This window comes from Oncorhynchus masou, chromosome 28, assembly GCF_036934945.1.
Source record: "Oncorhynchus masou masou isolate Uvic2021 chromosome 28, UVic_Omas_1.1, whole genome shotgun sequence".
In the NCBI taxonomy this organism is placed as follows: domain Eukaryota; kingdom Metazoa; phylum Chordata; class Actinopteri; order Salmoniformes; family Salmonidae; genus Oncorhynchus; species Oncorhynchus masou.
Window position 1 is genome coordinate 22,247,596 of NC_088239.1, and position 288,358 is coordinate 22,535,953.

General features: G+C 43.0%; 4 protein-coding genes and 1 pseudogene across 6 annotated transcripts in view; 2 read left to right on the forward strand and 3 right to left on the reverse strand.

The window, feature by feature from the left end:
- The first annotated feature begins 15,173 nt into the window (after positions 1-15,173).
- Positions 15,174-95,879, forward strand: lancl2 (LanC lantibiotic synthetase component C-like 2 (bacterial)). The gene is made up of 11 exons (XM_064941593.1): positions 15,174-15,405; positions 15,557-15,663; positions 16,339-16,547; positions 38,288-38,405; positions 40,887-41,094; positions 44,220-44,367; positions 61,077-61,223; positions 88,312-88,494; positions 89,894-90,070; positions 90,670-90,742; positions 95,088-95,879. The coding sequence occupies exons 3-11, from the start codon at positions 16,380-16,382 to the stop codon at positions 95,162-95,164; spliced, it is 1,299 nt and encodes a 432-aa protein (XP_064797665.1). The 5' UTR covers positions 15,174-15,405; positions 15,557-15,663; positions 16,339-16,379; the 3' UTR covers positions 95,165-95,879.
- On the reverse strand, positions 91,204-187,122 carry vopp1b (VOPP1 WW domain binding protein b). 3 transcript variants are annotated; one of them, XR_010452028.1, is made up of 6 exons: positions 186,836-187,122; positions 169,038-169,096; positions 118,199-118,276; positions 107,910-108,043; positions 96,667-98,998; positions 91,204-91,275 (listed from the first exon to the last, which is right to left on the reverse strand). XR_010452028.1 is itself a non-coding variant. In XM_064941595.1 (6 exons), the coding sequence occupies exons 2-6, from the start codon at positions 186,884-186,886 to the stop codon at positions 98,817-98,819; spliced, it is 504 nt and encodes a 167-aa protein (XP_064797667.1). In that variant the 5' UTR covers positions 186,887-186,912; positions 187,029-187,122; the 3' UTR covers positions 96,456-98,816. The 3 variants fall into 3 exon arrangements, 2 of the variants coding, with proteins under 2 accessions (XP_064797667.1, XP_064797666.1); XM_064941595.1 differs by lacking the exon at positions 91,204-91,275 and having other exon boundaries at positions 96,456-98,998; positions 186,836-186,912; positions 187,029-187,122; XM_064941594.1 differs by lacking the exon at positions 91,204-91,275 and having other exon boundaries at positions 96,456-98,998.
- Positions 114,902-116,862, forward strand: LOC135518462 (natterin-3-like; annotated as a pseudogene).
- A 14,116-nt stretch (positions 187,123-201,238) lies between the features above and the next one.
- Positions 201,239-243,192, reverse strand: LOC135518543 (serine/threonine-protein kinase 17A-like). The gene is made up of 7 exons (XM_064943713.1): positions 242,707-243,192; positions 220,187-220,399; positions 206,350-206,494; positions 205,877-206,003; positions 205,712-205,760; positions 205,298-205,477; positions 201,239-202,940 (listed from the first exon to the last, which is right to left on the reverse strand). The coding sequence occupies exons 1-7, from the start codon at positions 242,883-242,885 to the stop codon at positions 202,610-202,612; spliced, it is 1,224 nt and encodes a 407-aa protein (XP_064799785.1). The 5' UTR covers positions 242,886-243,192; the 3' UTR covers positions 201,239-202,609.
- Positions 243,193-254,287: 11,095 nt separating this feature from the next.
- Positions 254,288-288,358, reverse strand: part of LOC135518544 (E3 ubiquitin-protein ligase HECW1) — a 65,756-nt gene continuing 31,685 nt past the window's right edge. The window contains exons 7-28 of the mRNA XM_064943714.1: positions 287,392-287,492; positions 285,608-287,107; positions 280,766-280,768; positions 280,346-280,432; positions 277,128-277,281; positions 275,731-275,840; positions 275,368-275,489; positions 273,124-273,309; positions 272,647-272,781; positions 272,379-272,493; positions 270,855-270,951; positions 270,317-270,400; positions 269,623-269,729; positions 264,965-265,079; positions 264,395-264,508; positions 264,128-264,280; positions 262,902-263,000; positions 262,463-262,592; positions 261,940-262,086; positions 261,525-261,639; positions 258,219-258,417; positions 254,288-254,625 (exon numbers count right to left, since the gene is read on the reverse strand). Of these exons, the coding sequence (XP_064799786.1) occupies positions 254,514-254,625; positions 258,219-258,417; positions 261,525-261,639; positions 261,940-262,086; positions 262,463-262,592; positions 262,902-263,000; positions 264,128-264,280; positions 264,395-264,508; positions 264,965-265,079; positions 269,623-269,729; positions 270,317-270,400; positions 270,855-270,951; positions 272,379-272,493; positions 272,647-272,781; positions 273,124-273,309; positions 275,368-275,489; positions 275,731-275,840; positions 277,128-277,281; positions 280,346-280,432; positions 280,766-280,768; positions 285,608-287,107; positions 287,392-287,492 (3,985 nt within the window). The 3' untranslated portion in view covers positions 254,288-254,513. The remainder of the gene's footprint in view (positions 254,626-258,218; positions 258,418-261,524; positions 261,640-261,939; positions 262,087-262,462; positions 262,593-262,901; positions 263,001-264,127; positions 264,281-264,394; positions 264,509-264,964; positions 265,080-269,622; positions 269,730-270,316; positions 270,401-270,854; positions 270,952-272,378; positions 272,494-272,646; positions 272,782-273,123; positions 273,310-275,367; positions 275,490-275,730; positions 275,841-277,127; positions 277,282-280,345; positions 280,433-280,765; positions 280,769-285,607; positions 287,108-287,391; positions 287,493-288,358) is intronic.

Sequence of the window (288,358 nt, forward strand, 5' to 3'; positions counted from 1 at the left end):
ACCCACTGGCTCCAGGTCATCTACAAGTCCATGCTAGGTAAAGCTCCGCCTTATCTCAGTTCACTGGTCACGATGGCAACACCCACCCGTAGCACGTGCTCCAGCAGGTGTATCTCACTGATCATCCCTAAAGCCAACACCACATTTGGCCGCCTTTCCTTCCAGTTCTCTGCTGCCTGTGACTGGAACGAATTGCAAAAATCGTTGAAGTTGGAGACTTTTATCTCCCTCACCAGCTTTAAACATCTGCTATCTGAGCAGCTAACCGATTGCTGCAGCTGTACATAGTCTATCGGTAAATAGCCCACCCAATTTACCTACCTCATCCCCATACTGTTTTTATTTATTTACTTTTCTGCTCTTTTGCACACCAGTATCTCTACCTGCACATGACCATCTGATAATTTATCACTCTAGTGTTAATCTGCTAAATTGTAATTATTCGCCTACTTCCTCATGCCTTTCGCACACAATGTATATACTCTTTTTTTTTTTTTTTTTTTTACTGTGTTATTGACTTGTTTATTGTTTACTCCATGTGTAACTCTGTGTTGCTGTCTTTACAGTGCTATGCTTTATCTTGGCCAGATCGCAGTTGTAAATGAGAACTTGTTCTCAACTAGCCTACCTGGTTAAATAAAGGTGAGATAAAATAAACATACTGAGATATCTTTATTGTAATTAGATATAGATGTTTCAATAGTTTTAAGGTTTTTATTGGTCCACCATTAGAATTGAATCCTTTGGTATCGATCTCTCTACCATTGGCTCTCCTGGCCCCAATATCTAATTTGAGGCAACATTGATAGTGAAGTGTTTTAAGATGTCTAGGCAGGCAGTGCTCAGTTAGTGCATAAGCCTATCTATTTGCCCCTCATTGATTTTTGTGACACTGACAATTACGGGCACCTACTCTCGGCAAGCCCACTAGAAATCAAAGGGGCCAAACACAAACTGGCGATGGAAATGGGCTGCCCCCCCCCATGCTCAGTTGGCTGCCGCATCCTAGTTTAATGGGGTGGATAGTTCAGATCCTCTTATTTGTTCTTTCTATCTGCCCTCTCTCTCGACGCACATGAAGTAGTGTACAGATACATTTTTCTCAAGAGGAAAGATGCTGTTCATTTCAGAGCTAAGCATTCATGGGTAAAAGAATGTGAGCGTCGATCCCCTGCCATGCGAATCGAGGATTTACAAGTGTCTGAATGCTGTTGCAAATTCTAGCATAAATGACATTTATTTACCCCATGGGTTGAACATTATAGAATGTTACTATGATGCAGTATATTGACATACTGTATCTAAAACGTTTGACATGATGTGCTTTCGATGCATAATACCCATTGTACCAGTGTTAAATGAGGTGCAGTACAGTTCCGAGAAGCAGCCTTCGTGCAACTCCACTAGGGCCTCATTCTCATTGCAGGAGAGCTATGTAGTCTGAAGGTTTCCTCCACCATAATCCCTGGTGTTTTACAATAGCTAATGATGTGCACACCGCTCTATCCTCTTTGTTTTATGTGTGGAGACGCTGGGGAGCTCCCAAGGCCTCTCGGAGCAAAAGGGTCAATAGCAAAAATGAGGAAATCGATGGGCTGAATCGCAAACTATGCTGCCTACACCCCCGCACCACGGTCTCGCCGCTACGCAGACATTTCACTGTGGTGCTGGAGCTCAGGCCAAGCTGAAGACTTGTCCATACAGAATGGGTAAAGGCTTGAATAAAAGAACCGTAACAACAGCCACACGGTAAAGAAAGAAATTCCACAGACGTGGGCTGTGTCTCCATAGTGTAAATTACGTTTCCTCATTTACATGGATGTAGATTAACTGGATTGGTGATAGCAAATACTGTAGCATGTAGGCATTCTCCACCATATTGCTTTCACCTTGCAGTGTTTTACAGCTCAATGCAGGTTAAGGAGAGGAGACGAGGAGAAGAAGTAGCTTGAGACTGAGATGCACCCATTGAATGTTTAATAGACTTGGCTAGTAGATTCCAGTCAATACTGCCTGCCTCTATTGACACTCAAAAGCTTCCTGACGTGAACCAATCTCCTGATAGCTGCATGGTGGCAATGGAAAATAACTCCTACAAAATTACTCATTAGCAGCGCATGTCACACCACACATAATACATGCACTGAGTGCACAAAACATTAAGAAGACATGCTCTTTCCATAACATAGACTGACCAGGTGAAAGCTATTATCCCTTATTGATGTTACTTCAATCAGTGTAGATGAAAGAGAGGAGATGGGTTAAAGAAGGATTTTTAAGCCTTCAGACAATTTGAGACGTGGATTGTGTTTGTGTGCCGTTCAGAGGGTGAATGGTCAAGACAAAAATTGTGTTTCTTTATTTCACCTTTATTTAACCAGGTAGTCCAGTTGAGAACAAGTTCTCATTTGCAACTGCGACCTGGCCAAGATAAAGCAAATCAGTTCGACACATACAACAACACAGAGTTACACATGGAATAAAGTGCCTTTGAATGAGGTATGGTAGGAGATGCCAGGCTCACCGGTTTGTGTCAATAACTGCAACGCTGCTGTTTTTTTTAGCGCTCAACAGTTTCCCGTGTGTATCAAGACTGGTCCTCCACCCAAAGGACATCCAGCCATCTTGACACAACTGTGGGAAGCATTGGAGTCGACATGGGCCAGCATCCCTGTGGAACGCTTTCAACACCGTGTGGAGTCCATACCCTGACATTGAGGCTGTTCTGATGACAAAGGAAGAGTGGGGGGGTGCAACTCAATATTAGGATGGTGTTCCTAATGTTGGGCATAGTCAGTGTATGTACACGATACTTCATGTATAATGAAATTGCAGTGATTGGCTGATTCTCCGTACACAAAATCACATACTCACAGAGCCCATTCTAAATGTCTCAAAACAGTCACAGTTTTTGCTGCAGTATATATAAATTGTCAGTGATTTATTTTCTCTGTTCTCCCCTTTTTTAGCAGTATAAATGCAGGAGCTGGAGAAGGGAAGAGCATGTTGACAAGAAGTAGAACAGCAACTCAAGAGTCGGGCAGCATGTAGATGTGTCCTTGAGTGCAGGTAACAGAACAGATGCATCATTTAATAGTCAAGCGGAATGGAGCGGATCCAGAAATATTTTATACAGGTAACTAACTGGTTTTGCGAACCTTGTGTTTTTAAGCTTACTTTATCAGTATGTAAAATCCAAAGTTTGATTCACACTATTGATTTTTACAGATATGTAAATGTGCATTTCATCTACACATTAAATAAAAAGACCGATGCTGTGTTTTATGAAGATAAAGAAAATGCAAGCAAGTGTCACATCTCACCATTAATAAAACCACCAGAGGGGGGAGCTGTTGCCCACCAATTCAGCTTCTGAGCCACTGCTGTGTTCGACGGGGTCGACGAGTTTCTTTCTTTGTTCCCCATCCTCTGCATTCCGCTGTGATGTGTTCCTTTACACGTATCTTATCCAGCTGACAAAATGCTTTCAAACAGGATATGAAAATTGGCATTTTAACAGAAGAAGTTGCGTCTAGGGGACCTACAAACGAATCATGCATAACCCAGGGTACAAACATCTGGGGGGGGATTTTAATTACCTTCTACGTGTCATGGTGCAATTTAGTACATATTGGAATGTTTTGCTGCCTAATCAACCATACTTCTTACCAAATAGCATATTAATTGTACAAAGTATATCAGTGTCAAACGTATGCAGACTGAAGATGGAAAACAAATTAAAATGTTTAGATCAGAGGGGCACAAATGTCAAGCAGCAAGATACTGTCGTTCTTCCATCATAACTCGATATTAGATTGAGCATTGAGATGTTTTGAAAGTAAATTATTTTTGGCAGTTATATAGACTCATCTTGGGGCGGCAGATAGCGTTGGGCCAGTAACCAAAAGGTTGCTGGATCGAATCCCTGAGCTGACAAGGTACAAATCTGGACAAGGCAAGTTTAACCCACTGTTCCCCGTTAGACCATCATTGTAAATAAGAATTTGTTCTTAACTGACTTGCCTAGTAAAGGTTAAATTAATAAAATAACAAATATTGTCTGGCATCCAATCCACAAAATAAAGTACCATATATTACATCTGTACCATTTTGGTGATACAATTTTCATACAAACTCTATTGGACCTTTCAGCACGGTAACCAACAGTTTTCTCCAGTTGATGAATATTTAACATTAAGTCAACCATAGATGTGGCTCATTTCCCATTGAATAAATAATATGTGCACAAAAGACAGATCTCCATGAAAATAACCTGGCATTTACCACTCCCCCTAGTAATTCCTTCCATTCACGACTGACTTGATCACTGACAGTTGAGAAGTCACTAAAGAGGCCAGAGAAATAAAGACGATGTGAAGGTGGGAGAGGAGATTCATCCAAGTCTGCTTTCGTCCACACAGCCTATTCAGATCTGTAAGATCAGCACTGCTGAGCCTCAAGTAGACAGGGAGGTTGGCTAGGCATTGTAGGAGCATTAAGACAGAGCCTGTCAATTTGCTGTGGCCCAGAGAGAATGCCTGCCCCCCCTCCCTGTTGTTCCAATCATAGATTTACTCTCTAATCCACATCAAATGTTGTTAGGCATTTGAGGGTAATTAAGGATAATCAATTTAGCCTCCCGGAAACATGTGCCCATTTTAGCAAGCCGCCCTAGGAATTAACACCCATTTGCACACACTTGGGATGGGATGAGGAATTAAACGTGCTAAAGTCTGTTATGATAATAGCACAACTCCCTGTTGTTACTGTTCCTCCATTGCCAGGCTTTGATATTTCACTAATTAAAGTGAGATCCACAGAAGATAAATTCCTGGTTTTACCTCAGAGGAAACTTCATATTATTATTTTTCCACTGAAAATTAGATTAATTGAGATTACTTTTCAAGTGGTTTTAACAGAAATGATTTGTAAAAAGCTTAGTGCAGTGTTATTTTAATGGCTCCTCAGATCATCCTCAAAAAGGCATATGTACATGTAGGGGGACGTCTAACCAAAACAAGACGTGTGCGTGTGGTGTGTGCATGTGTGCGTGCTTGCTTGCAATTATGTAATACTAACCAATTAAATCCAAGCAGAACACACTGGTACCAACCAATCAGCTAAAGACATGCACATCCTCTGTAGTGGTCGAACAACCTCACTACTGAACCTCACAATGAGGGGTCAGACATTATGTTGAACCATGGCCATTACACTAATCACAGCTTGATGACCTAATATACTACATTAGTAAAAAACCACCAGGCATTTGCTTCAGCAAACATCATGAGGCTACAATATATGTAAAATTCATCTTTATACAACAGTGACCCTGGAGCAGATGCAGGCTTTTGTATTTGTGTGACCTATATTCCCTCCCCTCTGATTAATACCTGTGTGTGTGTGTGTGTGTGTGTGTGTGTGTGTGTGTGTGTGTGTGTGTGTGTGTGTGTGTGCGCACGTGTTTAGCTGTTCAATCTGTCCGTTTTCCCTTCCTGCTGGCTGCCCTAGTATATTTCCTACATTTCTTCACAGAGCGCTGCATCGCCATGTTAACACGGAGATAATCTCCCCCATCTCTCACCACCTAGGACGTGGTGGTGGTGCGGGTGTTGCCAGGCAGGAAATCTCCATATCGGAAGTAGTGTACTCTGCAAGCTCCCTCTGACGCTCTGGTGCCAGATGAGTGATGCATGGTGGTGCTCAGCATCACTGACTCCTCTACAAACGGACAGAGGACCCTGTGAGGCTCTTGACAGGGACAGGCGGTGGCAGAGTCATGCTGCAGCCGTACCATCCCAATGCTGCATAGCCTCTTAAACTATGTACAGTGCCTTCAGAAAGTATTCACACCCCTTGAATTTTTACACATTGTGTTGTGTTACAGCCTGAATTTAAAATGTATCAAAGTTTGATTTCTTTGTCACTGGCCTACACACAATACCCCATAATATCAAAGTGGAATTATATTTTAAGAAATGTTTACAAATGAATACAAAATGAAAAGCTGAAATGTCTTCACTCAATAAGTATTCAACCCCTTTTATAGCAAGCCTAAATAAGTTCAGGAGTAAAACATTGCTGAACAAGTCACAAGAGTTGCATGTGTGCAATAATGGCGTTTAACATGATTTTTGAATGACTACCTCATCTCTATGCACCACATATGCAGTTATCTGTAAGGTCCCTCAATCTCCCAGAGAATTTTAAACACAGATTCAACCACAAAGACCAAGGAGGTTTTCCAATTCCTCTCAAATAAGTGTACCTATTGATAGACACATTGAATATCCTGTTGAGCATGGGGAAGTTATTAATTACGCTTCCGATGGTGTATCAATACACCCAGTCACTACAAAGATACAGGTGTCCTTCCTAACTCAGTTGTCGGAGAAGATGGAAACTGTTCAGGGATTTCACCATGAGGCCAACTACAACATTGTAGTTACTCCCCAATACTAACCTAATTGACAGTGAAAAGGATGCCGGTACAGAATAAACATATTCTAAAACATGCATCCTATTTGCAACAAGGTACTAAAGTAAAACGCAACAAAAATGTGGCAAAGAAATTAACTTTATGTCCTGAATGCGAAGCATTATATTTGGGCCAAATCCAACACAACACATCACTGAGTACCACTCTTCATATTTTCAAGCAGGCTGGTGGCTGCATCATGTTATGGGTATGCTTATCATTGGCAAGGACTAGGGAGTTTCAGAGCAGAGCAGGTGGTCAATCCAGTTCAAGTGTTCGGCAGTCTGATGCCTTGTACTGTCGATAGAAACGGTCTCTGAGCCTGTTGGTATCAGATCTCATGCTCTGATATCATCTGCCCGACGGTAAGGGAGAGAATAGCTTGTGGCTGGGGCGTGTGGGGTCCTTGATGATGCTGCATGCCTTCCTCAGGCACCGGTTCAAGTAGATGTCCTGGATGGGTGGGAGCATGGTCGTAGTGATGTACTGAGCCGTTCTAACCATGACTCTCTCTACTGCAGTCTAGTCGATGTGGATTGGGACATGTTCCCTCTGCTTCCTAAACAATCAGCTCCTTTGATTTGCTGAGGTTGTTGTCATAACACCACAATGCCAGTTCACTTACCTCCCCCCTATAGGCTGACTCGTTGTTGTTGTTGGTTATCAGGCCTACAACCGTGGTGTCATCAGCAAACTTGATGATGGAGTTGGTGTCGTGCAAAGACACACAGTTTTGGGTAAACGGGGAGTACAGCAGAGGACTGAGGACACACCCCTGTTAATTCCTCAGTGTGAAGGAGGTGTTTTTCCCAATCCTCACCACCTGTGGTCTGCCTGTCAGGAAGTCCAGCATCCAGTTGCAGAGGGTGGTGTCCAGACCCAGGGCTCTGAGATTGGTGTTGACCTTGGAAGGAACAATAGTGTTGAATGCTGAACTGTAGTCAATGAACAGCATTCTCAGGTAGGTGTTCCTCTTGTCCAGGTGTGTTACGGCCGTGTGTTGAGCGATGGAAATGGCATCTTCCATGTGACTGTTGGAGCGCTAGGCAAATTATAGTGGGTCCAGTGTGTATGGCATGCTGGCTTTGATGTGGGCCACGACCAGCCTCTCGAAGCACTTCTTGATGGCCAGGGTGAGCGCGACGGGGCGGTAGTCATTTGCCACCTTGTTTTTCCTGGGCACTGGGACGATCGTGGTCTCCTTAAAGCAGGTGGGGACTACAGCCTGGGACAGAGACAGATTGAAGATGTCAGAGAAGACGCCCACCAGCTGATCAGCACACACTCTGAGAATGCGGCCAGGGATGCCATCTGGGCCAGCGGTTTTGAGTATTCGCTCAGAGTTTTCCTCACGTCAGCCTCGGAGAGGGAAAGCGCTTGGTCATCCGGAGCAGCGAGAGTCTTCCTGGATGCGTTGAAGCGAGCCAAGAATGTGTTAAGCTTGTCTGGGAGGGAGGCTTCGGTGGGTACCGCACAGCTGGATTTGCCTTTGTAGTCTGTTAGCTCTGTAGTCCTTGCCACGTGCGATGCTTGTCTGGGTTGTTGAATGTAAATTCAAGTTTGAATCTGTATTGTTTATTTGAGTCACTTATGTCTTGTGGTAGAATTGTTCAAGGCTAGCATGGGTGGGTGGTTGCGGTGGCAGTAGCTCACAATGTGTAAACCTGTCAGTGAGAGCCATGTTAATGTCTCCCATGAGACTGTGGCCCTAGCACCAGGCAGGATCCCTTTTCACTAACCAGATGTATTATGACTTATGGCCCTGGAGTAGAGCTGTAATAACACTTAATTCAATATTGTCTTTGGCAACATCAGGATGCTCCTGGTTGTTTATAGAAAACAATTAGATGCCATGTTGTATTTATACAACTGAAGTCACTTATGAAGACAGAAGCTTTAGCGTTACAAATCAGTTTGGTTTACCACAGCAACCCATCGGCCCTCGAGGTGATAAATTGTTTTAACAGGAGGGCTCCTTTGAGGTTTAAGGTTTGGAAGGAGGCAGGAGAGAGTTTACTGTTTTCTGGTTTTGCGCTCTATGTGGTGCTCAAGCTCTGTGTGGTGCTTCGTTGAAGGCCCTTCGGCCATGTTAAATCATCCAAATGACTTCAGAATGACACTGGCCCCCAGAGCGCGGCAGAATCTCATTAAGATGGGAATACAAAGACACAATTGCACTGTGTGTGTGTGTGTCTAAGTGTGAATCTCTGTGTGTGAGTTTGACTAAGAGCTCACACAAGGTTATGCTGTGCTTGCGTAATGAGGCTAAGAGAAATTAGTCTGAAATGAACCAGGGCAATGAGCAAATTTAAGAGCAGATATACTGTATTTGGCGGCGTGCTGCCATTCGCAAATTGCAGAGGGCATGATTGGTCGATCGAACTACCGATGTGTCACAGGCTCACGAAGTGGAATAATAACTCAAATAGCACTTTTCTATGTAATGCAATATCCTCACATCATTTTCACCTATGAAATATGAGAATATGGTTCATTTGAAAGTAGCGAGATAGGCCCTGTCCGGTTCAGACAGCTTGCGTTAATAGCATTCCCTGAGTAAATGTCTCTCCATTGTTATGTAAAATCGAAGGCAAATTCACTCAAAAAAAACAGTGATGGCCCAAAGCTCCAACTGAATTGCTAACTGTGACCTTTTGGGGTGTAGGAGAAGTGACAGTAATACTGATATCTTGCAGGAATCATGAAAAAAAAGACTGGGTTATAATCCGATGGATGGCGGGAAGAGTGGGTGGCGAGAGTCAACCCAGCGAGACAGAGACTGATGCCAGGAAAACGGCATGTACACAAATATAGAGCACACTGATAGGTTGATTCTGTTATCTTGCCAAGCAAATACCCTCACCAGATTGTGTGTGCCAAATCAAATAATTTTGCACGCCCAATTTTTCCGTTTTTTATTTGTTAAAAAAGTTTGAAATATCCAATAAATGTCGTTCCACTTCATGATTGTGTCCCACTTGTTGATTCTTCACAAAAAAATACAGTTTTATATCTTTATGTTTGAAGCCTGAAATGTGGCAAAAGGTCGCAAAGTTCAAGGGGGCCGAATACTTTCGCAAGGCACTGTATATGAAAATGTCATGCTAGGGGCAATAAACCGTATTAAAAACAGCACTAGATTGAAGGGTTCTCTAGGCACTACAAGACAAGTTGAAACAGAGAATGAAATGCCAAACAGTTCAACATGTTAGTATAGACAGCCATGCTGAAGAAAACAACAGGCCTGCTACTATACTTCTATTTTTTATTGATCATTGCCTTTAAGAGCACTAAGATGTTTTTTTCTGCTTTAATAACCTATACGATACAACAAAGATGACAATAACAGCGATTTAGCACCATTAAAGTGGACAACAACATAATTTTGAAGTTCCACTAATGGCCAGTGGCCGCTGTCCACTCACCACCGACGGAATCTCTGAGGATAAATGGTAGTAGGCTTATCCAGGAGTCAAGAAGTCTGGAAGGGGAAGGCTAAAATGCTCCCTTACTTACTGTTTGTTACATCAGGGACTCAAACAGTAGCTCCCATGGTGCAGAGGCAAGCACCCAATGTACTATAAAAGCCCAGGCCACTGAGTAGAACTAGTACACCACTCACATAGTGTGTAACAGTAGGCCTGGGCCTATTCTCCCTATCTCAAGAATCATAATTATGCATGAATCCCGGCATGCCAACAAGCACACTTCCCCAACACCAAGAGGAAACACAGGGATAATCCCACTGCTGCCACCAATGTATCAAGAAAGAGAGACAGGGAGCTGCAGTGGGGACTCGAACCGTAGCTCCTATGGCGCAGTCACAATACAAAAAAAAGTGCAATGCCTACGTAATGTACTGTGTTACAATAGAGCAGTGTCTCAGTCCTCTGTAGCATGGCCAGATAGTGACTAGTAGTACTGCTGATGTGTTGTGCCAGCATCTCCCATTTGTGTTCTTGGTCTGTCTCTGCTCTCAGGGGTGCTGTCCAACATTTAGCTTCCATTTACAGTCGCCTTATTCACCACACTGTGGGTTTAGGGGAGGATTGGTTATAGCGGCTTTAATGACCTTTGAGTGGTTTTTATTTCTGCTCAATTTCTCCTGCTTGTTTGACGCAATGGGACGTTGTTGAATTAATCATGATGGGCATCTCTAGCAAGAATCCCATCTCTCGACAGACCATTTGCTCACACGTGTAAGCATGATCACCATGACGATGATAATATTACATGTTTCAGCTGAAATGCCAACTTATGTCTAGGATCATGATTCATGTGTACTGTGTAATATGTCGAGCCCAGACATTAATGCCACAATGCAATTGCATTGCCTATTGCTGTTTGAGCAATTAATGTAGCTAGCCTTTTTAATAGGCCTCGTCTTGCAGTGGGACTATCACATCTTGAAACCTTGCAAATGTAATATCATCTAGGCCAACACAATTCCCTTCAAGACACAGTTCCAATGTCCTTGAAATGTACCATCCGCATAAATGACAGAGAGAAAATTCCACTTACCAGAACGGCATTTGCATAAATCCAAGCCTTTTTCTCATTCTTTCAGCAACTAAACTGACACATAAATACTGTGAGTTAAACTTATTTGATGTGACAAACACACAGAATGCTGATATCACACTGTGCCTGCTTCTTTACACTGTCCTGTTGGTTGAGTAAAGGTGTACACTACAGACCTAGCCTGGAACCCAAACGGAGCATATCCGTTTGGATTACAAGCCACAAACACCTAGCCTGGTCTCATATCTGGTTGTGCTTTTGCCTACTTCATTGTCAAGCCAAACATGTTTTGCATGCCAATTTCACAAGGAGTTGGCAAGAGAGCAGAAACAGACTGGCACCCAGGCTAGTCATGTGGTAGACTGGCACCCAGGCTAGTCATGTGGTAGACTGGTACCCAGGCTAATAACAACCCACAACAAATAAATTCCTTGGCTTTTGTGGGGCAGAGGTAATGCCAGCGCATCATGGTCATACCTTGTTTTGTTATGAGCATGGTCTCAAATCCCAGAGGTACATGAATCCCTAGCAGATTAGTAATCCTTAATAATCTATACATTGACACATTTAAGGGGAACTTACCCCAGCTGGCACCCCTAAAATGAGTTGGGATTTCTGGCAGTGTGGAGGAACAGATGAGAAGGGTAAAGCGAAGGTTGGCAGATGGTTGGATTTCAGGCAGGCAGTGCCCACTGGGCCCCTTGGCAGGAGGTGGGAGGTTGGTATGAATTCAGCTCACTGTAACCTTTCAAAGCTAATGAGGGTGGACACGCTGGCATGGGATTGTGTTGGCGTGCTGGCATGGGGTTGTGGGAAAAACATCCTCCCACCTATAGAGTGAAGGGGTAGACCATGATGTAGGTAGCCTCACATGCCAGGATTCTAGACTCTGATATAGACACACTGCTGTTGAAAGACACTAACATATACAGTGCATTTGGAAAGTATTCAGACCACTTGACTTTTTACACATTTTTAGCCTTATTCTAAAATGGATTTAAAAAAAATATCCCTCATCAATCTACACACAATACCCCATAATGACAAAGCAAAAACTGAAATATTACATTTACATAAGTATACAGACCCTTTACTCAGTACTTGGTTGAAGCACCTTTGGCAGCGATTACAGCCTTGAGTCTTCTTGGGTATGAAGCTACAAGCTTGGCACACCCGTATTTGGGGAGTTTCTCCCATTCTTCTCTGCAGATCCTCTGTCAGATTGGATGGGGAGCGTCGCTGCACTGCTATTTTCAGGTCTCTCCAGAGATGTTTGATCGGTTTCAAGTCCGGGCTCTGGCTGGGCCACTCAACGACATTCAGAGACTTGTCCCGAAGCCACTCCTGTGTTGTCTTGGCTGTGTGCTTAGGGTTGTTGTTCTATTGGAAGGTGAATTTTCGCCACAGTCTGAGGTCCTGAGCACTCTGGAGCAGGTTTTCATCAAGGATCTCTCTGTACTTTGATCTGTTCATCCGCCCCTCAATCCTAACTAGTCTCCCTGTCCCTGCCACTGAAAAATATCGCTACAGCATGATGCTGCCACAAATGCTTCGCCGTAGGGATGGTGCCAGGTATCCTCTAGATGTGACGCTTGGCATTCATGCCAAATAATTCATTCTTTGTTTCATCAGACCAGATAATCTTGTTTCTCATGATCTGAGAGTGCTTTAGGTGATGCTTAGCAAACTCCAAGCGGGCTGACATGTGCCTTTTACTGAGGAGTGGCTTCCGTCTGGCTACTCTACCACAAAGGCCTGATTGGTAGAATGTTGCAGAGATGGTGGTCCTTCAGGAAGGTCTAGGAAGAGTCTTGGTGGTTCCAAACTTCTTCCATTTAAGAACAATGGAGGCCACTGTGTTCTTGGGGACCTTCAATGCTGCAGAAATGTTTTTGTACCCTTCCCCAGATCTGAGCAGCGACGCAATCCTGTCTCGGAGCTCTACGGACAATTCCTTCAACCTCATGGCTTGGTTTTTTTCTCTGCACTGTCAACTGTGGGACCTTATATAGACAGGTGTATACCTTTCAAGATCATGTCAAATCAATTGAATTTACCACATGTAGACTCGAATCAAGTTGTAGAAACATCTCAAGGATGGTCAATGGAGTCAGGATGGACCTGAGCTCAATTTTGAGTCTCATAGTCAATGGTCTGAATACTTACGCAAATAAGGTATTTCGGATTTTTATTTTTAATACATTTGCAGAAAATTCTACAAACCTGTTTTCGCTTAGTCATTATGGGGTATTGTGTGTAGATTTTTTGTTTTTTAATAATCCATTTTAGAATAAGGCACTCGCGTAACAAAGTGGAAAAAGTCAAGGGGTCTGAATACATTCTGAATGCACTGTATTGGACACCCACGTACTGTATTGATTATTCTCACGTCTACATATGCCATACATTAAGCATACATTCACAAGCCCCCTGGCTGAATGTATTAACCTACATCCCTGTTCTCGCATGTAGTCTATGTATAGGCCTAATACATGACATTCCAGCCCCTCTTTGCTGGTTGACAGCTACAGTGGGGCAAAAAAGTATTTAGTCAGCCACCAATTGTGCAAGTTCTCCCACTTAAAAAGATGAGAGAGGCCTGTAATTTTCCTCATAGGTACACTTCAACTATGACAGACAAAATGAGAAAAAAAATCCAGAAAATCACATTGAGAGGTTTTTAATGAATGAATTTGCAAATTGAATGGGGCAGAAACAATAGCTGGTAGAACAAAGCAAAATATAATACCTTGTAACTAGGGACAAACTAACTGATTGCTTCTATAGAAGGTGTGAGTGGTCAAATTGCTAATATTGTATTTCACACTGTTATCAACATGCTCATTAAGCACTAGCGCAGAGATAAGGGCAAGTCGAGATGAAAAATGGCGGAATCAAATGCCTTTCGTGTGTTCAGACTTGTTTCATTTGTTTTATGTTAATCCTTTCTGCAATGGCTTTGGTGATGACATAGGCTACCTAACTAAGGAAGATGTGTATTACTCCCAGACAGTGGTGTAAATTACTTAAGTAAAAATACTTAAAGTACTACTTAAGTCATTTTTTGTGGTATCTGTACTTTACTATTCATATTTGAGAACTTTCATTTCACTATATTCCTAAAGAAAATAATGTACTTTCTACTCCATACATTTTCCCTGACACCCAAATGTACTTGTTACATTTTGAATGCTTAGAGGGACAGGAAAATTGTCAAATTCACGCTCTTAAAGATAAAATCTCTGGTCATCCCTACTGCATCTGATCTGGAGGACACACTAAACACAAATGCTTCATTTGTAAAATAATTCTGAGTGTTGGAGTGTGCCCTTTACTAACTGTAAATATATATATTTTTCAAAGAAAATCATGGTTTGCTTAATATAAGGGATTTGAAATGTTGTATTCTTTTACTTTTGATATTTAAGTATATTTTAGCAATTACATTTACTTTTGATACTTAAGTATATTTAAAACCAAAGACTTAAGACTTATATTCAAGTAGTATTTTACTGGGTGACTTTCACTTTTACTTGAGTCGTTTTCTATTACTGTATCTTTACTTTTACTCAAGTATGACAATTGGGTAATTTTTCCAACACTATTCCCAGATAATAGTCTGTCAAAGCACTCATCTGTGGAAATAACCTGACCCACAAGAAAGTTGAGCATGCTCCGTTTTGTCTAATACAAAAAACTAAACAAAGTAACTTATTTTGGCTGAGAAATGCACAGAGGATGCAGAAGAGAATAGGATTGCATTGTTCAGCAGAATCACGTGCCCATGTCAATGAAAACAACAGTAAACATGTTGTCCCACACGAATGATGCAGCGCCCCCTTTGTACCAATTGAGATATCGCTTGTGACTAACACACGCCAGTTAATTACTATAGCTCCCGCCCTGGGCAAATTAGTGTATATGCCGGATCTCTATGGTAAGACCCATTATTCAACCAAGTTTCGTCAAAATCGGCCCAGTGCTGTCAGAGATATCGCGTGTGACTAAGGTACAAACGGAGGAACAGAGACAAATCCACATTCCCCTCCCCGATTTCATCGTGGGGGACAACTAAAGCCATTAATTAATGGGAAGGGAGAGCGAGGGAAGGGATGGAGGCACACAGGGGTGTTTATAGATTTGTTTGTGGTAGTATAATCTGTGTGCGTGCGCCAAATCAGTACTCAGCAGAAACACCATCTGTTTCCTCAGAGGCTAGGACTCAAATTTGGTCCAGATCGGCACGAGACAGCTGCTTATTGCAGGACTGGTGGGCTGTCTCCCGTAGCCTCCCATAGCTCGTCAACCAGTAGGATTTCTGAATTTAAAAACCTCTCTCACCGACAACGAAAGTGGGATCCCGAACATGATGATGAGAGAAGATGCGAACTAATATCGTTGAGAGAGTAAAGTATTTTACATGCTTTTATCTGTATTCAATAACTGCTTTAATTTCCGAGAATTGATAACGTTTTACAGGACTGAAATGGATGAGGAGAGCCTATCACAAAACTGCATTCATGTGTTAATGCTGAAATCATTCTGGATGCTTTGAAGGCTGCTACGACTGTGGTCCATCTATCCTCCTGCATCGATGAAGCGCTTGCAACGGCTGAAGACAAACGAAATTAATTGCATGGTCATTATTTGATATAAAAAAATAGGTAAGGCTGCCGCGTTTTTATGTTCATTAATAGGCTATTTGTGTCGAATTGGGGGTTTGATTTTGTCCATTGAGAATGTACTTGCTGCAGTAACGGACAGTTATACAAAACCTTGTGACATTGTTATATTTAGGATAAAGTCATATGTAACCAAACGTGTGATCACGTTGCATTTGTTAAAGTAGGCATAGGCTATGTATTCAGGCTTTCATATCTTACGTTTTTGTTTGTCATTAGCCAATATACATACTTCTCCGCCAGTTTTATAAATGCATTATAGAAGTCTAGCAAATTATTTGATAGTAAATTAATATGTTTTATATAAAGTAAATTTATAAACTTGCGCTGATTCAGATTAACTTAACTTTTTATTCAGGAACGGCCTTTTATTGCTATTTGAGTTCTGAGAATAATTTCCTTATCATAAACTAGCTATCCAAGGTGAATGGATAAGGGATGGATAGCCACCATTAGTTTAGTAGCATCAATTTTCCACAGGTGTCTGGACTCCAAATGTAGCCTATTTCTTTTATATGAGAATACTTATCTCTTATATCACACTACAGAGGCCAATATTAAACTCGGCAGATCTATTCAGAGACACGGTCCACAAGCGAAATCTATTGGAAAATTAGATTTCCTCATTTTGAAACGCGCTTTACTGTCTACCAACAGGGAGTCCGTATACATTTTGGCCTTGACGAGTTGCCGTTAAAATGGGAGACAACATGTCCAAAAGATTGAAATTAGTGTCGGCTACGGAAGCGGAGATGGAGGAAAGATCTTTTATCAACCCGTACCCCGACTGGGACCAAGGAGTCTTCACATCTTCCAATTCAGGAATGGACAGTGACCGCAACGAGCCTTTCGGCGAAAATGGAAAGGTAAGAGCCCCTTTGTTAACATTTATTTGCCATAAGTAGCTGCTGTATCTGGCTAAATTGTAACGTAGCTGTTATGATTCACTTGCGCATGCCACAAGTGCATCTTTGACATTCTGAAGAGCTCTAACTAAAAGTGCAGTATTAGACAACTCTAGCCCCATTGTGACTGCTATTAGTCAGTAAACACCACATTACTCAGTAATAACAGTCACTCAGACCATTCCTGCACAGAGCCCACACTACTCTGACACATTATTAGCCTGAAGACCCAACGACGTTGAATTGCTTAGAATTCTATGTAGGGTAGAAATGAGCGTTTCGACAAGGAAAGTTTCCTCTCACGACCTCTACAAGCCAGAATGCTAAATAAAATATACTTTACAGGTTGTCTGTGTAGTTCGTCTTTTTGCAGGTATGAACGTGAGACAAAATATCCACAGAGTAGTGTTATCAACCAGAGCTTCAGTATGAAATTGGCGATTGGCTGTCGTTGTTTTGTCGTGCGCTAATGGTGTTTACTTGTGCGCTATGTTAATGGCACAACTTCCAGTTTCCACAGGCTCCTTTGGATGTCTTCATTTTACCTGTAGCCGTTCCCAATATGACAGATAGCCTCATGGTAGTGACATCCCACTTCTCACACCAATGCAGCAAATCCCTGGTCCCGTGGAGGAAAGAGTGGTCTGGAGGAAAGGGCTTTTAGAGATGATTTAGACGATTAGCAAGGCTGGTGTAGGAGGTATATGGCCCTTATACAGTGATGGATTGAATTGTGACATATTGAACTGCAGCTCCCCCTAAGAAAAGTAATATCATCTAACTGCTAATGAGGCCTTTCGTGTGGATCTGTTTTGGCAGTGGGGTACAATTATGACTCAAGAAACAGTTGTCATTGCCGGCTCCGGACAGTATTGTGGCTAATCATTTAATGCCCTCTCAGCCTTTATACTCATTAGTATCGTGGCAAGGAAACAAAGCACAAAGCTCATTTTACTTTTTTAGAAAACAGCCCTCATGTTGGTAACAAAGTTAATTATGTTTCATACAGAGTCACATTTATTTATTTTCCAAGCTATAGCACACAATATTTTACATACAGCAGGTTTTTAAAGGACAAAAGAGTTTGATCTGCATCGTGTCTTCACTTTTGCCATGGAAGAAATATTGCGATACTGGTATCGTCACAGCCTTGAAATCTATGACATAATGGTCATAACACATCATGTAGTCACGTGACCTAGCCTTGGAGACAAATCATTTTGTCATGCAAGACTACAACTCGGTGGCCTTGTGGTTATGTGTCCGCCCTGAGATTGAAAGGTTGGAAGTTCGTTCCCCGATGCGGCAATGCTTGGCACTCGGGGGTGTACTTGTACATCAAGTTCCCTCAAGCTACAGAAACAGGAGAGTGCCTGCTCCTATAAGTTTTGCCGGCTCGCTCAAGCCAAGGCTACTGACTTACAAGACAAAAATAGAGGAGACTGTAGGCCATTTGGTCTCCATCTTTTTATTTTCATTAATACCCAGTGGTTTCCCAAGCCATTTTGTGTTGTGAGTTGTGACCCTCCCCCTAAAGCCTTTTAGAATTTCCCTCTGGCCCTCTCTGTCCAGCACAATGCTTCTTGCCACGGTCACCTAGTCATAAGCCCCCACAGCCTCAAACCTGCCTGTCTAATGACTTGGCCTTTAGGCTGCTGCTAGCTAGTCTGGAGCCCTGGACTGAATTGAGATCATTCACAAGTGTGACAGGAGATACCAGGGATAATGTCATGCTCAGCAGCTCATGCATTAGATTCATAAAGTTTGAGTCCTTACCTCTCAACCTTGATGCTGTTATGGGGATTGACAAATAGGTTCTGCACTTTGAGTGGATAGCCTGCCCTAATACACTTAGACCCGGCCTGACATCATATCTCTTTTCCTGCTCCTGAGAGGCTTGGCTACTGTAGTCTGGTCCTCAGGCCAATATTTTGTTGGGTTACATCAATCAAACAGAGAAGGAAATATCAGGGGACACGGTAAAAGAGCCAGAGGGATCGTCAGTCACCTGTGCAGTTAAAATAAGTTATGTTCTTAACTTAATTCCTCGGTTGGTGTTGTGTGTTTACTCACTGTCAGCAACAGTACCTAGACCCCGGGGGAGAGAAAGGCAGAAGGCTCCATAAAATAACCCAATAAACCAGAATTACACTTCACCCCTCCTCTCTTTAGCTCTCTTAGGCGCTCTCTTTCTCTCACTCACTCACTCACTCACTCTCACTTGTCTGGCCCAGGGCTACCTGCAGAGTGGGTCGTGGTTTGGATGAGATTGAGGGGGCAACCAGGGAGCAATGAAAGTTCCCACACAGCCCTAGAGAAAGTCATTTTTATATTGTAATTGAGGTGTTCAGGTCAAGGAACATTTGGTGCCAACATGGCTTGTATGAAAAATGTATTTCTATACGGAACAAAACTATAAACGCAACATGTAAAGTGTTGGTCCCATGTTTTATGAGCTAAAATAAAAGATCCAAGAAATGTTCCATATGCACAAAATGTTTATTTCTCTCAATTGCACACATTTGTTTACATCCCTGTTAGTGAGAATTTCTCCCTTGCCAAGGTAATCCATCCACCTGACAGGTGTGGCACATCAAGAAGCTGATTAAACAGCATGATCATTACACATGTGCACATTGTGCTGGGGACAATAAAAGGCCACTCTAAAATGTGCAGTTTTGTCACACAACATAATGCCACAGATGTCTCAAGTTTTGACAGAGTGTGCACATGCCGACTGCAGGAATGTCCTCCAGAGCTGTTGCCAGAGACTTTAATGTTAATTGCGCTACCATAATCCGCCTCCAATGTCAATTTAAAGAATTTGGCAGTGCGTCCAACCGGCCTCACAACCCAGGACTTCCACATCCAGCTTCTTCAACTGTGTGATGGTCTGAGACCAGCCACCCGGACAACTGATGAAACTGTGGGTTTGCACAACTGAAGAATTTCTGCACAAACTGTCAGAAACCGTCTCAGGGAAGATTATCTGCGTGCTCGTCGTCTTCACCAGGGTCTTGACCTGACTGCAGTTTGGTGTTGTAACCGACTATAGTGGGCAAATGTTCACCTTTTGAGGGCCACTGGAACGCTGGCGAATTATCCTCCTTTACGGATGAATGCCAGTTTCAACTGTACCGGGCAGATGGCAGACCGTATGTATGGCGTTGTGTGGGCGAGCGGTTTGCTGATGTCAACGCTGTGAACAGAGTGACTCATGGTGGCGGATATGGTATGGGCAGGCATGAATCCATTTGAATGCACAGAGACAGCGTGACGAGATCAACAGCCTAATCAACTCTGTGCGATGAAGGTGTGTTGAGCTGCATGAGGCAAAAGGTGGTCACACCAGATACTGACTGGTTTTCTGATCCACACCTCTACTTTTTTTTAAGGTATCTGTGACAAACCGATGCATATCTGACAAACCGATGCATATCTGTATTCCCAGTCATGTGAAATCGATAGATTAGGGCCTAATGAATTTATGTACATGTCATTATATGAACTGTAACTCAGTAAAATATTTAATTGTTGCATGTTGAGTTTTTATATTTTAGTTCAGTATACATTATAAACTGAGTCTGAAATTTATAAAGAGTAGCTACTAGTTTTTAATGTTAGGCTTTGCATTGAGAAAAGCTGCAGCTAGGAAGCAGGTCTGAAAGGAGGAAAGCACAAAGCAAGAGTTTGTGTGCTATAAAGTGGACGATCATCCAGCGGCCAAACGCAAAGCTCTTTAGCCGTGATTTATGACCTAACAACCTCTTACAGTCAATCTTTGTTCTGGGCAACTTACCTGCCTCCTATAACTCTTTTGGAGAATTTGACAAAATAGGTTCTCCTCGGCTGTATTTTTCCCTTCCCTCCATAAAGTAAACCGATTGATCCTTCACCTCAAGTGTTTTGATCGTTTTGATTAAATTGTTTTCTTCTCCATCAAGATACCCCATAATGACAAAGCAAAAATGTTTTTTTGTTGTTTGTTTTTAAACAAATTTTAGTGTGGTATGTATGTGTGTGTGTGTGTGTGTGTGTATATATATATATATATTTTTTTTAGTGTGTGTATATATATATTCTGTACCCTTTATTCTGTACTTTGTTGAAGGACCTTTTGGCAGCGACTACAGCCTCGAGTCTTCTTGGGTATGACTCTACAAGCTTGGCACACCTGTATTTGGGGAGTTTCTCCCATTCTTCTCTGCAGATCCTCTCAAGCTTTGTCAGGTTGGATGGGGAGTGTTTGATTGGGTCCGGGCTCTGGCTGGGCCATTCAAGGAGATTCAGAGACTTGTCCCGAAGCCACTCCTGCATTGTCTTTGCTGTGTGTTTCGATTCATTGTCTTGTTGGAAGATGAACCTTCACCCCAGTCTGATGAGGTCCTGAGCGCTCTGGAGACGGTTTTCATCAAGGATTTCTCTGTACTTTACTTCGTTCACCTGTCCTCGTTCCTGATTAGTCTCCCAGTTCCTGCCGCTGAAAAACATCCCCACCTCATGACGCTGCCACCACCATGTTTCACTGTAGGGATGTTGCCAGGTTTCCTCCGGGTGTTTTTGCTTGGCATTCAGACCAAAGATTTCAATCTTGGTTTCAACATATCAGAGAATCTTGTTTAGGCAAACTCCAAGCGGGCTGTCATGTGCCTTTTACTGAGGTGTGGCTTCCGTCTGGCCACTCTACCATAAAGGCCTGATTGGTGGAGTGCTGCAGAGATGGTTGTCCTTCTGGAAGGTTCTCCCATCTCCACAGAGGAACTCTAGAGCACTGTCAGAGAGCCCATTGGGTTCTTGCTCACCTCCCTGACCAAGGCCCTACTCCCCTGATTGCTCCGTTTGGCCAGGCGGCCAGCTCTAGGAAGAGTATTGGTGGTTCCAAACTTCTTCCATTTAAGAATGATGGAGGCCATTGTGTTCTTGGGGACCTTCAATGCTGTAGACATTTTTTGGTACCCTTCCCCAGATCTGTGCCTCGACACAATTCTGTCTCGGAGCTCTGTGGACACTTCCTTTGACCTCATGGCTTGATTTTTGCTCTGACATGCACTGTCAACTGTGGGACCTTTTTATATAGACAGGTGTGTGCCTTTCAAGATCATGTCCAATCAATTGAATTTACCACAGGTGGACTCCAATGAAGTTGTAGAAACATCTCAAGGATGATCAATGGAAACAGGATGCACCTGAGCTCAATTTCGAGTCTCCTAGCAAAGGGTCTGAATACTTATGTAAATAAGGTACCGTTGTTTTTAATTTTGAATACATTTGCAAAAATGACTAAACCTGTTTTTGCTTTGTCATGGGGTATTGTGTGTACATTGATGAGAACCTTTTAATACATTTTAGAATCAGGCTGTAGCGTGAACTATCCATTTTAACAACACATCAGCTCTCCGGCAGAATATACTGCAGCATGCAATACAGTAGCACTTCTCACAGCCCACCCTCTCTCTCCCTCCTATTGTTGTGTTAAACAGTGAATGTTTGTTTCTCTGTTGAGCTCTCCATGCCTGGCTGCAGTGGGAATTGTGAACTCCAGCACAATGTTCCTAGTGGTTAGTAGTCAGGCCTGCTGTGCTCCATAAGCCTATGCTTTCAGTAATATGAGCTGGTCCTTTAAATTGATCTCAATTGTTTGTTTTGCATAACATAGGCCATGTACCCCCTTGTCCTACAGTGTTTATTGTAGATTGGAAATTGGTCCTAAGAGAATGGGCTGCATATCCATGATCAAACAAGGAGGTTGGCCTTACCCTTTTTTATGTGCAGAACAAATCATAAGGCCATGTTCAAGGCCTGCATTAGATCAGACAAATAGTACTCTTTGTGAATATGATTGGTTGTTGTCAAAATTAAATCCTCATAGATTAGATTTTGTTATCCCTGGATTAACCTTACATCAAGGTTGTGTGTCACTGTCCAAGATGCTTAAACACGGTAGCGCTGCCTTTAGCATTGCAGCACACACTTAACCTTAGCCTTCGTTCTGACTCTGTCCATGGTGCTAGCAGAATTAGGCTATATTATGTAGTCTTAGGCTACACATACAGGCACGTTACTATTGTCTTGGTTGTATGCGGTATTGACGCTGAATAGAAAGTTCTTGGCTGTGTCTGTGGTCTGGCTGTGCGTTAGGCGTGGCCGGTATACCGTGTGGGGTATTTGGAAAAAGCCACGGGATGGTTTTTCAATACCTTCAATATCATCAACTATTACTTTGACGTTTTTCTATAAATGTGAATATTTGTAGCTACTTTTAAGTTATTACCTGCAGTGAACTTAGGAGATAAAGCAGATTGCGTTCTTCATTTTACCTGTCACATTTATTTTAAATCATGCAGTTTCCATAGTTCCCCAGAATAGTTGAGCCAGTCACGTGTTTGTTTGTAAATAGCATAATGGGAGAAAGTGAGCTGGTGAGTCCATAGTGTTCTATATCTATCGGCGAGTCTGTTGTGCGGTGCACATGAGGGGATGATGTTACTACTAAATATTTGCCATCAGATCTCTTCTAATGGCTTTCCGACTGAAGTCAGGGCTCTGGATGAGTTGCCATCTTTTCCTTGTTCTTCCTACTAGCATTTTTTCCCCCTCCTCTATTCTTCTCTCCTCCTGTACACATGCTGCTCTTCCTTCAGAAAAGCATGCGTCAACTTAGTTGATTTTCCCAATTTCTCTCGTTCACTTTTGCTTGTAAATGTCCACACTCACCGAAAATGACGTTCGGTAGCTACTCGCTATGCTTGTTTAACTTTCTGAACTGGATTTGCCCGCCTTTGCAATTAGTTTTTCGTCAAGATAGAACTACCAAAGGAGTTGCAATCTACTGCAGAGAGAGCCTGCAGAGTTCTGTCATACTATCCAGGTCTGTGCCCAAACAGTTTGAGCTTCTACTTCTAAAAATCCACCTTTCCAGAAATAAGTCTCTCACTGTTGCCGCTTGTTATTGACCCCCCTCAGCCCCCAGCTGTGCCCTGGACACCATATGTGAATTGATTGCCCCCCATCTATCATCAGAGTTCATACTGTTAGGTGGCCTAAACTGTATATGCTTAACACCCCGGCCGTCCTACATTCTAAACTAGATGCCCTCAATCTCACACAAATGATCAAGGAATCTACCAGCTACAACCCTAAATCCGTAAACATGGGCACACTCATAGATATCATTCTGACCAATTTGTCCTCTAAATACACCTCTGCATCACTGATCTCAGCAATCACTGCCTCATTGCCTGCGTCCGTAATGGGTCCGCGGTCAAATGACCACCCCTCATCACTGTCATACGCTCCCTAAAACACTTCAGCAAGTAGGCCTTTCTAATCGACCTGGCCTGGGTATCCTGGAAGGACATTGACCTCATTCCGTCAGTAGAGGATGCCTAGTTGTTCTTTAAAAGTGCTTTTCTCACCATATTAAATAAGCATGCCCCATTTAAAAAAATGTAGAACTAAAACAGATGTAGCCCTTGGTTCACTCCAGACTTGACTGCCCTTGACCAGCATAAAAACATCCTGTGGCGTACTGAATTAGCATCGAATAGCCCCCACAAAACTTTTCAGGGAAGTCAAAAACCAATCTACGCAGTCAGTTAGGAAAACAAAAGGCTCGCTTTTTCAAACAAATTTGCATCCTGTACCACTAATTCCAAAAAGTTTTGGGACACTAAAGTTCATGGTGAATAAGAGCATGGCTACCCCTACCCCGGCCAACAGCTCTGCACCCCCGCAGCTACTTGCCCAAGCCACCCCCCGCTTCTCCTTCACCCATATCCAGATCTTCTGAAAGAGCTACAAAATCTGAACCCCTACAAATCAGGCAATCTGCACCCTCTCTTTCTAAAATGATCCGCCAAAATTGTTGCAACCCCTATTACTAAGCTGTTCAACCTCTCTTTGGCATCGTCTGAGATCCCTAAAGATTGGAAAGCTGCCGTGGTCATCCCCCTCTTCAAAGAGGGAGACACTCTAGACCCAAACTGTTACAGACCTACAGTGAGGGGGAAAAGTAGTTCATCCCCTGCTGATTTTGTACATTTGCCCACTGACAAAGAAATTATCAGTCTATAACTTTAATGGTAGGTTTATTTGATCAGTGAAAGACAGAATAACAACAACAAAATCCAGAAAACCCATGTCAAAATGTTATAAATTGATTTGCATTGATGGGCAAATGTACAAAATCAGCAGGGGATCAAATACTTTTTTCCCTCACTGTATATCCATCCTGCCCTGCCTTTCTAAAGTCTTCGAAACCAAGTTAACAAACAGATCACCGACCATTTACAATCCCACTGTACCTTCTCCACTATGCAATCTGGTTTTCGAGCTGGTCATGGGTGCACCTCAGCCACACTCAAGGTCCTAAACGATATCATAACCACCATTGACAAAAGACAGTACTGTGCAGCAGTCTTCATCAACCTGGCCATGGCTTTCGACGCTGTCAACCACCGTATTCTTATCGGGAGACTCAATAGCCTTGGTTTCTCAAATGACTGCCTCGCCTGGTTCACTAACTACTTCTCTGATAGAGTTCAGTGTGTCAAATCGGAGGGCCTGTTGTCCGGACCTCTGGCAGTCTCTATGGGGTTGCCACAGGGTTCAATTCTCCGGCAGACTCTTTTCTCTGTAAATATCAACGATTTCGCTCTTGCTGCTGGTGATTCTCTGATCCACCTCCACGCAGACGACACCATTCTGTATATATCTGGCCCTTCTTTAGACACTGTGTTAACTAACCTCCAAACTAGCTTCAATGCCATACAACACTCCTTCCGTGGCCTCCAACTGCTCTTAAATGCTAGTAAAACGAAATGCATGCTCTTCAACCCGATTGCTGCCCGCACCCGCTTGCCCGACTAGCATCACCACTCTGGACGGTTCTGACTACAAATACCTACAGTTGAAGTCGGAAGTTTACATACACCTTAGCCAAATACATTTAAACTCAGTTTTTCCCAATCCCTGATATTTAATCCAAGTAAAAATTCCCTGATTTAGATCAGTTAGGATAACCATTTTATTTGAAGAATGTGAAATGTCAGAATAATAGTTGAGTGATTTATTTCAGCTTGTATTTCTCTCATCCATCTCATCCATTCCTCCTGACAGAGCTGGTGTAAATGAGTCAGGTTTGTAGGCCTCCTTGCTCGTACACGCTTTTTCAGTTCTGCCCACATATTTTCTATAGGATTGAGGTCAGGGCTTTGTGACGGCCACTCCCAATACCTTGACTTTGTCCTTAAGCCATTTTGCCACAACTATGGAAGTATGTTTCCAAGCTTTAACTTCCTGACTGATGTTGCTTCAATATATCCACATAATTTCCCTTCCTCATGAAGCCATCTATTTTGTGAAATGCACCAGTCCCTTCTGCAGCAAAGCATGATGCTGCCACCCCCCATGCTTCACGGTTGGGATGGTGTTCTTCGGCTTGCAAGCCTCCCCATTTTTCCTCCAAACATAACGATGGTCATCAAGGCCAAACAGTTCTATTTTTGTTTCATCAGACCAGTTCCCTCCAGCATTTTCACAATGTCCTTTGCTGTTGTTCTGGGATTGGTTTGCACTTTTCGCACCAAATAATGTTCATCTATTGGAGACAGAAAGCGTCTCCTTCCTGAGTGGTATGACGGCTACGTGGTCCCATGGTGTTTATACTTGCGTACTATTGTTTTTACAGATGAACGTGGTACCTTCAGGCATTTGTAAATTGCTCCCACGGATGAGCCAGACTTGCAGAGGTCTACAAGGCTTTTTCCTGAGGTCTTGGCTGATCTTCTTTTGATTTTCCCATGATGTCAAGCAGAGGCACTGAGTTTGAAGGTAGGCCTTGAAATACATCCACAGGTACACCTCCAATTGACTCAAATGATGTCAGTTAGCCTATCAGAAGCTTCTAAAGACATTACATAATTTTCTGGAATTTTCCAAGCCGGTTAAATGTACAGTCAATAAAAGCCAGAGAAAATGTGTGAGTGCCAAATTCAAATAAATTACTATAAAATCATGCTTTCATGAAATCACACATGCAAGATAAAAAAATTAAGCTACACTTATTGCGAATCCAGCCAACATGTCAGATTTCAAAAAGGCTTTTCGGCGAAAGCAAACAATGCTATTATCTGAGGATAGCACCATAGTAAACAAAGAGAGAGAAACATATTTCAACCCTGCAGGCGCGACACAAAACGCAGGAATAAAAATATAATTCATGCCTTACCTTTGACAAGCGTCTTTTGTTGGCAGTCCAATATGTCCCATAAACATCACAAATGGTCTTTTTGTTCAATGAATTCCGTCAATATCTATCCAAAATGTCCATTTATTTGGCGCGTTTGATCCAGAAAAACACCGGTTCCAACTTGCGCAACGTGACTACAAAATATCTCAAAAGTTACCTGTAAACTTTGCCAAAACATTTCAAACTACTTTTGTAATACAACTTTAGGTATTTTTAACGTAAATAATCGATCAAATTGAAGACGGGATGATCTGTGTTCAATACAGGAGAAAAACAAATTGTAGCTAGCTTTCTGGTCACTAGCCTCTATCTAAAAGTACACTTCAAGTTACCCTCATTCAAGATGGCCGTACTTCTTCATTACACAAAGGAAAAACCTCAACCAATTTCTAATGACTGTTGACATCCAGTGGAAGCGATAGGAACTGCAAGAAGGTCCCTTAGAAATCTGGATTCCCATTGAAAAGAGAGTGACCTCAAAAAGAACATCTAAATGGTTTGTCCTCGTGGTTTCGCCTGCTAAATAAGTTCTGTTATACTCACAGACGTGATTCAAACAGTTTTAGAAACGCCAGTGTTTTCTATCCAAATCTACTAATAATATGCATATCTTATCTTCTGGGGATGAGTAGCAGGCAGTTGAAGTTGGGCATACATTTCATCCGGATGTGAAAATACTGCCCCGTCACCAAGAAGTTAATGACTCCAACCTAAGTGTTTGTAAACTTTTGACTTCAACTGTAGGTGTCTGTTTAGACTGTAAACTCTCCTTCCAGACTCACATTAAGCACCCCCAATCCAAAACTAAATCTAGAAACGGCTTCCTATTTCGCACCTACGCCTCCTTCACTCATGTTGCCAAACATACCCTCGTAAAACTGACTATCCTACCGATCCTTGACTTCAGCGCTGTCCTTTTCAAAATAGCCTCCAACACTCTACTCAGCAAACTGGATGTAGTCGATCGCAGTGCCATCTATTTTGTCACCCAAGCCCCATATACTACCCACCACTGTGACCTGTATGCTCTCGTTGGCTGGCCCTCGCTGCATATTCGTTGCCAAACCCGCTGGCTCCAGGTCATCTATAAGTCTTTGCTAGGTAAAGCCCCGCCTTATCTCCGCTCACTGGTCACCATAGCAACACCTACCCATAGCACACTCTCCAGCAATTATATTTCACTTGTCATCCCCCAAAGCCAACCCCTCCTTTGGCTGTCTTTCCTCCTAGTTTTCTGCTGCCAATGACTGGAACGAATTGCAAAAATCACTGAAGCTGGAGACTTCTATCTCCTTCACTAACTTTAAGCATCAGCTGTCAGAGCAGCTTACCGATTACTGCACCTGTACACATCCCATCTGTAAATAGCCCACCCAACTACCTCATCCCCATATTGATATATATCTTTTTTGTTGCTCTCTTGCACCCCAGTATCTCTACTTGCACATCTATCACTCCAGTGTTAATGCTAAATTGTATTTATTTCACCACTATGGCCTATTTATTGCTTTACCTCCCTCATCTTACTACATCTGCACACACTGTATATTGATTTTTCTATTGTGTTATTGACTGTACGTTTGTTTATCCCATGTGTAACTCTGTTTTTGTCGCACTGCTTTGCTTTATCTTGGCCAGGTCGCAGTTGTAAATGATAACTTGTTTTCAACTGGCCTACAAATTTAAATGTGTTATTATTTTTAAAATCTTTTTAGCATTTAGCTAAAAGCGTCTATGTGATATCACTTAGTTTGTGCTAATCTTGTTAGCATTCTGGTAATAGAGGCCCAATGAGCTTTTCTTGCGTTTATGGCGCCACCTTGTGTGCTCTGACTGTCATACCTTAAATCCTGATATGAGAGAAGGACGGTATGAAAATCTGGATAACTCCCAAGCCTACTGTATTTCTGTTTCTGTCCTCCTGGCTCCTGGGGCTTCTTCAAGGCCTCACCCTCATCCATCTGGCTCTCCACTATATCCTCTCAGAGATGGAACCGTCTTTCACACAGACATGTCTGCTTCTAGAACCAACCCTTTTCCTGCTTCCCCATCTTCTCAAGCTCTGTTGATATCACAGTTTGACCTAGTCGTTGGTGTTGTGGCAGCAGCGGCCTCCAGCCATTTTGATTGAGGTAGTATTGACACTTGCTTGATGTTTTGTCTTCTCTGCTTCAGTTCATACAGGATTCCCTTCATTCAGAAGTTTAGACCTGGATATCGCTCTTATATATATCTATTCATCAGTGTTGGGGTTTGGTGCCTCGGGCTCTAAGCTTCTCCCTTTCTTTCACCTCAATATTGACGCTTTAGGGTTATTTTTATACTGTAAATCCATTCAAATAAAGTTGTCAACTCATCATTTGACATCTAAAACAATGAACAGTAAAATAATAAGCTTGGTTAAGAGAAAAGCTATTTATTACAGTGTCTTGCACAAAGCCAAGCATGTCAAAGTGATGGCCTATTTGAGGCGTTCGTTAGCATAATACTGATGTTGTTCATGGCCTTGAGTCAAATCTAGCAGACACGCTCTAAATAAACACAAGATAAAGAGTAAAGCTTGACTGATCCTGATTCATCAGAATAAACAGATTTTATAGGGGCTTAGACTAGGCTATACGCTAAGCCCAAATTAAATCAATGAAGGCTGAATATGGAGGGAAAGGCAGGATGGCCTACATTGGGTGAAGACTCCTGTGAAATGTAAATGGTAGTTTATTTTGCAAGAGGTAGGCTATTTCACAACAGGATTTGTCCATAATGTTGCATGATTGGTGGTCAGCTGGCCAAAAGTAGGCTACATCAAAAGTGCAATACTGTTAATTACAGTCTCTAGTGTTAGGTGAACAATAGGTAATTTAAAGAAATAAAACAGGCTATATACAGTAGCGAGGCTACATACAGACACTGGTTAGTCAGGCTGATTGAGGTAGTATGTACATGAATGTATAGTTAGTGACTATGCATATATGATAAACAGAGTAGCAGCAGCGTAAAAGAGGGGTTGGGGTAGAGGTCGACCGATTATGATTTTTCAACACCAATATCGATTATTGGAGGACAAAAACCCCCACTTATTTTAACTTAATACAATGCATCAATAAAATCAATTGTCTCAAATAAATAATGAAATGCTCGATTTGGTTTAAATAATGCAAAAACAGAGTGTTGGAGAAGAAAGTGAAAGTGCAATATGTGCCATGTTAAAAAGCTAATGTTTAACTTCCTTGCTCAGAACATATGAAAGCTGGTGGTTCCTTTTAACGTGAGTCTTCAATATTCCCAGGTAAGAAGTTTTAGGTTGTAGTTATTATAGGACTATTTCTCTCTATAAAATGTGTATTTCATATACCTTTGACTATTGGATGTTCTAATGGGTATTTTAGTATTGTCAGCCTAATCTCGGGAGTTGATAGGCTTGAAGTCATAAATGCTTGAAGCACAGCAAAGAGCTGCTGGCAAATGCAGGAAAGTGCTGTTTGAATGAATGCTTACGAGCCTGTTGCTGCCTACCACCGCTCAGTCAGACTGCTCTATCAAATCATAGACTTAATTATAATAACATACAGAAATACGAGCCTTAGATCATTAATATGGTCAATTCCAGAAACTAATTTCGAAAACAAGTTTATTTTTCAGTGAAATACGGAACCGGTCTGTATTTTATCTAACGGGTGGCATCCCTAAGTCTAAATATTGCTGTTACATCGTACAACCTTCAATGTTATGTCATAATTATGTACAATTCTAGCAAATTAATTCCGGTCTTTGTTAGGAAGAAATGGTCTTCAAACAGTTCGCAACGAGCCAGGCAGCCCAAACTGCTGCATATACCTTGACTCTGCTTGCACTGAATGCAAGAGAAGTGACACAATTTCCCTAGTTAAAAGAAATTCATATTAGCATGAAATATTAACTAAATATGCAGGTTTAAAAATATATACTTGTGTATTGATTTTAAGAAAGGCATTGATGTTTATGGTTAGGTACATTGGTGCAACGACAGTGTTTTTTTCATGAATGCGCTTGTTAAATCACCCATTTGGCGAAGTAGGCTGTGATTCAATGATAAATTAACAGGCACTGCATTGATTATATGCAACGCAGGACAAGCTAGATAAACTAGTAATATCATCAACCATGTGTAGTTAACTAGTGATTATGTTAAGATTGATTGATTGTTTTTTATAAGATAAGTTTAATGCTAGCTAGCACCTTACCGTGGCTCTTTACCATTTGCCATTTGGCAATTTTATCATTGATGAGAATGTCTCAGATGACAACCGAACTGACATCATATTCATTAAGTACCACCGCATATGTTCAATTGGTCGGATTACCAGAATATAGTTCATTTCCCCCCCACCTTCTGATGTTCCCAAAGTCTCTATGTTAACCAAGGGGTTTTCAAATGTAACATCAGTAGGGTAGAGAGAGGAAAAGGGGGAAAGAGGTATTTATGACTGTCATAAACCTACCCCCAGGCCAACGTCATGACACCAATGACTGATGTGGTGTACTCCTCAATGCCATCGGAAGAATCCCGGAACATGTTCCAGTCTGTGATAGCAAAACACTCCTGTAGTTTAGCATCTGCTTCATCTGACCACTTTTTGTTATAGCCTGAGTCACGGGTGCTTCCTGCTTTCATTTTTGCTAGTAAGCAGGAATCAGGAGAATAGAGTTGTGGTCAGATTTACCAAATGGAGGGTGAGGGAGAGCTTTGTATGCGTCTCTGTGTGTGGAGTACAGGTGATCTAGAAATGTATTTCGCCTCTGGTTGCACATTTAACATGTTGATAGAAATTTGGTAGAACTGACTTAAGTTTCCCTGCATTAAAGTCTCCGGCCACTAGGAGCACCGCCTCTGGATGAGTGGTTTCCTGTTTTCTTATTTTCTTATACAGCTGACTGAGTGCGGTCTTAGTGCCAGCATCTGTCTGTGGTGGTAAATTAACAGCCACGAAAAGTATAGCTGAACTCTCTAGGCAAGTAGTGTGGCCTGCAATTTATCACAATATACTCTACTTCAGGCGAGCAAAATCTAGAGACTTCCTTAGATTTTGTGCACCAGCTGTTGTTTACAGCTTACCGGAGTGTGCTGTTCTATCTTGCCGGTGCAGCGTATATCCCGCTAGCTGAATATCCAAGTCGTCTTTCAGCCACGTTTTCCGTGAAACATAGGATATTACAGTTTGATGTCCCGTTGGTAGGATATTCCTGATCGTACCTCGTATAATTTATTGTCCAATAATTGCACGTTGGAGAGTAGTATTGACGGTAATGGCAGCTTTCCCAGTCACCTTCTCTGGGTCCTGACCAGGCATCTGACTCTTTGTCCTCTGTACCTGTGTCGCTTCCTCTTGCAAATAACGGGGATGACGGCCCTGTGGAGTGTTTGGAGAATGTCTTGTGCTTCGCCCTTGTTGTAGGAAAAATCTTTGTCTAATCCGAGGTGAGTGATCGCTGTCCTGAAATCCAGAAGCTCTTTGTCTAATCCGAGGTGAGTGATCGCTGTCCTGAAATCCAGAAGCTCTTTTTTGCCGTAAGATACGGTTGCAGAAACATTATGTACAAAATATGTTGCCAATAATGCGAAGAAAACCACATAATAGCACAATTGGTTGGGCGCCGTAAAACTGCTGCCATTTCTTACGGCGCCATTTTAGTCCCTTTAGTCCCTGTGTCCTGTGTAGAGTGCCGTATTTCCGATGGGACGTTAAACAAGTATCCTGACTCTCTGTGGTCACTAAAGATCCAATGGCACTTATTGTAAGAGTAGGGGTGTTAACCTTGGTGTCCTGGCTAAATTCCTAATCTGGCCCTCATACCATCATAGCCACCTAATCATGCCCAGCTTCCTACTGGCTCATTCATCCCCCCCCCCCCTCTCCTCTGTAACTATTCCCCAGGTCGTTGCTGTAAGTGAGAATGTGTTCTCAGTCACATTTTAACTGGTCATTTTTTTTATATAAAGATGTCTGTTTGGGCCAAATTTAAGGCCAGTCCAGATTGGACCAAATCTGAACCGGATGTGGATGGGATTCCCGAAAAACACACCACTTCAATGCAGCTATGACCTTTTCGTAGCGGGTTAGGAGATCTTACGCAGCATGTCAGAAGAATTTGGTTAAGTTTAGGAAAAGGGTTAGGATACGAATGGATACTCTCCTGACCTACTACAAGAAGTCACTTGCATAGAAGTAGTGTGTTTTATTTTAAGGGAGTCCCATCCGTGGACGTTGAAATCAAGGCCGGTCCGGTAGCCATCAACAAGTAAAAAAGGTGCGTCTGGGGGGATTTCTTTCTAAATGCTCACTGACAATTTATTCAGTACTTTGAGAGTCACAACTTCTATGTGCTTAATGTGAAGCAGCTGTTGACATTCACCCCCTCCACTCTTTAAAGGGAGAATCCATATGTTTTGCATAAATGCAAATAGCCATGTCTATGAATTAATAGCCAGGGCCCAGTTTCTCAATAGCGATGGAACTTATTACAAGTGTTTTAACAACGCATGCGCTTTACAAAACAACACGTAGGAGAACTTTCAATAAGTGAGTTGCTAGAGCACGTGTCGATACTGTTAGCCCCGAAAGGCAGCGCTGCTCTCGGATCAGCATTTTCCATTTAAAATCTTACCTTAATGTTAGAGCCTGATAACAGATCAGCTCCTAGAGGGAAATGATCACCTATGGTTGTAAATATTGAGGCAGCTTGTTCTAATGCTTAGGCTATGCACTATCAATTACTTGACACATCATTGCACACATCATTAGGCCTACACATCATGAAATTGAGACTAATTTCGGGTAGCAGCCTAGCTAAATGGAACTCAATTGAACATGAAATTGATTCCAATATGATTGAAATACAGTACCAGTCAAAAGTTCTGACACCTACTCATTCAAGGGATTCCTTTATTTTTACTATTTTCTACGTTGTAGAATATTAGTGAAGACATAAAAACTATGAAATAACACATATGGAATCATGTAGTAACTAAAAGTGTTAAATCAATTAAAATATATTTTTATATTTTAGATTCTTCAAAGTAGCCACCCTTTTCCTTGATGACAGCTTTGCACACGTTTGGCATTCTCTCAACCATCTTCATGAGGAATGCTTTCCAACAGTCTTGAAGGAGTTCCCACGTATGCTGAGCACTGCTGGCTGATTTTCCTTCACTCTGCGGTCCAACTCATGTGATCCAACTTATCCCAAACCATCTCAATTGGGTTGAGGTCGGGTGATTGTGGAGGCCATGTCATCTGATGCAGCACTTCATCACTTTCCTTCTTGGTCAAATAGCCTTTACACAGCCTGGAAATGAGTTTGGGGTTATTGTCCTGTTGAAAAATAAATTATATTCCTACAAACCATATGGGAAGGTGTATCGCTGCAGAATGCTGTGGTAGCCATGCTGGTTAAGTGTGCCTTGAATTCTAAATTAATCAGACAGTGTCACCAGCAAATCCCCCCCCCACACACACACCATCAAACCTCCTCCATGCTTCATGGTGGAAACCACACGTCAACGCGGTTGGAACCAAATATCTCAAATTTGGACTCATCAGACCAAAGGACAGTCTTTTCTTATTATTGGTGTCCTTTAGTAGTGCTTTCTTTGCTTCAATTTGACCACGAAGGCCTGATCCACACAGTCTCCTCTGAACAGTTGATGTTGAAATGTGTCTGTTACTTGAGCTCTGTGAAGAATTTATTTGGGCTGCAATTTCTGAGGATGGTAACTCTAATGAACTTAGCCAGTTTCATCATAGCGCTTGATGGCTTTTGTGACTGCACTTGAAGAAACTTTAAACGTTCTTAAAATGTTCCAGATTGACTGACCTTCATGTCTTAAAGTAATGATGGACTGTAATTTCTCTCTGCTTATTTGATCAGTTCTTGCCATAATATGGACTTAGCCCTATTTGGTAAAAGACCATCTTCTACCACCAAATAGGGCTATATTTTACCACCCCTACCTTATCACAACACAACTGATTGGCTCAAAAGCATTAAGAAGGAAAGAAATTCCACAAATGAACTTTTAACAAGGCACACATGTTAATTGACATGCATTCCAGGTGACTGGAAGCTGGTTGAGAGAATGCCAAAAGTGTGCAAAGCTGTCATCAAGGCAAAGGGTGTCTACTTTGAAGAATCTCACATTTTTAAATATTTTTGTTTAACACATTATTTTTTTGCTTACTACATGATTCCATGTGTTATTTCATAGTTTTGATGTCTTCACTATTATTCTACAATGTAGAAAATAGTAAAAATGTTTTAAAAAACTGAGTAGAGGTGTCCACACTTTTGACTGGTACTGTATATAGGCCTATGTAGACTACTCTATTTTTCTTTCAATCTCTGTTAAACCAGAACAAAAATCTTCCGTAATTTGGTCAGAAATTTGTGTACCACTTTGTCTCCGTAGTCTGTCCACGAGAGATTGCACTGTTGTAGCCTCTAATGGCATTTGCATTATGACAGTCCAAGAAAGTCTGTATTGACTTAGCTGTCGATGCTGAGCTGTTCTTTTACCGTCTCAAACCAGTGGAGCAGTGAAATTGAAAATGCATTCAGGATATACATCACAAGAGAATTGCTGAGGTGGCCTATTTAAAAAAAATATATATATGTATGACACAAGACGACCCACTAAGGCAGATTGTAGCTCTGGGGTGCTGGATGGAGGCCATCAGAGTTACCCAAGCTGTCACTGTCGTTTTGGCCTGGGAAAGGGAGCTGTCTTTTGGTTTTTGTGTGTTGTTTTGTGAATTGAAGGTGTGCCCCTTCGTTCCTTATTTCTAACCAATGGATTGTGTGACTGAGCATATACAGTTGAAGTCGGAAGATTACATACACCTTAGCCAACTACATTTAAACTCAGTTTTTCACAATTCCTGACATTTAATCTGAGTAAAAATTCCCTGTTTTAGGTCAGTTAGGATCACCACTTTGTTTTAAGAATGTGAAATGTCAGAATGATAGTAGAGATTTATTTCAGCTTTTATTTCTTTCATCACATGCCCAGTGGGTCAGAAGTTTACATACACTCAATTAGTATTTGATAGCATTGCCTTTAAATTGTTTAATTGGGTCAAACATTTCGGGTAGCCTTTCACAAGCTTCCCACAATAAATTGGGTGAATTTTGGCCCATTCGTCCTGACAGAGCTTGTGTAACTGAGTCAGGTTTCTAGGCCTCCTTGCTCACACACGCTTTTTCAGTTCTTGTCACAAATTTTCTATAGGATTGAGGTCAGGGCTTTGTGATGGCCACTCCAATACCTTGACTTTGTTGTCCTTAAGCCATTTTTCCACAACTTTGGAAGTGTGCTTGGGGTCATTGTCCATTTGGAAGACCCATTTGTGACCAAGCTTTAACTTCCTGACTGATGTCTTGAGATGCTGCTTCAATATATTCACATAATGTTCCTCCCTCATGATGCCATCTATTTTGTGACGTGCACCTGTCCCTCCTTCAGCAAAGTACCCCCACAACATGATGCTGCCGCCCCACGTGCTTCACGGTTGGGATGGTGTTCTTCGGCTTGCAAGCATTCTAATTTTTCCTCCAAACATAACTATTGTCTTTATGGCCAAACAGTTCTATTTTTGTTTTGTCAGACCAGAGGACATTTCTCCAAAATGTACACTCTTTGTCTCTATGTGCAGTGTCAAACTGTAGTCTGGCTCTTTAATGGCGGTTTTGGAGCAGTGGCTTCTTCCTTGCTGAGCAGCCTTTCAGGTTATGTCGATACAGGACTCGTTTTACTGTGGATATAGAAACTTTTGTACTCGTTTCTTCCAGGATCTTCACAAGATCCTTTGCTGCTGTTCTGGGATTGATTTGCACTTTTTCGCACCAAAGTATGTTCATTTCTTGGAGACAGAACGTGTCTCCTTCCTCAGCGGTATGACGGCTGCGTGGTCCCATGGTGTTTAAACTTGCGTACTGTTTGTACAGATGAACGTGGTACCTTCAGGCGTTTGTAAATTGCTCCCAAGGATGAACCAGACTAGTGGAGGTCTACATTTCTTTTCAGAGGTCTTGGCTGATTTTCTTTTGATTTTTTCCCCCATGATGTCAAGCAAAGAGGCACTGAGTTTGAGGGTAGGCCTTGAAATACATCCACAGGTACACTTCCAATTGACTCAAATGATGTCAATTAGCCTATCAGAAGCTTCTAAAGCCATGACATAATTTTCTGGAATGTTCCAAGCTGTTTAAAGGCACAGCCAACTTCGTGTGTCTAAACTTCTGACCCACTGGAATTGTGATACAGTGAAATAATCTGTCTGTAAACAATTGTTGGAAAAATGACTTGCGCCATGCACAAAGTAGATGTCCTAACCGACTTGCCAAAACTATAGTTTGTTAACAAGAAATGTGTGGAGTGGTTGAAACACTTAGGTTGGAGTCACTAAAACTAGTTTATGTGAACTTCCGACTTCAACTGTATGTGTGTAAGTGAGCAGCTGTCTGTGTGCCCAGTCTGCACCCTAAGCCCTTGTTCAGTAGAGCAGAACAGCGGTGCGGCGTAAAGCCTAGGTGTGTGTGCTTTGGTGCGCACACGTTCTGGCTCAGAGCAGAGGTGTGTGTCTCATCAGCATCCCCCCCCTCCACACACACACACTCCTGCCACAGAAGTTCATAATCACCATGGGATCTCACTGCTTTGGCTCTTTGGCTTTGACAAAGCGGCACTGTCTGATCCCAGTCTTCTCATAGGGCTTTATTGCCTATGCCCTTCAAACTCAACTCTGGACCTCAGTGTTTTTTTTCATTGTTCCCCTCCAATCAGGGAGCAGTTAGAACAGAAAAACAGCAGGCTCCAGACCTCGTAGGGTAAGAGTTGAATGCCTCTGTCTCTGCTTTTGCAGGTGTTACAGAATATCACTCAGGCCTACACCCTCCACTCTGTACTGGTACCACCTGTATATAGCCTCAGTATTGTTTTTATTGTGTTACTTTTTTTAAACTTTAGTTTATTTTGTGAATATTTTCTAAACTATTTATTGAACTGCATTGTTGGTTAAGGGCTTGTAAGTCAGCAACTTGCCCACCTGAGTGCTTTGTATTGGGGATCACAAGCTACAAATGCAAAGGTGCATGTCTCTTCACAATTCCATGGCTCTCGACTTCCTTTCAAGACTATAACACTGGCTCTGGCTCGCAAGCTCTTTTCAAAACTCCAGTTTGACTTTAAACCCCCTTCCCCCACCCTAATCTAACCCTAGCCCTTTATGAGATTTTAACATAGGCCTACCTGGATTTAATTGTCCTTTTAGGTCTGGCCTCCTCCGAGTGGTTTGTGTTTTACAAGGACTGTCCGTACCATTTTGTGTACCATTGTCTCCCCTGTACGCGGTTTCATGGACTGGGACTGGAAGACATGGTGTGGTCATGTGTTCTACCCTCCTCCTCTATCCCGCCACAGATCAGCGAGGTGTTCCAGAAGAAGGTGCAGAACAAGATCAAGGACCTGCTGCAGCAGATGGAGGAGGGCCTGAAGACAGCCGACCCCCACGACTTCTCCACCTATACGGGCTGGACAGGTCAGTGACCAGTGGCCAGACTGATCTTCAGTTATGATTTAGAGACCTCGATTGGATTGAAGGTGAGAGACGGTTAATCATGTCTCAAGGGTAGAAAAACTCACCTCTGACTCAGTCATCTCTGACTCCTTGTCAGACTCCAGTCACCCAAGGCATAGACAGTTCTCTCTGCTATCGCACGGCGAGCGGTACCGGAGCGCCAAGTCTAGATCCAAAAAGGCTCCTTAACAGCTTCTACCCTCAAGCCATAAGACTTCTGAACAACAATCAAATGGCCACCCGCACTATTTACATTGACCCCCACCCCCCTTTGATTTTACACTGCTGCTACTCGCTGTTTATTATCTGTGCATAGTTACTTTACCCCTACCTACATGTACAAATTACCTCGACTAACTGTACCCCACAAATTGACTCTGTACTGGTGCCCCCTGTATATAGCCTCTGTATTGTTATTTTGCGTTACTTTTTATTACATTATTTTTTTACTTTTTTAAATATTTAGTAAATATTTTCCTAACTATTTGTTGAAGTGCATTGTTGGTTAAGGGCTTGTATTCGGCTCATGTGACAAATACAATTTGAGTTAGGGTTATAACCCACTGTTTGATCTAAGGGTGAAGGATGTTGACATGGAGAGGCTTGAATGTCGAAATGTTCATAAACACAGTACCAACAACGACGAGACGGCCTACAGGGAGGAGGTGAGGGCCCTCGGAAAATAAGGTGAGGGCCCTGTCAGGAAAATAACCTCACATTCAACAAAGGAGATGATCGTGGACTTTAGGAAACAGCAGAGGGAGCACCCCCCTATCCACAGTTCCTCGGCCTACACATCACGGACAAACTGAATTTGTCCACCCACACAGACAGATTGGTGAAGGCGGCGCAGCAGAACCTCTTCAACCTCAGGAGGCTGAAGAAATTTGGCTTGTCACCAAAAGCACTCACAAACTTTTATAGATGTACAATCGAGAGCATCCTGTCGGGCTGTATCACCACCTGGTACGGCAACTGCTCCGCCCACAACCGTAAGGCTCTCCAGAGGGTAGTGAGGTCTGCGCAACGCATCACCAGGAGCAAACTACCTGCCGTCCAGGACACCTACACCACCCGATGTCACAGGAAGGCCATAAAGATCATCAAGGATAACAACCACCCGAGCCACTGCCTGTTCACCCTGCTATCATCCAGAAGGCGAGGTCAGTACAGGTGCATCAAAGCTGGGACCGAGAGACTGAAAAACAGCTTCTATCTCAAGGCCATCAGACTGTTAAACAGCCACCACTAACATTGAGTGGCTGCTGCCAACATACTGACTCAACTCCAGACATTTTAATAATGGAAAAATTGATGTAAAAAATGTATCACGAGCCACTTTAAACAATGCCACTTAATATAATGTTTACATACCCTTTACATACTCATCTCATATGTATATACCGTACTCTATATCATCTACTGCATCTTGCCATCTTTATGTAATACATGTATCACTAGCCACTTTAAACAATGCCACTTTTATATGTTTACATACCCTACATTACTCATCTCATATGGATATACTGTACTCGATACCATCTACTGCATCTTGCCTATGCCGTTCTGTACCATCACTCATTCATATATCTTTATGTACATATTCTTTATCCCTTTACACCTGTGTGTATAAGGGAGCAGTTGTGAAATTGTTAGGTTAGATTACTCGTTGGTTATTACTGCATTGTCGGAACTAGAAGCACAAGCATTTTGCTACACTCGCATTAACATCTGCTAACCAAGTGTATGTGACTTGATGTATTTGATTTGACTCCCAGTGCACTGCCTCTTATTCCTAAATATTGGAAGCAGGCATTTGTGGACCATAGCCTCTGGGTGCATGGCCTGGTTGACCATGGATGATGTCAGCCCTGGGCCGTTCCACTTAACATGAACAGCCCATCTTGAGGGTTACGGTATCGACATTGTTACATGTGGTAATGACATGGCAAAAGTAAGGTTACGGTAATGACACAAAACAGATGTGGCAGTGGTTTGTGACAGCTGGTGTGTAGGCGTTGTTTTACCTAAGCCTTGGGTCTAGGGGAAGTGATACTCGCTGGATACTCGTCCAAAGTGCTATCCCTGTGAATTTTTGTTTTGTATCTAGCCTAAGATGTATTTATTGCTCCAGTGAGTGAGATATTTTGATTAAGTGGACTGTCAGAATGCCTCTTTAGACCTACATATTTCATGGCTAACGGGACACTATTTGACCAGCCAAAGTGAACTGTAGTTGAAAGTTAAATTCTCAGCACAGAAATACCCCATGCCTTCCCTTACCCTGTTTAGCACTCCTGCTACTAAAACGTGTCCTATTATGATCGTGTTTGGAATTTGTCCACAACTGTGTTCAGATAGCTACTGCATCAACCTCTAAACTGATTTGAGAAATTATATCCTATGCCAGTTATGAACAAGATTTATTTTCCCCGTCTATAGGTATCGCCCTTCTCTACCTGCAGTTGCACCGGGTGACCTGCGAGGCCTCCCACCTCCAGAGGGCACTGGACTATGTGAAGAGGACCCTGAGGATCCTGAACGGTCGCAAGGTCACCTTCCTGTGTGGGGATGCAGGGCCACTGGCCGTGGCTGCTGTGGTGCACCACCGCCTCAAGAACCAGACAGAGAGTCAGGAGTGCCTCACCAAGTAGGGAGCTTTTAAAAACTCTCCGACTGCAGTAGAAATATTGTTATTCTTTTTGAAGCTCCTTTCTTTAATACTGGATTTGTTGTTGGCATGAACACCAGAACATCCTGGCCTTTCAGCCTATAAGTATCCGCTAGAGATCGTGGCTGGGTCCACCTTTAGCATATGCATCAGATGCATATCAACCCGCAAGGTGCGCAAACATAAGCACTACCACTTGATAAATAGTGCATAAACTATTATAAAGGATTAATTGCATGAATAAATATCAATTTCCTTGCATCTGTCACTTACAAGATGTGCCCATCTCTTCATGTACAATTTGACAACTGATACCCTAATATTGGCACTTGTCCGATTGTTGTCAATTTCGATTGGCCGGCTTTGCGGGCTGAGACGCATTAGCACCTGGTTGGGTACCAACATCCTAGAGCACATTGTCTTAGCGGGTTAGGTTGGGACTAGGTGTGAAAAAAATCAGGTTAAAATACTTTTCTGTTTGTGATTTCAAAATTCTGACAAACGAACAGTGTAAAATACAAACATTTAGGAAAAGTCAGGGAAGGAGCAGGACGTGACTTATTTTCTTTGACAATAGTCAAATGTCCGTGACAGTTGGCCTATGGCGGTACTAGTGTTAACTTGCTGATCTCTTTCTCCCTACCACCTCCTTAATTTTCTTCACGCTCTCCAACCTTCTCACACTGTCTTTCTCTCTCCAATACTCTTTTACTGTCTTTACCTTTTTTCACAATCTTTGTTTTCTCTCCTTTTACTCTCTCTACCAGTTTCTCACTTGGTCATTTTTACTATCCACTCTTTTTTCTCAGGTGCACTGTGTTCTTCATCAATAACCATTCAGTTAATCCCTACACTATCCAACATGTCAATTGTCTCAATTATTTTCATTTGCATATCTCTGCTTATCATGGACAAATGTCTCTCCCATGGTCTGGGGCTTGAGTGGTGTAATAGGTTGTAGCTAAATCTATTGGCCCCTGCCTGCCTCCAGTACTCTATCTAGTTTTGTTAGCATGCTGATGGAACTAACAGTGGAGCTCACAGCAAGGGGCTGATTAAATGTCTGAACCTTATTACACACACACACAGACACTCCCTACTACTCACAAAGGCCCCAACAAAGGCCCTCCTGCTGTCATCAAAGCAGTCTGAGCCCGGAGCCTACATGTTTTTACATAAAATGCATTCGGAAAGTATTCAGACCCCTTGACTTTTTCAACATTTTGTTAACAGCAAAACAGCTTTTAATCATTTTTAGCAACTGTTTTAAAAATAAAAAAACCTATTACATTTCCATATTCAGACCCTTTACTCAGTATTTTGTTGAACCACCTTTGGCAGCGATTACAGCCTCGAGTCATCTAGGGTATGCGTTTGGCAAACCTGTATTCATCTACACGTGCAATAACATCTGCTAAACATGTGACAAATAAAATTTGATTTATATTTGGGGAGTTTCTCCCAGATCCTCTAAAGCTCTGTCAGGTTGGATGGGGAGCATCACTGCACAGCTGTTTTCAGGTCTCTCCAGAGATGTTATATCGGGTTCTGGGCACTGGCTGGGCCATTCAAGGACATTGAGATACTTGCCCCGAAGCCACTCCTGCATTGTCTTGGCAGTGTGCTTAGGGTCGTTGTCCTGTTGGAAGGTGAACCTTCGCCCCCAGTCTCAGGTCCTAAGTGCTCTGGAGCAGGTTTTTATCAAGGAACTCTCTGTACTTTGCTTTGTTCACCTTTCCTCATTCCTGACTAATCTCCTAGACCCTGCCGCTGAAAAACATCCCCACAGCATGATGCTGCCACCACCATGCTTCACAGTAGGGGCGGTGCCAGGTTTCCTCCAGATGTCACGCTTGGCATTCCAGACAAAGAGTTCAATTTTGGTTTTGTCAGATCAGAGAATCTTATTCATGGTTTGAGAGTCTAGGGGTGCCTTTTGGCAAACACCAAGCGGGTTGTCATGTGCCTTTTTACCTAGGCGTGGCTTTCTGGAGCGGCAGGTAGCCTAGTGGTTAGATTGTTGGGCCAGTAACCGAAAGATTGCTGGATTGAATCCCTGAACTGACACGGTAAATGTCTGTCGTTCTGCCCCAGGGCAAGGCAGTTAACCCACTGTTCCCTGGGTGCTGAAGATGTGGATGTTGATTAAGGCAGCCCCCTGCACCTATATGATTTAGAGGGGTTGGGCTAAATGCGGAAGACACATTTCAGTTGAAGGCATTCAGTTGGCCACTCAATCATAAAGGCCTGATTGGTGGAGTGCTGCAGAGATGGTTGTCCTTCTGGAAGGTTCTCCCATCTCCACAGATTAACTCTGGAGCTCTGTCAGAGTGACCATCGGGTTCTTGGTCACTTTCCTGTCCAAGGCCCTTCCCTCCGATTGCTCAGTTTGGCTGGGCGGGAAGCTCTAGGAAGAGTCTTGGTGGTTCCAAACTTATTCCATTTAAGAATGATATAGGCCACTGTGTTCTTGGGGACCTTCAATGCTGCAGAAAATGTTTGGTGCCCTTCCCCCGATATGTGCCCCGACACAATCCTGTGCTGGAGCTCTACGGACAATTCTTTCGACCTCATGGCTTGGTTTTTGCTCTGACCTGCACTGTCAACTGTGGGACCTTTATATAGACAGGTGTGTGCCTTTCCAAATCATGTTCAATCAATTTAAATTGACCACATGTCGACTCCAAGTTGTAGAAACATCTCAAGGATGATCAATGGAAACAGGATGCATTTGAGCTCAATTTTGAGTCTCATAGCAAAGGGTCTGAAAACTTATGTGAATAAGGTATTTCTGTTTTTAATTTTTAAAACATTTGCAAAAATGTCTAAACTTGTTTTCGCTTTGTCATCATAGGGTACTGTGTGTAGATTGCATTCGGAATACTTTCCGAATTCACTGTACATAGGATCCAATTTAATATAATTAGGGACTGTAACTCAATCCACCTCTCTGTTTTGGCCGTCTTTCAAATGTGTTTGATTTTCTTTTGTGCATTTATTACGGAAATAGTTCTGTTTGTACATGTTTTTCCTGAGTATTTTGCGTGTGATTGCCTGTGTGTGCCTGTCTAACTCTGTGTTAACATGTGTCTACCCTCCCCCAGGTTGCTCCAGCTGCAGCGTGGAGTGGTGTCTGCGGACTCTGAGATGCCTGATGAGCTGCTGTACGGACGGGCCGGCTACCTGTACGCCCTGCTCTATGTCAACAAGGAGATAGGACCCGACACTGTGGATGAGACCACCATCGCCAGGGTTAGAGCAACAAGCACGCCCGCCTGCATGTACAGTACACACAGTGCACGGGACCACCATGTCAATTATAGCGCAACAATACACGTCATCTCTAACACGGCATAAACATTCTGGTTAGCAACCGGGGGAAAAAACGACCAAGTCAAATCATAATTTACTAATTTGCAAAGCACAGAGGGGACAGTATCTAATATACGCTCTGGCCGTTGTCCAGTACTCGTGTGGCGTATGTGTATATTCACGTGTGTGTGTGTGTGTGTGTGTGTGTGCGAGCACTGTGTAGCGTAGGAGTGGGTATTCTCCAACCCCATTCCGTTCCCCTGTCCTTCTGGTAGACAGATGGTTATTGGAGCAGCGATGGAACACCTTCCCTGTAGAGCTGTATTTCACAGGTGTAATGGAGAAAAATGTCCCCAGTCACAAAATATGCACAGTCAAAGCATAGTTTAACTATTCTCTTCCCCCTGGAGGAAAAGCTTACAGTGGATACAGCTGGGACTTTTCCACTACGCCTATACTACTGTACTCGGAAACATTGGCCCCATTTTAATCCCATTGGCCTAAATTTACCGTTTGCCTTTCAAGGATCAAATCTTTTATCTGAACCTTAATTGCTAATCCTTAGAAGTTCCGTTCCTCTAGGGCTCCAATGCCTCTGTCTTCCACTACATTAACAGCTCATTAGGAAAGATCTGTATGCTGCTCTCTCTCTCCCTCTACCACTACCGCCCTCTTTCTCTTTTTCCTTCTCTCTGTCTTCTCTCTCCCTCAGTCTTTTCCCTTTTTCATCTCTATTGATCTCTCTCTCTCTCGATCACTCTCTCTCTCGATCACTCTCACTGTGCAGGTTCAAGATGATGCTATTCTTAGCCCCGGTAGAGAGCCCCAGTGCAGGCCAGAGGGTAGGCATCCCTTCATGCTCCATCAGGATGGGCAGTGAAGGTTAATGCGAGGGCCAGGCCCGTAGGGTTTAGGGTAGGCCGGGATGCATGGATCACCTGAGCTTGTGCCCACTGCCCGCGTCACCCTCCCATCAATTCACCAGTTACTGTCTGACTGTGCCCCCGTCATTCCCCTATATCAATTCACTGGTTAGTGTGTGACCTCTAGGGATGACCCTATTTGGTCGATAGGCAGTTGGTCGATCAATATTTCTTTAGTCAAGCAGTGTACATATTGTACAAGACACCTGTCTGATTCGTGCCTGTCTGAGTGCACTAGTCATTGCGGAGGCTGTGGAGATGGCAGAGTCCGTCACTAAGACGTGTGCTACTGAAATTGTATATGGTTAAATTATGTAAGAGCTATGGTGCAAAAATGTGTTATATTATTTCATAACAAATGCACTTTCTCCCCCGTTGAATAGGGGTTAAAGTGCGCTGTTGAATTGGCGTCTTTTCCTAGACCATGTTGCGATGTGCATAATAGCAAAGTTAACCAGCATGTTGGTGTTGAGAACAATGCGGCGGAGGCCGCAGCGGCATTAGGGGACGAGAAAACAGCCCTTGCCTTATTGTCTAAGAAAAGTGAGGAGAGAGGAAATCTCAACTTAGATCTATAATCAATAGCCTAACTGTTAAATGTGCCAGGCTTTATAACTCATCGATATACAGAACCAGTCAAAAGTTTGGACACACCAACTCATTCAAGGGTTTTTCTCTATTTTTTACTATTCTGCATTGTAGAATAATAGTGAAGACATCAAAACTATGAAATAACACATTTTGAATCATGTAGTAACCAAAAAAGTGTTAAACAAATCAAAATATATTTTTTATTTGGAATTCTTCAAAGTTGTCACTCTTTGCCTTGATGACAGCTTTGCACACTCTTGGCATTCTCTCAACCACCTTCATGAGGTAGTCACCTGGAATGCATTTCAATTAACATGTGTGCCTTGTTAAAAGTTAATTTGTAGAATTTCTTTCCTTAATGCGTTTGAGCCAATCAGTTGTGTGGTGACAAGGTAGGGGTGGTATAGAGAAGATGGCCTTATTTGTTAAAAGATCAAGTCCATGATATGGCAAGAACAGCTCAAATAAGCAAAGAGAAACAACAGTGCATCATTAATTTAAGACATGAAGGTCAGTCAATCTGGAAAATTTCAAGAACTTTTAAAGTTTCTATAAGTGCAGTCGCAAAAACCATCAAGCGCTATGATGAAACTGGCTCTCATGAGGACCGCCACAGGAAAGGAAAACGTAGAGTTACTTCTGCTGCAGAGGATAATTTCAATAGTTACCAGCCCCAGAAATCGGCAAATAACTGCACCACAGGTTGCACCTCACAGAGTTCAAGTAACAGACACATCTCAACATCAAATGTTCAGAGGAGAATGCGTGAATCAGGCCTTCATGGTCGAAGTGTGCAAAGAACAACTACTAAAGGACACCAATAAGAAGAGACTTGATTGGAAACACGAGCAGTGAGCATTAGACCGATGGAAATCTGTCCTTTGGTCTGATGAGTCCAAATGTGAGATTTTTGGTTCCAACCGCTGTGTCTTTGTGAAACGCAGAGTAGGTGAACGGATGATCTTCGCACGTGTGGTTCACACCGTGAAACATGGAGGAGAAGATGTGGGGGTGCTTTGCTGTTGACACTGTCAGTGATTTTATTTAGAATTCAAGGAAAATTTAACCAGCATGTCTACCACAGCGTTCTGCAGCGACACGCCATCCCATCTGGTTTGCGCTTAGTGGGACTATCGGTTTTTGAACAGGACATGGACCCAAAACACACCTCCAGGCTGTGTAAGGGCTATTTGACCAAGAAGGAGAGTGATGGAGTAATGCATCAGATGACCTGGCCTCCACAATCACCCAACCTCAAACCAATTGAGATGGTTTGGGATGAGTTGGACCGCAGAGTGAAGGACAAACAGCCAAAAAGTGCTCAGCATATGTGGGAACTCCTTCAAAACTGTTGGAAAAGCATTCCAGGTGAGTACCTCATGATGCTGGTTGAGAGAATGAAAAGCTGTCATCAAGGCAAAGGGTGGCTACTTTTAAGACTTTAATTTTATTTTGATTTGTTTAACACTTTTTGGGGGGTTACTACATGATTCCATATGTGTTATTTCATAGTTTTCAACAACAAAAAAATAACTTCTACAATATATCAAATAGTAAAAATAAAGAAAAACCCTTGAATGAGTAGGCGTCCAAACTTTTGACTGAAACTTTATATCTACAGAAATAAGACATCCTGCTTCTGTTGCCTGTTGGAAGGTTTGTTTTAATAGCCTACTGTGTGCACCAAGCCTCACAACCAAAACATGATGAAGTGTTTACAAAATCAAAAAATTTTTCTCATTATTGTTATAATTATTATGATCCCTCCATCCGGAACAATTTCACATTTGTCTGTTTGCTATGCTGTAATAAAGGCTTTACACTTTTGTTGTTGTTAGAACAGCCTCAGGTATGTTTTTATTACTTATATAGTGTTTACACTTTCAAATTGTCCCAAAAAATTATATTTCTCATTATTGTTATAATTATTATGATCATCATTCTAATAATAAGTTATGTCATTATCATTAGTAGGCTCGACCGCATCCAGTTTAGTCTTAATATCATATCATACTTTGTCCTATATTTCAATACTTATATAGGCTACTGTATCAATCAGTCAATCATTTGTTAATGTCATCACACAGCATACAAGTCATTCATGATTGGAAATGCAATCAAGCATATTCGTTTTTAAAATAACTTAACAGCATTTGTTTTAACAGCACCTGTTTGGTACACATAATATGCATGCAGTGCTGGCTCCTTACCTTCTTTTTCTTGATCTCCAGTATTTTCCACAACTAGTCAAATTTATTCCACACATCTGACATTCCCTTTACCTCCTGTGCAAACGGTAAACATTCCCCCATTTCGAGTTTCTATGTCACTTCCTCTGCATCCATTTTTCTGTCTCGTGTTTGTAGTTTGTTATAACCAATTTATTGATGTGATTACTATGCTATAGGTCAGGCACTATTGGTTACATGCATGCAATGCATACATTTGTCACATAAAGAGAGCAAAGGTTGAGGGAATAAGGAATGTTTTCCCTAAACAAATGAGGGATTTTGGTAACATAACTTTTCAGTCAGAAATGCGGGTAATTCTGTTACAGCTTCAGCAACACGGACAGCGCAATAAACACTGTTGATGTTCTGTGGTTGTAACTGCAGCAGGAGACAGCCCCAGTGTCCACGTACTGTATATCAATTCACCACTTAGTATACTGTAAACCACAGAGAGATTTCAGAACCTCCACCCTTGTGCATGAGCTGAAGCAGGTATCTATATGTTTTTTTGTTCTACCATTACTTATCGCACAGTTTTGCACGTTTTATGTGGATTTCTTGCACTTGCATGCACACAGTCACACTCATCCCATCCCTGTGCTTTGTCATACTGTTGGTTTCCTTGCATCCTCCAAACGAAGATGGATTTCCTCCAGCCCTATAAATACAGTATTTTAGTTGAATCCCCACTGCAGAACACAACTGGGAGAGTGAATTTATTCACTACCGCACCTGTCATCTCCAGCATACCAACTAAGCAATGCTACAGTACACCGTTGACAAATGGCCTGCACATTTCTGGGGCCCCGATCGGACAGGTATATTATTAGGACAAATATAGGAATAAAGTTGTCAGGAATTTAGTTTTAATATTTGTATTTTATGTTTTTGGGCAGGCACAGCCCCGCAATTCGTCACAGCATCATGGGGTTAGATGAGGTGCCTGTCAAGGAGAATGTGTGTTTTATACAGACACACACCCTTCATGGGTTACAAAACTGTGACTTTGATAGCTGCTCTTTTGGCTGTTTAATACTACTTGTTTCTCTTTTAATTTTTTTATATTCAGTTTATGGTGCTTTGTGTAAAATGAATGATCTGCTGGTTCTGTTTCAGTTATGAGATGGGTTTTCTTCTGCAGTATGAAAGGGCAAATATACAATCTGCTGACTGGCTGTTCTCGACGTGTCTCCAGTTCCCTATTGTTTTCTCTCTCTCCTTTTTTTGTGTTTGAACATTCCTTCATTTCATTCTGCAGTTGACAGCTTTGTGACGTGGGAGTCTGAGCTTACAGGGAAAGAGAGCAGCGTTTGTTTTTCAAATGTTTTATTTTGCACTTTGCACATTGCCATACACCTACTCTTGTGACATCCATTTTGGAAAAACATCAGAATGAGGGGAAAAGGTGGAAAGGTTCCTTTGCTTCCAAGGCGCCACCCCGTCTTAGAAAAAAGACACGCACTTGATAATGTTCATAAGTCACACACACGTCCACGCACGCACGCACGCACGCCACTCTATCTCTATTCCAAAATGTTCTGGTCTGTTTTTTTGCCTCTAGCCAAACGAGAGCTTACATAATTAACTAATCCCATTTTGCCATGGCTGTACAGCAACACGAGATGAAGACAGACAGACACAGCTCCTATCTCTCAGACCACATAGTCTAGAGCAGTGTGTCAATCTAGTCACAACAATTTTTCCCTGTGACATCTTCCCAAACAGCTGTGGGCGTTTGTTTGATGTGCTAGGCTGTGATTTAATTAGTTCTATAAACAAATTAATTCACAGTAAATTACATAGCCTTCCCTGTGGGTAAAACAATTTGATGGCTTATGAATGAGGCCCTGTGAGTTAATGTGCTGTGTGTGTTTTAGAGGCGAGGGATTTGGAGAGGAGTTACAATGGTGTGAATGAGAGGAGTTGTGATTGGTTGAGGGACTTTAAGGTTGGTTTTGAATGGAGGTTAGTTGAGACAAAACATTTTTTTACCTTTATTTATACAGGTTTTTCTCATTTGAGATAACATCTCTTTTTCAAGAGAGACCTGGTCCAATAGCAGCAGGGGGAACAAAGTTTCAGACAAAACAACTTACGTACACTAACACAACACTAATCAAAACTATAGACACACATACAACAATTACATTAAAAAAAACACAAATGTCACGACAAAAATAAAGAGATCCTAAAGACAATTACACTCTTTTATGATATTTACATCAATCAAGTGTTTAAACTCAACCAATGTGAGTTTACATACCCTACATTACTCATCTCATATGTATATACGGTACTCTATACCATCTACTGCATCTTGCCATCTTTATGTAATACATGTATCACTAGCCACTTTAAACAATGCCACTTTTATATGTTTACATACCCTACATTACTCATCTCATACAGTGGGGCAAAAAAGTATTTAGTCAGCCACCAATTGTGCAAGTTCTCCAACTTAAAAAGATGCGAGGCCTGTAATTTTCATCATAGGTACACTTCAACTATGACAGAGAAAATGAGAAAAGAAAAAAAATCCAGAAAATCACATTGTAGGATTTTTAATGAATTTATTTGCAAATTATGGTGGAAAATAAGTATTTGGTCAATAACAAAAGTTTATCTCAATACTTTGTTATATACCCTTTGTTGGCAATGACAGAGGTCAAACGTTTTCTGTAAGTATTTTGGCCCATTCCTCCATGCAGATTTCCTCTAGAGCAGTGATGTTTTGGGGCTGATGCTGGGCAACACGGACTTTCAACTCCCTCCAAAGATTTTCTATGGGGTTGAGATCTGGAGACTGGCTAGGCCACTCCAGGACCTTGAAATGCTTCTTACGAAGCCACTCCTTCGTTGCCCGGGTGGTGTGTTTGGGATCATTGTCATGCTGAAAGACCCAGCCACGTTTCATCTTCAATGCCCTTGCTGATGGAAGGAGGTTTTCACTCAATCTCACGATACATGGCCCCATTCATTCTTTCCTTTACACGGATCAGTCGTCCTGGTCACTTTGCAGAAAAACAGCCCCAAAGCATGATGTTTCCACCCCCATGCTTCACAGTAGGTATGGTGTTCTTTGGATGCAACTCAGCATTCTTTGTCCTCCAAACACGACGAGTATAGTTTTTACCAAAAAGTTATATTTTGGTTTCATCTGACCATATGCCATTCTCCCAATCTTCTTCTGGATCATCCAAATGCTCTCTAGCAAACTTCAGACGGGCCTGGACATGTACTGGCTTAAGCAGGGGGACACGTCTGGCACTGCAGGATTTGAGTGTGTGTTACTGATGGTAGGCTTTGTTACTTTGGTCCCAGCTCTCTGCAGGTCATTCACTAGGTCCACCCGTGTGTTTCTGGGATTTTTACTCGCCGTTCTTGTGATCATTTTGACCCCACGTGGTGAGATTTTGCATGGAGCCCCAGATCGAGGGTGATTATTAGTGGTCTTGTATGTCTTCCATTTCCTAATAATTGCTCCCACAGTTGATTTCTTCAAACCAAGCTGCTTACCTATTGCAGATTCAGTCTTCCCAGCCTGATGCAGGTCTACAATTTAGTTTCTGGTGTCCATTGACAGCTCTTTGGTCTTGTACATAGTGGAGTTTGGAGTGTGACTGTTTGAGGTTGTGGACAGGTGTCTTTTATACTGATAACAAGTTCAAACGTGCCATTAATACAGGTAACGAGTGGAGGACAGAGGGGCCTCTTAAAGAAGAAGTTACAGGACTGTGAGAGCCAGAAATCTTGCTTGTTTGTAGTTGACCAAATACTTATTTTCCACCATAATTTGCAAATAAATTCATTAAAAAATCTTACAATGTGATTTTCTGGAATTTTTTTTTCTCATTTTGTCTGTCATAGTTGAAGTGTACCTATGATGAAAATTACAGGCCTCATCTTTTTAAGCGAGAGAACTTGCACAATTGGTGGCTGACTTAATACTTTTTTGCCCCACTGTATATACTGTACTCTATACCATCTACTACATCTTGCCTATGCCGTTCTGTACCATCACTCATTCATATATTTTTACGTAGATATTCTTCATCCCTTTACACTTGTGTGTATAAGGTAGTTGTTGTGAAATTGTTAGGTTAGATTACTTGTTGGTTATTACTGCATTGTCGGAACTAGAAGCACAAACATTTCGCTACACTCACATTAACATCTGCTAACCATGTTCAGGAGAGAATTCCAGGACCACGGAACTGAGTAACTAAAACTATTTCTACCGTGACCTGTTATAATTCTTGGTACTGTTTAAAGCAAATGTGAATGGGACCGTAGTGGATATTTATTTACCGACCTGATTTTAAATAAATAAATTAAAAAGAGTAAGTGGCATTTTACCCAGTATGGCCTTATAAATCAGTGTTCACTGGTGTTTAAGCCTACTCAAGGTCAATGACAACCAGCCAACGGCGCTGTAGAGATCACAATGATGTGTTAGAAGTTTTTGATTGGTAATGAACCTGAGGGCTGCATGATATACTAAATCAAGTGCTCTCAGGGTAGTGGCTGAGGCCTGCGTATATACAGTTGAAGTCGGAAGTTTAGATACACTTAGGTTGGAGTCATTAAAACTCGTTTTTCAAACACCACATATTTGTTAACAAACTATAGTTTGGCAAGTCGGTTAGGACATCTACTTCGTGCATGACACAAGTACATTTTCCAACAATTGTTTACAGACAGATTATTTAACTTATAATTCACTGTGTCACAATTCCAGTGGGTCAGAAGTTTGCATAAACTAATGTTGACTGTGCCTTTCAACAGCTGGGAAAATTCCAGAAAATTATGTAATGGCTTTAGAAGCTTCTGAAAGGCTAATTGACAACATTTGAATCGATTGGAGGTGTACCTGTGGATGTATTTCAAGGCCAACCTTCAAACTCAGTGCCTCTTTGCTTGACATCATGGGAAAATCAAAAGACCTCAGAAAAAGCATTGTAGACCTCCACAAGTCTGGTTCATCCTTGGGAGCAATTTCCAAACGCCTGAAGGTACCACGTTCATCAGTACAAACATTAGTACGCAAGTATAAACCCCATGGGACCACGCAGCCGACATACCACTCAGGAAGGAGATGCTTTCTGTCTCCTAGAGATGAACTTACTTTGGTGCGAAAATTGCAAATCAATCCCAGAACAACGGACATTGTGAAGATGCTTGAGGACACAGGTACATTAGTATCTATTTCCACAGTAAAACGAGTCCTATATCAACATTACCTGAAAGGCCACTCGGCAAATAAGAGGCCCTGCTCCAAAACCGCTAAGAAAAAGCCATACTACGGTTTGCAACTGCACATGGGGACGAAGAGTGTACTTTTTGGAGAAATGTCCTCTGGTCTGATGAAACAAAAATAGAACTGTTTGGTCATAATGACCATCGTTAGGTTTGGAGGAAAAAGGGGGAGGCTTGCAAGCCGAAGAACACCATCCCAACCGTGAAGCATGGGGGTAGCAGCATCATGTTGTGGAGGTGCTTTGCTGCAGGAGGTACTGGTACACTTCACAAAATAGATGGCATCATGAGGTAGCATGTAAACTTCTGACCCACTGGGAATGTGATGAAGGAAATAAAAGCTGAAATAAATCATTCTCTCTACTATTATTCTGACATTTCACATTCTTTAAACAAAGTGGTAATCTTAACTGACCTAAAACAGGACATTTTTACTCGGATTAAATGTCAGGAATTGTGTAACTGAATTTAAATGTATTTGGCTAAGGTGTATGCAAACTTACGACTTCAAGTGTGTGTGTGTGTGTGTATGTATGTGTATATGTATATATACACTGCTCAAAAAATAAAGGGAACACTAAAATAACACATCCTAGATCTGAATGAATGAAATATTCTTATTAAATACTTTTTTTCTTTACATAGTTGAATGTGCTGACAACAAAATCACAAAAACATTATCAATGGAAATCAAATTTATCAACCCATGGAGGTCTGGATTTGAAGTCACACTCAAAATCAAAGTGGAAAACCACACTACAGGCGGATCCAACTTTGATGTAATGTCCTTAAAACAAGTCAAAAAGAGGCTCAGTAGTGTGTTTGGCCTCCACGTGGCTGTATGACCTCCCTACAACGCCTGGGCATGTTCCTGATGAGGTGGCGGATGGTCTCCTGAGGGATCTCCTCCCAGACCTGGACTAAAAAATCCGCCAACTCCTAGACAGTCTGTGGTGCAACGTGGCGTTGGTGGATGGAGCGAGACATGATGTCCCAGATGTGCTCAATTGGATTCAGGTCTGGGGAACGGGCGGGCCAGTCCATAGCATCAATGCCTTCCTCTTGCAGGAACTGCTGACACACTCCAGCCACATGAGGTCTAGCATTGTCTTGCAGTAGGAGGAACCCAGGGCCAACCACACCAGCATATGGTCTCACAAGGGGTCTGAGGATCTCATCTCGGTACCTAAAGGCAGTCAGGCTACCTCTGCCGAGCACATGGAGGGCTGTGCGGCCCCCAAAGAAATGCCACCCCACACCATGACTGACCCGCCGCCAAACCGGTCATGCTGGAGGATGTTGCAGGTAGCGTTCTCCACGGTGTCTTCAGACTCTGTCACGTCTGTCACATGTGCTCAGTGTGAACCTGCTTTCATCTGTGAAGAGCACAGGGCGCCAGTGGTGAATTTGCCAATCTTGGTGTTCTCTGGTAAATGCCAAACGTCCTGCACGGTGTTGGGCTGTAAGCACAACCCCCACCTGTGGACGTCGGACCCTCATATCACCCTCATGGAGTCTGTTTCTGACCGTTTGAGCAGACACATGCACATTTGTGGCCTGCTGGAGGTCATTTTGCAGGGCTATGGCAGTGCTCCTCCTTGCACAAAGGCGGCGGTAGCGGTCCTGCAGCTGGGTTATTGCCCTCCTACGGCCTCCTCCACGTCTCCTGATGTACTGGCCTGTCTCCTGGTAGGGCCTCCATGCTCTGGACACTACGCTGACAGACACCGCAAACGTCTTGCCACATCTCGCATTGATGTGCCATCCTGGATGAGCTGCACTAACTACCTGAGCCACTTGTGTGGGTTGTAGACTCCGTCTCATTCTACCACTAGAGTGAAAGCACCGCCAGCATTCAAAAGTGACCAAAACATCAGCCAGGAAGCATAGGAACTGAGAAGTGGTCTGTGGTCCCCAACTGCAGAACCACTCCTTTATTGGGGGTGTCTTGCTAAATGCCTATAATTTCCACCTGTTGTCTATTCCATTTGCACAACAGCATGTGAAATTTATTGTCAATCAGTGTTGCTTCCTAAGTGGACAGTTTAATTTCACAGAAGTGTGATTGACTTGGAGTTACATTGTGTTGTTTAAATGTTCCCTTTATTTTTTTGAGCAGTGTATATACCAGTAATGTACATCGTACCAGCTCCTTCCTGGCCTCCAGAGAAAAGCTGGTATTGAATCGAGGTTGTTTGAGACTGAAAGGTTTGTATTTATGAAGGATCCCCATTAGCTGCTCCCAAGGCAGCAGCTACTATTCTTGGGGTCCAGCAACATTAAGACAGTTACATACAGTTTAAAATAACACATTTACATTTCATAACACTTATCATAACACATTAAGATTGGTAATTAATGGAGTTTGGTTGGGAGACTATGGGATCGTAATGAATGGAGGTTGCTTGGGAGACTATGGTTGACAGTAATGCCATGATTGTGGATCTTGGAACCTGTGATTGCACAGCACTTGTCTCACTGGTCGTTCTTGCGACAGGCCTGAACAGACCTATTCCTAAGGTTCTACTTTGATGGAACAATCTGATGGTGCTGGAGCTATATTATAGCCATCGCTATTTGCTGGTCAGTGTAGTACCCTATTAGAAGTTCTGTCATTTTTAAGTTTGGTTAGTGAGGACCATTGAGCTATCAGTCCCTCCTCTCCAGTGTAGCCCTGCCTGCTTCTCTCCTGCCTCACTGACACAGCCCTTCCCAGGGGACCTAGGGGGAGATCAGAGAGCTGAGTGTGGTTGCCACAGAGCAGAAATGGCCCTGAGTCTGCAGTTTCCCCCTGTGCAGCCCCCAGTTCACCGTCTCCAGGGATACGACTGTGCGAGAGGAAGGGAGGGTGTCGGGAGAGAGAGGGAGAGTACTGCAGCAGCCCTTCCCTTTATGACAAGGTGGATGTACGACGAGCACACACACACACACGCTCACTCCTAGGCCCGGTATATCGGTATTTTTTGTTGTTGCCTGATTCTGTTTTTCCCCAATGCCCTTTTCTTCGTTTTGTTTTTCCAGGTTTCTGTTTTCTTCAGGTTTTCGCTCTCAAAATATTTTTTTATTGGAAAACAAATGCTTGTCCACAACAATGGTTAAACCACAAAAGGAGACCACTTTTGAGGTCTGTGTGTAGTTACCCTTAAATTCAACTGGGCACGAGCCAGAGAACGTTGTTTGGTTAGCAGTGTTAGTTGATTTCCTACTCATTTAAATAAAATATATTGTTGAATTCCGTTTTAATGTCTGGATTCCATGACGCCATCTGGGTTTTCCGCAACACAGGTTGTATAAGGCCCTACACTCCCATAGATCCATACTGCCACCACAGTGCTCCAGCAGCACATCCCTCCCTCCCTCTATAGAAACAGATCTATACTGCAGCTTATCCATAGCTCAGCAGCTCCCTGGCCAACAGCTCCAGTTCACTTAAAGGAAATCCATATCACACCCGTTTTCTCCTTTCAAAAGAAGACAGAATCTCATTTGAATAGGGGGGGGGTGTAGAGGCTGTGTGTGTAGAGGAGGTGTGTGTGTGTGTGTCCAGTCACTTGCGAAGATGATGTATGAGCTTTTGTTTGAGAGTCAGAGATTTGAAAAGCTGCAATTTTATGTCTTACTGAAACGTGGCTGGATGATGTTGCTATGCACGTACTATTTGGTGGATTCTCCATGTAGCGTCAGGATCGTACACCGGCTTTGGAGAAGTCGAAAGGAGGTGGAGTGTTTTTTCCCCTCATAAATAGCAACTGGTGTGTTGCTTCAAGTGTGAAGGAAATCTTGAGCGTTTCCTGATATAGAATACCTCATGGTAAGCTGCAGATCCTTTTATCTACCAAGAGAGTTCTTATCTGGAATTATCACGGCTGTCTACATCCCGCCCCAAGTCTACACCACACTGGCACCCAATGAACTGTGTGCTCACCCAGAAGTAGCAATTCTGGTGGGCAGAGACTTTAACGCGGGGAGACTTAAAACCGTCCTACCTCACTTCCACCAACACGTCTCCTGTGCCACAAGGGGAGCAGAAACTCTACACCACTTTTATTCTACCCAGAGAAAAGCACACAAGGCCCTCCCTCATCCTCCCTTCGGCAAATCTGACCAGGAACCCATTCTTCTGCTTCCTGCTTACAAACAAGATCTCAAACAGGACGCACCAGTGATGCGCTCAATGCGGAAGTGGTCAGATGAAGCAGACGCGAGGCTACAAGACTGTTTTGCTAGTACACACTGGGATATGCTCTGGGATTAATTCAATAGCATTGAGGAGTTTCCCCCGAGTCATCATCTTCATCAATAAATGCACAGACAATGTTGTCACCACAGTGACTATAAGAACGTATCCATCCAAAAACAGGGAATATCTACGCTGGACCAAAGGCTAGAGTTACTGTTTACAAGGAACGGGACACGGACATGGACGCATACAAGAAAGCTCGCTATGACCTCCGAGACATCAAACATGCAAAAAGACAATATAGGAGGTGGAATCCTATTACATCGGCGGCGTATGCTTGTCGTATATGGCAGGGCTCCAGGACGATAACTGATTACAAAGGGAAACCCAGGAATGAGTTGCCCAGCGACGCAGAACTCTCAAATGAGTTGAATGTATTTTATGCTCGCTTCGAGAAATATAAGACTGTGCCTTGTGTGAAAGTCCCTATTTTTCCAAATTACTGTGATCTCGCTCTCTGGGCCCATGTGAGCAAAACATTTGAACAAGTTTACAATCACAAGGCCGCATGGAATACCAGTGCACTTTCTCAAAGCATGCGCAGACCAGCTGGCAAGTGTCTTCATAGACATTTTAAATCTATCCTTGTCCCAGTCTGTAATTCCAACAGGTTTCAAGTTGACCACTATTGTCCCCATTCCCAAGACATTCATGGTAACCTGCCTAAATGACTATCCCCCTGTAGCACTCACATCTATAATTATGAAGTGCTTTGAAAGGCTGGTCATGGCACACACCAACACCATCCAACACCCACTCCAATTCGCATACTGCCCCAACAGATCCACAGATGACGCAATCTCATTTGAACTTCACACTGCTTTTTCTCCCTTGGACAATAACTGAGAATGCTGTTCATAGACTACAGCTCAGAGTTTAACACCATACTCCCCTCCAAGCTCTTCACCAAGCTACGGACCCTAGGACTCAACCCCTCCCTCTGCAAGTGGATCCTGGACTTCCTGAGGGCCAGCCCCAGGTGGTGAGGGTAGGCAACATCACCTCTGCCACGCTGACCCTCAACACGGGGGCTCCTCAGGGGTGTGTACTTAGTCCTCTCCTGTACTCCCTGTTCACTTACGACTGTTGGGCCCGAAAAATTGCCAGACTCCAGCCACTCAAGCCGTAGACTGCTAACTCTGATACCATCCGGCAAACGGTACCAGAGCGTCGGCTCTTGGACCAACAGGCTCCGAGACAGCTTCTACCCCCAAGCCATAAAACTGCTAAATAGTCGATTAATGGAACCCAAATTACCTACACTGACTCTGTCTTGCACCCTATGCACACTCACTAGACTATATATATACAAACAATTTACTCACTCAAACACACTACATTGACACTCCCACACACACACACACGCAGAACGACACAACACACATACATACACATTACACACACACACTTTTACACTCATTTCCTGCTCTGTTCTTTATTTTATGTGTCCTGATGCCTGGTCACATTACCCTGCCTTCAGTATCTACCTCAAATACCTCGTACCTCTGCACATTGATCTGGTACTGGTGCTCCCTGTATATATATATATCTCTTCTTGTGTATTTTATATGTCTTGTATTTTTTATTTTTTGAAACTCTGCATTGTTGAGAAGGGCTTGTAAAGCACGCATTTTACGGTAAAGTCTACCAGTTGTATTTGGACAATTGTGACAAGTACAATTGTGTGTGTGCGGGGAAAGCATTTTAAGTCGCTTGTGTAAATGCCAGGCTACCTTTTATTCTACCTTTTTACAGAACCCCTCCAAAATGATACGGTGTATGAAACCACACCCCCCCGTCAGTTATGTGTCTAATACGCCAAGCCACCTGGCAAAGAGACGTAAATACTGCAGTTGCTTGTTCATTAAACCTAAAATGATATGAGTCAGTTATTATGCATAGCCATGTCTTTTATCTGCTTTACAATCACGAGTCATCATTGTGAAATCCCCACCCTGATCAGTAAGGAGTACACATCACATTATATTGGTTACATACACGTGTTTAACAGATGTTACTGCGGGTGTAGCGAAATGCTTGTGTTTCAAGTAAGGTAATATCTAACAAGAAATATCTAACAATTTCACAACAATACATACAAATCTAATGGAATTAAGAATATATACATATTTGGACGAGCAACGTCGGAGCCGCATAAACTAAGATACAGTAGAATAGAATACAGTATATACATATGAGATGAGTAATGCAAAATATGTAAACATTATTCAAGTGACTAGTGTTCCATTATTAAAGGAGCCAGGGATTTCAAGTCTATGTATACAGGGCAGCAGCCTCTAAGGTGCTAGTGATGGCCATTTAACAGTCTGATGGCCTTGAGATAAAGAGGTTTTTCAGTCTCTCTGTCCCAGCTTTGATGCACCTGTACTGACCTCGCCTTCTGGATGATAGCGGGGTGAACAGACAATGGCTCGGGTGGCTGATGTCCTTGATGATATTTTTGGCCTTCCTGTGACATCGGGTGCTGTAGGTATTCTGGAGGGCAGGTAGTTTGATGCGTTGTGCAGACTGCACCACCCTCTGGAGAGCCGTGTGGTTGAGGGCGGTGCAGTTGCCGTACCAGGCGGTGATACAGCCCGACAGGATGCTCTCAATTGTGCATCTGTAAAGGTTTGTGGGTTTTAGGGGCCAAGCCAAATTTCTTCAGCCTCGTGAGGTTGAAGAGGCGCTGTTGCTCCTTCTTCACCACACTGTCTGTGTGAGTGGACCATTTCAATTTGTCAGTGACGTGTTCGCCAAGGAACTTGAAGCTTTCCACCGTCTCCACTGCGGGTCCATCGATGTGGATAGGGGGGTGCTGGCATTAGGTGTCTGGCTGTGGGGGGAAAGGGCTTCAGCCCTGTGTGTGTGTGTGTGTGTCAGCCCAGAATGTGAGGGAGGGAGTGATGTTAAAGGGCTCTACTCTACAAAGTTAAGACTCCCTGTGTGTGAGAGAGAGAGAGAGAAACACCAGGACATGTCTGTCTGCTGCCTGCCTGCGTCCCCCCTGTTCTGTTCAATCTGCTTCTCAACGGGTATTAGTGCATACCAATGCGCGTGCTCACGTGTGTTCACACTCTCTTTATTTCTCAACCTCAAGTCTGCATACTAACGGCAGGGTAGAAGGAGCAGAGATCTGTCAAATCACATTTTCATTCTGTCTCTCCGTCTCTCTCTTGGAGATATCAATCAATTCAGGGGTTTAATTGCACTCCCATGGAGAGACTGGAGTGTTCAATTCAACTGACAGGAATGCAAATGAGAATTGACCCGTTGAACTTTGCTGTTTATTAGTTACGGTAGTTATTGTCTTTGGACAGGGTCTCGCATGCATATACAGTATCTCTTCCAAACCTATTGAAACAGACGAGAGGGAGGCTAACCCACTTCCTGTTGGTGTCTTTGCAGGTTGTGACGGCCATCTTGGAGTCGGGGAAGAACATGGCCAAAGAGGAGAAGAAGGCGGAGAAGTGCCCACTGCTCTACGAGTGGCACAAGAAGCAGTACGTTGGCGCTGCCCATGGCCTGGCGGGCATCTACTGTATGCTGATGCAGGTGAGTTAAACACATTATCTTTAAACATTCTTTACTATGAGATATCGATCAGTGAGTAGATTTGACTGCTGTCTGATTAATGCATATTACAAGATTTTACATTATAGCATACAAAGCATTGTAGTAAGTCTATTTGGCCATGTTTCTAATAATATATCATTTATTTACCGTTTTTCCTTAAGGGAGTTGCTCCTTCTCCGTTATCAGACATTCTGATGCTCCGAAATGCGGAAGACACATTTCAGTTGAATGTGTTCAGTTGTACAACTGACTAGTTATCCCCATTTCCCTATCCGTGAGTCTGCAGGTTTTCACAGTATCTCCCGGGAATTTGGGACTCATGCTAAAATTGCTAGTTCCTAGTTGGCTTATATCCATGTTTTGCTTCAGCGAGATGCTGTTTACGATCATGATGTGTAATCTAAATTCACCCTGGAGATGGATTAGCCCTCACCTGAGTTGGTTAATCATTTATCACAGGAAATAAAATAAGATCAATTATTCAGGATCCAAACAACATCCCATAATGAGATCCTAGAGTGGCATCAACCTCCTACGCTCCCATTACCACGGTGAATTAATATGGATTAATATGCTTTTTAATGATCAGTGTTCTTGGATTTTATGGCAGGTGCGGGTGTACCTCGATACATTTTTATATTTTAGGGAAAAATAACCTATTTAAAATCATTTGTGAGTTGTTTTGTTTCCCCATGGTGCTTGTAACCCTGATGTGCCTCTTTAGTTAAATTAGTCAGGGAGGAGAAGTTTTATGATGGAATTAAAAAATATATTTCCACACAAGATTTTGTTATATGTGCACAAAACATTAGGAACAACTTTGCTTTCCATGACATAGACTGACCAGGTGAAAGCTATTATCCCTTATTGATGTCACTTGTTAAATCCACCTCAATCATGGTAGATGAAGGAGACCGGTTAAAGAAGGATTTTTAAGCCTTGAGACGATTGAGACATGGATTGTATATGTGTGCCATTCAGAGAGGGAATGGGAAAGACTAAATTATTTAAGTGTCTTTGAACGGGATATGGTAGTAGGTGCCAGGCGCACCTGTTTGAGTGTGTCAAGAACTGCAACGCTGCTGGGTTTCTCACACTCAACAGTTTCCCGTGCATATCAAGAATGGTGCACCACCCAAAGGACATCCAGACAACTTGACACAACTGTGAGAAGTGTTAGAGCCAACATGGGCCAACATCCCTGTGGAACGCTTTTGACACCTTGTAGAGTCCATGCCCCGACGAATTGAGGCTGTTCTGAGGGCCAAATGGGGTGCAAGTCAATATTAAGAAAGTGTTCCTAATGTTTTGTGAACTCTGAGTATATAATGTAGGTGTTACCACTACACTACGGCTCTGCACATGCAGAGTAACTATGTAGGTTAAGGGAAGCCTTTACATTAGCCTGACATTTTATCTAGTTTCTCTGCAGCTATTTGGTAACTAGAATATCATTACTCAGTTGTACAATGAAAGATATATACAAAATAGGCTAATTACTGTGTTTACAATGGAATTAACCAACCAATAAATTAAACGTCCATGTAACTCAATGGTATCTATGACAAAAAGTAAGGCAATGAGGGCTTACAAGCCACCATAGAAGATTCCATTATGACACCAGCCACCTATGGAGGCTAGCTAGTCCTAATCACGATCTTCACCCATTAGTATTGGAGGCTTCCAGAGGCTGTCAGAGGCCATGGGACCATGTGTTGGATATGTAATCTGCTTCTCTGAGAGTTTTTAAAGGCCAGAGTGGAGGAAAGTAGCTTATCTTTGATCCCCAGTGGAGAGTAGTCAGCGTTCTCTCTGTGCTAGGGTATGTGCTTCTCTTTTAGAAATGCTTCGATGATCCTCCTGTAGTGCTGGCACTATCAGCATGCCTCTCCTCCTCTCTTGGGATTGGCTGGCCATGCATCATCTGTCTCTGGGGAGGAGGGCGGTGATTAGGAGTAATGATGCCGCCCACAACCAGTTCCCAGGTTGCACTTAGATCTATAATATATGTCATTTAGCAGACCCTTTTATCCAAAGCCACCTACAGTCATGTGCATCCATTTTAAAGATGGATGGCAATCCAAGATGCAAGCGTCATGCTCTACCAACTGAGCCATACAGGACGGCTCTACTGGTAATCATTAACTAGCAACGGATCTGCCATGTTGCTTTCGACTATCAGTAGAAGGGAAGGAAGCGAGGAGAGGAAGCCACGTTAGACTATTGAAATGCTCCCGATGACTGGAGCCACAGGGCTCTGCACTCCCACCTCTTCCCCCTTTCAAACTCTATTGGGCTATGACACACACACACACACACACACACACACTGTTGGCGTTTACAGCTTTGCAAATATTTGAGACCCACACGACCCTCATTAAAACATGAACAGAGGAAGGACTGCCACCAGCCAAACTAGGAAACGCATGTAAACAACTGCAGGCCTGGGAATTGTGTGTGTGTGTGTGTACAATTTGTTCTAGCACTGACTTTGCTGATAGCTACTTAATGAGGAAGATATTGGCTTACTATGACTGTGGTTGTCTCTCTTTGCTACCTTAAGATCAATGCATCTAACTGTGAGTCGCTCGATAAGAGTGTCTGCTAAATTACAAAGATGTGTGTGTGTAGGCGTACACTAGTACGCCTGTTTGTGTGTTCGTTCGCGTGAGTATTTCTCCCCCGAGCATTTACAAGGGGCTCCTAATCCAAAATTGGACACGTCTTATTTGGAACTTATGAAAGTTTGTTTCCATCTATCTATTGATCCCTCTTTGAAATGTGAAAGCATAGCCGTGGGAAGTATGGGTGTTGAGGGTGCTGCAGCACTCCCTGATAACCCCCCCCCCCCCCCCTCGCCCTCATATATTAACGAGGGACCAGAGCATCTCTGCCACTACCTGGGATGCATTGTTGTCCCCTGTTGCACAACTGAAAGCTCATATAGATTTTGCCTTGTAACAACTCCAATCTGGCATTGGCGTACCCATCCCCACGAGAACACTGCCCAGCAAATGTCCCCGATAGCGGTCTGGACCGAACCCAACAGGAAATGTATTTAGTAATCCCCAAGCTGTTGGACTACCTCCATTTAGGCCTGTGTTTCTCACTCTAAAAGGTTACATTTCAACATGTTTTTGCCAACTCACTCTCAGGGCACACAGTTATCAATGGATACAACTTGATTCCTTTTTGTGTTCAATGATAACCACTACCATTTGCGCTCTGTGTGTGCACGTGTGTGTGTGCGGGTATACGTGGTGTGTGTGTGTGTGTCCAGCTGCTTTGAGATTGTGTATATGCATTATCTTCCCTGTGTGTTAGAGCAATGCAGTGTGTGTGTGTGTGCTACATGTGTGTGACCATGTGTGTATAAGTGTGGTTTGTCATTGTGACGCACGTGGACATGCTCTGCTACACCTATACTCAGACATAACACACACACACCCATCTTCCACTCATCCATCCTTCCTTTAATTCTCTCCTCTTCCCTCCAATTAGTAACAGAAGCAGTAACAGTTCTTTCTCTCCTCTTCCCTCCGATTAGTAACAGTAACAGTAGCAGTCACAGTTCTTTCTCTCCTCTTCCCTCCGATTAATAACAGTAACAGTAGCAGTAACAGTTCTTTCTCTCCTCTTCCCTCCGATTAGTAACAGTAACAGTAACAGTCACGGCTCTTTCTCTCCTCTTCCCTCCGATTAGTAACAGTAGCAGTCACAGTTCTTTCTCTCCTCTTCCCTCCGATTAGTAACAGTAACAGTAGCAGTCACAGTTCTTTCTCTCCTCTTCCCTCCGATTAGTAACAGTAACAGTCAGTTCTTTCTCTCCTCTTCCCTCCGATTAGTAACAGTAGCAGTCACAGTTCTTTCTCTCCTCTTCCCTCCGATTAGTAACAGTAACAGTAGCAGTCACAGTTCTTTCTCTCCTCTTCCCTCCGATTAGTAACAGTAACAGTAGCAGTCACAGTTCTTTCTCTCCTCTTCCCTCCGATTAGTAACAGTAACAGTAGCAGTCACAGTTCTTTCTCTCCTCTTCCCTCCGATTAGTAACAGTAACAGTAGCAGTCACAGTTCTTTCTCTCCTCTTCCCTCCGATTAGTAACAGTAACAGTAGCAGTCACAGTTCTTTCTCTCCTCTTCCCTCCGATTAGTAACAGTAACAGTAGCAGTCACAGTTCTTTCTCTCCTCTTCCCTCCGATTAGTAACAGTAACAGTCAGTTCTTTCTCTCCTCTTCCCTCCGATTAGTAACAGTAACAGTAGCAGTCACAGTTCTTTCTCTCCTCTTCCCTCCGATTAGTAACAGTAGCAGTCACAGTTCTTTCTCTCCTAGATTAGTAACAGTAACACAGTTTCTTTCTCTCCTCTTCCCTCCGATTAGTAACAGTAACAGTCACAGTTCTTTCTCTCCTCTTCCCTCCGATTAGTAACAGTAACAGTAGCAGTCACAGTTCTTTCTCTCCTCTTCCCTCCGATTAGTAACAGTAACAGTAGCAGTCACAGTTCATTCTCTCCTCTTCCCTCCGATTAGTAACAGTAACAGTAGCAGTCACAGTTCTTTCTCTCCTCTTCCCTCCGATTAGTAACAGTAGCAGTCACAGTTCTTTCTCTCCTCTTCCCTCCGATTAGTAACAGTAACAGTCACAGTTCTTTCTCTCGTCTTCCCTCCGATTAGTAACAGTAACAGTAGCAGTAACAGTTCTTTCTCTCGTCTTCCCTCCGATTAGTAACAGTAACAGTAGCAGTAACAGTACTTTCTCTCCTCTTCCCTCCGATTAGTAACAGTAACAGTCACAGTTCTTTCTCTCCTCTTCCCTCCGATTAGTAACAGTAACAGTAGCAGTAACAGTTCTTTGTCACCTCTTCCCTCCGATTAGTAACAGTAACAGTAGCAGTAACAGTTCTTTCTTTCCTCTTCCCTCCGATTAGTAACAGTAGCAGTCACAGTTCTTTCTCTCCTCTTCCCTCCGATTAGTAACAGTAGCAGTAACAGTTCTTTCTCTCGTCTTCCCTCCGATTAGTAACAGTAACAGTAGCAGTAACAGTTCTTTCTTTCCTCTTCCCTCCGATTAGTAACAGTAGCAGTCACAGTTCTTTCTTTCCTCTTCCCTCCGATTAGTAACAGTAGCAGTCACAGTTCTTTCTCTCCTCTTCCCTCCGATTAGTAACAGTAGCAGTAACAGTTCTTTATCTCCTCTTCCCTCCGATTAGTAACAGTAACAGTAACAGTCACAGTTCTTTATCTCCTCTTCCCTCCGATTAGTAACAGTAACAGTCACAGTTCTTTATCTCCTCTTCTCTCCGATTAGTAACAGTAACAGTCACAGTTCTTTATCTCCCCTTCCCTCCGATTAGTAACAGTAACAGTAGCAGTCACAGTTCTTTATCTCCTCTTCTCTCCGATTAGTAACAGTAACAGTCAGTTCTTTCTCTCGTCTTCCCTCCGATTAGTAACAGTCACAGTTCTTTCTCTCCTCTTCCCTCCGATTAGTAACAGTAACAGTAACAGTCACAGTTCTTTCTCTCCTCTTCCCTCCGATTAGTAACAGTAACAGTAGCAGTCACAGTTCTTTCTCTCCTCTTCCCTCCGATTAGTAACAGTAACAGTAGCAGTCACAGTTCTTTCTCTCCTCTTCCCTCCGATTAGTAACAGTAACAGTAGCAGTAACAGTTCTTTCTCTCCTCTTCCCTCCGATTAGTAACAGTAACAGTAGCAGTAACAGTTCTTTCTCTCCTCTTCCCTCCGATTAGTAACAGTAACAGTCACAGTTCTTTCTCTCCTCTTCCCTCCGATTAGTAACAGTAACAGTAACAGTTCTTTCTCTCCTCTTCCCTCCGATTAGTAACAGTAACAGTAGCAGTCACAGTTCTTTCTCTCCTCTTCCCTCCGATTAGTAATAGTAACAGTCACAGTTCTTTCTCTCCTCTTCCCTCCGATTAGTAACAGTAACAGTAGCAGTAACAGTTCTTTCTCTCCTCTTCCCTCCGATTAGTAACAGTAGCAGTAACAGTTCTTTCTCTCCTCTTCCCTCGGATTAGTAACAGTAGCAGTAGCAGTCACAGTTCTTTCTCTCCTCTTCCCTCCGATTAGTAACAGTAGCAGTCACAGTTCTTTCTCTCCTCTTCCCTCCGATTAGTAACAGTAACAGTAACAGTTCTTTCTCTCCTCTTCCCTCCGATTAGTAACAGTAACAGTAGCAGTCACAGTTCTTTCTCTCCTCTTCCCTCCGATTAGTAACAGTAACAGTCAGTCACAGTTCTTTCTCTCCTCTTCCCTCCGATTAGTAACAGTAACAGTAACAGTAGCAGTCACAGTTCTTTCTCTCCTCTTCCCTCCGATTAGTAACAGTAACAGTAGCAGTCACAGTTCTTTCTCTCCTCTTCCCTCCGATTAGTAACAGTCCGATTAGTAACAGTAACAGTAGCAGTCACAGTTCTTTCTCTCCTCTTCCCTCCGATTAGTAACAGTAACAGTAACAGTCAGTTCTTTCTCTCCTCTTCCCTCCGATTAGTAACAGTAACAGTAGCAGTCACAGTTCTTTCTCTCCTCTTCCCTCCGATTAGTAACAGTAACAGTAGCAGTCACAGTTCTTTCTCTCCTCTTCCCTCCGATTAGTAACAGTAACAGTAGCAGTCACAGTTCTTTCTCTCCTCTTCCCTCCGATTAGTAACAGTAACTGATTAGTAACAGTAGCAGTCACAGTTCTTTCTCTCCTCTTCCCTCCGATTAGTAACAGTAGCAGTCACAGTTCTTTCCTCCTCTTCCCTCCGATTAGTAACAGTAACAGTAGCAGTAGCAGTCACAGTTCTTTCTCTCCTCTTCCCTCCGATTAGTAACAGTAACAGTAGCAGTCACAGTTCTTTCTCTCCTCTTCCCTCCGATTAGTAACAGTAACAGTAGCAGTAGCAGTCACAGTTCTTTCTCTCCTCTTCCCTCCGATTAGTAACAGTAGCAGTCACAGTTCTTTCTCTCCTCTTCCCTCCGATTAGTAACAGTAGCAATCACAGTTCTTTCTCTCCTCTTCCCTCCGATTAGTAACAGTAACAGTAACAGTCAGTTCTTTCTCTCCTCTTCCCTCCGATTAGTAACAGTAACAGTAGCAGTCACAGTTCTTTCTCTCCTCTTCCCTCGGATTAGTAACAGTAGCAGTAACAGTTCTTTCTCTCGTCTTCCCTCCGATTAGTAACAGTAACAGTAGCAGTAACAGTTCTTTCTCTCGTCTTCCCTCCGATTAGTAACAGTAGCAGTAACAGTTCTTTCTCTCGTCTTCCCTCCGATTAGTAACAGTAGCAGTCACAGTTCTTTCTCTCCTCTTCCCTCCGATTAGTAACAGTAACAGTCAGTTCTTTCTCTCCTCTTCCCTCCGATTAGTAACAGTAACAGTAGCAGTCACAGTTCTTTCTCTCCTCTTCCCTCCGATTAGTAACAGTAACAGTAGCAGTCACAGTTCTTTATCTCCTCTTCCCTCCGATTAGTAACAGTAACAGTAGCAGTCACAGTTCTTTCTCTCCTCTTCCCTCCGATTAGTAACAGTAACAGTAGCAGTCACAGTTCTTTCTCTCCTCTTCCCTCCGATTAGTAACAGTAGCAGTCACAGTTCTTTCTCTCCTCTTCCCTCCGATTAGTAACAGTAACAGTAGCAGTCACAGTTCTTTATCTCCTCTTCCCTCCGATTAGTAACAGTAACAGTAGCAGTCACAGTTCTTTCTCTCCTCTTCCCTCCGATTAGTAACAGTAACAGTAGCAGTCACAGTTCTTTCTCTCCTCTGCCCTCCGATTAGTAACAGTAACAGTAGCAGTCACAGTTCTTTCTCTCCTCTTCCCTCCGATTAGTAACAGTAGCAGTCACAGTTCTTTCTCTCCTCTTCCCTCCGATTAGTAACAGTAACAGTCAGTTCTTTCTCTCCTCTTCCTCGGATTAGTAACAGTAGCAGTAACAGTTCTTTCTCTCCTCTTCCCTCCGATTAGTAACAGTAGCAGTAACAGTTCTTTCTCTCGTCTTCCCTCCGATTAGTAACAGTAACAGTAGCAGTAACAGTTCTTTCTCTCGTCTTCCCTCCGATTAGTAACAGTAGCAGTCACAGTTCTTTGTCTCCTCTTCCCTCCGATTAGTAACAGTAACAGTAGCAGTCACAGTTCTTTCTCTCCTCTTCCCTCCGTTTAGTAACAGTAACAGTAGCAGTAACAGTTCTTTCTCTCATCTTCCCTCCGATTAGTAACAGTAGCAGTCACAGTTCTTTCTCTCCTCTTCCCTCCGATTAGTAACAGTAACAGTCACAGTTCTTTCTCTCCTCTTCTCTCCGATTAGTAACAGTAACAGTCACAGTTCTTTATCTCCTCTTCCCTCCGATTAGTAACAGTCACAGTTCTTTATCTCCTCTTCCCTTCGATTAGTAACAGTAACAGTCACAGTTCTTTATCTCCTCTTCCCTCCGATTAGTAACAGTCACAGTTCTTTCTCTCCTCTTCTCTCCGATTAGTAACAGTAACAGTAACAGTCACAGTTCTTTCTCTCCTCTTCCCTCCGATTAGTAACAGTAACAGTCACAGTTCTTTATCTCCTCTTCTCTCCGATTAGTAACAGTAACAGTCACAGTTCTTTATCTCCTCTTCCCTCCGATTAGTAACAGTAACAGTCACAGTTCTTTATCTCCTCTTCTCTCCGATTAGTAACAGTAACAGTAGCAGTCACAGTTCTTTATCTCCTCTTCCCTCCGATTAGTAACAGTAGCAGTCACAGTTCTTTCTCGCCTCTTCCCTCCGATTAGTAACAGTAACAGTAGCAGTCACAGTTCTTTATCTCCTCTTCTCTCCGATTAGTAACAGTAGCAGTCACAGTTCTTTATCTCCTCTTCCCTCCGATTAGTAACAGTAGCAGTCACAGTTCTTTCTCTCCTCTTCCCTCCTATTAGTAACAGTAACAGTAGCAGTAACAGTTCTTTCTCTCCTCTTCCCTCCGATTAGTAACAGTAGCAGTCACAGTTCTTTCTCTCCTCTTCCCTCCGATTAGTAACAGTAGCAGTCACAGTTCTTTCTCTCCTCTTCCCTCCGATTAGTAACAGTAGCAGTCACAGTTCTTTCTCGCCTCTTCCCTCCTATTAGTAACAGTAACAGTAGCAGTAACAGTTCTTTCTCTCCTCTTCCCTCCGATTAGTAACAGTAACAGTAACAGTTCTTTCTCTCCTCTTCCCTCCGATTAGTAACAGTAACAGTAACAGTTCTTTCTCTCCTCTTCCCTCCGATTAGTAACAGTAACAGTAACAGTTCTTTCTCTCCTCTTCCCTCCGATTAGTAACAGTAACAGTAGCAGTCACAGTTCTTTCTCTCCTCTTCCCTCCGATTAGTAACAGTAACAGTAGCAGTCACAGTTCTTTCTCTCCTCTTCCCTCCGATTAGTAACAGTAACAGTAGCAGTCACGGTTCTTTCTCTCCTCTTCCCTCCGATTAGTAACAGTAGCAGTCACAGTTCTTTCTCTCGTCTTCCCTCCGATTAGTAACAGTAGCAGTCACAGTTCTTTCTCTCCTCTTCCCTCCGATTAGTAACAGTAACAGTAGCAGTCACGGTTCTTTCTCTCCTCTTCCCTCCGATTAGTAACAGTAACAGTCACAGTTCTTTCTCTCGTCTTCCCTCCGGTTAGTAACAGTAACAGTAGCAGTCACAGTTCTTTCTCTCCTCTTCCCTCCGATTAGTAACAGTAACAGTAGCAGTCACGGTTCTTTCTCTCCTCTTCCCTCCGATTAGTAACAGTAACAGTCACAGTTCTTTCTCTCGTCTTCCCTCCGATTAGTAACAGTAACAGTAGCAGTCACAGTTCTTTCTCTCCTCTTCCCTCCGATTAGTAACAGTAACAGTAGCAGTCACATTTCTTTCTCTCCTCTTCCCTCCGATTAGTAACAGTAACAGTAGCAGTCACAGTTCTTTCTCTCGTCTTCCCTCCGATTAGTAACAGTAACAGTAGCAGTCACAGTTCTTTCTCTCCTCTTCCCTCCGATTAGTAACAGTAACAGTAGCAGTCACAGTTCTTTCTCTCCTCTTCCCTCCGATTAGTAACAGTAACAGTAACAGTCAGTTCTTTCTCTCCTCTTCCCTCCGATTAGTAACAGTAGCAGTCACAGTTCTTTCTCTCCTCTTCCCTCCGATTAGTAACAGTAACAGTAGCAGTCACAGTTCTTTCTCTCCTCTTCCCTCCGATTAGTAACAGTAACAGTAGCAGTCACAGTTCTTTCTCTCCTCTTCCCTCCGATTAGTAACAGTAACTGTAGCAGTAGCAGTCACAGTTCTTTCTCTCCTCTTCCTCCGATTAGTAACAGTAGCAGTCACAGTTCTTTCTCTCCTCTTCCCTCCGATTAGTAACAGTAACAGTAGCAGTAGCAGTCACAGTTCTTTCTCTCCTCTTCCCTCCGATTAGTAACAGTAACAGTAGCAGTCACAGTTCTTTCTCTCCTCTTCCCTCCGATTAGTAACAGTAACAGTAGCAGTCACAGTTCTTTCTCTCCTCTTCCCTCCGATTAGTAACAGTAACAGTAGCAGTAGCAGTCACAGTTCTTTCTCTCCTCTTCCCTCCGATTAGTAACAGTAGCAGTCACAGTTCTTTCTCTCCTCTTCCCTCCGATTAGTAACAGTAGCAGTCACAGTTCTTTCTCTCCTCTTCCCTCCGATTAGTAACAGTAACAGTAGCAGTCACAGTTCTTTCTCTCCTCTTCCCTCCGATTAGTAACAGTAACAGTAACAGTCACAGTTCTTTCTCTCCTCTTCCCTCGGATTAGTAACAGTAGCAGTAACAGTCACGGTTCTTTCTCTCGTCTTCCCTCCGATTAGTAACAGTAACAGTAGCAGTAACAGTTCTTTCTCTCGTCTTCCCTCCGATTAGTAACAGTAGCAGTAACAGTTCTTTCTCTCGTCTTCCCTCCGATTAGTAACAGTAGCAGTCACAGTTCTTTCTCTCCTCTTCCCTCCGATTAGTAACAGTAACAGTCAGTTCTTTCTCTCCTCTTCCCTCCGATTAGTAACAGTAACAGTAGCAGTAACAGTTCTTTCTCTCCTCTTCCCTCGGATTAGTAACAGTAGCAGTAACAGTCACAGTTCTTTATCTCCTCTTCTCTCCGATTAGTAACAGTAACAGTCACAGTTCTTTATCTCCCCTTCCCTCCGATTAGTAACAGTAACAGTAGCAGTCACAGTTCTTTCTCTCCTCTTCCCTCCGATTAGTAACAGTAGCAGTCACAGTTCTTTATCTCCCCTTCCCTCCGATTAGTAACAGTAACAGTAGCAGTCACAGTTCTTTATCTCCTCTTCCCTCCGATTAGTAACAGTAACAGTAACAGTCACAGTTCTTTCTCTCCTCTTCCCTCCGATTAGTAACAGTAACAGTAGCAGTCACAGTTCTTTCTCTCCTCTTCCCTCCGATTAGTAACAGTAGCAGTAGCAGTCACAGTTCTTTCTCTCCTCTTCCCTCCGATTAGTAACAGTAGCAGTCACAGTTCTTTCTCTCCTCTTCCCTCCGATTAGTAACAGTAGCAGTCACAGTTCTTTCTCTCCTCTTCCCTCCGATTAGTAACAGTAGCAGTAACAGTTCTTTCTCTCGTCTTCCCTCCGATTAGTAACAGTAACAGTAGCAGTAACAGTTCTTTCTTTCCTCTTCCCTCCGATTAGTAACAGTAGCAGTCACAGTTCTTTGTCTCCTCTTCCCTCCGATTAGTAACAGTAACAGTAGCAGTCACAGTTCTTTCTCTCCTCTTCCCTCCGTTTAGTAACAGTAACAGTAGCAGTAACAGTTCTTTCTCTCATCTTCCCTCCGATTAGTAACAGTAGCAGTCACAGTTCTTTCTCTCCTCTTCCCTCCGATTAGTAACAGTAACAGTCACAGTTCTTTCTCTCCTCTTCTCTCCGATTAGTAACAGTAACAGTCACAGTTCTTTATCTCCTCTTCCCTCCGATTAGTAACAGTCACAGTTCTTTATCTCCTCTTCCCTCCGATTAGTAACAGTCACAGTTCTTTATCTCCTCTTCCCTCCGATTAGTAACAGTAACAGTCACAGTTCTTTATCTCCTCTTCCCTCCGATTAGTAACAGTCACAGTTCTTTCTCTCCTCTTCTCTCCGATCAGTAACAGTAACAGTCACAGTTCTTTATCTCCTCTTCCCTCCGATTAGTAACAGTAGCAGTAACAGTTCTTTCTCTCGTCTTCCCTCCGATTAGTAACAGTAACAGTAGCAGTCACAGTTCTTTATCTCCTCTTCTCTCCGATTAGTAACAGTAGCAGTCACAGTTCTTTATCTCCTCTTCCCTCCGATTAGTAACAGTAGCAGTAACAGTTCTTTCTCTCGTCTTCCCTCCGATTAGTAACAGTAACAGTAGCAGTAACAGTTCTTTCTTTCCTCTTCCCTCCGATTAGTAACAGTAGCAGTCACAGTTCTTTCTCTCCTCTTCCCTCCGATTAGTAACAGTAGCAGTCACAGTTCTTTCTCTCCTCTTCCCTCCGATTAGTAACAGTAGCAGTCACAGTTCTTTCTCGCCTCTTCCCTCCTATTAGTAACAGTAACAGTAGCAGTAACAGTTCTTTCTCTCCTCTTCCCTCCGATTAGTAACAGTAACAGTAACAGTTCTTTCTCTCCTCTTCCCTCCGATTAGTAACAGTAACAGTAACAGTTCTTTCTCTCCTCTTCCCTCCGATTCGTAACAGTAACAGTTCTTTCTCTCCTCTTCCCTCCGATTAGTAACAGTAGCAGTCACAGTTCTTTCTCTCCTCTTCCCTCCGATTAGTAACAGTAACAGTAACAGTTCTTTCTCTCCTCTTCCCTCTGATTAGTAACAGTAACAGTAACTGTTCTTTCTCTCCTCTTCCCTCCGATTAGTAACAGTAACAGTCACAGTTCTTTATCTCCTCTTCCCTCCGATTAGTAACAGTAACAGTAGCAGTCACAGTTCTTTCTCTCCTCTTCCCTCCGATTAGTAACAGTAACAGTCACAGTTCTTTCTCTCCTCTTCCCTCCGATTAGTAACAGTAACAGTCACAGTTCTTTATCTCCTCTTCTCTCCGATTAGTAACAGTAACAGTCACAGTTCTTTATCTCCTCTTCCCTCTGATTAGTAACAGTAACAGTCACAGTTCTTTATCTCCTCTTCTCTCCGATTAGTAACAGTAACAGTCACAGTTCTTTATCTCCTCTTCCCTCCGATTAGTAACAGTAACAGTAGCAGTCACAGTTCTTTATCTCCTCTTCCCTCCGATTAGTAACAGTAACAGTAGCAGTCACAGTTCTTTATCTCCTCTTCCCTCCGATTAGTAACAGTAGCAGTCACAGTTCTTTCTCTCCTCTTCCCTCCTATTAGTAACAGTAACAGTAGCAGTAACAGTTCTTTCTTTCCTCTTCCCTCCGATTAGTAACAGTAGCAGTCACAGTTCTTTCTCTCCTCTTCCCTCCGATTAGTAACAGTAGCAGTCACAGTTCTTTCTCTCCTCTTCCCTCCGATTAGTAACAGTAGCAGTCACAGTTCTTTCTCGCCTCTTCCCTCCTATTAGTAACAGTAACAGTAGCAGTAACAGTTCTTTCTCTCCTCTTCCCTCCGATTAGTAGCAGTAACAGTTCTTTCTCTCCTCTTCCCTCCGATTAGTAACAGTAACAGTAACAGTTCTTTCTCTCCTCTTCCCTCCGATTAGTAACAGTAACAGTAACAGTTCTTTCTCTCCTCTTCCCTCCGATTAGTAACAGTAACAGTAGCAGTCACAGTTCTTTCTCTCCTCTTCCCTCCGATTAGTAACAGTAACAGTAACAGTCAGTTCTTTCTCTCCTCTTCCCTCCGATTAGTAACAGTAACAGTAGCAGTCACAGTTCTTTCTCTCCTCTTCCCTCGGATTAGTAACAGTAGCAGTAACAGTTCTTTCTCTCGTCTTCCCTCCGATTAGTAACAGTAACAGTAGCAGTAACAGTTCTTTCTCTCGTCTTCCCTCCGATTAGTAACAGTAGCAGTAACAGTTCTTTCTCTCGTCTTCCCTCCGATTAGTAACAGTAGCAGTCACAGTTCTTTCTCTCCTCTTCCCTCCGATTAGTAACAGTAACAGTCAGTTCTTTCTCTCCTCTTCCCTCCGATTAGTAACAGTAACAGTAGCAGTCACAGTTCTTTCTCTCCTCTTCCCTCCGATTAGTAACAGTAACAGTAGCAGTCACAGTTCTTTCTCTCCTCTTCCCTCCGATTAGTAACAGTAACAGTCACAGTTCTTTCTCTCCTCTTCCCTCCGATTAGTAACAGTAACAGTAGCAGTCACAGTTCTTTATCTCCTCTTCCCTCCGATTAGTAACAGTAACAGTAGCAGTCACAGTTCTTTCTCTCCTCTTCCCTCCGATTAGTAACAGTAACAGTAGCAGTCACAGTTCTTTCTCTCCTCTGCCCTCCGATTAGTAACAGTAACAGTAGCAGTCACAGTTCTTTCTCTCCTCTTCCCTCCGATTAGTAACAGTAGCAGTCACAGTTCTTTCTCTCCTCTTCCCTCCGATTAGTAACAGTAGCAGTCAGTTCTTTCTCTCCTCTTCCCTCGGATTAGTAACAGTAGCAGTAACAGTTCTTTCTCTCCTCTTCCCTCCGATTAGTAACAGTAGCAGTAACAGTTCTTTCTCTCGTCTTCCCTCCGATTAGTAACAGTAACAGTAGCATTAACAGTTCTTTCTCTCGTCTTCCCTCCGATTAGTAACAGTAGCAGTCACAGTTCTTTGTCTCCTCTTCCCTCCGATTAGTAACAGTAACAGTTGCAGTCACAGTTCTTTCTCTCCTCTTCCCTCCGTTTAGTAACAGTAACAGTAGCAGTAACAGTTCTTTCTCACCTCTTCCCTCCGATTAGTAACAGTAACAGTAACAGTTCTTTCTCTCCTCTTCCCTCCGATTAGTAACAGTAACAGTCACAGTTCTTTATCTCCTCTTCCCTCCGATTAGTAACAGTAACAGTCACAGTTCTTTATCTCCTCTTCCCTCCGATTAGTAACAGTCACAGTTCTTTATCTCCTCTTCCCTCCGATTAGTAACAGTAACAGTCACAGTTCTTTCTCTCCTCTTCTCTCCGATTAGTAACAGTAACAGTAGCAGTAACAGTTCTTTCTCTCCTCTTCCCTCCGATTAGTAACAGTAACAGTCACAGTTCTTTATCTCCTCTTCCCTCCGATTAGTAACAGTAACAGTCACAGTTCTTTCTCTCCTCTTCTCTCCGATTAGTAACAGTAACAGTAACAGTCACAGTTCTTTCTCTCCTCTTCCCTCCGATTAGTAACAGTAACAGTCACAGTTCTTTATCTCCTCTTCTCTCCGATTAGTAACAGTAACAGTAGCAGTCACAGTTCTTTATCTCCTCTTCTCTCCGATTAGTAACAGTAACAGTAGCAGTCACAGTTCTTTATCTCCTCTTCCCTCCGATTAGTAACAGTAGCAGTCACAGTTCTTTCTCTCCTCTTCCCTCCTATTAGTAACAGTAACAGTAGCAGTAACAGTTCTTTCTCTCCTCTTCCCTCCGATTAGTAACAGTAGCAGTCACAGTTCTTTCTCTCCTCTTCCCTCCGATTAGTAACAGTAGCAGTCACAGTTCTTTCTCTCCTCTTCCCTCCGATTAGTAACAGTAGCAGTCACATTTCTTTCTCGCCTCTTCCCTCCTATTAGTAACAGTAACAGTAGCAGTAACAGTTCTTTCTCTCCTCTTCCCTCCGATTAGTAACAGTAACAGTAACAGTTCTTTCTCTCCTCTTCCCTCCGATTAGTAACAGTAACAGTAACAGTTCTTTCTCTCCTCTTCCCTCCGATTAGTAACAGTAACAGTAACAGTTCTTTCTCTCCTCTTCCCTCCGATTAGTAACAGTAGCAGTCACAGTTCTTTCTCTCCTCTTCCCTCCGATTAGTAACAGTAACAGTAACAGTTCTTTCTCTCCTCTTCCCTCCGATTAGTAACAGTAACAGTAACTGTTCTTTCTCTCCTCTTCCCTCCGATTAGTAACAGTAACAGTAGCAGTCACAGTTCTTTCTCTCCTCTTCCCTCCGATTAGTAACAGTAACAGTCACAGTTCTTTATCTCCTCTTCCCTCCGATTAGTAACAGTAACAGTCACAGTTCTTTCTCTCCTCTTCTCTCCGATTAGTAACAGTAACAGTAACAGTCACAGTTCTTTCTCTCCCCTTCCCTCCGATTAGTAACAGTAACAGTCACAGTTCTTTATCTCCTCTTCTCTCCGATTAGTAACAGTAACAGTCACAGTTCTTTATCTCCTCTTCCCTCCGATTAGTAACAGTAACAGTCACAGTTCTTTATCTCCTCTTCTCTCCGATTAGTAACAGTAGCAGTCACAGTTCTTTATCTCCTCTTCTCTCCGATTAGTAACAGTAACAGTAGCAGTCACAGTTCTTTATCTCCTCTTCCCTCCGATTAGTAACAGTAGCAGTCACAGTTCTTTCTCTCCTCTTCCCTCCTATTAGTAACAGTAACAGTAGCAGTAACAGTTCTTTCTCTCCTCTTCCCTCCGATTAGTAACAGTAGCAGTCACAGTTCTTTCTCTCCTCTTCCCTCCGATTAGTAACAGTAGCAGTCACAGTTCTTTCTCTCCTCTTCCCTCCGATTAGTAACAGTAGCAGTCACAGTTCTTTCTCGCCTCTTCCCTCCTATTAGTAACAGTAACAGTAGCAGTAACAGTTCTTTCTCTCCTCTTCCCTCCGATTAGTAGCAGTAACAGTTCTTTCTCTCCTCTTCCCTCCGATTAGTAACAGTAACAGTAACAGTTCTTTCTCTCCTCTTCCCTCCGATTAGTAACAGTAACAGTAGCAGTCACAGTTCTTTCTCTCCTCTTCCCTCCGATTAGTAACAGTAGCAGTAACAGTTCTTTCTCTCCTCTTCCCTCCGATTAGTAACAGTAACAGTAACAGTTCTTTCTCTCCTCTTCCCTCCGATTAGTAACAGTAACAGTAGCAGTCACAGTTCTTTCTCTCCTCTTCCCTCCGATTAGTAACAGTAGCAGTCACAGTTCTTTCTCTCCTCTTCCCTCCGATTAGTAATAGTAACAGTAACAGTTCTTTCTCTCCTCTTCTCTCCGATTAGTAACAGTAACAGTTATTTCTCTCCTCTTCCCTCCGATTAGTAACAGTAACAGTAGCAGTCACAGTTCTTTCTCTCCTCTTCCCTCCGATTAGTAATAGTAACAGTAACAGTTCTTTCTCTCCTCTTCTCTCCGATTAGTAACAGTCACAGTTCTTTCTCTCGTCTTCCCTCCGATTAGTAACAGTAACAGTAGCAGTCACAGTTCTTTCTCTCCTCTTCCCTCCGATTAGTAACAGTAACAGTAGCAGTCACAGTTCTTTCTCTCCTCTTCCCTCCGATTAGTAACTGTAACAGTAGCAGTCACAGTTCTTTCTCTCGTCTTCCCTCCGATTAGTAACAGTAACAGTCACGGTTCTTTCTCTCCTCTTCCCTCCGATTAGTAACAGTAGCAGTAGCAGTCACAGTTCTTTCTCTCGTCTTCCCTCCGATTAGTAACAGTAACAGTAACAGTCAGTTCTTTCTCTCCTCTTCCCTCCGATTAGTAACAGTAGCAGTCACAGTTCTTTCTCTCCTCTTCCCTCCGATTAGTAACAGTAACAGTAGCAGTCACAGTTCTTTCTCTCCTCTTCCCTCCGATTAGTAACAGTAACAGTAGCAGTCACAGTTCTTTCTCTCCTCTTCCCTCCGATTAGTAACAGTAACAGTAGCAGTAGCAGTCACAGTTCTTTCTCTCCTCTTCCCTCCGATTAGTAACAGTAGCAGTCACAGTTCTTTCTCTCCTCTTTCCTCCGATTAGTAACAGTAACAGTAGCAGTAGCAGTCACAGTTCTTTCTCTCCTCTTCCCTCCGATTAGTAACAGTAACAGTAGCAGTCACAGTTCTTTCTCTCCTCTTCCCTCCGATTAGTAACAGTAACAGTAGCAGTCACAGTTCTTTCTCTCCTCTTCCCTCCGATTAGTAACAGTAACAGTAGCAGTCACAGTTCTTTCTCTCCTCTTCCCTCCGATTAGTAACAGTAGCAGTCACAGTTCTTTCTCTCCTCTTCCCTCCGATTAGTAACAGTAGCAGTCACAGTTCTTTCTCTCCTCTTCCCTCCGATTAGTAACAGTAACAGTAACAGTCACAGTTCTTTCTCTCCTCTTCCCTCGGATTAGTAACAGTAACAGTAACAGTCACAGTTCTTTCTCTCCTCTTCCCTCGGATTAGTAACAGTAGCAGTAACAGTTCTTTCTCTCGTCTTCCCTCCGATTAGTAACAGTAACAGTAGCAGTAACAGTTCTTTCTCTCGTCTTCCCTCCGATTAGTAACAGTAGCAGTAACAGTTCTTTCTCTCGTCTTCCCTCCGATTAGTAACAGTAGCAGTCACAGTTCTTTCTCTCCTCTTCCCTCCGATTAGTAACAGTAACACTCAGTTCTTTCTCTCCTCTTCCCTCCGATTAGTAACAGTAACAGTAGCAGTCACAGTTCTTTCTCTCCTCTTCCCTCCGATTAGTAACAGTAACAGTAGCAGTCACAGTTCTTTCTCTCCTCTTCCCTCCGATTAGTAACAGTAACAGTAGCAGTCACAGTTCTTTCTCTCCTCTGCCCTCCGATTAGTAACAGTAACAGTAGCAGTCACAGTTCTTTCTCTCCTCTTCCCTCCGATTAGTAACAGTAGCAGTCACAGTTCTTTCTCTCCTCTTCCCTCCGATTAGTAACAGTAACAGTCAGTTCTTTCTCTCCTCTTCCCTCGGATTAGTAACAGTAGCAGTAACAGTTCTTTCTCTCCTCTTCCCTCCGATTAGTAACAGTAGCAGTAACAGTTCTTTCTCTCGTCTTCCCTCCGATTAGTAACAGTAGCAGTCACAGTTCTTTGTCTCCTCTTCCCTCCGATTAGTAACAGTAGCAGTCACAGTTCTTTCTCTCCTCTTCCCTCCGTTTAGTAACAGTAACAGTAGCAGTAACAGTTCTTTCTCTCATCTTCCCTCCGATTAGTAACAGTAGCAGTCACAGTTCTTTCTCTCCTCTTCCTCCGATTAGTAACAGTAACAGTCACAGTTCTTTCTCTCCTCTTCTCTCCGATTAGTAACAGTAACAGTCACAGTTCTTTATCTCCTCTTCCCTCCGATTAGTAACAGTCACAGTTCTTTATCTCCTCTTCCCTCCGATTAGTAACAGTAACAGTCACAGTTCTTTTTCTCCTCTTCTCTCCGATTAGTAACAGTAACAGTAGCAGTAACAGTTCTTTCTCTCCTCTTCCCTCCGATTAGTAACAGTAACAGTCACAGTTCTTTATCTCCTCTTCCCTCCGATTAGTAACAGTAACAGTCACAGTTCTTTCTCTCCTCTTCTCTCCGATTAGTAACAGTAACAGTCACAGTTCTTTCTCTCCTCTTCCCTCCGATTAGTAACAGTAACAGTCACAGTTCTTTATCTCCTCTTCTCTCCGATTAGTAACAGTAACAGTCACAGTTCTTTATCTCCTCTTCCCTCCGATTAGTAACAGTAACAGTCACAGTTCTTTATCTCCTCTTCTCTCCGATTAGTAACAGTAACAGTAGCAGTCACAGTTCTTTATCTCCTCTTCCCTCCGATTAGTAACAGTAGCAGTCACAGTTCTTTCTCGCCTCTTCCCTCCGATTAGTAACAGTAACAGTAGCAGTCACAGTTCTTTATCTCCTCTTCCCTCCGATTAGTAACAGTAGCAGTCACAGTTCTTTCTCTCCTCTTCCCTCCTATTAGTAACAGTAACAGTAGCAGTAACAGTTCTTTCTCTCCTCTTCCCTCCGATTAGTAACAGTAGTCAATTAGTAACAGTAGCAGTCACAGTTCTTTCTCTCCTCTTCCCTCCGATTAGTAACAGTAGCAGTCACAGTTCTTTCTCTCCTCTTCCCTCCGATTAGTAACAGTAACAGTCACAGTTCTTTCTCTCCTCTTCCCTCCGATTAGTAACAGTAACAGTAACAGTCAGTTCACAGTTCTTTCTCTCCTCTTCCCTCGGATTAGTAACAGTAGCAGTAACAGTTCTTTCTCTCGTCTTCCCTCCGATTAGTAACAGTAACAGTAGCAGTAACAGTTCTTTCTCTCGTCTTCCCTCCGATTAGTAACAGTAGCAGTAACAGTTCTTTCTCTCGTCTTCCCTCCGATTAGTAACAGTAGCAGTCACAGTTCTTTCTCTCCTCTTCCCTCCGATTAGTAACAGTAACACTCAGTTCTTTCTCTCCTCTTCCCTCCGATTAGTAACAGTAACAGTAGCAGTCACAGTTCTTTCTCTCCTCTTCCCTCCGATTAGTAACAGTAACAGTAGCAGTCACAGTTCTTTCTCTCCTCTTCCCTCCGATTAGTAACAGTAACAGTAGCAGTCACAGTTCTTTCTCTCCTCTGCCCTCCGATTAGTAACAGTAACAGTAGCAGTCACAGTTCTTTCTCTCCTCTTCCCTCCGATTAGTAACAGTAGCAGTCACAGTTCTTTCTCTCCTCTTCCCTCCGATTAGTAACAGTAACAGTCAGTTCTTTCTCTCCTCTTCCCTCGGATTAGTAACAGTAGCAGTAACAGTTCTTTCTCTCCTCTTCCCTCCGATTAGTAACAGTAGCAGTAACAGTTCTTTCTCTCGTCTTCCCTCCGATTAGTAACAGTAGCAGTCACAGTTCTTTGTCTCCTCTTCCCTCCGATTAGTAACAGTAGCAGTCACAGTTCTTTCTCTCCTCTTCCCTCCGTTTAGTAACAGTAACAGTAGCAGTAACAGTTCTTTCTCTCATCTTCCCTCCGATTAGTAACAGTAGCAGTCACAGTTCTTTCTCTCCTCTTCCCTCCGATTAGTAACAGTAACAGTCACAGTTCTTTCTCTCCTCTTCTCTCCGATTAGTAACAGTAACAGTCACAGTTCTTTATCTCCTCTTCCCTCCGATTAGTAACAGTCACAGTTCTTTATCTCCTCTTCCCTCCGATTAGTAACAGTAACAGTCACAGTTCTTTTTCTCCTCTTCTCTCCGATTAGTAACAGTAACAGTAGCAGTAACAGTTCTTTCTCTCCTCTTCCCTCCGATTAGTAACAGTAACAGTCACAGTTCTTTATCTCCTCTTCCCTCCGATTAGTAACAGTAACAGTCACAGTTCTTTCTCTCCTCTTCTCTCCGATTAGTAACAGTAACAGTCACAGTTCTTTCTCTCCTCTTCCCTCCGATTAGTAACAGTAACAGTCACAGTTCTTTATCTCCTCTTCTCTCCGATTAGTAACAGTAACAGTCACAGTTCTTTATCTCCTCTTCCCTCCGATTAGTAACAGTAACAGTCACAGTTCTTTATCTCCTCTTCTCTCCGATTAGTAACAGTAACAGTAGCAGTCACAGTTCTTTATCTCCTCTTCCCTCCGATTAGTAACAGTAGCAGTCACAGTTCTTTCTCGCCTCTTCCCTCCGATTAGTAACAGTAACAGTAGCAGTCACAGTTCTTTATCTCCTCTTCCCTCCGATTAGTAACAGTAGCAGTCACAGTTCTTTCTCTCCTCTTCCCTCCTATTAGTAACAGTAACAGTAGCAGTAACAGTTCTTTCTCTCCTCTTCCCTCCGATTAGTAACAGTAGCAGTCACAGTTCTTTCTCTCCTCTTCCCTCCGATTAGTAACAGTAGCAGTCACAGTTCTTTCTCTCCTCTTCCCTCCGATTAGTAACAGTAGCAGTCACAGTTCTTTCTCGCCTCTTCCCTCCTATTAGTAACAGTAACAGTAGCAGTAACAGTTCTTTCTCTCCTCTTCCCTCCGATTAGTAACAGTAACAGTAACAGTTCTTTCTCTCCTCTTCCCTCCGATTAGTAACAGTAACAGTAACAGTTCTTTCTCTCCTCTTCCCTCCGATTAGTAACAGTAACAGTTCTTTCTCTCCTCTTCCCTCCGATTAGTAACAGTAGCAGTCACAGTTCTTTCTCTCCTCTTCCCTCCGATTAGTAACAGTAACAGTAACAGTTCTTTCTCTCCTCTTCCCTCTGATTAGTAACAGTAACAGTAACTGTTCTTTCTCTCCTCTTCCCTCCGATTAGTAACAGTAACAGTAGCAGTCACAGTTCTTTCTCTCCTCTTCCCTCCGATTAGTAACAGTAACAGTCACAGTTCTTTATCTCCTCTTCCCTCCGATTAGTAACAGTAACAGTCACAGTTCTTTCTCTCCTCTTCTCTCCGATTAGTAACAGTAACAGTCACAGTTCTTTCTCTCCTCTTCCCTCCGATTAGTAACAGTAACAGTCACAGTTCTTTATCTCCTCTTCTCTCCGATTAGTAACAGTAACAGTCACAGTTCTTTATCTCCTCTTCCCTCTGATTAGTAACAGTAACAGTCACAGTTCTTTATCTCCTCTTCTCTCCGATTAGTAACAGTAACAGTCACAGTTCTTTATCTCCCCTTCCCTCCGATTAGTAACAGTAACAGTAGCAGTCACAGTTCTTTATCTCCTCTTCTCTCCGATTAGTAACAGTAACAGTAGCAGTCACAGTTCTTTATCTCCTCTTCCCTCCGATTAGTAACAGTAGCAGTCACAGTTCTTTCTCTCCTCTTCCCTCCTATTAGTAACAGTAACAGTAGCAGTAGCAGTTCTTTCTCTCCTCTTCCCTCCGATTAGTAACAGTAGCAGTCACAGTTCTTTCTCTCCTCTTCCCTCCGATTAGTAACAGTAGCAGTCACAGTTCTTTCTCTCCTCTTCCCTCCGATTAGTAACAGTAGCAGTCACAGTTCTTTCTCTCCTCTTCCCTCCTATTAGTAACAGTAACAGTAGCAGTAACAGTTCTTTCTCTCCTCTTCCCTCCGATTAGTAGCAGTAACAGTAGTAACAGTAACAGTAACAGTTCTTTCTCTCCTCTTCCCTCCGATTAGTAACAGTAACAGTAAGTCACAGTTCTTTCTCTCCTCTTCCCTCCTATTAGTAACAGTAACAGTAGCAGTCACAGTTCTTTCTCTCCTCTTCCCTCCGATTAGTAACAGTAGCAGTCACAGTTCTTTCTCTCCTCTTCCCTCCGATTAGTAACAGTAACAGTAGCAGTAACAGTTCTTTCTCTCCTCTTCCCTCCGATTAGTAGCAGTAACAGTTCTTTCTCTCCTCTTCCCTCCGATTAGTAACAGTAACAGTAACAGTTCTTTCTCTCCTCTTCCCTCCGATTAGTAACAGTAACAGTAGCAGTCACAGTTCTTTCTCTCCTCTGCCCTCCGATTAGTAACAGTAACAGTAACAGTCACAGTTCTTTCTCTCCTCTTCCCTCCGATTAGTAACAGTAACAGTAGCAGTCACAGTTCATTCTCTCCTCTTCCCTCCGATTAGTAACAGTAACAGTAACAGTTCTTTCTCTCCTCTTCCCTCCGATTAGTAACAGTAACAGTAGCAGTCAGTTCTTTCTCTCCTCTTCCCTCCGATTAGTAACAGTAGCAGTAACAGTTCTTTCTCTCGTCTTCCCTCCGATTAGTAACAGTAGTAGCAGTCACAGTTCTTTCTCTCCTCTTCCCTCCGATTAGTAACAGTAACAGTCAGTTCTTTCTCTCCTCTTCCCTCCGATTAGTAACAGTAACAGTAGCAGTCACAGTTCATTCTCTCCTCTTCCCTCCGATTAGTAACAGTAACAGTAGCAGTCACAGTTCTTTCTCTCCTCTTCCCTCCGATTAGTAACAGTAGCAGTCACAGTTCTTTCTCTCCTCTTCCCTCCGATTAGTAACTGTAACAGTAGCAGTCACAGTTCTTTCTCTCGTCTTCCCTCCGATTAGTAACAGTAACAGTAGCAGTACAGTTCTTTCTCTCCTCTTCCCTCCGATTAGTAACAGTAACAGTAGCAGTCACAGTTCTTTCTCTCCTCTTCCCTCCGATTAGTAACAGTAACAGTAGCAGTCACAGTTCTTTCTCTCCTCTTCCCTCCGATTAGTAACAGTAGCAGTCACAGTTCTTTCTCTCCTCTTCCCTCCGATTAGTAACAGTAACAGTCAGTTCTTTCTCTCCTCTTCCCTCGGATTAGTAACAGTAGCAGTAACAGTTCTTTCTCTCCTCTTCCCTCCGATTAGTAACAGTAGCAGTAACAGTTCTTTCTCTCGTCTTCCCTCCGATTAGTAACAGTAACAGTAGCAGTAACAGTTCTTTCTTTCCTCTTCCCTCCGATTAGTAACAGTAGCAGTCACAGTTCTTTGTCTCCTCTTCCCTCCGATTAGTAACAGTAGCAGTTGCAGTTCTTTCTCTCCTCTTCCCTCCGATTAGTAACAGTAACAGTAGCAGTAACAGTTCTTTCTCTCCTCTTCCCTCCGATTAGTAACAGTAACAGTAACAGTTCTTTCTCTCCTCTTCCCTCCGATTAGTAACAGTCACAGTCTTTATCTCCTCTTCCCTCCGATTAGTAACAGTAACAGTCACAGTTCTTTATCTCCTCTTCTCTCCGATTAGTAACAGTCAACAGATCAGTAACAGTTTCTTTATCTCCCCTTCTCTCCGATTAGTAACAGTAACAGTAGCAGTAACAGTTCTTTCTCTCCTCTTCCCTCCGATTAGTAACAGTAACAGTCACAGTTCTTTATCTCCTCTTCCCTCCGATTAGTAACAGTAACAGTTTCTTTCTCTCCTCTTCCCTCCGATTAGTAACAGTAACAGTAACAGTCACAGTTCTTTCTCTCCTCTTCCCTCCGATTAGTAACAGTAACAGTCACAGTTCTTTATCTCCTCTTCTCTCCGTCAGTAACAGTTCTTTATAACAGTCTCCTCTTCCCTCCGATTAGTAACAGTAACAGTAGCAGTCACAGTTCTTTATCTCCTCTTCCCTCCGATTAGTAACAGTAACAGTAGCAGTAACAGTTCTTTCTCTCCTCTTCCCTCCGATTAGTAACAGTAACAGTCAGTAACAGTTCTTTCTCTCCTCTTCCCTCCGATTAGTAACAGTAGCAGTAACAGTTCTTTCTCTCCTCTTCCCTCCGATTAGTAACAGTAACAGTCACAGTTCTTTCTCTCCTCTTCCCTCCGATTAGTAACAGTAACAGTAGCAGTCAGTTCTTTCTCTCCTCTTCCCTCCGATTAGTAACAGTAACAGTCACAGTTCTTTCTCTCCTCTTCCCTCCGATTAGTAACAGTAACAGTAGCAGTAACAGTTCTTTCTCTCCTCTTCCCTCCGATTAGTAACAGTAACAGTAACAGTTCTTTCTCTCCTCTTCCCTCCGATTAGTAACAGTAACAGTAACAGTTCTTTCTCTCCTCTTCCCTCCGATTAGTAACAGTAACAGTAACAGTTCTTTCTCTCCTCTTCCCTCCGATTAGTAACAGTAGCAGTCACAGTTCTTTCTCTCCTCTTCCCTCCGATTAGTAACAGTAACAGTAACAGTTCTTTCTCTCCTCTTCTCTCCGATTAGTAACAGTAACAGTAGCAGTAACAGTTCTTTCTCTCCTCTTCCCTCCGATTAGTAACAGTAACAGTAACAGTTCTTTCTCTCCTCTTCCCTCCGATTAGTAACAGTAACAGTCACAGTTCTTTCTCTCCTCTTCCCTCCGATTAGTAACAGTAACAGTCACAGTTCTTTCTCTCCTCTTCTCTCCGATTAGTAACAGTAACAGTAGCAGTAACAGTTCTTTCTCTCCTCTTCCCTCCGATTAGTAACAGTAACAGTAACAGTTCTTTCTCTCCTCTTCCCTCCGATTAGTAACAGTAACAGTAACAGTCACAGTTCTTTCTCTCCTCTTCCCTCCGATTAGTAACAGTAACAGTAGCAGTAACAGTTCTTTCTCTCCTCTTCCCTCCGATTAGTAACAGTAACAGTAACAGTTCTTTCTCTCCTCTTCCCTCCGATTAGTAACAGTAACAGTAGCAGTCACAGTTCTTTCTCTCCTCTTCCCTCCGATTAGTAACAGTAGCAGTCACAGTTCTTTCTCTCCTCTTCCCTCCGATTAGTAACAGTAACAGTAACAGTTCTTTCTCTCCTCTTCCCTCCGATTAGTAACAGTAACAGTAGCAGTCACAGTTCTTTCTCTCCTCTTCCCTCCGATTAGTAATAGTAGCTCTCTCTCCTCCCTCGCTCCTGCTTCATCCTTTTTCCTCCTCTCCCTTCTGTCTAATGTCTAACAGATGCTCTCTCCTTTCTGTCTGATCTCCCTCGCTTTAACATTCTCTAACGGTGGTCTTCTCTCCTCCATCCTTCCTTCTCTGGCTGTCATTTTCTTTAGCAGCAGTTATCTCCCTCTTCCTCTCTTTCCGGCTGTAATATTCTTTAATTGCAGTGCTCTCTCCTTCTTCCTCGCCTTTCTTCCTCCTCATCCTCCTCCTCTCTGACAGTATTCATATCCAACAGCTCCCTTCCTCCCTGTCTCTGTCTGTATTATTATCTAACAGCAGTCTTCTCTCCCGTAGGCCATGTTTCTCAGCATGGTCTTTCTTTTCTTTCTCTCGAGCCAAATCAAAAGATTGTCCTTGTCATAAATTCTCTCTGACACTTGCCTCTAATTCATCTCTCTCCGTGCAGTAAAAACCATCAAGTGCACATTCAACACGGCTGAGTGCTATTTGGGATAATGACTGTTGAGTCAGGGATTTCTATTTGATTTGACTGGATTCTTCTAAGTTTAGTTAGTCTCTTAATGAAACCCAGTATAAATGGTCCGCATTTAAAATGCCTGACGGTCTCTCATAAATGTAACATCTGACAAACCTGTTGCATGTAAAGCTGAAGTGCAACGCTTGGGATGTTTCAGACCAGGTGACATGTTGTGTATTAACTGTTCATCGCGATATGGATGATTGTGATATGCATATCAACAGATTTCAGCATACTGTGTTATCAAATGTCGGTATTCCACAGTAGTTACACCACCCGTCTTCATGTCACCTGAACTTGTGCCTCCATATTGTTACCATGATATTTCTACAAAGGATGTGGATATGGATTTTATTTACTTGGTACCTATATCTCTCTCCCCTCCTCTATCTCTCTCTCTCGGTCTCTCCCTTTCTCTCTCCCTTTCCCTCTCTCTCTCTCTTTCATTATCTCTCTCTTTCATTCCCTCTTTTTTTCTCTCTCTCCCCCTATCTCTTTCTCTTGGTCTTTTTTCTTTCTCTGTCTCTCTCCCTTGCTCGACCTCTCTCAGCCCAGTGCTAAGGTTAACCAGGAAGTCCTATCTGAGTTGGTGCGGCCCAGTGTGGACTACGTCCGCCACAAAAAGTTCCGCTCTGGGAACTACCCGTCGTCGCTAAGCAACGAGACGGACCGGCTGGTGCACTGGTGCCACGGGGCGCCAGGAGTGGTGCACATGCTCATCATGGCACACAAGGTGAGGGACACACACCGTAGTAATGTCTCTTCAAGTAGATCTGAAAGGATTTTGGATTGAAACACTCGACACCACTCTCTCTCTCCTCTCTAGCACAGCTCTCTAAACCTCATGAATATACTCTCACGATATTAGGGCTCGTTTGATTTCCTAATATCAATATCACGTTAACTAACCCCATGAGTTCCATTATAGCACTCAGCTACTCTCCCATACAGAGGACTGAGAGATAGCAGTGAACCAGGCCCTCTCCTCTAATGCCTCCAGCTCTGCCACTCTCAAATAATTGCATGGAATCACCCAGGAAAGATAATTAAATCAATAGCTGGAGGTAACAAACTTAACAGCTCCCGCTGCATCTCAATGCGCCGTGGCTCGTCGCCTAGGAGAAATACACAACTCACAGTGACGCCTAGTGGATATCAGGTGCACTGTAGGACCAAGGCCCCTTTTCTTAAAGCGTCTCACAGTAGGATGCATGATATTATACGGACAGTGGAGGCCTGGTCCCAGATCAGCACTAGGATCACTACAGGCCCCGGTGTCACATTTTGATTACCGACTGAATTTAAACAAGCACTACATCCCAGCTTTGACATGCTAGTCCGCTGGTTTAATACCACAGTCAATTTCAAGAGGTCTTATTGAGTAATGGGCTGTTTTTCTGCTGTGCTCAGCATATGGCCTCTTACAAGCTGACTCTCACTGCAGGTCTGAAAACGCACACCCTCTCCCTTTGAAATGACTAATAGAAGGAGCAAAAGAAGGAATGGAGATTATGTGGTGAGCATTTTGAGCATGCGTTGTGTGAGGAGAGGAGATTTCCCCGGATAAACGCTTCATCTCTTGGCAAACAACATGTATTTCATCAGTTGTATTGTGGCACGAATACACACACTCATGTTCAGGGGGGAGCACTCACTCACTCACTCACTCACTCACTCAGTGCAGGGTCATTTCATGTCTCTTTGGTCCATTAACTTCATGAAGGAATACAATGTGCGTATCACCTGTATTCAGGTTCCTACCTTTGAGGGAGTTTTTCCTAGCCAATGTGCATCTGCATTGCTTTCTCTTTAGGGTTTTAGGCTTGGTATCTGTAAAGCACTGTTACAAATGATGAGCTAAAATGGGCTTGATGAAATACAGTTAATTGATTTGATACTGTATCTTTGGTTATTTCAGTCTCCCTATGTAATGTAAGGGCAATTGATTAGGTGTACATGAAGAACATGACAGATTTCTAAATAGCAAGGCAAGATGAAAGTACTCTAACACCACGTTTCTTACATCAAATCCTTTCCGATCCCCACACGTGTGTGTGAGTGTGTGTGAAGTTGGGGTTTGGGATTGGCCATGAGTCTAATGTCATGTCTCCCCTTTCCCTCCCTCCCTCCAGGTGTTTAAGGATGAGAAGTACCTGAAGGATGCTGTGGAGTGTGGGGAGGTGATCTGGCAGAGAGGCCTGCTGAGGAAAGGTTACGGTATCTGTCACGGCACGGCGGGCAACGCCTACTCCTTCCTCACCCTCTACCAGCTCACCCAGGAGAAGAAGTACCTCTACCGCGCCTGCAAGGTAACACTGGGGTGTGTGTGAGGAGGGGCTGTGGAGGTCCTGGTTGCTCCAGCAGTGTTGTCCTCCTTCAGATCTTCTTCCTCTGTTTGAATGAGATGGGAAGGAAGGATTCGCCCACACATGCAGTACAGTGTAGGCAGCCTGCCCTAAACAAGCCTGCTAAAGACACGACTACACTCTGTGACACAAAAGTCTTTATCGTGACATGTATTGTACCATTGGCCAATATTGAAGGCCATTCTTCTTACTGACTAATAATCAGTATATGATGAATCATTCTGTCGGATTTCATTCATTGCTTTCTTGGTTTTATAATATAGCCCATGTTATGGTTTTATTTCTGCGTTGTTGCTTGCTTGCATTGATATGTATTGTCTCGGTGTGAAATCCGGTTGTCAGTGAATGACCTTGTCATTAAATTTGGATCAATTCATTTGTGCATTTATTTATCCGATCCTCAGGATTTTAGAATTACTGCATGCATGGTTCACATATTTATTTATTAATTTATCCAATTATGGTAACATACAGTATAGTCTATTGTCTTTCATGTTCAACCCTATGTTCTGATAATCACATTGGTCCTCATTTTTTCCCAGTTTGCTGAGTGGTGTCTGGACTACGGAACCCACGGCTGCAGAATCCCAGACAGACCGTACTCTCTGTTTGAAGGTGAAACTTTTATTTAAACCCCTTAAGCAGACAAAACATCCCCAAAATACGTGACATTTTCTGCCTTCTCTTCTTCCCATTCAATCAATGTAATAACCACTCTGTAATTTACAAGAAAATGCAGACTGAATTTGCTTTACATATGTACAGTACCAGTCAAAAGTTTGGACACCTACTCATTCAAGGGTTTTTCTTTATTTTTACTATGTTCTACATTGTAGAATAATAGCGAAGACATCAAAACTATGGAATCATGTAGTAACCAAAAAAGTCTTAAACAAATCAGTCAACAAGTGCTCAGCATATGTGGGAACTCCTTCAAGACTGTTGGACCGGCTGAAGCATGACGTGGGGTGGGTGCCTGCCGAGCCCACCAAGACAAGAAGACCTCTCGAGCTAGCTACGGCGTGGAAGCCCGACGAGCTAGCGGGTCCATCGGCGACGGCACCCGGACCCGACATCACCAACCAAAACAAAAACCAAAACTCCCTGATGCTTCTTTTAGTGGTGTCAGCATTCTGTAAGGACCGACGCTGGAGACGAGAAGCAGGTAGAGGGAGTGAACATTTTAATGAAACAACGGACATGAAACAGAACAGGAACAGCATTTGAACAGGGGAACGTCAATGCTGACACAGGGAATAAACGGAGGAGCACACAGATATAGAGGGGGTAATCAACAAGATAATGGACTCCAGGTGAGTCCAATATAGCTCAGCTGCGCGTAATGGTGGTGACAGGTGTGGGAGAGTGGGAGCAGGCATGACAGTGTTGGAGTGTGCCCCTCTGTCAGTAAATTTTAAAATTAAAATAAAATCATGCCATCTGGTTTGCTTAATATAAGGAATTTGATGTATTACATATACTTTAACTTTTTACTTCAATTCAAGTATGACAATTGTGTACTTTTTCCACCACTAGACTCATCCCTCATTCAGTGTAGTAAAAGAGGGAGATAGGAGAGGAGACTGTGCCTCTCTGTTAATGAGATTTGAGGAGCCCTGCTCTCTCATTGCTAATACAACTGAGAGATTGACCAACTACTGGACATTTTACACACAATTAACACATTCCGTTAGCAATTCTAATGTTCCATGGCATGTGAAATTATTTGGTAATGTATTTAGGAAAAGAAGTGCACTCTAAATGACTTCTGCACTAAGTCATGTTTAATGAGCTCGTGAGGCTTTTGCTCTTACCTCTCTGAACCTTCCTGAGACTTAAAGCTCTCTGCCTCACTGTGACTGAAATATTAAGTCAATTATCACCCAATCTTTTTTTTCTTCTATAATTATAATCTGATCAGTATTATGTGAGGGTGTGAAGTCAACTTTGATAACTTTGGCAGCTGGTCAGGAAAGACTGATTTACATCATAAAACCTGTCAACGGGCACAGTCCAAATAATCTGAGTGGCAATTCCAGTGCCTTCGGTAAGTGTTCAGACGTCAGACCCCTTGACCTTTTCCACATTTCCTTACATTACAGCCTTATTCTAAAATGGATTAAATAAATACAAATCTTCAGCAATCTACACACAAATACACCATAATGACAAAGCGAAAACAGGTTTTCATACAAAAATACTTTATTTACATAAGTATTCAGACCCTTTGCTATGAGACTCAAGCTCAGTTTGCATCCCGTGTCCATTGATCATCCTTAAAACGATTCTCAATTTTAGAATAAAGCTGTAACGTAACAAAATATGGAAAAGGTCGAAGGGTCTGAGTACTTTCTAAAGGCGCTGTAGGTTACCTTTAGTTTGGCAATGACTGGCCTCTATTTGCTTCTGCCATTGGTCCACTGGTGAGGTTTCCCTGCCAGCTTTGTCCCCCCATCCCACCCACGTGTTGTGTGCAGCCACATGAAACGTCTTGCCTGGCGCTTTACCGCCACATCTCCATGGCAACCAGCTGCTGCCCACGTCCGAGTAGATTTGTGGGCTGTGATTGGTCTTGACCCCCTTTGTCTCCCCCTCTCTCACAAACACGTACGCTCCCTTTTCCCATCCCTGCCTGAATTAATCTTCCACTGATAAACAGTCTGGTAAAAAATATTGCAGCAGTTTAATTTTATTAGTAATATATGGGCCCATGTTGACTCTACAACCTAGAATATTGAATGTTCATGTCTTGAATGTAATAACAGAATACATGTAATATTTCATATTACTGTTGTACCCACAGTGTTACAAGTACATTTTCAGCTCTTTGAACTATTTCAAAGAGATTTGAGAAGGTTTTGTTCATTCACGATGATAAATAACCCCATGACAAACGGTGAGTGATTTGTAAGTCAAGCTTTCATGTATATTGGGTTGTATGGTTCTCTCAACCAGCTTCATGAGGAACTCCGTTTGCATAACGCACAAAACAAATATTACGCAGCAGGGCTCTTAATCCATGAGGGGATTGTCTCTGCTGCTGTTACCAAGAAGCTTGATATTGCAAGCTAACATTAGCCACTAATGCTAGGAAGTTGACAAAAAACCCATCTGGAGAGACTTATTTGGCATCTTAGAGAGTTAACTTAATAGTTATATACAGTGCATTCAGGAAAGTATTCAGACTCTTTCCCTTTACCCACATTTTGTTACCTTACAGCCTTATTCTAAAACGCTCATTCTATACACAATTCCCCATTACAAATGTATATTACATGTTGCTCTTTACCTTATTTACATAAGTATTCAGACCCTTTGCTATAAGAATCAAAATTGAGTTCAGGTGCATCCTATTTCTATTGATCATCCTTGAGATGTTTCTTCAACTTGATTGGAGTCGACCTGTGGTAAATTCAATTGACTGGACATGATTTGGAAAGGCATGTACCTGTCTATATAAGGTCCCACAGTTGACAGTGCAGGTCAGAGCAAAAAACAAGCCATGAGATCGAAGGAATTGTCCGTAGAGCTCCGAGACAGGATTGTGTCAAGGCACAGATCTGGGGAAGGGTACCAAAACATTTCTGCACAATTGAAGGTCTGCAAGAGAACAGTGGCCTCCATCATTCTTAAATGGAAGAAGTTTGGAACCACCAAGGCTCTTCCTAGAGCTGCCCGCCCAGCCAAACAGCAATCGAAGGAAAAGGGCCTTGGTCAGGGAGGTGACAGAGAACACGATGGTCACTCTGACAGAGCTCCAGAGTTCCTCTGTGGCGATAGGAGAACCTTCCAGAAGGGCAACCATCTCAGCAGCACTCCACCAATCAGGCCTTTATGGAACAGTGGCCAGATGGAATCCACTCCTCCAGTAAAAGGCACATGACAGCCCGCTTGGATTTTGCCAAAAGGCACCTAAAGAACTCTCAGACCATGGTCTGATAAAAATATGATTGAACTCTTTGGCCTGAATGCCAAGCATCATGTCTGGAGGGAACCAGGCACCATCCCTACGGTGAAGCATGGTGGTGGCAGCATCATGCTGTGGGGATGTTTTTCAGTGGCAGGGACTGGGAAGACTAGTCATGATTGAGGGAAAGATGAATGGTGCAAAGTACAGAGATCCTTATTGAAAACCTGCTCCAGAGCGCTCAGGACCTTAGACTGGGGCGAAGGTTCACCTTCCAAAAGGACAACGAACCTAAGCACACTGCCAAGACAACGCAGGAGTGGCTTCGGGACAAGTCTCAGAATGTCCTTGAGTGGCCCAGCCAGAGCCCGGACTTGAACTTGATTGAACATCTCCGGAGAGACCTGAAAATAGCTGTGCAGTGATGCTCCCCATCCAACCTGACAGAGCTTGAGAGGATCTGCAGAGAAGAATGTGAGAAATTCCAAATCCAGGTGCGCCAGGTTTGTAGAGTCATATCCAAGAAGACTGGAGGCTCTAATCTCTGCCAAAGGTGCTTCAACGAAGAACTGAGTAAAGGGTCTGAATTATATAAATGTGGTATTTCAGTTTTGTATTTTTACAAGTGTAACTTGATCACCTCTCACTTAAGTTGCGCTGCAGGAGTGACTCACCTCACAAATGAAAAATAATCGAACAGGCGAAGCGATTAACGCGATCTGCTTTATCTATTACCTAATGCACAAGTTGACTGCAGGTATTTATTTAAAATGTACACATTTTAATTTATTGAACTGTATTGGAAAATCAGTGGGCACTTCAGAATACCCTGGCATACAGTATACGGGCCAACCCTAGGTTGTATTGTCTCTGCTTGTAATGAGACCCTAGTTTCTTTCTCCATCCTTACTCACAGCAAATTTGTGTTTTAAAGTTATAGATTTCTTGTGTATTTGACTGTTGTAAATTGTGAAATAATTCCGCATTAGCTGCTGTTGATACCATGTAATGTCGTCTTATTGAATTTGAAATACACCATTCTCTCTCTTCCAGGTATGGCCGGGGCTATCCACTACCTGTCAGATTTGACCCAGCCTGAGTCTTCCTGCTTCCCTGCATTTGAACTTTAACCTTTGGGTCGTAGACGGACCTCGTCCCCCTTCCATTCTGAACATTTGGGAGAGTGCGATGAGCAGGGCTCTTTGATGAAGGGGTTTGGGGTGTGATGGACCCCTGGCGTCTTGACGAAGGGAACCCTCAGCCCAGAACTGCGACCTGGGGAGGGATGTTGTCCCCTGCTCCGGTTTTTCAGACACATGGACAGAGGAGAAACACCCCAAAGCCCTAGGCCTTTAACTCTGTAAACGCTGTGTGTGTGTGTTGGGGTTTTGTTGTGAATGGGAAGAAAATGCTGTTTTGTTCGTGGATCTTTGCCTCTGCATGCCTATCCAGATCTCCTTCTCTGTATGTGATCTCTAATCCTTGTCCCACACCAGTTTGTAGTGCTACTCCCTCTTCCCTAGAGACTATCTTTGCATGGGGACATCAGAAAACCTGTATTAGCCTTGGAATGTGCGTGTCAGTCAAATGTTAATGTCTAACAGTAAATTAGCGTGGCTTTTTTGTGTGTCACTGTGTTTCGTCCCATTTTCCATTTCGTTAATGTGCTGAAGAGAGGATTTTGTTCAATGCCGCTTCGACCTTTTCTCGTGGATATTGTTTCCCTCAGGCGACCAGCGTTACATTATGAATGTTGTACAATAAACCGGGCTTCAATTGCAGACTTACCGAGTGATTACAGTACAATGTCTTAAATAAAATGCATTCTTACCTGCCTTTAGAGGACTGACTGCTTAGGTTTGGTTTTTGGGGGTGGAAAACATTGGTCAATAGTCAAAGTGGTGCATCTCAATATGAGGTACCGAACAGATGAGGAGGAGGAAGTCTTAACGGGGTTTGGCCAATTAGTATTCTTTAGAAAGCCACCTCAGGCCAATGTGAGTGTTACATAAGCATTAATTACTCCCACCTATCACTTCCAAGTTAGGACTGCCATTGCCTGGAGTTGTGTGTACTGTTAAGTCACCCAAAGCTAACATTCTGGGATGACTCGGTGTTTGAGTATTTATCTGCAGTGGTATTGAACTACATGACAAACGGTGGAGAAATGTGGCTTCTGGCTGATTTTATGTAAGAATACAAGCAAGAGAGGAGGATACCATTCTATAGAATGTCGAGGCAGTGTCTCGTTCATTTGGTTTACATTTTATCTGAGGGGGAACAGTTTTCCTTCCCAGATAATATTTTCATTCAACAAATATGACATCCAAGTATAAAACCTTCAATCTCAAAGCACGACTGAACAATTGAGAAGGCAGTCACGGACAACTTTAAAGGGAATAAATTAACACTAACTTATATCGGAAGGAAACTTTATTAACCTTATCATGGATGGATCATTTCTATTTTTTTGTCATGTAAAATGCCGAAAGCCAACCGTCTTGGTACAACAGTAAAAGCACATCCTAACTCTACAAATGACATTTTAAAACATGGTTGCATAGTTAAATGATCAAATAGAGACATGTCATATTAGCCAAACGTATACACATCATCCAATAGTAACACTTACCATAAATTAGATCTCCCTCCTTGGTTCTGCTCTAATAGTGTCAACGTACCCCAGTTTGCCGACTAACATCTACAAGGACATTCCAAGCCAATGACAGTTGTACCGTTAACACTGGGTGGTTAGTTCGATCTGTTTTAACAGATGGTAATGTCTCATATCCTGCCCAGAAAATAGTCAACGCCCTATCTTAGGACATTTCCACACGATTGCCTTTGTGGAGGGGTTGAGTGCCTGATCCACTGAGAAATAAGTGTAAACAGAAGAACATATCCTGGTACCTTCACCCAAATGGTCAGTGCCAGCTTGAGGACCTGGTCAACCGTTGGGACATGGGACCTCTACGACACACACACATTCTACATGTGAGCTTGATAGCTTGTTTATGCGAAAGCAAACCATTGTTTTATTCTCCAAAATGCAAAAGGGTTTCAGATTCACACATGAAAACCATTTTTACCACAGTAAAATGGTGTACAGCGCTGTACCTACCTACGCAGAACCAGTTGGTCATTAACATTCTAATGTGAGATGTTTAAATGGCGAACAGATGGTACATCGTGTTTGAGGAACTAGGCTACTGAAAGAGTGCAGCTAGCGTTTGTGACTCTACCACTACTTTGTCTGGAGATTATTGCAGCACTGACATTGAGAATCCGTAAGTAAGCAGTTTCACTGGGATGGGCCATCGGTCAGAAAAGCTTCCCATATGCAAAATGTAATCCAGTTGCGACCTGCGTGTGTGAAACAAACATATCGTTTTGGGTTAATCCTCATTCTGGTTGAGCTACTTACTGTACAAACTGAAGTCGATCTGAGAACCATGGCTGAACTTCTATGGGGATCACATCTCGCTTCAAGGGGAAATGGATGCTTAGAGAATATGGCGTATGTAGAGTTGTGGTAGGTTTCACCATACCCATGCAGTCACTGACAAATTGTCATTTGAAACCACTTGACTTGGTCTCAATTGGGGGTCCGTCTGGTTGATTTGATTCTACATTTACATTTTAGTCAGTTAGCAGATGCTCTTATCCAGAGCGACTTACAGTAGGGAGTGCATACAGTTTCCTACATTTTTTTGTACTGGTCCCCCATAGGGATCGAACCCACAACCCTGGTGTTGCAAGTGCCATGCTGTACCAACTGAACTACACATTCCCTGCCAGTTTGTGATGTCCCGATCCAGAGCGCTGAATCGCCACTGTCAGCACCACAGGAATACACACACGCATCCGTAATGTGAATGAAACGTTGCAAACAAATCGGCCTCATAATTACCGCTCTCTCCAGCGCACATAATAGGTCCGATAAATCCAGGTCGGTTTCCTTTCCCTTCACAGCAAATGGGCACAATTTGCACAACGCATCCTGACAAGTGTTTATTGTCTATTTAACATTTTCTCAGTGTTAGGTGAACACAGACAGCTACAGAGAGAAGCCCAATTATTCAGCCTCATAATAGGAAAGTCTTTGAACCTTTTAAGCCATTTAAATGCCTTTTTTTTCAACTTCTCAAAGGTGCCTTTCAACTCAAATTTGATATTGCTCCTGTACAGTTTAGATAGTGATTGGTCTTATGCCCTTGGTCCTGGATCAGCTTCTCTACCCTAATGTTTACTTGAATCGATATTCATCTAAAAGCAATGTGCTGATCTTGGGTAAGCTTTCGTCATCGACTTCCACAGTTTGGTGTCTGTGGCATGAACACCCATCTACAGGACTCTGTGAGCGACTCAGTACATATCACAGTCACAGGCAAGACCATGCCCATCAAGATGGCATTGCCAGCAGAAGAGACTGAGGTGGATAGTTATACTTTTGTGAAAAAAGTGGGCAAGATGGAGGAAGGGTGAATGACAGTGAAATCCAAGCCATGGAGATACGGAGATAAATTCAGCCTGTCTTTGTCCAGAAGACCACCGCCTGCGGCATAGGTCCCCAGAAGGCAGTTTGTCTCTAAAGGTGGTTGTCTGTATCTTGTCTCTAGGACTTGGGCTGATGGTGAAGGTATAACAGTGGCAGACAGACTGTAGATGTCCCCTCCTCTCCTTGTCCTGTCAGTTCTGCTCGTGATGAGGTCACCATGAAGGAGAAGAAACGGAGGGGACGCCAATGGTCTCCGTCAATGACGCCGCAGACACTGGCAGCCTTTACCTCTTCTCTGGTGTCCGGAACACCTGTTCGTAGGGCGGGGGTGGGTGGTTGCAGTACGAGGGCGGTGGAGGGTAGGCGCTCATGTGGGCAGGGCCGAGCTGGATGGGGTAGGTGGGGGTGAGGGGTGATGTCATGACGCCAGGGTCGCCGTAGCCCACCATGCCAGGTTGCTGGGATACTGCATGGGGAAGACACAGAGAGACCACTGTTAATCATCTTTTTACAAGCGTTTGGTACAAATATACATTCTGTGAACAAAAGAGAGAGTGTGTGTGTGTTTGTGTGCGTGTGTGTGTAATGTGATTTGTGGAACTACTTAATGTGTGTGGGTCTGGTGATTGCATGCTCATTTGCATTTCCTGTTTCCTTAAAGAAACACAACAGTGCACCAGGCACTACTATAATCTTTGCCATTACAATCAAACTTTGCTGTACAAAAAGCTGTCTTTTGATTGTTTTCAAAATGGAGAAGCATAATGGCAGCCCAATCATCTGTACCACTACTTGAAAGTCTATTTCTGAACCGATTGAAAATAACACAGGATTCAATTTGGAAACCCACTCTGAATGAACACTTAAAATGTGTTTTCCCATGTTCCCTGATATAAACATGAAAGGAATAAGCCATGTTAATAGGTTTATTGATGCTTTGTGACGCACAACAACCCAGTGAGAGTGAAAACAAAAGAAATGACAGTGTTCTCCCTTATGTTCAATTCTCCAGTGCCTGGAACTCCATAGCCATCGAACTCAAGAATGAAATTAAACGTCCATATATTATTGGAGCACTGAATACAATTTTCTGCATGACTGAATGATATAATGAACGATCCCATTTATTTTTGCCCTTTCAAATAGCTTTCGTTGGGAAAGCTGGCAGTATGATTAGGTGCCCTACTTTTCAGTCCGAATAGCAGTTTGAAGTCTGTTGGAAAAGTTTGGGAGTCAAAAGGCCAGTGACTCTGGAGCTCGCTGAATCGCTTAACATTTCTACTAACTTCTTGACTCAACAAAGCCCTGAATTCTGGAAACATCTCTCTTACATTAACTTCATCCACTCTTCTACTCATCCTCCCTCCTCTAATCTTCTGTGTAAAGCAGATAGAGGGGTTGAAGCATAAAAGTTTCACGGTAACGAAAGAGTGTGCGGTTCTCCTACTCTCAGTGACTCCTGAGGGGGCACCGATAACAACGAGCAACACATCGTGCTGCTCCACCGGCAGGCCAAGGTGGAGGACAAGTTCTGTTCCTCTTTGGATAGATCCAGGAGAAACCTAGAGCCCTTTCTAACCTGGATCAATCAGGATTTACAGCTACAAGGTCCATGCGCCCCTTTATGTTTATCCCATGTGTAACTCTGTGTTGTTGTTTTATTGTTGCACTGCTTTGCTTTATCTTGGCCAGGTCACAGTTGTAAATGAGAACTTGTTCTCAACTAGCCTACCTGGTTAAATAAAGGTGAAATAAAATAAAATAAAAAATATCGTACATGATTTGAAGCAGCCTCAATAAACTCACTTTCAATGACAGAGCACCTATGAAAGCACCATCTCTCGCTCTTTCATTTCTATACCAGGTGGTTAACTAGGGAATGAAGGTGGTGGTAAAAAAAGACAAGCTACAGTACCAGCAGGTTGGTTGGACCCCCTCCGGGTAAAGCGCGGCGAGCTCATTTTGAATGTGCAAATTAAATGTCACCAGATAGCTTTCCTACGGGTCATTCTGCAACAGCTGGAAGTTGAGAGGTCATATTGCTGGCATCCTATTTGTTTACAGTCGACTTAGTTCTGAATAAGCAGAAAAAGAGAAGAGAAGGAAACTGCTGTGACTGGAGTTTTGCCATCAATGGGATTTAGTCTGGGGAAAAGGCCAAATAATAGTGATGATGATTTGTTCAAGTTGACCAGAGTCAGCGATATTTATACACTACTTCTGAGATGCTGTGTGAGGTGATTTTCTAACTTGGTGACAACTAATTCAACTCATTTGTGGGATAAGGGTGGCAGTTGTCTTGAGATTGGGTGCAATCGGTCGGATGAAAGGTTTATGAAGCGGAAGGTTTGGAACTTCTAAACACTCCCATCACATTGCGAAAACAACAAACCAAACACTTCTCTGATGTGGAAGGACAGATCCACCACCAACCTCTCTCTATTTAAACTGCAGGCATTGCATCATTGGTTGTCATCATTAAAGAGGAGGGTAATGGAGAATAACAAACAATATACATGATTGTAAGATGGTCTGACACTAGGGCAGCATTTTCTCTTTCATCCTCCTTCTAAACAGCTCAAAGCCTCCACTGACACAGGAAGCAATACAGCAACTATCTATGACAAACATCCCACACACTTTTCCCACAACTAAGAATACAACAGGTGTAGACCTTACAGGGAAATGCTTACTTACAGGCTCTAACCTACAGTACAAAAAAAGGTGTTAGGTGAACAATAGTTAAGTAAATAAATAAAACAGTAAAAAGGCTGCGAAAAATAACAGTAGCTGGGCTACATACAGTAGCGGGGCTACATACAGTAGTGGGCTACATACAGTAGCGGGGCTATATACAGTAGCGGGGCTACATACAGTAGTGGGGCTACATACAGTAGCGGGGCTACATACAGTAGCGGGGCTACATACAGTAGCGAGGCGACATACAGTAGCGAGGCTACATACAGTAGCGGGGCTACATACAGTAGCGAGGCTACATACAGTAGCGAGGCTACATACAGTAGCGAGGCTATACAGTAGCGAGGCTACATACAGTAGCGGGGCTACATACAGTAGCGAGGCTATACAGTAGCGAGGCTACATACAGTAGCGAGGCTACATACAGTAGCGAGGCTGTACAGTAGCGAGGCTATATACAGTAGCGAGGCTACATACAGTAGCGGGGCTACATACAGTAGCGAAGCTATATACAGTAGTGAGGCTATATACAGTAGTGAGGCTATATACAGTAGCGAGGCTATATACAGTAGCGGGGCTATATACAGTAGCGAGGCTATATACAGTAGCGAGGCTACATACAGGCACCGGTTAGTCGGGCTGATTTGATATAGTATGTACATGTAGATATGGTTAAAGTGACTATGCATATATGATAAACAGAGAGTAGCAGCAGCGTAAAAGAAGGGTTGGGGGGGGCACACAATGCAAATAGTCCAGGTAGCCATTTGATTATCTGTTCAGGAATCTGTTCAGTTCACAAGGTTAGTTAAGCAAACGTCTATGTGAGTGCGTGCGTGTCTGTGTCTCGGCCACGTGCACAGGTTTGCAGTGAATGGCCTCCAGATTGGGGGCCTGGCAAAGACTAGGGCAAACGAGTTGGTTCGGTACTACTCTGTTTCAGCTTTAATGGGAAGCCTAGCTGTTTGGAGAAGGAAGTGCTTTCTGACCTTTTGAGTGTCCATGCATACATACCAATTTGTATGGAAGTTGCCATGGAAATTGAAAATAAGTACTAGGAAAAACACAAGTCTCTCTACAACCCATGCTGCCAAGTTTGCAATCAACAGCCTTGGAAACCAAAACTATACACATTAATTTATCCTCAATAGATTACTTGGAGATTTAGAGAGAGAGTGAGAGAGAGAGAGTGAGAGAGTGTGTGAGAGAGTGAGAGAGAGAGAGAGAGAGAGAGAGAGAGAGAGAGAGTGTGTGTGTGTGTGTGTGTTGGTTATCCATCTCATCAGAACCAGAAGGTTTGGATCTCAATTCCAAACACTCCCATCACACTGAGGAAGCAACAACACACCAAACACTTTTCTGACATGAAAGAACGCATCCACCACACTGGCTCTATTTCAACTTCACTGCGGGCATTGCGTCATTGAATAAGAGGGTAATGGAGAATAACAACAGATATACAGTGCCTTCAGAAACAATTCACACCCTTCAACTTGTTCCACATTTTGTTATAAAAAAATGTTAGATAATTAAATTCTTAGTACAGACACTTACATTCAACACAAACAAACCATTACCAAGACATTTTGCCTACAGTACATGTACAGTGCCTTTAAAATGTATTCACAATGTATTGACATTTTGTTGTGTGACAGCCTGAATTTAAAATAGATGAAATGGAGATTGTGTGTGGCTGGCCTACACACAATACCCCATAATGTCAAAGTGGAATTATATATATATATATATATATTTTTTTTTTACAAATCCATTAAAAATTAAAAGCTGAAATGTCTGGAGTGAATAAGTATACAGCCCTTGTTATGGAAAGCCTAAATACGTTCAGGAGTAAAAATGTGCTTAACAGGTCACATGATAAGTTGCATGGACTCACTCCATGTGCAATAATAATATTTAACATTATTTTTTTAATGACTACCTCATCTCTGTACACCACACATACAATTATCTGTAAGGTTCTCAGTTGAGCAGTACATTTGAAACACATATTCAACCACAAAGACCAGGGAGGTTTTCCAATGTCTCGCAAAAAAGGGCACCTATTGGTAGATGGGTAATAAAAAAAGCAGACATTGTATATCTCTTTGAGCATGGTGAAGTTATTAATTACCCTTTGGATGGTGTATCAATACACTCAGTCACTACAAAGATACAGGCCTCCTTCCTAACACAGTTGCCGGAGAGGAAGGAAACCACTCAGGGATTTCACTATGATGCCAATGGTGACTTCAGTGTTGTCGAGTAACTACAATGTTATTGATCCATCCTCAGTTTTCTCCTATCACAGCCATTAAACTCTGTAACTGTTGTAACCTAAATGTCAGACTGAAAAGGAAGCCTGTACAGAATAAAAATATACCAAAACACACATCCTGTTTGCAGTAAGGCACAAAATGTGGCAAAGAAATTAACTTTATGTCCTTCATAAACATTGTTGTTTGGGGCAAATCTAACAAAACATCATGTTCTAAGTATGCTTGTCATTGGCAAGGATTGTGGAGTTTTTAGGATGAAAATAAACTGAATAGAGCTAAGCACTGGCAAAAAAAAAACTGCTTCCGTTTGCTTTCCTATAGACACTGGAAGACAAATTCACCTTTTAGCAGGACAATAACCTAAACCACAAGGCCAAATAGACACTGTAGTTGCTTACCAAGACAACATTGAATGTTCCTGAGTGGCCTAGTTACAGTTTTGACTTAAATTCGGCTTGAAAATCTCTGGCAAGACTTGAAAACGACTGTCGAGCAATGCTGTAATCACTGCCAAAGGTGATTCTAACATGTATTGACTCAGGGGTGTGAGTACTTATGTAAATTTGATATTCCATATTTAAATTTGAAATAAATTAGCAAACATTTATAAGGCTAACACAAAATGTGGAATAAGTCAAGGGTGCATATACAATCATATACAATGCCTTCTGAAAGTAAGACGGTCTGACACTAGGAAAGCAGTTTCTCTTTCAGCCTCCTCCTAAACAGCTCACAGCCCCCACTGTGTTCTGACACAGGAAGCAACATATGAAATATTTATGACAAACATCCCACACACTGTTCCCACAACGAAGAGACAACACTGACATCAAGTGTGTGTTCTTTGGAGTTTTTATTATCCTTGTAGGGGCCAGACCTCACAAGAATAGTAAAACAAGGACAATTCAGACAAGTGGGGCCTTTTTATCGGTCCTCACAAAGAAAAAGTATATTTTGGGCTTAGGGGTTAAGGTTAGCTTAAGGGAAAACAGGACTTTGAATGCGAATCAATGGTTTGGTCCCCATAAGGTTAGTAAATCAAACGTGTGTGTGTGTGTGAGCATGTGCACGTGTCTCCATATTGTGGGCCTGCCAAAGACTAGGCCAGTTGTCTAGGTACTGCTCTACTTCAGCTGTTGTGGGCAGCCAAGCTGTTTGGAGGAGGAGATGATTTCTGTACCCTTGAGTGTCTATGCATACAGGGACCTTTGAAATTTTTGGATCCTTTTTTTTATGTACTTGATTGGTGGATTCAAATAAAGTATTTAAAATGTGCGTGTGTATCCTGGTGAACACCAACATTCTGTGATGCATTGTGCAGCATGAACACACACCAATGTGTAAAGTTGCCATGGGAATTGAAATGAAGTACTAGGAGAAAATAACAGTCGGTCTCCAACCCATGCTGCAGAGTTCGCAATCAGCAGCCTTGGAAACTAAAACCATACACATTCATTTAGCCTAAATACACAAACACGACTGGTGACACAACACACTTCTGTGTTGTCTCTGTACTGCTTTATTTTCTGTTGATACTTGGCTACCTGCCAAATGTTTTCACTTTATACTCTTAATAACTGTTTTTAAGAAGTTTACCAAGGTCTTAGTTTTGTCCTCACTACATTTTTTATTCTCCTTTTAAACCCCTGACACGTTATCTGGACATAGATCTGCAGGACCTCCTCCGGCCAGAAAAAAAGAACGCTAAATTACATTATGCCCTCTCATTGCAATCGCTGTACACTTAATATAAAGGAGAACTATCGCCTTATGGTGAGGATAGCCGAGATGCAAGCTGACATTGGCAACTCCATTACTATATATTAGACTTATAAAGAATCATCCAGCAATCATACACTGTTTACCAGGGGGCGGGGCTACCGACGTAAAGGTTCATCTAAAGATGGTGCTGGCTGAGGCTAAAACTGGCGAGTGTAGATGGTATAGGGATATTGGTATCCACGTTGACACCAACAATGTTAGGATGAAACAGTCAAAGGTCACCATGCGCAACATAACTTCAGCATGTAACTTATCAAGAAAGAATGGTTGGCATCGACACATTTTCTCTGGCCCCCTCCCAGTTCGGGGGAGTGATGAGCTCTACAGCAGACGAGCACAAGTCAATCGCTGGTTGAAAACTGTTTCTGCCCCTCCCAAAAGATAGAACTTGTGGAAAACTGGCCCTCTTTCTGGGACTCCCCCACAAACAGGACAAAGCCTTGCCTGCTTAATGTTAGGACTATTTAATGTTAGATCCCTCACTTCCAAGGCAGTCATAAACAAATCACTGATCATAACTTTGATGTGATTGGTCTGACTGAAACATGGCAAATTTATCTGATAAATGCCTGATAAATTTACTGTGTTAAAATGAGGCACCTCCTCCTGGTTACACTAGTGACCATATCCGTCACACATCCCATTAACAACAGCAAATTTAAAAAAAAATAAAAAAATGGAACTTAATACATTTTTGTCTTTCGAGCTTCTAGTCATGAAATCTATGCAGCATTCTCAATCACTTTTTATAGCTACTGTTTACAGGCCTTCCTTGAATTCCTATCGGACCTTCTAGTCATGGCAGATAACATTCACATTTTGGATGACTTCAATATTCACATGGAAAAGTCCACAGACCTTCTCCAAAAGGCTTTTGGAGCAATCTGTGTCTCTCTCTCTCTGTCTCTCTGATCCATGAACATTTGAACATCTTGAAGAACAATCTGGTCTTAATGGCCATGTACTCTTACAGGTTGACTACACTGCGTCGTGTGCAAGCGTTGCAAAAAGAAATTTAGAAATCTATGTTATTCAATTATTCCACCCACACTGCTAGCGCGCGCCAACGAATGTCTGTGTTGCCAAGGGCTAAAATAGAAGTCAGTTCTATTTCTGATGCAGATCGTGCTGCAAGTCTTGCCTCTCCCATCTCCTCATTGGTTTATAGAAGCAGGTACCCACGTGCCATGTCCTCATTGGTTATACTCAAGTGGGTGACTGAAAGACGAACGAGGTCAGTGGCGGTAATGCACCTAATTTATGAAAGTTGCCAATCACAATATAAAGTCAAGAGAAGAAAAAGCCTGGAAGGAGGAGAGATCACTTGAAATGATTCGGTTGACCGTTTTATGTGTGGATTAATTATCAAAGGATCTTGTGCATTTCAGGTAAAATAACAACTCAATGTTTATATCCCAGGACAAATTAGCTAGCAACAGCAAGCTAGCTAAATAGGACAAATTAGCTAGCAAGTGCAAGGTGATTCATTCCTCCCGTCAGTAACAGTTTATGGTATAAAGAATATACAGACAAGCGTTCATGTTTCATTTAAGCAACGTTTATTGTACTTATCAATGTTATGGATGAGCGCGTTGTTTGTTTGGTTCTGTTCCTCTTCTCCGTCTCTGTAGCTTCCGGGTATGCTAGGATGAGGACCAGAGCTATGGTAATAGGGGGGGGGGACCATTTTGGATTGAGCTGTTGATGGGGCAGCACTGTTTTTAAGATGTCCACATAATGTATACTTTGGATGGCAGTACTGTTGATTTTCTTCCGGATTCACTACGTAAATAAACACCCTTGCGGCTCCGCCATCTTTTTATTTGATAGAGGTTAGGTGTTTCCCATTTAGCCTTCTGGCCTATTCTACCCCACCCACCCACACCCACACAGAGCTGGGTATATTATCACCTGTAGCACTGTGAAGGCCGGTAAAGCTGTCACTGCAGATATCTCAGTGGGGTAATTGGCACTTAGAATCGGTCTCCTTCAGTGACATCTTCATCAGAATGAAACCTCATTGGATTTGAGAATTCAAATCCAATGATATTCCAATGCTGATAGATCTATTTGTCTTGTTCGACATGGCAAAACAACAGGCTTACTATCAGCATATTCCACCAACAAAACAACATTGTACAAAGTTGCACGTACAGGTACACATTAAGGGCTTCAGACTAAATCCATTTATAACCCATATACAGTGCCTTGCGAAAGTATTCGCCCCCCTTGAACTTTGCAACCTTTTGCCACATTTCAGGCTTCAAACATAAAGATATAAAACTGTATTTTTTGTGAAGAATCAACAACAAGTGGGACAAAATTATGAAGTGCCTTGCGAAAGTATTCGAAAGTATTCAGTTTTTGATTTGTTAAAAAAGTTTGAAATATCCAGTAAATGTCGTTCCACTTCATAATTGTGTCCCACTTGTTGTTGATTCTTCACAAAAAAATACAGTTTTATATCTTTATGTTTGAAGCCTGAAATGTGGCAAAAGGTTGCAAAGTTCAAGGGGGGCGAATATCTAAGGGATAAAAACCCTAAACAAAGCGCAAGTGTAAATGACTTTTGAAAGTCAAGTGCAGTGTGATGTTGGCACGTGTGTCTCTTAGTCTACTGACCTGGCGTGGATATGGGCTGCCTGGTGAAGGAGACGTTGAAGGCAGGCTCGTCGCTGAGGGGCAAGGGGTACATGCGCCTACGGATGAAGAAGCCTGCACCGCAGCAGAACAGCACCCCCATCATCAGCATCAGCCTAGCGAGAGAGAGTTAGTTCAAGATCATTTGATAAGCACAGATTCTGGATGCGCTGTGACCTCCACTGGCCAAAGTGTCTGAGGTCATAAGGTCATACAGTAACATCCCTAACAGGCACCGCTGCTGAACCAATTGGAGCCACCGATCAGCCGTGAGGGCGAGAGCAGTGGAGGGTGAATAAACGTAAACACTACTCCCTTTTATATTTTGCACCTTTTACAGAAAATGCATTTTTCACTGTAACTTGTAACTTTTTTTCATTGCGACCGGCAATGAGAGTTTGCCCACATTTCATTGGGATCATAGTGGGCCAGCCAGAGATTTAAATCTCAGAACAGAAAGGGGAGGAAAGGTGACGAGCATCCCAAAAAGTCCAGCAGTAATCTCCTTAAAGACTGCACCAAAAGACCCTATGAATTACTTACTTTAACAGCTTAGTTAGGAGCCACTGTAACTTCTCAATTGAGAGAGAGGATATTGAGGCAGTGCAGATGAATTGTAAACCACGTATCACCATCAATCGTGAAGATTTTAAATGACTTGTCAATGCCGCAGCCAGACAGCTGATCAGACAAAACGTTAAAGCAAGAGCTTGATTTAGCAGCGGAATTAGTACATCACATATACCTAAAACCTCCGTCTGAAAAAGGGTAAAAAGACATGATTAGGGAAATGTGCAATTACACCTGTGTAATATACACTGCTCAAAAAAATAAAGGGAACACTAAAATAACACATCCTAGATCTGAATGAATGAAATATTTTTATTAAATACTTTTTTCTTTACATAGTTGAATGTGCTGACAACAAAATCACACAAAAATGATCAATGGAAATCAAATTTATCAACACATCGAGGTCTGGATTTGGAGTCACACTCAAAATTAAAGTGGAAAACCACACTACAGGCTGATCCAGCTTTGATGTAATGTCCTTAAAACAAGTCAAAATGAGGCTCAGTAGTGTGTGTGCCCTCCACGTGCCTGTATGACCTCCCTACAACGCCTGGGCATGCTCCTGATGAGGTGGTGGATGGTCTCCTGAGGGATCTCCTCCCAGACCTGGACTAAAGCATCCGCCAACTCCTGGACAGTCTGTGGTGCAACGTGGCGTTGGTGGATGGAGCGAGACATGATGTCCAAGATGTGCTCAATTGGATTCAGGTCTGGGGAACGGGCGGGCCAGTTCATAGCATCAATGCCTTCCTCTTGCAGGAACTGCTGACACACTCCAGCCACATGAGGTCTAGCATTGTCTTGCATTAGGAGGAACCCAGGGCCAACCGCACCAGCATATGGTCTCACAAGGGGTCTGAGGATCTCATCTCGGTAGCTAATGGCAGTCAGGCTACCTCTGGCGAGCACATGGAGGGCTGTGTGGCCCCCCAAAGAAATGCCACCCCACACCATGACTGACCCACTGCCAAACCTGTCATGCTGGAGGATGTTGCAGGCAGCAGAACGTTCTCCACGGCGTCTCCAGACTCTGTCACGTCTGTCACATGTGCTGTGTGAACCTGCTTTCATCTGTGAAGAGCACAGGGCGCCAGTGGCGAATTTGCCAATCTTGGTGTTCTCTGGCAAATGCCAAACGTCCTGCACGGTGTTGGGCTGTAAGCACAACCCCCACCTGTGGACGTTGGGCCCTCATACCACCCTCATGGAGTCTGTTTCTGACCGTTTGAGCAGACACATGCACATTTGTGGCCTGCTGGAGGTCATTTTGCAGGGCTCTGGCACTGCTCCTCCTGCTCCTCTTTGCACAAAGGTGGAGGTAGCGGTCCTGCTGCTGGGTTGTTGCCCTCCTACGGCCTCCTCCACGTCTCCTGATGTACCGGCCTGTCTCCTGGTAGCGCCTCCATGCTCTGGACACTACGCTGACAGACACAGCAAACCTTCTTGCCATAGCTCGCATTGAGCTGCACTACCTGAGCTACTTGTGTGGGTTGTAGACTCTGTCTCATACCTACCACTAGAGTGAAAGCACGCCAGCATTCAAAAGTGACCAAAACATCAGCCAGGAAGCATAGGAACTGAGAAGTGGTCTGTGGTCACCACCTGCAGAACCACTCCTTTATTGGGGGTGTCTTGCTAATTGCCTATAATTTCCACCTGTTGTCTATTCCATTTGCAGAACAGCATGTGCAATTTATTGTCAATCAGTGTTGCTTCCTAAGTGACAGTTTGATTTCACAGAAGTGTGATTGACTTGGAGTTACATTGTGTTGTTTAAGTGTTCCCTTTATTTTTTTGAGCAGTATACATTTGAGGAACCTGAGTAGGGCACTATACATGATATCAGGAATAGTCAAAATCATCCTGCTTCCTTCCGACAAGATACCAACTCAAACTCAAGAAATAGTTCCATTAACACACACACAATATACAGTTGAAGTCAGAAGTTTACATACACTTTAGCCAACTACATTTAAACTCAGTTTTCACAATTCCTGACATTTAATCCTAGTAGAAATTCCCTGTCACAGGTCAGTTAGGATCACCACTTTATTTTAAGAATGTGAAATGCCAGAATAATAGTAGAGAGAATGATTTATTTCAGCTTTTATTTCCTTCATCACATTCCCAGTGGGTCAGAAGTTTACATACACTCAATTAGTATTTGGTAGCATTGCCTTTAAATTGTTTCACTTGGGTCAAACTTTTGGGTAGCCTTCCACAAGCTTCCCACAATAAGTTGGGTGAATTTTGTCCCATTCCTCCTGACAGAGCTGGTGTAACTGAGTCAGGTTTGTAGGCCTCCTTTAATCGCACACGCTTTTTCAGTTCTGCCCACAAATGTTCTATAGGATTGAGGTCATGGCTTTGTGATGGCCACTCCAATACCTTAACTTTGTCCTTAAGCCATTTTGCCACAACTTTGGAAGTATGCTTGGGGTCATTGTCCAAATGGAAGACCCATTTGCGACCAAGCTTTAAATTCCTGACTGATCTCTTGAGATGTTGCTTCAATATATTTGCATAATTTTCCTCCCTCATGATGCCATCTATTTTGTGAAGTACACCAGTCCCTCCTGCAGCAAAGCACCTCCACAACATGATGCTGCACCCCCATGCTTCACGGTTGGGATGGTGTTCTTCGGCTTGCAAGCCTCCCTCTTTTTCTCCAAACATAATGATGGTATTAATGGCCAAACAGTACTATTTTTGTTGTTTCATCAGACCAGAGGACATTTTTCCAAAAAGTACAATCTTTGTCCCCATGTGCAGTTGCGGTTTTGGAGCAGGGCCTCTTACTTGCTGAGTGGCCTTTCAGGTAATGTCGATATAGGACTGGTTTTACTGTGGAAATAGACACTAATGTACCTGTGTCCTCAAGCATCTTCACAATGTCCGTTGTTCTGGGATTGATTTGCACTTTTTGCACTAAAGTACGTTCATCTCTAGGAGACACCATGCTCAAAGAGATATTCAATGTCTGCAATAGGTGCCCTTCTTTGCTAGACATTGGAAAGCCTCCCTGGTCTTTGTGGTTGAATCAGTGTTTGAAATTCAGTGCTCGACTTAGGGACCTTACAGATCATTATATGTGTGGGGTACAGAGATGAGGTGGTAGTCATTTTTTTAAATCATGTCAAACACAGAGTGAGGCCATGCAACTTATGTGACTTTAAAGGATCTAACCCTTTTTTTTTCAATTTTCGCCTAAAATGACATTCCCAAATCTAACTGCCTGCAGCATGTATATTCTTGATACCATTTGAAAGGAAACACTTTGAAGTTAGAGCTGGTAAAATATAATTACAAACAAAAAAGCATGTCTTCAAATGTTTTTTTTTTTCATCATCTTTGAAATGCAAGAGAAAGGCCATAATACAATACTACAGTTTAGGCACAATTTAGATTTTGGCCACTAGATGGCAGCAGTGTGCGTGCAAAGTTTCAGATTGATCCAGTGAAACATACCGATACTGTACAATATTTTGTATCAAGTCTACCCAAATGTGCAAAATTTGTCAATTGATACATAACTATAGGAGAACATACAAAGATTATATGGTAATACGAACATTTTAAGAATGTCATACATGACGTGTCATTAGCTTATACACTAACTTTCACACATCTACTGTAGATGGCTGGGTGGGGTGGGTGTGGAACCATAGACAGCAGGGGTTCAAACTCAGTTCCTAGATTTGAATATAAAAATGGATTTTATCAAACAAAACTATGCTGCACTTTTTATCTCTGGGACCCTCAGGATAACAAATCAGAGCAAGATTACTGAATGTAAGTACATTATTTACCTTCAGATGTGAATGTATCAAACCAGATGCCGTGATAATTTTGTTGTTTCACTGTAATAGCTACTGCAAATTGAACAGTGCAGTTCGATCAACAAGAATTTAAGCTTTCTGCCCCAGACATGTTTATGTCCCGGGAAATGTTCTTGTTACTTACAATGTCATGCTAATCACATTAACCCACGTTAGCTCAACCGTCCCAGTACAGGGACACCGATCACATAGAGATTAAGCACCTTTTTAATCATTAATTTATTTAGGCTAGCCATAAGAAAGTGGTTGAAATTGAATACTTATTGACTCAAGACATTTCAGCCTAAAATGTATTAATTGTATGTAGGCCAGTGACACAAAATCTCAATTGAATCCATTTTAAATTCAGGCTGTAACACAACAACAAAACATCTATGGTTATGAATACTTTCTGAAGGCAAACATTGTTTCTAAATATTGGAGTGAAACAAGCTTATATTTTGGGTTGTGATGGGGTACGACAGTTGAACTAAGCTCGTAAGGGATTTATAAGTCACATTTAATTAATTCAGTGTACATTTAATTAATTCAGTGTACATTTAATTAATTCAGAAGTCCAAAAAATGGATAAAGCACCTGCAGATTGCCCCTTTAAACGCACTACTGCACTATATGTGTCAATAAAACCATGTGTTTCTTAATCGTGCTTACAGTTATTCTGAATGGAAATCATGTCTCAGCACAACAAGCGTGCTCTATACGAGCCACAATCAGTGGTTTGCTGTGATTTCATTTGAAGGAAGGGAATCTGAAGCATCAGCATAATCAGGAAGTATATACTGCATGTACTTCCTGGAAGCAATAGAATCACACTGTGCTGAGCTTTCACAATACACCGGATTGAACCAAATCCACTCAGTTTGTTCTGTATTGATTACCTTTAGAGTTCTAGTTGTAGCAAGTCATGTCCCAATGAGCACAGCAAAACTCACAGCTTAGGCCAAATTGTTTAATTTTTCACATTGAAGCACAAACAAGTACCCCCAACCCAAGAGATTCATCAAAATATGAATACTATAAGATCTTACAAAGAGCCATCTACAGAAATAACAATCTATATATGTCTGTGAAAGGATCTTTTCCACTGATGTCACAGTGCACATGTCTTTTGATGCAAGCATGTTGTTAAATTAGGGGGCCATTACACCTAGTTTGCTTGGAGCTTAAATTAGGTTCGTTTGGACAGGTGTGAACACTTTATCCACACTCAGGTGTGCACCAAACATGCACCGTGGTTCACGCTAAAAAAGGTTGGTGGTGCAGTTCACTGCAGGTGAAAACGCAGTCTGGACCAAACTAAGGAAAAGAACCAAAGGTGCACAGTATTATTGGTCGTTTGACTGAGTATTTCATGAAATGCAGCACACAGTACCATAACTTGATATCTGATGCAGATAAGGGTCTCCCCTATTCTCTGCACGTAGCAGTTAATACAGCTGCTATTGCTATAGTAATATGAAGATTGGGACACAAGTAATGCTCGCCTCCGGATCAAAGATGGATTTAACGTGAGCATTTTCGTCCAATAAATAAATGACTCGCATTAAATGTACATGGTATTCTTTAGGTATTTAATTTGTTTGACATTTGGCAACGTTATGAACTCACTGGAAAATAGATTGAACAACAAAAACAATGATGTGTGTGGGTGTATGAGGACTGATATATCTGACAAAGTTCTGGCTCACTTCATGATGTAATAAAGCATTTTGAAAGGAGCATTATGGCTGCGTTTCGACAGACAGCCCAATTCGGATCTTTTTTTTCTCACTAATTGGTCTTTTGACCAATCAGATCAGTGTATGAAGACGTGAAAGCACACAACTGATACATGTTCTGTCTCACTTCCTCAGTTGATTGAAATGCAATCTGGGATTCAAACAATAACCAACCACTTTTTTGGTAAACAGCTTTCTGTAGAAATGCAACGACTCTAATAGGCTTTGGTTGCAAGGAATGACCATCCTTGATAAAAAAATATATATATACTTTTAACCACCATGTTTTGAAGCTATGCAATGTTTGTTTAAAATTATATTGGGGTTTTGGAGTAAGACTGTTAAACTTAAGCATTTCTAAGTTATATTCTTCAAGCATAAATGGATATAAACCATTCATTTCAAATGAATAAAATTGATTTACTCATCTCAGATTAACCTTATGAGTATGACAGGAACAGTGTGCACTGTTATGCTACAGATGTACATTTAAGCTGGGTGTTATGTCAGTTCAACAGTTCTTTATCATCGTAAATAATACAACAAGGAAACTCTGGAATTAAATTCAGATAACAAAATAATCCTGGCTGGACTCGAGTGCCTTCATTGGAGCTGGAGTTTTTTTCCAACCTAAAGAGAGTCAACCCCATCTTGACAAGAAGCTGAGAGGAGCGAAGACTTCATTTGTAAAAGGCGAGTAATGCAGAGTGCTGTTCAAGAGGAAGTTCTTTCCATCTAAACATGTCTATTTTACGTGACAAAAATATTTTTCAAACTTCCATCAATATGGATTGATGTCAGGTCTAAATCCTTGCGAGCATTCTCTGCATCATCTATCTTTCAGATGATACTGACAGCGTTTGCAGCCTGTGCCTTTCTGCTGTAATGTTCTCTGGGTATGGAACACCCAGAGCTGATGTACAAGCAGCTTTTACACCATGTTACTCAGAGCATTGTGACCACAGTGGACGGTGAGGGATGTGTTCTGTCTATTTATGGTGCATTTGGCTGTGCATAGCTCCTCATTTTGTATTGTTTGTTTTGAATAATGGCTTTCAACTTTCAATTGATAACTACCAAAGTGATTGCTAATACTAGGGTTGCAAAGGAAGGGTATATTACTGGAATATATATATATATTTTTTAATCTCCCCAATTTCATGGCATCCAATTAGTAGTTATAGTCTTGTCTCATCGCTGCAGCTCCCGTACGGACTTGGGAGAGGCGAAGGTCAAGAGCCATGCATCCCCCAAAACACAACCCAACCAAGCCGCACTGCTTCTTGACACAATACATGTTACCAAATGTGTCAGCTAGAGATGATGTGCAGGAGCTAGCAGAGATTTGTAGTTTTCCATGATGTTTACTTTGATGCTAATTAGAATGTTCAAATCTGAGAGTAAATAGAGCCGAATATCTCAGAGAGATGTAAATGGTTATCAAAACGTCAAGCCAGGGTAAGACTACACAAAACACAGCCCATATTTTATGTGTTTCTAAAATCCCTAATGGGGAAAAAAATATTGTGATTGTAACCATTTCCCTGTTTGGCTGCTAGGTTTTATGGGTATTATGAGACCTCCACAGTGGGGCTCTATGGGTAAATAAGTGTGATGTTTCCTTAGCTTTAAAAAGGGGAAATCTGTGATTGATACATCCATTTTTGTACTTTTAAATTAACGATATACAGTACCAGTCAAATGTTTGGACACATCTACTCATTCAAGAGTTTCTATTTTTACTATTTTCTACATTGTAGAATAATAGTGAATACATCAAAACTATGAAATAACACATATGGACTCATGTAGTAACCAAAAAAGTGTTAAACAAATCAAAACATTTTATATAAGTAGCCTTGATGGCAGCTTTGCACACTCTTGGCATGTTAATTGAAATGCATTCCAGGTGACTACCTCATGAAGCTGGTTGAGAGAATGCCAAGAGTGTGCAAAGCTGTCATCAAGGCAAAGGGTGGGTACTTTGAAGAATCTCAAATATATTTTGATTTGCTTAACACTTTTTTAGTTACTAAAGTTTGATCTGCTAGTTAACGAGCAGAACCTTGAGCTTTTGCAATGAAGAGCATTCTCAGGGTCTATTCCAAAAAACTCAATCACACCCCGTGCCAAGTACAACATCTATCTATTCTGCAAATAATCATTATGGAATAGGAGCCGTTTCCAGAAAAATATTCTTTCTTCCTTTGAATGACAAAGAGTTAAAATACAAAAGGGACTTTGATTTGCTAACACTGAAAAAGGAGAGATACACACAGAGAATCTTCGACGTAGAGTACCATGTCGATCAACTGGCCACATTCTCCCAAACACCTGTGGCGCTGGGAGAGTACAGTGCCACCAACAACAACTGCCACTCAGTGAAGCAGACGGTGCGGCACGAGGAAAGGACAGAGAGACAGAGCACCTGGCAGACCAGCGTCTCCTCCCCCCTGACCACACCCACCTCCATAAAAGGAGGGATACCAATAATCTCTGCTACAGCTAATGTCGCTGTCACATCTGAGAAAACCCACACCAACGTCAACTCTGTGACTGAAACTGTCAGCCACTCAATGAGTGGAGGTGGCTGTCCCAGCCAACCATCACTGTACGGTGAATATGGCAGGAAAAAAGTACAAGATTGAAATCCCATTCACCGCACACCTGGCTAAAGAGTACACTGACGGCACTGTCCATACCACCACAGTGACGGGCGTCTACCGAGGTCTACAGGTGGGGGAGATTGACGCAGTGGCGGAACGCTGTCAGCCTAACCCCAATCCCCAGCCCTATGCTGCCTAGGTAGCAGGCAGTTGATACGTCCACTGTAATAGCAGGGCATATGCAGAGAAGCCTGTGTCTATCAACAATGTGTGTGACAATCTTTGTGTTTTGATCTACCAACTGACAGACAGGAATTTGTGGAGTGGTTGAAAAACGAGTTCTAAAGACTTCAACCTAAGTGTAATGTAAACGTCCGACTTCAACTGTACTTATGAATGCTAGTGAGACATCCCTGACAGTGTACTGTCATTAGTGACATTTGTCAGGAGTGAAGTGTAACAAGTAACCCCTGTTCACTTTCCTCATCATCCTCTCACTGTTTGAGAATGACATTCAGCTTGCCACTGACTTAATATAGTCTGCTTGCCTTGACACTATCAGAATAAGCACCCATTTTATCCACAGATCCACAGACAAGGTCAGGTGTCCATTACATTGAGAGGGGGAGCGAGGACATTACCCTCCACGTGGGCCTTGAGAACCTTGCAATTGAGTTGATACCAGCCGTGACCCACAAGCTCCGTGAAAGGTAACCAGGCAGTCGCTGATCAAAACCCTTCAGCCAAGGCTGCTAGAGCACCATGAAACCATGGTTTTGTTTACATGGTGAGTAGCGGTTCCATGTTCTGTTTTTGCAGTTGGATTGCGAAAGCAAAGCAGTGATGCCACATGGCTCAACTGGAAAAACAAAGGCTGATGAAGGAGAGAATAAGTGACCCTACACTCTTGTAACTCAAGAGGTTGTTATGGCTAATTGCACCACTAACATGCATTAATCATTGAAAAGAGAGGCCTATTTCATGCTTAATTGCATGTCCCACAATAGGCGTATAAGACAATGCCTGACAGGATCGTGCCCAGTGTGCTGCATTTCTCTTTCAAGGTCCCTAACGGTTTCATGATGTCCTTGTCCTCAGCACGCCATTGTTTCGGGTCACAAGCTCTTCGCCTCAACACATCAGCTTCCCATTGACTCGAGAGCTTAACTACAACATACTCAATGCTCAGTACTGACCAGCCTATACCACTCCACACAGACACAGTTCATCTAAGCCTTACTACAAGGTTCCTGTTCTTCATTACCAGCCAAGGGCCACTTCACAAAACACCTTGTTTAGAGAGGTCACAGGGGCGATGGTCGCAGGGAATTATCTGTATGCAAACACCGCAGTCATCTCTGGAGTGGGGTATTGATTTGGCTGCCTGACCCCTGAACCCTTGAGTTGGGGCACTGAATACCAATAGAGACAGATGTAGCCTTGGGACTCTCATGGAGGGAAGGAGGGGAATTAGAGGGGGAGGGCAGAGTAAATGTCGATCCATTGGAAAGGACAGTCTGGTAGGTAGGACTCACCAGAAGTACCATAGCCGCTGGATGGAGAGGGCTCGGACGCAGCAGCGCGTGCCACAGCAGTCCTCGTACGAGCGGCATCTGAAATGAGACACAAAGCAGCCTTGGCGAAACACATTTCTTCTAGTCACATATAGAAACAGAGTGGAATGTGTCATGTACAGTAAACCCAAACCATATATTTCTTTTCATTTCCATTCCATCTCTATTTTTGACCAGGCAGCTTCAGTGTTGAATCTTGAAATAACAGCACACCTTACAAGACATGGTTCTAAATACAGTTCATGTATTGCATTAATAAGTGGCCACATAAAAACAACTTCGATTTCAACAAGCCTCCAGGAGCCTCCAGTATATAATTGTTAGATGCAGTTAACAGACGCGTCAGTATCTTAACTCCATGGGCCGTTGTCCATTTCTCCACACAGCGACGAGTCACGCAGCGAGGCCAGCAGCAGTCATCTTCCTCTCTCCTGATGCTACACTCCACCCAATTAGCCCGTGCTGACCGAGGCCAGTGTTTTACAATGTCCTGGCTGTCTGGGGAGCGAGCTGGTGACAGTACTGCAGCCAGCGACTATGCCACAGTGTCCCCTAGCTGATTGACAACAAAGGAGATGAGAGAGGTCACGGGTGTGAAGGCTCAGAGAGCTCAGCACGGGGACATATTTCACCATCGATTCAACAAGAGGCGTAGAGACAGCAGAGAGCCTGGTGAGTCTGGTACCTCGGGCGTAATGTGGAGACAGATTCATTCTTTGAAAATAGCATAATAGTTTCAGAATGGCTTCTTGAGCGTAGCAGTATTTAATCTGATTCTGCTTTATTGTAATGAAAAGTTAAGGAATAGGTTAGAGATTTGGTGGTTTAAATTGTTTGGTTATTTTTAGAATGTGCCCACTTATGTCATAATGTCAGAAGTATACGAGCAAAAGATTGCGATCCAATTGTGATCAGATCTGTAGCTGTGAGCACTTCTGGACAAGGACATGAATGTGTCAATGTTGTGAAGGCGAATTGGTCCCTAAATGTGACCGCTTTTCAGACATGTCTATTTCAAAAACTAGGAAGAGATACTTTTGAACACCTTGTGGCCGCAAAGCATTGTTGTCCAAATGATTTGTAATCGAATCTAAAAGCGTAGTTTCAATACCAGGCATAGATACGGCCTTTTGGAGCTCCCGAGTGGCGCAGCGCCTAAGGCACTGCATCTCAGTGCTAGAGGCGTCACTACAGACCCTGGTTCGATCCCGGGCTGTATCACAACCGGTCGTGATAGGGAGTCCCATATGGTGGAGCACAATTGGCCCAGTGTCGTCTGGGTTTTTGGCCGGGGGTAGGCCATCATTGTAAATAAGAATTTGTTCTAAACTGACTTGCCTAGTCAAATGAATAAATATATACACATATATATAAAACAAAATAATGCAGAGAGGCCTGTAATCTCTCTGCAGTACTGGAGCATGACCGCCCTTGATGTCTGACAATACCATACGTTCCATAAATAAAGTACAATTTTTCAAAACAGCTTTTGAACCTCTGAAGATACCAAAAACGTACTCATTACTATCTTCTATCAAATTATACATTCGGATGCCCTCTGATGCTACCTGGCTGAAAGTAGGTGATTGGAGCTGCCAATACTGCATGTTTGAATTATTCAGTGTTCCTCAATGAAGTGATGCCCCCATAGATTTGGGGTGTGATTCTGTTCCAGCCCTGATGCAGTAGCCAGCTGCAAGCCTTCCAAACTCTACAAATGAGTCATGGCACCAAGCAGAACTATATCAATACAGCTCTAAAGACTCCCTTTTCATCCCTGCCGTACACTCAGTGATGAATGCCTTTGTTCTTTATGTTTTCATCACGTCGCCTTTTCACTCACTCCATTCCGAGACCAGAGACTCCTTATCTGACCTTTTCCGTTTCTATAACAAAGTCGAGTATCTCTTCGAAAAGACAGAATACTTTTTCGAGTTTATTCTCTCTCTGCGGCTCAACATTTGTCTGACCAGTCTTATCAGTTAACTTCCTCACCCTTGACTCAAAGTGTTTGTGTAATATAACTTTCTAAGTTCTAATTTCCAAAGTAGGCCATATGGAACATATCAACTATGGATATCTGAGTCAGACTGCAGCACATACTTCACAAAGTCCCATAGGAGCGACCAAGGAATACATGTTTTATTGATCATGTTTCTCACAGGTTTGATGTCCAGGCTAAAATGTATACAATTGAAGAATCTAAATTCCTATAGAAACATCAAATTAATTGAAATTGTGGCTGGCATGACTTATAACCTACCTCAGTCACAAAAGGAGAATAATTTCACTGTACTGTTTACACCCTGTATCCTGTGCACTAAACTTCGATTTGACATACAGTTGAGGTCGGAAGTTTACATACACTTAGGTTGGAGTCATTAAAACTTGTTTTTCAACCACTCCACAAATTTCTTGTTAACCAACCACAGTTTTGGCAAGTTGGTTAGGCCATCTACTTTGTGCAGGACAAGTAATTTTTCCAACAATTGTTTAGACAGATTATTTCACTTATAATTCACTGTATCACAAGTCCAGTGGGTCAGACGTTTACATACACTAAGTTGACTATGCCTTCAAACCGCTTGGAAAATTTCAGAAAATTATGTCATGGCTTTAGAAGCTTCTGATAGGCTTATTGACATCATTTGAGTCAATTGGAGGTGTACCTGTGGATGTATTTCAAGGCCTACCTTCAAACTCAGTGCCTTGACATCATGGAAAAATCAAAAGAACTCAGCCAAGACCTCAGAAAAATAATTGCAGACCTCCACTAGTCTGGTTCATCATTGAGAGCAATTTCCAAATGCCCGAAGGTACCACATTCATCTGTACAAACAATAGTACGCAAGTATAAACACCATGGGACCACACAGCCATCATACCGCTCAGGAAGAAGAAGCGTTCTGTCTCCTAGAGATGAACGTACATTGGAGCAAATCTATCCCAGAACGACAGAAAAGGACCTTGCGAAGATGCTGGAGGAAACAGGTACAAAAGTATTTATATCCACATAACCTGATAGGCCGCTCAGCAAGGAAGAAACCATTGCTCCAAAACCGGCATAAAAAAGCCAGACTACGGTTTGCCACTGCACATGGGGACAAACATCGTACTTTTTGGAGAAATGTCCTCTGGTCTGATGAAACAAAAATAGAACTGCTTGGCATAATGACCATCGTTATATTTGGAGGAAAAAGGGGGAGGCCAAGGTATTGGAGTGGCCATCACTGACCTCAATCCTATAGAAATTTGTGGGAAGAACTGAAAAATCATGTGCGAGCAAGGAGGCTTACAAACCTGACTCAGTTACACCAGCTCTGTCAGGAGGAATGGGACAAAATTCACCCAACTTACTGTGGGAAGCTTGTGGAAGGCTACCCAAAACGTTTGACCCAAGTTAAACAATTTAAAGGCAATGCTACCAAATACTAATCGAGTCTATGTAACCTTCTGATCCACTAGAAAAATGATGAAAGAAATAAAAGCTGAAATAAATCATTCTCTCAACTATTATTCTGACATTTCACATTCTTAAAATAAAGTGGTGATCCTAACTGACCTAACACAGGGGATTTTTAGTAGGACTAAATGTCAGGATTTGTAAAAAACTAAGTTTAAATATATTTGGCTAAGGTGTATGTAAACTTCTGACTTCAACTGTAAGTGCATCAAGGACAACATCCCCACAGTGACCTACGTACATATCCCAACCAGAAGCCATGGACAATATATGCACCAAGGTAAAGGCTAGAGCTGCTGCTTTCAAGGAGCTGGACACTAATCCGGATGCTTATAAGAAATCCTTCTATGGCCTCCGACGAACCATTGTACAGGAAAAGCTTAAAAACAGTACTAAGAACGAATCCTAGCCCACCGGCTCTGATGCTCGTAAGATATGGCAGGGCTTGCAAACTATCATGGCTTACAAAGGGAAACCCAGCCGCGAGATGCCCAGTGACGCATCACCGCTTAGTATGGTAACTGCTTGGCATCTGACCGTAAGGCGCTACAGAGGGTAGTGCATACTGCCAAGTACAGGGGGGCAAAAAAGTATTTAGTCAGCCACCAATTGTGCAAGTTCTCCCACTTAAAAATATGAAAGAGGCCTGTAATTTTCATCACAGGTACACTTCAACTATGACAGACAAAATGAGAAGAAAAAAATCCATAAAATGATTTTTAATGACTTTATTTGCAAATTATGGCTGCCCTATCTGCATTTACCCTCATTTTATTTGCACTGCTGCTACTCTTTATTATCTATTGCCTAGTCACTTTCACCTCTACCTACATGTACATATTACCTCCACTACCTTGTACATCCTGCACATTGACCCAGTACCGGTACTCCTTGTATATGGTCTTGTTATAGTTATATTGTGTTACCCTTTCCTTTTTGCAAATGTTTCTTATTTATAAATCTGCATTGTTGGGAATGGGCTTGTAAGTAAGCATTTCATAGTAAAGTCTACACCTGTTGTATTCGGTGCATGTGGCAAATAACATTTTATTTGATTCAACATAACACGAGAGATAATGACGGTCGGCCTCTTGGCAGTTCAGACAAATTGTTTCATACATCCTTCTCTAGCAGTCAGATGAAAACATCAACGGATTCTCTAATACTGTCACCATGCTCACAAAAAGCAGCCAAAACCAAGGGGTGAGTTTATTCCCAATGACAGGCTCTGTATCCTCACACAGCAACCTCTGTTGTTTACAAAGCATCTGTCAGCGCTCCTGTGGGTAACAGGGCATCTGGTTCACATTAATAACTGACCTCCTGAGTCCCTTTAGCTTTCACTGCCTTTAGAAGAGGGGGGGGGGCACGCTGTCTTGTCACATTTGCACAAACTTCTCTGCTCTTGTCAGTTACCCCTCTCTGGTCCTGTCACCATCATCGCCTCTCTGGGACTTTCAACCCAGTCACCCTTCTGTTATCTCCGTCACCCCTCTGCCCCAGTCGCTACGTCACCGCTCTTCTGATGTCACCCCCATCACCCATCTACATCAGTGGCTTCCAAACCTTTCCTCTGAGACGTTTCACAATTTGGTTGTAGCCCTAAACCAGCTCACGTGATTAAAGTAGTCAAAGGGCTTGATAATTACTTGACAAGTTGAATCAGGTGTGAGAGCTCTGAAATACATGGAACGGCTGGGGGTCCCCGGCTTGAAAACTCCTGACCTAATCCTCAAAGAGGTAGGCCCAGATAGTTGGTACGCTATGTAAAGCAGACCAGGGGGAAAAACACAGGATGTGGTGCCTTTGTAATGAATAAGCTTGTGGCGGTCATGACATTTTGTCAACCGGTGATGGTCAAGCAAATAACTGCTGGTCTCACAGTAATTGACCATTAATGAACATAAACACATTTAGCATAGCCTAGAAGCCACTGACGCAGACCATCGACATTTTAAAAAGTTTAATAAATCCATTTAATATAGCCTACATCATCACAATAAATCCATTACTTATCTTTGACACGTCTAAAGAAACATGATATGAAGAAAATGTAGTCTATTTCAGAAGAACATAATAGCGTACTCAGACATTATGTTAGGCCCTGATCTGAATATGCCATATGGCTATGGGATACACTAGTTCATTTAGCAGACAAGATTTGCTTTGAATTCTGTGGCATTATTTTATATTATGAAGAATAAAATTGAACATAGCTGAATAAAATTGAAAGTATATTTTCTACAAAAGATTTCAAAGGGAGGGCGCACATGGGCTATTTTGTGTTGAGCGGTTAGCAAAGAAACAGGTCCTCCTATATGCTTAATTTAGTTATTGTATTATTAGTTATTTATGCAACTTTAGATATGATACAAACATTGGCTATGTTTTGATTTGTAATACATTCTAAGGCTGCATGATGCGACTCTAATGATGACTTGAAAAATGTTGCATGAAAGGCATGAGCTCTGCTTTTTTGTGCAGGCCATACACACTTCATCAGTCTCTCACTCACAATTTAACAAGCACTTGATAATATTCTCACCAGGCCTCTAATTTCCCGGTGGCATCCCCCTTGAGTGGCCGTTTTGCCCTTGGGCTGACTATAATCATTATAATTCCCTTCTTCCGGCTGACGATCGCCGTGCTCCGAAACACCTACCTATCACTCACATGGATCTCTCAGATATCTCAATTCTTATTAGCCATTGCCTGTCAAGTGATTGGGTCCTTCTCACAGGCATCTCAGCTCCGAAATAGGCTACAAGTGAAGACAGACACATCGGAGATGCAACTGCGCGTGTCCTTATCAAATTCTGAGGTGCATATTGAAGATGTTAGAACTGTCCACATTTACTTTTTGTCAGCCAACAAGATAAGTAGGCCAAAAGCACTAGCCTAAGTCAATCTACTATCCCCCATTGTACAAAAGTTGACCTACTCTATTGGTCAACTTGTCCTGTGCGAGAAATAAGTATTCCATACATACTTTGGGACAGTTGTGGGATGCAATAGATCCCAAATGAATACAACCACTCACATAAAAAAACATTTTGAAAAGCAATGAGGCTGATGCAACAGATCAGATCATTAAGCTTAAAATGTTGATTGACTATTAGGCTATTTCTTCAAATTATAAGCGCAGCAAAGCACACACGCAGCGATGCACACACAGCAGTAGGCTATTAGAGCAATTGTTCCAAAATGAAATCAATTAACGGGAAACCACTGTTCTCAAAAGTGAACGCAAATGTGATTATGTATGTAATGCTTTATTATAAAAAGGTGCATTTGTTTAGGGAAAAATATCTTCCCCAAACTTGAAACTCAAGCGCCACCTATGTTTGCCACTTAGGCTCTACACTGGCTGTAAAGCGGATTAATGTGCTTAAGTTATTTGTCCACTTTAGTTGTGATACAATCCATAAGCCTAAGGGCTAGGCTACATGAGGTATGCGACTATGATTTGAAAAAGTCCAAAAATGCATGGGCTCTTTCTTGCCTTGCTGCACACGCTGGAAATCATTCACAAGTGATATTGTCACCCATCAGATTATTCTTAATTTAATTTTGTCTTTAAATATAATAAATAATATACTGTGTGTGTGAAATGAGTTTTGATTTAGAATGGACCATTATCTTGCACCTGTTTTGGAACAGGGGCAACAACAACAAAAAAGTAATCTATGCACTTAAATAGCGAATGGAGGACACTTTTCCTGTGGTTCATTTTCATGCCAGCCAGCTAGGCTATACTCCTGTTGTAAAGCGAAGCAATGTGCTTAACATTAGGAAAGTTGAGATGTTAGAGCCGATTTGGACATATTTGTATAAAAGACCGAACATATGGAGCTCCATGTACATTTGTGTAAATATATTAAATATTAATGTAAATGATGAAATATTAGGTACGTACCTTTATGATTTATATTTACCTGATTGAGATATATTCATTTGTTGTGAGTGTAACTCAGTTTTTGCCCCCCCCCCTTGCCTATTCATTGTATTGTGGTAAGTGTGTTAGGATAAAGGCAGGAAGTTCGGCCTTCGGGAGAGGGAGTCCTTGCTAGATGCGGGAGCGGTATAGTTTTTTGACCATACAGACAGGTCATAATATGTATTTTCCATATCAAGTATTCTATGCTTTAAGTTGATTGGAGAATCATTTATTTGTTAGATATAAGAAGAATAAACATTTTTGTTGCACTACATCCCTGGATGTCATTGAATGTTTGGTCGTTTGGAAACCTTGAGTGTGGACTGTATGAGTACCAAACAACCCCGCTTCAGGCTTGGGCAGTGGCTATAGTAAAGAAGAAAGGAAGCCACTACAATCAAGTAAAAAAACTCTGTGAAGGATTACTATCGGAAGGAAATCTCCGGTTCGGACACATGCTGGATATTGTTGTATTTGTAATTGCATTCGGATGGTAAGGACAGCTCGCTTGGAAAGATTTGAACTCCTAGAAATCGCCAGCCGTGAGTAACCACTGCGAATGAATGAGCTGCCCTGTTCAATGCGATCGTTTGATCATGCATATTATGGAAGCGCAAATGGGCTTTTAATTGGAATGTTTGATAAACTTGGGAATGGAATTCAAAACACAGCGTTGTGAAAACAATTAAGAAGTTTAAGTTTGGGAAACACTGAGATCCTAAGCACAATGTAGCCTAATCTTATGTCTAATATTTGGCCTAACGTGGAAATGCAATGCAACGAATGCAATCTAAGGATCTAAAGATACTGCAAGTAAAACAAAGTATTCTAAGACTGCTTCCTCAGTGTCCTCCGCACGCCTAAAAACTGAGGCAGAACGAGCAGCACTACTAGCTCGCCAAGCATCATTACAGGACAAGCATGCATTGGAACTGGAGAAAGCTCAACTGAATGTTAGGATGGAAAAAATGGCACTGGAAACGGACATAGCAGCATATAATGCCAAACTGAAGATTCTCAATCCCATGCTGTGGCAGCCCATTTTCTAAGCCAAGAAGATGGAATGAACTCTTATTTTGAGAACCAGGAACCCGAGGTCTATAAGGAACCTGAACCATCACCTGTTGAATTTGCTGCATTAGGTGCAGTTCCAAAGACCCCACTACAAAGAGTTTTACAACAACCGACCACAAAGCCATCAAAACCTATTCAGAAAACAGTCATAAACCACCCCCTTCAGCAGCCAACATCAAGGTCTAGCAATCAACACAGAATCAACACTGCGGGTATCAGCCATAATACCAGCCATGATAACCTCTCTACTGTCATGCAAAGGCCGAATGAAATTGCTTACCTCCTTGTACTACAGCACAAACAGGCCACGCTCCCTGTTAGGGAGATACCTATGTTTGACGGTGATCCTCTAAACTTTAGGCCATTTATGCATGCATTTGAGCATGGTATAGAAGATAAGACAAGCAGTCACCAGGATAGGTTCTATTACCTGGAACAGTACACCTCTGGTCAGCCCAAGGATCTGGTCCGTAGTTGTCTGCATATGGAAGCCAGAAGAGGCTATGCAGAGGCTAAGAGGTTGTTAAAGGAACACTTTGGCAATGAAATCAAAGTCACCACTGCTTACATGGAAAAAGCTTGGAACTGGATAAACATCAAACCGGATGATGGAAAGGGACTGGGTGGCTATGCACTCTATCTTAGAGGTTGCTGTAACGCTATGCAAGACCTACAGAACATGGAAGAGCTTAATCTTCCCTCCAACATAAAGTTGATCATGTCAAAACTTCCCTACAAACTAAGGGAAAAATGGAGGTCTACGGCATGTGATATTTTAGAGAGAAGCCACCTGAGGGCCCAGTTCAGTGACCTTGTGACGTTCATGGAAAAACAGGCCAAAATACTGCAGGATCTGTTGTACGGAGATATCCAAGATACCCTGACCGACAAAAGTTTTTTTTAAAACCAAAACAGAAGCTGACTTTAAACAGCAGTTCAAATCCAAGAGTAGGGGAAGCAGCTTTGCCACTGCAGTAGATGTAGTGGCAGATTGTGACTCCGAAAAATCTCTAAAAGAACAAACATTCAAAGTCAAGAAACCAGGCACCTACCCTTCTGATGCTCCCAGTATCTCATATGTATTTTGCGCTGGTGAGCATTTCCTGGTCGACTGCCAACAGGTGAAGGCACAGCCACACGACACTTAAGCAAAGAATGTAAAAGAAGGATGACCTGTCAGAAATGTCAAAGAAAGCACCCCACTATCCTGCACATTAAAGAAAGAGAGAGATTTAGATCTCTGAAGGCAGATACGAGGGGTGAAGATACCGGGGCCGGTACAGATTGTGCACTTGCGTTTGTGCCAGTTCAAGTAAAGATGACAAATGGAAGCAAGTCTATGTTAACCTATGCATTTCTCGATTATGGTAGCTCAGCAACATTTTATACGGAGAGACTCATGAGGCAGTTGCAAGCTAAAGGCAATGAGACTGAAATTCTGCTACGCACAATAGGGCAGGAGAGTCCTACCAAGAGCTTTGAGATATCTGGATTAGAGATTGGCAATGTGGAAGGTGACACATTTCTTGCATTACCAAAGGTCTACACCCAAAATAAGATCCCAGTGACAAGAGAAAATATTCCCACTCAGAAAGATCTCAAAAGGTGGCCATACCTGAAAGAGGTTCAGTTGAAGGAAATTGACGCCGACGTCGAACTCCTGATTGGCGTAAATGCTCCAAAGGCAATGGAACCCTGGAAAATCATAAATAGTCAAGGCAACGGACCGTATGCAGTGAAAACCCTCTTTGGATGGGTGATAAACGGTCCTCTTAACAATTGTACCATGGCAGAAGAATCTGGGCATCCTACGGTGATGGCCAATCGTATCTCAATGGCCGACCTGGGGGTTCTTCTTGTAAATCAGTACAACCATGACTTCCCTGAGAGAGGGTATGAAGAGAAAAGTGAGATGTCAGCTGAGGATCGTAGGTTTATGGAGATCGTGTCAAGCTCCATAGCCCTCAAAGACCATCACTACTACTTACCGTTGCCCTTCCGCAAAAAAGATGTAGTCCTGCCAAACAATCGTGACATGGCAAAGCAGCGGGCTCTAAATATTATCAGGAAGTTCAAGAAGGACAAAGGTTACGCTGCAGAGTACAAAGGCTTCATGGAAGAGATGATAACAAAAGGTTACACCGAGAAGGTACCATAAGAACAGCTCCTCAGAGAAAGGCAAGGTATGGTACATACCACACCATGGCGTTCACCATAAGTGCAAAGGAATGATACGAGTAGTGTTTGACTGTTCATCATCCTATAAAGGTACATCTCTTAACAGTGAACTCCTTCAAGGCCCTGACCTGGCAAACACGCTTATAGGAGTCTTGCTAAGATTTTGGCAAGAGCACATTGCCATGATGGCAGACATCGAAGGAATGTTCCATCAAGTACGTGTCCATGAAGATTACTTAGACTTCCTGCGATTCCTATGGTGGCCGGACGGTGATACTAACAAAAGATTGGAGGAGTACAGAATGAAGGTTCATCTTTTCGGTGCTATATCCTCTCCAAGTTGTGCAAACTTTGCACTGCGAAAGACTGCAGAAGACAACTGTGAGAGGTACAATGAAGAGGTGATTCAAACAGTCAAGTCCAACTTCTATGTTGATGACTGCCTCAAGTCAGTGGCCACAGAAGAACAAGCCATAGCCCTCACAAAAAACTTCAGGGTTGTGTGCTCTCAGGGTGGGTTCAAATTGACCAAGTGGGTCAGCAACAGCCGCACTGTGCTGGCTTCTATCCCTGATGAACACATAGCCAAGGAGATAAAAGAACTGGACCTGGACAGAGAAAAGCTGCCTGTTGAAAGAGCACTTGGAATCCAATGGAACATTGAAAGTGATGCATTTACCTTCCGAGTCACTGTCAAGAACAGACCCCTTACAAGAAGAGGTATTCTCGCAACTGTCAGCTCTATTTATGATCCATTAGGTTTCCTCGCCCCACTTGTATTAAAGGCAAAGCAAATTCTTCAAGTGCTCTGCAAGCTAAAGTGTGGATGGGACGAAGTCATCCCTGAAGAACACTCTATTTCATGGCAGAGATGGCTCTCAGAGCTGGACCAGCTCTCCAGATTCCAGATAAACAGGTGTATGATGCCTGAGAACTTTGGTCAAGTCAAGATGGCACAGCTGCATCACTTCGGTGATGCAAGTGAACAAGGTTATGGCACGGCAAGCTACCTTAGGTTCACAAACAGTATGGAAAAGATTCACATTGCATTCATACTGGGGAAATCAAGGGTGACTCCACTCAAGCAGATGACAATCCCCAGACTGGAACTTGCTGCAGCAACATTGGCAGTGCGATTGGACAGGATGTTAAGGTTGGAGCTCCAGATTGAACATGAGGAGTCAACTTTTTGGACGGACAGCCAGTCTGTGCTAAAATACATCCGCAATGACACCAAGAGATTCCATACCTTTGTGGCTAATTTTTTTATTTTTTATTTCACCTTTATTTAACCAGGTAGGCTAGTTGAGAACAAGTTCTCATTTGCAACTGCGACCTGGCCAAGATAAAGCTTAGCAGTGTGAACAGACAACACAGAGTTACACATGGAGTAAACAATTAACAAGTCAATAACACAGTACAAAAAAGGGGAGTCTATATACATTGTGTGCAAAAGGCATGAGGAGGTAGGCGAATAATTACAATTTTGCAGATTAGCACTGGAGTGATAAATGATCAGATGGTCATGTACAGGTAGAGATACTGGTGTGCAAAAGAGCAGAAAAGTAAATAAATAAAAACAGTGTGGGGATGAGGTAGGTGAAAATGGGTGGGTTATTTACCAATAGACTATGTACAGCTGCAGCGATCGGTTAGCTGCTCAGATAGCACATGTTTGAAGTTGGTGAGGGAGATAAAAGTCTCCAACTTCAGGGATTTTTGCAATTCGTTCCAGTCACAGGCAGCAGAGTACTGGAACGAAAGGCGGCCAAATGAGGTGTTGGCTTTAGGGATGATCAGTGAGATACACCTGCTGGAGCGCGTGCTACGGATGGGTGTTGCCATCGTGACCAGTGAACTGAGATAAGGCGGAGCTTTACCTAGCATGGATTTGTAGATGACCTGGAGCCAGTGGGTCTGGCGACGAATATGTAGCGAGGGCCAGCCGACTAGAGCATACAAGTCGCAGTGGTGGGTGGTATAAGGTGCTTTAGTGACAAAACGGATGGCACTGTGATAAACTGCATCCAGTTTGCTGAGTAGAGTGTTGGAGGCAATTTTGTAGATGACATCGCCGAGTCGAGGATCGGTAGGATAGTCAGTTTTACTAGGGTAAGTTTGGCGGCGTGAGTGAAGGAGGCTTTGTTGCGGAATAGAAAGCCGACTCTTGATTTGATTTTCGATTGGAGATGTTTGATATGAGTCTGGAAGGAGAGTTTACAGTCTAGCCAGACACCTAGGTACTTATAGGTGTCCACATATTCAAGGTCGGAACCATCCAGGGTGGTGATGCTCGTCGGGCATGCGGGTGCAGGCAACGATCGGTTGAAATGCATGCATTTGGTTTTACTAGCGTTTAACCTCTTGAAACTCCCCATCCCGGATCCGGGATTGTGACTAAGCCTCAGGCTCATTAGCATAACGCAACGTTAACGATTTCTGAAAATCGCAAATAAAATTAAAATAATGTGTTTGCTCTCAAGCTTAGCCTTTTCTTAACAACACTGTCATCTCAGATTTTCAAAATATGCTTTTGAACCATAGAAATTGACTAATTTGTGTAAGAGTATGCAAAGCTAGCATAGCATTTTGTGTAGCATGTAGCACGCAACATTTTCACAAAAGCCAGATAACCAAATAAATAAAATCATTTACCTTTGAAGAGCTTCTGATGTTTTCAATGAGGAGACTCCCAGCCACATACCAAATGCGCAGTGTTTCCTGAAAGCGTCTGTGTGTAGGAGAAATCGTTCCGTTTTCTACATTGCGCCTGGCTACCGAAACGAACCGAAAATGCAGTCACCTACAACGTGAAACTTTTTCCGGATTAACTACATAATATCGACCGAAACATGGCAAACGTTGTTTGGAATCAATCCTCAAGGTGTTTTTTCACATATCTCTTCATTGACATGCAGTTCATGGAAGCTTGCTTCTCTCTCTGTGCCCCATGGAAAAATACTGGCAGGTGACTTTTGCGCACCAATTTCGGCGCAGGACACCGGGCGGACACGTGGTAAATGTGGTCTCTTATGGTCAATCTTCCAACGATCTGCCTACAAATACGTCACAATGCTGCAGACACCTTGGGGAAACGACAGAAAGGGCAGACTCATTCCTCTTGCGTTCACAGCCATATAAGGAGATCATGAAAGACAGAGCCTCAAAAATCCTTGTCATTTCCTGGATGCCAAGTCATCTTGGTTTTGCCTGAAGCTCACGTTAAAGGGCACGCACAGAGAAGATATTTGTATTTCTGGACACGTCAGAGTGTTTTCTTTCGAACAGTAGCAATTATATGCATAGTCGAGCATCTTTTTGTGACAAAATATCTTGTTTAAAACGGGAACGTTTTTCTTCCAAAAATGAAATAGCGCCACCATAAGTGTAAGAGGTTAAGAGCAGTTGGAGGCCACGGAAGGAGTGTTGTATGGCATTGAAGCTCGTTTGGAGGTTAGATAGCACAGTGTCCAAGGACGGGCCGGAAGTATATAGAATATTGTCGTCTGCGTAGAGGTGGATCAGGGAATCGCCCGCAGCAAGAGCAACATCATTGATATATACAGAGAAAAGAGTCGGCCCGAGAATTGAACCCTGTGGCACCCCCATAGAGACTGCCAGAGGACCGGACAGCATGCCCTCCGATTTGACACACTGAACTCTGTCTGCAAAGTAATTGGTGAACCAGGCAAGGCAGTCATCCGAAAAACCGAGGCTACTGAGTCTGCCGATAAGAATATGGTGATTGACAGAGTCGAAAGCCTTGGCAAGGTCGATGAAGACGGCTGCACAGTACTGTCTTTTATCGATGTCGGTTATGATATTGTTTAGTACCTTGAGTGTGGCTGAGATGCACCCGTGACCGGCTCGGAAACCAGATTGCACAGCGGAGAAGGTACGGTGGGATTCGAGATGGTCAGTGACCTGTTTGTTGACTTGGCTTTCGAAGACCTTAGATAGGCAGGGCAGGATGGATATAGGTCTGTAACAGTTTGGGTCCAGGGTGTCTCCCCCGTTGAAGAGGGGGATGACTGCAGCAGCTTTCCAATCCTTGGGGATCTCAGACGATATGACAGAGGTTGAACAGGCTGGTAATAGGGGTTGCGACAATGGCGGCGGATAGTTTCAGAAATAGAGGGTCCAGTTTGTCAAGCCCAGCTGATTTGTATGGGTCCAGGTTTTGCAGCTCTTTCAGAACATCTGCTATCTGGATTTGGGTAAAGGAGAACCTGGAAGGACTTGGGCGAGAAGCTGCGGTGGGGGCGGAGCTGTTGGCCGATGTTGGAGTAGCCAGGCGGAAGGCATGGCCAGCCGTTGAGAAATGCTTGTTGAAGTTTTCGATAATCATGGATTTATCGGTGGTGACCGTGTTATCTAGCCTCAATGCAGTGGGCAGCTGGGAGGTGGTGCTCTTGTTCTCCATGGACTTCACAGTGTACCAGAACTTTTTGGAGTTGGAGCTACAGGATGCAAACTTCTGCCTGAAGAAGCTGGCCTTAGCTTTCCTGACTGACTGCGTGTATTGGTTCCTGACTTCCCTGAACAGTTGCATATCGCGGGGACTATTCGATGCTATTGCAGTCTGCCACAGGATGTTTTTGTGCTGGTCGAGGGCAGTCAGGTCTGGAGTGAACCAAGGGCTGTATCTGTTCTTGGTTCTGCATTTTTTGAACGGAGCATGCTTATCTAAAATGGTGAGGAAGTTACTTTTAAAGAATGACCAGGCATCCTCAACTGACGGGATGAGGTCAATGTCCTTCCAGGATACCCGGGCCAGGTCGATTAGGAAGGCCTGCTCACAGAAGTGTTTTAGGGAGCATTTGACAGTGATGAGGGTGGTTGTTTGACTGCGGCTCCGTAGCGGATACAGGCAATGAGGCAGTGAACGCTGAGATCCTGGTTGAAGACAGCGGAGGTGTATCTGGAGGGCCAGTTGGTCAGGATGACGTCTATGAGGGTGCCCTTGTTTACAGAGTTAGGGTTGTACCTGGTGGGTTCCTTGATGATTTGTGTGAGATTGAGGGCATCTAGCTTAGATTGTAGGACTGCCGGGGTGTTAAGCATATCCCAGTTTAGGTCACCTAAAAGAACAAACTCTGAAGCTAGATGGGGGGCGATCAATTCACAAATGGTGTCCAGGGCACAGCTGGGAGCTGAGGGGGGTCGGTAGCAGGCGGCAACAGTGAGAGACTTATTTCTGGAGAGAGTAATTTTCAAAATTAGTAGTTCGAACTGTTTGGGTATGGACCTGGAAAGTATGACATTACTTTGCAGGCTATCTCTGCAGTAGACTGCATCTCCTCCCCCTTTGGCAGTTCTATCTTGACGGAAGATGTTATTGTTGGGTATGGAAATCTCAGAATTTTTGGTGGCCTTCCTGAGCCAGGACTCAGACACGGCAAGGACATCAGGGTTAGCAGAGTGTGCTAAAGCGGTGAGTAAAACAAACTTAGGGAGGAGGCTTCTGATGTTGACATGCATGAAACCAAGGCTTTTTCGATCACAGAAGTCAACAAATGAGGGTGCCTGGGGACATGCAGGGCCTGGGTTTACCTCCACATCACCCGCGGAACAGAGAAGGAGTAGTATGAGGGTGCGGCTAAAGGCTATCAAAACTGGTCGCCTAGAGCATTGGGGACAGAGAATAAGAGGAGCAGGTTTCTGGGCATGGTAGAATATATTCAGGGCATAATGCACAGACAGGGGTATGGTGGGGTGCGGGTACAGTGGAGGTAAGACCAGGCACTGGGTGATGATGAGAGAGGTTGTATCTCTGGACATGCTAGTTGTAATGGGTGAGATCACCGCATGTGTGGGAGGTGGGACAAAGGAGGTATCAGGGGTATGAAGAGTGGAACTAGGCGCTCCATTGTGAACTAAAACAATGATAACTAACCTGAACAACAGTATACAAGGCATATTGACATTTGAGAGAGACATACAGTGAGGCATACAGTAATCACAGGTGTTGAGTTGGGAAAGCTAGCTAAAACAGTAGGTGAGACAACAACAGCTAATCAGCTAGCACAACAACAGCAGGTAAAATGGCGTTGACTAGGCAACGGGGCCGACAGATAAAACATAAACAAGCAGAATGAGGTACCGTGATTAATGGACAGTCCAGCGTGCATCAGCTATGTAGCCAAGTGATCAGTGTCCAGGGAAGCTGGATTAGTGAGTGTTATCCAGGTAAAAAAAAAACTAACAATGACTAAATAGCTTATTGCTAGTTAGCTTCTGGAGGTTCTTGAGTGTGTTCTAAAAATTAAAAATAATAGCGATTCCGTATCACATTGGGTGAGGCAGGTTACCGGAAGTTATAAACAAATTAAAAATCGGAAAGAGATAAGAGAGTAAATATGGGTCCAGTGAGTGTTTGGGACGAGGCGATTCAGACGGTTAGCAGGCCTGTGCTAACAAGCTAACAGTTAGTAGGCCGGGGCTAAACAAGGTAGCAGTTAGCAGGCCGAAATAGCAAGCAGGGAGATAGCAAGGGCTAGAGAGTTAGCCTTTGGGGGACGTCGCGATGGGGTGAGTCTGTTTATTCCTCTTCATGCGGTGACATCGATAGACCGGTCGTGGGTCCGGGTAATTGTAGCCCAGGAGTATGCTACGGTGGTAGGTATTGTAGCCCAGGAGTATGCTACGGAGGTAGCACAGGTGCTCTGGCGGGGCTAGCCGGGGTTGCGGTTTAGCTAAATAACTAGTTGTGAAGATCCAGATGTTCCGTATGCGGCGGGAATCCGGGGATAAAAAAATAAAATAAATAGGTCCGTTATGCTCTGGTTAGAGTCGCGTTGTTCGAACTGGCGAGAGCTTTCCGAGCTAAAGTTTAGCTGAAGACCGCTAGCATAGCTGGTAGTTAGCTGGCTAGCTTCAGTTGAGGGGTTCCGGTTCCGAAGTAAATATAAATACTAAATACTTTAGGAAAAAAGAAAAATAGCTACGTTGGGTGAGGCGGGTTGAAGGAGAGTATTTGGAAGCTGAGGTTTAGCAAAATGTTTTAAAAGATATGCGAAGAAAAAATATGTAAAAACGAAAAAAGACGAAATATACACGGGACAAGGGACACGACACGTCTTACTGCTACGCCATCTTGGATAGGGTTGCTATGATCCGTGACTTATCGAAAGCAAAACAGTGGAGGTATTTGAACTCCAAACACAACCCAGCCAATGATGCCTCAAGAGGATTACATGTTGAAATGTTCCTGAACTCAAAGAGATGGCGCAAAGGACCAGAATTCCTGGAGAAACCAGAAACTCAATGGCCGAAAGTCCCCGAGGAGCTTAGCTCCATCCCTCCGGATGATCCAGAGGTGAGAGAAGACGTCATCGTAAACCGTACAAGTGTGGAAGAAAAGAGTCCATCCAGCAAACTGACTGAGTAGTATTTAACATGGAACAGGTGGAAGAAAGCAGTTGCCTGGATGCTGAAACTGAAGAAATGTCTTCTACAGTTATTAAGCCAGAAAAGGAAAATTCTCTCTCAGACTGATCCAGATCAGAGTCTGACAAACTCACTGAAGGAACAAATTGACAAGTTCAATGGATGACCTAGATGAAGCAGAAAAGGTCATCATCCGATTTGAACAATGACAGCACTTTAAACGAGAAATTGCACTAGTTGTGAAAGGAAAACAATGTGCCAAGAGAAGTGGCTCAATCTGTAAGCTTGATCCAATTGTTGACAATGGCATTCTGAGAGTAGGAGGAAGGTTAAGCAAAGCTGCTAAGCCTACGGAACTAAAGAATCCTATGATCCTGCCCAAAGACTCCTACATCTCTAGACTGATCTTACTCCACATCCATGAGCAGGTTGGCCACTCTGGGAGAGGTCACATGCTTTATAGACTTCGCCAGAGATATTGGATACCCTGTGCCAACTCTTTAGCAAGGACAATCCTTAAGAGGTGTGTCGTTTGCAGGCGGATGCAAGCTTGAGCTGGAGAACAGAAGATGGCCGACCTTCCACAAGATCGGGTGTCGCCTGATTTGCCGCCTTTCACTCATGTGGGCATAGATTACTTCGGCCCCATAGAGGTGAAGCGAGGCCGCATTTATGTGAAGCGGTATGGTGTGATCTTTACTTGCCTTGTGAGTCGAGGTGTCCATCTAGAAGTTGCTAGTTATCTGGATACTGATTCCTGCATCAATACCCTGCGCAGGTTTATCTGTCGAAGGGGCCCAGTAACAAGTATCAGAACAGACAATGGCACCAACTTTGTTGGAACACACAGAGGGCTAGGAGAAGCTATGAAAGAGCTGGATCATAGCAAGATTCAAAATGAATTACTGAAGGAAGGAGTGACATGGTCATTCAACCCTCCCTCTGGAGCCCACCATGGGGGGGTATGGGAGAGGTTGATCTGACTGGTGAAAAAGATCCTCCATTCAGTCCTTAAAGAGCAAGTACTGGATGATGAGGCTTTGCAGACAGCCTTGTGTGAAGTTGAGGCGATTATGAACGACAGACCAGTCACTACTGTAACAAATGACCATCTGCTTCATCTGAAAGCTAAGCCAGTCCTGCCACCAGGACTATTCCAGAGAAGCGACCTATACTCACGAAGCAAGTACAATATATTACTGACCTCTTCTGGAAGAGATGGATCAGGGAGTATCTTCCACTTATGCAGGAGCGGAACAAGTGGAACAAAACTAAGAGAAACTTCAGTCCTGGTGACCTCGTGGTCATCGTCGATGACACCACCCCAAGGAACTCTTGGCTAATGGGGCGTGTGGTGGAGGCTTTGCCAGGGGCCAAAGGTCTTGTCCGGAGCGTCATGGTTAAGACTAAGACCAATATCTTACAGAGACCTATCAATAAACTCTGTCTGCTCCTTGAGGCGACTGAGTGAAACACACACACACACAAACAGTGCTCCATCTTAGAATCACGTGCACCTCTGATTCGTTGATGTCGTACTCATACATTCTTTGATGTCATACATTTTTGGACGTCAAACTCTTAACATTTTTTGAAGTTGAACACCTTTACACTTCAACTCAGACTGAGATCTATGGACTATTTTCCAATATGGCACCTTGTATATTTGTGTATAACTATGAACTGTAATAGTGTTCTGGTGTATTGGCTCTACGTTTGAAAGTAATTGTTGTGCATTCAGGCAGTCAACAATTAGGGGCCGGTATGTTAGAGCCGATTTGGACATATTTGTATAAAAGACAGGACACATGGAGCTCCATGTACATTTGTGTAAATATATAAAATATTAATGTAAATGATGAAATATTAGGTACGTACCTTTATGATTTATATTTACCTGATTGAGATATATTCATTTGTTGCGAGTGTAACTCAGTTTTTGCCCCCTCCCCCCCCCCTCTTGCCTATTCATTGTATTGTGGTAAGTGTGTTAGGCCCAACTTCCTGCCTTTATCCTTCGGGAGAGGGAGTCCTTGCTAGATGCGGGAGCAGTATAGTTTTTTGACCATACAGACAGGTCATAATATGTATTTTCCATATCAAGTATTCTATGCTTTAAGTTGATTGGAGAATCATTTATTTGTTAGATACAAGAAGAATAAAAATTTTTGTTGCACCATATCCCTGGATGTCATTGAATGTTTGGCCGTTTGGAAACCTTGAGTGTGGCCTGTATGCGTACCAAACAACCCCGCTTCAGGCTTGGGCAGTGGCTATGGTAAAGACGAAAGGAAGCCACTACATGAGAAATAAGACCATCAAAACTGTGTTGTCTCACGCAATTACATAACCTATGGAAATGTCGCCCAACATGAGCTCATAGGCTCTCATGAAGTGCTTGATTTGATTTTCGCTTCCATTTGCATTGATGTCAGAATGACAATGGAGTGCTGATTACCAGGCAGTTAGCAATTTTGGTAGGCTACTAATGACCATCAGCAGCATCAGAGCTTGGAGAAGCCTAGTTGCCATGACTAAATGGTCACGTGGAATTTGACTGCTATCATGACTGGTGGGCGCGGGTGTGGAGGTAATACGGTCACCGCAACAGCCCTAGTAATGGATCTTATAAATCCTACATTGGCATCAATGCATTATTTACACACGAACTCAAGTTACATGCATGTTTCTCAAGTTGGGATGTAGCCCTTACAGTTGGTGGTTAGAACCTTGAATATTAAATGTAACCCCACATTGCCATCATTTAAAATGACAACTTGTTCTCCACTGACCTTCCAGTTTACATTTAATCAGATAATAAAATGCCTGCCTTGACTTCCTCCCAGACAAAAGGGGAAAAGTGCTGGCTTAGGGTTTTCATAGAGCGATTAAAGCCAGAGGACACCGGGGAACTTACATGACTATGATGTGGAAAGTAGAAATTCTGGAAACTACCATTGGGTGAAGCTCCTGATAAAGCTGAAAGAATAGAGATGTGTGAGGCTTTATGAATCTACAGCTTATGGTGGATGACCCTGAGGGGAGAGGTCTCTTACCGTTGTCATGCTTGGTATTGTTCTCACTGGCAGGGGGATAGAGAGGGTCAGAGGCAGGGTGAATCGATAGATTCAGCGGGAGAAAGTGCAAAACCTTTATTAGACACCCATCTATCCCCCTGCCCGCATGACAAAACACACAGACCAAATCTGTCATCAGTGGACTGGCTATCCTGACCCTCCCCAGGGCCAGGTCAGGAGATACAGCCTGGAGCTGTTTGGAATGCACCCCTCACTCCCACTCTTTCTTCTCTCCTTTACCTCTTCTCCTCATCCACAGAAAAGTATGGCCCTATAGACTTATCTCCAGCCCTTTATTGATAAGACAGTGATTAAGATACACAAGTGACAATTTGTTGAGTTATAACACATACAGGCATGCACACACGCACAGAGAAAAGAGTCAGAAAGACAAATTGTGTGTGTGTGTGTGTGTGTCAGCATGCGTGTTTGTTCTTGTTCTGTTAACAATCCAAACTCCACAGCTGTAGGCTCCCATGGCACCTCACACAATCCCACCTCATATTTCGTCAATGGTACCTTGTTTGTATTCAATGCCATAGACACGATTGCTCACAAATGGAGTGCGGTACCCCGAGATAAAGCAGGGCTGAACGGTTGCAACGCTTCCCTCCTGGTGAGCTCATGAACTTGACGAAATGACAAGTCGGCTACATCAAAGACCGATTTGCTTTAGAGGTTTACTCCACTGGTAGGTGCCTAAGACATTGACTGAAACGGCACTCTATTCCCTATATAGTGCATTACTTTTGCACAGAGCCCTATGGGCCTTGGTCAAAAGTTGTGCACTACTGTATATAGGGAATAGGGTGCCATGTGGGACGCAGACAGTCATCAAAGTGAACCCAGGAGTAAAGAGAGCACAATAAATCCCCGTTACCAGGGAAACTGATGAGGAAACTGGTTATAAACAAGACTTTGATCTCAGTATTTGGAAAAATAAGTTTGTAAACAAGCACAAAATAAATGTATACGGTAAGATATAACGTCGCCAATGGGCTTTGAAATTCTTAACCAGTCCTTAAAAATGCAATACCTTCCACTTAATTTCAACACATAGATATGACATTAAGGACCAGTGGAATTAACCTCCAGAGGAGATATTAACATAGTCAATGAGCCATGTAAAATGGAGACGCTGACAATGACATTAGGAGAGCCAAATAGAATGTGAGAACAATGGCCATACAAATTGAAGCAATGCAATCAGAGCTGCAGGGTAATGCCACATAATACTGGTGCATGGTGGGAGACAGCCAATTTTTGGTGGAATGAATTCTGTTCAACTGAGGAAAAAAATGTAAAGATTTTCAATTCGTAAAAATAAAGTCGTGTTATATCAAAATAAGTCCACACCCCTGGCCATGTTTTGTAGCTGCAGTTATACACCACAATCCAAAATGAATGGAACATTTTTCTGATTTATGGTGCTTATCTTTTCCATTCATTTGGGGTTGAACCATATAGCTAGATCTACTCAACCGATGGCCTGGGTCATCTTGACATTTGAGGCCTGAAAAACTTTGATTTTTGGAGAGTATAATGCCTCTTTAGACAGGCAGGAAAAGTAGCCATCCCCTAAATCAGACTCAAACTGCAGTGTTGCCAGGTTAGGCTGGACTGAGTCCAGGAGCAGTTACCCTCCTCTGTGGTCCACTCTCTGAGATAGCTCCAATAATGTCCACCAAAGTAGAATTAAGCTCTTTATGCCTTGGTCAGAGTCCCAGACACCCTCACTAACAGTCAAACTAGCTTTTTCTAAGGAAAGCCTCTGGGGAAATGATTTACTTCTGTCTGCCATGGTTATTTTAGTAGGACATTTCAAGTGTTGAATGTATGAAATTCAAATAAGTTTGAGGACCTGTTTGAGTTGAACAGTCAACGGTTGATTCAAGCAATTCTTGGAAAGAGCTGTGGCACATAGTCTCTTTGGAAAGTATTCACACCCCTTGACTTTTTCAAAATGTTGTTGTTACAAAGTGGGATTAAAATGGAAAAATGACATATAATGTGTTGCATGGACTCTGTGTGCAATAATTGTGTTTTAACATGATTTTTGAATGACTACCTCATCTCTGTACGCCACACATACAGTTATCTGTATGGTCCCTCATTCAAGTAGTGAATTCTAAACACAAATTCAACCGCAAAGACCAGGGAGGTTTCCAATGCCTCGCAAAGAGGGGCACCTATTAGAAGATGAGTAAAAAATGAAAATAACGAGCAGACATTGAATATCCCTTTGAGCATGGTGAGGTTACACTTTGGATGGTGTATCAATACACAGTCACTACAAAGATACAGGCGTCCTACCCAACTCAGTTGCCGGAGAGGAAGGAAACTGCTCAGGGATTTCACCATGAGGCCAATGGTGAAACATTTAGTTTAGGAGAAAATGTTGTTGATCCATCTTCAGTTGTAGTTACTCCACAATACTAACCTAATTGACAAGTGAAAAGGTAAGCCTGTACAGAATTTAAAAAATATTCAGAAAAATGCATTCTGTTTGCGACAAGGTACTCTAGTAAAACTACAATAGAGTGTCCTGAATATTGTTATGTTTGTTGCAAATCCAAATCAACACATTGCTGAGTACCACTCTCCATATTTTTAAGCACAGTGGTGGCTGCATCATGTTATGGGTATGCTTGTAATCGTTAAGGACTGGAGGGGGAGGGTTTCAGGATTAAAAAAAATGTACGGAGGAAAACCAGGTTCAGTCTGCTTTCCACCAGACACTGGGAGATTAATTAACTTTTCAGCAGGACAGTAACAATGCCAAATCAACACTGGAATTACTTACCAAGAAGAGAGTGAATGTTCCTGAATTGCTGAGTTTAAGTTTTGACCTGAAAATGGTTGTCTAGCAATGATCAACAACCAACTTGACAGAGCATGAAGAACTTAGAGAAGAATCAAATAGGCAAATGTTTCTCAATCCAAGTTTAGAAAGCTCTTAGACACTTCCCCAGAACGACTCACAGCTGTAATTGCAGCCAAAGGTGATTCTACCATGTATTGTTTTTATTTAACCTTTATCTAACGAGGCAAGTCATTTATGAACACTTTTTTATTTACAATGACATGTATTGACTCAAGGGTTGAATACTTATTCGAATCAATATATATTAGTGTTCTTTTTTCCATGAATTCTTTACAAATGTTAGAATTTTTCGTTCACTTCGTTCACGTGTCAAAAACAACAACAATTAAATCAATTTTAATCCCACAAAGTCAAGGGGTGTGAATACTTTCTGAAGGCACTGTCACCATTATTTTTCATAAACTAAAGGGCAATTCCACAGTAACAAAATTATGCTGAGACCACTAAAATGTATGGCAAACAAAAAACGTTGATTTCGAAGTTTAACACACCATACAACTATATGCCAATGACTGCTTTGAACAATTGACACAGTAAAAAAATACATAACTGTGCAGATGCAAAGTTTGGTGAGAGAATTACTCTAAAATAGATTTTATTTTATTCTGTTACCAAAATTTGTATTTACACAGTTCTTCCTGTAAATGTGTTTTATGTAAAATTTTCAGTCACAATTGTTGAAAGTAGCCCTTGTACATAGAGTTCTATAGTTTGTTAAACTTTAAAAAGTCAATGTTTTTTGTTGGGTATACACTTTAAAGTGAAACCTGAGTCTCAGCGTAATTCCGTTACCATGGAATTACCCATAACAAGTACTATCCACACATTTCTAACCAACCGAAGACAATGAGCGTTTCAAACAAAGCCCGAAGTCTGAATATAACAGGCTAATGTTCTTACTCAGCAAGAGTGCAAAGTAAGAGAGATCTCTGCTATGACCTAAAGCCATTTTAAAGGCCAGGGCCTGGAAAGCCTTGCTCTGCCACAACCTCTTTCTGCTTTGAGTAAGTGTGAAGATGTCAAAGGATTTGGGATTCTGTGCTGGGTATCCAACTGGAAGAATGCCTCCACTGCCCACCAAATCCTTTTCCAAATATGCAGTGTAACTGTGTTCGATTTACATCATAGGTTCTGAATAGTGCACTATGCTTTTAGGAATAAGAGATAGGTGTCGATAGAGTATCAAAGTACACAGTAGTAAACTATTGGAACCATCGAAGGAACTGAAACATTCGCCTACAGTGTATTTGCTAAAGAACACATCTATTAGAATCAGTTATAGGAATGCTATTGTCCCGTACAGATGTTAAAATTCTCCTTGGGTTTGAGGGAGACCCGGTGCTGTCTGTGTCTCCATCATGATTGTGACTGATGAGGCGCAGGCCCATGATGTGTGTTTACACAGACGTCACCTTGCTCTGTGGGGAAACTGGGTGGGTTTGTTAAGCCTCACAGTAACACAGCAAATAGAGGAACAAACATAAACCTATTTCTGGAGACGGAGGTAACATACATAATGTATGATATCCCTCTTATCCTAAATTGAGTTTGCACGTTTTGCTGTACTCTTGTGGGTAACATTTTAGAGCTCATCAAAATACTGTGAATGGTCTGGTACTTCATCCGAGTATAGCTTAGCCTCATATTGCCCACTCTAATTGTCTATGCATTGATGGCTGATTAGCTGTTAGTGCTAGCACTAGTATTTGGTATTTTATTTGGATCCCCAATAGCTGTTGCAAAAGATGACAGAAAACATGGACAAGAACTACTCAAGGACAGAACTACATAAACATTTTTAAAGGCACACGTAGCCAAATATCAATATATACACACAAACTTTCTAGGTCAAATAGGAGAGAGGTGTTGTTCCATGTGGTGTTGCTTTATCTGTTTTTTTTTAAACCAGGTTTGCTGTTCATTTAAGCAATATGAGATGTAACAGAGTTCCATGCAATAATGGTTCTATATAATACTGTATGCTTTTTGGAATTTGTTCTGGATTTGGGGACTGTGAAAATACCCCTGGTGGCATGCCTGATGGGGTAAGTGTGTGTGTGTGTGTGTGTGTGTGTGTGTGTGTGTGTGTGTGTGTGTGTGTGTGTGTGTGTGTGTCAGAGATGTGTGTAAATTGACTATGCAAACAAGTTGGGATTTTCCACACATTAATGTTTCCTATAAAAATATAAGTGATACATATACATTACACATTATATTACACATACGCATTACACATACTGTAAGTATCTGTTAAGTACTTTATTGAATGCCCTTGTGAAGTAGTGAATTAATGTGGGGGACTTGTAGGCTTAAAAACCACACATTGTAGTCCTGCATGGAATGAGCTTGCTGTTGAAAATAAGCCACTGTTGTGAAGTGGATCATTACAAACTAATGATAACCTTTAAACAGACTGCGTTTAATTGCACTCTGTCATTAGTGGCAAACAATAGATGACCTTTTGTTTGAAGAGCAGACACCAATGAGTCATTTTCATATAGGTCATCTATTTTCCATCTTCAACGCACTGTTTATTTTGTTGTCACAAAGATGGATTCTATTTGACAAAAACATGGAACTTCTGCCCAATGTCACTCTCTAAGGTCTATTTCTCTCCAGAGTTCGAATAACACCATAATGGTCCTACTTAGAACTCAAGATTGTGAAGTTTGTTCCCACTTTATGTATCCATTACATACTGTTGATGAGAATTCCATCCCTAGGATGGAAGAAAAACATTTAGAAAGGCCAACTAAGCAAGAGTAACTTAATACCCTGCCCGAAAAGAGATACATACACATTTTAAAAGAGAATTAAACATTAAGATTTTAATAAGTGCATTGCATAAACAACCTCCTAATTCGAGGTCAAAGTCTTCCATACAAATGTTGTCTGAAAATCAATTTGGGTGAAAAATAACTAAATTGCAAAGTGACTCCAAAAGCCAAAACCCACATAAACGGCGTCTATATGGAGTTAGAGCTGTTAGGGTGACCATATTATAAACCCAGTCATTGTGCAATCGTGTGCAAATACAGAGTTGACAGTCCACTATTTAAAAAGAGGATCCCAGCTTTCTCATGCATATTTATTACTCAATTCTTAAAATATAGCACATTAATCTGCTTTCCAAACAGTGTAGGGGGCTATAACGGTCCTCTAATACAGGACTATTCGTAATGTGATGAGCGGAATGGATAGTCATATTTTAGGCTAATAATATAACTCAATCACTGTTAGCAAAAAAAGGCTGTGGCTGAGTGTGTATAGTGTAGAGTATTTTTATTTGATTTAACTAGGCAAGTCAGTTAAGAACAAATTCTTATTTACAATGACTGCCTACTCTGGCAAAACCCTCGCCTTACCTGGATGAAGTTGGGCCAATTGTGAGCCGTCCTATGGGACTCCCGATCACGGCCGGTTGAGACACATCCTGGGAACGAACCAGGGTCTTTAGTGACGCCTCCAGCATTTCATTATATCCAATTGGTAGTTACAGTCTTGTCCCGTCGCTGCAACTCAGTCATGCGTCCTCTAAAACACGACCCTGCCAAGCCGCACTGCTTCTTAACCCGGAAGCCAGTTGTACCTGTGTGTCGGAAACACTGTAAACACTGTAAAGCTGACGCCCGAAGTCAGCTTGCAGGCGCCTGGTCCGCCACAAGGAGTCACTACAGCGGGATGGGACAAGGAAATCCCAGCTGGCCAAACACTCCTCTAACCAGGACAATGATGGGCCAATTGTGCGCCACCTCATAGGTCTCCCGGTCACAGCCGGCTGTGACACAGCCTGGAATCGAACCAGGGGCTGTAGTGACGCCTCAAGCACTGCGATGCAGTACCTTAGACCGCTGCACCATTCGGGAGGCCTGTTAGAATTTCTTTTAAAACAACAAATTACAGGGTAGCCTACTCTGCTGGCACTGACAAAGAGATAAATAAAAAACTACATTGTCCATACAATAGACCTACGAGAAGGGGAGACTAATAGAATGTGAGTCATTCTAAACTGGAGGAGGAAATTATTGTCCAAAAACAAACTTTTAAGTAGCACTGACCCAACAATTATAAATAGTGAATATGTGCAGTGCGCACTCACCAGGGATATTGCCAATGCTCTCCGCTGGTGCAAATAAGATGGGCTATACAGTTGTTCGCTCAATTAAGTTGATAATTTTGATTCTAAAAGACAGAAGTCTTTTCATCGTCATCTCTTTACAGCAATAACCATTTGCTTTCCAAACTATGTTCTCCCCTCGATTGTATTTTAAAATACTGCGCTATGCCTGGCTTGGCCTCCCTCTATTTTTCACAGACAGTCACAACTCAACAATAATCTGCCCAAATTGCGCGGGCTGCCTTTCCTTCCAACTGTAGGCAATGTGATTCAAAATTATATATATTTTTTATAAGAAGCCAATGATCCTCTGTGACCAAATCTATCTTAAGTAGCCTATTTTGAAAGATTTTATTTGTGTATAGACAGGAGTAAGCTAATTAGCCTACACAATTTTGGCAATACACTTTGGGGAAAGCTCGCACAGCCATCTGGAAGTGTCGCCTATGCTCGCATATTAAATAACGCAACCGCCCATAACCTCCATTAATTATTATATATTTTTGTGGGCCCTTCTAAATCAAAAGTAATTCCACACATATATTAGTAGGCTATATGTAAAGGCCAGATTCAATTAAGAATAGTCTGATGGGTAAGAATATTATCAAGTGCTTGTCAAATTGTGAATAAGAGACTGATGAAGTGTGTGCAGCCTTTCATGATACTTTTGTCAAATCATTATCAGCCACATCACGCAGCCTTAGAATGTATAAAACATATCTAAACATATAGCCTAGCTTTTGTATCACAACTAAAGTTGCACAAATGACAAGGTGGAAAAATGACCCAATTGTCATACTTGAGTAAAAGTAATGATAACTTAATAGAAAATGACTAGTCAATGAGAGAAGTGAAAACTAAGGAAGATTTTTATAAATCTAAAAAGGCACAACCTAGTTGAACATGTTATTACTCCAACCTTGTGAAAGTGACAAACTGACACGTTTTCATCTTAGTAAAAAAAAAAACCTTGATATCGAAGGAGTGCCTTTGATTTGAAGGCCTGCACATGCTCAGTTCAGCGCGAGACAACCGTTAGACCCGATGACGTAATTCTGCGCACGAGCTTAGCTAACCAATGTCGCCATGACATTGCCTACAAGTCTGACCGGAGATTTCTATTGGAGAAGCAGTTTTAGCCTATCATCTTCCTACTCTGTCTTTGCTCTCGTCACTATAGGCAATGCAGCAGATGCTAAAGAAGGCTGCCAGGCCTGACAGGACTTCATTTGGGTGAAGGCAGAGGAGTGCATTGAAAGGGCTGTCTTCTCTGTGAACGGCTCTTCCTTGTCTGCTCTTTTCATCTTTCTCTTCTATCACACAGAAGGGTGAGAAGATGAAAAGATCAGGCACGGGAAAGGTGAGTTTCAGTGCACTTCTCTGCCTCTGCCTCAGTCTCATGATATACACTGAATGTACAAAACACCAGCTCTTTTTTTTTTTTACAAAAGACTGACCAGGTGAACCCAGGTGAAAGCTATGATCCCTTATTGATGTCACTTGTTAAATTCACTTTGAACGCAGTGTAGATGAAGGGGTGGAGACAGGTTAAAGAAGGATTTTTAAGCTCCCCTCCCTTTTCCCTTGAGGACAGACTCAATTCGTCAGGGCATGGACTCTACAGCGTGTCGAAAGTGTTCCACAGGGATGCTGGCCCATGTTGACGCCAATGCTTCCACAGGGATGCTGACCCATGTCTCAATTGTCTCAAGGCTTAAAAATCCTTCTTTAACCAGTCCCCTCCCCTTCATCCACACTGATTGAAGAGGATTTAACAAATGACATCAATAAGGGATTATAGCTTTCACCTGGTCAGTCTTTGTCAAGAGCAGGTGTTCATAACGGTTTTGTACACTCAGTGTATATATCTCAGTGTGCACCTATATAGCTAATGTTGCCCTTTCCTTCCCTGCTCTCAGCTTCCACAACTAATATCGATATCATAACAAACATCAATGGGAATGCTGTCCCGTACAGTGTCCCTAAGAACACAAACATATTTACTGTTGTTACACATACAGTACAAATGCCCATCAATAATAAAAGCACACAATATATATACACATTCATTAAGGGACCTGATTCCATATACAGCATAGTCCAGAATTGATTTGCTTTGGTTACCGGTACCATATTCATGTCAATTTACACTTAGTTTATACCACATGTACCCGCAGGCTGCCACATTCACCCATAGATTTTCCTGTATAGGAAATACAGAGAAATCATATTTATCACACAGGATTTCATAATAATAAAATTGGTAGGTAGAGAAAAAGAAACAAAAAGGTGGGCCTACACCCTCAACCCAACATGTCTTCACAACACCCTGCAATCCCCCCCTTCCTACCCTGCCTAGCAAGACAGGTTGGTTGTCAGTCCACACCCCCTCATATCTCTATCTAGAGTCAAGTATATTTGTCCAGGCCTCAATTGTTCCTTGACTAGCACCATTCCTTATTGGACTGAGCCAACATTTTTTTGCGGCAGTGCTGCCTGCCCGCAGTGATCATCTCTGATTGGGAAATTCAAGGAGCTGTCATTGTTAAGTAAAATGGAATATTTACATTCATGCACTTTGAAATATGTATATATTTTTTAACTTTGTCCCATTTAACTGCAAGGCACTCCAACATCATGTGAAGGAATATGCCTACCTGATTTAGGGGACACAGTGAACAGCTGGGGACAGTTTCATCGTAAAACCTTTCCTTTGTGTCAAATACAGTCTGAACAAATTTTAAATGTTTCAATTGATGGTTCGGATTATGGGATGCCAAGGTCATATTTTTCCATATTCTGTTCCAGTTAAAGGGTTGCTCAGATTCACTTACAGTGGGGCAAAAAAGTATTTAGTCAGTCACCAATTGTGCAAGTTCTCCCACTTAAAAAGATGAGAGGCCTGTAATTTTCATCATAGGTACACTTCAACTATGACAGACAAAATGAGAAAAAAAACACACAAAAAAACACACCGCCCGGGCAACAAAGGAGTGGCTTCGTAAGAAGCATTTCAAGGTCCTGGAGTGGCCTAGCCAGTCTCCAGATCTCAACCCCATAGAAAATCTTTGGAGGGACTTGAAAATCTGTGTTTTGCCCAGCAACAGCCCCAAAACATCACTGCTCTAGAGGAGATCTGCATGAGGGAATGGGCCAAAATACCAGCAACAGTGTGTGAAAACCTTGTGAAGACTTACAGAAAACGTTTGACCTCTGTCATTGCCAACAAAGGGTATATAACAAAGAATTGAGATAAACTTTTGTTATTGGCCAAATACTTATTTTCCACCATAATTTGCAAATAAATTCATTAAAAATCCTACAATGTGATTTTCTGGATTTTTTTTCTTCAATTTGTCTGTCATAGTTGAAGTGTACCTATGATGAAAATTACAGGCCTCTCATCTTTTTAAGTGGAAGAACTTGCACAATTGGTGGCTGACTAAATACTTTTTTGCCCCACTGTATGTAGATCTGTGAACCATAATTTTAAAAAAAATGGATAACTCAGAATATGAGCTTTCCAAAAGTTGTTCATATTTAATAGAGATCAGTCCTTTTGGGAGCCAAGATTATTTATAAATCATCATTGCATGGTTCGGTAGTGTGTTTCCCAATGGACTCCATTGAACAGCATAGCTGACATAAATTGTAAATATATTCAAAAGGAGTTGCCTGGTAATGTTATACGTCTTTTAAATCTTGGAATGTTCTCAAACCATCCATGATATTGGCAAGCGTATGGATTCTACATTTGGATCATTGGGGGTATGCAAAAGGCCGCCCTCCAAATCGCAAGGCATTATTGTGAAATAATGGAGTATGTTTTTCAATTTTATGCCAAATAGAAGTTGTGTGAGCAATAATAGATGCAAAGCGTAGTTTACATTTAAGGGATATATCAGTGAAGACCCTATTTCTTTAAATACACTCAGTCAGGGGGTGGAAGAATCATGTCTAAACCAATTTAGGATGAAGCGAAATACTAGTGCCTGAAATACAGTTTAGAGTTTGTTACGGATAGTCCTCCTACGTCTTTCTCTCTTTGTAAGTTGGTTCATTTTATCCGGAATCTTTTACCTTGAATTGAAACCGCACCAGGAATTTTATCCCAATAGCCAGAAGGGAGTGATATGGGAAGCATTGAATTCAGCCATGGCAATACATTTTGACAATAGATATTCTGCAGGTTAAAGCAACTGGGATGTTAGTCCATCTACTAAGGTCCAATTTCATTAATTTGAGAGTTATTAAAGTTTGTAGAAATGGTTTTATCTAAGGAAGGAAATATCTACTCCCAAATATTTAAAATGGGAAACGATTGGGATTCCATAAGTAGAGATGGAGTCCTCCGTCGGGGTCTTGAGAGGCAGAAGGGCTGATTTGGTTAGATTCATTTTATAATTTAAGATTAAGCTGAATATCTCTTTGATCTTCAATGCGTTTGGGAGCAATTGAGATCATTATATAGATATAGTAAAATATTGTCTGCGTATAATGAGATGAAGTGATCAGAAGATTTGAGGGAAATGTGTTATTTCTTTTGATTGATGAATTGCCTGGGCTTCCATGAAAAAGAAAAATAGCAAAGGAGAAAATGTGATTATCTTGTCTGCTGCATCTAGTAATTATGAACGGAGCAGAGCAGATCTTTCCTGTTATAACTATGGCTGAGGGATTGGCATGTTAGTATTTTAAACATATGAAATTGGAATCAATTCCCATATGTTCCAAAAGATACCAGAGATATGGCCATTCTAGTCTATCAAAAGCTTTTTCTGTGTCTAGAGATAAAACAGCCCAAGGAGTTGTTGTTTCTGATTAAGCATTTACGATATGTGATAGTCGACGGAGGTTATCTAAAGATAAACCTTTCACAAACCCACTTTTGTCCACGTGGACCAATTTGGGCAAATAAGTCTTGAGATGGGAGAACAACATTTTGCAAAACAGTTTAAAATCTGTGCTTATCAAAGAAGGGGCGATAGTGAGAACACAGGGTGGCATCCTTACCTTTTTGAATAAAAGCTCAATTAGTGCTGTATTCACATCTCTCCCAAATTAACCTTTGTGAATTGCTGTGTTAATAATTTCAAACAATAGTGGACCTAATTGATTCAAACATTTCAAATAGACCTCAAGAGAAAACTGTCCCATCCAGGGGATTTGCCTATAGAAGAGTCATTCTTCCTTATTTTAGAAAGGACTTACTCTGGCTTGTTGTGGATTTACAATCAGAGGTGTAGTTTCTTATAGGAGCGGGAGAATCTGATAAATTGGGTTCTGATACTAATTCCCCCGTTTCAGATTCAATAGTTGCTATATCAGCTAATTGATCATTACTGTGTAGCTTGTTGGCCAGTAAAAGATTGGGACGATAACCGTGAAAGAAGTTAGTTGAGTCTAACTATGGATGGCAAATTCTGCTCTCCGTCTTATCAATAAATGAAGGTGTCTCAACTTTAGAAAGAGTAATAGCTACCTGGTCTGGAACAAAAAGTGTTTGTTGAGAACGTTAGAAAGCAGTTAACATTTCCAATTCTGATATCTTCTTTAATTGTTATTTATTCAACCCAGATGCAAATGAAGTTTAATTATTGTATTAAAACCTTTGGTGGCATTCCACAGAATATGGGGGTCATTGACTGAATTATTATGGATCATTATTAATTAATTTAATTAAATGTCAAATTTATCACAGAATGTAGGATTCTTTGGTAATGAAATGATGAAATGCCATCTTGTGGCTCTTTTGGGAGATTCTGACATAGTTGGCAGTAGCAAGCGTGATGATCAGACAAGCGCATGTTCAATTTCTATATTCTTAATTTTTCAAAAATGTAGGTGTATATAATATAACATCGATCTGGGAGAATATTCTGTCTGTGAGTAGAATGTGTACTCTTTTGCTTTTGGGTTTATGTGCTCGACAGGCATCAATGACGTAGTAAATCAGAGCGTATACATTGGTTGCGTGTGGATAGTGAACTAAGCAAAAAAAGAAAGGTCCTCTCACTGTCAACTGCGTTTACTTTCAGCAAACTTAACATGTGTAAATAGTTACATGAACATAACAAGATTCAACAACTGAGGCATAAACTGAACAAGTTCCACAGACATGTGACTAACAGAAATGGAATAGTGTGTCCCTGAACAAAGGGGGGAATGAAAATCAAAATTAACAGTCAATATCTGGTGTGGCCACCAGCTGCATTACGTACTGCAGTGCATCTCCTCCTCATGGACTGCACCAGATTTGCCAGTTCTTGCTGTGAGATGTTACCCCACTCTTCCACCAAGGCACCTGCAATTTCCCAGACATTCCTGGGGGGAATGGCCCTCGCCCTCACCCTCAGATCCAACAGGTCCCAGACGTGCTCAATGGGATTGAGATCCGGGCTCTTCGCTGGCCAAGGCAAAACACTGACATTCCTGTCTTGCAGGAAATCACACACAGAACGAGCAGTACGGCTGATGGCATTGTCATGCTGGAGGATCATGTCAGGATGAGCCTGCAGGAAGGGTACCACATGAGGGAGGAGGATGTCTTCCCTGTAACGAACAGGTTTGAGTATGCCTGCAATGACAACAAGCTCAGTCCAATGACTGTTAGTGTCTTAACGTCACCACCCCAGACCATGACGGACCCTCCACCTCCAAATCGATCCCGCTCCAGTGTACAGGCCTAGGTGTAACGTTTATTGCTTCAACGATAAACACGTATCTGACCATCACCCCTGGTGACACAAGCCGTGACTCGTTAGTGAAGAGCACTTTTTGCCAGTCCTGTCTGGTCCAGCGACGGTGGGTTTGTGCCCATAGGCAACATTGTTGCCGGTGATGTCTGGTGAGGACCTGCCTTACAACAGACCTACAAGCCCTCAGTCCAGACTCTCTCAGCCTATTGCGGACAGTTTGAGCAATGATGGAGGGATTGTGCGTTCCTGGTGTAACAAGGGCAGTTGTTGTTACCATCCTGTACCTGTCCCGCAGGTGTGATGTTCGGATGTAGCGATCCTGTGCAGGTATTGTTACACGTGGTCTGCCAATGCGAGTATGATCAGCTGTCCGTCCTGTCTTCCTGTAGCTCTGTCTTAGGCGTCTCACAGTACGGACATTGCAATTTATTTCCCTGGCCACATCTGCAGTCCTCATGCCTCCTTGCCTAAGGCACGTTCACACAGATGAGCAAGGATCCTGGGCATCTTTTTTTGTGTTTTTCAGAGTCAGTAGAAAGGCCTCTTTAGTGTTGTGGTGACGTTGAATCAGTTAATGTGACGACTGCTGTTCATCGAATGATTAAAGTTTCTAATTGCGTGTTTAACTGAATTAAGCAATTATTAACTCATTAACCTAGGGCACCATGGGAAAACTAGTTTTTATTGAGTTTCTATTTCCCAAATTAACTCAAAGAATATCAGAATATTGATTTTTACAACAGCCGCTAATTAACCAGTTGCCTCTACCAATCTCGTTCTGAAAGTCGTATAGCCCGTGAATCTGCACGGACCCGGGTCTCACCAATGAATTCGTACCACACCAATCTTAGTTGAATATTTGTTTACTAAAAAGCTAAAATGATTTAAAAAAATACCACATAGACAAAACACATTATAGACTATTGATTAGATCTTAGTATAACGGGCCAACACACTATAGCGCGTGTTACCCACAATGGGGATTTCAAAAGAGAGAGAAAATAGACAGTACACAAGAGAAATATACATTTGGGTGAATTTGTCAGCTATGCTATTCTAACCCTAGCCTTGCCCCAAACTGCCGCTCTTATGGGTCAGAATATAATGATGTAATTACGTGGGGATGATCTCCGAGGATTCCCTGCATAGGCCTTCAGCTGTTCGATGACGCACTACTCCGGCGCACCTCTCTGAGCGTCCTCCCGATGTCAGTGTCCTTTTTGGCTTAGGAGTCTGTTCCCTCACCCTTTGCTCTGGAAGGGGTCTTCTGAGGACAGACACCTCTGTAGCTCAGAGCTCACAGCATAGGAATGAAACCCTTTAGATACCACGATTTGATGGGAGATGGAGGCTAGGTGGTTTGACTTGAATTCACCCGCTTAGACACAGCTACTCATCCGAAGCTAGGGTAGAAAAGGACTTCTTTGTCCTCAAACTTGCGTTGCGTTCTGGGCTCGTTGAGTTTTTAGACCTTGCTGCAGCTTGGGTCACGTAGTCTTGTCTGTAAATTCTATACTCACAGGTTTTATACCCTTGGGTCAGAAGTGGGCGTAACCGCCTTTAGGGCAATTCTCTGGGCGTACCAAGTTAATGAGGCAAGGTCTAGATTTTATTCAAATCCTATTTTAGTCAACTAAGTTCACATTTCATCTTCCCCAAAACATTCTCTTTGATTTGGATATTTTCCATACAACGTACAATATATAAACATCAAACATCTACGAGGAAAACTCTTCACATTACAATGTTTTCTTAATAACGTCATCTATTAACCTTTAATAACAAAACAAAAATGACATACATTTTCATATTCCATCTATCGTCATGACCACCATTGTGGCTGACGGAAACCATTGTTCCAAAGTCCCTTTATTTCATGTTTAATGTTCTGAGGCTGGTTCTCCATAGTAACAGGACAAAGGAATTTGTCTGTGGCCTGAGATTTACCAGGGGCATGAGGTCATAAAACCCCCTACATCTTCAGACCCCTAGATCTCACCTCGTCCGTTGGGGTTGAGAGATACTCTGTAGGGTTGTGCTCTCCTGTAACCTGACCTGGTCAGGACAGTAATGACAGTGTCCTAAGTTTTCATAACTGTGACCTTAATTGCATACCGTCTGTAAGCTGTTAGTGTCTTAACGACCGTCCCACAGCCCCGCATGTCCAAAATGGCATTCTTGAATTAAGTTAATTCCAACAATTTGCTATTCACAGAATCAAAAAATGTAGGATCATATGAATTTGGAAACATGAAACATGAATAAAAAGGCAATTTTCTTTACATTATGGATGCATTTAAGGAAAGTGATTCTGCCTTCTCGGTCTTCGCCTTTACCAAGGATGGTGATTTTGAGTTTCTTATGTATCATTATGATTACACCCTTAGTTTTGTTTAGAGCTGATTAAAAAGCAGCCAGTTTGAACAAATGGTTCTGTATTCTATGTGGATAATTTTGGAGCAGGTGTGTGACTTGGAGCATTGCTAAATCAATATGGTTTCTTGCTTGGATATCAAGACAGCTGGAACGTTTGATAGAACAATTTAGGCCTTTCAAATTCCAAGAGATTAGCGAGCGGTGTGATTGTTTATCAGAAAGGAATGCTATATTAATGATATCAATTGTTATATTTCATGTTGATAAGCCCATGGATGTGTAAAAAAAAAGCAGGACCCACAGGGAAACCCACCCATTTGTCATTCTCCACCCAGAAAACCCTCCCTGTAAACCACCCCCCCTTCCCTGACCCCCTCCTCCCTAGCCACAACCCTCCCTCCCCAGTTCCCCCTGCCCTGCACCATCATTACAGGGATGCAGCATAACAGTTAGTGGCAGCCTTACATATGAAGTCTCTTAAGCAGTATACTTTTCTGACCCATCCAATCAATAATAAATTAGACTACATTATATAGAGCAGGGATGGGTAACTCCAGTCCTCAGGGCCTGCTTGGTGTCACACGTTTGCCCCAGCTAACACACCGGACTCCAATAATCAACTAAATCATGATCTTCAGTTTAGAATGCAAATACACTCAACAAAAATATAAAACGCAACATGTAAAGTGTGGTCCCATGTTTCATCAGCTGAAATAAAAGATTCCAGAAATGTTCCATACACACACAAAATGTATTTCTCTCAAATTTGCAGCACAAATTTGTTTACATCCCTGTTAGTGAGCATTTTTCCTTGCCATGACAAATCATCCACCTGACAGGTGTGGCATATCAAGAAGCTGACTAAAGAGCATGATCATTACACAGGTGCACCTTGTGCTAGGGACAATAAAAGGCCACTAAAATGTGCAGTTTTGTCACACAACACAATGCCACAGATGTCTCAAGTTGAGGGAGCATGCAATTGGCATGCTGTCTACCAGAGCTGTTGCCAGAGAATTCAATGTTTCTCTATAAGCCATCTTCAACGTTGTTTTAAAGAATTTGGCAATACGTCCAACTGGCCTTACAACAGCAAACAACGTGCATGACGTTGTGTGGGCGAGCAGTTTGCTGAGGTCAACATTGGCAGTGGGGTTATGGTAAGGGCATGCATATGCTACAGACAACAAACACAATTGAATTTTATCGATGGCAATTTTTATGCACAAAAATATCGTAACGAGAACCTGAGGCCAATTTAGGCCCAAGTCACTGTCTGTAGTTTTCTTCAACTTAGTATAAGTTTGTTTTAAAACTATGAAGGTGTGGCATTTCTAATGAATTATTTATTTTAAGGTATCTGTGACCAACAGATGCATATCTGTAATCCAAGTCACGTGAAATCCATTGAATTTATTTTAATTGACTGATTTCCTCATATGTAACTGTAAAATCAATGAAATTGTTGCATGTTGCATTTATATTTTGGTTCAGTATAGTATAGTTTAAATGAACTGTGTTTACTAGGGATGGGAAAAAAGTGTGACACGACTCTGGCCCCCGAAGACTGGAGCTTCCCTCCCTGGTATGAAGAGTCTCATATAGACGCTCCAGCAGACTCCTATTCTTAATAAACTAAGCTTCTACACTATTCTATCCTCGATTCCCCTCTGAGGTACACCTGCTGTGCAGACAGAAACAAAGTCAAATTTGATGCCTCCCGCGACAGCCTTCGGAAGATTTTCTTATGAAAATGGGCTCCTAGCTACAGTACATTGATAAGGTATACTATGAGTTATGTCAGGCAGGCCTACGTTATAAAGCCATTGTAATTGGAGGGCTGGTGTGTGTGTGTGTGTGTGACGAGACACTCCGAGCGGCAATTGATGGGGTTGGAAAGTGGCACCGTGACTGGCTCCAGACAGACATGTATGTACGGTCTCATTTGTAATCCGCTGGTTCCTGTCTCGTGTGGTGATGGTCGGATATGAATAAGGGAACAAGAGAAAAAATGAGAGAAACCCGAGAGGGAGATGAAGTAATTTATGAGCCAGCACAGTCAATCCAAGGTCCTCTCTAATCATTAAACCCAGGATTTTACCCCAATGCAAATGTTAAATCTGAAAGGGGGGGAGTAAAGGAGACAGAGACATGACAAAGAGAGGGAGAGAAGTAGACAGGCATGAGACTGGGAGAGAGAGAGGAGAGGGAGAGAGACTGGGGAGAGACAGACCGAGAGTCAGGAGAATGAGCGCAAAACTAGTCATCAGAAAACAGAAAAGAGTGGAAAAACCCCCAGGCTCATGAACCTGTAATAAGTCAATTTCACTTCCGCCTTTTCATTTCACTTCCGTCTCTTCGCAGCAATTCAGATTTCATTCTTCAAAAGGTTCCCTGAACATTTGATGAGGTTTTGTCACACCCTAACCATAGTTTGCTTTGTATGTTTCTATGTTTTGTTTGGTCAGGGTGTGATATGAGTGGGCATTCTATGTTGGATGTCTTGTTTGTCTATGTCTATGTCTGGCCTGATATGGTTCTCAATCAGAGGCAGGTGTTAGTCATTGTCTCTGATTGGGAACCATATTTAGGTAGCCTGTTTGGTGTTGGGTTTTATGGGTGATTGTTCCAGTGTTAGTTTGCACCAGTTACGGCTGTTTCGGTTTTCACGTTACGCTTATTGCTTTTGTATTGATTAGTGTTCCTTTCCTCATTAAACATTAATCTAAATAGCCACGCCGCATTTTGGTCCGACTCTCCTTCACATAAAGAAAACCGTGACAGGTTTCTGTGAATTAGGAATGTTGGAAACATTCTCCAGCTTCCTCCCTCTTTCCTTCCTGCCATTACTCTGATTTATTGGTCTTGTGAATAAAATCTAACACAGCAGAACCAGCCATAGAAGACAGTTTCTCACATTAAAAGTTGCATGTTAAAAACACTTGCTCCATGAGTACAGGATGGGTACATTACTTCCCTGGCTGTCACACTCAATTGGCAATGAACATTTTCCATAACAGCAGGAGAGAAATGTGGCAGTCATCATCAGGACATTAGGGTTGATATCAGGGACCAGCCGGGAGCCACACTTCACCCCATCATCCTCTGATTGTTCACAACAAAGTATTTTAGGTGGTGGGTCGAAGCCGGAAAACAAGAAGTTTATCGATCCCCGTTGGGGTCACCTTCAATTCTTGCACATTTTCTCATAAAAAATATATTTCAACAGTGTCTGCTCAGGTACATTTTCCAAACTTGGAACCTATCAGACCTCCCGTACATACTGCTCGTGACAAATATCGCCAATGGCCTACTTCCATCTATGACGTTAACAGTCTCGTGTGAAAACACAAGCTGCTGTCTGATGAAGGGGAGCAGATATAGTTCGCTACCAAAGACTGAAATCAGATACATATGTTTGAGTGCACTTGAAATATGCATAATGTAATACGAATAGTTTTGATCGCATAAAGAAGCAATTCCGTTGACCATTTTGCCAATTTATTGAAAGCTAGCCAATGTTAGACTAGCCTAGCAAGCTGCTATAAATGCTAATGTGTTTAATTAGCCATCTCAATGAATATAATATTTTTACCATGTTTTGGTATGATTATACAGTGGGGCAAAAAAGTATTTAGTCAGCCACCAATTGTGCATGTTCTCCCACTTAAAAAGATGAGAGGCCTGTAATTTTCATCATAGGTACACTTCAACTATGGCAGTCAAAATGAGAAAAAAAATCCAGAAAATCACATTGTAGGATTTTATTTAAATGAATTTATTTGCAAATTATGGTGGAAAATAAGTATTTGGTCACCTACAAACAAGCAAAACTTCTGGCTCTCACAGACCTGTAACAACTTCTTTAAGAGGCTCCTCTGTCCTCCACTCGTTACCTGTATTAAAGGCAGTTGGGAAATGAAATGTTTGATTTTCAAATATCCGTAATGTGAGTATATTTAGGTGACTTAAAATGTTTCCTACTAACTTCAAGGATGACGGTGCCAAAAACTTGCCAATCCATTCATTATTCTACTAACTAGGACAGAAGTGTCAGACATGTTTTCCATAATGTATGTTTCAGAAAGTATTCACACCCCTTTACTTTTTCCACATTTTGTTGAATTCAAAATGGATTAAATTGAGATTGTGTCACTGATCTACACCCCCCCCCCCATAATAAAATTAAGTGTAATTTTGTTTGCAGAATAAAAAAGATTGGTAGATATATATTTTTAAAAATCTGATGTTGAATATCCCTTTGAGCATGGTGAAGTTATTAATTACACTTTGGATGGTGTATCAATACACCCAGTCACTACAAAGATACAGGCGTCCTTTCTAACATAGTTGCCGGAGAGGAAGGAAACTGCTCAGGGATTTCACCATGACGCCAATGGTTATTTTAAAACAGTTAGAGATCATATTTCCAAGCATGGTAGTGGCTGCATCATGTTATGGGTATACTTGTCATAGGCAAGGGCTAGGGAGTTAAGAAAAAGAGACCAGTACGAAAAAAAGTATGGAAATGTATAAACTCATGACTAAGTCTAAATAAGATCGTCTGCTAAATGACTATAATGTAAATGTAAATAGAGCTAAAAACCTGGTTCAATCTGCTTTCCACCAGACACTGGGAGACAAATTCACCTTTCAGCAGGACAATAACCTAAAATACAAGGCCAAATATACACTGGAGTTGCTTTGAATGTTCCTGAATGGCCAAGTTACGGTTCACTTAAATCTTCATAAAAATCTATGGCAAGACTTGAAAATGGCTGTCTAGCGATGATCTACAACTAACTTGACAAAGCTTGAAGAATTAAAAATAATAATAAAATGGGCAAATATTGTATAATCTTAGAGACTTACTCCAAAACCAAGGTGTTTCTGACATGTATATTCTCAGGGGGTGAACACTTTTCTAATCAAGATATACAGTATATTAGTGTTGTATTTTTTATTTATTAATGTTTAATAAATGTTAGAATCATTCTTCCACTTTGACATTAGATTATCTTGTGTAGATCATGGATCGAAAATGACAATTAAATACATTTTAATTCTTTGTAGCACAACAAAATGTGGAGGGGAGTGAATACTTTAAGGCACTGTACATTCGAACAAAGAACACGATCGAACGGTGTTTCACCATTTATTGAGTACAGGGACAAATAGCAAAGTTGTCTCAGGCAGAATCTAAGTATAATGTAACCTACCAATCAATTATTGGAACAGTGACCCATTTTCTTGTTTTCGCTTTGTACTCCAACACTTTTGAAATTATACAATGACTAAGAGGTTAACGTGCAGACTGACAGCTTTAATGTGAGGGTATTTTCATTCATATCTGGTGAACCATTTCGAAATTACAGCACTTTTTGTACATAGTCCCTCCATTTTAGGGGAACAAAAGTATTGGGGAAAATTAACTTATACTGAACAAAAAAGTATGTAAAGTGTTGGAATAAAGAGCTGAAATAAAAGAGCCCAGAAATATTTCATACACTCAGAAATCGTATTTCTCTCAAGTCTTTTGTTTACATCCCTGTTAGTGAGCATTTCTCCTTTGCCAAGATAATCCATCCACCTGACAGGTGTGGCACATCAAGAAGCTGATTAAACAGCATCATTACACAGGTGATATGTGTAGTATTTGATCCCATATTCCTAGCACGCAATGATTACATCAAGCGTGTGACTACAAACCTTTGAATGCATTTACTGTTTGTTTTGGGTGTGTTTCAGACTATTTAGTGCCCAAAAAGTTAATGATAAATAATGTATTGTATCATTTTGGAGTCACTTTTATTGTAAATAAGAATATAATGTGTTTCTAAACATATCTATATTAATTTGGGTGCTACCATGATTATGGATAGTTCTCGATGAATAATGATGAGTGAGAAAGCACAAATATCATACCCAAGACATGCTAACCTCTCACGATTCCAATAACAGGGGTTAGCATTTGGTGGGGGGGTGGGGGGGTGGGGGGGGGAATTATAATATTTTTGCATCTAATGTTCTCACTCATCATTATTCAGGACTCATTCAGGACTATCTGTAATCATGGTAGCATCCACATTAATGTACTGTATCATTGTGTCATTACAAATCCTAAGTGCTGGAGTACAGAGCCAAAAGATGGAAAAAAATGCTTCACTGGCCCAATAAATAAGGAGGACACTGCATATCAAGTGCTGTGGAGGGCACAATATTACAATGTTGCAGTCCAGAAATGAGCTCTTACCATCTATGCCAAAAGCCTGGGCCTCTGATGGAGTCTGTAGATCTGTCATCAACACATGCTTCAGTATTTCTGCTTCTCTCTTGGAGCATTTGTGTGCCCAGGCCCCATAGGCATAATGAAAGGATTCCACCCTGGTCACCAATGAAGCTGACCAATATAGAGCGGCTTCTACAGAATGCAATCTAAAGCCAGTGTGGTCCAGACACGAAAACTACCATCTACAGCAAAAGCCTGGGCTCCTGACAGGGTCAATAGAATTCTCCCCACTGCATGTTTAAATAGTAAAATATTATGTTTGTCACCTGTTGAACTGATACTACATTGAATTTAGTCTTCGAGATGCTCAAACAAGCACTTGCATCTGTAGTTGGTGTTCTTCAACTCTAAAATGCACTAGACTGTAAGACAAAACCCACAAAGAAAAGACAACAGGCTGGGCTAGTTCAAACTGCAGGTCTTGGTGAATAGATCATTCGAGACAAAAGTGGGAGACAATGAATAAAGATGCTCAAACAAGCATCTGTAGTGGCTCTTCTTACATTCTAAAATGCACTAGATCAGGGGTATTCAACTCTTACCCTTCAAGGTACAAGGTCTGGAGCCTGCTCGTTCTGGTCTATCTGATCATCTATCTGAGAGGGGATCAATTAAAAAATGCAGTGGAATGGGCTTCAAGGTTCAGAGTTGAGTTTGAGGACATTAGACTGTGTAAGACAAAACCCACAAAGAAAAGACAACAGGCAAAAATGCATGTGGTCCCAATGTCTAAATAGTGATAGTTGAAACTGCAGTCGAATGGTTCTTCTCACAGGTGAGTAAATGACCCCATGCTTGGTGAATAGCACCTGGTTGATCTCTGGGAGCAGGACACAGGAGAGTTGGATAGATAATAATTAATCAAATAAATCGCAGCAAAAGGAATGTAGTGGTGATCTGCAAAAGGCAGGGTGATCTGCAATCATCCTATTTCACTTATTGACAGGGATAAACTGTGGCATTTCTTATTTGTTATGAATGAAATTGGTGGGTCCTGCTTTGATGACTGTATTAGATTTACACTACTTGTCCTATCGGTTTTTGTGGTATTACATTATTACTTGGATTAAACTAATAGCTAAAACACTCCTTGTCCCTGAATGACATGCTAGCGATACAGCCATCTTCGAGCTAGCTACCAACATATCTACTTGTAACTAGCAAGCTAGCTACATTACCAAGGTTGCTGTTTTCTAAGTTGGGAGTCATTTTACAGCATCACGTTTCTATAACTAAATATATAAACGTGAAATTAGATTACAAAAAATATATATATACACTTTACCTGATAGCAGTTTGTTGGACGGAGATCGAGATGTCACCAGCTGTCTACTACCTTAGATATGGATAAAGTGATTGGCAGACGTGATCAGCAGAGATAGTACACTAGACTAGATTTTTTTTTACAGTTTAGTACTACATGGCGTTTGCCTGTCCAGCTAGTGAACATAAAAATATTTGAAAAATTTGCAATCCAACAAACGGAAATGTGTTTAGAAGAAATAAATACACATGATGTAAAAACGAGTTCTTCCCTTTGACAGAGATCGATCATCTGGCGAACTAAAGCAGATAGCTTGCTACAGCTCACCACCTATTTGGGCTGGGGTGGGAATGAGCAGGCACGTGTGTGTGTGTGTGTGTGTGTGTGTGTGTGTGTCAAGTTAACTTTAATTAGCCCTACGTCCAGGATAGATATGCTTACTTGCAGGTTCCTGCAACAATGAAACAACAATTTGAAACAAAAGATAAGAATACAAACAATGTAAATGGCTCAGTAGAATAGAATTCCATTTTTAGCATAAGTATAATTATGGAAGGTACAAATTATATGATTTACATGTGTTTTGGGGAAAGGGGGGATTGGGGGGCCAGTGTTTAAGTTGTGTAGTATTTAGCAATAATAAATAAGAGTCCAGCAGCAGCAGTTGTGATGTGTGTGTGTGTGTAGCATGAATGTACAGTGCCTTGCGAAAGTATTTGGCCCCCTTGAACTTTGCGACCTTTTGCCACATTTCAGGCTTCAAACAAAGATAAAACTGTATTTTTTTTGTGAAGAATCAACAACAAGTGGGACACAATCATGAAGTGGAACGACATTTATTGGATATTTCAAACTTTTTTAACAAATCAAAAACTGAAAAACTGGGCGTGCAAAATTATTCAGCCCCCTTAAGTTAATACTTTGTAGCGCCACCTTTTGCTGCGATTACAGCTGTAAGTCGCAAGGCACTGTACATTGCAAGGCACTGTACATTGCGAATACTTTCGCAAGGCACTGTATATGCCCACGTGTGGGTGAGTGTATGTCTGTGTGGGTGTGTGCTAAGGTACAGAGAGTCAGTGCAGGCAGTCAAGTCCAGTTAAACTGTTCTGATGGCTTGTAGATAGAAACTGTCTTTAAGCCTGTTGGTAACAGACCTCATGCTCCGATACCGTCTGCCCGATAGTAAGGGATTGAACAGCTCGTAGCTGGGGTGTGTATGGTCCTTGATGATGCTGCGAGACTTCCTCAGGCACTATTTCAAGTAGATGTTCGGGATGGGTGTGCACACGGACCTGTGATGTACTGGGCCGTCTTCACCACCCGCTGGAGGGCCTTGCGGTCGTGGATGGAGCATTTCCTGTACCAGGCTGTGATGCAACCGGTCAGGCTGCTTTTGATGGTGCAGAGGTAGTATTTGGAGAGGACCCAGGGTGGCATGCAACATTTCTTCAGCCGCCTTAGGAATTATAGATGCTGTTGCGCCATCTCGACAAGAGTGGCGGTGTTGTTGGTCCATGTCAAGTCGTTGTTGATGTGGACGCCAAGTAACATAAAACAGCTGACTTCACCGCAGCCCCGTTGATGTAGATTGGGGCATGTTCCCTCCTCTGCTTCCTGAAGTCAACAATCAAACTCATTTGTTTTACTGACATTGAGGGAGAGGTTGTTGTCCTGGCACCACAATGCCAGTTCACTTACTTCCTCCTTATAGGCCGACTTGTCGTTGTTGGTTATCAGGCCTACAACGTGGTGTTGTTAGCAAACTTCGAGTTGGTGTCATGCAAAGCCACGCAGTCGTGGGCGAATAGGGAGTACTGCAGTGTGCTGAGGACACGCCCTGTGTAAAGAGTCAGTGTGGAGGAGGTGGTGTTCCCCATCCTCACAGCCTGAGGTCTGCCCATCAGGAATGTGTGTGTGTGCTCGTGTGATAGTGATTATAAAAGAGATAAGCGTCCGACACCTCTCCCAGTCTCACATATACTTCCTTTGCGTCACTCAAACGGATGGGCACGTTTTCCCAATACCGCAACAGCCCCTCACTTCATTACTGCCGAACAAAACTCAGCCACATTATCATTCCGTGCCAGGGTTACGGCTTGCCACAACCCCGGAACATCACGCTCTACGCGATCGGTAGCATTACATCCAGATGAGTCGGATTATTAGCACCACGTTGGGGTGAAATGCAAATCCAATGTCTATTCCAGGTCCTGGAAAAACACGCCTATCTATAATCTATAATTGGTTCTTGCCCAGTGAACTTCTGCCTGGCCACCTGGAGGGGGGACGACGACGACTTGCATCTTGAATCCCTTCCAGAGCCTGCAGTCAGCAGTCAGAGGCCTGTACATTAATCAGGAGCTCTGGGGCCCCTGATGAGCTGCTCTCTAACCAGGGCTGGGACTTTAAGACTAGCCCTTTTCACCCAGACACCAATGGACAGAAAACAGCTTGGAGGCATGATGTGATTCACCCATTCCTCTTCTTTACTCCACTGTTTCTTCATGTAAATAATCTGGACGATAACCACTAGCAGGTAGCCTAGTGGTTAGAGCGTTGGGACTGAATCCCTGAGCTGACAAGGTAAAAATATGTTGTTCTGCCCCTGAGCAAGGCAGTTAACCCGCTATTCCCCAGACGCCACAGCCATGGATGTCGATTAAGGCAGCCACCTGCACCTCTGATTCAGGGTTAAATGCAGAAAACACATTTCAGGTATAGGCATTCCGTTGTACAACTGACTAGGTATCCTCTTTCCCCAGTAGATATACAGTAAACTGCCAAAATAAAGGAAACACCAATATTAAGTGTCTTAGATTCTCCAAATGTTGGGAATTCCACTGGAGGGATGCGACACCATTCTTCCACAAGAAATTCCATAATTTGGCGTTTTGTTGATGGTGGAAAATGCAGTGTCAAGGGCTGCTCCAGAATGTTCCATAAGTGCTCAATTGGGTTGAGATCTGGTCACACACACACACACACACACACACCAGGTATCCTAGCGATTTTATTATTTTTTTTTTTTTACCTTTATTTAACTAGGCAAGTCAGTTAACCTCTTACATCTATGGGGGCGCTATTTCATTTTTGGATGAAAAACGTTCCCGTTTTAAACAAGATATTTTGTCACAAAAAGATGCTCGACTATGCATATAATTGATAGCTTTCGAAAGAAAACACTCTGACGTGTCCAAAACTACCAAGATATTCTCTGTGCGTGCCCTAGAACGTGAGCTTCAGGCAAAACCAAGATGAGATGGCATCCAGGAAATGAGCAGGATTTTTGAGGCTCTGTTTTCCATTGTCTCCTTATATGGCTGTGAATGCGAGAGGAATGAGCCAGCCCTTTCTGTCGTTTCCCCAAGGTGTCTGCAGCATTGTGACGTATTTGTAGGCAGATCATTGGAAGATTGACCATAAGAGACCACATTTACCAGGTGTCCGCCCGGTGTCCTGCGCCGAAATTGGTGCGCAAAAGTCACCTGCCAGTATTTTTCCATGGGATACAGAGAGGAAAGCAAGCTTCCACGAACTGCATATCAATGAAGAGATATGTGAAAAAACACCTTGAGGATTGATTCCAAACAACGTTTGCCATGTTTCGGTCGATATTATGTAGTTAATCCGGAAAAAGTTTTACGTTGTAGGTGACTGAATTTTCGGTTCGTTTCGGTAGCCAGACGCAATGTAGAAAACGGAACGATTTCTCCTACACACAGACGCTTTCAGGAAAAACTGCGCATTTGGTATGTAACTGAGAGTCTCCTCATTGAAAACATCAGAAGCTCATCAAAGGTAAATGATTTTATTTATTTGGTTATCTGGTTTTTGTGAAAACGTTGCGTGCTAAATGCTACTCAAAATGCTATGCTAGCTTTGCATACTCTTACACAAATTAGTCAATTTCTATGGTTCAAAAGCATATTTTGAAAATCTGAGATGACAGTGTTGTTAAGAAAAGGCTAAGCTTGAGAGCAGACGCATTATTTTCATTTTATTTGCGATTTTCAGAAATCGTTAACGTTGCGTTATGCTAATGAGCCTGAGGCTTTAGTCACAAACCCGGATCCGGGGTGGGGAGTTTCAAGAAGTTAAGAACAAATTCTTATTTTAAATGACGGCCTAGGAACAGTGGGTTAACTGCCTGTTCAGGGGCAGAACGACAGATTTGTACCTTGTCAGCTCGGGATTAGAACCTTTCGGTTACTAGTCCAACACTCTATCCACTAGGCTTGACACTTGACACATGATTCCAAGCACGCTGAGATGTTAATTGCTTAATTAACTCAAGAACCACACCTGTGTGGAAGCACATGCTTTCAATATACTTTGTATCCCTCCTTTACTCAAGTGTTTCCTGTATTTTGGCAGTTCCTTAGTTTGCCCTGTATATGATGATGGTAGTGGAGTTTCACTGATCGCACAGCAAAGGACTCTTCTCTTCCTGTGCCCTATCATGGATAACTGCTGGAAATCAGGGATAACTCCTGTGCCCTGACTGCTGGAAATAGTTTGGTTCCTGCCAATGCCACAGTATGCAGGGAGAAGGAGGATGTCAAACGCTGGTTCTCTTCCATTACCTAGGTGATCTCTTCATCGAGACGCACGCTCTCATTTGAATGAACAACGGCCGACACTGGTAGTTACCAGCAAGGGAGAATGGATTGGCAGCTTAAGCCGGGGAGAAGTGCTCTGGGTCTGAATTAAGGCCCTGGTCAGAGGGAATACAAGATGTCTTAGCTCACTGGAGTGTGACATTAAGCTGCAAAAGCAGGATGACCCATTGTGAAAAGGCCAGTCTGCCACAAACAGTATGTACGGTAAGCCTTGACAAAGACACTTGTGTACACTCGTGGATGAGACGATTGCCTCAGACACTGTGCTTCTTCTGAAAAGTGTTATCAATAAAAATCTATTTTTCGTATTAAAACGCTATCATTTGACTGTACACAACGTTCAAAAGTTTGGGGTCACTTTGAAATGTCCTTGTTTTTGAAAGAAAACACATTTATTGTCCATTAAAATAACATCAAATTGATCAGAAATACAGTGTAGACATTGTTAATGTTGTAAATGACTATTATAGTTGGAAATGGCAGATTTTTTAGGGAATATCTACATAGGCATACAGAGGCCCATTATGAGCAACAGTCACTCCTGTGTTCCAATGGCACGTTGTGTTAGCTAATCCAAGTTAATAATTTTAAAAGGCTGATTGATCATTAGAAAACCCTTATGCAATTATGTTCGCACAGCTGAAAACTGTTGTGCTGATTTAAGAAGCAATAAAACTGTCCTTAAGACAAGCTGAGTATCTGGAGCATCAGCATTTGTGGGTTCGATTACAGGATCAAAATGGCCAGATACAAAGACCTTTCTTCTGAAACTTGTCAGTCAATACTTGTTCTGAGAATTGAAGGCTATTCCATGTGAGAAATTGCCAAGAAATTTAAGATCTCGTACAACGCTGTGTACACTCCCTTCACAGAGCAGCGTAAACTGGCTCTAACCAGAATAGGAAGAGGAGTGGGAGGCCCCGGTGTACAACTTAGCAAGAGGACAAGTACATTCGAGTGTCTAGTTTGAGAAACAGATGCCTCAAGTTCTCAAAAGCAGCTTCATTAAATAGTACCCGCAAAACACCAGTCTCAACATCAACAGTGAAGAGGCGACTCCGGGATGCTGGCCTTCTAGGCAGTTGCAAAGACAAAGCCATATCTCAGACTGGCCAATAAAAATAAAAGATTAAGATGGGCAAAAGAACAGACACTGGACAGAACTCTGCCTAGAAGGCCAGCATCCCAGAGTCGCCTCTTCACTGTTGACGTTGAGACTGGTGCAATGCCAAGATAATCCATCTACCTGACAGGTGTGGCATATCAAGAAGCTGATTAAATAGCTTGATCATTACACAGGTGCACCTTGTGCTGGGTACAATAAAAGGCCACCCTGAAATGTGCAGTTGTCACAACACAATGCCACAGAATTTGAAAAAAATGTAATCGGACATTGTACACAATGTTGTGGCAGGTAGCAGGTTGTACTTACATAAAGTAGATGGGGTATCCACCTTCAAAATACCAGCAAGACTTCTTGGCCTCTATACACTGCAAGAGGGAGAGAAAATAAGTCAGTCCATGCATTCTCTTTTTTTTAAGACTCCCTTACCCCAACACAGACCATTTATCCCACAAAGTATGACCTGACATTGGGTTCAGTACATCACCAAGAGCGGTACTTTGCTGAGGCCAAGATGCTTTTGCCGTTTGACAGGAACAAATTAACCGAAAACCTCTCTCGGAACAGCAGAAGTCTGTCAAAATACATCCCTATCCAGAGTACGAGAGGTTCTCCACAACTTCCTGGGGTGGTTGCTCGGAGAGAGCCTTTCTTGATAGAGCCTCAGTCTTATGCTTGTCGAGCTGGGTTGGATGGTATACCGGGGTATTTGGAAAAAGCTACAGGATGGTTTGACAATAGCGTCAAAACTATTTGTTTTTCAATACATTTTAATATTTTTTTTAAAGTTAACCTGCAGTCAACTTGTGCAATACATTAGGAGATAAAGCAGATGGCGGTCATCATTTCACAGTTCACATTATTCAGCTTACAGGCTGACTCCACCGCTTGCGTTGCGTACGTGAGCATTGTAAAAGAAATGTAGAAATCTAGATTGAATTATTGCACCCACACTGCTCGCACGCGTAAACAAGCGTCTGTGTTGCCAAGGGCTAAAATGGAAGTATTTTCTATTGCAGACTCAGATTTGGCTGCAAGTCATGCCTCTCCCATCTCCTCATTGGTTTATAGAAGCAGGTACCCACCTGGGTGATTGAAAGACGAACTGTGATAATAATATGAAAGTTTAGATGCCAATCACCATATAAGTTCAAAGATGAAAAAGCCTGGAAGGAGGAGAGATGACAAGAAATGGTTGACCGTTTTATGTGTGGATTAATTGTCGGAGTAGAGGACCTTGTGCATTTCATTTGGTGTGGGGGGACAAAATACATTTATGCCAAATGGGTGCAGCCGGTTTGGGTTCCGTGTTACTCCAGAACAGTTGAGACAGTCACATGCTGGTTTGTAACAGCACAATGGGAGACAGCGGAAGCTGGAGAGTCCGTAGCGTTCTACATATATCCGCGAGTTGTAGCGTCACACATGAGGTGAAGAAGTTAGTGTTGCAAACTTAGCGACGTTGTCGCTATATGTAGCTAGCATTCAGACCTCTACCAATACATTTTCAAAAAAGCGACTAGCGACAAATCTAGCGACTTTTCTGGTGTTATTGGAGACTGAGACTCTTGACGTGAAAGCACGTATCGTTCTTACTCTTCTCAACGAGCAGCGGGTGCTGCCGTGGTCCCCCCAAGCACTCACGCTGCAGTCAGAGCAGGAGATGTTCACCCCTCCTCGTCCAGACTGCAAATGAATCGTGCATTCGGAAAGCCACCACTGGCTGATCCCACCCTGGCTTACATTTTTTTTTTTTTTTTTTTTTTAATTAACCTGAATTAGGGCCAGACTAGTTACCATAATTGTCTCACATTGCCATTGGCAGTTTTTTTCTAATTGTCTCTTTTTGGTCCATTTAGATTGTATACAAAAAAAAAAAAAATGTTATGGTTAAAAATGTTCATATTTTACTGTGACTTGTTGTAGGCTCCTAAGTGGACCATAAGGTTAAAGAAAAAAACAAATTATCGGGGCTTGGGATCATGGAGGAGGGTTGGAATTGTGACAAAAAAAAAAAAGAAAATCGACAGAAGAAATTTCATTTGTTGTTCTAAACATATTTAGGGTGTTTTTTAATCACTTTCTCTCTCCTAAAGTGTCCATCAAAATTACATTGCCAATTGTGCAAATGAGGTGATGTCATTTAGAAACTTCTAGTGACTTTTAGGACAGCCAATAGCTACTTTCCTTACTGAGGAGTGGCAACACTGGATAAAGTTACACTTGTATGCAATTCACTACTAAATGTTTGCTATTAGCTATCTTACAATGGCTTTCTCAAAGAGCTCTGGATAAGTTTATTTTTCCCCCTGTGCTTCCTACTAGCGTTTTTTCCCCCTCCATGTACACATGCTGCTCTTCCGTCAGAAAACTATGCATCACAACTTCATTCACTTGTACAATTGATTTGGTTATCTTGCTTGTAAATGTCCTCACTCACTGAAAATGACTTTCGGTGGCGTCTAGCTATACTTGTATAACTTGATGAGCTTTTAACATTTAGCTAACAGCGTCTGTGATTTCGCTATTAGTTTGTGCTAATTCTGTTAGCATTTCTTGCGTTTTTAGTGTGCTATGTTTAATACCGTACATTTCCAGGATCAGAGAAGGACGGTAAGACAATATGAAAATCTGGATACCGCCCATGCCTATTGGAGACACCATATAAGGCCTTCCTTCTAAACTCAATCTGCAGTTATTTCAGGCTTCATCCATGCTTTCAATAACCTCCATTCTCTGTCAACCTAGTGCTAGACGAATCAGCATATGCTCTGGGCTTCATCATTTAAAGATATGATGTTCTCGGTCTAATTGGATAAGAATTCGAGACGGTCTTACGATAAAGAGCATACCAACAAACCCATTTCAGAGCAGCGGGCTGTCTGCCTGCATCCCATTACGCCTGGGTTTCGTTCATCTGGGCAGGACTGTCATTTAATAATCAATACGCCTTCCGGCTACACTACGCAGCTGCCGCCAACTGCCCTCTGTCAAAATGCAGACCGAAGCACGTCTTTTTTAAGATGAGGAAATAGAAAAAAAGATGATGGAAAGGAGAGAGAGCGAGAAGGGAATATGTCCTATACTAAACTGTGAGTCTGTTATGCACAAGGCCAGAAGTAGCCTCACATGCTTTATGTGCAAGTAATGCAAGTAAAGATAAATGAAACAGCTCTGCTCACATATGAAAACATGTTGGTTATTCATGCAGTACTGTAACTGGGATGCTTATCAGTGTCAAGATGATCCGTTTGCCCATGAGCAAATGAACACATTTTATCCCTGTATGTTAACCCATGCAAATAGTCTTGCTGTTTTGAATCATACATACTGGTTCTTTCCTAGACAGCCGTGGCTTTGTGCAACACACAATGCCGTCCTCCGCCGAAGCCTCAGGAAAGGTTTGCAGCTGTGTCCTTGAAAAGGGAGTCTTTGATTTGAATAATTATGTGTTGTCAGAGTCATTTATGAGATACCACCTTGTCAAGGACATGTTGCAAAGCTGTTCACTCTGCCTTTCCGTAATTCTCCTCGACTTTCACAGATTTGGCAAGCTCCGTGTGTTGTCTAAATAAAACAAATGGATGCCTCTTATTTGCTCTTCCGTGTAACTTTCAGTAATCCCCCATCCACTGTATAGTAATATAATTCATATAAAAGGCTATAAAATGGGTATCATGTGGGTACACCTGGGCTGCATCTCAATAGTCTAATGCGGCTTGCACAGAATTGGCACCCATGCCCTTACTGCTCTCACCTGCCCAGTCCTGGAAAAAGATGAGGAGAGGTGCCACTTTAGTTCAGACTATTGAGATGCATCCACAGACAAAGCTCATTGAGGTGAGAGATGAAGTAAACAAGACAATGAAGCCTGGTCTGTCTTCCGAGAAGAGTGGTTGAAACAAAAACCCACTTCTACAGCAGCTTCATTAGAGAAGTGAAAAGGGGCGCCGACCGACGGGTTGGGGAAAGGTCATGGGCACGTAATTAACAGTTCCCATCAGTGGAGACCTTTTCCGCCACACCGCGCCAGTCGCACACCAGACATGAGGGGCAGGTTGGGGTGATATTTTCTCCCCAGGAATCCCTTTTGTGGTTTGTGCCATGGGCCCAGAAAAGGGAAGGGGGGAGGGGGCACAATGGATGGGGTTCAACCCCTAAACATAACCTTAGTATGTTTCCTGGCTCTTGAGACCAGAGAAGGGGGACAGTCACGAGGGAGTTTGGGTCATACAGACTAGGGCCATACAATGGAGCATTTGTCAATGTGTTGGCTGTTGGGATGGACAATATGGGGACGCCCTGGCAGGGAAGCCCTGGCAGGAAGAGGGACGCCATGGTTGAGACAACCACCCAGCCTGTCTGTTTGTGGGACCAACTTACCCACATTGACACTGCCAACAGCAGGGTCCACAGCCATGTATTGTAGTATCAGGAACTGACAGACTCCAGATATCCAGGCCAGCTTCAGAGCAAACCAGAACAACGAGTCTCCCACCCCACTGACAAGCTTATTTAAAACAAGGGAGTTTATAAATGTATTCTCAGACCAGCAGAGCGACAGTTGAAGGGACAACTGAATGAGTGACCGCTATGCAACCGCAAACTGTGGCATCCTGCTCAGATTTGTCCCAGATAGGCAGGACATTGGAAGGACATGTTGTTTTGTTTTTTTAACTCCCTCTTTACAAATCAGCCTCAGACATTTTAAACCATTTAACGTGACAGAATACTCCAGAGATTTTATTCATCAAATGTTTACGCAGGCCACCAGACCTCCCCCCATGTTGGCTGGTTTTATGTAAGGTAACAGTGGGGAAATCCACCACAGTGTATCACAAAAGGCAATTTACATCAAAACGATATTGGATTACTAGATGATTTTAAACTCCTGCATTAATCCGACCTGTGTGTATTCATTACTCATGTCATGTTTCTGTAGCTGGGTTATAAAGCAGACAACGAAGGTGTATCCCTAATGGTAAGGCTTCTACTTAATCTATTAGATTATAATGGTCAACCTGATTCTATATCATGTGGCTCACAGTGAGCCTAGCATAGTAGTGTAGTGTTTAGCTTGTGATAAGACACATTTTTAAATGTAGCCACGCATGACCTTGCATGTTCCTACTACAATTTTCCCTGTTTTTGCACTTGGGGAACGACTATAAATATGTGATGGTTCAACATGTTTAGTTGAAAAACCAGAATATGTATAGTTCCATTAGCCTCTTCAAATCATTTTGAATTGCTCATTTTACTGCAGCACTGTTTGAGGAAGTATAACTTCACTGCCACAGAGGACAATTCTCATTAGAGGAAAACCACACATTAACATGTTTAGCTCATTGATATGAGAAAGGAAACAGATGAAACACGCTTCCAGTCCAATGCCCCCCCCCCCCCCCCCCCGACCCCGACCCCACCACCTCCCTCCCTTGCACAAGTGGCTCGATAATGTCAAACCACAGGGATGTCGATTCCATTAGTGAACACAAACAACCCCAGAAAGGATCATTGCACAGCGGCTATCCAGAGTGGCGGGTGTGCCGGGAGCTGACGCTAATCCCTCAAAATACTTTCTCCTCAGATTAGCTCGGCTAGCCCACCACGCCACCGCGTTTAGCCGGAAGCCTCTCTGTGTTTAGGCCTAAGACAAACTACTGAGGAGCCAGATGTAAAGCCCCACTTAAAAGACTAAGTAAAGTAAAGCAGAAAAGAGCTGGACAAGCGTTCATGTTTGAAGTTCAACAGGACAGGGGAATATGAAGGAGTATGGTTTGACAGAGACTTTTTTTATTCCAGTGTTTTAAGTTTAAGGGGATTCTTGAAGCTGAATGGTGAATAACAGCATGCAAGAAAATAATGAGACTTGCGTTACATTTAAAACGCTTTGAAATATCCACACCTGTGTCTGTGTTTGAGTGTGACAGACTGAGAGAACCAGGGGCGGTGGATGTTTGATCTCAGAAAGTCAGTCATTTCCCTAATACATTGTTAATATACAGTCTGATACAACAAAAACTGCAAGTAAGCACCACGAGTCCAGAATCATGTCATTGGGTGCACTTACCCTTGCAATACTAAAATTCTCAAACGTCACTACGCAAAAATAAAGGCAATACAATTTAGCAATTCAGCAAGCGGATCATAATTTAAGATCATTGATTGGATATTGAATGAAAACAGACAGATACATTGTTGATCATATGCAGGTTAAAATTAAACTGAACCAACTTCTCTGCTTTTAAAAAACAGCCTGTGTCAAAATTTCTAAAGCAAAAAATGAAGACTGGTACTTGCCTACTACAAATATAGCCATAGCTCTGGCAGCAAATATCAAAACATATCAGCAAGCATTCAGCAACGTACAAAGCTGGTTGCATAGTAACGTATCATCACCTGCCTGAATCTATTCTGTAGCTAGCCCCTCTATTAGCATATCAATTACTTTCAAACTAGAGAAAGATATTTTTTCCCCCTCGCTATATGTTTATTGAATGATGATATTTCATTCACAGGCTACGTACAACACCTGGTAGATGTGTTGTTTAACAGCATTGTGGGAACCCCCTACCACATCAAGAGCTGTTCCAGAAGACTGAAGTAGTGGCCAGACACCAGTCCAGCTTCAGAGTAATGGAGGTACATGTCCAGGCCCGTCTGAAGTTTGCTAGAGAGAATTTGGATGATCCAGAAGAAGATTGGGAGAATGTCATATGGTCAGATGAAACCAAAATAGATGAAACAGATGAAAACAGATGAAACCAAAACTTTTTGGTAAAAACTCAACTCGTCGTGTTTGGAGGACAAAGAATGCTGAGTTGCATCCAAAGAACACCATACCTACTGTGAAGCATGGGGGTGGAAACATCATGCTTTAGGCCTGTTTTTCTGCAAAGGGACCAGGACGACTGATCCGTGTAAAGGAAAGAATGAATGGGACCATGTATCGTGAGATTGAGTGAAAACCTCCTTCCATCAGCAAGGGCATTGAAGATGAAACGTGGCTGGGTCTTTCAGCATGACAATGATCCCAAACACACTGCCCGGGCAACGAAGGAGTGGCTTTGTAAGAAGCATTTCAAGGTCCTGGAGTGGCCTGGCCAGTCTCCAGATCTCAACCCCATAGAAGATCTTTGGAGGGAGTTGAAAGTCCGTGTTGCCCAGCAACAGCCCCAAAACATCACTGCTCTAGAGGAGATCTGCATGGAGGAATGGGCCAAAATACCAGGAACAGTGTGTAAAAACCTTGTGAATACTTACAGAAAACATTTGACCACTGTCATTGCCAACAAAGGGTATATAACGAAGTATTGAGATAAATAAGTATTTGGTCAATAACAAAAGTTTTCCACCATAATTTGCAAATAAATTCATTAAAAATCCTACAATGTGATTTTCTGGATTTTTTTCTCATTTTGTCTGTCATAGTTTTAGTGTACCCACGATGAAAATTACAGGCCTCTCATCTTTTTAAGTGGGAGAACTTGCATAATTGGTGGCTGACTAAATACTTTTTTGCCCCACTGTATATGTGCATCATGTCTGTTGTAAGGAGATGCCCCCTTCCACTGTGCCAATGGACTACTTTTGGACCCGAGTGAGTAATGCCAACCAGTCAGTGTCATGCTGGCACGTGTCCCTTGTGAATTAGCATCTATGATTGGCTATGTTCCACAGTGTATTTACTGATGGCTTCCTTGACTGAATGGTGTCGGTCTTTCCCCTTTATGCCCTTTGGTCAGGGTGTGATTTGGGGTGGGCATTCTGTTTCCGCCGGGTATAGTTCTCAATCAGGGTTAACTGTCTATCGTTCTCTGATTGGGAACCATACTTAGGTAGCCCTTTTTCCCCTCCTTTTGTTGTGGGTAGTTAACTTTGTTTGTGGCACTAATGCCCTGTAAGCTTCACGGTTGTTTTTTCGTTTGTTGTTTTGTTGGCGACATTTTGAAATAAAAAGGAAAATGTACGCTTACCACGCTGCACCTTGGGCTTCTTCCAGCAACGGCCGTGACAGAGATACCCAAGATATGGCTTGGTCAATGAACCATAAACGATTAAAGAACATGGACCTGTGGAGCGGTCGTTAAGACACTAACAGCTTACAGACGGTAGGCAATTAAGGTCACAGTTATGAAAACTTAGGACACTAAAGAGGCCTTTTCTATCTCTGAAAAACACCAAATGAAAGAGGCCCATGGTCCCTGCTCATCTGCGTGAACATGCCTTAGGCAAGGCGGCATGAGGACTGCAGATGTGGCCAGGGAAATAAATTGCAATGTCCATACTGTGAGATGCCTAAGACAGCGCTACAGGGAGACAGGACGGACAGCTGATCGACCTCAGTGGCAGACCACGTGTAACAACACCTGCACAGGATCGGTACATCCGAACATCACACCTGCGGGACAGGTACAGGATGGCAACAACAACTGCTCGAGTTACATCAGGAAAGAAAAATCCCTCCATCAGTGCTCTGACTGTCCACAATAGGCTGAGAGGCTGGACTGAGGGCATGTAGGCCTGTTGTAAGGCAGGTCCTCACCACACATCACCGGTAACAACGTCACCTATTAGCATAAGCCCATCGTCACTGGACCAGACCGGACTGGCAAAAAGTGCTCTTCACTGACGAGTCGCGGTTTTGTCTCAACAGGGGTGATGGTCAGATTCATGTTTATCGTCAAAGGAATGAGCGTTACATCGAGGCCTGTACTCTGGAGCGGGATCGATTTGGAGGGGGAGGGTCCGTCATGGTCTGGGGTGGTGTGTCACAGCATCATCGGACTGTGCTTATTGTCATTGCAGCCAATCTCAGCGCTGTGCGTTACAGGGAAGACTGCCTCCTCCCTCATGTAGTACCCTTCCTGCAGGCTCATTCTGACATGACGCTCCAGCCATACTGCTTGTTCTGTGCCTGATTTCCTGCAAGACAAGAATGTCAGTGTTCTGCCATGGCCAGCGAAGAGCCCAGATCTCAATCCCATTGAGCACGTCTGGGACCTGTTGGATCAGAGGGTGAGGGCTAGGGCCATTCCCCGCAGAAATGTCTGGGAACTTGCAGGTGCCTTGGTTAAAGAACGGGGTTACATCCCACAGCAAGAACTGGAAAATCTGGTGCAGTCCATGAGGAGATGCACTGCAGTACTTAATGCAGCTGGTGGCCACACCAGATACTGACTCTTACTTTTGATTTTGACCCCCCCCCCCCTTTGTTCAAGGACACATTATTCCATTTCTGTTATTCACATGTCTATGGAACTTGTTCAGTTCGTCTCAGTTGTTGAATCTTGTTATGTTCAATATGAATATGAATATGCACACTCACCGGGGATATGGGCTTTGTTCTCCACTGGTGCTAATAATATAGGCTACTGTTCGCTCAATTAAGTTAATAATTTTGATCAAGACAGATTGGAGTCTTTTCATTCACATCTCTTTACAGCAATAGCCATTTGTTTTCCACAATTTGTTTTTTAAAATATTGTGATATGCCTGGCTGGTTCTCTCTGCTTTTCACTGACAGTTAAAAACTCAACAATTATCCATTTGGTATTTGCAGCACGTGCTGCCCAAATTGCGGACCCTTCCAACTGTAGGCTAAAACAGTCGTGGAAAAACAACTACGTTTTTTTAAGCCAATGATCCTCTCTGGCCAAATCATGCTTTCTGGTGTAGTAGCCTATTTTGAATGGTTTTATTTATTTCTGTAGACAGGAGTAAAACAATTAGGTTATATAATTTTGTAGTCTGTGGTTGTGAGGCCGGTTGGACATACTGCCAAATTCTCTATAATGACGGAGGCGGCTTATGGTAGAGAAATTCCTGCAGTTGATATGCCCCACCTGTCAGGTGGATGGATTAACTTGGCAAGGGGGACATGTTCACTAACAGGGATGTGTACAAAATTGGAGAGAAATACATTTGTGCATATGGACAATTTCTGGGAAGTGTTATTTCAGCTCACGAAACATTGGATGAGGATGGGCTTGTGGTATTGGCTGGAATTGTTACAAACACATGGAAACCACGTTTGGCTCCGTTTCATAAATTGCATTCCAGCCATTACAATGAGCCTGTCCTCCTATAGCTCCTCTCACCAGCCTCCTCTGATGTTGTGTTTATATTTTTGTTCAGTATAGATTGACAGAAAGTCATTAGCCACTGGAGACAGCTGGAGTTGTACTCTACCCACAACTTGTTTATATTTGCTAGGTAAGCTACTTTTTTCCCCCTCTCTGCTGGTGATCCTTCAACATTTTGGAAAACAGTTAATGCACTGAAGTGTACAAATGTATCTTCTTCCCTGCCTAAGCAACTTCCGTCTTAGTCATCTAAACTGAGAAGAGGGGATAAGTGATGCTCTTAAGCATAATTTTATCTCGGCAGGTTTTTTTATTTGGTTTAATTGAGCCTGGTCAGTTATTCGATTTCTCTTCTCTCTGCCAACCTCTAGCTGACTCTACGGTGAACCAGTCAACTTCCAGTGGATCTGTTTTCATTTCAACAATTTACTGCCCGAAATGTGCTAGATGCCTTGCTTAAGATTGCTGAATTTTTTAAATATATATTCTAGGGTTGATTTCCTTGAACCATTTTCGCTGCAACTCTGCCCCCCCGATTTCTGAATCCCCAAGGTTTGGAAGGAAGGCCTATGTGTTCCCCCTTCACAAAAGGTGGTGAACCTTGTGACCTAAATAATTAAAACCACCCCAATTCTAAACTTTCCTGCCTAGTTAAAATATATATTTTAAAATGTATTCCAAATGTGCATCAGTCAGGTTTTAGACCAGGTCATAGCATCATCTCTGCAGCATTCCTAGTAATAATTGTGGTTAACTGTATGGATAAAAGGCAACATTGACCTGTGAAAGGCCTTCGATGCTGTTGATCACTCACTGCTAATGCAGAGGCTTTCCTCAAATTCGCCTACGCCAGGCTGCATGTAACTGGGTTAAAAATCACTTTAGATACACATTCAGTTGTATCTACTGAGGATGTTAAATAGAATATTCTGGACATAACGAAAACTGTCCTGCAGGGATCAATTCTGGGTCCTGTACTTTTCACATTAACAATATTGACTTCTGTCGAAAACTGTTACCTGTCCTTGTATGCCGATGATACTATTGTGTATGTTATTGCCCCCACGGTTGACCAGGCTTGATCTGAACTACAGTCTGCCTTCATTGTACTACAGAAAAACTTTGACCTGAAATTAGTATTGAATACAGGTAAAATTAAGTACATGTTGTTCTCTAAAGCGCATAAAAATAACTGATGATTTAAACCTATGTACTTTGGATGGGGTCCCTATTGATTGTGTCCCTGCTTACAAATATCTGGAAAGACGACAAGTGGTCTTTATAAAAAAGCATATTGAGGAGTTAGTTAAGCTGAGAATAAAAATGGCCTTCTATAGAAATAGGTAATGCCTCTCGCTAAATAGTAGAAAGCAGATTATTCAGTCAACGTTCCTGTCAGTCCTAGACTATGGCGACATCCATTTGAAAGCAAATGCCACTTCATTGAAGTCATATGATGCAGTTTATAATAGCGCACTTCCCTTCTGTGTAATGGGCAGTTTTAGTATTCATCACTGCATTCTCTACCAGAAAGTTGGTTGGCCCTCTGATGTCATTTAGGTTGATACATTGCTATCTTTTCATGTATAAAGCCCTTTATACTAACACCCACTGTACTGAACATCATTACTTAAAACTTTAGCCTTTGAGTTACCACACCCGGTCTCAGAGACGGCCAACTCTGGAAATTCCTTTTGGTCTCCGAGTTGACTAAAAGCCGATTTACCTTGCATCATATTTGTAGAACAATATTCAAAATGTTCTTAAAATTGGATGTTTTGGTACCTGCAGGGCAATTCAGCAAGTTGATTGAGGGTGGCAATTAGCCTCGTGTTTAAGAGCGTTGGGCCTGTAACCGGAAGGTCGCTGGTTTGTGTCCCTGAGTTGACTAGGTGAAAAATCTCCATGTGCCCTTGATTAACCCTAATTGCTCCTGTAAATCACTCTGGATAAGAGTGTCTGCTAAAATGTAAAATGATTGAGGATCTTATTTACTGATGTGTTTTTTTTTTTTTATGACCGTTTTTCTTTCTGCTGGCATTTTGTATTTATATTTCAATGTTAGTATTTTTTGTAATCCAGGCCTCATCTGTAAAAAGAGACCTTGGTCTCAGGATAACTCCCTGAAAATAAAGGCTTCAATAAAATAAGCGTTGACATACAAAGACAACATCTTATGAAGAAAGTAACAAACACACATTGATTTTGTGGATAAATATGTACACTCAAACTGGGCGATGTTTGTGCACTGTCCACATGTAGTCTACACCTTTTGTAGGAATATTAGCGAGTCGTAATGGGATTTGTCCCCTGGGAAAGATCTAACAGCGGACATCAGGAGAGACAAAAATAGACAGTTATAGAATATTGTGTTGTAGTACAGCGATCTCCTGACTTGGCATTCAACTCACGGTTGACAACATTTCAATGATAACCTGCATTTACATAATGTGATGAAACGTTGAAATGAAGTTGCATGCTTCTTTCATAGCAAGATGTTGTAGAACTATAGTAGTGTCTTATAAAAACATATACCAGCCACTGGCTCTTGCCATAACTGATTTAACAGAGAAATATCAGCTAGACAGCTGATATCTCCAAGCTATGCTCGCTAGCTGCTGTCAGCTTGGCTAAACACAAGGTCAGGCTTTTGCATACACAAAGAACTGAATTAGGTGACCATCTTAAGATGGCAAATCGTTCTCTCCATATTGCAGGATTCCCCAACTGGTGGCCCTTTTTACCTAAAAGACTGTAAAAACACCAGGAAATCAGCTCTAAGTGATTTTAATTTCTACGTATAAGAGACACTGATCGTATACAAATGCAAGCAAGGTTTGAGAAATTATTGTTTTATTCAAATATTGCGTGTGTCTGGGCATCTTGCTGTCAAATTATTGCACTACTGCCTTTTTTTCGGATTGAATGGCAAACTGGACACCCAAGAAACAACCACATCAAACCACACCCAAGACAACTCTCGTTTGCCTTCAGTCATGTCCGATAGCACTTCTTAATGAGGATTAATGAAAAACAAGGCCAAAATCAGGAAGTGCACTCGCCCTTTAAAGGCATGCTGAATATAATTACAAAATAATTACGCTCAGACAGGCCGCATCCACTAAGCCTCGAAACGAACTTCTCATTAAATGGGTGACTGCACAGAGCAATGCCTGTAACACATATAGGGAGTATGGTGGCCTAAAAAGGTCAAACGATGGAGGACAAAAATATATTTTGTCACATACAACAGATAGGTGTGTTGTGTTACAGGGTCAGCCATAGTAGTATGGTGCCCCTGGAGCAAATTAGGGTGAAGTGCTTTGCTCAAGGGCACAGTGACACATTTTTCACCTTGTCAGCTCAGGTATTGGAGCCAGCAACCTGGCCCTACGCTCTAACTGCTAGGCTACCAAATCTTATACATCGAGACATGTACACTCGATTTCAGCTCAAATCAAAGTTCATTGGTCGCATACACAGATGTTATCGTAGGTGCAGCGAAATGCTTGTTTCTAGCTCCAACAATGCAGTAATACACACATCATCCAAAAAGTTTAAAACAAATAATATCAGAAAGGGCAACATTAGAGTCCGGAACAAACAAACAATATAAATGAATAATGGTATGTATAGACAGCATATGAATAGGAAAAGGTATGTACAGCAGTAGTTACATAGGATGAGCCATAACCAGAATACAGTATATACAGTGCATTCGTTAATTATTCAGACCCATTCCCTTTTTCGACATTTTGTTATGTTATGTTACAGCCTTATTCTAAAATGGATTACCCCATATTTAAAATCGTATTTACATAAGTATTCAGACCCTTTGCTATGAGACTCGAAATTGAGCATCCTGTTTCCGTCAACCATCCTTGATGTTTTTACAACTTGAATGAGTCCACATATTGTGAATTCAATTGTCTGGACATGATTTGGATAGGCACACACCTGTCTATATAAGGTTGACGGTTGACAGTGCTTGTCAGAGCAAAAACCAAACCATGAGGTTGAAGAAATTGTCAATAGAACTCCGCGACAGGATTGTGTCAAGGCACAGATCTGGGGAAGGGTACCAAAACATTTCTACAGCATTGAAAGTCCCCAAGAACACAGTGGCCTCCATCATTTTTAAATGGAAGAAGTTTGGAACCACCAAGACTTCTTAGAGCTGGCCGCCCAGCCAAACTGTGACCAAGAACCTGATGGTCGTTTGAAAAGAGCTCCAGAGTTCCTCTGTGGAGATGGGAGACCCTTCCAGAAGGACATCCATCTCTGCAGCATATTACCAATCAGGTCTTTATGGTAGAGAGGCCAGACAGAAGGCACTCCTCCAAAAAGGCCCATAAAGGACTCTCAGACCATAAGAAACAAGATTCTCTGGTCTGAGAAAACCAAGATTGAAAACCAAGATTGAACTCTTTGGCCTGAATGCCAAGCATCACATCTGGAGGAAACCTGGCACCATCCCCGCGGTGAAGCATGGTGGTGGAAGCATCAAGCTGTGGGGATGTTTTCAGCGGCAGGGACTGGAAGACTAGTCAGGATGGAGAGAAAGATGAACAGAGAAAGTACAGCGAGATCCTTGATGAAAACCTGCTCCAAGTCTTTGAATGTCCTTGAGTGGTCCAGCCAGAGCCCGGACTTGAACCCGATCGAACATCTCTGGAGAGATCTGAAAATAGCTGTGCAGCGACACTCCCCTCCCATTGAAAATAAGAATGTGCTCTTATTAACTGACTTGCCTAGTTAAATAAAAGTTAAAATTTAAATAAAAATACCCAAGAAGAATCGAGGCTACATTATAATCACTGCCAAAGGTGCTTCAACAAAGTATTGAGTCTGAATACTTAAATAAATGTGATTTCAGTTTTGTTTTTCATTAATTTGCTAAATTTTCTAAAAAAACTTTTTTGTCGTTATTGGGTATTGTGTGTAGATTGATAAGGGGAAAAAAACATTGAGTCAATTTTAGAATAAGGCTGTAATGTAATAAAATGTGGAAAAAGTCAGGGGGTCTGAATGCTTTCCGAATGCACTGTACATAGGAAGTGGGTAGAACAGTATGTAAACATTATTAAAGTGACCAGTGTTCAATGACAGTCTGAGGTGCAGAGTACCTGGTGGTAGCCAGCTAGTAAGTGTCTAAGGTTCAGATCAGAGTACTGGGAGGAGGCCGGCTATTGGTGACTGTTTAACAGTCTAATGTCCTGGAGATGAGTTAATGCAGTGCATTAACGAAAGTTCACAAAACATAAACATAACAGCATCTTACACAAAGAGGAGCCCATAGGCAGTCTATCTATACTACAGCTCTTATCCAGCCCTCTCCCAGTCACAGAGCTGCCAGCTAAGCACAAATGGAAGAGAGAGAGAGAAAGCGAGGAGAGAGAAAGGGAGGTTAATGCAATCGTTGGCAAGCTGCACCCCGGGTGGACGGTGAATCCTGAACTCCCAGCATTGCGAGGCAGACTCTGTACTCACAGGGTCGCTGAACCGCAATCCCTACATTAAACTTCCATCTCCACAGAACCATACATTAAACCTCCATCTCCAAAGAAGCTTCTGGTCACATAACTGCTGGAGAGCCTTCCGCTGCCAGCGAGCCGGCCCTTGGCCGGATGAGGACATGACACTTTACATTATAACCAGTCTCTCTCGCTGTCAAAAGGTGGCTATGTATAACAGGGTTGGTTTAGTTTCCACTTGCCACTGCAGAAATACATAGGATGGTTTATGTATTCCTATTGGTTGGTTGAATTTACACTGAACAAAAATATAAAACGCAACGTGTGTTGGTCCCATATTTCATGAGCTGAAATAAATCCCAAAAATGTTTGATATGCACAAAAAAACGTATTCTTCTCAAATGTTGTGCACAAATTTGTTTACATCCCCGTTAGTGAGCATTTCTCTTTTGCCAAGATACTCCATCCACCTGAGATGTGTGGCATATCATGATTAAACAGCATAATCATTACACCGGGGCACCTTGTGCTACAGACAATAAAAGACCACTAAAATGGGAAGTTGTGTTCTTCAACACAAATGCCACAGATGTCTCATGTTTTGAGGGAGTGTGAAATTGGCATGGTGACTGCAGGAATGTCCACCAGAGCTTTTGCCAGAGAAAGTAATGTTAGTTTCTCTACCTCCTGCCTCCAATGTAGTTTTAAGTGCATGATCTGTGTAGTAATGTTATTCGTATCTAAGTTCCACTTGCATTGCTAGTTACAGCCTAATGTTAGCTAGCTAGCTAACATTGAACCTAGCTAGTTGGCTAGCTTTAGCTACCAGAAAATTCATACAGGTTAGTAACGTTATGAGTTGGGATTATGATTCATTGTTTAGCTAGCTACATGTCTAAATAAAAGACTACACTATGTAAGTAACCATTTCACTCATTTTCTGTAATAAAGAATACAAATTAAAGACGTTGTCAGCTATATGATATGGTTATTATTTGAACTAGCTAGCCAGATAACATTAGCTAGCTTGCTAACAAGCTAGAAACAAACCAAAACATTGTTTACAAAGTTACTTTTAGTTGCCTGGTTTGCTAGATTGACATTTACTAAATTCATTTTTAAACAGATGGGTTTAGTGATGTTAAAATACACCATTTGTGCTGTTTTGGACTACCAGGCTGTCGATGTCATGCAGCCTATCATTTGTGTGTTAATACTTTTTCATAACGACAACGACAAGCTTGATGTCGGACGACAATAGAATGTCATAATGTCACTGCTACACTGCAAATAAACCAGTCTTTAGTCTTGAAATCTTTGGTTGTTTAGTACACTACCGTACTCTCTCTGTTTAGCACGTGGCCTCACATGTGAATCCTTAAAGAGATGGGTGGGGCTAAGGCTTAAGAGGGTGTGAACGATGCTGAATGGGTGTAGACAAAGGGGGGGGGGGGTACCAAAACAGGGGGTTACAAGTCTATTAACTTTCAAAGCAGAATTACTTTCCCATTGTTCCTCAACTGTAGTGTATTTTCTAGCTCTAAATCTCGACTTTTATCCAATGTAAGAAAAAAACATTTAAAATTTTGATAAATAAGACCAAATCGAGCCGGTCGGTCACATGTATGGTACCTGAGATATTGGGGCATCCTAGGATGTGATTTTCTATGTTATTGCTGTAAGAGTGAGTTGGCTAGCATGCTCCAATTGTAATGGTCGCATTAACTGAATTAGCAGGGAGCTATTTCCATGCTAACAGACGAATCACGAATCTACAGCAATCAACATACTGTTGTCCTGCACATGTATTGCGTTTCCTTTTGTCAGGTACCTACCTGCATTTATTATATTTTGTACTATTTTTGTCTTTGATTACAAAATACCCAGTCTGACATTGACATGCAAGCGATGAATCACGACTCTACAGACATCAACATACGGTTGTCCTGCACATCTAATGTGCTACCTAGTATATATCGTAAGAATAAACACCAATCAACTGGGATCGCTGGCTGGACAGTCCTGTTATTAAAAAAACAATGCAAGAGAGTTACACAAAGTACGATTAAATCTGTTACACTGTTGACTTCTCTGGACAGCTGTTACATATGCCCAAGAAAATCATCTGATCTGCCTTTCCAACCATGCACCCAAATATTTCACTATTACTAGTTAAGCAGACCACTTCTGGATCTTCTTCATAAGCAAGCAAAGCCTAGTAATTGCAGCCTAGGCTAGAATTTATGCATTTGCTCTCACTTTATTAAATCAAATAAGTAGTAGCTTTTCAGTGGTAATCATGTATTTCTTATCCACGATTTGACACTTTTTGGGACGTTGGACAAAAAGACAAAGGATATCCAAATTATACTGTAGCCTACAGTGCATGTCATCTGAGGAAGGGGGGCAAAACAACACCATATTCATAAAAAAATGATATAAATGAGCATTAAAATAATAATTTTAGCCAAATGTAGAGCGTTATCCCATAAAACGCCCGTTTGACAACATCGGCTTTTCTATTGACAACTAAAAGACTGCTCACCTCTAAAAATATCCAAAACGTCAGGACTATCCAGGAGAGTAGATTCTTCATCACTACTTGCCGAATTATAAACTCCGCTTTTTGAAAGGAAAGATGGAAGAAGAAAAAGTCCTTATCACAATGTCGATTTCATATAGAGCTACAAAACGTTGAACAGCTTCCCGTATCACACAAAGCAAAGCATTCGACCTACAAGCCTTCGAGTAGCCCCGCTGTCAATGCGGGATAGGAGCAGGGAGCAGTGACAGCCCAATGTCGACTTGAGTCCCTGTTAGGTCAGTGGCATTGTTTCCGCGACTAGATTACCTCAAAGAAAATGCATGAGAAGTGCTTCTTTTGAAGCAAAACTGACCCAAAGAAAGACAATATTAGCGGTAAGAACAACTAATCCACTCCCCTTTTCGCTGATTAAACTGCCCGAAGATTCTGCTAAGGTGACTCAAATAAGGTGAATCAAAAGGTTGCCTGTTGGGGAAATTAGAATACTAATTAAATACGATATCTACTGTTGCCTAGTCCTAAATTTTGATATATACAATATGGTAACTAATATGAATAATCAGATTCTCTGACATCTCATGGCAGTAGCCTAGTATAGTAGAGAGATCCTACAGTCTACTTTAGGTTTACAATGCAACCAGGACTGTCAAAGGAGGAGGGAGGGGGGCACAGCACTGTATCAGACATTGTCCCAAAAGGACTAATGCAGTAAAAAACACACAGGAATCCAATCCAAAGTGACCAGAGTGCTTGTCTTTACGATCCTATGAATATACACTGAGTATACAAATCATTAACAACAATGGCTCTTTCCATGACATAGACTGATCAGGTGAATCCAGATGAAAGCTATGATCCCTTTATATATGCCACTTGTTAAATCCACTTTAAAAGGAAGGAGACAGGTTAAAGAAGGATTTTTAAGCCTTGAGACAATTGAGACATGGACTGTGTATGTAGGGTGAATGGGCACAACAACACATTGAAATGCCTTTGAACAGGGTATGGTAGTAGGTGCAAGGCGCATCGGTTTGTGTCAAGAACTGCAACGCTCCTGAGTTTTTCCACGCTCAACAGTTTCCCGTGTGTATCAAGAATGGTCCACCACCCAAATGACATACAGACAACTTGACACAACTGTGGGAAGCATTGGAGTCAACATGGGCCAGCATCCCTGTGGAACGCTTGACACCTTGTAGAGACCATGCCCTGATGAATTGGGTGTACAAACACTTGTTTTAACTCCCCTCTGTCTAGATTTACATGGTCATTTCATTTTCCAGAGTTTATTTTGCTAGTCGTTGAACAGTTGCAAGTAGACTACTTACAATGGGTACACTGTAGCCTACCTACTTATAGTTTTAGTGGCACTTTATATAAAAGGGTGGTCTTCTGTTCTGTTCTACGGTTGCAGAAAAGAACAATACTTATTTCTTGTCTCTCACATACAGGCACAGTCTAGCAACCTGAAAGTAAAAATAGTTTTCAAAAGAGAGAAAAAAAAGACAGGTGAAAGCAGAGATTTTTTTTCTCCCCCTGGTGTATTCACCAATGTCCGTTGTCATGGAAGCAGTGTTCATCTAAAACAAAAGAAAAGAGAGTGGCAATGATGCTGTTTCACAACACACCTCGTGTTTAATTGGCCTGTCTTTGTAATGACTGAGGATCATTGGCTGTGATAAACAGACGCCATCTTGCCTTCAACCACTTTGTCGGCTTGACAATGCCTTGTAATTAGAATTATGTCTGAGGTAGCCTAACTAGTACAAGGAAGAAACCTTAAATTATTAGTAATGTGTGATTGGATGGGATAGCCTTGTCCTAAAAATGTTCTCTTCGACTGATCTTATCAGGAGCGTGAAACATATACAAATACATAAGACTTTAAAATCCATATAATTATACAGAACACTTAATCGTTTCTTTATGGCTGTGTTTACACAGGCAGCCATATTGTCATAATTTGCCCAATATATACCAAAAGAGCTGATCTGATTTGTCAAAGGACCCGTTTAAAAAAAAACAACATGTAATTGGCTGCCACTGTTTTGTGCATACACATTTAAATACATAGTCCTGTTTACAACATAAACATGGGAATCATGTTTGTTTAGACTGTTTTAAATCACAGCAATGTACAAAACTGGAATATCTTATATTTCACAGAGTTATGGCTGAACGACGACATGAATAACATACAGCTGGAGGGTTTTACGCTTTTTCAGGATAGAACAGAGGCCTCTGGTAAGACAAGGGTTGATGGTCTATTTATATTTGTAAAAAACAGCTGGTACAAGAAATCTAAGGAAGTCTCAAGGTTTTGCTCGCCTGAGGTAGAGTATCTCATGATAAGCTGTAGACCACACTATTTACCAAGAGTTCATCTATACTCTTCGTAGCTGTCAATTTACCACCACAAACCGATGCTGGCACTAAGACCGCACTCAATATGAGCTGTATAAGGCCATAAGCAAACAGGAAAACGCTCAGCCAGCGGCACTCATAGTGGACGAGGACTTTAATGCAGGGAAACTTAATTCCGTTTTAACCTCATTTCTACCAGCATGTTAAATGTGCAACCACCTTTACTCCACACACAGAGATACGTACAAAGTTCTCCCCTCGCCCTCCATTAGGCATATCTGACCATAATTCTATCCTCCCAATTCCTGTTTACAAGCAAAAACTAAAGCAGGAAGCACCAGTGACTCGGTCATTAAAAAAGTGGTCAGATGAAGCAGATGCTAAACTACAGGACTGTTTTGTTAGCACAGACTGGAACATGTTCCAGGATTCTTCAGATGGCACTGAGGAGTACACCACATCAGTCATCGGCTTCATCAATAAGTGCATCGATGATGTTGTCCCCACAGTGATCGTATGTACACACCCCAACCAGAAGCCACGGATTACAGGCAACATCTGCACTGAGCTAAAGGGCAGAGTAGCCGCTTTCAAGGAAGCTTATACGAAATCACCCTATGCCCTACGATGAACCATCAAACAGGCAAAGCATCAATACAGGACTAAGATAGAATCATACTACCCCGGCTCCGACGCTCGTCGATGTATATTTATTTTAATTTTATTTAACCTTTATTTAACTAGGCAAATCAGTTAAGAACAAATTCGTATTTACAATGACGGCCTACCAAAACGCCTCCTGCAGGGAACGGGGTCTGGGATTGAAATAAATAAATAAATAAATACAATGTAAATGTCATGTATACTCCCGCTCCGGCCTCTAGGTCATCAGGCTGCTGATGATCCCGCACATCTGTCACCATTGTCTCGCGCACCTGTACTTCATGACAATCACCTGGACTCCATCACCTCCTTGATTATCTTCCCTATATCTGTCACTCCCCTTGGTTCTTTCCTCAGGTGCTATTGACTCTGTTTTCATGTCAGTGCGTTGTTTGCGTTTTGTGTTCATTGTTTCTTTTATTTATTAAAACACTCACTTCCTGAAATTGCTTCCCGACTCTCAGCGCACTCGTTACAGTAAATATAGGACAAAACACACATCACAACACTACATAGAGACCTAAGACAACAACATAGCATGGTAGCAACACAACATGGTAGCAGCCCAAAACATGGCACAAACATGATTTGGCACAGACAACAGCACAATGGGAATGAAGGTAGAGACAACAATACATCACACGAAGCAACCCTGACTGTCAGTAAGAATGTCCATGATTGAGTCTTTGAATGAAGAGATTGAGATAAAACTGTCCAGTTTGAGTGTTTGTTGCAGCTCGTTCCAGTCGCTAGCTGCAGCGAACTGAAAAGAGGAGCGACCCAGTGGTGTGCTTTGGGGACCTTTAACAGAATGTGACTGGCAGAACTGGGTGTTGAATGTGGAAGATGAGGGCTGCAGTTGATATCTCATATAGGAGGAGTAAGGCATAAAATGTTTTTATAAATAAGCATCAAACAGTGGGTCTTGCGATGGGTAAACAGAGATGACCAGTTTACAGAGGAGCATAGAGTGCAGTGATGTGTCCTATAAGGAGCATTGGTGGCAAATCTGATAAAACTATCACAAACTATCATGGTCCAAACACACTAAGACATTCGTGAAGAGGGCACGACAAAGCCTATTCCCCCTCAGGAGACTGACAAGATTTGGCATGGGTCCTCAGATCCTCAAAAGGTTCTTCAGCTGCACCATCGAGAGTATCCTGACGGGTTGCATCACTGCCTGGTATGGCAACAGCTCGGCTTTCGACCACAAGGCACTAGAGAGGGTAGTGCGTATGGCCCAGGACACCACTGGGGCCAAGCTTCCTGCCATCCAGGACCTCTATACAGGACAGTGTCAGAGGAAGGCACTAAATATTGTCAAAGACGTCAGCCACCCTGTTCTCTCTGCTACTGCATGGCAAGCAGTACCGGAGCGCCAAGTCTAGGTCCAAAAGGCTTCTTAACAGCTTCTATCCTCGAGCCATATGACTCCTGAACAGCTAATCAAAGGGCTACCCAGACCCCTCTTTTACGCTGCTGCTACTCTATTATCTATGCATGGTCACTTTAACTCTAACTACATATTACCTCGACTAACCGGTGCCCCCGCACATTGACTCTGTACCGGTACCCCCTGTATATAGCCTCGCTTGTTATTTTACTGCTGCTGTTTAATTATTTGTTACTTTTATTTTCTATTTTTTATTTATCAATTGTTTTACTTAACACTTCTTTTTCTTAAATCTGCATTGTTGGTTAAGGGCTTGTAAGTAAGCATTCACTGTAAGGTTTACACCTGTTGTATTTGGTGCATGTGACAAATTAAATGTGATTTGGTATGGTGTTGTCACGCTCTGACCTTAGATCTCTGTTTTCTTTATATTTTGTTTAGGTCAGGGTGTGACGAGGGTGGGTATGCTAGTTCTTGTATTGTCTAGGGTCTTTGTGTGTCTCGGGTTTTGTAGGTCTATGGTGGCCTGATATGGATCCCAATCAGAGGCAGCTGTTTATCGTTGTCTCTGATTGGGGATCATATTTAGGTAGCCATTTTCCCTTTTGTGTTCATGGGTTCTTGTCTATGTGTAGTTGCCTGTCAGCACTCATTTGTATAGCGTCACGTGTCATTTTGGTTAGTTTGTTCAGTGTTTATTCTTAATATAATAATGTACGCATACCACGCTGAGCCTTGGTCCGATTCATACGACGAACGTGACAGGTGTAGGCCTACAGCCTAATATACAGCACATAATCAGTGCCTTTTTTGACAGGACCACTTGCGGTGATCAATAAAATCCTTGCAACACAAACACAGTCAAATTAACCAGCAGGACAACCGGCATGCTCATTTGGAAAACGTAAATGCCAAAATAGGAGAAGGATGACCTGCAAGTCTAAAGAGTGGCTTGACAGATTCCCTGTCAAAGTACTTCGACTGCATACAGCTCCAACCCTTTTTTCCCACATCAGTTTCCTTCTCTCGTTATACTGTCATGTGGTAATTGTTACTTATTGTACAATTGCTGTCTGGAATCAGGCTGCAATAATGCCATTTAATGGCCCTCGTGAGTTTTGAAACCAGTGAAGGGCATCTCTGCAGCCATTTGCAATGTGTTTGCTGCTATATTCCAGAGCGAAAGCTTGAGCTTTTCTTGACATGTACAACACACTCCACCGTTTCTCCACCTCAGAGGATAGTAAAAATTGTGCTCACGTTGTCTTCCCACACAATCAGAGTCTGGATATCATGAATTGGGTCATACATTTTCTGCCAGGACAATCAGAATTTGTAAGCAGATTTGTTTTTACGTAACATGAAAACCTCTACATTTTTCAATTCATCCGTTTAAATTCTTAAATGGATTAAGTTCTTCTACAATGTGATGACCCATCCACATTTGGACAGTAACAATCAAGCTCTGGGCATCTATGCAAGGAGCAATTCGGAAAGAATCGTCCAATAATTTGATCTAGAAGCTTCTCACATAGGATTTGTTCTAGCCTAAAAACTCATGTAATAACTTGTGATTTTCGATGGAAAGCTGTGTAGATGGAAAGCTGTGTAGATGGAAAGCTGTGCAGTCCTCCAATACAAGAGAGCGATTTGGCATCAAAGTGAACTTTGTCAGTCAAGCAATTTTGAGAACACTGGTCTCCGTCTTGTCTTACTGAATTATAGATGCTACCTACTGTCAGGTCTTACAAACAGACGCTGCATTTAAAACAATTTTTTTGCAATGCTTTTCCCAAGCCTTCTCCTATGGCAAAGTCTTGGCATCAGTGCATCTTATTATCGTTAACACCGTGCAAAGCCAGACTAAAGTCAGAATAAATTATCTTCAATCCAGTGCTTGAAATGGAGTCATTCAATAACCTTTGAATTATGAAATGAATATAACTAATTACATCTGCAATCAGTGGGTTCTATAAGATTCACCATTGATGCTGCGGTTAAAACATCATGTCTTCAGAGACTCTAATATTGACTGGGAGAGACTCAGACACGCATCTAGCGAAATTGACACAAATCCTCGCAGTGCCCTAAACCCCTTATCTTTCTGGATCCCCGCTCAGAGCTGATCATCTCATTTGAGGAGACGGTCGTTCCTCTCCCTCCTGGCGGTGAGAGTAAACCGTGCTCAGATCCAGCACCCATGCTGCATAGCCTGGGATCCGAGCCTCCTCCCTACAGCAGGAGGAAATCACAGTGGTGTGGAAAAGTGTGCCTGCTTATCAACCGTTACCGTGGAGGGATGCTTTAATAAAGGGGAGAGAGCATTGTGGCCTTAGACTCTCATTATGGAACAAGAGTTGTCTTTATACATGATTTGAAAGGGGGGGGGGGTTGCAGCAGGGGTCGAAGGGAAGGATAGGGGATAGGGGTAGAGAGAAAGATTTCTGCTGTGTTAGCCTTTGATGGAAGCCCTTCCTTAAAGGCTTGTTATACAGAAGCTTTTGTACCCCACTAATAAGGACGATCCATTATAATGAACACATCGGTCGGATAAGTCCCATGAGATAAACACTGAAGTTTACACTCTGTACATTGTTGTGAAATCAGGCTACTATTTGTTGAGGAGTTGGTGAAATTGGGTTATTGACCAGGAAAGGTCAGTGGAAGAGCAGGGACAAAAAGGATATCGACAATAGGCGCAGAAAACTAACTAATGACAACATCCATCCTATAGATTTGTGTCGATACATAATGGGGGTAGGCTATAGTGTCGCTGTTGCTCTGTTGTCAACATAGCCAACTACACCTAACCCCATCGTTAGGATAGTGTGGAGGAACATAGCACAGAATAAGCATGTGATATACAGGGCATAGAAAAGATGTGCCTTGCTATAACAACGAGGAAACAGTGGCAGGGTGATTAGATATCCACTCACCACGTTACCCTCACATTTCCCAATCATCCCCATGTGTTCGATAGCATCATTCCACACAGCCCCATCATATTAGATCAGTATCACTGTATCCATTCACTCCAGGGAGTCAGGTGTGTTCTCTGTCTCTCTAATATTGCCAGGCAACTGGGGACTACCTGCAGGGCTGCAATGGGATGAAAATGAATGATAGCAGCCTTCCTCCGTACCCGTCGCTGTGCTCCTGCTGTCACACAACCAATTACAGGCTAGAACAAGACTTCGACCTCTCCCTAGAAAACCTCCAACCTCGGAATTATCACAAAAGGCATGCATCCTAACGTGATATGTGCAAAACTCAAAACTTTGCTCAAATCTCCCACTGACTGGGTTTGCATGGGTATAATCTAAGAATCCATAACCAAATATTAAATGTCTGTCAAGAGACTAACACATGGATCATGTTAGATTCAGTCTGACAGCCATAACCATCATAGGAAATATTTGCTAATAAGGGTAATCTTAAAAAGTACACAACAACAACCATCAAACTAAGCCCTGATTAACCCCAGGGGTCCTGGACATTGCTTTGAGGTGGGCGTTGCTTGTGTACATTGGCCCTTAGCCCATTTGTTAGAATATAAATCCCCCTCCACCCACCCCTTGATCTACCTCCAGACATTAACCTTGTGCAGTTTATCGTCACATGCCAATATGTACCAAGTAGACATTTTTAGATACAGGAACATCAGCTTCTCCTGGAATGACAAAAGACTGCCCAAATTATAGTTCACTGGAGAGGTTGATCCTCATTGGTGGCCTATGCTCCTCATGCAGCAATGGGCCCAGAGTACGATTTTTTTCTCTAATAGTCCAAAATCCATCTATTCCAGAAATAAATCCTGAGTAAAATCTGGTCAGTTGATTGGCCTAACCAGGAGTAGATCTGACTTTTCCCCAGTAGAGGTGAAGAGACTTTTGGTTAGTGGGGTCATATTTGATATTGGGAGGTTGACATCTGGGAAGTGAGTATAAGGGAACCATAAACAGCTCAAAATGAACTTTGACCTGAGCCCAGTCTGAAACAGTGGGCCAAGCTCACCAAGGAGTCAGCAGCGAGAATCTACAAATTCAATTTCAGTCTCATCATTTGCTCCAAATGACATCAATTCAGTCAAACATCCTAGTGTTCTACACTGTAATTGGGGGAGAAGTCCTGACTCCATTCACTTTGTACAGTTCGCTTAATTCTCTGTGTCACATCATCCTACCCTGAGTGATGTTACTCTATCTTATTACAGTACATGACATATCCCATCTGTAGTCTGTCTTCTGGCCAGTGGTATGGTATGGTGCACAGTTTAGGATACCCTCAATCTGAGTATCATCTGTGGCGAGGGTACGAGATAGCTTGTGCCGCCGTGGAAAGAAAGTTCCTGCCTTCTGGTCCGCCTTGCTACAGTACTGAATACAGACAGTCAGCCTCAAAGGCAACAATTATCCCCCCATTGAGCCAGTGATGAGGCCCCCTAGTTGTATCAAAGGCGACAGGCTGAGTTGTGTAGTCAACTCTGTGGGGTACAACCAGGGACCTCCCGCAGTCCTGCCATTGTGCAACACCAGTTCGATTCACCAGCATGTGGAACTAAACAGTCTGGAGAATTTAGCACGAGGCAGACTGTTTCAGACCTTTCAGAGTGATATCTCTAGTTGTCATGGCAATGGGTAAGAAATTGTAAAGTAGAGAGGAAAACACACAGGCATAGAATTTGTTGCTGCATTTATGATGATGAAAGCAGAATTGGAACCCAGCCATACTAGAGTATGGGGACACAGAGTGAAGACTGATTTTTTGGGACAGACTCCTTGAGACACTGTGGAACACAACAACAGTGGCTGCCATGAACACTAGGTCAGACTAAGAACTATACTAAAGACATCAGACCACTGCCTTCTCTTGTCTTGGCCCTCTTTTAAATGCTGAAGGGGTTTCGAACTAAGCCGAAGGCTATTCTTATAATGCAAATAGGGCCTTTATGAATCTGGTGCCAGTCAAGCTAGTTTTTCCTGCAAACTATGTAGTCTAGGGCCGGCTCTAGTCTTTTGGGTGCCCTAAGTGAGATTTGGTTGGGGCCCCCCACCTCGCGGCAAAACATTTGTAGCCCCCCTCTTGACGGCGGAGAGAAATACATACACAAGTTAAATTCTGTCAATTCTACATATTTTTGCCATGGAGCGGAGAGAAAATGTTGCAATTTTAAAACAAATGTAATGCAAGTCTACTCATTTGGCCATGGAGCAATGAGAAAAATGTGCCATTTTACAGCCAACTTCCTGCAGTTCTAATCACTTTGCCATGGGGTAGATAGATGTTTTGCAGTTTTAAAGCCAATTTCCTACAATTCTACACACTTTGACATGACTTGTGCCATGTTAATATGATGTCTGAGTGAGAATCACTTACAAAATCAATGGGGGCCCACTGGAGGCCAGGGCCCCTGGGTAACTGCCCTCCGTGCATGGTCTTTATTCGACTATGAATATTACAAGTTTAGATAGTTAGTCTAAACCAGCTATCTAAAAATGTACATGGCTAATTGTCAGCTAATTGACCCTTCACTAAGCCCCTCCCCAGATTTTTGGACAACCAATTGCTGCACTCCAATCGATAACAATTGTCATCAAGTCCGACACCTCTGACAAGCTCATGTTTGAAACATATGCAAGTCAATGAGGGAAGCGGGAAAAACTGTTTTCTTAAAAAAAACATTGTTTAAATGGTTAAATAACTGAAGAGCGACTAAATGTTGTTAACGCTAGCTAGCTGCTTAATATAATTTGTTTTCTCAAAATGTATGTTAGTTCGCTAAGTTAGCCATGTTATTAACTCCCTAGCAGCTGGGGGCCCTATGCGACCACTTACGTCGCTTATGCCTGGAGCCGGCCCTGACAAAGTCAAATGAACAAAACCCTGGCATATCAAGAAGAGATATCAACAACAATAATAACAGATGGCTTAATGCATTTGGACACATTTAATTGTATAATAGGGCTCCCGTGGTGCAGCGGTCTAAGGCACTGCATCTCAGTGCTAAAGGCGTCATTACAGACCCTGGTTCGATTCCAGGCTGTATCACAACCGGCTGTGATTGGGAGTCCCATAGGGTGGCGCACAATTGGCCCAGCGTTGTTAGGGTACGGCCAGGGTAGGCCGTCATTGTAAATAAGAATTTATTCTTAACTGACTTGCCTAGTTAAATAAATAATTGATTAAATTTGAACTAAAAGGGCTCTGGTGCTGTTTTGAAGAATTGTTTACTTAGAAAACCGGTGCTGCATTTGGAAGATAGAGAGAAAGAACTGAGTTGTGCCCCATTGAAATGGACTCGGTGGTTTTCTGCAATTTTAATTTGGTTGGGTGATTGAATTGCAGGAGCATCAACACAGACAGTGCTAATGGGAAGAACAGGACTAGAGAGAGAGCACAGAGAAAGCACTCCCTTAATCTTTCATTGTCTCCCATTTCAGTTGTTATCCTGACCGAATAACAACGATTTGGTAGTTATTATGGGTTATAACTCTCAGTCAATGTGTTGTTACCAGAGAGCTTGGCCATATCATGGAGCCACTTCACTAAAATCTGCAAAGAGCTGGAACAGAGACATGGAAAACTTAAAGTCCAATCGAAAAGCAAAGGAAGGAAATACATGCCAGCTACTGATTGATAATAGTGATGACCCATCATTTGGTTCTATTTCTAGAGGGTTTTCGATTAGTAGTCCTATAGTGTTTTCTACTAGTTATTTCCAGGTCCAATGACAAGGACAGATTGGATTTAGTAGAACCTGTGTCCTAGCCAGTTCTTTCCACAGTGATTACATGCCACATACTTTCCCCTTGTGATGAAAGCCTTTTCCACCAGTTTCCAAGGAAATGTACTATATTTCAATGTAAATATCACAACCCACCCACACAATTTCCTTCTGTAAGCCTGTGCTATTGGCCTCAGACAATAGACACTGCAGACATAGGATAGATACAGTCTGAACATTGTGATAGGCTATGCTGCCCTCTACAGGACAATATTTCCAGTGACATTGAAAAATAATTGTTCAGGTGAAATGTCAGTAGCCTAAAGATGATCCCTCTACTTGTTTCCTTGCCTTCATCCACACTGATGTGAAAGAACTGTGAAACTTTGACCAACTGGGTTTGAACCTGGTCCATCTGTGCACCACAAGACAGTGTCAACCAACTGACCGAAAGCCTAGGGATTTTTTTCAGGGGAGCTAACGCAAGTCTTCAGGTCTCAGGTAAGGTTACTCATTCCAGCATAGTTCAGCGAACCACCTCTGCTACAAAACCTACAAATAGTCATGCACCAGATTGCTTTCTTCCATATTCTTCCACATCAGTGCAGATGAACCTAGTCAATTACAAAATACAGCACCAACCTGTTCTCTGAATGTGAACTACTTGACAGCCCTGCAATACTTCCCATCAACATGCATCAGTTACTCAAAATTAACTGGAACGGCAGCCAGAGAGACAGTTAATATGGGGGTGCGTGTCTTCGAATGTAGACTACAGCCGTTGGGGGGAGCTCGTCAAGCAGTCGGTCACAACAATTATTCTGCTCCATGTTCATTGTGGAATTGGTGCTATGCTTCATTAACGACAGCATTCGGACAGGTGTATTTCTTTGACCTCATCAGTCCCCTCTGTATGGTTATAATGAGAGATGCATAATACACACTGCTCTGGCACAACAAGATAAATCCCCAGATTGAATTTACAACAATGATTGGCTGACCTCTGAATTAACGTTGAAGTTTAGAATTAGGCATAATATTATGCATCAGCAAAATATACAGTAGGTCTACAGCACATGATAATGGAGTTTGAGGGATGGGTTGACTTTGAGACGAACTGTGTTGAATAGGCCTAATTAGGTAGGACTGCCACCATGCGTTGTCAAAAATGTTTAGCCTTAAATAAGTTAGCACCTCCATAGTGAAATCAAACAACAACTTAGATTAACAACATAATTCAACTAATTATACTACCCATCTGTCATTAAAAGCTTTCCAGTCAGTCAGTACTTCTAATCATCTGGAAACATCAATTAAGACACTCAACACCTGGTGAATTTAAATAAGTATACCATCTTTGAAATATTTAGACATTTAAACCTCAATTAACACAACTGGCCTGTTAGAAAATCAACTGCAAAATTTCTCTGACAAGTTAATTGAGATGTCTCATTGGGCACGTCTAAATATTTTCTGTTTTGATTTGAGTGCCAGTTTTTGCTATTTCATAGTAGGCCGACATTTCTAAATAGTAGGCTACAATATTATAGGCCAATAAAGTCATAACAAATAACCATATACTTGGTATAGGCATATTTCAAGAAGCTAGACCACACTTTACAACCAGACCAAATAAGAAGGCTCATGTAGTCATATATTATTTCATTGCACTCACCACAGAGCTGTGTTCCATAGCTGTTCATCACCTCCCTCAGACTGGCAACATCAGGCTGGAGTGAATATCTTCCTCCCAAAGAAATAGCCTCCAATCTATCAAGTTTTATATCGTGTTAAACAAGTCTGGCGGCTACAGTGCATCCTTCTTTCATTCCTTTAAGTAATTACTCATTAGAAATGGCTGGACAGGTGAATGCCATGAGGTGAAAGCCTTGCGTTCACCTGTACAATCATGTGTAATCAGCGATTACATCAAGGAAGGGAGGAAAGATGCACTTTTAAGGAATTTGAACAGCTCATGTGTAGCCAGGTCTCGGACTTGTGAGCCAACATGGTCATTTGGCAGAAAACAGTGAATAGATCCCTTCCTTATTGCCTTCCTGACAAATAATGTATCATTCTCCACCCAGACCCAAAGGCTTGAGTTCCTCAATGGACTGAGGAACTACTGGTTGTAAACAAATTGCTGGCTCAATAACTTCATTAAGATAATGGTCTGGGAGGGTGGTAGTAAAAAGAACACCCACTGGAAAGCCAACCCTCACCAGAAGTGGAGAGGGAGAGAAAGAGGAGAGGACTGACAAGGCCAGAGTCTACTTAACAGCTGTATATGAAAGGCTAAGAGTGCCACAGTATGAGTTGTAATACCCATAAAACCTGGTGTGACATTTTGACAACCGTGTAAATCTCTCTAGGACAAGGTGACTTGTCAATATATTCATTCACCTATATTTAACCACCAAAAATGAAATGCTAATTATCTGCTAATGTGGCCATTCTTATTTTTTTAATTTAACCTTTATTTAACTATTCATGTCAGTTAAGAACAACTTCTTAATTACAATGACAGCCTACTTGGGAACAGTGGGTTAACTGCCTTGTCAGCTCGGGGATTCGATCCAGCAACCTTTCGGTTACTGGCCCATCGCTGTAACCACTAGGTTACCTGCCACCCTTTCAAATCGTCCACTGTCATGATGATCTGGATGAGACTGTGCCGAATCGAGGCAAAGGTCAGAACTCTGGATTGACTATCGAATGTTAACTAAGTGTATTAATGTATATATTAGCTACATTTCTTTAAAATGGACAATTCTGTTAATGGTCTTGTGCAAATTTTAAATTGGCACAATACCTGTTAGCAAAGGTATCAGCTAGAAATTACGTGCAGGAGCTAGCAGGGATTTAGTTGTCTTCCATGATTTCTACTTTTATGCTAATTAGCATTTTTCAGATTGGATTTTCATAGTTATCAAAATGTTGTCAAGCCAGGGTAAGACTACACGAAATACAGCGCATATTTTTAAGTGTTTCTAAAATCCTCTATGGGAAAAATGAATAGTGGAAAAACGATTAGAAGCGTTTCTCTGTTTGGCCGCTAGGTTTTATGTGTATTATGACCTCGACTGAAGGGCATCACACTGATGCTTGGCAAATAGCCTGCCCTTTCCCTCACCCCCTCCCAGAGGACACAGTGTGTCCACGCAGATGTATCATACACTCGTACACTACATGTCATCTCCTCTGAAATAAATGTCTTCCTTCAGGCCACAACACAAAAACCAAATCGTACTCAAAAAAGGTTTAGAGACGTATCTTTATTTACAGCATCAGGACATTCATGTACAAGTTTGTTCCCATCATAAGGAGTTTGATATACAGTAATTACTATTGGGAGTCTGGAAAGAAAAACAAGCGCCGTCTGCAAAAACAAGTCAATTATTTGCAATTATTGCCGAAGAGATTGAAACCCATGGGATGTTCCCAGTTCTGGGTCAAACGTATGCAAGGGCTTTTTAAACAGTATTATTTAGAGATATACTCCCAAAGCAACAGAACGTTTGTTTCACATACATAGAATTCACCCTCTCTCCCCCCGTTCCCATTTTAGAGGATATCTATAACCTTAAACAAAACACCTTAAGAAAAGAGATGGCCTGACGAAACATGGACAAAAAACTGAAGGGGAAAAAAAAAAGATGCAATTGCATTTATGGCCCAAGTTATTGCTAATTCTCCAAGCATGGCACCAAAGAAGAAGAAAACAAAGTATCACAACAAGGCTTAGGGCCAGATTCAATCAGATCGGCTTTAGCAGAAACCCACATAGCTGATGTTTTGACATTGTCGGAGGTGGAACCGCGTCAGAGCTGTCAAATCCACAACGGATCACCGCATTATACCTAAAGCGCACATCGCCATTGGCTGCAGTCACATTGAGAGAAATCCCATGCAGCCTTGTTTACAAATTTGAACACTGGAATGTGGGCGTAATCTACACTTCATTAGGAGGATAGAAATCCTCATTGATTTTCCATTCGAGCGTCATTATTTCTATATCACCTACACTTTCTCGTCCTGAACTTTAATGAAAGTGGGATGGCTGTGGTTTCGTGACAATGATCACAAGAGCAGGTCTGATTTGACAGCTCCACTTCCGACACCGCCAAAACATCAGCTCTGCAGGTGTCGGATATGGGTTAATGCTTGATCTGACTGAATCTAGGCCTCAGTCTGGAGTAACGATTCCCCATGTATAGTAAAGCAGCACCAACATAAGACAAAAAACAACAGGAAAAAAATAAAATAAAAAATAAAGAGTTTGGCTTACGAGTTCAGACCATGAGGTGGGTTAAAAAGTGTCATATTTATTCTGGTTTGTAAGTGCGACATTTTGTACCGCTTTCACCTTGATGTAAGAGCAGGCGTTCTCCACTATGGTTTCTGGCGAGCTACTGGGTGGTGAAGGCTTTCACTCCAAGCCATCATTAATGTACCTGATTTTACTAACCAACCAATTAGGGCTGTGATCGGCTGAATTAGCTGGTGTGTTAGTGAACGGCAGGAGGGAGACCCAACACAACCAGTACCTCTCCAGGACCGAAGCGAAGACCCCTTGTGTAAAGGTTGAGATGTCTGTGTGTGTGTGTGTGTGTGTGGTTTGTGTCCTTTAGTATATGAACTCCCCAGGGACCTCTTGGAGGGCGCTAAAGGGCTCCTCGAACTTGAAGCGCTTGGAGATAGCCTTTTGGTCGGGGTTTATGACCTCCTTGTCCGTTGACTGGCGACACTGGCCCAGTGTGTAAGCTGCCACCACGATCAGCTCCTCTGTTACAGGCCCTTCCTTCTCTTCCCTGGTGGGGCTCTCAGGGCTGGCCAGCTCCGTGGGGCACTTGGTTGGGCTGATAGTCTCTTTCACCGCTGTTGTTGCTTCTGCCTCCTTTTTCTCTTTTGGCTGGAGCCACTGGTGCTGCAGGCACTCTTCTGCTGTGGCACGGTTCCTGTTGGGAGAAAGGAGAGTGTGAGGCCAGGGAATCAATGGGAATATCCACCTTCTTCGTTGGCTTGGTGGGTTCCAGCAAGTATGGCGCATGCAACACCAAGGCTGTGGGTTTGATTGCCCAAGGCACCTATTTTATGACATATATACAGTGCCTTCGGAAAGCATTTAGACCCCTCGTTCTAAATGTTATGTTACAGCATTATTTTAAAATGGATTAAATTGTTTTTTTTTCCATCACCAATCTACACACAATACCCCTTAATGACAAAGCAAAAACAGGTTTTTAGAAATGTTAGCAAATTTATGTAAATTTATTTTATTTTATATTTTTTTTACAACTACTCAGTCCTTTTTCTCAGTACTTTGTTGAAGCACCTTTGGCAGCGATTAGTCTCGAGTCTTCTTGGCTATGACGCTACAAGCTTGGCATACCAGATCCTCTCAAGCTCTGTCAGGTAAGATGGGGAGCATTTCTGCACTGCTGTTTTCAGGTCTCTCCAGAGATGTTCAATCGGGTTCAAGTCTGGGCTCTGGCTGGGCCACTCAAGGACATTCAGAGACTTGTCCTGAAGCCACTCTTGCGCTGTCTTGGCTGTGTGTAGGGTCATTGTCCTGTTGGAAGGTGAACCTTCGCCCTAGTCTGAGGTCCCGAGCAGGTTTTCATCAAGGATCTTTGTACTTTGCCCTATTAATTTTTCACTCCATCCTAGAATCCCAGTCCCTGCCACTGAAAAACATCCCCACAGCATGATGCTGCCTCCACCATGCTTCACCGTAGGAATGGTGCAAGGTCTCCTCCAGACGTGATGCTTGGCTATCAGGCCAAAGAGTCTTTGGGTGCCTTTTGGAAAAATTCAAAGCGGGCTGTCATGTGCCTTTTACTGAGTGGCGGCTTCCGTCTGGCCACAACCAAAAAGGCTTGTTTGGTGGAGTGCTGTCAAGATAGTTGTCCTTCTGGAAGGTTCTCCCATCTCCACAGAGGAACTCTGGAGCTCTTTCAGATTGGCCATCGAGTTCTTGGTCACCTCCCTGACCAAGGCCTTTCTCCCCCGATTGCTCAGTTTGGCCGGGCAGCCAGCTCTATGAAGTGTCTTGGTGGTTTCAAACTTCTTCCAATTAAGAATGATGGAGTCCACTGTGTTCTTGGGGTCCTTCAATGCAGCAGACATTTTTTAGTACCCTTCCCCAGATCTGTGCCTCAACACAATCCTGTCTCGGAGCTCTACGAACAATTCCTTGACACCATGGCTTGGTTTTTGCTCTGACATGCACTCTCAACTGTGGGACCTTATATAGACAGGTGTGTGCCTTTCCAAATCATGTCCAATCAACTAGATGTACCACAGGTGGACTCCAATCAAGTTGTAGAAACACCTCAAGGATGATCAGTGGAAACAGGATGCACTTGAGCTCAATCTCAAGTCTCATAGCAACGGGTCTGAATACTTATGTAAAGGTATTTTTGTTTTATATTTTCAATGAATTTGCAAAAAAATTTTTTTTTGCTTTGTCATGTTATTATGGAGTATTGAGAGGAGGATTTAGTTATGTAATCCATTTTAGAATAAGGCTGTAGCGTAACAAAATGTGGAAAAGGTCAAGAGGTATGAATACTTTCCGAATGTACTGTATACACTGAACAAAAATATAAATGCAACAAGTGGAAAGAGCCTAGAAATGTTCCATTAGCACAAAAAACACAGTTTTGAACACATTTGTTTACATCCCTGTTACTGAGCATTTCTCATTTGCCAAGATAATACATCAACCTGACAGGCGTGGCATATCAATAAGTTGATTAAACACCATGATCATTACACATCTGCACCTTGTGCTGGGGACAATAAAAGGCCACTAAAATGCCACAGATGTCTCAAGTGTTGCTATTGGCATGCTGACTGCAGGAATGTCCACCAGAGCTGTTGCCAGAGAACTTAATGTTAATTTCTCTACCATAAGCCACCTCCAATGTCATTTTAGAGAAATTGGCAGTACATCCAACTGGCCTCACAACTGCAGACCACGTGTAACCACGCCAGCCCAGGACCTCCAAATCAGGCTTCTTCACCTGCGGGATTGTCTGAGACTAGGCACCTGGACAGCTGATGAAACTGAGGAGTATGTATGTCTGTAATATAGCCCTTTTGTGGGGAAAAACTAATTATAATTGGCTGGACCTGGCTCCCAAGTCGGTGGGCATATGCCCTCTCAGGCCCAACCATGGCTGCCTCCCTGCCCAATCATGTAATATCCATAGATTAGGGCCAAAATGTATTTATTTCAATTGAACTGTAACTCAGTTATATAACTATATATATATATATATTCTCAGGGCTTTAAAGTGCCATTACTCACTGGGGTTCTTTGATGAGCAGGGCTTTGATGAAGGTGATGGCGGCCTGGTCTACATGCTCCAGCTCCTCCTCCTGGTAGCTGATGTTGATCTGGGAGATGTTGAGGAATGTCTCCTGCTTGTCCTCTCCCAGGAAGGGAGATATGCCCGTCAGCATCACATAGGCCAGCACACCAATACTCCTGTCAGCCATTTACAGTGACAAACGGTTAGACAGCCACTGGAAATAAGTTCCAGATTTTCTCTCGAAGATAAACTCAGAACTTTACATGTGCATAATGGAACGGTGCTGTTTTCTTTCATGTGTGAAGTTTTCCATTTTCTATCCCTTTTTCAAATAAGCTTTTGGATAATTCAATCACAAGCCATACAACGTACTGTTGCACTAAGTTACAGTACAGTGAAATGCCACTTACCACATATCTGTCGCTGTGCTAATCGGCTCGTAATTCAGTATTTCTGGAGCTGCAAAACATTTGTCTTTATTTTATTTGGGTGAACTATCCCATTAAAGATTTTGGACATGTTGAGTGCAGTGACCATGATGTCCATAACAAAATGGCGTGTGCTGCACTACTTACCCACATACTCCGGGGTCCCCATGATCTCCCTGAGCTCCTGACTGCTGCTCACCATCCTGGACAGACCAAAGTCCACGATCTTGATGTCCCCCAGAAGAGCATCGCTGGTCAGCAGAATGTTCTGGGGCTGGAGAGGAATAAAGAAAAACATAGCAGCCTCAGAGGAGGTCCAGTGTGGCTAACTTGTGTGTGTTTGGTACTGCGTCTAAACAGCGATATTAAAGCTTGATTCCATCTTTAAAGGGATAGGGCAACATTCTGGCAATTAAGCTTTTTTGCTAGTTAGCAACGTCCTTCAAACTGCACGCATACCTCCCAAAAAATTGGTATCCGCGAGTTCATCCGTCTCTGGGTAAGCAGAAGGAAAGAAAATGGCCAAAATGTCACACTATCCCTTTAACCACAAGGTGGACAATGTGATCACATATAACAAGAACGTTGGTAAAGCGTGTAGCAGGGGGTCAGGGACTGACCTTGAGGTCCAGGTGCACCATGTTGTTCCTGTGGAGGAAAGAAACTCCCTCCAGGATCTGTCTCATCAACCTCTTCACGTCCTCCTCTTTGAAGGCCTCGTCCCGCTCCGCCACACACTGGTTAAAGATCTCCCCTCCTGCTGCACTGTGGACACACACCAACCGGTTAAAGATCTCATCTTTTCCATACAAACACACAACCAAGTTGAAACCATAATCGTAGTATTTTACAAGCTGCTTGCTTTTCGGATTTGACAGGCTGGCTATATGCTGGTGTGCATTGGGTGTAAAACCACACATCTTATCAGTACAAACATTCAAACCTTTCATTTTGCAATTCACTACTCTCTCTCTGTCACTAACGTCTTAACCTCAACCAGTGGTTTGCTATATTCTTTGGGAGTCTGGGATAGCCTGTCCTCAATGACCAATCACTGAATGATTGATGACTGTGATTACTGTGTTTCTCCTGTCTGGTGGTGGGGGTATGCTGCCTTCCAGCTAGGTCTGGTCTCCTGTCTGGTGGTGGGGGTATGCTGCCTTCCAGCTAGGTCTGGTCTCCTGTCTGGTGGTGGTGGGTATGCTGCCTTCCAGCTAGGTCTGGTCTCCTGTCTGGTGGTGGGGGTATGCTGCCTTCCAGCTAGGTCTGGTCTCCTGTCTGGTGGTGGTGGGTATGCTGCCTTCCAGCTCTCTGGTCTCCTGTCTGGTGGTGGGGGTATGCTGCCTTCCAGCTAGGTCTGGTCTCCTGTCTGGTGGTGGGGGTATGCTGCCTTCCAGCTAGGTCTGGTCTCCTGTCTGGTGGTGGGGGTATGCTGCCTTCCAGCTAGGTCTGGTCTCCTGTCTGGTGGTGGGGGTAAGCTGCCTTCCAGCTAGGTCTGGTCTCCTGTCTGGTGGTGGTGGGTAAGCTGCCTTCCAGCTAGGTCTGGTCTCCTGTCTGGTGGTGGGGGTATGCTGCCTTCCAGCTAGGTCTGGTCTCCTGTCTGGTGGTGGGGGTATGCTGCCTTCCAGCTAGGTCTGGTCTCCTGTCTGGTGGTGGTGGGTAAGCTGCCTTCCAGCTAGGTCTGGTCTCCTGTCTGGTGGTGGTGGGTAAGCTGCCTTCCAGCTAGGTCTGGTCTCCTGTCTGGTGGTGGTGGGTAAGCTGCCTTCCAGCTAGGTCTGGTCTCCTGTCTGGTGGTGGGGGTATGCTGCCTTCCAGCTAGGTCTGGTCTCCTGTCTGGTGGTGGTGGGTAAGCTGCCTTCCAGCTAGGTCTGGTCTCCTGTCTGGTGGTGGGAGTAAGCTGCCTTCCAGCTAGGTCTGGTCTCCTGTCTGGTGGTGGGTAAGCTGCCTTCCAGCTAGGTCTGGTCTCCTGTCTGGTGGTGGTGGGTAAGCTGCCTTCCAGCTAGGTCTGGTCTCCTGTCTGGTGGTGGGGGTTATACTGCCTTCCAGCTCGGTCTGGTCTCCTGTCTGGTGGTGGGGGTTATACTGCCTTCCAGCTCGGTCTGGGCTCCTGTCTGGTGGTGGGGGTTATGCTGCCTTCCAGCTAGGTCTGGTCTCCTGTCTGGTGGTGGTGGTTATGCTACCTTCAAGCTAGGTCTGGTCTCCTGTCTGGTGGTGGGGGTTATGCTGCCTTCCAGCTAGGTCTGGTCTCCTGTCTGGTGGTGGTGGTTATGCTACCTTCAAGCTAGGTCTGGTCTCCTGTCTGGTAGTGGGGGTTATGCTGCCTTCCAGCTCGGTCTGGGCTCCTGTCTGGTGGTGGGGGTTATACTGCCTTCCAGCTCGGTCTGGGCTCCTGTCTGGTGGTGGGGGTTATACTGCCTTCCAGCTAGGTCTGGTCTCCTGTCTGGTGGTGGGGGTTATGCTGCCTTTAAGCTTGGTCTGGACAGTAGCTTTAGCTGTACAGCTATTTGACATTCCAGGGTTGAGGTGGAACATTTTACTGTTATTCCCTACCTGGGTGATTTTGCCCCGGGCGTAGCTAGCTGTTGAGTGATCCACTCCTGGCGTTGACATAGACAACCCTTCATAATGATATATGGCCATATATGGCCATGTTAATGAGGAGAGACCCTTTTTAAGAGTGTTTCCCTCTGTAGGCAGCCACAGACAGTGATAAGTCCTGCTAGTTCACCAGACAAGGTCATGGGTCTCCTCTTGGGTGGGCTTCGGAGGTACCATGTGTGTGTGTGTGGCTTAAAGCAATGGCACTCTGTTACAAAACTTCTCCGGGGGGGCGTGATGTCAAAACGACTTGAACTTGAGTCTATTCCAGTATCCCCCATGGGAGACAGTTAGATATTGTATCTAGATCAAGGGAGTGTGTGGAAGGCTCCATCTCGCCAGAGGGATTGGTTCTAACATAGCACACTAATTAGGGATAGTGCACTAAAATAACACTATTGACACGGTTTGATTCACCACATGATCATACGATTGTGATTTGTGAATAATATTATGAATATTTCACAACACAGTACGCCACAAAGTTAACATGAAAATATCTAATATAGTTAATATAACTAAATGACATGGAACGGAAACAGCTTGCCTTTTCAAATCACTGGCAGTTCTTAGTGACTGAGGGATAATACTTTATTTTAGTCCTATTTCAGATGGTTATTACAAAGAACGGTGTCTTATGTCTATTTCCTAGTACTTACGAAGCACTGCTTCAATTAATCCCAACAAATGTAAAAGGTCATTATTAGGTAACCATTGTGCACATCATATCATGTGGCTAAGTAAATACCAGGCAAGCAACAGACTGTAAACTCAATACTATTTGAAAGTCTTGTGTTATCTCTCATCGTACCAGTTGTGTAAAGTACTTAAAGTAAAAAATACTTTAAAGTACTACTTAAGCATTTTTGGGGGAATCTGTACTTTACTAATTTTCTTTTGTGACTATTTTTACTTCACTACATTCCTAAAGAAAATATACTTTTTACTCCATACATTTTCCCTGACACCCAAAAGTACTTGTTACATTTTGAATGCTTAGCAGGCCAGGAAAATGGTCCAATTCACACACTTATCCCTGGTCATCCTGACTGCCTTTGATCTGGCAGACTCACTAAAGACATGCTTGGTAAATGATGTTGGAGTGCCCCAGGCTATCCTTAAAGAAAATAATAATACAATGTTGCCATCCAGTTTGCTTAATATAAGACATTTGAAATGATTTATACTTTAACTTCAGATAATCAAGTATATTTCACCAATTACATTTAATGTTGATACTTAAGTATATTGAAAACCAAATAGTTTTAGACTTTTACTCAAGTAGTATTTTACTGGGTGACTTTCACTTTTACTTGAGTCATTTTCTATTAAAAAAGCTATCTTTACCTTTACTCAAGTATTACAACTGGGTACTTTGTCCAGTCTTGAGTCTTGATGACTTGAGGAACTAGCAGGGGGGAAAAAACACCACCCTGTGCCCCTTTCCACACGACACCTTATGTGACACGTGAAACTAACTTAATTTACTCCTGACCCGCAGTGACTGCCACCCAATTAAGTTGGAAAGCGAGACACGAGAAAGGTTTGTTGAAAGACTGAGGCTTATCAAAAATAGACAAGGGCTCCCTTGAAGCCAACATGAATTGGGTCCTGTCTGGGTAGGGAGGGAGTTTCAGAAGTTGTTTTGGTTCTAAGGCAGAAAATACAGCACTTGCCACATGCCAGGATGAAAACACAAAAAGGTGGATCAGAGGGACGTCAGACTTAGGTCAGCTGAGTGGTAGGCTTCATGTAGAACCTGCTGTACTGTATTGTCACATGGGTCTAAACTCACGGTATGTGGTTGTGGGTTATGCTGTATTATATTTTCTCAGGTGCTGTGGCTGTACGCTGCGTTGCTCTGTGGTGTTGCGCTGTGCACATTATGGAATTACTAGTAATCCTATTTCTCTGGAGCGGTTGTTGTGCTCGTACTGTGTTGCTCCTCGGCTGCACCTGGGATGACATGTCCAGTGGCTAAGCCTGGGTGGGTGACTTGTCTCCGGTCTGTCTCTCGGTCTACCCAGTCTCGTCCCTCTCCGAGTATAGGATCCATCATCCAACAATTGGCCAAACCCGTCACAGAGACAGAGACAGAGACAGAGAGAGAGAGGCCCCATCGAAAATCAGTGATGACTCCAGTCAATGTACTCTGCAAAGGGCAGACAGCTGAGAGAGAAAGCCAACAACCTCTCCTTTATTATCTTCCAGACAGGTGAGTCACATAGTGAGCCCACGCCTGCACATCTGAGTGTACAGTAATGTCCTTGAGTGATATTAAAACACATGGGCCATGTCTCAATACGTGGAGAATGAAAGTCCTTTCCTCAGGTCTTTTTCTTCATTAACACTTGATAGGTGAATAGGATTCCGCTATATTGCTTCCACCCCTCATGTCCTGCCAGATCAGCTATCGTGGAGGTAAGAAAACAAGGTAGTTTAAAAGGGCAACTCCACCACTTTTCAACCTCATTTTTCTTATCTCCAGCGCAATACCAGTGTCAACATATGTGAAAAATGCCATATTATTTATGAAGTTAAAAAGTGCTTTTTCAAATACAGATCAGCGGTGAGGTGGGGAGCAAGAAAAATACCCTCCCTTGGGCTAGAAACTCGCTGCAGGTTTTGAAAATCAAGATTTTAAATTTACCTTCAATACTACCCTGTAAAAAAAACATTTTGTTTTACCACTGAGCTGTTTTCACATATGTAGACACTGGTTCGGTGCTGGAGATGAATGAGGTTGAAAAGTGGCAGAATTGCCCTTTAACTCGTGAGACACAGCATATAACTAACTCTCTAGCTGAGGGTGAAATGTGCTTTTCTGTTATTGTCTCTTAAGGCAATTCTGGAGAGATAATTAAAAAAAAACTGCAGTTTCACTGCCTCACCATCAGGTGTCAGTCAAGGGTAGAGGAGATGGGTAGAGATACAGTAACCTGGTTTTAAGGTCTGTGACGGTAACAGAGTGGGATTAAACCTAAACAGAGGGAGACCTCCTTCCCAGGTCGAGGTCTGGTAAAGCACTCTGCTCCATATGGTCAGCCACGAACACCCCATGGAGCACTAACTAAAGGCTGCATCAGGAAAATCATGTTATCAGCTTTGTTTTCCCTCCAACTCAGTGGTTGCTAAATGTTTCAACATTGTGACCCACTAATCAAATCATCACAGCTGAGTCTCAAACTACAACTGTGACTTGGTCCCAAGTCCTGACCCACCATTAGGGGAAACAAACTGCCCCAACTGCAAAAAAATAAATACAAAATCTGGATATTTTCAACGTTAGTCACTTGGTACCAAACAGAGTGGATTGTATTTGAACTTTGCGACCAGTATAATGCCGGACACCAGGGACGTCCAACTGGCAGAGGAAACTCAGACAACACGGCACAGGACCAAAACGGGTTGTTTTTTTAAGGGTGGGGGGGGGACAGTCTCTCAGAGCCTCCCCTTCTCTATGTATTCTCCACAGACACCGAGGACACGGAGGGCTCAAACTGGTTCCTCTGTTAGCACGGCCAGTAATTATAGCCTAGCGCTGAAAGTTTAGCCTCTTAGAGCCTCTAACCACTGAGTGCACCAGGGGCGTCAGGGAAAATAAATCTGCCGGATTCATAACTAGGTCATTGCTGTTTTGGATGATGAGAGCACGTCTGGCCAGTTGCTGCTGTACTGTTTTGGTGTGGTGGGACCGGGGATGAAACCCCCTTCTAATCCGAGGGGGCTCACACAAAGTGACATGAACTCTTAATGCCAAAGTGCCACACACATCACATGTACAAAATAAAACTATTGGAACGTAGCCTATTGGCCCATTTCAAAGAATATGGGAGTCTTTCTGAGTATAATATTTCTAGGGTTTGGGCCCTTAGCTCTCAGTACAACAGGTCAATCATTGCTTAATCTGATCTGCTGAAAATGTAATGATGAATAGTATGTATGTATTGGGATCAGTGGTTAATATGAAAGATAATAATTTTGATACCAATTTCCACGATACTAGTTTGTCAAACTATTTACGTGGATGGGATATCTTTGAACGTGACCTAAATCAGTGTTCAGTCTGAGCGGACAAAACATTTCCCGTGCCCTGGATTCATTCAATCAAAGAAAGATAGATCCCACTGATCCCCGACCCATTTCAGCGAAACTGGACACGGGAATCGTCCAGTCTGTTTCTATTTTTGTGGTGACCTGCTTTGTTTCCCCACTCAAACAAAAAACAAAAGACCAGCCACTATGATCAATGGAGGATGAGAACGAGAGAGAAGAAGAAAGAGGATGGAAGGAGGAAGGTGAAGTGGGTTGGATTGATGGGACAGAGTGACAAAACGATCAAGTGCCATCGGGCACAGTAGAGCTCAGTGTAGATTTGCTTGAGATGGGCTATCCCCCTTGTTCCGGAGATTAACCCTCCTCCATTGCTCTTATCCTCCCCTTCTCTGGGCTGGCAGCCACGGTGTGGGCCCTCACGTGCCGCCATGGAGCACCACTGACATAAACTTCCATCTGGGGCCCAGGGAGCCCAATGAGGCTACATTCCTCCCTCACCCAGCCCCTCCCCTCTCCATCCTGCCTGGAAAAGAGCTTTGGAGCCCTCTTCCCCCAAACCATCCGCGCACCCCCCCCCTTTCCGCCTCATACTGTAATTGCATGAATAGCTCTCTTTAATTTCAGGCTGACCCTCATCAGAAGCCTCACCACCCCCTCCCTCTCCTCATTCCTCACAGAGCCTCAAAATATCCATCAGCTTAAAAATAAATATAAAAAAATAAGAGGAAAAAGGAAAAACACAAAATCTATTACAACCAGGACTTTCTCCCCCTCAGTCTCCCTCCCTCCCAGTCTTCGTCTCCCTCCCTCCCAGTCTTCGTCTCCCTCCCTCCCAGTCTTCGTCTCCCTCCCTCCCTCCCAGTCTTCGTCTCCCTCCCTCCCTCCCAGTCTTCGTCCCTCCCTCCCTCCCAGTCTTCGTCTCCCTCCCTCCCAGTCTTCGTCTCCCTCCCTCCCAGTCTTCGTCTCCCTCCCTCCCTCCCAGTCTTCGTCTCCCCTCCCTCCCAGTCTTCGTCTCCCTCCCTCTCATCATCTCCCTCAGTTTCCTTCACTCCCTCCCTCCCTCCCTCCCTCCATCCATCCACCCCCCCCCCCCTCCATCTCCCTCGCCCTTTCCACTGATTCCACATGCCAGAACCTGAAACAGGCTAAATGCATTCCGCTCTACTTCCCTTCTGTATTAAAAAAATAAAAAACAAAACATCTCTATTATCCATATTGAAGGGTGCTGACAGGGGCACTGCCAATCGCCAGGGAGGGATCGCTTCCTTCACTCAGCCCTCTTTTTCTGACAGGGTTATTGATGATATGGGGCCCCCCTGGTCATACAGAAGAGAGGGGGTAAAGGCAGGGGACGGGTTGTCAACTGAGGTCTGGACAGCAGATCAACAATGGGCTTGGGAGGGATTAAGACTAACGGAAGTGCAGCAGCAATTAAGGGATATTCTATTCTAAAAGATTACATTCTAATACACAAAAAATGTCATCCGCAAATGCTATACGCCAATATAGCTATGAAAAACGATCCCCCTCTTCTCAACGTAATACACATTAGGCTGAACGATCCCCCTCTTCTCAACGTAATACACATTAGGCTGAACGATCCCCCTCTTCTCAACGTAATACACATTAGGCTGAACGATCCCAGTCTTCTCATAATAATACACATTAGGCTGAACGATCCCAGTCTTCTCATAATAATACACATTAGGCTGAACGATCCCAGTCTTCTCATAATAATACACATTAGGCTGAACGATCCCCCTCTTCTCAACGTAATACACATTAGGCTGAACGGTCCCACTCTTCTCAACGTAAAACACATTAGGCTGAACGATCCCACTCTTCTCAATGTAATACACATTAGGCTGAACGATCCCCCTCTTCTCAACGTAATACACATTAGGCTGAACGATCCCAGTCTTCTCATAATAATACACATTAGGCTGAACGATCCCAGTCTTCTCATAATAATACACATTAGGCTGAACGATCCCCCTCTTCTCAACGTAATACACATTAGGCTGAATGGTCCCACTCTTCTCAACGTAAAACACATTAGGCTGAACGGTCCCCCTCTTCTCATAATAATACACATTAGGCTGAACGATCCCCCTCTTCTCAACGTAATACACATTAGGCTGAACGATCCCCCTCTTCTCAACATAATACACATTAGGCTGAACGATCCCCCTCTTCTCAACGTAAAACACATTAGGCTGAACGATCCCCCTCTTCTCAACGTAATACACATTAGGCTGAACGATCCCAGTCTTCTCATAATAATACACATTAGGCTGAACGATCCCAGTCTTCTCATAATAATACACATTAGGCTGAACGATCCCAGTCTTCTCATAATAATACACATTAGGCTGAACGATCCCCCTCTTCTCAACGTAATACACATTAGGCTGAACGATCCCAGTCTTCTCATAATAATACACATTAGGCTGAACGATCCCCCTCTTCTCAACGTAATACACATTAGGCTGAACGGTCCCACTCTTCTCAACGTAATACACATTAGGCTGAACGATCCCACTCTTCTCAACGTAATACACATTAGGCTGAACGATCCCCCTCTTCTCAACGTAATACACATTAGGCTGAACGATCCCAGTCTTCTCATAATAATACACATTAGGCTGAACGATCCCCCTCTTCTCAACGTAATACACATTAGGCTGAACGGTCCCACTCTTCTCAACGTAAAACACATTAGGCTGAACGGTCCCACTCTTCTCAACGTAATACACATTAGGCTGAACGATCCCCCTCTTCTCAACGTAATACACATTAGGCTGAACGATCCCACTCTTCTCAACGTAATACACATTAGGCTGAACGGTCCCACTCTTCTCAACGTAATACACATTAGGCTGAACGATCCCCCTCTTCTCAACGTAATACACATTAGGCTGAACGGTCCCACTCTTCTCAACGTAATACACATTAGGCTGAACGATCCCACTCTTCTCAACGTAATACACATTAGGCTGAACGGTCCCACTCTTCTCAACGTAATACACATTAGGCTGAACGGTCCCCTCTTCTCAATAAAACACATTAGGCTGAACGGTCCCACTCTTCTCAACGTAATACACATTAGGCTGAACGGTCCCACTCTTCTCAACGTAATACACATTAGGCTGAACGGTCCCACTCTTCTCAACGTAATACACATTAGGCTGAACGGTCCCACTCTTCTCAACGTAATACACATTAGGCTGAACGGTCCCACTCTTCTCAACGTAATACACATTAGGCTGAACGGTCCCACTCTTCTCAACGTAATACACATTAGGCTGAACGGTCCCACTCTTCTCAACGTAATACACATTAGGCTGAACGGTCCCACTCTTCTCAACGTAAAACACATTAGGCTGAACGATCCCCCTCTTCTCAACGTAAAACACATTAGGCTGAACGATCCCCCTCTTCTCAACGTAATACACATTAGGCTGAACGATCCCCCTCTTCTCAACGTAATACACATTAGGCTGAACGATCCCCCTCTTCTCAACGTAATACACATTAGGCTGAACGATCCCAGTCTTCTCATAATAATACACATTAGGCTGAACGATCCCAGTCTTCTCATAATAATACACATTAGGCTGAACGATCCCCCTCTTCTCAACGTAATACACATTAGGCTGAACGATCCCAGTCTTCTCATAATAATACACATTAGGCTGAACGATCCCCCTCTTCTCAACGTAATACACATTAGGCTGAACGGTCCCACTCTTCTCAACGTAAAACACATTAGGCTGAACGGTCAGTCTCAAAAGGAGAGTAGTAGGGCATCTCATCCTGTTAACATGCGCAATCTAATTTTCTCTTCTAGGCTACTCCAGTATTTGTCCATTGAGTAGCCCCCACCACAGGGAGCATTACAGCCTTGTCCAGGTGAGCAGTCGAGTCACAGAGGGGCTACATATGGACTGGAGGTCAGCAGTGTGGTGCCCTTTGCATTAGCTTAGGATGCTAATCTAGCAGGCCAATCAATTATCTCCCTGCTAATGCTAATGCTAACACCACTTCCATCCCCCAGGCTACTCCAGGGCACCACAGGGCTCCACTTAAAGCTTCTTTAAACCTGAGAGAGAGAGAGAGAGAGAGAGAGAGTCTACTCTGCAGTAAACTTGTTCCCCAGGCCCGCTTAGCGTTTCATTAAGTAGAATAACATCCGTCTCGGCTGTTCTGAAACAAGTGCACGCATACACATACACGCACACAGTGTGCCATTACAACCAGCAGCACAGTTACAATAATTGAATGAACACATTGGCGAGAGAGAGAGAGAGAGAGAGAGAGAGGAGGAGAGCCAAGCTGCCCTGGGGGAGGAGAGGTGACCCCATGTTGAGTGAAGGGTCCAAGTCTCATGAGCCAGCGCCAACATGTGGAAACATGGTAGCCTAGGGGAAAGTGCGTGTCAATGGGCTCAATATGAGAGGGAAAGAGAGACACTCACACGTGCGCGCGCACACACACGCACACACACACACACACACACACACACACAAGTCCTGAGCAAACAGCGGTGGTGGGGTAGTTTCCATGGGCAGGCAGGCAGGCAGGGAGGGAGTGCAGCTCTATGGGCTAGCTGCTGGGACCTCTCCCTTCACGCCAGTCTTCACACACACAAAGGGCATATGAGAACCAGGTCAGGTCACTCATTGGTCAACAGCACTGATCTCACTCAAACATACAGACAGCTGAAGACCTTTGGAATGTATTTTTTGATCAGCTGAAAGGATGGCACTGTTTTATCAGAATGAGGATTTCTTCATTAACATGTTCAGATTTTTCATCCGGCCAATATTATTACAATATTGTAAAAGCAAAAGATCTAGCCTAAATCAAGGACTTTGACTTATCAGAGGTCGACACAGAAGTTAGTATTAGGTAGCTACATTAGGCTAATAGCTTTTCTTCTACAGGGAGTTTGAATCCAAAAGAGACCAGTATGGATCCTGTCTGGGAAACCAATCAGCCAGTCAGTGTGATGGCACAGCAGCTAACTTCCACTGAGTCCATGAGAATGCTCTCACCCCAACAACCCCAAAGTTCAATGTCTGCATGTGACAAAGGGGAAACCCAATCCGCCACGCAATGTGTCTGTGTCTGTGTGACCCCGTCCAGTGCAGCAGAGAGGGGAGGGGGGATGGCACGTTGTTGAAATAGCCAGTGCTCACTGAGGCATGCGGAGTATCGCCCTGGGCTTTGGAACTGGATCACTACTCTCTATGGCCCACTATCCACTTCTCTGTCTTTCTCCCTCTCTTTATTCAGTGAGGCCTCCCCATCTCTATCCAGTGAGTCCCCCCTCTCTCGCCCCTCTATCCAGTGAGACCCCCTCTATCCAGTGAGGCCCCTCTCCCTCCCCCCCCTGTTCCCAGTGAGGCCCCTCTCCCTCCCTCCCTCCACCCAGTGAGGCCTCCCTCCCTCCCTCCCTCCACCCAGTGAGCCCCCTCTCCCTCCCTCCCTCCACCCAGTGAGGCCCCTCTCCCTCCCTCCCTCCACCCAGTGAGGCCCCTCTCCCTCCCCCCCTCCACCCAGTGAGGCCCCTCCCCTCCCTCCCTCCACCCAGTGAGGCCCTCTCCCTCCCTCCCTCCACCCAGTGAGGCCTCCCTCCCTCCCTCCACCCAGTGAGGCCCCTCTCCCCAGTGAGGCCTCCCTCTATCCAGTGAGGCCCCTCTCCCTCCCCATCTCTATCCAGTGAGGCCACTCTCCCTCCCCATCTCTATCCAGTGAGGCCACTCTCCCTCCCTCCATCCAGTGAGGCCCCCCCCTCCATCCACTGAGGCCTCTCTCTCCCTCCCCATCTCTATGCAGTGAGGCCTCTCTCTCCCTCCCCATCTCTATCCAGTGAGGCCCCTCTCTCCCTCCCTCCCTCCCTCCATCCAGTGAGGCATCTCTCTCTCTCTCCCTCCCCATCTCTATGCAGTGAGGCCTCTCTCTCTCTCTCCCTCCCCATCTCTATGCAGTGAGGCCCCTCTCTCCCTCCCCATCTCTATGCAGTGAGGCCCCTCTCTCTCCCTCCCCATCTCTATGCAGTGAGGCCCCTCTCTCTCCCTCCCCATCTCTATGCAGTGAGGCCTCTCTCTCTCCCTCCCCATCTCTATGCAGTGAGGCCTCTCTCTCTCCCTCCCCATCTCTATGCAGTGAGGCCTCTCTCTCCCCTCCCCATCTCTATGCAGTGAGGCCTCTCTCTCCCCTCCCCATCTCTATGCAGTGAGGCCTCTCTCTCCCCTCCCCATCTCTATGCAGTGAGGCCTCTCTCTCTCCCTCCCCATCTCTATGCAGTGAGGCCTCTCTCTCTCCTCCCCATCTCTATGCAGTGAGGCCTCTCTCTCCCCTCCCCATCTCTATGCAGTGAGGCCTCTCTCTCTCCCTCCCCATCTCTATGCAGTGAGGCCTCTCTCTCTCCCTCCCCATCTCTATGCAGTGAGGCCTCTCTCTCTCCCTCCCCATATCTATGCAGTGAGGCCTCTCTCTCTCCCTCCCCATATCTATGCAGTGAGGCCTCTCTCTCTCCCTCCCCATCTCTATGCAGTGAGGCCTCTCTCTCCCTCCCCATCTCTATGCAGTGAGGCCTCTCTCTCTCCCTCCCCATCTCTATGCAGTGAGGCCTCTCTCTCTCCCTCCCCATATCTATCCAGTGAGGCCTCTCTCTCTCCCTCCCCATATCTATCAGTGAGGCCTTCTCTCCCTCCCCATCTCTATGCCCCTCTCCCTCCCTCCAGTGAGGCCTCTCTCTCTCCCTCCCCATCTCTATCCAGTGAGGCCTCTCTCTCTCCCTCCCCATCTCTATCCAGTGAGGCCTCTCTCTCCCTCCCCATCTCTATCCAGTGAGGCCTCTCTCTCTCTCCCTCCCCATCTCTATCCAGTGAGGCCTCTCTCTCTCCCTCCCCATCTCTATCCAGTGAGGCCTCTCTCTCCCCATCTCTATCCAGTGAGGCCTCTCTCTCCCATCTCTATCCAGTGAGGCCTCTCTCTCCCCATCTCTATCCAGTGAGGCCTCTCTCTCCCCATCTCTATCCAGTGAGGCCTCTCTCTCCCCATCTCTATCCAGTGAGGCCTCTCTCTCCCCATCTCTATCCAGTGAGGCCTCTCTCTCCCCCCATCTCTATCCAGTGAGGCCTCTCCCTCCCCATCTCTATCCAGTGAGGCCTCCCTCTCTCCCTCCCCATCTCTATCCAATGAGGCCTCTCTCTCTCTCGACTTTATTCTAGTTCTGTTGCTACCTCATGCAATTGTTCATTACTTTTTTTGTCCCATCCCTGTACTTATCTCCTCTCATTCTAGGGTTTCACCTCAGTCTCCATATTTAACAGCTTGCCTTGCCATGGACCTGCTGCCTTTCAATAAACCATCTGGGTCACAGACTGCTTATTATTCACCAGTCAGTTAAGGTGGCATGCAGAAGATCAGTCTGCAGTGCCCAGGAGCCTTTCCCGTACTTCCTGTGGGGTCAAAGGTGAAACGTCGTGTCGAGCCTACCTTTTCCATGGCCTAAATAACACTTTGCATTAGATTACTAGCACATTACCTAGCCTGCTTTTTCAGATCAGTGTAAAAGAAGGAGATGAAGCCATATCAGACTATTGAGATACTAACTGTGTGTAAAAAAATATGTGCATAAAAAGAGATTGTCGTCCATGTCTGAAGTGGACTAAAATGGAGGGTAGACCTTCTCTCTTCTTCCACAGCTGACCTTTTCAAGTCAACGCATCAAACCGTTGAGTACGTGGCATTGTTCCTACAACTTCGATTTGACCAAAGTGCGACACTCACAACTGGAGGACGAGCACCATCTCGGCGGCCATCTCGTAGACCTGGTGCAGGTTGACCACCCGCTGGCTGGCCGTGGCGAGCTCCAGAACGGCCACCTCGTGGATGATCTCCAGCCTGCAGTCCTGGCCCTTCCTCCTCTTCCTCATGAACTTGGCGGCGTACTCCTGGCCCGTGCACTTCTCCACACACTTCCTGACCACCGCAAACTTCCCCCTGAGGAGAAGCACAGGCAGAGAGAAGAGGGTGCTGGGTGAAGATTTATATTTCAGAGAATAAGGTAGGCTTTTCCACTCACTTTCTAGTCTAATGTCATCTACAATAGAGCAGGTTTATATATGCACCATTCAAGATATTCTAAGGCCTTTTAACTAGCTCTGTAACTATGGTAACTGAAGGCCGTTCATCACTTGGCATGACAAGTTGACTCTATGACCTAGTTTCACTGACCCAATAGGGCAATACGGACTTTCTAACAATTCACAAGAATGACACAAAGCCACAAATGAATGTTAAGAGTTCTCAGTCTGGAGAAACTAAAGGAAGTAATCGCAGTGTCTCTCATTAGATCTGCATGATGTTACAAACGAAAATGACCCGATGAACAAGCAGTGGATTCACATACAAATGTGTACACACAGCCACCCTTTCATCTGTGAGAAGAGACGTGTGTGTGTGTGTGTGTGTGTGTGTGTGTGTGTGATGATGAGAGATAGGTGTTGTAGTGATCCTGAGACCAGCACACTTAACGTTGGATCTGAACATCACTTTGTCTCCTTGGCATTTCTGCAGGATGAAGTCATCTCCCATCCCCAGAACCCAAGTTGGCCCTATTTCTCACCGCTACAGCCGTCTGCTTTGTGGCGCTGACCCACTTTGAATGTGGACTATGAAGGGGTAGGGGCCTGGACTGGTCTGGTGTGAAAAACACACAGCGAGCGGCTGTGTTTCAAATGGCAACCTATTCCCTTATGAAGTGCACTACTTTTGATTAGGGTCCATAAGTAGATCTGGTCAAAAGTATATAGGAACAGGGTGCCATTAGGGACACAGAGTGTGTTGCCCGGGGGGCCTTGCAGAGAGAAAGCAGTGTATAAAGATGACACGCCAACATCAACTCCCCTCTCGGCTACCGAGAATGCAGCCAAATGCTCTAATACACTGAACCAATGGTCCCATTATTGTCTGACCTCATTGTAAGAGGATATGACAACTAAAATGTGTAGCAGAGACATTTAAATGCCAAGTAGAAACAGTGTAGGCTACAGGGATACCGTTTGCCTACTTTGTTTCCATGCGAAGGCAACATAACTTATTTACACTTTATAGTACAATGGTATTGACTTAACCTCTAAGGAGGAAGTATTTGCGGGACAAGGAAAGGTTCTTTGAAACAGAGGTTTGCAGTGGAAAAGTCAGAACTCTCCGGAGCCAGACAACTCTCTTATCAAACAGGTCTGAAGAATGATTTACCGGCCGAGGTGACTTGAGGCTGATAAACAGAGTTTTGTGAGTGATAACCATGCACACACACACACACACGGATTTACGACTCACGCCGGAACATGGTGGCAGTTGAGAAAAGTCAGAGCGATTGACCTCTGGAAGTGCCAGAGCTGCCAATGGATGGAGAGTAAACATCATTCCCATGACCTTAGCTCCTCTCATCCAAGCCTTAGATTTTGAAAATCTGAACCACATATCACCTGGTCCTCCTCGTATCCGCCCACCTTATTCCCTCCTTGCACACTCAGATAAATGGTGTAAGACCATGTTCAACATCTACCTTAAAGAAGACAGTGGCCTTGAAGGTTGAGCCTGGCAGCTGTCAAATATCTCAGGTTGTCCTTACTGTCAGATTGTGTAAGGGGGTGGGCACATCCTCCCAGTTCTCATGAAAGTAGTGTCAACTAGCCTGCATCATGTGCAACACAGCCATGACATGCGAGAGACCGGGCAGCAAAGAGGGATGCGAGAGACCGGGCAGCAAAGAGGGATGCGAGAGACCGGGCAGCAGAGGGATGCGAGAGACCGGGCAGCAAAGAGGGATGCGAGAGACTGGGCAGCAAAGAGGGACAGATCTGACTAGAAGTCGACCGATTAATCGGCATGGCGGATTAATTAGGGCCGATTTAAAGTTTTCATAACAATCGGTGATCGCCATTTTTGGACGCCGATTACATTGCACTGGGTCACAGACCCAGGCTGACCACCTGTTACGCGAGTGCAGCAAGGAGCCATGGTAAGTTGCTAACTAGCATTAAACTTATCTTATAAAAAACAATCAATCTTAACATAATCCCTAGTTAACTACACATGGTTGATGATTTTACTAGTTTAACTAGCTTGTCCTGCGTTGCAAATAATCAATGCGGTGCCTGTTAATTTATCATCGAATCACAGCCTACTTCGCCAAACGGGTGATGATTTAACAAGCACATTCGCGAAAAAAGCACCGTCGTCGCACCAATGTACCAAACCATAAACATCAATGCCTTTCTTAAAATCAACACACAAGTATATTTTTCAACCTGCATATTTAGTTAAAATAAATGAATGTTAGCAGGCAATATTAGCTCGGGAAATTGTGTCACTTCTCTTGCGTTCAGTGCAAGCAGAGTCAGGGTATATGCAGCAGTTTGGGCTGCCTGGCTCGTTGCGAACTGTGTAAAGACCATTTCTTCCTAACAAAGACCGTAATTAATTTGTCAGAATTGTATATAATTATGACATAACATTGAAGGTTGTGCAATGTAACATAAATATTTAGACTTTATGGATGCCAGCCGTTCGATAAAATACGTTATGGTTCCATATTTCACTGAAAGAATAAACATTTTGTTTTCGAAATGATAGTTTCCGGATTTGACCATATTAATGATCAAAGGCTCGTATTTGTGTGTTTATTATATTATATAATTAAGTCTATGATTTGATATTTGATAGAGCAGTCATACTGAGCGGTGGTAGGCAGCAGCAGGCTCGTAAGCAGTCATTCAAACAGCAGCTCTTAGCAATGCTGGGATGCAAAGCGCTGTTTATGACTTCAAGCCTATCAACTCCAGAGATTAGGCTGGCAATACTACAGTGCCTATAAGAACCTCCAATAGTCAAAGGGATATGAAATACAAAATGGTAGAGAGAGAAATAGTCCTATAATTCCTATAATAACTACAACCTAAAACTTCTTATCTGTGAATATTGAAGACTCATGTTAAAAGGAACCATCAGCTTTCATATGTTCTGAGCAAGGAACTTAAACGTTAGGTTTCTAACATGGAACATATTGCACTTCTACTTTCTTCTACAACACGGTGTTTTTGCATTATTTAAACCAAATTGAACATGTTTCATTATGAGATTAAATTGATTTTAATGTATTAAGTTAAAATTAAAGTGTTCATTCAGTATTGTTGTAATTTTCATTATTACATACACACAAATATATATATATATATATATATATAAAAAAATCGGTATCTGCTTTTTTTGGTCCTGTAATAAAATCGGTATTGCCGTGGAAAAATCATAGTCGGTCGACCTCTAGATCAGACCCAAGAGAAAACACAAGCAAGAGACTAATGAGAAGTCCAGTTTAGTCATGCCTGCCTAACGCCACCATGCTGAGTGTCATTGTCATGTTGTCGGGGAAGGAGTGGAAGCAGACTGGAAGAAATTGCGTCTGGAGTTGGTTTTGCCCTCCAGAGAAACAGGCAGTAAATGTCTGCTGAGCGCCTTAGACTAGATTGGCATAGGAATTGTGACAGACAACAATGCCGTAGCTGGTCAAAACGATGCACTTCCTGATGTAATATGGTCAGTGTTTTTAAGTCCTGTTTTGAGTCGTGAATATTCTTACACACCATCGAGAGAGAGAGAGAGAGAGAGCCTGGGCCTCGGGGGCCCTTGCAGAAACACTCACACAAGGAAGAAAAACGTAGAGACTGGAGGATGAAGAAAGAAAAAGCCATGCTCTTTGGCTTGTGCTGAACTCATCAAGTCTACAGACTTACCTTAAGGCGTTGGGTCAGGCTAAATATTTGAGTTTGAGGATGTGGCGGACAGAGGCGTTTATTATTGTCTGAGGCCAGCGTGACAGGGCATTGACAAAGTAAGAGCAAGGTGACAAGGTCAGCGAGAACATGAACATGAGGCACGTAGAGGCAAGGGAGAACCACTGACTCTGTATTTGTGAACACCTTGTCAACCATCCGAACCAGGAGGAAAGACGCACTTGGTAGCTGCAGGAAGGCACTTGACATTAGCTTGTGAAAATCCTTCGGGGGGAGGGGTCTCCTTATAGTCACAGCATCCAATGACAGGAATGCAGGGAGCAGACGTAATCTCTTGCATTCATAACATCTTAACGGGCTGCGTCTAATCAATCAAGTTCGGAGGAAATAGTTTGTGCTATAAGGAACCTTCCGGGCCTTTGAAACTAGCTAAAGACCAGGTCTAATAGGCTTTCGCCACACTTGACTGCATGGCTGAGGCATTCCTTCATACCTCTGCCACCACCGATACTCTAATCCAGCCCCTGCTGTCGTAAGATTGGTTTCCTAAAAACTTGAAAGCCCTGGAGCTCTGTACGGTCCAGAGGCGTGTTAAGTGAATTGTCTTATGTAAAAATAAAAAATGAATAAAAAAACCAGTGCCATAGATGAGGTGTTTGTGGTGTAGCGTGGTGGCAGGGGTGCGAACCAGCCCGAGCCTAATGAAAACCCTCACAGCAGCCTCGTCCTGTCCCGTCTGGCCACTCACCCACTGTGAGTAATGATACTTTGGATCGGAGGCATTGGCATCAACGCTGTGTGAAGTTCATCAAGTCGGCCATGAATCTTTGCTATGCTTAGGGAAGGTGCTGGACAGGAGGTCTAGGCCTGCCTGGAATGTTCCATGGGTCATTCCAGAGACGACTAGTAGCCTATTTTGATTTATATTATAGCTGGGCAACTATCTGCATGGGATTGAGGAGAAAACAGAGTCTACCATCAATGTTAGCAGTGCACAATATACTAAATATTCCAAGTTCAGCCAGCACACACAAGCCATTGATTTAGGGCTTGTGCACATGCTTGCTGGAGAGACTGGTTGGGACTGGGACTCTGGTACCTTTAAAACAGACCACAGCCTTTCTGCAGTCATGTCAGCACATTTCCAAAGCCTGTGTCCAAACACAGACAACACCCTGAAAGAGATGGCTTTCATGTGTGCAGACACCAGGGGTGACTGCTGGGTCAATGTAAAGGAACGGTTCGATTCAGAACAGATGGCTTGGCCGTTTATGCACAAAGACAAATGGCTCAAAACCACTAGACTTCGTCAAGAGGCAGTACGTTTCCTTTTTTTTTTTTTTTTTTTTTTTTACAAAAACTGAAACTAGTCTGAACGTGGCACCTCTGCTTTGGTCCATTTTAGCTTTTGGCTGAAGTTTCCTTATTTATAATTTATCACACCCAGGTTCCTGACCCATGCTCATTGAAATTAATGGACATTTTTTTCCATACACATTTTTGCAGTGGCAGGCGTCCAAGCAGAAGATTCATTTAATATAACAGTGCTATGCTGCAGGCGGTGTGCCAGAGCTGTTTGCATGCCAAGAGCTGAATGGTTCGTCTCCTTTTTTTAGATGAAAAGATTCCACACAGTAGCCTCTCAGAAATTTGGAACAAGCCCTTGAGGGGGGAAAGTCAGCTCAATGCAAGTATGTAAGGTAACTTACGGGTTAAAAAAGGTGGAATGTTAAGAATCTAACATCTCTTTTCTCAGTTGAGTGGCCAAACTGTAGGAGGGGGCTTGAGATAAAGCTGCTGACAGATCTCAACTGTCAGCTTTATTGAATTAACCTCTGCAAGATCGCCCCCTCTAAATGGCCTCTGCATAGGCCCAATTTTTGAGAGTGACACAGTTGGTATGGGTAGAGTGACACTTCATCAAGTGGCTGTAAATCTGATGGATGCTGACAGTAAATGATAGTGGCTCTGACAGAGAGATGCTTAAAGATGACGTGAGCCCACTTTGGCCTCTGGACTTTGACCACCTGTTTAACCGTGGCACCAAAGTTGTTGCTATGTTGGTCGTACACTGATGGAGTGGCCAGGTCATCTAACTGGTAGGTGTCAAACTCTCAAGTCACTGTGCGTACGGTACAAACCTTCTGCGCGTCATCCCATTTCTGACACCAATGTGCCAAAGAAATTACAGACAATCAACACTTCACAGAGTGGTGAAGATGACATCGGCAATTTGGTGGCCTTCCATTGTCGTCATTCGTCTCACAGATAACTGCAAAGCCTGGACAGATGGATTCATTCCATCTGCAGTAGCAGACAAGTGGTCCACGCAGACTAAAGGAGCTCCCGTCTACCATCTGCAGCCACTCCTATAAAAAGGTTGAAAGGTATTACTTTAAACCCTCCCGCCAAAACTATTCTCATCAATGGAATCAGATCTAAACAGTGCAAAAAGAGAACGCAGCCCGGGCATATTGTGGCCAGTTTATAGCGTCTATAAAAATGCAGGCAGGGTCTCCAAGTTGGCAGAGGCGTTGACAGGATACCAAAAGTCAGACTATAGCAGTGTCCTCAGATGGCAGAAAGAGAGAAGGCTCTAAGCCAGGGGATCCAGCCTGGCAGCAGGGCCGCTTCCTCCAGCTGTTGCCCATGGGAGAACGTGCCGTGTTTTTAATGCATTTGAAGTATGTTGTGGAAATGGGTCCCTAGACGCACTACAAACAAAATCACTTTATATGGGAGGTATTTGTCCGCCTGTTCAGTTCTGTCAATATTATGGCAACCTGGTGCACTTTGGCTAATCAACTACTTTTGTTCCAGCATTGTGATTTATTTTTTAAAACAGGCTTGTAGTTTCGCCCGAGTGTCCAGAGTAAGAGCGGCCATCTCTCAAAGAGCTCCATTAATCATCAACGGGCGCACGGAGAGTGAGCCTCAAGCAATTAGGTAGTGGCTGCTTTTGACAGGAGGAAAGCCTCATCACCATTAGAACAAAAAGCAAGGCAGAGCAAAGAGCTCCTATTGACCGACCCCCTCGTTTTCCCCCAATAAGAACAGGGCCTCTGAGCTCTTACCAGCGCATGGACTGAAACCAGAGGTATGTTTACTCTGCGTGTATGACATGAGGGAATAAGGAACTCTGACATGTGACCCCTGTACAGAAAGGAGAGGGACAGAGAGAGAAAGAGGTTGCCTATTCACATGCTCTTTGCACACAGGACATTTTCTGAATACCTTGGGAAAGGGCATTATTGCCTCATCACCATCCCCTGGGCGGCCTGTTTCAAAACCCCACCAGCTCAGGCTCCGTTCTACGGAGGTTAATGGCCCACAGAAGATGTGGTTTCGCTCGCCACGCCTTTGTGGAGATGAATGATTTCCGTACTCAGGTTGGACTTCATTGCCTGGCTTTTTTTTTCTCGCCACAGCTCAATACATGTGAAAGGACATGACAAATTGGGTCTGCTGAGCGAGCAAGGAAACACGATAACGCGTAGCACCTCTAATCTGTGAGAGAGAAAATGGCTAGTGCTAATAGTTCATATGAAACAGATTAGGCCCGGTTGATGATGGAAACGTGTGATTCCTTGGTGAGGTGTGTCACAGTTGTAGTCGGGGAGGGCCGTGACCCATAGGAAGTTCTATCAACTTAATTAGATTGCTTTGAAGGCGGGAAGTATAGCATGACATACCCCCCTCCATGTGCTTCCCCTCTCTCATCTCCTGACACGAGAGTGAGGGATCTCGCTGATGGGGTTCAATAACAAACTTGGCTTTCACATGTCCCCCCCCCCTCCTTTCTCCGCGGTTGGTTGTTTCCAAGGCGCTCAGCAGATGTTGCCACCGGCCCGGCCGCGAGACCCAAACAACGTGAAAAGCCAGGCCGATGATGTCATGGAATCCTGTCTGATTGTCAAGACACAGAGATCCTTTCTGTGAGAACCAGAGGGGGAAGTTTGGTTCAAAACATGAAGGGGAGGGGTTGGGACTGGGTGAAAGGGACCCCACTGCACACATCCGACAGACACACAGGCTCATCCAGAGAGAAGACCCCCCCCTAGTAGGACCCTGAGAGCTATCCCAAGGAGGTGGATGCTGCATCACCGCCTGCTGTAACTGCAGTCTAATCCTTCAGGACGATTCCCAGGACAGCAACTAAATATGACACACTCTCAGTCAATGATGACAGAGATTTTTTTTCTCCCTTGATGAGACACTGAAGGCTCCACTGACCACTGGATTACTGTTGGTAAAACAGCTTTTCTTCACACATTTGGGGGAGAGAGTGGCGCAGCGGTCTAAAGCAATGCATTGCAGTGCTAGAGGCGTCACTACAGACCCGGGTTCGATCCCGGGCTGTATCACAACCAGCCACAAGTAGTCCAGCGTCAATGTAAATAACAATTAAGGGAAGGTTTGGCAGGGTAGTCCGTCATTGTAAATAAGAATGTTCTTCACTGACTTGCGTAGTTAAATAGATATAATCAAAATATATACAGTTGAAGTCGGAAGTTTATATACAATTAGGTTGGAGTCTTTAAAACTTTTTTCAACCACTCCACAAATTTCTTGTTAACAAATAATAGTTTTGGCAAGTCGGTTAGGACATTTACTTTGTGCATGACAAGTAATTTTCCAACAATAGTTTAGACAGATTATTTCACTTATACTTCACTGTATCACAATTCCAGTGAGTCAGAAGTTTACATACACTAAGTTGACTGTGCCTTTAAAACAGTTGGAAAATTCCAGAAAATGATGTAATGGCTTTAGAAGTTTCTGATAAATGATGTCAATTAGCCTGAGTCAATGGTAGATGTAGCTGTTGATGTATTTCATGGCCTACCTTCAAACTCAGTGTCTCTTTGCCGGACATCATGGGAAAATAAAAAGAAATCAGCAAAGACCTCAGGAAAAAAAATTGGAGAACTCCACAAGTCCGGTTCATCTTTGGGTAGCAATTTCCAAATGCCTGAAGGTACCACGTTCAACTGTACAAACAATAGTACGCAAGTATAAACATCATGGGACCACGCAGCCGTCATACCGCTCAAGAAGGAGATGCATTCTGTCTCCTAGAGATGAACGTACTTTGGTGCGAAAAGTGCAAGCCAATCCCAGAACAACAGCAACCTTGTGAAGATGGAGGAAACAGGTACAAAAGTATCTATATCCATAGTAAAATGAGTGCTATATCGACATAACTTGAAAGGTCGCTCAGCAAGGAAGAAGCCACTGCTCCAAAACCACTGTAAAAAAAGCCACCCTATGGTTTGCAACTGCTCAATCCTATAGAAAATTTGTGGGCCTAACTGAAAAAACGTGTGCGAGCAAGGAGGCCTATAAACCTGACTCAATTACACCAGCTCTGTCAGGAGGAATGGGCCAAAATTCACCCAACTTAATGTGGGAAGCTTGTGGAAGGCTACCTGAAATGTTTTACACAAGTTAGACAATTTAAAGGCAATGCTACCAAATACTAATCGAGTGTATGTAACCTTCTGATCCACTGGGAATATGATGAAATAAATAAAATCTGAAATAAATCTCTATCATTCTGACATTTCACATTCTTAAAATAAAGTGGTGATCCTAACTGACCTAAGACAGGGAATGTTTTACTATGATTAAATGTCAGGAATTATGAAAAATTGAGTTTAAATGTATTTGGCTAAGGTGTATGTAAATTTCCGACTTCGACAGTATATGCATACAAATACATATATACAGTGGGGCAAAGAAGTATTTAGTCAGCCACCAATTGTGCAAGTTCTCCCACTTAAAAAGATGAGATGAAAAAAAAGATGAAAAAGACACTTATTTTCCACCATAATTTGCAAATAAATTCATAAAAAAATCCTACAATGTGATTTTCTGGATTTTTTCCCCAATAGTTGAAGTGTACCTATGATGAAAATTACAGACCTCTCATCTTTTTAAGTGGGAAAACTTGCACAATTGGTGGCTGACTAAATACTTTTTTTGCCCCACTGTATGTGTGTGTGATATGTATGTATGTATGTATGTATGTATGTATGTATGTATGTATGTATGTATGTATGTATGTATGTATGTATGTATGTACACACAAAAAAATGGCGACATGAAAAGAAAATACAAAAAACACATTTCTGTCATACAGCCCTTTGTCATGTGTACAGGCTGTAACTTTGGCATAGGGCTGAAACTATGTGGAGAACTAAATATCCCTTATGGTTATTATAGGCCTAACCTACTTTTATTAATTAGAGCAGGCCTGGAAAGATCCAAAAGAGAGGAAGCGATGTGGAAATAAATGTGATGATTTCACCAGAGAGAACAGTAGTGCTCGCACTACCCACTCTTTGTTCTCTATATTTAAAACAGTGGGTTATTTTGATTTCATTAGTATGCTGTCTGAGGCATGTGATTGTTCCTGTTATTAAACCAGCAGTCTTTTAACAGTAACCATGGTAAGGAAAAGACTTCAGACTTAAAGCTCTAAATATTTAGTCTAGTTTAGTCTTTGTGTTTGTTTTTCCAAGGCTTTCTTTTACATCACCATCATCAGCCCTGTTACAAACCTAGGCTAATTGCTTGAAATTTGTTGACAAACTAAACTACAAATGGTTGCACACTTATACAACGAGTACAGCCTTCAAGCTACCTACAACATTACATGGCCAAAAAGGTACTGTATGTGGACACCCCTTCAAAATCAGTGGTTTCGGCTATTTCAGCCACAGCCATGAAATCCCATTAAAAAAAACTTTGGCAATAGAACGGTCCGTACTGAAGAACTCCGTGAATTTCAACGGGGCACAGTCATAGGATGCCACCTTCCCAATAAGTCAATTCATAACATTTCTGCCCTGCCTTGTTATTGCGAAGTGAAAATGTCAGGAGCAACATCGGCTCAGCCGCGAATTGGACACACAAGCTCACAGAACGGGACTGCCTGTCCTCGGTTGTAACACTCACTACGGCGTTCCAAACTTCCTCTGGAAGCAACGCCAGCACAATAACTGTTCGTTGGGAGCTTCATGAAATGGGTTTCCATGGCCGAGCAGCCACACACAAGCCTAAGATCACCCTGCACAATAGCAAGCATCGGCTGGAGTGGTGTAAAGCTCGCCGCCATTGGACTCCGGAGCAGGGGAAATGCATTCTCTGGAGTGATGAATCACGCTTCACCATCTGACAGTCCAACGGTTTAATCTGGGATTGGCAGATGCCAAGAGAACACTAGCTGCCCGAATGCATGGTGCCAACTGTAAAGTTTGGTGGAGGAAGAATAATGGCCTGGGGCTGTTTTCATGGTTCGGGCCTAGGCCCCTTAGTTCCAGGAAAGTGACATCTTAAGAATACAGCATACAGTTACATTCCAACTTTGTGGCAATAGTTCGGGGAAGGCCATTTCCTGTTTCAGCATGACAATGCCCTTGCATACAACGCGAGGTCCATACAGAAAAATTTCATGAATTGGAATGCCGGCTGTGAGCCAGGCCTAACATGCTGACCACACAGCTCGCATGGCGTGCCCGAATGTTGCCAAAATAAAATGTACACATACAGTTGATGTCGGAAGTTTACATAAGCTTAGGTTGGAGTCATTAAAAGTCATTTTTCAACCACTCCAAATTTCTTGTTAACAAACTATAGTTTTGGCAAATCTACTTTATGCATGACAAGTAATTTTTCCAACAACTGTTTACAGACAGATTATTTCACAAAACTGAGTTTAAACTTCTGACTTCAATTGTACATATTATTTCATCTACACTGTTCACAAGTGTATGCGTAGCCAGGGGATAAAATAATCCCACCTCTCCCATCTCCTCATTGGTTTTTAGGAGCATATACCCACATGGGTGATTTAAAGATAAAGTTATTTCAACCTGCGTGTCTGGATCAACTAGCAATGTCGCACGTGCGTTCCCGATCTAGCCAGCATGTAATCGTTCAACATCAGTGCCCGACCTCACAATGCTCTTATGGCTGAATGGAAGCAAGTCCTTGCAGTAATGTTCCATCATCTAGTGGAAAGCCTTCCCAGAAGAGTGGAGGCTGTTATAGCAGCAAAGGGGGCCTGGTTTAGACCTTATCTGTCAGAAAGATATCAGTTTGTCTCTGTGGATGGTTTGACTTCTGACAAATCAACTGTAAACTTGTGTTCCTCAAGGTTCCGTTTTAGGACCACAATTGTTTTCACTATATATTTTACCTCTTGGTGATGTCATTCGGAAACATACTGTTAACTTTCACTGCTATGCGGATGATACATAGCTGTACATTTCGATGAAACATGGTGAAGCTCCAAAATTGCCCTCCCTGGAAACCTATATTTCAGACATAAGGAAGTGGATGGGGACAAATCTTTTACTTTTAAACTCAGGAAAAATAGATGCTAGTTCTAGGTCCCAAGAAACAAAGAGATCTTCTGTTGGATCTAACAATTAATCTTGATGGTTGTACAGTCTTCTCAAATAAAACTGAAGGACCTCTGCGTTACTCTGGACCCTGATCTCTCTTTTGACAAACATATCAAGAATATTTCAAGGACAGCTTTTTTCCATCTTCGTAACATTGCAAAAATCAGAAACCTTTTGTCAAAAAATGATGTCGAAAAGTTAATCCATGCTTTTGTCACTTCTAGATTAGACTACTGCAATGCTCTACGTTCGGGCTAGCCGGATAAGGCACTAAATAAACTTCAGTTAGTGCTAAACACGGCTGCTAGAATCCCCAAAAATGTATCATATTACTCCAGTGCTAGCCTCTCTACACTGGCTTCCTGTTAAGGCTAGGGCTGATTTCAAGGTTTTACTGCTAACCTACAAAGCATTACGGTTTGGTCCTGCCGTAGCTACCTACGCATACGCTACGGTCACAAGATGCAGGCCTCCTTACTGTCCCTAGAATTTCTAAGCAAGAGGCTGGAGGCACGGCTTTCTCCTATAGAGCTCCATTTTTATGGAATGATCTGCCTATCCATGTGAGAGACGCAGACTCGACCTTTCAGTCTTTATTGAAGACTCATCTCTTCAGTAGGTCATATGATTGAGTGTAGTCTGGCCCAGGCGTGCGAAGGTGAACGGAAAGGCACTGGAGCGACGAACCGCCCTTGCCGTCCCTGCCTGGCCAGTTCCCCTCTCTCCACTGGGATTCTCTGCCTCTGACCCTATTACGGGGGTTGAGACACTGGCTTACTGGTGCTCTTCCATGCCGTCCATAGGAGGGGTGCGTCACTTGAGTGGGTTGAGTCACTGACACGATCTTCCTGTCCGGGTTGGCGCCCCCTCGGGTTCGTGTCGTGGGGGAGATCTTCGTGGGCTATGCTCGGCCTTGTCTCAGAGTAGTAAGTTGGTGGTTGAAGATATCCCTCTAGTGGTGTGGGGGCTGTGCTTTGGCAAAATGGGTGGGATTATATCCTGCCTGTTTGGCCCTGTCCAGGGTCATCGTCGAACGGGGCCACAGTGTCTCCCGAACCTTCCCGTCTCAGCCTCCAGTATTTATGCTGCAATAGTTTGTGTCGGGGGGCTAGAATCAGTCTGTTATATCTGCAGTATTTATCATGGCTCATTCAGTGTCCTGTGTGAATTTAAGCTCTAAAGCTAACTCTGAATGAACGGCTATGAAAAGCCAACTGACATTTACTCCTGAGGTGCTGACCTGTTGCACCCTCTACAACCACTGTTATTATTATCATCATCATCATCATATCATTATCATTTGACCCTGATGATCATCTATGAACGTTTCAACATTTTGGCCATGTTCTGTAATAATCTCCACCCGGCACAGCCAGAGGACTGGCCACCCCTCAGAGCCTGGTTCCTCTCTAGGTTTCTTCCTAGGTTCTGGCCAATCTAGGGAGTTTTCCCTAGCCACCGTGCTTCTACATCTGCAATGCTTGCTGTTTGGGGTTTTAGGCTGGGTCTCTGTACAGCACTTTGCGACATCGGCTGATGTAGAAAGTGCTTTATAAATCTTAGCAGCGTCCACATACTTTTGGCCGTGTAGTGCATTTGCCCAGTGAATTCATTGGAACCTAGGCCTGAGACACAATTGAGCTATTTCAATACCACGTTGAAAATGGCAGCCGAGTTCAACGCGCGACGATGAGCTCGTAACTAGAAAAGGACATTCTTCCAAAATGACACGGGGGCTCTTTTTTTATATATATTGTTTTTTAAACATGGCCAGGTCCTCTTACAGCTAATGGGGTTCATTTTGATGACTCACACATAGGCTAAGCCTTGGTTCTGGTGTTGATTCATGCAGACAGGGAGTTTCCCCCAGAGCAGGAGGCCTGTGGAATTCTGTAGGGCTGGGCCGGCCACCGCTAGGCCGGCCACCGCTAGGCCCTGCAATTATCTACATGCAAGAGTATGAAAATCACAGGACCGCGGGGATCGCACTTCACACCACTGTGCTCAGTACAGAGGGATACAGACAGAATGTTCTCAGAGCTTTCGTCTTTCATGCTTTATCGTCAGTGTGCAAAAAAATACAGGCCTCTGTATATTTCTCTACGTCTGTAACTGCATTGAAAGAGCTACACTCAGTGATGGTAAAATACAGTAACTTTGTAACAACATACAGAAAACACTAAAACACAGGTGCCATGTGCACAACTCAAATCTAGTTCCAGGCTGAATTTACAGGTTCATAATCTCATGGCGGTTGGCGTACTAACAAAAAAGCAACCCAAGCAAATGATATGAGAAATCTGGAATCTGGACAGCTTAGTAGGGTTATTAGTCAAGTGCTTACTTCAGCATTACAGCCAGATAACTTCATTAAATCACATTATTTACAGGAATTTGATACAAGGCCAACCCAAACAAACAGATTACATCTAAACTAGGCTCAGGCTAGAGCCTCAATTGAGGCATACAGACAGACAGCGATGGTAATTTAATGTCCCTGGTAAAAGTCTAATGGTCCAAATACCACTAGTGAAGCAAAGACACTGCCAAATCTAACAAATTGTGAACCGTCATTCAACTCCAGCTAACTCCATGACATCCATGCCTTATGTCAGGGTTCCCCAACCGGCAGCCCACGGGTCATTCTATTTGGACCCCCAAGTTTTCTGAGCAAAATAATATACGGTGCAGTCGGAAAGTATTGAGACCCTTTGACTTTTTCTACATTGTGTTACGTTACAGCCTTATTCAAAAAATGTCATCTACATACAATAGCCCATGATGGCAAAGCAAAAACAGGATTTTTGAAAATGTGAAATATGTGAACAAACTGAAACCCTTTACTCAGTACTTTGTTGAAGCACCTTTGGCAGAGATCACAGCCTCAAGTCTTCTTGAGTATGATGCTACAAGCTTGGCACACCTGTATTTGGGGAGTTTCTCCCATTCTTCTCTGCAGATGCTCTTAATCTGTGTCAGGTTGGATGGGGAGTGTCGCGACACAGCTATTTCCAAGTCTCTCCAGAGATGTTTGATCGGGTCCAAGTCCGGGTTCTGGCTGGGCCACTCAAGGACATTCAGAGACTTGTCCCGAAGCCACTCCTGCATTGTCTTGGCTGTGTGCTTAGAGTCGTTGTCCTGTTGGAAGATGAACCTTCACCCCAGTATGAGGTCCTGAGCGCTCTGGAGTATGTTTTCATCAAGGATCTCTTGCTTTGTTCATCTTTCCCTCGATCCTGATTAGTCTCCCTGTCCCTGCTGCCCAAAAACATCCCCACAGCATGATGCTGCTACAATAGGGATTTTACTGAGGAGTGGCTTCCGTCTGGTCACTCTACCATAAAGATCTGATTGGTGGAGTGCTGCTGAGATGGGAGAACCTTCCAGAAGGAACACCATCTCCACAGAAGAACTCTGGAGCTCTGTCAGTGACCATCGGGTTCTCGGTCACCTCCCCTACCAAGGCCTTTCTCCCCGATTGCTTAGTTTGATTGGGCGGCCAGCTCTAGGAATAGTCTCGGGGGTTCCAATCTTCTTCCAATTAAGAATGATGGAGGCCACTGTGTTCTTGGGGACCTTCAATGCTGCAAAAATGTTTTGGTACCCTTCCCCAGATCTGTGCCTCGACACAATCCTGTCTCTGAGCCCTACAGACAATTCCTTCAACCTTGTGGCTTGGTGTTTTCTCTGACATGCACTGTCAACTGTGGGAGCTTATATAGACAGGTGTGTGCCTTTCCAAATCATGTCCAATCGATTTAATTTACCACAGGTGAGCTCCAATCAAGTTGTAGAAACAATAATTATCAATGAAAACAGAATACACCGGAGTCTCATAAGAAAGGGTCTGTCTGTAAAAAAGGTATCCGTTTTTTTATTTGTAATACAATTCCAAAAATGTCTAAAAACCCGTTTTCGCTTTGTCATTATTGGGTATCATGTGAAGACTGATGAGGAAAACATTTATTTAGTGCATTTAAAGATAAGGCTGTGACTTAACAAAATGTGGAAAATGGGAAGGGGTCTGAATACTTTCCGAATGCAATGTGTGTGTGTATATATATTTTTTTTTGTTGTTTTTGTTTTGTTTTGTTTTTTTTTTTTGTACAGACTAAAAACACCAGGAAATTATCTCAGTGATTTTAATTTAAGAAATATATGTTCCCAATTATTCCCACGCATAAGAGAGAGAAACATGTGATCGCATAGAAATGTTTTAGTCAAACTTATCAGTTTGGTCTTCTTTCGTTCAATTTGTCATCTACAAATGATTCGTAATTATGTGCTGGCAACCAGACACTCTGCTCAAGAAAAAAAATATATAAAATAAACTCTGCAGCCAATCAGATAACCTGAAGAGACAATCCTACAGACATTTTACATTCTTTGTTTGAGTATAGGTTGTCCACAATGGATAGTCATTAAGAAAAAAATGGATTAACAGTGAGGACATAGCAACACATGGTCAGCTAGAGACGTTCCAATGATTGAGATGTGAAACATATATGTTTACCTTTAGGCCTAACAGGCCTCAATTTGCAGTTAAAAATTATCTGAAACCAGATCTAATATGTTGCAATTGACTCCTTTTTTCTTTTAAAATCTAAGAAACTAGGGTTCATAGTGGGTGTATTTGGGGCTTTAGACGAAGGATGCTTGTGACCAGTCACCAGAAGGCTACTTCCCTAGCAGCTGGTCACTGGGCAGTGTGCACAGTGATTTGACTCATATGTGGCTTAGCCAAACACTTTGAAGTGAGTGCCTTTAGCTAATCTCAGACGCAACGGCCGGTCATGCGATGCAAAGCCACATTCTGAATGTCCCTTTTATTCGCTAAAACATTAGAATCTCATACAAAGCTCAAATACCTTCTATAAAAAGGGCAATGGCTTTGACGTTGAAGAGGGCTCACATACTTCTTATCGGTTTAATCAAATCTCAGAGGAGTTGAATATACTTGTCCTTGGGTGAACATGGTGCCATTTAGATGGTTGAATATGGTGTTCGCAATGCCTAGTCTGACTGGTGCCCTTTAGAATGTGCAGTGGCATAAGTTCCTATCCCAAGACTGTGGCAGGCATGTTCAGAGAGCTATGTGGATAAACAAGACTGAGATATTCCACTCGTAAAAACACACTGGAATCTCCCCTCTTTCTGTGTCAGTAAAGCAGAGACGAACCACAGAGACTGCTTCCAAGAACAAAATGGACTAAAGCGATTAGGTAAATCCATTTGAATTTAATAACCTTTTGACTGCATCCCTTTTGATTTAAACGAAACTTTCCAAACACGTTTATCCACAGAAGAAGTGGTCAGAAAGTGACTTTTTGGACCTGAATGACAAAACATTCAAGAGTTAAAGATGATCAGTTTATTCATTTGGAATAACCCGCCAAACCACGAGAAAAGCTTGTCAAACTATATGATAATTTCTTTTGTTTTAAATAAGTCATTTTTAAACCTTTAACGTCAATTATCAAAAAGCGTATAACTTCAGATTGATTTCAGAATCACATATGTTGTAGCTTAAACCTTATTTCACATCATCTGAGTTTGTGTTGTGCCTGCCATCAGTTGAGACAACATGCTCTTAAATACAGGGAGGGTGTCATTCCAATCATAGAATGAACCTATCCCTTCAGATGACTGCAGTCTGACTGAGCGGTGGTAGGCAGCAGCAGGCTCATAAGCATTCATTCAAACCGCACATTCCTCTGTTCGCCAGCAGCTTTTCGCAATGCTTGAAGCACAGCGCTCTTTATGACTTCAAGCCTATCAACTCCCGAGATTAGACTGGCAATAATATAGTACCTATAAGAACATCCAATAGTCAAAGGTCAATGAAATACAAATGGTATAGTGAGAAATAGTCCTATAATAACTACAACCTAAAACTTCTTAACTGGGAATATTGAAGACTCATGTTAAAAGAAACCCCCAGCTCTCATATGTTCTCATGTTCTGAGCAAAGAACTTAAACGTTAGCTTTTTTACATGGCACATATTGCACTTCTACTTTCTTCTCCAACACGGTGTTTTTGCATTATTTAAACCAAATTGAACATGTTTCATTATTTATTTCAGATTAAATTGATATTATTTATGTATTACATTAAGTTAAAATAAAAGTGTTCATTGTTCGTTCAGTATCGTTGTAATTGTCATTATTACGAATAAATAAATACCTGTATTAATGGCACCTGTTTGAACTTGTTATCAGTATAAAAGACACCTGTCCACAACCTTAAACAGTCACACTCCAAACTCCACTATGGCCAAGACCAAAGAGCTGTCAAAGGACACCAGAAACAAAATTGTAGACCTGCACCAGGCTGGGAAGACTGAATCGACAATAGGTAAGCAGCTTGGTTTGAAGAAATCAACTGTGGGAGCAATTATTAGGAAATGGAAGACATACAAGACCACTGATAATCTCCCTTGATCTGGGCCTCCGTGCAAGATCTCACCCCGTGGGGTCAAAATGATCGCAAGAACGGTGAGCAAAAATTCCAGAACCACACGGGGGGGGACCTAGTTAATGACCTGCAGAGAGCTGGGACCAAAGTAACAAAGCCTACCATCAGTAACACACTACGCCGCCAGGGTCTCAAATCCTGCAGTGCCAGATGTGCCCCCCTGCTTAAGCCAGTACATGTCCAGGCCCGTCTGTTTGCTAGAGAGCATTTGGATGATCCAGAAGAAGATTGGGAGAATGTCATATGGTCAGATGAAACCAAAATATAACTTTTTGGTAAAAACTCAACTCGTCGTGTTCGGAGGACAAAGAATGCTGAGTTGCATCCAAAGAACACCATACCTACTGTGAAGCATGGGGGTGGAAACATCATGCTTTGGGGCTGTTTTTCTGCAAAGGGACCAGGACGACTGATCCGTGTATAGGAAAGAATGAATGGGGGCATGTATCGTGAGATTTTGAGTGAAAAGATGAAACATGGCTGGGTCTTTCAGCATGACAATGATCCCAAACACACCGCCCGGGCAACGAAGGAGTGGCTTTGTAAGAAACATTTCAAGGTCCTGGAGTGGCCTAGCCAGTCTCCAGATCTCAACCCCATAGAAAATATTTGGAGGGAGTTGAAAGTCCGTGTTGCCCAGCAACAGCCCCAAAACATCACTGCTCTAGAGGAGATCTGCATGGAGGAATGGGCCAAAATACCAGCAACAGTGTGTTAAAACCTTGTGAAGACTTACAGAAAACATTTGACCTCTATTATATACCCTTTGTTGGCAATGACAAAGTATTGAGATAAACGTTTGTTATTGACCAAATACTTATTTTCCACCATAATTTGCAAATAAATTCATTAAAAATCCTACAATGTGATTTTCTTTTCTCATTTTGTCTGTCATAGTTGAAGTGTGTACCTATAATGAAAATTACAGGCCTCATCTTTTTAAGTGAGAGAACTTGCACAATTGGTGGCTGACTAAATACTTTTTTGCCCCACTGTATATATATAAGAATCGGTCGATTAATCGGTATCTGCTTTTTTTGGGTCCTCCAATAAATCGGTATCGGCGTTGAAAAATCATAAATCGGTCGACCTCTAGAGTGAATAATTTCTGAAGGCACTGTATATGGAAAAAAAATGTAAGTTTATGCATTTTTAGATAGATGTGAAAGGTAACAACATAAAAATGGCCAGAAATTATAAAGTAGTTTGACAACCCTGTTTAGAAACTTTTCAATTAATATGAATATGAACTGTTTATATTTTCTAGTGATGAATGGATGTCTCATGGTATGGTGGGGTATGCAAAATGCGTCAGCTTTGAACATTTCTCTCGTGAATGACCCCTCCTGTCTCAGCCTCCAGTATTTATGCTGCAGTAGTTTGTGTCGGGGGCTAGGGTCAGTTTGTTATATCTGGAGTACTTCTCCTGTCCAATTCGGTGTCCTGTGTGAATCTAAGTGTGCGTTCTCTAATTCTCTCTCTCGGAGGACCTGAGCCCTAGGACCATGCCCCAGGACTACCTGACATGATGACTCCTTGCTGTCCCCAGTCCACCTGGCCGTGCTGCTGCTCCACTTTCAACTGTTCTGCCTTATTATTATTCGACCATGCTGGTCATTTATGAACATTTGAACATCTTGGCCATGTTCTGTTAGAATCTCCACCCGGCACAGCCAGAAGAGGACTGGCCACCCCACATAGCCTGGTTCCTTTCTCGGTTTCTTCCTAGGTTTTGGCCTTTCTAGGGAGTTTTTCCTAGCCACCGTGCTTCTACACCTGCATTGCTTGCTGTTTGGGGTTTTCGGCTGGGTTTCTGTACAGCACTTTGAGATATCAGCTGATGTACGAAGGGCTATATAAATAAATTTGATTTGAATGTTGTGTCATTCAGGTCCAAAAAGTCACTTCTGAGCACTTCTACAATGGGCAAAAATATGTATGGAAGGTTTTGTTCAAATCAAATGGGGTTCTGTCAAAAAAGTGATTGAATACAAATGGATTTACCCTAATTCAGGGGTGAAGTTTGGAGTTTCAAAGCGCCAATGACAAAGTCTTGATGTATTTTTATTGCCGTCGCTGAGTGGAAAGGGCACAGTAGTGTATGCAGGCTATGCTGTAATTATCATGTGCTTCATCAAACTTTACAACATGGAGGGTGATGCATCTAAGTCACAGCTACAACTGAAGACAATTTGGCAATGGCTCTGTGTCAAGTCATAGGCCAATGCTTAGAGAAATGTAGATAATGAAGTAAAAAGACCAATAGTGTGTTTGTAAAATGCATCCATTAGTACTGCAATTGTTATGATGTGGTCCTGACTGCCTGAAAACAGAGGGAGAAAAAGCTCTTGCATGTTTCATTACAGAACCCATCTGCTTACTTTAAGATCTAGCAGGCACATCACAAGGTGTGGCCGCCCACATTGCAGTTCAAACACTCAAAGATATGACTTGAGCAGTGGTGGAAAAAGTACAACACTGTCATACTTGAGTAAAAGTAAAGATAGCTTCGAAAATCACTCAGGTAAAAGTGAAATACACACAGTAAAATACTACTTGAGTAAAAGCCTAAAAGTATTTGGTTTTAAATATACTTAAGTATCAAAAGTAAATGGAATTGCTAAAATGTACTTAAGTATCAAAATAAAAAAAAATAAAAAAAATAAAATTCATTATATTGAGAAACCTGACAAACAATTGTATTATCATTTTTCTTTAAGGATAGCCTGGGGCACTCCAACATCATTTACAAACAAAGCATGTCTTTAGTGAGTCTGCCAGATCAAAAGGCAGTCAGGATGACCAGGGATAAGTGTGTGAATTGGACCATTTTCCTGTCCTACTAAGCATTCAAAATGTAACAAGTACTTTTGGGTGTCAGGGAAAATGTATGGAGTAAAAAGTACATTATTTTATTTAGGAATGTAGTGAAGTAAAAGTAGTAAAAAATATAAATAGTAAAGTAAAGTGCAGATGCCCCCAAAAAACAACTCAAGTAGTACTTTAAAGTATTTTTACTTAAGTACTTTACACCACTGGACTTGAGTGACCTTTGCTGTAGAGAGAATGCAAGCCCACTACTATTCCAGCCATGCATACTTCAGCATTCTCAAACCAAACAACAACAAACAATGGAAGCATGATTTGGCAGCTGGGACCCTGTATTCATGGAAGAACATTGGAGTGCACCAATCATTGTTTGGTTCCAACCAAGTGCACTGCGACATTGGGGAATCCATTGAAAGGATTTGCATTAGCTTACACTGATGTGCACAATCCAAAATACATGTTGCAACTTTTAACTGCTGGACAACACCCCACAACGTTTCATGAAATTTAAATTAAATTAAAGGTGAACTTGTGGTGCCGACAAATGTCTACATAATGACAGCAGGGATGGAGATGTGGCACTACGAAAGGCCAAAACCGTGATATTTGAATATGAATTAATCTAGAAATTTAATATTTTTCTGTATTATATTTTCAATATTTTCACAAGTATGGAAACAGACAGTCATAGTAAGCAAAAAGGTTATTCAGGCTGACAGACAAACTCACAGACAACTTGACAAATTGGATGGATAGATGCCCCCCTGTAATTATTAATTAAGCACGTATAGTACCTGCCAAGTTCTTTGCCCGGAATGATGGTGTAGTCGTCAGTGAATAGTTCATTTTTGATAGGAGTTTTGATTTCGGAGAGTAGCCCACATCGGTTCTGGTTTGGTTCGGCTGCCTGACCATAGTGGCAACGCGTACGGCTTCTTGTCTCACTGGTCCGGGGACTATATTCAGGAATCATCGCGTCGATTCGGTTTTACAGCTTGTTATCTCCTGTCACTTTCAAACAAACCTAACAGCTACTGCAACCAAACTTCCCTAGCTAATAGATGGCTAGTAAACGTTGCCTACAAAGTGACCACAAAAATAGCAGTACTTCGCTGCTTAGGAGTGATAAAATAAGACCGCATGCCTCACGGATATTTCAGATGAGAGAACTGTTACTTTCATGTTCAATTAAATTATGTCGAAGGGCGCAACAATGTATCAATATTTTCAACTCCACTAAATGTTTGTAACCGGGCGATCTGTTCTAACTTCGCTCGCTCATCAGTATGAACAACGGATGAATGAATACAAGTTTACCAGTCAGATACTTTGCTCTCTGTCACCATGGTAACACTCTTGATTGACAAGTAATTTGACCAAATAGGGTGGCGCATGCTACTTTACTACAAGCAGGGGGAAGGCTCTCCACATAAATAAGATCAGCCAACAGTTGGCGCAGTACCAGTGCCATGAGTCTTATTCAATTAAGTTAAATTTGCTTTAAATATCCTAACTAATCGGACACAGCACTACCGTTAGCTCAATGAGAAAGGAAGAATTCCCAGTAAGATAATAACTAATATAATCAATTGATTGGGACTTTACATTAACCTTGTCTAACCTGTATCAGGTTTCATATTATTGTTTCATAGTAACATTTGGGCACATTAACCAGTGAGAGTCATTAGAATAATAGAAGAAAATAGAGTATAATATAATGGAATACTTTATTGTTCATCTTGCAATGGAAACAACTGTTATGTTCCCTCTACCCTCCAATACCCTACAGAAACACACCCACCACAACACATTAAAAACAATAGATTATATGGTGTCTTTTTGTCTATTTTAACTAAAGGCTTGCACCTGAGTGAGTGGGTTTGCATAGCAGAACATGTATTTTGTAGAATCTGCAGTGTATATTAGAGTGCAGAGAATCAAATTCTCCCTCTTCTGGTGAAGGATAGTAGTGCAGAAGTGCACATACTGTAGTAACAGTGGTACTGGTAGTAAATGTAACTTTTATTTAACTAGGCAACTCAGTTAAGAACACTTTTCTTATTCACAATGACGGCTTACCGTGGCCAAACCCGAACGACGCCGGGCCTGGAATCGAACCAGGAACTGTAGTGACGCCTCTTGCACTGAGTAGTAGGAGTGCACTTATGCTGCACTGTGCTGTTTGTTGCTGGTGAGTGGTATGTAGTACCACAGTACGGGTCAGAATACCCATAAAACCTTGTGGTCAAACAATGTTTCTAATCATTTCCCCACCATTTACTTTTCCCATAGGGGATTTTAGACATCAAATAAGGGCTGTGTTTGGAGTAGGTTTACCCTGGCATAACGTTTTGATAACCATGTAAATCTCTCTTGGACAAGGTGACTTTTATTTTAAAAAATAAAATAAAAAAGTGACTTTTATCAATAATGTATTTATCCCCCAAAATGAGATCCTAATTAGCTGCTAATGTCGCTATGACACATCTACAAATGCCTGTCTCAAACTTCCCGTCACTCACCAGGGATATGATGAGACGAGATTGCTGAATCGAGGCAAAGTTAAGGATTGCTGGATTAACTAATGTTAGCTAAATTTAGCAAGAAATACATTGGCTAAATTGTTTATTTACTGTACACAATACATGGTATCTAGCTAGCTCATGGTTAGCAACATTAGCCTGGCTATGGCTACATTAGCCGTCTATTTGTCTAGCCATTTAAATGCATGAGAAGTTTATAAAAAGTTTAGCTTTCTTTGGCTTTTATAAACCAACAGTTTATCTTTCTAGTTCACTCGCTAGCTATTATTTGCTATTATTTGTTATTTGTTAGGTATCTTTGTGTCTGTGGGTGAGGAGCCTACTTCAAGTAATGTTAGCCTAATACTTGACTTGTAGCTACCTAGCTAGCTGTATTATTTTGGTCTGGCTTTTTGAGAAGTTTCAGATGGACTGATTAGCTCTTATCTCTTGAGTCAAGCAGTGTGGTTACTTTACTGCGGGAAGACATTGATCTGTTTTCCTCTGGTCAGCAGATCATTAGTGTAGCCAGTAGGCAAGGTTATGTGATCTTATTTAGTCTTACTTGCTATGGTGGGTTTTAAATTATTTGGTATTCACACATTTGTTTTTGAGGTAAAATTACTGCCATGTTATTGATGCCAAATTGCACCTTCTCTATTCTAATTGGTATGCCTAAATCTTATCACCTTGCAACTCGGTAACCTGTTTCAATCTAGAGCAGTATTCTCCTGCTTTGTCCTGTTTGTCATTGCAGGAGGTCCTGGAGAGCAGGAGTGTGTGAACAGTTTTGTCCCAGCCCAATTCTAACATCTGACGAAAATAATCAATATACCAAATCAAGGTGATAGGGTATAATTTATAATCAGGTTTGAGTTGTAGACTATAATTTATAATCAGGTTTGAGTTGTAGGCTATAATTTATAATCAGGTTTGAGTTGGGCTGGAACAAAAGCTTACACAAACATCTTCCATTCAGATCTTGAGATGTCCACCCTTTTAGTCATTATTCTGTACTATGGATACAATTGGGGGAGGGTTATTTAGATGGTATTTAGGCAATAAGGCTCGAGGGGGTGTGGTATATGACCAATATACCAGGGCTAAGGGCTGTTCTTAAGCACGATGGAACGCAGAGTGGTATATTAGCAATATACGACAAACACCCAAAGTGCCTTATTGCTATTATAAACTGGTTACCAACGTAATTAGAGCAGTAAATATAAATATGTTTTTTCATACACATGGTATACCACGACTTTCAGCCAATTAACATTCAGGACTCGAACCACCCAGTTTATATTGATATACTATACAGTGCATTCGGAAAGTATTCAGGCCCCTTGACTTTTTCCATATTTTGTTATGTTACAGCCTTATTCTAAAATTGATTTTCCCCTCTCATCAATCTACATACAATACCCCATAAGCAAAACAGGTTTAGACATTTTTGTATATGTATTAAAAAATAAAATATCACGTTTACATAAGTATTCAGACCCTTTACTCAGTACTTTGTTGAAGCACCTTTGGCAGTGATTACAGCCTTGAGTCTTCTTGGCTATGACTCTACAAGCTCAGCACACCTGTATTTGGGGAGTTTCTCCCATTCTTCTCTGCATATTCTTTTAAGCTCTGTCAGGTTGGATATGGAGCGTTGCTGCAGAGCTATTTTCAGGTTTCTCCAAAGATATTTGAACCGGTTCAAGTCCGAGCTCTGGCTGGGCCACTCAAGGACATTCAGAGACCTGTCCCGAAGGCACTCCTGCATTGTCTTGGCTGTGTGCTTAGGGTCAATGTCCTGATGGAAGGTGAACCTTCGCCCCAGTTTGAGGTCCAGAGCGCTCTGGAGTAGGTTTTCATCAAGGATCTCTCTTTACTTTGCTCTGTTCATCTTTCCCTCGATCCTGACTAGTCTCCCAGTCCATGCCGGTGAAAAATATCCCCACAGGATGATGCTGGCACCACCATGCTTCACCGTAGGGATGGTGCCAGGTTTCCTCTAGATGTAACGCTTGGCATTCAGGCCAAATAGTTCAACATTGGTTTCCTCAGACCAGACAATCTTGTTTCTCATGGTCTGAGAGTCCTTTAGGTGCCTTTTGGCAAACTCCAAGCGGACTGTCATGTGCCTTTTACTGAGGAGTGGCTTCCGTCTGGCCACTCTACCATAAAGGCCTGATTGGTGGAGTGCTGCAGAGATGGTTGTCCTTCTGGAAGGTTCTCCCATCTCCACAGAGGAACTCTGGAGCACTGTCAGAGTGACCATCGGGTTCTTGGCCACCTACCTGACCAAGGCCCTTCTACCGGGAGGCCAGCTCTAGGAAGAGTCTTGGTTGTTCCATAACTTCTTCCTTTTAAGAATGATGGTGTTCTTGGGAACCTTCAATGCTGCAGAAATGTTTTGGTACCCTTCCCCAGATCTGTTCCTTGACACAAAACTGTCTCAGAGCTCTACTGACAATTCCTTCGACCTCATGGCTTGGTTTTTGCTCTGACTTGCATTGTCAACTGTGGGCCAAAAAAGTATTTAGTCAGCCACCAATAGTGCAAGAGGCCTGTAATTTTCATCATAGGTACACTTCAACTATGACAGACAAAATGAAGAAAAAAAATCCAGAAAATCACATTGTAGGATTTTTTATGAATTTATTTGCAAATTATGGTGGAAAATAAGTATTTGGTCAATAACAAAAGTTTATCTCAATACTTTGTTATATACCCTTTGTTGGCAATGACAGTGGTCAAATGCTTTCTGTAAGTCTTCACAAGGTTTTCACACACTGTTGCTGGTATTTTGGCCCATTCCTCCATGCAGAGCTCCTCAGTGATGTTTTGGGGCTGTTGCTGGGCAACACAGACTTTCAACTCCCTCCAAAGATTTTCTATGGGGTTGAGATCTGGAGACTGGCTAGGCCACTCCAGGACCTTGAAATGCTTCTTACGAAGCCACTCCTTCGTTGCCCGGGCGGTGTGTTTGGGATCATTGTCATGCTGAAAGACCCAGCCACGTTTCATCTTCAATGCCCTTGCTGAAGGAAGGAGGTTTTCACTCAAAATCTCACGATACATGGCCCCATTCATTCTTTCCTATACACGGATCAGTCGTCCTGGTCCCTTTGCAGAAAAACAGCCCCAAAGCATGATGTTTCCACCCCCATGCTTCACAGTAGGTATGGTGTTCTTTGGATGCAACTCAGCATTCTTTGTCCTCCGAACACGACGAGTTGAGTTTTTACCAAAAAGTTATATTTTGGTTTCATCTGACCATATGACATTCTCCCAATCTTCTTCTGGATCATCCAAATGCTCTCAAGCAAACTTCAGACAGGCCTGGACATGTGCTGGCTTAAGCAGTGGGACACGTCTGGCACTGCAGGATTTGAGTCCCTGGCGGCATACTGTGTTACTGATGGTAGGCTTTGTTACTTTGGTCCCAGCCCTCTGCATGTCATTCACTAGGTCCCCCGTGTGATTCTGGGATTTTTGCTCACCGTTCTTGTGATCATTTTGACCCCACGGAGTAGGATCTTGCGTGGAGCCCCAGATCGAGGGAGATTATCAGTGGTCTTGTATGACTTCCATTTCCTAGTAATTGCTCCCACAGTTGATTTCTTCAAACCAAGCTGCTTACCTATTGCAGATTCAGTCTTACCAGCCTGGTGCAGGTCTACAATTTTGTTTCTGGTGTCCTTTGACAGCTCTTTGGTCTTGACCATAGTGGAGTTTGGAGTGTGACTGTTTGAGGTTGTGGACAGGTGTCTTTTATACTGATAACAAGTTCAAACAGGTGCCATTAATACAGGTAACAAGTGGAGGACAGAGGAGCCTCTTAAAGAAGAAGTTACAGGTCTATGAGAGCCAGAAATCTTGCTTGTTTGAAGGTGACCAAATACTTATTTTCCACCATAATTTGCAAATAAATTCATTAAAAATCCTACAATGTGATTTTCTGGATTCTTTTCCCTCATTTTGTCTGTCATAGTTGAAGTGTACCTCTGATGAAAATCACAGGCCTCTCTCATCTTTTTAAGTGGGAGAACTTGCACAATTGGTGGCTGACAATACTTTTTTGCCCCACTGTAGCAGGTGTGTGCCTTTCCAAATCAAGTCCAGTCAATTGAATTTACGACAGGTGGACTCCAATAAAGTTGTAGAAACATCTCAAGGATGGTCAATGGAAACCGGATGCTCCTGAGCTCAATTTCGAGTCTCCTAGCAAAGGGACTGAATACTTATGTAAATAAGTTATTTCTGTTTTTTTATAATAATGGCAGCTGGGATTGAAGAAAAACAACTATTTTCTCTTTGTCATTATGAGGTATTGTGGTTAGACTGAGGAATTCCTAAAAAAAATATATATTTTAGAATAAGGCTGTAACGTAACAAAAGGTGAAAAGAGTCAAGGGGTCTGAATACTTTCCGAATGCACTGTGTATATATAACGCATGCTCCACTCTCAAATTGAAGTTTAACTTGTTGACTGATACTACAGTGGCGGCGCCTGCTAAGAAGAAGGGAGTAGTTGCAGACCAAAAGAATGCAGCCAAGGCAGCACTGGTACACACCTGCTCTGTCTGTTGGGTGAGTAGTATTGGTTGGTACCGTGTGTCCCTTTAGGTTACTATCCATGTGTAGACTATTGTACTGGCCTGTGTGGTACTGTCTTTGAGAGCAAGCTTCCCAAGTCTCCAATGTTCCCAACACCAGTTGAAGTGACCACACACACTGAAATTGATCTTCAGCTGGGGTAAGGTTCTTCCATCATTCACACACAGTAGACAGCGTGAACCACCATGTTGTCAACTAAATGTTGTCCTCAAGGATGACGTTGTATTGTGTATGGCTCAATCTGTGGAAATGCTGTGATCATTCATTGTCTTTAATGTCGTGATTCACCAGAAACACGATGACCATGATTTGAATGCTAAGACGGAATGACATCAAGGGACACACACTGAGACCCAGAGTATGACTGGACATGGGCCGGATATTTGTGACAACGACCTAAAATGGGTGCAGAAGCACACCAGCACCCCAATTTATATTTATTCCATGGCCATCCATCCCTCTAGCTACCTAACCCTTATTTCACACATTTAATAACATTTAGACTCGGTAACAAGAGTTGTGTACTGTTTGTGCTACGTTTTTTTCAGCTGTGTAATGCTGTCCTGTTTATTCTGGGGTTCGGACTGAATGCAATATTAAATGTGCTGCTCACAATTGACAGCAGCGACATGGACCAACAATTGACAAGGGTGTTGATATAGCTGTATTTAGGCATGGCTTCCTTGTATTGAGTCTGTATATTCATAATTCTACTGGAGATGACCCAGTATTTTATATTAAACCTACCTTACACATCCAGTTGTTTCTCTATTTGTAACTCAACCACCCAACATGTTTTACATTTTGTCTTATTTTTGTTGGTCTAATTCCTAAAATGGAAAAGCAGAATAATCTGTGCTCTCTCGGATAGTAACAATAGTTCACACTGTGCTCGTTGATGTCCCAGGTTTGTGGCATTGATGAATCAATCATTTAAGAAAATTATATATAGATTAAATACTGGCTGAAAGAGAAAAGGATCTGGTAAAATAAGGGTATGTTGCTAATATCATCTAGGTAGGTAGCCTAGTATTCATGGCACATTGTAAAGTATTTTATTTCTACTATATATTTTTGCTTTTTTATATATATATATATTTCCCTGTTTTCTGCCCAATTTCGTGGTATCCAAATGGTAGTTACAGTCTTGTCTCATCCCTGCAACTCCTGAACGGACTCAGGAGAGGCGAAGGTTGAGAGCCGTGCGTCCTCCGAAACACAACCCAATCAAGCCGCACTGCTTCTTGACACCATGTCCACTTAACCCGGAAGCCAACCGCAGCAATGTGTGAGAGGAAACACAGTGCACTGTGCCCCGGACTGCCACAGGAGTTGCTAGTGCGTGATGGGACAAGGACATCCCTGTCGGCCAAACCCTCCCCTAACCTTGACGACATTGGGCCAATTGTGCGCTGCCCCATGGGTCTCCCGGTCACGGCCGGCTGCAACAGAGCTTGGACTCGAACCCAGAATCTCTAGTAGCACAGCGATGCAATGCCTCAGACCACTGTGCCACTTGGGAGGCCCTTAAAGTATTCTGTACAAGACAAGACCAACTGCACAAATAAGCCAACAAATATTAGTAAGATAAAATATGGAACAGTAAATGACAATGTTCAATAGATCTTTTGTTTTGGATCAAGGTAGCTAGCTGACAGCAAAGGTGTCAGCTAGAGATGACTTGCAGAAGCTTGTCTACTTTGATGCTAATTAGCATTTCTGAATCTGAGAGGAAATAGAGCTGATTATATTGATACAAGTTTCCTTGTCCGAGAGAGATTTACATGGTTATCAAAACGTCATGCCAGGGTACGCCTACACGAAACACATACCTTATTTGAAGTGGTTCTAAAATCCCATATGGGAAACATTTATGGTTAAAAAAAGATTGGAACCATTTCCGTGTAAAACCACGTTGGTTTTATGGCTATTATGACGCATCAACTGTGGGGCTCCATAGATTAGGAGCCTAGTTATCAAGGTCTCAAACATTCCTCTACCTTATCAGGCTCTTTAATCCTGAAGCTACTATGGTAACATTTGTACCACTGGCATTTTGGTTTTAGTGGCTCTGCCAATATCCATCTATTTCACTACATTGAGGTCAAACATATTCAAAGGGACTAGAGACAAAGGATTAATTACAAAGTGATTGTTTATTGACATTCGTGTACAGTGATATGAGTACATGGAGCGAAAGCACAGCCTGAGAATTTAGTGACCTGTCATCAAACCAAATTTGATCATAAAACATGTCTTTCAAAATGTCACAATTCTGAAAGACAAAAGTCCTACAGGACAAGGAAAGTTAAAAAGGAGAGGACAAAGTACCAATTTCCATAAGAGGGAGCCTTTTATCAAGTCATATCAACAAGGTATAGATGCTAATGCTAATCTATATCACAACCTTTCTGCCAGTTTTTGACTGATGATTGGAAGATCTACTGTTACCTTGCTGTTCCCAAGGGGATATAACATGAAAAATAAATAGGCAAATAAAAAGATTAGATCTTTTTTAAATCACAAAAATAAGGTACTCAAATTGTAGTACAGTTAGATTGAATTATCGGTGCATTATTTATTTGAATGCTCTGATCAAGCTCTGGTCTTAAATATTTGAATAGTTAATGCACTTAAACAACGTACATAGATCATTTAGAATAATTTAAGGGTAATATTGAATAATTTAAGAGCAATATTAATTTAATAAATATTCTCATATTATAGGATCGATCATACCAAGTGATGACCAGGATATTCTATGGATAAAATTCTTCATAAAGCCAGTAAAAATAGACTACTGAATTACAGATTTTTTAAAAATACAATGCTAGACAATTCAAACAAAATGACTTATTCTCTACATGACACATTTGTATGTCCCAAATGGCTGCCCAACCCCTATATAGTGCACTACTTTTGAGAGGGCCTGGTCAAAAGTAGTGCACTACACAGGGAAAAGGGTACCATTTGGTATGCAGACATTCTCTGTCTTTGACCATTAAGGATGCAATTCCTACGTCAACAACTTGAATAAACAACCATTTTCACCAGTCAATACCAACATAGAAGATGGATAGATTGGGTTCCCACTAGATGGCCAAACTGCAAAATTGTCTATATCATAAAAATGTATGAAAGAAATCATTTTTAAGGTTAGGGTTAGGCATAAGGTTAGCAGTGTGGATAAGGTTAGAGTCACAGTTAGGTTTAAAATCAGATTTTAAGAATAGAACTAGACAGGGCTCCTGACTTTGCAACTTGGCCAGATAGTGACGAAATGGAACGAGGAAGAGAAAGTGGTCAAGGTTACATTTACAGTGCAAAGGGAAGGAAGACAACACCAACATTTCCCCACAAATTCTAAATGAACAAAGCCATTTTGAAATACAATTCAAAATCATGAAAAATATAAAAAAGGTACTAAATGAAGGCATAAGTAACAAAAAACTATGTACACATGGGGGGGGGGGGGCACATAAAAGTCCTGTTTTTGAAAGCATTTCAATTCCTATGCCATCATTATAAAAACACCTAAACAATACTGGACAATGTTTACCAAACAAAACATTCAAATTAGTATTCCACCTTGTGGTCCTAAAGAGAAACCATAATATTACATCACCCGCTTTGACAAAAAAAAAAATCAAAAAACATGATAGAAACAAAACAACAGTACTTATGAAACAAAACTAACAAGAATCTTCTATGCTCCCTGTTTTTGTAGTAGCCCTGGTTCTTTCCATACAAATATTATACTATGATCATAGTACAACAGCTGTAGCTTCAATCATGGACAATCTACAGTATTTTACAGTATAACTAAGGGGCCATTTAGGGCTGTTTTTCATGAAACCGATTAATACTGGTTCAGGACTAAAAAGCACATTCAATTGAGAATCTTCATTGAAATAGCTTTTTAGTCTAGACCGTGGTATTCAAACTTTTTCAGCGGGGACCCCTTTTTTCTTCAGTCAGAATTTCTGGCGACTCCACACCACCCTAAATCTAATGATGCAACCTGAAAATCTGTCAATTTCGATTTTTACATAAACAAATAACCTTCAATTGATTATATTTTCATATTTTATCAAAATAATAAATTGACTTAATAAAATTTGATTTTTCTAATTATGTTTCTCAAAAACATGACTGCAATTCCCTCCGACTTTGAATACCACTGGTATAGGACTATGCCTAATCTGTGTTCTGGAAACTGCCATTTAGTGTACATCCTTTCAATGAAAATGTTAAAAACAAAGGACGAGACCCCAAGAATAATTGTCAACACTAGACCAGGACAGAAAGGGAAGTTCAACATGATGTTACACTCCATCAAAGTTGCACAGTGCCTCACAGTACAGAATTTACCTCTATGGTTGAGATCTCTCAGTCAGCGTTTGGGCTTAAATTGCAAAGCCCATGGTCCGCATGACAAGGGTATTATTTATGGTGTGAGCTCAATGACACGGCAAGGCTGACAAGAGAACTCTCAGAGTTTAGCCTTTCACATTCTAATCTTAGCAGTGTACAAGTTACATCATCACCTGGGTCTCTACAGTTCCTCTCACTGTACAGGAACTGTGACTCTAATAAGCCTCCTACTGCCACGATGCGGCAAAAACCATTGCACCACTGCATCGGCGTCTCCAATAGTATGTGTGATTCATTAACACATAGCTGGTGTCACTGAGGCAATAACTCATGGAGGCATAGTACAGTATCTTTCTTGGGCGGGAGATTCAGACAACTGTGTGCAGTAAGTACACCCAGGCTGGGCATGGACTCAGAACAGTGAAGGAATTCCTAAAAAAGCACCTGTTCATCCACTCTGAGGAAAACAGTGATGCCCTTATGATGATAAAGCAATTGGTGAAACATGCATGAAACATGCTTTTTAAATGTAACAATGGGAATAAAAAAATGTTTTGGTCTTGTCACTGAATGGTCGTCGGGAGTCAAGGTGATTTCAGGAAATGCTCTGCGATGATTGATAGGGCAAGATTAAGGTCTGGAGAGACGATTTCTAGGGGGTCACCGCCGATGTCACTTCCTCTGATGTCAGAGGTGGCGGGCTGTGGGTGGCAGCCGGTGGAGCAAGCCCCTCCCCTGCATAGTGTCAGCCTCAGTCTTTGGAGCTGGAATAGTCTTATGGGGAAGATTAAACTGATGAGACCACGAGGTGGACAAAGTGGGGGGGGGGGTCGTAGAACAGGCTGGAGCCAAGGTCTTCACTGTTGCATACATGTTGGTTTATGTACAATGTCTCAGATGAGTGATGCAGTGCATGCAAGTTTTAATATGTTTGATCCCTCTTTTTCAAACCCACACCTCAGGTATGTATTGTAAGAAAACAACAACTGAGGATGCCATTTGTCCAGAGTTAATATTTGTACGTAAAAATTAAAACAAGTTTGTTAGTAGGGTGCCAAAGGAAGTCAGTCAGTGGTCAGTGCCAGTGGTTAGTCTCACTCCAGGCCAAAGGTACTGGTCTCCTCCACAGCAATCAGCAGTTTCTCATACAGCATGGTGTAGGAGGGGTAAGGTGGAAGGTCCAGGCGGTTGAAGCACGTGTGAGCCCTGAAAGAGAGGAGAGGAGCGAGTCTGAATGAGACCCCAATATGATATGATTGGTCTATTAATAACGTCCCATATGATGTGTTCATACCGTAAGTCCAGGGTTGTGGGTTTGATTCTTGCATGGGCCACATTCACTATATAGGTGGTTAACTGTAGATCTGACTCGTGGACATTGTTTATCTCTTCCACCAATCATGAGAAAGCCCTAGGTTGAAATGTTATTCGCTAGCCATGCCATTCTCTTCTCCAACCTCAGCCTTATTTAGCTTCCTTACTGCTGACACTGTGCTTCCTACACAATGATAAACACTACCACTTCCTCTCCTCCACAGCGAAATGGGAGCCTTCTCCTTTCTGCTGACTTAGTTAGCTTTAAATGAGATCTTCTCCCGTTTGCCAAATAAATGTCCAATGCAGGTCTAACAAGGTGAAAGATATAAAGCAAATACTGTACAGGCATCAAATATAGCAGTGTTTGCAATGCAACCAATTCAGAGGGATCCATGAAAATTGGAATATGAAAATAGAAGTAGGCCTAGGGGGTTTGTAAGGATTCAGTACTATAGTCGGTACTCATTTCAGCAAATTGAACTTCATATCACGTCTGGCACTAGTGAGTGACCATAATCACGTGTTGGCTCGCCTGGCTTTAGACATCAGCGACGCATAGTGTTGTAGAAGCAATGTATACTGTGTGACCTGGGTGGTGTTCATTATAAGGCACACGTAGCAAAACATTTTGCAATGGAAAATATACACACGGATTTGTCATCAGATAGTAGGCTACGTTCCTGTTTCCCTCTGTTTGGTACCTACTGAACATGACCCAGCCACTTCTCCATCAACAACTCTTTTCACACAAGCAAGAAACCGCATGCTAGTGGCGTTTATACACTAGTAGAAAACACACTGATAGAAGTGACTTTTATGAACCTTTTGCTAGACCACGTACAATTTACTCATTCGTGTTGAAATGACGAATAACGTTATCTGCTTCCAAAGCAATTGTTTCATACTCTAGAAGATTGTCTAAACCAAATATCTTCACCAAGTTTGAGAACAAGGTGGGGGTGTGAGAGTGAGAAGTATTTTTCCCCGCTGGTTATACCTCTCTGTAAAGCTGGCTGGCACTAAGAGCTGATTACAAGGTAGATCTCTAAATGTAATGGTTGAGTAAACACCAGCAACCGTTTCGTTCCTTCCCCACATGGGTAACGTAAGCCTTGATACCACACTCAACGAGCTGTCCATATGAAGAATATGTATAAAAAAAGAGAGGGAGAGAGATAGAGAGCTGGTTACATCCGTCCTGTGGGTGAGAATAGAATGGTTGCACTATGAAAATGTTGGATTACATGACAATATCATGTGGTCTGAATGAGAGCGCCTCAGGTAAGGGAAGTAAAATCAGGAGATGGGACTATGCCTGAAATGGGCAAATGTTTTTCTTTGAGTGACCACCTAATTTCCAATGACAGCTGACTGAGTGCATTTCTGTGGTGTTGATTTTGCGATTTGAGAATTGTCACTGGCAGATAAAATAGTATTAGTTTCAAAATAGATCATCTCATTGATGGAACGGTAAAAGCCAGTTTCTTTGTGACTTTTCTTTGTGTCCAGGACAAAACATTTGCTGCTGTATGGGGTCTCATGCACACACGAAAAAAACAAAAGCTGCCAATCAGCCAGGAAAATAAATTGACAAGGCCATTAACAATACCGAATAAGAAAGAACTGTCCCAAAGTAGGGATTGCAGTCTGTTCTATGTTCTCACTGAGGTCAAATTGGCTGTATTTACACAGGCAGCCCAATGCCGATCTTTTTCTACTAATTTGTCTTTTGACCAATCAGATTAGATCTGTGTAAACGTAGCCTTACTCTCTCGACACCATTCTGTATACTTCTGGCCCTTCTTTGGACACTGTTAACAACCCTCCAGGCAAGCTTCAATGCCATACAACTCTCCTTCCGTGGCCTCCAATTGCTCTTAAATACAAGGAAAACTAAATGCATACTCTTCAACCGATCGCTGCCTGCACCTGCCCACCTGTCCAACATCACTACTCTGGACGGTTCTGACTTAGAATATGTGGACAACTACAAATACCTAGGTGTCTGGTTAGACTGTAAACTCTCCTTCCAGACCCACATCAAACATCTCCAATCCAAAGTTAAATCTAGAATTGGCTTCCTATTTCACAACAAAGCATTTTTCACTCATGCTGCCAAACATACCCTTGTAAAACTGACCATCCTACCAATCCTCGACTTCGGCGATGTCATTTACGAAATAGCCTCCAATACCCTACTCAACAAATTGGATGCAGTCTATCACAGTGCCATCCATTTTGTCACCAAAGCCCCATATACTACCCACCATTGCGACCTGTACGTACTCGTTGGCTGGCCCTCGCTTCATAATCGTCGCCAAACCCACTGGTTCCATGTCATCTACAAGACCCTGCTAGGTAAAGTCCCCCCTTATCTCAGCTCGCTGGTCACCATAGCATCACCCACCTGTAGCACGCGCTCTAGCAGGTATATCTCTCTGGTCACCCCCAAAACCAACTACTGTATTTATTTTATTTATTTAGCTCCTTTGCACCCCATTATTTTTATTTCTACTTTGCACATTATTCCACTGCAAATCTACCATTCCAGTGTTTTACTTGCTATATTGTATTTACTTTGCCACCATGGCCTTTTTTTGCCTTTGCCTCCCTTATCTCACCTCATTTGCTCACATTGTATATAGACTTGTTTCTACTGTATTATTGACTGTATGTTTGTTTTGCTCCATGTGTAACACTGTCGTTGTATATGTCGAACTGCTTTGCTTTATCTTGGCCAGGTCGCAATTGTAAATGAGAACTTGTTCTCAACTTGCCTACCTGGTTAAATAAAGGTGAAATAAAATAAATAAAAATAATAGCCCAGTCAGATAAGCTGCTGATATTTTTTTTGAAAGCAGACAGTTTTCTTTTAATTTCCTTAAAAAATATTCTCGCTACAGTCCTTCCTATGAGGTGAAAGACTATTTATTTTGCTCAAATGTCTGTCCCTAAATAGGGTGTGGCTACCTGCTTTAATAATTCTAAATGGCCACATTTAGCATGCGTTTCCAATGGACCTTATAAGTGTGACAAGTTACAGTACATTTGACCCCAGAACTAGGTTTACTGTACTATTTCCCGGTGTGCACAGAAGTCAATTCAACATCTATTCCAAGTTGGTTCAATGTAATTTCATTCAAATAATGTGGAAGCAACGTTGATTCAACCAGTGTGTGGTTAGTGGAATGTCTTTCTGGATATTTTCATCTCCTTGTAGTGGAATAATTACATTAGTCAATGACATTTCCTCTTTATTCCAGAATAAAACACCCAAAACAGTGCACTCTGCCTCTAAGAATCATGAGTCTGCTTATGCCGTAGTGGTCAAAAACTACTTACAATGTAGTTTGCTTTTATTAAGAGTTGATACTCGTTGATTATAAGAATAAAACTTGTCCGGGAGAGATATGATTCTCATAAGAGGATTCAATTCCAAACGATATATTTATTAATATGTTTGTATATATTCTATCCAGTACCTGGGTAGTGAGGTGACCTTGCCCCACTTCTCGATGCAGAAGCGTCGTAAGCCGTTGCTTCCCCGTAGGGCAGCGAAGCCTTCGTATGGAACGCTGGAGGTGCCCGTCACAAACTGCAGCAGCCGCAGTCTCTGCTCGTTGTTGAAGCGTTCCACCGCGCCCCAGAACCACCGCATCACTATGTGGCCATCATGGTAACCTGGGGAAGGAGTCATTAGGGTTCATTGGTGAGGTCAGTGTAGGTGTAACTGACTGGTACACAACCCTGGTTATCCTCACTGCTTTGTGTTCTGCATCAACCGTACACACATGTGGTTGCTACACACTGAGGGTGAAATGGAGTGAGTCAACCCCTTACTTAGTGTTTGAGAAATGAGCTCATTAATTGCAAATCATTGTCATTACTATTAATACTGTGGACCGAGAAGCTAGCTCCCATTCTGAGAGCAAATGTAATGTTCACCACTTTCTGTTCCATTTTGAAAGTTTTCACTTTAAATTACAAACTGCAATCTAAACAGGGCGCTGTTTGCTTTGGAGGCTGTGGTGAGAAGGGTCACTGCAGGCTTTCCAGTCCAGCTTGTGATCCAATCCATCCAGAGCAAACTGACGTCTTTGCCAAACGAAAGAGCAAACAGCTCCAATTGTGCAGATGATGAGTTTGGCCAATTAAGAGCTTAGCCATAATGAGAACCAGATGAGCAGCCTGGCAGCTGGAGCACGGCCTTCTGGGTGATTAATGAGTTAAGGACGTTTATGGGCATTTCGGGGCTTGCCGGACCCTCCGCCACATCTGTCTGTTCAAAGGAGGCAGAGAGAAATTGCAACGGCGCTCATGATGTGGCCGTAATCAGTTACAGACACACACTCTCTTATGTCAGGTGACATGGTGCGTATGCGCTAATGAGGCCGTGAGACGGATGTTCCGGCATGTTCTACTTGGCGTTGACCGCTCTGTGTCATTACTGCACTGTACCAGGTTTGTCAGTAGGAACATATAGACTCTAGTACTTTGTTATGTAGAAAGGGACACATTGGTTTATGCTTCCAAACACGTAGGCTTTTACATTAAACAGCATGACTGTCAGTGACAGCTTTTCGACCATCACTTGGTCTTTGTCAGTCGTTTTACATTACTACTTTCTTTCCTCCCCTGTGTGGTCTGCAGCACTGTCAGTTTCAGTTTGAACTCTTAGGGGAAAAAAGGTGCTATCAAGGTTCCAAATGAGTTCTTCGGCTGTGCCCATAGGAGAACCCTTTTTGTTTCCAGGTAGAAACCTTTTTGGGTTCCATGTAGAACCCTCTAGGAAAAGGGTTCTACATGGAACCCAATAGGGTTCTACCTGGAACCAAAAAGGGTTCTTCAAATGGTTCTCCTATGGGGACAGCTGAAGAACACTTTTAGGTTCTTGATAGCAGCTTTTTTTCTCAGAGTTGTAGTAAAATGCCAAATGGATCTACCTCCTGGTCCTCTTCCCCTGTCTTACCCACCAAGGGTAGAGACAGAGATGACCTCGCCTACTGAAATACCGGATTGGGCAAAGCCACCAGAAGACGACTCAAGCCAACCAACAACTGAACCTGACTGGTGTCAGGAAGAGTCACCCTCTGCCTCAAGTGACACCTCTGAATGGGAACAGCTGATAGACTCATTGCTGCTAGAGTAATAGGCTCTGTCATAACCAGAGGCCCATATATGCACTGTAAGAAAAGTATTTCCTGTTGTAAGATATGTCATCACCCTCTCTGCTCTGAGGGAATGGGAGGAGCAGCTGATCGGGTGCAGAGAATCAAAAGGTATATAAAGAGACATTTGCCATTACTTTGGCGCTGACTTCTTGAATTCTGAATTCATTTAGACAACCATTTGACTTCGGGTAATTGCCACCTGACTCAAATTACTTAAAGATGCTAACTTGCTTGATACCAGGGTAAGAGTCCGTTTACCTATCGACCAGTTGACCCTGTGTGCAGCATACCGTTGGACCGAGTGTACCGTTGTGCCAACGTCTTAATTGACCAGGAACACTGTAGCACCGGCCGGGTTGCTTGCCCCAGACACGGCGGTAGATCAACGGCAGAATTACCACCTGCTGAGAACGGTTGGAAAGTTGTTCGAATTGACTCTGTCTCCGACTGACCCAGTGACACGTGTACTGTTGTAGCACAGTTCCTTGCCCTGGAATCGCGGTTGCAGGTTATTTGACAATACTATACAGCCTGAGGGCAGGTTAGAGTACTCAGGCTAACTTGAATCTCGAAATTTAGTTGAACCAACGATTCCTCATGGGAGAGATCGATACATAAACTAAATTCTCAGAACTCTGACCGATTGAAACTCCGCTCCTGATCTCGTGGGTCTCCTCGTCATCTCTCAAAGGTAATTAAATAACTATTATAAGCATTTAATATAGAGATAAGTGTTATCATTGTACCAGGCATTTTATAGAGCATTAAGGCAATTGCATGTTTTTGATTAACGCTGTGTGTGACCGAGTAACAATTGTGTATTTTGGAGTGTGTTTGATTGTAAAAGACAAAAAAACAGAGTGTTTTCAAAAATAAACGGTAGTCTTATTTTGTCTCGAGTAAACGGCACGGGAGATAACAACTCTGACACTCCCCGCTACCGGGACACTGGAAACGGAGATCAATGGTCGATGACAGAATGAGTTACCATTAAAGACAAGGAGGAAGGTGTGTCCAGTAGTGATTCATTTAATTGTCTTATCGATCTATCTAAGTTTTATTTTCCAAGCGATACATAGCCGACGGGCAGAGTAGTGAGACTAAGTTGACTAAAGGTCTTCACACTTTAAACTAGATACATCACAGAGGGGAAACACTCAACCACAGGGAAAGCATATAGAGACTGGTAGGACTAGTGCTTAATAATAACTCAAGGACCAATTAGTGGTGAAACAAAGAGTCTAGAGGATAAAGGTGGGGTTCACACATCCCAGCTAGAGCTAGACCGTTGAGAGTGACAAGGCAAAAGACCTCTCTACGCGGACAACGCTTCGATATAGAAAGAGAGGCAGGGCTACGCGAGCGGTCCTGGTTATACCGAGATAACCTGAAGTACCTATAGTGCCCTGTCCAATCCAGGGAACGGGACGCTAACCACCTCTAGCAACCCCGCTGCCGGCCAAGGGGCTGGGCTGAAGGTTTTGTATCGCGACAGAGTCAATAGTACATGTTTTACTTTCAGGAAACAAAACATTTTCCTTGGACACTTCACAAGATGACTATCCTAGAACAGAAATAGAAGCACTCAGATATCTGCATTGATTTTTACTTTCTCACCTCCTCTGTACTCTGTGTTGGTCCTCCAGTCGTTTAGGTCGATCTCAGCCGTCCCTGCAATGACCAGCTCCAGCTCTCTGGCATCAAACACCGACACCAGACGAGAGTCTACCACCTGGGGCCAGAGGAGGGATGGAGAGGGGATTAGGGATGTCAATAGATTGCCTGCTGTTCCACAAATGAATGGAATTCACTTGGCAATGGTGAGATGGAATAATGTCTCTGACACTTCCTCTAGAGACCATACCTTCCTTTGGCATTTACAGGTCGAAAGGGACTGGATAGGTGTAAGCATCATGATAATGGGGAGGTTCCGCCATATTGCTTATACCCATCCTATTCTTTCAGATCTGCAAACACTGAGGGGTTAGTAGGGGTCAAAGCCCATGTGGTGTATTCTAGGTTTGTGCTGTACCTCATAGAAGCCTCGGACCAGGGCCTCAGTCTGCTGCACCACCCCGCGCTCTACCCTCCACTTGGCCATGCGCTCAATGTACTCCTTCTTGTTCTTCTCCGTCACCTGAAGGTTGGAGCCACCCGACTTTAGCTCCCGCTCCGTCACCTGACACAGGAAATTACAAACAGGAAATTATGTCAGAGAACAGTATTTATGAAGGGAGTGTGGTGTGGGGACCATTTTGGGCTAAAATAACTTTTGCTTCTTTGACCTCCCAACAAAAGATGTACTCTGGTGGGGTGGGCAGATGTTAACTTCGAAATTAAACTTTAACGTGAAACTTCCAACACATTTCATTCTGTCCTGGGCAGAAGAATATAATCATTTATTGATAAAGTACTCAATTTCCCCAAGTTACAACGTACTACAAAGTGCCAGGTCAGGCTAAGCAGAGACAGTCAAAGCCCTAGTGCCTCGTGGCCTACTTCAGACTGATCCCTGAGACTGACCCCTAACAGACTGACTCCTAACTGAGACTGACCTGGCCAAAGACCTCCTCATTGACAGTGAAGGTGAGGTCCAGGATGTCAGTGATGTCATTTTCCTTCATCCACTGGAGACTCTGATGGAACTCCTCATCCAGATACTCCAGATCACTCAGGTCTGTGGATCTGTGAGAACATCACACATTGACTGGTTGACTGATTGATATGATGATACAGTAGGATTCCTTTTAAAAGATGTGTAGCATGATGCAATGTTAGTACAGATACATTGTACAGGGAGAGGCGTGTGTGAGGTAATTGTACAGGGAGAGTTGTGAGTCGGGTAGATTGTGGCACAAGACGTGTGTGTGTGTGTGTGTAGGGTGAAGAGGGGTAATTGAGGTACAGAAGTAAGAATGTGGAGGCTAGATTATGGTACAGGTGTGTGCGTGTGTGTGGGGTATATGGAAGCAAAAGGGTGGTCAATGCACTCACAGTCTGAGGAGGGCCTTGTAGAAGGGTCGTGTGAAGAAGGCATCCAGCAGATACTGGTGGATCAGGGCTAGGCCTAGAATACGCCCACTGAAGCGGAACCTAGGAAGGAAAGGAGATGAGGAGAGGAATCCACTTTAGACTATTGAGAGGCAGACCATGGTCTTGGACAGGACAAGCTGTATTGTCTTCGTCTTCCAAAGGTAAAAACTGTGGAAAAGCGCTATCAACTGTTCAGGAAAGGGTATATTCTCAAGGAATGAAGGATGTTGTTGGTTAATGGTATAATTGACACTAATTTACTTTCAACTTGTGACTGGTAATTAATGACTCGGCAGAGTGCCATCTGCCAAGCTATAAACTTTACCCTCATTGGTTCAAGTCCAGCGTCCAATGACAGGCTAATTGGAATGCTATGGCAACCATTTTGTGTCCATGAAGTAGTTTAATTTCCGGTGACAATGAACGGAGCTCACAAGGCTGCATTCCACTAAGAGTAAATTTGCACTGTTGAAAACCAACAATCCTTGTACTATTCCCCACTGCTTCAGGGTTGACACAGATGGTAAATACATCATACTGGTACATCATACCATGTTTACTAGAGTGTCATCATTATGTTTGTGTCAAGGGGAATATTAAACGATGCTTGGTTTTACATGACTCCCCTCGTCCCACCAATAAAATGCTAACGAGCGATATTAACCCTAGACAATCTGATGACCTACACCAGTTGTACGGTGATCATAAACTCCTTGGCTGAAGATGCACAGAAACCAACTGTAAAACATCTGGTTTTATTTGTATTTTTATTCATTAATAGTCTCTTGGCTAAGCCTCCCTTAAAGAAGAGATTCATATCTTATTGGCTGCATTTACTCAGGCAGCCCAACTCTGATATTTTTCCCAATTATTATAGGTCTCTCTTTAAGCAGTGTTATGGTGTCTCTCTTGTCATGATGTGTGTTTTGTCCTGTATTTTTTAGTTTTAATCACCCATCCCCGCAGGAGGACATTTGCCTTTTGGTAAAACAAATAAGAATTTGTTCTTAACTGACTTGCCTAGTTAAATAAAGGTTAAACTAATCTGATTGGTCAATAACCAATTAGTGGCAAAATATCAGATTTGGGCTGCCTGTGTAAACACAGACAATAGATCACCTGGTTAAATACCTGTATAAAAAAGTAAAAATTATGATAATATGCTCTCTCAGGGTATCAGTCCTCACCATTCCAGATGGTTCTCAACGAAGGCAGACATGGGGCTGATCTGAACGGTGTAGGTGTCGTTGGCTGAGTACTCAAACAGGCCGTAGTAAGGGTTGAATAGCTCTTGGGACAACAGGAAGAAGAACTCCCTGGAGGGGCCGCTGTAGTCCAGCCTAGAGACGGGGGACATGGGGGATGTAGTTTTAAAAATACGGCAATGGGATCAATCCCACATGCACATGCTTCCATGCACATACATGCACAAACAAACACAAACACACGCTTACCCCTCCTCTCCCAGGAAGGTGATGTAGAGCTTGTTCCTCTGCAGCTCCTTGCGGGAGTAGGCCATCACCTGGTTGAAGGTGCCCTCCAACAGGTGGTCTCTTCTGATGATCAGTCTGGGACAATAATTAAATGATTAGCAAATTACAGTTCCTGTACAGACATGCTTATCTCCTCTCATCACATCATCTTACTGGGTCTTATAGAGCTATTCAGAACATTTAAGATAGAAATTCAAGACATTTAAGACATAATCTACAATGCGACATGGTAGAGAATCATCTACTGTTTCTATCTCTAGCTGTAGTTTCTGCTTGCAACATCTTGCAATATCCTTGACATATAATTACCACCAGAGGGTGGGTATCAGCATATACACTCAAGTATGTGTCACACACACACACACACACACACACACACACACACACACACACACACACACACACACACACACACACACACACACACACACACACACACACACACACACACACACACACACACACACACACACACACACACACACACAGAGACACAGACACACACACAGACACAGACACAGAGAGACTTACTTGATCTTCCCTGGCCCCTGGCCATAGCCCTTAGCTTCCAGCTTCCTGTAAAAGTTACGCAGTTTGGCTTCAAAGTCTCTGCGGTATGGAGCCGGAGCTCGGGCCCTCTGTAAGCCTGCCAACACACACAAACACACAAGCACACACACAGAGTGAGCGATAGCCATAATTTACATCTAAGCTAATACAACTGCAATCAATACCTTATACATACATAATTCATGGGCCTCAAGGCCCAGTGAAAAACACAGGCACTTATGGGCAGTTATTAAGAGTTCAAAACCTTCCCCACTAGTGTAGCGGAGCCAATGATCATCCTTGTTGTTGTATTTTTTGGGGGTCACGTTTTGATGCCTGAAGCACTTCCACATCCCTAAGTGACCGTATTCACCATCTAATGGACAGTGTATATCCGACCAGCGGTGGAATATGCTGCCACAGTGATCCATCAGTCAACTCATTTTTTGACATGACTTGAAGCTAGCCTGAGTCAGGCCAGCCTCAGTTCAACAGAGCAAGGGAGGAGAAAAGTACTACTCAGATGCATGCACCAATCTGGGCCTACCATCACTTCACACGCACTCGCAGGGAAAGTCTCTTCGCAAGATTACATTTTACATTTTTGACCCTTAGCGCCGTGTCCTCCCACTTCAACGATCGTCTGTGAGCCTACACCAGACCTGCTCCTCAACTAAAATGGAACTGATCCACTGCAGGACTGAGCGTTTCTGTTGCAGCGCCGTCCCAGCCATGGTCCGCCTGCTGAACAGTTGACGATTAACATAACTTCCTGTTGTTTACTGTATTTTAATTTGTATTGCCAATTGTAATATTCAAATTTAAGTTGTATTCACAATTAAGCATGTTGCTGACATTTGTACAATGTTCTGTTGAAAAAGCAGTCAAAAAAACGTATCTCTCAACAAAGACCAAAGGGAGAGAAAATGCAGCATCATTCCAATCCAGGTTTGCCTCCCTCCTGCTGTGGCCCTGCTCCCATTCATCCATTAATAGCTCCTCTGCTCTCATCAAAAATAATAAGAACCCCTGACACCTCCTCATGGCCTCTTAACGACTCTATCAGCTCATTAACGCTGCATGGCCATGCTCTAATGTAGCACAGCAGGGCCTTTCATGGGGAGTGATGATCGTGATGATTGTGAGGATGCTAGCTGTTAGCTGCTAGCCTAGCACCAAAGATATTTACAACTAACCCAAGATATACTGAACAAAAGTAGAAACACAACATGCAACAATTTCACCGATTTTACTGCGTTGCAGTTCATGTAAGGAAATCAGTACATTGAAATAAATTCATTCAGCCTTAACCTATGGATTTCACATGCCTGGGCAGGAGTGCAGCCATGGGTGCCCCTGGGAGGACATAGGACCACCCACTGGGGAGCCAGGCCCTGCCAATCAGAATGATTTTTTTTCCCCACAAAAGGGCTTTATTACACAGAGAGATACTCCTCAGTTTCATCAGTTATTCGGGTGGCTGGTCTCAGAAGCCGGATGTGGAGGTTCTGGGCTGGTGTGGTTACATGTGATCTGCGGTTGTGAGGCCGGTTGGATGTACTGCCAAATTCTCTAAAACGACTTTGAAGGTGGCTTATGGCAGAGAACATACAATTCTATGGCAACAGTTCTGGTGGACATTCCTGTAGTCACCATGCTATTTGCACTCATCCCTTAAAACTTGAGACATCAGTGGCATTATGTTGTGTGACATTTTATTGGCCTTTTATTGTCCCCAGCACAAGTGGCACCTGTGTAATGATCATGCTGTTTAATCAGCTTCTTGATATACCACACCTGTCAGTTGGCAAATGAGAAACACTCACTAACAGGGATGTAAACAAATGTGTGCACAAACATTTCCGAGAAATAAGCTTTTTGTGAGGCGTATGGAACATTTCTGGGATCTTGAACATGAAACATGTGTCCAACACTAACCCTACATGTTGCAATTATATTTTTGTTTAGTCTACTCTAGTTCACCTGTGTCGTTTTCAGTGGGAGCAAATTAAGGATAGTGGGCAAAGTCAAGGACGCGTAAGCGAGATCCTATTGGCATGGTTTAGCATGTACAGTACAGTGGCAAGAAAAAGTATGTGAACCCTTTGGAATTACTTGAGACTGGATTGGAGATGTTGGTTGGAGCTGCCTTGCCCTATAAAAAACACTCACAAAACTTGAGTTTGCTATTCACAAGAAGCATTGTCTGATGTGAACCATGCCTCGAACAAAAGAGATCTGAGAAAACCTAAGATTACAAATCAAATCAAATTTTATTTGTCACATACACATGGTTAGCAGATGTTAATGCGAGTGTAGCGAAATGCTTGTAAGCGAATTGTTGACTTGCATAAAGCTGGAAAGGGTTACAAAAGTATCTCTAATAGCCTTGATGTTCATCAGTCCACGGTAAAACAAATTGTCTATAAATGGAGAAAGTTCAGCACTGTTGCTACTCTCCCTAGGAGTGGCCATCCTGCAAAGATGACTGCAAGAGCACAGCGCAGAATGCTTGATGAGGTTAAGGATAATCCTAGAGTGTCAGCTAAAGACTTACTGAAATCTCTGGAAAATGCAAACATTTTTGTTGACTAGTCTATGTTACGTAAAACACTAAACAATGGTGTTCATGGGAGGACACCATCGAAGAAGCAATTGCTGTCCCTAAAAAATGTCTGCACGTCTGAAGTTTGCATAAGTGCACCTGGGTGCAAAATATTCTGTGGACAGATGACACTACAGTTGAGTTATTTGGAAGGAACACACAACACTATGAGTGGAGAAAAAAAGGCACAGCACACCAACATCAAAACCTCATCCCAACTGTAAAGTATTGTGGAGGGAGCATCATAGTTTGGGGGCTGCTTTGCTGCTGCTATCATCAACAGAAAAATGAATTCCCAAGTTTATTAAGACATTTTGCAGGAGAATGTTAGGCTATATGTCCGCCAATTGAAGCAGAAGTTGGGTGATTCAACAGCCCAACGACCCAAAACACAGAAGCTGTCATGTGTGCTCCCTCTCTGGCCTCTAGGTCACCAGGCTGCTCGTTATGGTGCACACCTGTCACCATCATTACGCACACCTCCGCGTCATCAGACTCACCTGGACTCCATCAGATGACCTTCTCTACATTTGTCACTCCCTTTGGTTCCTTCCCCAGGCATCATTGTTTCTGTTTCAGGTTCATGTCTGTGCGTTGTTCGTGTTTCGTTTATTGATTAACCCGATTGAGATGCTGTGGCATGACCTCAAGAGAGCAGATCACACCAGGCATCCCAAAAATATTGCTGAAAATAAACAGTTTTGTATAATGGAATGGTCCAAAATTCCTCCTGACTGTTGTGCAGGTCTGACTACAGAAAATGTTTGGTTGAGGAGGTCAACCAGTTACTAAACCCAAGGGTTCACATACCTTTTCATTCCTGCACTGTGAATGTTTACACTGTGTGTTCAATAAAGACATGAAAACGTATAATTGTTTATGTGTTATTAGTTTAAGCAGACTGTGTTTGTCTATTGCTGTGACCTAGATGAAGATCAGATCAAATTTTATGACCAATTTATGCAGAAATCCAGGTATTTCCAAAGGGTTCACATATTTTTTCTTGCCACTGTATCTGCACATTTCAAATAAGGAACACTCTCTGTGAAGCGTGTATGTGCAATAATTCAATTCGCCCTTGCACTACCTGTAATATATATTTTTAATTTAGCAAAGCTCCACGTCTACAAAACTTAGTGAACTCTGTTCGAAACAGATTCCAGCTTTGGGAACAGAGAACTGTATTGCGATCTGGTTTTTCTTCGATGAGAAAATCAGCAGAATGTCAGCCCAGTTCCACCTCGCTCCATACTCTCCCACTGCCGGCCACTGGGCTTCCTCTATTGCTCTATGGTGTGATATTTAAGCAATAAGGGCCAAGGGGTTGTGGTCAATATGCCATGACTAAGGGCTGTTCTCATGCATGATGCAAACCGGAGTGCCTAGATACCACAAACCCCCAAGGTGCCTTATTGCTATTCTAAAATGGTTACCAAGGTAATTAGAGCAGTAAAAATACATGTTTTGTCATACCCGTAGTATACGTAGTATACGGTCTGATATACTACGGCAGTCAGCCAATCACCTGACATCAGTTTATAATGGATTCTATTTCACAGTGTAATTATTCATTCATAACTGGCGCTAGGAGCCCACAGTATGGTCTGACTGATATTTCATAGCCAGTGTAATTATGGGTATGTTATCTTTGTAAAGGCTGAGGATAGAATGTTGACACCATCAACACAATTGCTCATTTAAATCACTCATTGTGGTTTGCATTGAGTGGTGCTTGGGCTTCATAATAGCTACTGTTCAAGAGGTGACTGGTTGTTTCCCTTAATGGGACTAATTCATAAGTGGCACTTGTTATGACTTGATTTCATGTGGTTCTAAAGATCCTGATTGGCTTAGGTCCTTAGTGCAGTCCGAGTGGTTAGCCTCACTTAAATAAATGATACCTATTCAGACATGGTTTGGGGTATTAAGTTAGGAGGGATTGGTGGTGGCCCATGAGGCTAGAGCCCTGTACTTGGTTAGCATACACGAGAGCTGATTGGCTGGTCAGTGAAGTTAAAAGTAAGGAAAGACCCACCTGGGGAGTTTTGTGGCGAGGATCCGGGTGAGCAGCGGGGCGAGAAGCTGTACCCCGGGTGAAAGGAGTGGGGTGGAACATAGGACATGATTTCCTCCTCAAACAAGCTGCAGGGGAGAGAGATTGACAGGGAGGGAGGGAGATAGGGAGAGAGGGAAAGAGAGAGAGGGAAAGTGAGGGAGAGAGAGCGTTAAAGGGATAGTTTACAAATTCAAAATGGTCCAAATGTTATGGACACCTAGAAAGTACAAAGTATCAAGTCTTTATTCCATTCCATTTCGTGAAGGAAATTATCCCTGCATTCTATACAGAAACTGTCTGTCGATCATGTAAATTACAGGGTTTGCTCTCCTCACAAACATGGTAGACAGACTAACAAATACCAATTCTGTCAGGCTGGGTCTGTGAACTATAAACCAATCAAATTACGGCTGCTGGCTGGTCTGTGGACTATAAACCAATCACATTACGCCTGCTGGCTGCTGGTTTTGGGCATGGGTATATAGGCCTAAAGTAATACAGTGTGCCCATGTGAAGGGTGTAATCGGATTGGCTGTGAGACAGACAGTGAATGAGCCGTGGGACAAGATGCTCTGGGTTTACTGTAATCTAGCCAGCGTCCGGCCAGCGGAGCCCCGCAGAACCAGCCAAAGCAACCATCTAGTATCAACAACAACAGGGTAAACAAGACTACCTCAGTAGAATGACCAGGTCAGCATCACAAGACAGCTTCTCCACCCCCTGTGAACCTTCCGTCTTGATGTAGTGGATCTTCTCCCTGATTGGTTGACAGAGTGAGGGCAGTCAAACATCCAGCCAAATTGTGACCTTAGAATTCTAAGGTTCTATCGGCAACAAGAGGATTCTGAGACTGGCTTTAAACAAAAACTCACTATATTGCCCTCCAATTACGAGAGCCTGCCTGTTTACACTGACTCTGTTAATATTAAGAACTTCACCCTTACACAGGAAACTGGATCCCTTGTAGTCACACTTACAAACTACAACATAAAGGCTTTATAGGGCATTCATAAAATATTTAAAAAAAAGGAATATATATAGTTCACAAATAATTTATAAACCAAGTCATAGTACATAAAACGTGATATAAAAGGTTATTACCGAACGTATTTGTTCACAACGTAAACACAAAAAGGTAAAAATACAAACTCATGAAACAATTCATAAAGCAACAATAAGTCTTGCAAAATATATAATATATAGAGGATCACCTTAGTACATGGTTCCTGGCCAGGCTCGGCTGGCGCTCTTGAAGCATCTCAAAGATGTTTGGCTGGCGAAGGAACGCCACTATCTTGTCATTGTAAGCTGTGTTGAGGGGGAGACAGAGGGGCATTTATTGAGATGACTCATGTATTGGAGGCAGCTCTGCAGACTGGTCACTAGCTGGTAAAGTCACAAAGTCAGAAAATCTGATTTGAAACTTAACCCTGACCTTAACCCTAGCCTTAACCACACTGCTAACCCTAACCTTAAATGCTGGAAACCTGATCATATTTTTACGATATAGACCATTTTTACTTTGCAGTTGGCCCACGTTAAGTTCTGCCTCCAGGGCAAGATTCATGACAATAAAGGTTAACCTGGACAGAGGGCAGGAAAGTGATGCGCAACACTATCTCTATCTATGATGGTTAAACCAAAGTGATCTTTCTGTCAAATGGCGCTCATCAGACAGAGAAACTGGGGAGACAGAAGACGTGGTGAAGTTAGCTCTGGTCCAGGGTGTTATATGCAGCTTGCTGATGATGAGGTTCAGAATTAGCAAGCTGCATTTAAGTCCTTGGACCAGTGCAAGAGTATGAGGGATCGTGCTGAGATACTTCCTTTGGGTTATTGCTATTCACACAAATTGTGTTAGCACTCTGTGGTTCCGGATAACTTCAAAAGATAACAGTAACTTTATAGTGTGGCTAATTATTCAAAATCCACCAAACAGATGACAGAGTGCAGGCAAGACGACTGGTCGCACATCTTGTCCTCCATACGAGAACATGTTCAGAGAAAATGTCACGCTGTCGTTGCTCAACACATATCTGGATAACTTACTGTATGTCTAAGTGAACACAACTACCCCACTGAACCCATTTCCGATGGAAGACGGCTATCCGGTTAAAACCGCCCATCACTCTGTCCTAGTCCTGACATGACTGAGGAGAGGAGAGGCATTCTGTGGCACTCTGGGCTTTGTAATCACAGCGAGCGCTGTGCAGCTCAACCGCACCAGTGGAGACGTTACGGATGCGGGAGGATCAGAGGGAACCATAGACCTACATGAGGGGAATGAGGAGGAATATAAATTCATACGGCAAGCCAGCGTGTCTTTGGGTGCCACGCCAGCTGTGGTGGCTAGGGCCGTGCCTGTGGCCTGGCTGATTCAGGAACCATTCAGGGTAATTTGGACAGAGAGAAAAAGAAGGAGTGTCTCAGGGGACATGATAGAGTCACACAATCATTGTCCTCAGCAATGAGACTCTCCGTTGAGACAAGCTGTATGCTTCTGGTTTGGCCCTCACTAGAAACACTTGGGGTGGATCAGTTGGTAGGAGGGTTGGGCTCTTGCATAGATCACCGACACTGAATACGCGTGTCGTCAAGACCATTTGGATGAAAGTCTGCTAAATGCCTAAACACAAACAGACAAAATATGTGTGACTATGATTGAGCACGAGGGTCCAAGTTCTGTAAAAGTTACCGCCACAGCTGAACAATATTGACTCTGCTGCAGCACTTACATGGTGCACCTAACGGTGTGGAGTCGGGGTGGTACTGGCTACGTATGGTGGCTACCAGGCTGTTCCCAGGTCTGTGAATCAGGGAAGCTACTCGACTCCGGGACACATCAGACGCCTGGGACAGACACCACAAAGATCATCATCACTGTGATCCTCGTCGTCATAATTTCAATTGTCAGCTCATAGAAGACATTAGATGAGTCTACTATTGACTCCATTGGTAATGACAAATAGACCGTTCAATTCCATTCCTAGAGGATTCTCTCACCTCTCCAGCACTGTAGCTGCGCAGTCTCTGCAGGTGCTGCCTGTGGGTCAGATGGTTGGGAAGACGGCCGTTCTGTAAGGGGATCCTGGGGTCAATGAAGGTTGTCGCCCGACTGTTGTGGTCCACGAAAAACGACTGGAAAGAAGAGGAAAACAATGTCAAACAGAGATTTACATGAACAGGACTTGAGATGAAGTATCCAGGGGAAACCCACAACCATGGTACCTAAAGTTTCATCACACTTCACCATGGCTCAAGTATCTTTCCACTGTGGCTCGACATTATAGGTGGAATCCTGACTTCAGATAACTCAAGCTTCTTAATGACATCAATTATGGAATCGGGGTACAATCAGAATCTCTCGGAATTCTTAGTTTCATCATTTATCATTTCAGGACTAAGCTCCATCGCTCAACACTAACTACAACCTAACTATAAGTGCATAGACGTATGTCGGATAAGTGAGCAGACCTTTACCTTGCCCTGTGGGTCTGTTTTGATCTCCCAGCCTCGGGGCAGCTCTAGTTGTGTGTCGGCAAACTTGTTGAGGAAAATCACCAGGTCTCTGTTGTGCTGGTAGCGCTCAAAGTTGCGGGCGTCCCGCCGTACCTTCAAGATCATGTGCTTCAGACAGGTACTGTTGGTGAATATCCGGTAGGCACCCTGGGATCGCCACACAGAGAACACATTACATTGCAGGACATGGCGTGGTGTGGTTATACTGTGACAGTGGGGGGAAAAGACCCAATTTACTGGCTTGCAATGTTACTGAACGCTATTGGAGTCATTGTGCACAGAAGTGCAACCAACGCTCTCTCCACGCAAACATACCAGGCTTTGTTACATAAACACGTATGCTTTTAGACACCCCCCTGAACTGAAATAGAATGTCACAGAATCCGCAAACAAAGTTATCAGATCGAGTGTATTTAGTAGTAATACACATTATTTGCCCTTTCCATCTGATCAACTATCTATAAACTCCTTTCAACCCAGGGGAAGAGCTTCTCCCTCTCTGCCTCTCTCTGTCAGTTGACAGGTCACGTCCCCACCTCTGTAACGGCTTCCCTTGCTTTGGCAGGAAGTTGCAGCGAGCTCCGACTCCCAACGGTCGATAGATCAATAACCAGACTCTATTAATAGATCGGCCATCGGTATGGAACAACGCCGTGTAGACCCAACCGCAACTGCTGGGCTTAGTTTGATGAGGTCATGACCGTGACAGGACCCTGAAGTCACTGTTGGTGGTAATAAGCACCGTTTACCAAGGCAACAGCAGGGTCATATTATCTGGAAATAGACCTGAAGTGCTCAGGGATATGACCTGTCCTGTCCTATGCTGTGCTCTGAGGGAAGATGGTGAACAGGGTAAACTCCACTGAACAAAAATATAAACGTAAAGTGTTGGTCCCATGTTTTATGAGCTGAAATAAAAGATTCCAGAAATTTTCCAAACGCACAAAAAGCTTATTTGTCTCAAATTTGCTGCACAAATTTGTTTACAACCCTGTTAGTGAGCATTTCTCCTTAGCCAATAAAATCCATCCACCTGACAGGTGTGGCATATCAAGATGCTGATTAAACGTCATGATCATTACACAGCTGCACCTTGTGCTGGGGACAATAAAAGGACACTCTAAAATGTGCAGTTTTGTCTCAATTTTTGAGTGAGCGTGCAATTGGCATGCTGACTGCTGGAATGTCCACCAGATCTGTTGCCAGAGCATTTCATGTTAATTTCTTTACCATAAGCCGCCTCTAACATTGTTTTAGAGAATTTGGCAGTACGTCCAACCGGACGTGTATGACGTTGTGTGGGTGAGTGGTTTGCTGATGTCAATGTTGTGAACAGAGTTCCCCATGGTGGGGTTATGGTATGGGCTGAAATAAGCTACGGACAATGAAGACAATTGCATTTTATCAATGCTAATTTGAATGCACAGAGATACCGTGACGAGATCCTGAGGCCCATTATCGTGCCATTCACTCGCAGCCATCACCCATGTTTCAGTATTATAATTCAGAGCCCCATGCAAGGATCTGTACACAATTCCAAGAAGCTGAAAATGTACTAGTTCTTCTATGGCCTGCATAATCACCAGACATGTCAACCATTGAGCATGTTTGGGATGCTCTGGATCAACGTGCCCGATAGTGTGTTCCAGTTCCTGCCAATATCCAGAAACTTCACACAGCCACAGTCATCAACTCTATGCAAAAGAGATGTGTTGCACTGCATTTGGCAAATGGTGGTCACACTAGATACGGACTGGTTTTCTAATCCACGTCAATTCCCTTTTTTTAAGGGTATCTGTGACCAACAGATGCAAATCTGTATTCCCAGTAGTAAAATCCATAGATCACGGCCTAATGAATGTATTTCAATTGACTTATTTACTTATATGAACTGTAACTCAGAATAGGTTATTGTGATAGGGCAACAAGGTCAGTGTTAACATGTGCTGTGTCAGTGGTAGGATCAGAGGTGAGACAGAGGTGAACTGTGTATTTCAACAGAGACCAACATACTGTAGGAATCCAGCGCCAGTTTACCAAGTGTTTACACACTGTAGCAAAGTTTGATTTATTCAGAAAGGAAATGAATCACTGGTAGGTTATCAAAGTCAAACCAGAGGGTAAATAAAAGTTCAACTGACAGTCAAACATTACATCCAAAGACCTAAACCATCAACGGACTATTCCTATTTGAACAGCACTTACGTAGTTGGCGTGTAGGACCGTGAAGAACTCAGGGTGGGTGATGAACTTAACGGCAGGGCACTGGAGGAGCAGGGTGATCTTCTGGTTGCTGACAGGGGATGAGGGGCCCTCTCTCCTTGGCTCTGCACACAAAAGTAGGCAATGCGTGTCTAAATATTGAATAATATATGTACAATATGCATGTATTACATTGATCAAGTTAATACCATATTAACGCCATGGTGGTCGAGCATGACGCTTGCAATGGGTCATGGGTCTGATTTGAATGGAGCCACTCATACGAAAAGGTATGCATACACTATTGTAAGCGTCAACTAAATGGCATATTCCATGATGGTTTAGGTAGAGGAGTGAGATACACACCAATGGCCTGTGGTGGAGAGTCTGTTTCCGTTTCCGTGCTGACACTTCTCTCCAACCTCCGTCCACCACACTCATCCTCCGTCGCCATGGTCCTCTGGATGTTCTGGTACCTGGAAAGGAACAGGGAGTGACATCACTGTACGTCAGTGCACCGACGAGGCGCCTTATTGCGTCGAGGCGCTTTCACGGTCAACTCTGTTGACTTGATCTGCTACTGTACACACTCGAGCAGTAAAAGTAGAAATGAACCTATACAGTACTGCAGCTTGGCACCTTTTTGTCATTGATAAACTAAACGGTATACTTTCAAGATGCAACCCAGGTCAAAGACGGCATCCACCATTCTTAAAGCTGTAATCCAAAGCAGTGGAACTGCCAGGTCCGTTTGCGATATAACTGGGTCATTTCACATCTCTTATTCTTCATTTATTGGTCAGTGGGTGTCCCTTGTGGCATAAAATTAGGTCAGCGTGTGGAAGCAGAAATTAGTTTATTTCTGAAGGTGTGTGTTCTGAATCTAATGTGGGCAAATCACTCTGGAGCATTAAAGACATGGGGGCCCTCAGCGACTGGGAGCCAAACGATGGCTTCATTGCATCTTTACAGATTAAAATCTGTGTGTGTGTGTGTGTGTGGGGGGGGGGATTGTGTGTGTGAGGTATAGAAAAACAGAGAATGAAAAAGAGCGATTGTCAAATGGGAATTTAGATGGGAATTTAGGATGCATGCCCAGACATGTCCACTAGATGGTAGCACTGCACAAACATAAGAGTAAACTGACGGCTTACCACAGAGGGGATATCGCATGAAAAGTAGTTACAGAGCACATCATTGAGAAACCAACTGGTCGTCACATCATATGACTAAGGCAAGGCAGCCTAAGAGATATTCAATCCCCCCCTCTTTTCTATCCCCCTTTCTTTATTACACTCCACCGTCTCCTCTCTCCATCCCCTCATCCCCCCTTCTCCTGTGCTTCAGGATGCCCATGGCCAGGAAGAACGTGTACAAACACTAATCTGTTCCCTGTGCCTTGGGATTACTAAATAGAACATGAAATGTCTTGGCACTTATTTATTTACCTATTTTAACATTGCAGTTGGGGCAGCGTCCAGTTGTGAGTGAATGTATCGATGTCCTCCATGTGCTTGTGTATGCTGGACTGATGCTTTTCAATGTGCATTATGATGAATGCGCATGTGTACGGTGATGCCAAAGGGAAGGACATTTAAGTTCTATTCCATTCTATTCTCTCAACCCCAAACAACACCACAAACCACCCACACAACCCAGAAAGTGACGCATCACAATATACCCCTCCCCCTCCTCCTGTACCACCCTCTCTCAACCCCCTTCCCTCCTCCTCTCACCTCATCCCCTCCTTCTCCCAACCTCACCTCCTGTTGAGCTGCTCCATCTGCTGGGTGGAGCTGGAGCGTTGGATGCCGTTACACTTGGAGGCGGCGTGCGTGGGCCTCCGCCAGGTGGTGGTGCGGTTCACATGGTCCACGTAGAAGACACGTCCGTGGCTGTCGATGCGCGCCTCCCAGTCTGCACACACACAGCAAGTACAGCAAGAGGGAGGGGGACACATAGAGGGCGATGTGATTGTAAGACGACACCCAATTAAGAATGACAGAAAAAGAAAGGAGAGGAATTGAAGGGAAAGGAAGTTGAAAGGGGTTTGATTAAGAGACCGAGTAGTAGCAAAAGGGGAAGCTGGAGACAGGAAAGAGGAGTAAGGATGGAATGGGAGGTTTGCTTTGGGAGATGATTGAAGCTGACAAGGGGTTATTGTCTGCTGTGGTCAGCTGGCTTTGGGATCAAAGTAATCTCACGGAGGTCGATATTGTATTAAGCAACTAGCTATATGCTTCACACCCCACGACATTCAGAAAGGTTGCTAACATCAGACAGGAGTTGGACGCCTAAAGGTGCATGCACAGTACATCCCTGCATGAATGGACCCTCAGTAAATGGTAAACACATGAGCTTAAAGTCATTAACTAAGTCCCAAATTGCACCATATTCCCTATATAGTGCACTACTTTTAACGAGTCCTATGGGCCCAGGTAAAAAAAAGTAGTGCACTATATAGGGAATAGGGTTCCATTTGGAATGCAGACCATGTCAGCTTTGGCAGTCCCTATAGGAATTACACATACATATTGTACATCCACAGCAACAGAGGACCCTTGCCCACAGATTTACATATTAATAGTGAAGGTGACCGAGAGCCAAAGTGACACTTCACCAGCGTGCCTGATGACACATACTGGCAACCATGAAGTGAAAATACAAGGGATCCTTCCTGACTTCTTAAAAATATGATTGAGATCCTGTGTTTAAAACTTGGAAGTGCTTCTAAATGGCATCTGTTGTTTGTGAGACAGAGCTGATGACTAGCTATGATGCCATTAATGAGGTCTACAGTTGTAGCCAAGGACCAGCATGTAAAGTAATCTCCCAAAACCACTTAAAGCTTCCGTCCCAACACATCCATTTAGCCTGCTGTACATCTTTCTCCTTTCTGTCATTCCCTTTCCCTGTCTTTCCTCTCTCTCTGTTCCGAAGCTGGGCCTCACCCCAGCCAAATGTCTTTCCCTTCTCCTCCCTCTGTTTAATCATCATCTGTCTCTCTGTAGCAGGGCACGGCAGTGGGCGGGGCACGGCAGTGGGCGGGGCACGGCAGTGGGCGGGGCACGGCAGTGGGCGGGGCACAGCAGTGGGTGGGGCACGGCAGTGGGCGGGGCACAGCAGTGGGCGGGGCACCGCAGTGGGTGGGGCACAGCAGTGGGTGGGGCACAGCAGTGGGCGGGGCACAGCAGTGGGCGGGGCACGGCAGTGGGCGGGGCACGGCAGTGGGCGGGGCACAGCAGTGGGCGGGGCACAGCAGTGGGTGGGGAATCATGGTGATGGGATTCACTCTGGGATTAGAAACCTGCTGGCTTTCACAACACATGGCATGGAGTGAGGGAGAGAGAGATCATCTCATCTGACACCCTCCCACCCACCCAGGAAGTGGATTATAACCCACTAAATGCACAGCAGTACAGCCTGCTAGTCGAAGCAGCAGAAAATATCCTCACCCCAAAATCAAGGCAAAGGTATTGAAATGGAACGTATCGCTCATGAGACGATGTTGCATCAGTTGTATACTACTGTATTCAGACTGGCAGAATCATGGGTAGTATAGTCAGTGCTGTGGCAAGCAGACAGGGAGAGAAACAGAGAAACATGCATACAGGATATTATTACTGTGGAGGGAGTTACTTTGAGTCAGAGTGGAGAGATGTGGTTATTATCACTGCACTACAGAGTAGAGCTGAATATTCAAGCCTATTTGGGGATGTGGATGTGTCTACTTGAGGCTGTAAGGTGCTTACGTTAGATATGAGGGCTTTGGGAGATGCACGATTGAGAGGCAGTTACTGTCAGAGATAGTCTGTAGTTTGATACTGTTTTGAAGAATGTGTGTGTGTGTGTGTGTGTGCACACTTTCACGTGTCCTAAATACTAACACAGTGTGTCTGTGAGCTGTGAGCATATAAACAACATCTCCTGATAGAAATATACCTCCTAGCAGCAGCTCCTCTCCATCCCTGCTCTGCTTATTCTAATGAGCTGGAATAGAGTCCCTCTTGGTGCAGCAGCACTATATTTGTGGCTGTCAGATCTCTCCCCGGTAACTCTCCACTGATTTGGTTTTTGGAGGCTATTTTTAGCCATTTCATAGTAAAAACCAAAGCTCAGCAGGGTTTCTGCTGGTGTGACATTGCACCAATTTCCAATATCAACACAGAGAAAGACCAACCGAAAAACAGGATGAATTCTCTGCTCACAGGGGAAGAGAAACTTGAGTAAACAAAATAAAAAATGAAAAACAATGTAAAAAGGAAGAATGAAATATTTCATCATATTTTTTTCTATTGTGAATACTTTCCATTTTGCTGCAATTTAACTTACAGAAGAGTTCACAAGGAACCATCTATGTTAGCAATAAACAACATTTTCCAGAGCCAGTCACATTCATCTCTTCTCTAGGGTTCATGGAACTTGTAGTCCAACAGACCTTAGCGTGAGGCGAACCCAACAGCCTCCACTAGTATCAGACGCCCTGCTGACATAAATATAGCCTGCCTCTCCCGCTCTGCCTCTCTAGGGCCTGTCACTATAGAAACGGTAGTGGCGAGGGCTGTGGTGCCTGATGTGTGAGATGGTTAGATGTACAGCACCCCAGGATGCCACATAGTAGCATATACTGTAGTACCACCTAGAAACCCAATCTGGCAAAACGTTGGACATAAAACACGCCAGGTCTCATGACTTCAGTGGGACCAGGGTGACCAGCAATGACTGTTCTAGATGATCAAATCACCATGGCGTGAATGGTCATACAGAAAACATCAAGGATGGATGAATGTACTGATAGACAGAGAGATGGATAGGCACCACAAGGGTGGTGTGTCCCTCGCCGTTGGAGAGATGTCAAGAGAAATGGCTACATGCACATCGATGAATGCGACACACATATCAAAGCCCCCGGGCGCGTGCACACACAGACACACGACTCCGGGGTAAGAGTAAGGGTGGTGAATGATGTTGGAAGTCTTACTTGGAGGCAACGGTTCATCAACAGTTGGGTAATGGTGGGTGTCAGGTCGCAAAGCAGGAGGATGACCGCATGGCAAGTAACTATCTCCTATATAGACATGGGAGGAGAAACACAGCGGAACCTGTGAGCTAACAGAGGTGGGAAATGGAGGTTGGTGAACGTAGACATGTGTCCCATATATCAGCTCACATCGGATATATGCCATGGGACGAGAAATTGGAGGAGAAAATGCAGTTTCAGTGTTATTGAGAGATTTGGTTGCCAGGTTGGAGACCTGCTTTCGCCGGGTTACCCCAGCTAAATAAATCAGGAGGTAGAAAAGTAAATACCTGTGCAGAATGGATGCCACTGAAACTTAATGATGGCGCATGGTATTTCTAGGGCACTCTACCCAGCCTCGAGGGACCACAAAGTAAACACCACCTTACAGTGACCAGAGAGAGTGAGCGAAAGAGAGTGAGTGAGGGATTGAGATAGAGAAACACATTGTGGGGGTGGTGTGGGCGTGACTTTTTTCAGTTCAGAAAGTGCAGTGTGTGTGGCTGCTACTGTATGGCCCTATAAAGTCTGTTTTATTTCTGGCCTGATTCCTTATTGATTTATCTCCCTTTGGTTTTTCCAGGTTAAATATTTTACTCTCAAAATCATACACATTTTTTTTTGTATTTTTATTTATTTTTATTTACCCCTTTTTTCTTCCCAATTTAGTGGTGCTAAATCCCCCCCCCCCCACAATGCTTCTTGAAACAATGCCCGCTTAACCCGGAAGCCAGCCACACCAATGTGTCTGAGGAAACACCGTACACCTGGCAACCGTGTCACCGTGCATGCGCCCGGCCCGCCACAGGAGTCGCTAGAGACCACTGCACCACTTGGAGTCGCTAGAGACCACTGCACCACTTGGGAGGCCTCAAAATCATATGTTTTTAATAGAAAAACAACAACATTTTAGGTTCTAAGTTCACAACTATGTTTAAACCACACCAGGAGACCCTTTAACGGGTTACTCTTTAATGCAAGTGGTCCAGGAAGAGACCGCTGTTTGGTTAAGCAATGTTACTGTAGTGCTCATGTGATTGCAAAAGAAATGTCCACTGGATTGCTGCAAATAATCATGTTATCATTCTGCCAGGTAGGCATAGGATACTTTGTAGTCACTATTTAATTGAGAAGGCTTTTGGGAAAGCCTTTCCATCTTTACGAGAAGAAGGTTGTCATTAGCATCATACCGCTAACAGCTACACTGAGTGTATACGCGTCCACATGCACAAAGACAGCTGCATTCCTGCGCCGTTTCAGAAAACTGCATAAAAATACGCATTTTGCTCCTGTCTTGTGATTCACTTGGGCAAATGAATGCATGTTATATTATGTTGAAAAGATCTAGTTGATTTCATATTAAGTTCACTACATTTTTGAACATTCTTCAATTCCATTTTAATGTTTTGGATTCCGTGATTCTGTCCTCATTCTCTGCAACGGGGATTCTATAAGGCCCTGATACTGTTCCGTGTGTCTCTAGCTATTGTACTGTGTCTGTGTGTGTGTTATTGCACAGAGTGGGCGCTGCTATTTAGAATGGCAGGTAAATGGCAGCGGAAGCTCCCAGTGCTGTACACTAACAGGAGTGACTGTTAGCGTGGTGGATCAGTGGGGACTGACTTGGTTCTGCTTGGCCGGGATAGTACAGTAATGACTGTTAACGTGGTGGATCAGTGGGGACTGACTTGGTTCTGCTTGGCTGGGTTAGTACAGTAGTGACTGTGAGCGTGGTGGATCAGTGGGGACTGACTTGGTTCTGCTTGGCTGGGTTAGTACAGTAGTGACTGTGAGCGTGGTGGATCAGTGGGGACTGACTTGGTTCTGCTTGGCTGGGTTAGTACAGTAGTGACTGTTAACGTGGTGGATCAGTGGGGACTGACTTGGTTCTGATTGGCCGGGTTAGTACAGTAGTGACTGTTAACGTGGTGGATCAGTGGGGACTGACTTGGTTCTGCTTGGCCGGGTTAGTACAGTAGTGACTGTGAGCGTGGTGGATCAGTGGGGACTGACTTGGTTCTGCTTGGCCGGGTTAGTACAGGGTTACTGACTTGGTTCTGCTACAGTATCAGTGACTGTTAACAGTAGTGACTGTGAGCGTGGATCAGTGGGGACTGACTTGGTTCTGCTTGGCCGGGTTAGTACAGTAGTGACTGTTAACGTGGTGGATCAGTGGGGACTGACTTGGTTCTGCTTGGCCGGGTTAGTACAGTAGTGACTGTTAACGTGGTGGATCAGTGGGGACTGACTTGGTTTTGATTGGCCGGGTTAGTACAGTAGTGACTGTTAGCGTGGTGGATCAGTGGGGACTGACTTGGTTCTGCTTGGCCGGGTTAGTACAGTAGTGACTGTTAACGTGGTGGATCAGTGGGGACTGACTTGGTTCTGCTTGGCCGGGTTAGTACAGTAGTGACTGTTAGCGTGGTGGATCAGTGGGGACTGACTTGGTTCTGCTTGGCCGGGTTAGTACAGTAGTGACTGTTAGCGTGGTGGATCAGTGGGGACTGACTTGGTTCTGCTTGGCCGGTTTAGTACAGTAGTGACTGTGAGCGTGGTGGATCAGTGGGGACTGACTTGGTTCTGCTTGGCCGGGTTAGTACAGGAGTGACTGTTAGCGTGGTGGATCAGTGGGGACTGACTTGGTTCTGCTTGGCCGGGTTAGTACAGTAGTGACTGTTAACGTGGTGGATCAGTGGGGACTGACTTGGTTCTGCTTGGCCGGGTTAGAACAGGAGTGACTGTTAGCGTGGTGGATCAGTGGGGACTGACTTGGTTCTGCTTGGCCTTCCACCCACCCACCCCTTCTCTCAGTATTCAGCAGGGTGTGTGGTGAGCGTACTGTGTGTCTGTGTTTGTGTAGGATTTATCTCCTACCGTACAGTATCTCCGTCCATAAAGAGGTACTGTACTGTCAGCCCTCAGAGAGAGGGAGAGCAGAGAATACGTCAAACAACCGCCAAGACAAATTACAGATATAAAACCGCCACATGCCCCCCCCCCTCAACATTACCCATTTTCTCCAGCAATGATAACAATAGTCAGTTACCTAGGTGACAGAAGTTCTGAACATTTTTCATTAGCAATTCTAATTAAGGAAGAATGACTTTGAAGTGTACGTGAGATGAAAGGAGAAAGGTATAAAACGCAGGCAGGAGTCTCGTCGTGTGCTGATCGAGCCATTAAATGGAGCCTTCATTTTTTAGCTCTGATTTGTGACCTACATTGCGTATCGTGTCTAATGAGAATCAACATGTAAAAAACAGAACATTGTAGTAAAGCTTTGGAGAACACAGGAGTTCAAGTTGAAAGAAGACCATGCATTTTCAGTGTATACCCTAAAAACAGCCATAACGACCCCTTGAAGGTATGTTGCTTAGCAGCAGCAATGTCACAGTGAACAATGTAAATTAAGCTGAATTGTGGGCTCGCTTGAACAGAACTGTTTCAAATTCAAACGCAATCTGTAACCTGCACTGATTATCTTCCTTGGTCCTTATTCTCTCACTATTCCCTCATTTTGTCCTTACTTCAAAACAACCCAGCCTCAAACGGTTGGGCATCCACTTTGTGTAGCAGTGTTTTCACCCAGTAACTGAACAGGTAACTGAACCGGTAACTGAACCGGTAACTTAACCGGTAACTGAACCGGTAGCTGAACCGGTAACTTGACCGGTAACTGAACCGGTAACTTGACAAGTAACTTGACCGTTAGCTGAACCGGTAACTTGACCGGCACCTGAACCGGTAACTGGACCGGTAACTTGACCGGTAACTTGACCGGTAACTGAACCAGTAGCTGAATCAGTAACTTGACAAGTAACTTGACCGGTAGCTGAACCGGTAGCTGAACCAATGACTTGACTGGTAACTTGACCGGTAACTGAACCGGTAACTGAACCAGTAGCCGAACCAGTAACTTGACCAGTAACTGAACCAGTAGCTGAACTGGTAACTTGACCAGTAACTTGACCGGTAACTGAACCGGTAGTTGAACCGGTAACTTGACCGGTAACTGAACCGGTAGATGAACCGGTAACTTGACCGGTAACTGAACCAGTAGCTGAACCGGTAACTTGACCGGTAACTTGACCGGTAACTGAACCGGTAGCTGAACCAGCAACTGAACCAATAACTGAATCAGTAGCTGACCCAGTAACTGACCCAGTAACTGAACCAGTAACTTAACCAGTAGCTGAGCTAATAACTCAACCAGTAACTGAACCAGTAGCTGAACTAATAACTCAACCAGTAGCTGGACCACCATTTCAGTCAAAGCCAAATCAAAAACAAACATAGAAACAAAGAACATAGATAAGAAAACAACATGGCAGCAGCAAAGCAGCTTATGACCAAAAACAAAAGCCTGGTGCCATATGGCAGCCAGGAACCTAAACCCAATGCCAAAGCGCTACCATGAGTTTGACCGCATTGTTTGTGTGACCTTACCACCCCATGCTGACCCCTCTCCTCTGAGGCCACTGTCACCTTTGACCCCTGTCCAGGAGGCCTGATGTGTGTGTGTGATGTGTGATGTATGTGTGTGGGGAAGACACACACACAAGTGTCATCACAACAGACACAAAGACTGTTGTGAAATTGGGGGTAAAACGCACAACAGCGGGGTATGTGTTTCCCATGGCCTCCTTTCTCGACCCACGGTGCACTGCCCTTTTAAAGGGCAAAACAATGATAATCACAATCATGGGTGATGGTTCGGTTTGCATTCACTCGATTCACGGCAGTGGGGGTTGGGGGGAAGATTATTACAGCGACACTGACAGTGCTCATGCACCTGAATGTGGGGGAAGAAACAACAGGGCTCCCTGTGCAACACACTAATGGGCAGCCAGGCCTGTCACAGAGGAGGCTATGGACTCGATAACAGACCTCTCCTGTGCTCCCTCTATCAATAGACTATGGTGAGGTGAGGAGGAGGCCTTAAAATAAGGTTCTGTGTATAGTAAGCTATAATTATTGTGGTGGGCTGCGATGCTGTGCAGTTGTTGTACAGTGTAATCATCACAAGGCAAGAATGTAGAGTAGTCATGCAAAAATAGAAATGGCACCTTTTGAATGGAGAGGTTAAGAGTGTCATTTTCATTTGTTATTTTGGGTATGTTTTTATCACGTTTGCTAAGGTTGACCTGGTCTCAGGTTTTGAACAGGGTAAACACACATTTACCAAGTGTATCAGTTAGCAAGTGACTATGAAGAGCATCTCACCTCCTACTGTCCTATCGCTAGGCCCGGCCACCGGCGACTCCCCGCTCTCCCCTCTCGTCCCCTCCTCCGTCTCCTCTCTCCATTCTGCTGTCGTCCCATCGCCGCTAGGCTCCCTAGTGTCGGGGCTCTGGATGGAGTCAGGCACCGACTCAAAGGCGCTGTTCTCCTCCTCTTCCTCCTCTTCGTCCTGCGAGGAGAAGACGGTGCTCTCTGAGAGGCGTGTGCTGTCCACCGACGACAGCCGTGTGTGGCTGCAGGGGCGGTTGCGCCCCTCGTAGCCAGAGTTGCTGTAGCAGGAGGTGCTGTAACAACTGGTGCTGTAACAAGACGTGCTGTAGCAGGAGTTGTCGCACAACTCACACTCGCTCCCCCTCACTCCCCGGCCGCTTCCGCCCACTTCCGCCTCTTCGTTCTCCAGGCGTGGGTGCAGCGTCCTCCCTCCCCTCTCCCCTCCATCCAGGAGCTGGTTGAGTTCTGACAGGCGCTCGATGGACAGACTGCGGGGGAGAGTCCTACTACGACAGCAGGGGGCTGTGCACTCACGCACCTGGGAGGGGGACGCCAGGGATTGGGACGCGTCTCCCTCCTCCTCCTCCCCTTCCCCTTCCTCCCCGTCCTTGGAGGTGGGTTTGATAGTCGGCTCCTCGGTAGAAGACCCTCCCTCCTCCTCCCCCTCTTCCTCCTCCCCGCTGCCCTGCCGTTGGTGTGCTGAAGGCAGGCTGTGGAGGAGGTGGTGGATGCGGATGTAGTGGGTGCGTGGTGTCTCGGGATCGCCACACGATGAGGCGATCACTGTCTCCAGCTCCGAGATGGGCAGCGAGCAGGGCCTGTTCTTGCGCCGCAGGGCGCTCCGCATTGGAGGGGAGGCGCGGGCTGGGCAGCAACAGTCAACCCTCCTCGGTTTGGCTTCCACCACCACCTGCTGTCCCTCCTCCTTCACTACCTCCACTAGCTCCTCAGACGGCACAGGCCCCGTGGCTCCTTCCAACGGCTCCTCCACAGCAGTGGTAGGTTCCTCACTGTCCAACTCCATCTCCACACCCTCAGGTTTAGGCTGCACCTGGGCCTCCCCCTCCTCAGACAGGGCTTGAACCTCCTGGGCTTCAGTCTCCTCCTCCTCTCTCTCCTCCACCAATTGTTCAGCTGAAACCTGCTCTTCTATCCCAGTCTGTGGCTCTGAAGAAGATACCTGCACCTCCCTAATTGTACGCTCCTCCATCTCAACCAGGGTGACCTGTTCCTCCACACCCTCCTCCTCCATGACATCGTCCCCAGGATGGGCCTCCTCTGTGAGGGAGACATAAGCGAGAGTGGTGGAGGGCTCCGGGTCCTCCAAGTCTGGGGCTCCATCCAGGGGGAGTTCAGGTGTGTCGGGCCCCATGCTCAATGTGTCTTCGGCAGGGATCTCTGCTGGGGCGACTGGGTCCACCTGGTTTACCTCCAACTGGTCAGGGTCAGGGACCACAGGGCACTCCATGACGAGGGAGATGTCCTCGTCATCTGAAATGAGAGAGAACAATAAGTCATAGTACAGGGATTTCTAACACAAATGTGTTGGACTTTTAATCAGGACAATAATAGTACATGGAATGAATCAACAGTAATATTGTTCACATTAATCTCCACTGTGATCAATGTTCTTGACTATATCATGTGGGACATAAAAAATGACTGGGTCTTATCGTGGTTATTTCAATTTGATAATTGAGTCAAAAGGGACATAAATGTGATCTCGGGCCTGAAGTAAAAGAAGGTAAGGGTTCAAAGAAGGAAGTGCTTGTGACCTGGGTGAATTGAGGACATCATCTCAAATCTGAACTGCAGCTGTCCACTAACATGATCCGTCGGCAGCCTGCGGCCAAGAGAGTAGCTCACCACACGGTCCCTATGAGTGAGTGAGTGAGTGAGTGAGTGAGTGAGTGAGTGAGTGAATGAGTGAGTGAGTGAGTGAATGAGTGAGTGAATGAGTGAGTGTGTGAGTGAGAGCAAAACAAGACATGAGGAAAGAGAGATAAAAGGGGAGATAATACAAAAGTTAGAGAAAACGCAAGAAAAGTAGAAAGAGACATTTAAAAGGACCAGACATACAATACCAGTCAAGATTTGTACTATTTTCTACATTGTAGAATAATAGTGAAGACCTCAAAACTATGAAATAACAAATATGGAATCATGTAGTAACCATAAAAGTGTTAAACAAATTCTTCTTGATGACAGCTTCGCACACTTTGGCATTCTCTCAACCAGCTTCATGGGGTAGTCACCTGGAAGGCATTTCAATTATTAACAGGTGTGCCTTGTTAAAAATTCATTTGTGGAATTTCTTTCCTTCTTAATGTGCTTGAGCCAATCAGTTGTGTTGGGACAAGGTAGGGGTGGTATACAGAAGATAGCTCTATTTGGTAAAAGACCAAGTCCATATTATAGCAAGAACAGCTTAAATAAACAAAGAGAAACGACAGTCCATCATTACTTTAAGCCATGAAGGTCAGTCAATACGAAACATTTCAAGAACTTTGACAGTTTCTTCAAGTGATGTCGCAAAAACCATCAAGTGCTATGATGAAACTGGCTCTCATGAGGACTACCACAGAAAAGGTAGACCCAGATTTACTTCTGCTGCAGAGTATAAGTTCATTAGAGTTAACTGTACCTCAGATTGCAGCCCAAATAAATGCTTCACAGAGTTCAAGTAACAGACACATCTCAAACATCAACTGTTCAGTGGAGACTGCGTGAATCAGGCCTTCA

Coding starts and splice junctions, on each gene's coding strand:
- vopp1b (XM_064941595.1), bottom strand. CDS start 186,886: ATGAAGAATCTACTCTCCTGGATAGTCCTGACGTTTTGGATATTTTTA. Junction 169,097..186,835: donor CGTTTTGGATATTTTTAGAG/GTGAGCAGTCTT, acceptor TCCCTCTTGCAG/TGTATAGAGGCCAAGAAGTC. Junction 98,999..107,909: donor GCAGCCCATATCCACGCCAG/GTCAGTAGACTA, acceptor TTCCCCATGCAG/TATCCCAGCAACCTGGCATG.
- lancl2 (XM_064941593.1), top strand. CDS start 16,380: ATGGGAGACAACATGTCCAAAAGATTGAAATTAGTGTCGGCTACGGAA. Junction 61,224..88,311: donor TCTACTGTATGCTGATGCAG/GTGAGTTAAACA, acceptor GACCTCTCTCAG/CCCAGTGCTAAGGTTAACCA. Junction 90,743..95,087: donor ACCGTACTCTCTGTTTGAAG/GTGAAACTTTTA, acceptor TCTCTCTTCCAG/GTATGGCCGGGGCTATCCAC.
- LOC135518543 (XM_064943713.1), bottom strand. CDS start 242,885: ATGATTCCTGAATATAGTCCCCGGACCAGTGAGACAAGAAGCCGTACG. Junction 206,004..206,349: donor TGGTGCACCTGGACCTCAAG/GTCAGTCCCTGA, acceptor ATTCCTCTCCAG/CCCCAGAACATTCTGCTGAC. Junction 205,478..205,711: donor AGCACAGCGACAGATATGTG/GTAAGTGGCATT, acceptor AATGGCTGACAG/GAGTATTGGTGTGCTGGCCT.